Source organism: Hydractinia symbiolongicarpus, chromosome 5, assembly GCF_029227915.1.
Source record: "Hydractinia symbiolongicarpus strain clone_291-10 chromosome 5, HSymV2.1, whole genome shotgun sequence".
NCBI lineage: Eukaryota > Metazoa > Cnidaria > Hydrozoa > Anthoathecata > Hydractiniidae > Hydractinia > Hydractinia symbiolongicarpus.
In genome coordinates, this window is record NC_079879.1 from 9,608,114 (window position 1) to 9,826,662 (window position 218,549).

At 34.3% G+C, this 218,549-nt stretch overlaps 18 protein-coding genes across 33 annotated transcripts; 7 read left to right on the forward strand and 11 right to left on the reverse strand.

Annotated features, from left to right (window-relative positions):
- The first annotated feature begins 655 nt into the window (after positions 1-655).
- On the forward strand, positions 656-15,126 carry LOC130644647 (brefeldin A-inhibited guanine nucleotide-exchange protein 3-like). The gene is made up of 24 exons (XM_057450331.1): positions 656-895; positions 2,783-2,834; positions 3,050-3,131; positions 3,225-3,359; positions 3,638-3,706; positions 4,276-4,386; positions 4,468-4,495; positions 4,616-4,712; positions 5,012-5,122; positions 5,226-5,532; positions 5,623-5,741; positions 5,889-6,241; positions 6,507-6,632; positions 6,776-7,839; positions 8,386-8,740; positions 9,074-9,220; positions 9,334-9,538; positions 9,959-10,499; positions 10,584-10,763; positions 11,004-11,928; positions 12,122-12,230; positions 12,454-12,685; positions 12,835-12,962; positions 13,206-15,126. The coding sequence occupies exons 1-24, from the start codon at positions 787-789 to the stop codon at positions 14,263-14,265; spliced, it is 6,645 nt and encodes a 2,214-aa protein (XP_057306314.1). The 5' UTR covers positions 656-786; the 3' UTR covers positions 14,266-15,126.
- Positions 15,127-16,257: 1,131 nt separating this feature from the next.
- LOC130644658 (inositol oxygenase-like) lies at positions 16,258-25,162 on the reverse strand. Of its 2 annotated transcripts, XM_057450346.1 has the most exons (10): positions 21,527-21,678; positions 20,508-20,600; positions 20,186-20,266; positions 20,021-20,113; positions 19,109-19,178; positions 18,416-18,483; positions 17,831-17,937; positions 17,343-17,410; positions 17,007-17,169; positions 16,258-16,891 (listed from the first exon to the last, which is right to left on the reverse strand). In XM_057450346.1, exons 1-10 carry the CDS (start codon positions 21,551-21,553, stop codon positions 16,783-16,785), a joined length of 879 nt encoding a protein of 292 aa, XP_057306329.1. In that variant the 5' UTR covers positions 21,554-21,678; the 3' UTR covers positions 16,258-16,782. The 2 variants fall into 2 exon arrangements, 1 of the variants encoding a protein (XP_057306329.1); XR_008982614.1 differs by lacking the exons at positions 16,258-16,891; positions 17,007-17,169; positions 17,343-17,410; ... (2 more) ...; positions 19,109-19,178; positions 20,021-20,113 and adding an exon at positions 24,315-25,162 and having other exon boundaries at positions 21,527-23,581.
- Positions 25,163-25,332: 170 nt separating this feature from the next.
- Positions 25,333-38,981, reverse strand: LOC130644663 (6-pyruvoyl tetrahydrobiopterin synthase-like). Of its 11 annotated transcripts, none has more exons than XM_057450352.1 (6): positions 38,077-38,954; positions 36,269-36,445; positions 35,972-36,035; positions 30,916-31,476; positions 26,238-26,396; positions 25,333-26,148 (listed from the first exon to the last, which is right to left on the reverse strand). In XM_057450352.1, the coding sequence occupies exons 4-6, from the start codon at positions 30,973-30,975 to the stop codon at positions 25,876-25,878; spliced, it is 492 nt and encodes a 163-aa protein (XP_057306335.1). In that variant the 5' UTR covers positions 30,976-31,476; positions 35,972-36,035; positions 36,269-36,445; positions 38,077-38,954; the 3' UTR covers positions 25,333-25,875. The 11 variants fall into 11 exon arrangements, 10 of the variants coding, with proteins under 10 accessions (XP_057306335.1, XP_057306336.1, XP_057306337.1 ...); XR_008982615.1 differs by having other exon boundaries at positions 26,009-26,148; positions 26,227-26,396; positions 38,077-38,981; XM_057450353.1 differs by lacking the exon at positions 36,269-36,445.
- LOC130644668 (6-pyruvoyl tetrahydrobiopterin synthase-like) lies at positions 29,157-30,355 on the reverse strand. The gene is made up of 2 exons (XM_057450367.1): positions 29,975-30,355; positions 29,157-29,790 (listed from the first exon to the last, which is right to left on the reverse strand). Exons 1-2 carry the CDS (start codon positions 30,116-30,118, stop codon positions 29,518-29,520), a joined length of 417 nt encoding a protein of 138 aa, XP_057306350.1. The 5' UTR covers positions 30,119-30,355; the 3' UTR covers positions 29,157-29,517.
- A 747-nt stretch (positions 38,982-39,728) lies between the features above and the next one.
- Positions 39,729-46,631, reverse strand: LOC130644652 (alpha-adducin-like). Its single transcript, XM_057450338.1, has 9 exons — positions 46,049-46,631; positions 44,841-44,973; positions 44,495-44,592; positions 43,797-43,847; positions 42,776-42,868; positions 42,282-42,380; positions 42,024-42,203; positions 41,580-41,834; positions 39,729-41,485 (listed from the first exon to the last, which is right to left on the reverse strand). Exons 1-9 carry the CDS (start codon positions 46,511-46,513, stop codon positions 41,072-41,074), a joined length of 1,788 nt encoding a protein of 595 aa, XP_057306321.1. The 5' UTR covers positions 46,514-46,631; the 3' UTR covers positions 39,729-41,071.
- A 646-nt stretch (positions 46,632-47,277) lies between these two features.
- LOC130644650 (stress-70 protein, mitochondrial-like) lies at positions 47,278-59,828 on the reverse strand. Its single transcript, XM_057450335.1, has 13 exons — positions 59,657-59,828; positions 59,276-59,331; positions 55,178-55,361; positions 54,665-54,750; positions 54,411-54,535; positions 52,774-52,847; positions 52,533-52,639; positions 51,062-51,224; positions 50,067-50,369; positions 49,362-49,812; positions 49,080-49,267; positions 48,675-48,818; positions 47,278-47,609 (listed from the first exon to the last, which is right to left on the reverse strand). Exons 1-13 carry the CDS (start codon positions 59,735-59,737, stop codon positions 47,505-47,507), a joined length of 2,067 nt encoding a protein of 688 aa, XP_057306318.1. The 5' UTR covers positions 59,738-59,828; the 3' UTR covers positions 47,278-47,504.
- A 4,097-nt stretch (positions 59,829-63,925) lies between these two features.
- LOC130644667 (protein BUD31 homolog) lies at positions 63,926-64,575 on the forward strand. The gene has a single exon (XM_057450365.1). It carries the CDS (start codon positions 63,973-63,975, stop codon positions 64,405-64,407), a length of 435 nt encoding a protein of 144 aa, XP_057306348.1. The 5' UTR covers positions 63,926-63,972; the 3' UTR covers positions 64,408-64,575.
- A 495-nt stretch (positions 64,576-65,070) lies between these two features.
- On the forward strand, positions 65,071-68,535 carry LOC130644660 (ES1 protein homolog, mitochondrial-like). The gene is made up of 8 exons (XM_057450348.1): positions 65,071-65,204; positions 65,585-65,637; positions 65,728-65,838; positions 66,765-66,884; positions 67,213-67,305; positions 67,551-67,584; positions 67,704-67,826; positions 68,203-68,535. The coding sequence occupies exons 1-8, from the start codon at positions 65,112-65,114 to the stop codon at positions 68,326-68,328; spliced, it is 753 nt and encodes a 250-aa protein (XP_057306331.1). The 5' UTR covers positions 65,071-65,111; the 3' UTR covers positions 68,329-68,535.
- Positions 68,536-68,669: 134 nt separating this feature from the next.
- Positions 68,670-75,678, forward strand: LOC130644661 (uncharacterized). 2 transcript variants are annotated; one of them, XM_057450350.1, is made up of 4 exons: positions 68,681-69,051; positions 70,155-70,334; positions 71,172-73,152; positions 73,994-75,678. In XM_057450350.1, exons 3-4 carry the CDS (start codon positions 72,762-72,764, stop codon positions 74,278-74,280), a joined length of 678 nt encoding a protein of 225 aa, XP_057306333.1. In that variant the 5' UTR covers positions 68,681-69,051; positions 70,155-70,334; positions 71,172-72,761; the 3' UTR covers positions 74,281-75,678. The 2 variants fall into 2 exon arrangements, with proteins under 2 accessions (XP_057306332.1, XP_057306333.1); XM_057450349.1 differs by lacking the exon at positions 73,994-75,678 and having other exon boundaries at positions 68,670-69,051; positions 71,172-72,808.
- Positions 75,679-79,771: 4,093 nt separating this feature from the next.
- On the forward strand, positions 79,772-86,275 carry LOC130644649 (heat shock 70 kDa protein 12A-like). Its single transcript, XM_057450334.1, has 4 exons — positions 79,772-81,426; positions 82,443-82,664; positions 84,239-84,401; positions 84,832-86,275. Exons 1-4 carry the CDS (start codon positions 79,858-79,860, stop codon positions 85,953-85,955), a joined length of 3,078 nt encoding a protein of 1,025 aa, XP_057306317.1. The 5' UTR covers positions 79,772-79,857; the 3' UTR covers positions 85,956-86,275.
- Positions 86,276-86,415: 140 nt separating this feature from the next.
- On the reverse strand, positions 86,416-96,130 carry LOC130644653 (pre-mRNA-splicing factor SLU7-like). The gene is made up of 21 exons (XM_057450339.1): positions 95,734-96,130; positions 91,956-92,018; positions 91,754-91,841; positions 91,591-91,671; positions 91,436-91,498; positions 91,316-91,353; positions 91,161-91,224; positions 90,999-91,067; positions 90,701-90,780; positions 90,575-90,620; positions 89,786-89,883; positions 89,649-89,716; positions 89,171-89,310; positions 88,765-88,821; positions 88,582-88,624; positions 88,340-88,401; positions 88,002-88,109; positions 87,741-87,827; positions 87,339-87,428; positions 86,759-86,953; positions 86,416-86,634 (listed from the first exon to the last, which is right to left on the reverse strand). Exons 1-20 carry the CDS (start codon positions 95,871-95,873, stop codon positions 86,762-86,764), a joined length of 1,677 nt encoding a protein of 558 aa, XP_057306322.1. The 5' UTR covers positions 95,874-96,130; the 3' UTR covers positions 86,416-86,634; positions 86,759-86,761.
- Positions 96,131-97,507: 1,377 nt separating this feature from the next.
- LOC130644665 (uncharacterized) lies at positions 97,508-99,286 on the reverse strand. Its single transcript, XM_057450363.1, has 2 exons — positions 98,960-99,286; positions 97,508-98,605 (listed from the first exon to the last, which is right to left on the reverse strand). Exon 2 carries the CDS (start codon positions 98,328-98,330, stop codon positions 97,860-97,862), a length of 471 nt encoding a protein of 156 aa, XP_057306346.1. The 5' UTR covers positions 98,331-98,605; positions 98,960-99,286; the 3' UTR covers positions 97,508-97,859.
- A 23-nt stretch (positions 99,287-99,309) lies between these two features.
- On the forward strand, positions 99,310-118,687 carry LOC130644654 (cytosolic purine 5'-nucleotidase-like). 3 transcript variants are annotated; one of them, XM_057450342.1, is made up of 25 exons: positions 99,310-99,377; positions 104,804-104,911; positions 110,671-110,744; positions 111,001-111,077; positions 111,296-111,336; positions 111,906-111,945; positions 112,025-112,080; positions 112,582-112,621; positions 112,848-112,957; positions 113,690-113,783; positions 113,895-113,948; positions 114,047-114,072; positions 114,179-114,239; positions 114,644-114,685; positions 115,110-115,191; positions 115,280-115,305; positions 115,586-115,652; positions 115,742-115,785; positions 115,896-115,963; positions 116,326-116,384; positions 116,542-116,593; positions 116,931-116,991; positions 117,103-117,160; positions 117,503-117,621; positions 117,725-118,687. In XM_057450342.1, exons 2-25 carry the CDS (start codon positions 104,838-104,840, stop codon positions 117,872-117,874), a joined length of 1,575 nt encoding a protein of 524 aa, XP_057306325.1. In that variant the 5' UTR covers positions 99,310-99,377; positions 104,804-104,837; the 3' UTR covers positions 117,875-118,687. The 3 variants fall into 3 exon arrangements, with proteins under 3 accessions (XP_057306325.1, XP_057306324.1, XP_057306323.1); XM_057450341.1 differs by having other exon boundaries at positions 99,335-99,478; XM_057450340.1 differs by lacking the exons at positions 99,310-99,377; positions 104,804-104,911 and adding an exon at positions 109,138-109,822.
- A 1,803-nt stretch (positions 118,688-120,490) lies between these two features.
- On the reverse strand, positions 120,491-125,120 carry LOC130644657 (E3 ubiquitin-protein ligase MARCHF5-like). Its single transcript, XM_057450344.1, has 3 exons — positions 124,960-125,120; positions 122,032-122,725; positions 120,491-120,808 (listed from the first exon to the last, which is right to left on the reverse strand). Exons 1-3 carry the CDS (start codon positions 125,016-125,018, stop codon positions 120,674-120,676), a joined length of 888 nt encoding a protein of 295 aa, XP_057306327.1. The 5' UTR covers positions 125,019-125,120; the 3' UTR covers positions 120,491-120,673.
- A 709-nt stretch (positions 125,121-125,829) lies between these two features.
- Positions 125,830-130,566, forward strand: LOC130644651 (angiogenic factor with G patch and FHA domains 1-like). Of its 2 annotated transcripts, none has more exons than XM_057450336.1 (3): positions 125,830-126,100; positions 128,036-128,175; positions 128,790-130,566. In XM_057450336.1, the coding sequence occupies exons 1-3, from the start codon at positions 125,955-125,957 to the stop codon at positions 130,505-130,507; spliced, it is 2,004 nt and encodes a 667-aa protein (XP_057306319.1). In that variant the 5' UTR covers positions 125,830-125,954; the 3' UTR covers positions 130,508-130,566. The 2 variants fall into 2 exon arrangements, with proteins under 2 accessions (XP_057306319.1, XP_057306320.1); XM_057450337.1 differs by having other exon boundaries at positions 125,831-126,057.
- Positions 130,567-132,131: 1,565 nt separating this feature from the next.
- On the reverse strand, positions 132,132-133,559 carry LOC130644666 (myosin light chain 6B-like). The gene is made up of 3 exons (XM_057450364.1): positions 133,447-133,559; positions 132,918-133,075; positions 132,132-132,839 (listed from the first exon to the last, which is right to left on the reverse strand). Exons 2-3 carry the CDS (start codon positions 133,065-133,067, stop codon positions 132,543-132,545), a joined length of 447 nt encoding a protein of 148 aa, XP_057306347.1. The 5' UTR covers positions 133,068-133,075; positions 133,447-133,559; the 3' UTR covers positions 132,132-132,542.
- Positions 133,560-134,200: 641 nt separating this feature from the next.
- Positions 134,201-151,000, reverse strand: LOC130644648 (WD repeat-containing protein 11-like). Its single transcript, XM_057450332.1, has 26 exons — positions 149,984-151,000; positions 148,093-148,162; positions 147,957-147,998; positions 146,995-147,322; positions 145,313-145,523; positions 144,344-145,095; positions 143,362-143,544; positions 142,913-142,988; positions 142,631-142,739; positions 141,234-141,407; positions 141,046-141,150; positions 140,617-140,723; positions 140,399-140,513; positions 140,016-140,184; positions 139,770-139,869; positions 139,601-139,657; positions 139,261-139,326; positions 138,638-138,731; positions 137,995-138,189; positions 137,635-137,730; positions 137,410-137,480; positions 137,071-137,165; positions 136,727-136,824; positions 135,988-136,062; positions 135,510-135,657; positions 134,201-135,274 (listed from the first exon to the last, which is right to left on the reverse strand). The coding sequence occupies exons 1-26, from the start codon at positions 150,052-150,054 to the stop codon at positions 135,126-135,128; spliced, it is 3,756 nt and encodes a 1,251-aa protein (XP_057306315.1). The 5' UTR covers positions 150,055-151,000; the 3' UTR covers positions 134,201-135,125.
- An 8,323-nt stretch (positions 151,001-159,323) lies between these two features.
- On the reverse strand, positions 159,324-163,066 carry LOC130646268 (conodipine-P3-like). Its single transcript, XM_057452442.1, has 4 exons — positions 162,733-163,066; positions 161,361-161,461; positions 160,824-160,942; positions 159,324-160,059 (listed from the first exon to the last, which is right to left on the reverse strand). Exons 2-4 carry the CDS (start codon positions 161,431-161,433, stop codon positions 159,802-159,804), a joined length of 450 nt encoding a protein of 149 aa, XP_057308425.1. The 5' UTR covers positions 161,434-161,461; positions 162,733-163,066; the 3' UTR covers positions 159,324-159,801.
- Between the last annotated feature and the right edge of the window lie 55,483 nt (positions 163,067-218,549).

Here is a 218,549-nt window from a genome sequence, read left to right on the forward strand (position 1 = left end):
ATTGAAAACCAAACAGGGGTCCTGGGGTCGAGGTTGATGGGACAAACGTTTAGTCTATTAGTAGATTATTAAATTCTGTGATTAAATTAACGTAATGTTTGTTACAAATGCAGTAGAAAAATATCCTTGGAGGAGATTCACTAGGTCGGAGGAGGAACATGTAGACCAGGGGGAGCACTTTTTGCTAAAAAACTAATTTTGAAATGTTTGACTCTGCAAACGTTTGCTAGGAGCTCACGATAAATACGAACGCAGAAAGTGTCAACCGTATCAAATTTAACACAGTTTTAAAATTTCATGCGCACTAATATTTATTAAAAATTGTTTATATTCACCAAAAGCACTTTTAATTATTTAATTATTCAACACATATTTAACACAAATTCCAGAACGGTCTCCATTAAAAAAATTTCCGTATGTTTAAAATATTAGAATCATGAAAAGTGGCAAAATTATGATTTATTTGGAACGACGAAATTGCTTTGCAGCAAACTGTAGCTCTTTTTTCACCCTTCGTTGATCACAACCATTTGATCTCTTTAAAGATTCTCTTATATTTTCTTCATAAAAATTACCCGTCGCTATGCTCGAAAGATCAAGCATTGTGCTTCCTCGGTAGTCGCAACTCGCACTGATTTTGAGCATTGATACTCTACGAATGTTTCAACGTTTAAAATTTTTCGGTAAAATAAATAAAAATAATATGCAATAAATAATAAAATGTAAAAAAAAATGTAGAGATAGCTTTTCAATTGGACTCTTAAAGTTGTTAAAATCGATAGAAGCATGGTCAGTGAAATTGGGTTTAAAATTGAAGATATAATTGCCGAGTTAACACAAGATGCTAACGTATCACGACATAAAGGGTTACGAGAAGCTTGTTTAAGCGCTTCTGGTATGGTAACTTGTTTTATCTATCTTTGTTCGGAGGTAGAAAATGCGTCTATACATGTTTGGATTGTTACCGGTTTTTAGTCATTTATTTATGCGGCATTCTAATTGTAATCATTGGGGGTTTTGGCCTGTATTTGATAATGACGGAGATTGTGGGTCCGTTTAATTGATGGTTTTTTAGGTCCTTGTTATTTCTCAGAAATCAGAAAACAAAATCAAAACAACTTTACGGGGTCTATTTTCCTTTGTACTGAAGTCAATGTTCATAGTTTTGAGATAGTTTGCTATACTATTATCTCTTGGTCACAGGAATAAAACCCCATAACACCACACCACTACCCTTGTATTTATAATGCTTTCAAACTTAGTATAGTTTTGCTACAAGGCAAGACCTGTGTGTGGCTTAATACAATTCTCGGATCTGGGTTAGCTAACATTACCAAATTTTGAAAAAGAAAACAAGGAACTTTTAAGAAAAATGAGTGGCATATTTGGATTTATCAGCAAAAATTATATAACATAGGAGAATACCGAAGGATTATTAGAACAGGATTTATTTTATTTTAAAGTTTTTAAATTTTATAAGAGTTCGACCATAATATCTAACTAATTTGTGTGGTCATTTCTTTATAAAACATCAAAAGTTTGGCTTCTAATAGAGGCAGTTGTGCTTAGTGTATAAACTTGAAATTTTGCATGTTTCCATAAATTTTGGTGCTGAATTTAAATATGTTGGTCATTTTTGTTGAAAACAATCGAAAATTTCAAGCATGTTAACCCGGATCCTAGAATTGCGACGTGACTGAATTACTGAACTGAAATCCTGTATTTGCAAATCATTTAATAAAGAAATTTCAATTTTAATATTTCTTGAGAAATTTTGACAAAGTTATTGAACTACATGTTTGTAATTATTATAGAATATAAAGATACTTTTTAGCCCTAATTTGAAGCCTGATTTTGCACTATTTGTTGTTTTTTCTTATGAAAATGTATCACACAAAAACACTTCAGCATAAACTAATTTTCTTCCTCCACAAAAATGTTGATATTATGCTTACTGCAATGGTTTCGTTCACTTTCGATTGTTAAGGGTACAGGTAAAAGCTCATTTGATTTACTTAATTAATTCCATGGAGCAGGGAGCAGGTGGTTATCTTTAAATTAACAAAAAAAAATTTTGCTATGCAAAAAATTCCTATATGCCCATGGTCTCTACATGGCTATAGTCCCCCCCCTGGCCCCCCGGTAGCGTGGGCCCTGGACTTGTTTGCACAGTGCTAAATTGCACTAAATTATTAGACTATAAAAAGTCACAAAAACAAAATAATATTTAACATACATAATATATGATGGATGAATTATAGATGGAACTTCCACAATCAACTAAATGAGAAAATAAAACTTGGAATGGATTGGAATGCAATTTACCTGCCTGCTTTATGTACATTTCTGCATTCTTGCCCACAATTGCAAGGTGTCTATATCAATTAGAAAGGCTTTCACTGTCTGTCCCTTACATAGAAATTTTTTGTTAATTTTTATTCTACTGTGGCGCATGTCTAAAATAATTTCCTACCTGGATATAAAACCTGCCTGAAAATATGTATTTAGCGAAGTATTTTAGGCTTAAACTTATGTCTAAAAATTAAAAGCAAATGATTGAAATGAATGACACAGACTTTTAGTTATAAATAGTAGTTTTTTGTTATGTTAAAAACACACATGGGAATGTAATGGAATGTGCATACCCCCATATAGGAATGTGATACATAAAAGAAAATACTGAATGTAAGAAGACAATAGATTTCCAGCTATGATCTTCTATAATTTTGATTTATAAGAATGGCAAATGTTTTAAATGTGATGTTAAAAAAATTTTTTCTAGAATATTTGGATGATTGGGCTAATAATCGACGAATTGAACCATATCAATTGAGGTATATTTTTGCTTGTTATTAATAAAGTTTAAAATCCACCTTGTTGTTAAAATCAACATTTTCATAAATGGTCAAATAAACGCTCTGGGCATGTATTTAATTTTGAATGAATAAGTGGGCATTTCGACAGGCAATAATTACAGACTATATGTAGATATATATAGACTAAGGTGTTATTGGAGCATATACAAAATACTTCTGCTCTTTATTTTTAGAGAGACATGCTTTCTTCCATTCAAAATAGCCCTTGAATCCAGATCTGCAAAACTGGCAACATTGGCTGTCAGTGGACTTCAGGTAATACTTTATTTATTTTTGGTTTTTATTTTATATTATTAATTTGATAATTGCTATTCGATTGTATACATGTAAAGTTATTATTTCATACAGAAATTATTATCCGATGAACGATTTCATTCAAATGGTCACAATGAGAAAGTTGAATATCAGTTCCCAGTGCAATTTTTTAATGCAGTTGTGTCAACACCATCTCTCTCAGATGAAGTACAAGTGGAAGTCATGAAGGTTGCTACATTGTTTTAACTCTTTAATAATATTAAGATATAAGAATACAATTAGAACCATAATGTGAACTAAATCTTAGACCTTCCTGCACCATCGGGTCTCACTCTGTCTTAGACGTGTCGGTTCTGTCTGCTCCGCATAAATTCAACAGACCAATCACCTATTTAAAAATCCACCTAATTTAGGAGTCCAAAAAAGTTGATATTTGTTAATGGCATATAGTTGTAGAAATACAAAGTAAATTTGTTTCTCCTATTTCATCATATAATTTAATGTAGCTGTTGCTGTTAATAACATCTTCAGAGTCCTGTGAGGTTCATGATGACTATCTCATTAAGATTGCAGAGGTAAAGATTTGTTTAGTTATCCTATAATAATCAGAATTATATATCTTATAGTTAATAAAGCTAATAAAAAGCAGCTAATAAAGTATATGTATATAATTTGTCATGCTATCCTCTTTTTCTTTATTTACATATATAAAAATTACTTTCTATTCTTTCTTTTCTTGGGAATTTCTTATTAACAAAATGATCACTTGTCACACAAAATGATAAATTGCAAATATTTAAATACTAATGTGCAGGTGTACTTATACTGGAATACTGAAGTTCTTGTCTGAAAAAGCTGGTTCTTTTTTCCTCTTTATATACAAATTTTCCTTAATTGTAACATTACAGAATGGTAGGAAAAGTGAAAAAGTTGTTCATATATATAAAATAATTATACTCACTTCATTGCTCTCACATCACTGCCCTTCAATAAATAGCACTGTTAAAATTAAATGTTGTCCCTGCATAGCGAACAAACCAGAAGATTTATAATTAATAACTTAATAAAATATAGTTACCAGTCCTAAAAATATGATTGTTTCTTTATATAATGGTTATACATATTTGTTTTTTATTCACCTCAGGTTTGCATTGAAACATACGTTCGAGCTCATCAAAGCCAAACTAAAACAGCATGTCGTGCAACGCTAACACAAATGTTAAGTTCTTTATGTCATCGTTTGCAAGACAGTTCTGTAAGTGCACGTTTAAGTTTTATCCAGTAGCTTTTTACATTTCATCTTATTAAAGATGCTTTCATATTTTCTTTCTAATAGCACCAGAAAACATTAATTATGAGAAAACGTAAGTCTCTTGTTTGTCTGTGTTTGTTGCTTTACAAAATTTTATTATTGTAAATAATGTTTGCTACATGTTGTTTATATTTGTTTACATGTGTTAATTAATTTTTTCTTGCAATCATAGATTTTGATAATTACGGAGCAGATCAAACAAAGCTGTTAAGTCAAGATGTAGTATCTCTTCTGAAATATTTTAGCATGAAACTTCAATCTTTTTCATCGTAAGTGATTTTGAGTTTTTGATTGAGCTGTCTGTTTTTTTAATATTATGCAGTCATACACAAAGTTTATTTGAGTTTTAAAATCTTTGACATTCCACCTTTCAAACTCGAATGCACTGATTTATCCATATTAAAACCGTATACGTCTGTCTCTTACGCAAAATGGTAGTGTAGCTGCACAAGTAGCAAGGCAGTATAAAAAGCAGGGGCTAACAACTAGTAATGATACAATTTGACAATTTGTCCAAAGGTTGCAACGGTAATTCAAGGTTATTTTTTACAATTTTTTATCTCTTCAGGACAACGCAACAAAGTAATGCTCTGGCTTTGTACTTGGAATCTGTACAAGTTATGTTGTTAAATCTGTCCAAGTCAATGCAGCAAGATAGAGAATTTGTAAATTTAGTTTGGTAAATCACTATTTTGTTTTTAATCAGTAGGATATAACAAAATTTAAAAATGTTGTGTCAAGTACCTTACAGTTGTTATACATTTTCATCATATTTTGAACAGGCAAATTTTATGCCCATCCTTAATCCAATTGCTTGGCTCACCATCTGCAGATGTGAATACTAGAGGTAAACCTGTCGGGTACAGTGGCTTTCCAGACGAAGGTAGAGGTGCACGTGGTGGGAATAACAAAGGTGGTAAATACCCAACTCCTCTTATTGCTCGCACAATATATGCTATTGCAGGAGAACTGGTTCGTTTGGTTGGTACAATGCAATCTTTGAGACCCACACTTGAATCTCTGTTCCATCGCATAATTCTATATCCTCCATCACACCACAGAATAGAAGCTTTAAAAATAATTAAAGAGGTATGTATTACATAGTTTTAAAGTTCTTATCCCAGAATTTATATTTAAGACATTTTTTACATTTACTGATACTATATTTTTTACCAACAGTTGCTTGGAAGCCCACAAAGAATTTACGATTTGGCAGGTCCAACAAAAAATGACCGAATACCTGGCACACCTGAGTCACCAACTGAACAACGAAAAACGGATTTGGATTTATTCAGATTGTAAGTAAAATTATAAAAATAAAATTAGCAATAAAATCCTCAAAATTTTGTAGTTCTTACTCAGAAAATGCACATCACACTTCCTATATGTTATTCTGTATAACAATTTTTTTGTATCAAAAAAATAATGCTCCATTTTGTTTGTAGAATAATGGATGGCATCCAAGACTCATGCCATCATAATGAAGCAACAGTTTCAAGTGCAAGTGTGGCTTGTGTTGTTGCTCTTCTTGGAACTCTCGAAGATTTAAGTAATGGTGGTGGCCTTTCTGATGATCAAATAGAGAAATTAACCAAGGTAAAAGAACCTGATAATTGGATGGAATTGTATGGGAAGGCTGTTCCATATGATGATGGCTCAAATCTTCATGGACCGTCTTTGAAATGTGGAAACTTGGAAGGTTCAGATACAGAAAGTGATAGTGAACTTGATGAAAAACCGGACAAACCTAAACATATAAGATGGCAGATGGATTATGTTGAACACGATCAAATGCTAGGTATAATTTTGTTATCAACAATATGCTGCGAAATTAACTGAGCATGGATTTATTAGACTTATATTCTTGCAATCATGTGGTATATAGGCACTAAATGATGAAGATAAAATTTTTAGTAAACTTGGGGAAGTCATATTTCCTGTATGTAAGCTACAAATTTGTGAAATTAAAAACAAATACAAAATTTTTTGAAAAATTATACCAAACTCTGGTCATTACCTGATATGTGGAATTTTTATTATTCCTTTATATATTCACTTTTCAGAAAGTGACGATGAGTCAGGTGGTAACATGATGACACCAAAAACAGTGACATGGGCACCTGAACATGAAGAAAGAATAATTGAGAGTTATTCAACCAGTCCGAATAACAAAGGAAGGTTGAAACCAGGTAATTTTTTTTGAAAGGATTCAAATTATTTAAGAACTTCATCAAAAATTCATTCGAATTTTGCTGAAATAAAGTTACTATTGAATTTTGTTTTTATCGCTTTCTCTTTCTTTGTTACCTGCTAATTTATTATATTTTTTTAGATACATCAAGACGATCGTGCATTCCAAAGCCAAAATTACATTACTCTGGGATAAAGTCTAGAACAGATTCTGGTCTTAAGTCCAAATCAAAACGTGGTTCACAAAGAGATTACTTAAGCTCGAGCAAAGTACAACGCTCCTACTCTGCTGTTGATTTAAAACCCAGAAATGTACGTAGTACAATGCCAGTAATAAAACACCCATTGAGGAGAACAAACTCATACTCAAGTTTAGAAATCAAGAAAAAGGACATATTTAAAGCTGAAGATATTAAAGTAGACTTTGCATTTTTTGATAAGTTTCGGAAAACCTCGCACTCACGTAAAGCAGGGCATAACAAAAAGAAAGAGCATACGTTTGCGTTTGGAGGACTTCGAAGAAGAAATTCAAAAAGTGGGTCCGAATCACCCATGACTGATGAAGGTTTAAAATCTCCCAAACCCATCTTACGAAGAAGCAGTTCTTTTAAGGATGACGACAAAATGAACTCGAAAGACAAACCAGCGACTGATCATCAAGAGAGCAGACAGATTCCACGTTTGAAAGATTTGAGAAATCAACAAGGTTCTCCCTCCAAAGAAACCACTATTAATGGCATTCCACTTAGTAGGTTACATCGACAAAAACCAAGCCCGAAAACACATAAACCGAAATCTAAACCCAAAATCGTTAAACCCGAACCAGAAGAACCAAAAATAGAACCAGAGAAATCTGTTGAGGAATGTGAAAAAGAAGGAGCCAGAAATTTTGCGCGATGTTTGCTTGGTATATTACCTTCAGTTTTAGCAGCCACAGAGCCATCAGTGGCCGATGAAGCGTTACAACAATTTGCTTCGGACGTTTGTGAAGCTGTTTCATGTATGACTTTAAAACGCAAGAACGTTCCAAACTTTGGAACTGTGCGAACGCATGAAATAAGTTCCAACGAAGTTGAAACTGAAAAGGACCCTTCTCTGAATGCTGATGGTGTGTACAAGACAGTCTATGCAACGTTAAAACTCAGTTATACTCTTAACACGTCTGGATATTATAAGAAGAGAGGTGTGACTATACCACTAGCACAGGTAGGAAAGATTAATCTTACATTTGATGCTTCTTTCTTGAATCCGGACGACTCTTGGGGTCGGACCATGCAGACCACTCTAACGGTGGCATCTTGCGAACCACTCTAAGAGTCGGATCTTGCAAACCACTCTAAGGGTCAGCTCTTGCGAATCACTCTTAGAGTCAGACCTTGCGCACCACTCTTAGGGTCAGATCTTGCGGACCACTCTAAGGATCAAGTCTTGCTTGTTTTATCAAACTGCATAACTTTTAAATACAAAGCGTATTTTTAAGAACAAGCCTATTATTTGTTGCAATTTAAAAACTAAACAGGACAGAATTGAAATTACCAATTTTGAAGTTAGTTGATTTCATAGTTTCTAACGCCACACGGACGACAATCTTCAGTTATCTGATATAAAGAAAATGTGTTAAACGCACCAAGGGAACTGAAAGATTAAATTCAATACAGAATCAAGTCAAATCAACAACGAGCAAATAAATGATTTTTCTCTATCCTTATTTAGATTCTCTTAAATGGGTGTATTATTGACTCTTTTTCTTAGGATCAATTTATCGATTCGATCATATCTTCCGGCGTGAAAGTGCGACTATCGAAGATATGGTTGCGAGAAGTGTATCGTCTCGTTATCACTTACGATATTTTGTCGAAAGCTGGTTACAAATCAAATTCCAACGAAACGAATCGCGCACTGGTAGGATTGCTATCAGAAAGCATTTATACGCACCATCCAAGCCGGTTGAAAGAGTCGAACGTGTCGCCAGTTAAGGGTGAAACAGATTTTACGATGCCGGCGAAACGAGAAGGGACGAAATTTGCGCGGAGGCTGTTGTTATGCACTTGGGACCAAGCCTTAGAAGTGCTGGCTGTAGCGCTTGATACAACAACGAAAATTATCGGTAACGTTATTACGCGACTAGTTTTTTCGTTGGTACTGACTTTTAAAGAAAGTATTAGAATGTGTATGAGTATGAGAAGAAAAATACTTCCATTAAAAGTAATTTGTTCTAAAGGGGACTTCCACATCGTAACAAGTTAGGGCATCTTTTGCATCCTGAAAGGTAATATCTGCACTTTGAGAACTTTGTAAATACCTCCATGGTCACACCTTCGCGCTTGATATTAAACAATTATCGTTTGGGACTGCTGACAATTTTGGCTAGACTCAGAACATTGAAGGTGAATGCAATGAATTGTTCTGTATAACTGACGTATTTTACTTTTTTTATTAGCTGGAAATGGTTCTGTGGGATTGGCCATGATGTTAGGAAGCAACAACGACTCGCCAGTTGCTAGAAAACATTTATCACGTGACCGAGACATGGTTTGCTTGAGTCTTGACGGTTTCAGAAGAGCGGCAAGATTATGTTGCACTCTGGGTAATTTAGAAATACTTCCGTTTCTGTGAATCTATCACACACTGTTGCAAGACAAAAAAATTTTATTTATGCAAATTTGGTTTGCCTATAAAAGTTTTCCTATTTCCCTTTAGATATACAATCGCGTTGCGACATGATTTTGTCTCGATTAGCTGTTGCCTCTTGTGGCGATTTTTTCAATGATAAAAAATATCGCTCGCAAGGTGTGATGGGATCTGTTCGATTGCACGCTGCGCACGTGTTAAGTATGGATGCTTTGCTGGCAGCTGGGTTGGAGTTGGGTAGTAATGCTCCACAATCATGGATGCATGTCTTCAGGTAGGTGATGCTGTATTAATTAACAAAAAAGCGTGTAATATAAGGACGAACGACCCCGTGGATTTTACCACGGATAACGACTAGTCTCATTAATAATAGCCGTCGTCTGTTTGTGTGCCCGCGAAAGCTACGTCCTGTTACGGAAACACGAAATGCGATATATAAAGGACGCGCGACCCCGTGGATTTTTTCATGGGTAAACGACTAGTCTATATTATAATACCCGTATACGTCTGTTTGTCTGTCACGCAAAATGGTACCGCAAGTTAAGAAACACACGTAATGAGGTATTAAAAGGACGGGCGAACCCGCGGATTTTTCCACTGGTCATCGACTAGTTTTAAATAATACCAGAGAAAAGACGCAATTTTTACAAAGTATATATGTCTTCTTATCGTCTGCATTTTGTATTTTTTTTAGATGCTGTATGTATATCTCCCATCTTGAACATGCATCATTTAACTCGAGTGAAACATCATCCGTGTCATCCTCCACGCAGAATGCAGCTGCGATCGCCGCATCGCCTATGTCAGACGTGTTGAGTATAGCCGATAGTGACATGTCAATCGATAGCACTATGAAGACAGAAAAACCAACTCCTGGAATGAATGGCGTTTTAACAGCGGAAGACGCATGCCGGGCAGTGTACGCCCTGTCAAGTGCTGTTGATAATTTATTTGACATGGCCGCCACAACTTTACCGATTCGTGCATTTCGTGCGTTTTTACATGCACTCACGGAAGCTTCGCATCAACAACTGTATGGGAAAGAAAACAGGTTTATAAATTTTGATACGTCTTCTCCGCAAGATAATGATACTATTCAGCAACAAATGATCACAATGAATACACTGCATCTCTACCATATTTGTGATGTCATGCTACGATGTGCACGAAATAATAACCGTCCGCTAATTCACGTAATGGAAGCGTGGTCAATTATCTCGTCTCACTTGATCGAGGTATGATTTTGTGCCCCCTGGAACGATTCTATTTACTGTTCATTTTAAGGTTTTTATATCACAGAATTTTTTATTTCTTTTCAGGCTGCTTATCATAAGGCTAGACATGTATCCAAGGTCGCACTTACCTCGATTCATGATATACTAAGTGAGATGTTAAAACGACGATCAGAGCTTCCTCATTTTTGGTTTTACGATTCTTTGTTTAAACCGTTTAATACGTTGATGGGTTTAGATGTGTGTGACAATGAGATACAAGATCAGGTAATGGTGCTTTTTAAACCGCGATAAACGTTTTTTTTAAAACTGACTGATCCTGAGAAATAGAAGGCATTTTCCTAACATAGAATGCCCGTCCCGTTTATTTATTTATTCTTATTACTATTCTTTTGCCTTATTCCAGATGTTATAATCTATTTTAGATTAACGAATAAAAAATCGTTTGCACGAAAAAGTTTTCGCTGAGAAAGATATGTTTTCTTCATTGTGTTTTGATATTTTTAGATTCTTTACACCCTCTATGAATTAGTTGAGGGTTTTAGTCAGTCGTTAAAATCTGGATGGAGGTCGTTGTTCGGTGCATTGAGCAACACGAAAATTTACAATAGGCATGCCATCGAAGAGTTTAACGATTGTGAGCAAAGACGCAAACTGGTGTTTAACATAATTGAGAATTTTGTCAATGTTAAAAGCACGAATGTTTTTTCATCCGCTGTTGTGAGCGCCATCTTGTGTTTGTTGAAGTTCTTGCGAGGCGGAAATACAGCAGATGAAGACGATTCATTTGAACTAACTCACTACGCCCAAAGCGATGATCGGAGTGAGACGGACAGTAGCATAAGCGAAGTGCCGTCGGAAAGTGAATTATGTGAACCAACACTCAACGTCTTGTCGCAAATTTCGAAACGTCTTTCGAACATCTACATTCAACCCTCCAGCGCTATCTTCTATGGCTCTTATTCCATCTTGCTCGTTAATATGGCGGAATCACAAGGAAAGGTCTGGGACGACTCTTGGTCACAAAGTTCAAGCACTCTATCTGGCACGTTGAGCCCTGATAACGAGAATAAAAACCATCCCTCTCACACTGCTAGTTCCATCGTTGCTATAGACGACACTGGTATTCTAAGGGTATGGTTTTTACTGCTGGAAGGATTAACAACCAACGTGACGACAAGTCCAAAGAAATTTCAACCAATGATTATCGAGCTATTATTCGAAATACTACGCTCAATTACAACTGTTCCTGGTCCTCATTTTTCTATGTTTGTTATCTCGAACTTGGTATTACCCATGTTGCATTGCTGGGTTCAAAGAGGTTCTCGTAAAAAGTCGTACTGGGATAGCACACTGAATAATTTCAAGCATGCATGTGGGCTAGCAACTCAGCTGGTTGTAGAAGAGATTGGACATTTTCTTAGTGTTGAAGGTAAAATAGAGTCTTTTAGAGTTACCTTAGAAGGCCAAACTGCAATGGAGTACGACTGTTAAATGAGTTTTATTTATATTTACTGAGGAATTCTTCCAACATAGGTTACCATGCAGCCTTTAAGCATGCAGTGAAGATGACCAGATTAATTTGAAGAAATAGATTGTAGTTTAATTTTTTTTGTATCTTTTAGGCGCTACAGATTGTGTTCCAGTAATGTTGAAGCAGTTACTCGATCTGTTTCATGAGTGTATTTCCCAGCCTATCGAAACTATTGCTAGGCTTGGCTGTTCGTGTTTAAGGTGAGTGTCACATTGTGACTTCATCCATTCATTCACTCGTGCATTTATTCATTCCTGCATTTATTCATTCATTCGTTCATTCATTCATTTCTGTGAAAGAAATCTATATATTACAGTGAAAATACGTGTCTATTCAAATAATATTAATTTCATTCAATGAAAAAAAAGTAAACCATTTTTAAGGGTAGTTTAGTTTAGCACTAGCTTTGTTTTTGCATTTTAGACATTTACTTCTTTCTGCCGGCCCTCAATTTTCAGAAGAACTTTGGCATATTCTGTGTAAAGGAATCACGAAGATAATAGAATCGACACTTTCATATGCCAGAGAATTGTGCTCGTGTTTTCAAAGTGGTTCCACCAGCGTAAGTGGAGATAATGGAATGGTGGTAAAGATCGTTGCGAGAAGAGATGTGACTCCACTAGAAAATGTCAGACTGATGCAAATTGCAGAACAGGTATACGCTAATTAACGGAACAACATGGAATCTAAAGGGATATGCATATATTTTTTATAACGAGTTAGATTTAGAAGAGACGATGCTCAGGAAAGGAAGAAGTAAAGCATCATTGATACATTCTCTGACAATAATCTTATTTGCTTTAGGTATTTTTGTTGGAATCGCAAATCAGTGCATCATCGCCATGGTCTGAAACTGCATTAGATGAGGATGACAATCGATCTTATATTTTTGTCATTTCCACGTCTGATGAAACTGATAGTACAAAAATAAGGTAAAATTATTATCACATTAAGTTTTTTTTCCCTTAAAAATATAAAATTTTAAAATAGACAAAAGTAACTTAAGCCACAATGGGTTTCGAAGGGTTTTCTTGATATTTACAACAAGATTTGTTTGCCGTCGTACAAGTGTGATTGGTAAAATCGTTTGGCAAACAGCAAATGCAAATTTCATGTTAGGTTTAAGTTCATAGCTATTGTATGTGTGTTCCAATAAAATATTGCACTTGTTATAGAATCACCTTCCGTGCATTGACAGTCAGCTTATTAGCCAATCAGATCTTGGTACAGATGCTTGGTTCCATGCTTCTGGAAAGTGCTGAGTCAGTTCGTGGGTCTATTCTATCAACGATAACCGAATCAGGTTTAATCAAAAGAAATAATGAGGATAGTTCGTTACCAGGACTCTTATGTTATTTATCACCGATAAATCTTGGAATCTTGTTTGACTGTCTCATGGAATCATACAGCATCGCGAACGAGTATAATGTTCGTCCAGGATTACGTTCACTCGTCCAAAAACTTGCGCGCTTTTCAACACCATCCAATTTACTCCGACAGTCCATAACATCTTTTGCATTTTATTTGAATACTTTATTTCAAATTTCACGACACGACGGAGAAAACTTTTCTATCTCGAACATTAAAAGAATTTTAACAGGCGAGAAAGTTCATTTGGAAATTAGTCCAGAAAGTCCAATGAAAATCGAGACACCAAAGTCAATACAAGGCGGGAGGTATCGTGATTTACTCAAGGGTGATGTTAATATTGATTGGATTATCCGTCGTTTATACGACGCGTGCAATCAAATCAGCGACACGTATCAAAAACTCCATCAGTCGGATATATTTTCCGAACAGGATTCTGGGTATCAAGATGCATTCTCAGCGAGTTTTTCATCTCTTCTTAACTCGCCACAAAAACATAACGGTACTGAAAGTTCAGAGGAAAGTTTAGACATTACTCGACTCGTTAAAGGAACTCATATTGAAAAAAGTAAATTTGTTTCTCCATTCCGTCATAAGAAACGAAATGAAACGACGGAAAGCGACGGCGACGTGAATCGGAATGCAAGGAGACGTGAAGATGAACTTTTACAGTTAGCGGCTTGGTCTCAACTGATAATCAGTATGCTGGAGTTACTATTAGGTTTACCGACATTGCAATTTAAGACGGTGCTTCCTGCCGTCTTTCCAGCCGTGACGTCTTTAATAAACACTGTTCATGATCCAAAAGTTCGACAACTTGTTTGTGATGTTGTACGTCGTTGTGGTGCGATTTATGGTATTATATAATTTTTATTTCATCTCAATTTTCCAACCTATCCACGGGAAAGTATTCGTACCCAAATCTGTTCTATTCCAGTAAAGGCAAGTAGCAATTTTAGATCTTTTGTATTTGTTGGAAATCTTCGCCATGATGTAATTGTATGAAAAAAAGTGATATTAATTGCTCAATCCCAACTGTTTCATCTCCTGTGGTCTTTTTATTTAAGCACGTTTTTTTGACCAATTACTTTTTCATAAATTGGACGGCGCGTTTGCTTTTTCTAAACTAATAGTCATCGGATCAAAGCCTAATTTGTTTACTGGACAAAAAAGTCATCACATGACCAGAAAATGGATAACGTATCACAAAAGAAAAAAATGGTTTTTGATAGCTTTTACCCATTTTTATGCATTGGAAGTGGATCAATGAAAAACATGATTACGTATTTCTTTAGGCCCAAAGTAGTTTATGATGAAAATATATATTGTAAATATAAAAAATAATTTATTCGAGTTATATATGTAGTTTTGTAAAATATATACAATTATTAATAATAATTTTTTGTTTTCTTAAAAACATGTAAACTTTCATGCAATGTGAATGTCAAAATGAAAATTATATGGAGACAGGTGAAGTGATTTAGGTTTGTGAATGTGAATATTTGACACCGTTCAGTGTAATTTTATTCACAGTGCCAATCTTTGTAGAAAACAGATTAAATTCGCCTAGCTGTATATCCCGTAGAAAATTCACTTTCTTAAAAAGAAAGACGATCACTTCAAAGGATGTTTGATTTCGAATATTTTGTTAATGATTTCGTTGGTCCATCCTAATAGACCTTTTTTTAAATTTATTTAACTGTCATCACGAAATCATTGTAAACACTCTCATAAAATAGGGCAGGTAACCGGTCCGTGGTTCGCTCCACAGCGCGGGCATGTCCAGCAAGTGTCTTTACCACAGCTACGGGTCCACCCATGCCATGTGAGGTGAAATTGGATAGGCAATGGCGGTGTATATCTAATGTTTACTTTCAGAACACAGGACCCACATTGTTAACAGTGTTTCGAACACAGAAGTGGCTAAGCTGTATAAATATTCGGAATAATAATAACAAATGTTGAAAATGAATATATCGCAGCAGGGACTTTTACAATTTAACCTCATTTTTGACCACAAAGAAAGTTAAACACCCTTGTTACCATATGACTCCGGGCACTTTTTTTACCAAAATTTTATTGCGGTGCTCATCCAGACTATTTTTGGATTATTACGTCAAACGATGTCACTGTGTAAAGCAATCTCGTTTTCAAGGCTTCTCTGATAAGTCCTGGGATCAAAGTTTGTTTTACACAAAGATTTGTAGATTACCTCTAAGCAAGAGAGTACAGTAACTGGTTTCTAATCTTATTACAAACATTGTCCTTTTCTGTTATTGCTGACACATTCGCATGAACCAGACAAACCTGTCTTGCAGGAAGGAAATCTGGGGTGAGCTTTCTGTTTTATTGACACAAGTATGCATAACGGAGATATTTTTAGTTAATCCTAATTTTTATATGTTTTTAGTTTCATAAGATTGGAATAAACAATTAAATTTCGTTCCGTTTGAAAACATAAAGAAGCTTTCCAAACTCCGACCAAGAGATTGGCAGTTTCAAAACTGGTCATACTATACAGTATATATTTTCCCTGTGTCTGTAGAAATGATATCGAACGTAACGAAATTTTTTTTCTAATTCCAACTGTTTACGAATTCGTTCCAGTCTCTTCTTCTTTCAACTCTCGTACCAAAAAGTAAGTTTGGAGCAAGGTTACTGTAAATACATATCAGTGGAAGGAAAAATTAGAATTATATACAAAAATTAGATTAAACGAAGTAAAGTGCTGATACTATTTTCGTCCCCAGAGCTCTTTGAGATTAAAACTTTGAAAGTAGTACTTTTTTCGAGCTTATCTAAAAGAGCTCTGGGGTAGAGAATGTGCTGACACGGGATTTATATTACAGAACAGAAATATACGTTTAGAAAAAACACGACAATTAAACTCGCCAAATTGAACTACACGTTTCAGCTGACACCATAACCAGGTTAAAAAAAGTATAAAACTGAGAAAGTTTGAACACGTCAAAAAGTGCCATCTTTTTACAAAACAAGTCCATAAAATGCCGACCTGAATAACCCAACAAGCAAAGCTACAAGCATGAACAATTCCAGGAAAGAATCTTTGTCCTGTTTTAATATTGTTGCTAAACTTATATCAGCCCATTAGGAAAGAATAGCTCTTCTCTCCTCTTTTGTTTCCAGCATGGACGACCCCCATGTTCACAACAACAAACTGTTGACATTAATTATCTGTACACAACAACGTATACAAATTTCTGTCCTCCTTTTTTTTGAAAAATGGTGTCTGACAGAATTAGATTACCAACGATTAATTCATGCTGACATCAAACTAGATTGACTAGATTCATGTTACACCCCGTTCAGAAAAGAAATTCAACAGGATAAGGGCAGCTTTTTATTACAAAAGGATCATGGATGTTACCATAGCAACAAGCCAGGAACGTATTTGTCGACAAGAGACTGGTAATAAGGTTTGATAGCTTCAACATCTGGTATCTCGTTGCTTTTCGAATAAAGATCGAAAGAACTAGAAAAAAAGTTTCTAGATCATACACAAATAAAAAAAAGTGTGAATGTTAACATTGGTCATTAAAACGAAAGCTGTAGACAAAATAAAATGTTCTTACGATGCCAAGACTTACCTAAATTCTTTTAACCACGGTAACATTTCGTGGTCAGTCTCACTACACAAATGTTTATAGGCACCATTAGTATGGTAAGGATAGAAAGAGTGATATCGCACCATGTAAAAACCTTCTGCAGGGATATTACACTTGTTCTTAACAAGAACTCTGTATAAGTACTCTAAGAATGAAAAAAGAAACTAATAAACAAATATGATACAAAGAAAAATATAATGCATTAAATCAAGGTTGCTGGTAAATGACAAATAACATACAATTAATTATAATAAAAGGCAGTATAACAAAAAAATAATAAAAATGCGGATATATAATTAAAGCCACGGTTGTATGTACCATCATGACCCCAGGACATTACTGTGTTATCCAATCCACAATTTGAACTGTAAATACCATTCTGGGTACTGTAAAAAAGTAAAAAATTAATAATATTGAGAAATGGTAGAAGCATAATAAAACGTACATAATGGAATTATTTGGATACTATATCAGATGCAAGGGTATCCTATATCATCTACATCGGTTAGGTGATTTGATTAAATCAAGTCAGGCAGAACTAAACAACACGCACTGAAAAATTAAAAAAATTTTGCACTTTGAATAGTCACTTTTGAGCAATTTTTTGGCAGCTAATGAAATCTTTTTTTTTTTGCGCACTAATAAATTTGCTTTTATCTTCTCCTGCTTTTACAAGTATGTTACTTGGCATAAAGGCTTAAGACAGAAATGTAGGTCGATCTTCAAAAAAGCAACTCTTTTTATTTTTGCCAAGTATTTATAGAAAAATTTGTAAAGATAAAAAATATAAATTTGTAATATTCTACTTATATAAAGGATTCTGATAGTCCGGATTTTCTTTGAAGTATTCGCTATATACGCACGCATCTTGAAAGGCACAGCCCACTGGAAAAGTGTCGCCCACTACACACCACTAGAAATGAAAAATAAAACGAAAAACATTTTCAACACGGCTCAAATGAACATACTTTGTCTGGAGAAAAGTTTTGTGGAATTTCACGAAGAAACGAATTTTAATTTTTTCTCGTATAAACAAATGCATTTTGTCATTGAATTTTTCGAATCCCGGGTTTTGCCGAATGCTTCAAATAGAGTATTACCAAAATAATTTTCTTTAACAAAATCATAAAAAAAAAGTTAAAATGGTGCGATCCTTTCCACGTCACCATTAAAAGAGTACTGGTTTAACTTTCCACAATTATAAAATAAAAAATTATGAAAATAAATTTCAAAAATTCGACGATATAACATTTGTGAGAAATCCCCAACGTTCCAAAATTTCGCAAGAGCTTCTGTTTTTTTCGTTATGGTAGTTCGCAAAATATCAATGTGAGGATTTTAGCATTTGCTTCTTATCAAGGTAAAATCTCTTGTGCAATAGACAGTCTTACCTGAGGTTCACCCCACAATGCTAAAACTTTTCCCAAATCATGAATTAAACCAGTCAGTTGGAACCAATCTACAAGAAATATAAAAATATAAAAAATAAACAACCATGCAACACACTTTTGTTTTGGTATTTGACCATAATTCAGTCGTTTAGAAGATTGAATAAAATGACGTATAAAGAAAGAATAAAATGGTTACATCCCAGGATTGTTTTATTCTGTTAAGCAGTATGAATTGGATCTATAAAACCCTTAAAACAAAAGTTTAGTCTTTTTTTAGTGTCTTTATAAAGCAAAACACTTCTATTTACGTCCTGCACATCGACATTCTGCTTTCGAAATAGCACTCTTCAAAAAAATATACTTTTATAACCGATTTAAATGCTTATTCTGCGAAGTACCTGTTGCAAGAGGTTGATCCACCTTTCTTGTTAAAATCTTTTAAAGCCTTAAACTTCTTCGAAAAAGCATGGGAAAACTTTAGCTAAAAAACCTATCAGGAAAAAGAACTTGTAAATATAATATAATATAATATAATATAATATAATATAATATAATATAATATAATATAATATAGTATAATATAATATAATATAATATAATATAATATAATATAATATAATATAATATAATATAATATAATATAATATAATATAATATAATATAATATAATATAATATTAACTAAGAACATCACCTTTATCAGGGTGTTTCTCACGAATTCTTTCAGCAGTTTGGAATGCATGGATGGAATTTGGGAAATCAACCTGTAATAGATATGGCTCTCAATAATATGAGGTTATCAAGTCAAAATATGAGGTCATCGAGCAAGCAATGTTCTTGTTAACGTTTCCAATTTGACACCATCCTGATATCCCAAGCAGAAACTAATACTCATTTTTTACAATCATTACCAAGACTTATATTCAAAACTTTAAGAATGTTCTAAGAATAATGCCGAGGCTCAATCATCAGACAACAAACTTTTTTAAGTCGCATAAAAATAATATTATCGTATTTTTACAAATCGTACATTAGTTGAAAATGTATAATACATTGGTTATTTTATTGAATATTAGCATTAGCATTTTTTCGCTTGTTTAACAAGTTTAAAATGGCATCGCATTATAAGGTCACTCTTATGTATTTGGTATATATTTCAGACCGAAAGTCAACCTCATTCCAAGCCTGTTGTGTCTTTTATATATTAATGTCAGAAAAGATATAAGTGCTCTGGGGAGGAGATTAGTCAAAAAAAAAAACACGAGACGTTCGGCATTTTTGTTTTCGTCAAAAAAAATTGTTTTATTTTATAGTTGGGCGTTGGTCTGACTTTGTTATTGACAAAAATTCGATTTTATCATAATTCTTTTTGTCGTGTATCTATTTTGAAATATTCTTTACTAGTTGTCAAAATGGGACCTCTGACATCATACACATGACGTCACAGTCACATACACGAAATTTGACTCTGTAAGTCACTAGTCGTTCACAAACGATTAGTCAAAAAAGACGCATCCAACGTTGTTTCGTCTATCACTAAGCTTGATTTTCAATACAGCCCTAATAATTCATACTAACAAAATGGAATATATACATTAAATCTTACATCAGGATCACTCTCATCAACAAGGTTATCCAGCAACATAACCGCCTCCATTATGGTCATCTCTGCGTGATCAAAGTTCAACCATTTTTCTTTCTATATAAGAATCTTAATGGTTATCATAACATTTACACATTGGTTCGTTCTACTAAAACCACCATGACTTACTTTTCTTTGTACAAATTCCATGCATTGATTCACATGCATTTCTCGATAAGTTCGCTTTACGTTTTCCGTTTGAACCTTTTCCTGGAAACAAAAACGCAGTAATATGGATACACCTCAAGGAATTTTTTGTCACTTTTTCCCCACAAGGATTCCTCGGATAAGATCGACTAGATAAGTACTGTTAAAGAGCTCGAATAAACGCCCCGTCTCAATCCATGGGTACAATAAGGTTATTTTTACTTTTAAATAAACAAGAAACTGAGTGTATGTTTGTATAATATGGGGGTTGGGTGTATGTAGTTTCTAATTAATAAGAGATTACCGTATAATTTCGAAAATCTTTAGCTTCCTTCTTATTTGTTTTGTCTGGACGATATAATTGAGACGGATCCTCAAGAAACGCACTCTCTTGCTTCTGGGGGTGAATAATCATAGTAATAATAAAAATAATGGATTAAAGAAAAAAGAAGTTCTCATATGCTACCTGCCTATATAGTATATTTTACGCACTCTGATTTCCACATGACATTTAGGAAATAGCAAATCAGATATTCTATGGTCAGTGACGTCATAGGTGAGTTGGAAAGTGACACGGTTTTTAGTTTATGTGTTTGTTTTTGTTTTTCTAATACCACTTTGTTTATGAAAGAGACTGAAAATTAACGAAACATTACAAACACTAAAAGGATGTTGACCAGAAACCAAAATTTCAAGCTACAAAAATGTTTAAGAAAGAAAATTAAAAGCAGTGTTATGTCACTTTCTAAAAGAACGTTCATTCCAGGACGTCATAAGAACAATTTCAATTCCTTTAAAAACTAAGCTAAGTCAAAAATCTAAATGTTCTTATAAAGAAAGAGTGGACACTTAATGATTTTGATATATTGACTGCCCACATCAGCATATTTGGCCCCTTGACTCCTGATATTATAAGTCAAAGTGTGTGATGATAATATAGTGGAAATTTCTCCTTGTAGAGTTGGTACGTGGTTCAAACTTAGCATGTTTCATTCAATTTCACAAATATTTTGTCCGTGGAAAGATGTTAAAATTTTAAGATAATATTGATGAAGTTTTTCAATCGACATTATTTTTAAATTTTACATGATTTTCAGCCTTAAAGCTTGGTTTCCATCTGGCGTTAAATCGCGTTAATTTTTTCACGCTAATTTCCTAGCTAATAACTCTATTTAACGAAACTGCTTAACGCGAATTAACGCCAGATGGAAACGAAGCCTAAACAAAAAAAAAATCTACTCCACACAAGGAATATTTCATTTCATAAAAACTGCACACAAGGAATATTTTGTTACATAAAAACTTCACAACGAAACTACTTACTGGCAATAGCACTCTCATCTTTAACATTCACCTCGATACTGTTTTGTTTAATAACTTAACATTTAACAAGTTATTATCAATTGAATTTAAAAACTCGTTCAACTGGTTTTTCTTTTAAATTAGCAGATTATAAATAGATATTGAGACGAATCAAAAAGGTTATGTTCTTAATTCGGTTATGATTTTATTGTATTAAAAAAAACCCAGCAGTTCCAGGGACACAATTATAATCCAATTAAGACTTGACTTACGCATGCAGCGTGACTGTTTTGAAGCTTGTATACAATTGTTTACGTCAAATAAATTTCACGTCATCAACTTCTCCGTGCGAACACAAAATGCATGGTTAAGATGTGCAAAAGTTTTGTCGCTTCTAATGACCATCAAGTAATTGAATAAAATGACCCAGTTTTAAAATTTAAGTGTATATTTATTTTAGTCAAAAATTTCTTTAATCCTTTATTCTATTGACATATTTCAGACTTTGCTTAATTAAATTCTCGGCATTTTTCGCAATGTTCTGGCTACTTTAGACCTGACATTTCTCTCAATAGAACTTTCCCGAATTTTCTAATTATGTCAAACTCAATTAAAGAGGTCAATACTAAAAATAATTCTGATCCCTAAGTTCTTTAGGAAAAGGTAGAACAAATTACCTAATTTCGTAAAATATTTTTGTTCGTTAAGTGCCTCAATTCAGAGCTGAAAGTTACGGTCAAACCCTTCATATAGCCGAGCTTTCTAAGAATAGCCTTGTTTTCAAAATAATTATTTTCTTTAAATCTAAATAAAATCCAACCAGAATATTATATTGCTCTAAAAACTTCAGTTTTGTCATGATAATTTAATATTCTATCTGAATATCCTTATTTGAAGAGCACAGAACCATTATTAAATTTTATATGACGTCATAATTATTATAATTTATGAAATTCGGGAAGGGTGTATTTCCAGTTACTTTAAGCCTGCATAAATATTGTAATATGAAGTCGCTACTAAGAAGTCGGAGTAATAATAGTTGGAAATTTTAATAAAAGAAAATTGTTTTTTTCACAGTTTTTATAAAAAGATGTAATATCCTTTGCTAAAGGATAAAAATATCCACTTTGCAACACCGATAAGAAATTAAACATTTTTTAAATTCAGACAATATATCTCTTAAATATATAGAACTTAAAAAAACATATACATATATATTATCCAGCACACATTATCACTATCTTAATTTTACTAAATATATATAATTTTCAAAAATATACACCCTAAACGAAAATCTGTACAGTTAAACAGGTGTGGTCTTAGTAGGCAGAGCGCATGCGCAACTCAATTTTCCATGCAAAAGATTCGATGTTTACATAGAATTGATAGTGAAGGAACAGTATCAGATGGGTGAATGTTCTTGTTATTTTTCAAACAAACATTTTTTATTAACAAAATATAGATAAAAGTTCAATTTAAAAATAAAAATTGTCAAAAATAAAATAACTTGAAATAACACATTTTCTAAAGCAGCATGTCAGCAATGACAGCCAGTTTAAACTAGAAAGAACCAGTTTGGACTACTTCGTGTTTTTTTGTCCGTCACAAAATCGAACTGGGAGATGACGCATTACAAGAACATGTTTACAAGTAAAGGTGTTTACAAAAAATTTGGCAAAACACATTGAAAGGTCACACCATCGCTGACATGTGCATGATAAGTCTTTTACAAAAACAGATTTTATGACAACTTTGGTTTGAACTTTGGTTTGAAAACATGCCGAGAACGAATCAAGTGTGTCTTTCAAACAATTATCTCTTAACAACTGTGTGAAGCGTTTATTATTGACATCATCAATTTAGCGGTTAGAAGAGCGTGTTTAAGAAAGTAAAAATAAATGTAAAATATCTATAAATAAAAATGACGTATTATTTTACAACTGGAAATTATAACTTCCTAATTATCAACAAAATATTCGCGGCTTCATTTATTTCAGACGTTCACAACAGCATGGACGATATTCTTTAGTTGAACGTTCGCTTCTTTCGTTCTCATTCGCACATTCTCTATTTCATCTAAATAAGGATCGTATAGAGCTACTAAAAACATGTTCAGAATGAGTCATACACTGAGGAATAACGATAAAATATGCGACGTTCGTCAATTTCGTCGACAAAAAATTATTTTGATTTAAAGTTATAAAGGGCGTTGGTCTGAATTTGTTATTGACAAAAATTGAATTTGATCATAATTCCTTTTCTCGTGGATCCATTTTGAAATATTCTTTGCTCAATACAATAGTTGTCAAAATGGGAGCTCCGACAACATGGACACACACACACATGACGTCACAACCACAGACAGAAATTTGACTTTGTTAGTCATTAGTCATTCACAACTTCAAAACGATGATACATTGATGTGCATTAAGCTCCGCGAAGGAGAGTTAATATTGTTTACAGAGATTCAACTTGTCTCAAGTGGACAATGAAATTTAGTACTTAACTATCCTAACGCTGTATGTGTAAATGACTGGACTATAAATCTTAAATTAATTGTTAATTCACTAAAAAAACAGCCTCTCCTTCACAGTTATTAATAGTGGTACATTCCAATATTTTATGACACGCTAGGCTCTTACCAGTGAAGGTTATTATTTTTATGCTCTACGGGGGAGTGCTGTACTTACAAAATAGATAAATTTGAAGTCTAACCCTTAAATATAAATGTTTCGAAATCACGTTATAGAAAAAATCATGTTGGGAAATATTTTATAAAACAAAATAGCAATAAAATAAACAAACAAACCTTCAGTGTTTTCGATTTGTCGTCTCAATTTCAAAATATTTAATCGTGCGAATTCTTTCTTCTCTTCCGCCTCCCGATTATAACTTTCGAGCAACTTTATATGATCTTCTTGTTTAAAATCACTGTAAGAATTTTTTCGTAGACTTTCTTCACAACAACGCAATTGCTCCATCTTCGCTTCAATCTCTTTCTCCAACTTTTCGGCTGTCGTCTCCGACTTCAAACGTCTTTCTCTTGTTTTTTCAAAGTCCGCAGTGAGGACATATAACCGCCTTTCGCCTTCTTCGCATTGCCTCGCATTTTCCTCGTACTTTTCGCGAACAGTTCTAAGCCGCTCTTCCAATTTACCCAAAGCTACGTCACCTTCCAGCTCTCGATTCTCCAAAACACGACGCTTGCTTTCACTACAGTCCGTATCGTCGCGTAAACTTTTCAACTTGTCAACGACGTCTTCCTTCTTTCGCTCCGCGAGTAAAATCTGCGCTTCGATCGCTTCGATTTTTCGATAAAGTGATTCTTTTTCTTTAAGCGCAGCTTCTAAGTGTTGTTTTGAAACTGCTAAGCTTGATTCAAATTTGATAATGCGCTCTTCCGACAACTCGGATTGAGCTTTCATCGAGTTTAATTTATTTTTTACAGCATCCATTTTAAAATTGTGTTTTTATTTATTTTAATCTAAAGAAAGCAGACATTATTAACAAAACAAACAAACTCGTATACCTAGAAGGATTAAAAAAAATGTATTAACACATCAACCGGGATCAATACAAAAATCAAAAAATAAAGAAATGAATATAAAAAATACACAAAAGTAGTTCGAAAAGTTACTGCATCTACAAACTCGTCATCAAAATCCTCTCCACTGTGCTATTACAAAAAAAAAAGAAGAAAAAAAAACACTACGTACGATTAAATTTTTAAAAATTTATATGCTGACAAAATTTCATACGTTTATCCAGACAAAAAATGAGATACAGTAAAATGACAATTGATCGATTTCACGATGACATTAGAACTTAATTAACATTTTAATAACAAATAAAATTTCCTTCTTATATATATATATGTATATTTTTATATATCTTTGCATAAAATATCAAAAAAATTCTAATTTTACAATAACATTATTGTTTCGTTTCTTATTATTTTGTATTAGCACAATTAATAAGCAAGTGCTCATGCATGAAAATCAATTCAAATCAAAACAAGTTAATGTTATTTTAAGGTCGTCATTTTTTAAGTAAGACAGATTGTGTCACTTGAGAGGTATTGATGGCTTTAAAAACAATAACATTTCAAAAATTTTTCCAGATGTTGAAATAAATACATTCGCGCATAGTGAGAATAATTGAAAGACACTTGCTAGATGAAAGTGCGAATTGAAACGCAAGCATTCTAAACTTCAAGTGGCAACAAATGCCTAAAATAAAAAATCTTTACCGGACGAAAGGCCATTCCCTTTTTTATTATTTCTTATTTCTTTCTGAAATGTTTTTCATAAAAAAAATGTTAAAATAAAGTTCTTATAGTCAACTTGACCCTTAAAAAGCCAAAACTGACGTCATTCACCTCTATAAAAAGCTACATTTTTATCCGTCTCATAAACCTTCACCTCGTAAAGTAACTCCGGTTTAGGCAGCATTTCCTTTAAATTTTTCCAAATGTAGACGGTTATATTCTCGACAGTGCTAACTTTATTCTTGAAGTAGGGAACATCAAAATCTATGTTTTTATGGTCCAACGGATCCATGATGCATTTCTGCATGTAGACTTTCAAATCCGATAAGTTAAACACCATTCCTGTTTTTGGATCAACAGGACCTCGTAGAACAACCTGAAACAATACATCACATAAATACTGTTTAGCTATGCATATAAACAACAGAATTTTAAATTAAACTATTTTCCATACATCAAACACACCTCCACATGGTAATTATGACCGTGACCATTCGGATTATTACACTGTCCAAAAACAGTCTTGTTTTCTGCGTCTGACAGCCCATGTGCATGCAATCGGTGCGCAGCACTAAAAGTGGTCGCTTTTGATAAGTACAGCACCGGTGAACTCGTAGTCATAAGCTGAAAGATACGTATAGTGAATTCATAGATTAATAATATTTTTCATACCTTTTGACAAAACAGTCAGAAGTGCTATATTTAATTAAATATTTACGACAGATAGAGTTCTTGTGTCAAAACAGAAGGAATCGCAACTATAGCTGAATGATGTGTGAATCTTACTTAACTTTTCACTCTTCACATAGGTTTTGAAATAAAAATGAGTTCGGATTAATTTTCAATCATACTGTCATTCTCATTAAACGCTAGCACGTGAAACACTTCACTTCTATTATTTTTACTTCTCGTGGTTCATATTACTAAAACAAAGCAGTCTAGTTACTAGACACTTTTATGCTCTGAATCAGGCATATACTATGACACAGCGGTTTCCACTCGTTTTTGAAAGTGCGAGTCGTTTGAACACGTTTCTATAAAAATTCAAAGGTACAAGACAAAGATAAAGGCGTTTTTTTACTCGATTTATTTTACGTTGATAGCGCGCGTGCGCAGCACCAAAACAAAGAGCATCTTTTTCTGGGCCTAATGAGCGAAAGTCCTAAATATCGGGAGTCTTTCAGGATTAAGCGTTTGTTCAGAACGTTAACGAAACAACCGAAAAAATGCAATCTCAGTTATAATTTAAGCCCTAAATAAGTCCCATGGTGGGCGTTGAGTGGAAAATTTTACATTTTTAGATTGGCGGTAAAATGCCCTACAAGACGTCAACGATCTCATCGTTCAATGTTAAAAATCACGATGTTTCAATTTTTTGTAAATTAGAAAAGCTGCATTCCATCAGAAACCAAAAAGTAGAAGTAGATACATATTTACATTACACGACTACAATAATATAAAAATTGATAAGAACACTAGAACTTTAAAGGGTGCTGGCATTTTTTAGAAAATTTACATCGCATTTGAACTTATTATAATGTGCTGCCAGCCCGCTTAAGACATTCAGTGATTTTTATAATAATGATCTATGGGAAGGATCCGAATATTCCTAAACAACTTTCTCTCTTTTTTTACTTCATATTATCAGTATATGATTTGTGAATATGTCATACCATCAGATTATTCATCCGTGTATCAGTGGTTGTAGCTCGAAGGTAAGTTTTTATGCGATTCAAAGCTGAAAAACATCGTTCGCTAACAGCATTTGTAGCAGGCATAACTAACATCGATTTTTCCACTTTTATAACTTTTAACAAAAGTGGTTTTCTTGGGTTATCTAACAAATTATCTTTTCATGAACATTTTGTGTATAGGCGTGTGTGCTTGAATAACATACACAATCGGTGTCGATTTCATTTCGTGTGTATGTATACGTCATTGCGTTTCAGGACTGTATAATCGCCTTTTTTCAATCCTCGTTTCATTTCAATAGAGCAATTGTAAATAATGTCGAAAGAGCTTTCAAGTTATTGAGCGAGTTGAATTCTGATTTGAAGGAGTTGAAAGTCTCGACGTCGGGTATAGAGTGTATTGGAACAGATGTTTTATGGCATCTAGACGGTCATGTCAAATTGAAGCAAGATTTAGCATAGTTAAAGACTTAGTTTAAGTTAAATGTATTGCTTTAATATCTGCCTTTTCGTCTGTGAGACAAAGATGGTGATTGATGTGCACATTGACGATATGACACGTGTATATAGACTACCTTCCGCGTGACGTAGTTGTTTTGATTTTATTTTGAGAACAATGGGCATGCGCGCACTTGTGTAGGTAAAAAAGCAGGACTCGCACAGGGTAAAATGGTTATTAAGGAAGATAAAGGTTTTTTTGGGTAGCATAAGATCCAAGAGGAACTAGAATTAAATCTAAATTATAATACCCGTATACGTCTGTCTGTCTGTCTGTCTGTCTGTCTGGTCTGTCTGTCTGTCTGTCTGTCTGTCTGGTCTGTCTGTCTGTCTGTCTGTCTGTCTGTCTGTCTGTCTGTCTGTCTGTCGGCCAGTCTGTCTGTCACACAAAATGGTAGCAAAGTGGATTTTTCCACGGGCTAACGACTATCTCTATTATAATAATAGCCGTCGTCTGTATGTCTGTGTGTCCGCGAAAGCCATGTCCCGTAACGGAAACACGAAATTTTTAAAATGCGCATCAATACCAAATGCGATATATTTTTATCCACTTTGTTGCGACGGGTAAATTGAAAGGACGGGTGAACCCTTGGATTTTTCTACGGGATAACGACTAGTCTCTTTAATATCTCTTTAATAGTAGCCGTATTCTGTCTGTGTGTCCGCGAAAGTCGCGTCCCGTAACGGGAATACGAAATTTTTAAAATGCACGCAAATATCAAATGCGATATATTTTTATCCACTTTGTTGGAACGGGTAAATTTAAAGGTCGGGCGAACGCGACGGGCGATCCCGTGGATTTTCCACGGGTTAACGACTAGTTTTAACTATATTCTTTAATTCTTCTTAAAAAATCATTCATTTTAAGCGAATATTTCGTTCTTGGATGGATTTCTTTGATTACTGTGGTCTGTTGTTTATATTTTCTGCCAACAGAAATGCTTGCGCGTGTGCTAAAAAACCACAAACGTTTTAACTTTTGTAAACATTGGCAACTCATCTATTATATCAAAATTGAAACCAACTGTGTACAGTTAGTTTCAATTTTGTCGGTTACCCGTGGAAAAAATACGGGGTCGCCCACCCTTTATATATCGCATTTCGTGTTTCCGTAACACGACATTTTTTTTGCTGAACAGACAGACAAAACACGGTTATTATTATGGAGGAATATTTTCAAAAGAAAAAGTGTTACTTTGAAGTATAACTTATATTAGAGTATTAATCATATCAAAATCCATATTCCTTTATTTACAGCAGAGCAACAGCAAACTTAGAAGTGCGAAAACTTTAATAGATTCAACTCGACTTGTGTATGAGAATAATACGATAACGAATTCACAACAACGAGCATTTTCTTGCAATTAACACCTTTTAATTACTATTCTCTTGAAAGATTATTTTAAACGAACATGTCAAATGTGGGCTGACGTAGCACAAAAGTAAAATTAAAATAAAAAATGTAAAAAGAAAATTCTAATTACAATTTTATTTACAGCTGTTTTCACATTCCATCACGCGATATTTTCCCTCCAAAATGTCATTACACTGAAAACTTATTCGCCTCTGTAATATGCCATACTATCATCTGTTTCAGAAATTTTGACTTCAAAAAGCAACTTCGGATTGGGTAAAACATTTTTCATCCCGTCCCAAATAAAGAGGAGGATGTTTTCAACTGTGCTAACTTTCTCTTTAAAGTAGGGGACATCTTGGTCGAGGTGTTTATGATCCAAAGGGTCCATGATACACTGCTGCATGTAGGCTTTCAAGTCTAGCACGTTGATAAGCATACCAGTCCGCTGGTCGATAGGTCCGCGCAAAGTAACCTAAAATTAAATGTTGTGGTATACTAGAACTCGAAACGCCGCGTCCAATATTTTTTTCGAACGCAACTAACCCCTGTGAAAAGCTTATCAAAGCTTGTTGTAAGATACAAGTAAAAAAGTAAAAAAAGACAAGCAAATAAATATATAAATAAACAAAAAACAACAATAAAAAATAATTTTTCACCTGGACTGTGTAGTTATGCCCATGTGAACGGTTACACGCTCTAAAAAACGTTTTATTTTCCTCGTCTGTTAATTTGTCTGTATGTAAGCGATGGCCAGCACTGAAAGTTAATTTCCTTGATAAATACACCACAGGTGAAGCCATCGTGATGAGAGAGAAAGCAGTCAATGTGTTTTCTACTACTGCGTTTTACGGACGATTTTTTAAATCTCTGGACACTCGTACATTCTAACGACTATATTGACGCTAATTATGTATTGTGATGCGTGTTGTTTTTGACATTGTAATAAGATATGTTGGTGTATGGTTACTTCAATGTTCCGCCGAGGTCATCCAGAGCTAGGGAATGCTTCTCATGTTAATGGATCACAAAACGACTTTTAGAATGCTCTCTTTTCTTTAAAATGGTACACGAAATCAACAAGAAATGCAATTCTCCGTAAAGAATGTCCGCTTACAGCTTAAGACCCTCCCTCTTTGTCCCTCCTCCCTAAAGCGCTGACGTAAGTAACAGCGCAAATGTAAACACTGCTTTATTTATTCAACTTACAGTAAAATGCGAGCTTAAATATCTGATCACAGTTGTGTCGCTCCAATGCGAATATGCGAGCATTGCTTATTGTGATAAGTGGAACGTATGCGCTTTTGTAGACTCTGTTGTGTTGTACCGTTGCTTGCAGCTAGACACAGAAAGAGTACATGTTTTTTTATTAAAACATGTTAAGAATGTTTTCTCTAGTTGCACCGAATCGCCATTTCGCGCATTTCTTTCCTGACAAGTTAAATCGTGCATGCAGCAGGAAACAACCAAATAACATTTTATTGCTTCACCCTATCGCCAGCATAATCCCAACCTTTTTACAAATTAGGTTGAAGCATACACAAGCGTGATTATTAAAATTATTTATACACCGATTTGCACCAAATAATATATACAATACCTTATACATTCCACCAAATATATAAAGTTCCATATAAAAATTTGAAAACAAAAATGTCATAGATATATACTCAATTTATATGGCGTACGAACTAAAATTTAAGAGCCTAAGACCAGATAAAAGTAAAGTAAATAAATAAATAAACTGTAACTGGCTGCTTTTCAACTCTCCCCACTCCATACCGTAACGCGTAGTCATGACAACTATTTAACGCTGAGACATGAAAAAAAGTAATTTTGAAGTAAAAGTAAGCTGTATTGCGAAGTTAAAGAGCTAAAAACATTCTAAGATAATTTATGAGTACTCCAGCGAGATGAAATGTAATCATAATATACTTGCTGCTGTGAGACGACTAATTGTAGACATTACAGAATTCTGTATTTATTGAATCAATTTAGAGCTGTTTATATCATTGAAGAATGACACTTTCGACTCACAGTATCTTCAGTTTCTAATGGTAGTGTTATCAATGAGGGTTTTTAGGGGGGTCCTAATGCATTTAGTTCCAATTTGAGCTACTGAAGGCGTGCAAGCACAACAACCAATCAACTAGACGACCACCTAAATAAAAATGTGTACGCTAAATTTTGAACTGATGTTTAGATTTAACACCTCACCATCATTGCCTAAACGTCAATTTTAAGAAGGGTAATATATTTAAGTGTCATAAATCTTTAACAACATAATCACTCACACACTCTAGTAAAACGTGTGCACTAAATATCAGTACAAAATACCTTCTACTCTCCTTTTTGGGAATATTTTATTCAATTATTTTTTGGAAAAAGGCAGTCTTTTGAGCATTTTATGAAACGGCAAAACAGCATCGCCTAATGAATAATACTGCAATAATACTGAGCCTAGGGACTGTAAAGGTTCTCCTTGGGAAAATGTGTAGGGCGGGTAAGGGACGTCAAGATTTCGCGTTGTACGCATTATAGAACAATTATCGCAAAAGGGCAGGAAATCAAGAGAATAGGCCATCCTGACGTCAGCAGGAATAGTTACAGTTTAAGGTTTTGGCTCTAACCAAACCACCTAACCTAAGCGTTAAAAGGTGAAATAAACGAATAACCTGATAACCTTGTAACTCCAACTTAAGGTCAACACAACTATACCATTTAACACAACAGAAACACAATGTTGTAATATCTGTACCAATGTACCAAACAGTAACTTCAAACAGTAACTAAGTCCCCATTCAACACTATTGTTATAGTCTTACAGTCTAAACACAAACAGTAGGTTAACACTAAGTTCTAAGTGTGTGGGTTTAACATGAAAAGGCTGTAAATGATTGCTTGTGGGCGAACTAAATTCAGACTTAATGTAGACTATAATTGAATTGTAAATGAACTTTCAATATTTTTTTAAGTCATAATCAATTATGTCTCTTGGAAGAGGCTGAATATATCTCAGAGTATAACTCCTACACAATTGCATCCACGTCTGTGTATTTAACTGGATACATTGTGCTAAAGATGCTAACTCATGCTACAACTAAAGATTTGTTTTTAAGGCTAAAATATACACAATCAGTTTAAACCTTTTGCCAAAACCTGATAAATTACCTGTAGTAAAAACACAATAAAAGATTTCGTGTCCACACATGTTCCATCTAAACATAGGAGAAAGAGAAAAGAACAATTGCTGGACGTGCGTTTGTTCTTGGAAGAAGGTTTTATTATCAGAAAATAAAGAAAAACTAAGCAAAATGTCAGTCTGATCAAAACCAATGAAAATTTTAAGTAGACGATTCTGTAGCGAAATATCATATCCTGATTAAAATATGAGAGAACTTTTAAAGAATGAAGCCAATCTTTCTTAATAACAAGCTATTGACAAGTATCGCACCTTGTGTTGTGTCAAGTGCATATGTAGGTAAAAGTGAGCGTATTAACAAAGTGTTGCTATTTTCGTTTTAAAATATAAAACAAAACTTTCTTTCTTTCGTTTTCAATTTCTACTTGCTTTATTTTTTTACTTCTTTTGGTTTCATAGATTTACCAAATTTCGATAGATAAAGATCATGAAAAGATGTACATGTTGATCAGAGAAACCTCGTAAACGGGGCTGGAATTTTAAGGAGTGAAGGTGTCGCACACAGTAGAACAGATGTCAGGTGTGAGCATCGTCAGACCGCTACCCAGCTATTCCATCACAAGGTAGATAACACTAGGTTTAGGATGGCTAGTGTAAATGTTGGTACTCTGAGAGGTAGAGCAAGTGAAGTAGTTGAAATGTTAGAACGTAGATCTGTTGATATGTGTTGTGTTCAGGAAGTCAGGTGGAGAGGAGCTTCAGTGAGATTTGTGGAATGTAGGAGGGCAAGGTATAAGCTCTTTTGGATTGGTAATAATGATGGATATGGAGGAGTTGCCATATTTGTCGCAGAGAAGTGGGTAGAAAAAGTAATAGATGTTATGTGTATTAATAGTCGTATTATAGTGATAAAGTTTTTAATAGGTAATAGGATTGTCACTTTTCTGTCAGTTTATGCTCCACAGTGTGGATTCAGTGAGGGAGATAAAGATAAGTTTTATGATGAGTTAATAGCAGTCACATCAAAGTTTGGAGACACTGAACTTGTTATGGTGGGCGACGACTTTAATGATCATGTTGGGAAGTCATCTGAAGGTTATAGAGGTGTGCATGGAAGCTATGGATTTGGGAACAGAAATAAGGAAGGGGAGAGATTGCTTGAGTTTGGAATGGGAACGGACATGGTGGTTTTGCAACACATCATTCAGTAAAAGACAGAGTAGGCTGATAACATATGAGTCAGGTAATTGTAAGACACAGATAGATTACTTCCTGGTTAGAAAGCCAGACAAGAAAGTAGTGAAGGACGAGAAAGTTATATCGGAGGAAGAGTGTGTTTCCCAGCATAGGTTTGGTTTGTGCTGTTATCTTGAAGAATGTTAAAGAAGCCAAGGAAAAGTACAGGCCCCGTCGTAAAGTCTGGAAGCTGTAGGAAGAGAATTAGTGCAAAAGTTCAGCAGTTAGCCCACACTGGCCAATGTGATAGTGACAATGTTGAAAGTACTCGGGCTACTTTGAAGAATCGTCTTCTAGAAGCTTCTGATGATACCTGTGGGTGGACGAAATGACCAGCTAGACATAGACAGACCTGGTGGTGGAATAATGAGGTTGACCAGGTGTATAAAGGAAAAGAGGAAACTTTGGAAAGAGTGGAAGTCAAGTGGTAAAAATATTTACTTAGAAACTAAGCGTCGTGCTCGTACAGCAGTGTAAAGGCAAAATCAGAAGCAGAGAGAAACAGATTTACAGATGTGTTAAGAAGGGAAGACCAGCACAATGAGGTATTCGAGAGCAAAGCAAATGAAGAAGACTAATCAAGATGTTGTAGGTGAGAAGTGTATACGTAATGATGAAGGTGTTTTGGCTAGCAAAGAGGAGGAGAAAAGGGTAGCTTAGAAAAATTTTATAAGAGGTTGCTTAACACTAAGTTTGATTAGGATGAGGATAATTTGTCTGATGATGATGTTGTAGAAGGGCCAGCTATGCAGATTAAGACAAAATGGGTAGGAAATTATTATTATTAGGAAAGGCTATTAGGAAATTGAAGATTGGCAAGGCTGCAGGAGTATCAGGTATTGTTGCAGAGATGGTAAAAACATCTGGATATATTGGAGTTAAGCTTATTACAAGTATTGCTAATCAGATTATAAAGGATGGTGCTATTCCGAGTGAGTGGCAGTCTTAATTTTAATAGTGAATTGTTTCAAGGGCAAGGGTGATGCATTAGAAAGAGGTAACTATAGAGGTTTGAAGTTGGTTGATCAAGAAATGAAAGTTATTGAAAGAGTGATTGATAAGTTACTTAGAGAAAGAATGGATATAGATAAGATGCAATTTGGTTTTGTTCCAGGGCGTGGCACTACATATGCAATATTTTACTCAGACAGCTTCAGGAAAAGTATTTAGGAAAGAAAAAGATCTCTATTTTGCCTTTGTAGATTAAGAGAAAGCTTTTGATAGAGTGCCACGTAAAGTTATTTGGTGGGCTATGAGAAAATTAGGTGTGGATGAGTGGCTAGTTACAATGGTAAAGTCTATGTACAGCAATGCTAGAAGTCGTGTCAGGATTAACAATTCACTTAGTGATGAATTTAGTGTAAATGTTGGTGTACATCAGGGTTCTGTACTTAGTCCTTTATTGTTTTTTCTAGTCTTAGAAGCGCTGTCGATGGAGTTCAGAACAGGCTGTCCATGGGAGTTATTGCATACAGATGATCTGGTTTTCATAGCAGAGTCGATGGAAGAATTAGTTGAAAAGTTTGAGAAGTGGAAGAAAGGATTATAGAAGAGAAAGGGCTAAGGGTGAACACAGCTAAGTCTAAAGTCATGATTAGTAGCATTGCAGCCAAGTGTGACCTTGTAGTTGGCAGGTGGCTTTGTGGAGTTTGCAGGAAAGGGGTTGGTAGTAACTCAATTTTTTGTCAGACTTGCAAGCATTGGGTACATAAGAAGTGCAGTAGTATTGGTGGAAGGTTAAGAGCTGACATTCAGTTTGTATGCAAGCGTTACAAAGGTGAGATTATAGAGAATGAAGTATTTCCAGCTTTAATGATGCACAACAACAAAATAGTTATTTAGTGAAAGTGTCACTTTGAATCGAAAGAATCAAGAATGTCAAATTGATTGCAAAATTTCATTTCCTGATTTCCTAATGCATAATATAAATATTAAACACAAATGTAGAATATAAATATTCCACAAAAAAATAATTTTGTAATGGATACACAAAATAGAAAATGCAAAGTGCAATACATAAAAAAATTGCTGTGCATTTTAGAGAAAGTTAATGTAATTTTAGGCTTCAGCACAAAAATGATTTCAAGTAGTGAGTTTTAAAAGGTTTGGGCAATTAAAGCAATATAAATTAACAAAACAAAATCGCTACAACATCCTACTGCAACATATAGTAATTTTATGTCTGTTATCTTCCACCTTCCACACATAAAAAAATTGTTATGAAAATTTAATATCAGGGTATAATAATGTAACAATAACAACACACTTTTTTACATACCTAACACCACTTATCATGGAATCAGCAACAAACCACCAGTCAGATAATATCAAGTTGGAACTTTCTAATAATATATAAAGTAAGAGTACATCAAATTTGACATCTTATCAAGAGCTACAAGCATATTTTTCAGAAAAAAAACAAACAAACAAACATGACATCCATCATTATTTTGACAAACGCAGAAAATTATATCTTTTTCAAAATGGAAATGCAGTTACAATCCTTTGATCGTTCTCAAACCTGGCTGTCCCAAAATTAAACTTTTTTGAACTCAAGGACTTAATCCTATTATACCTGAGCTTTTTGGCCCTTGTAAGCCTGGGGGGAGCACAAGGTGCCCACGAGTCATAAATTCTTAACCACTACGTGATGATGATGATGATGATGATGATGACTACGTGATGAAACTTGGCACACTTGTAGAATGTCTTGGTACAAACTCATTCCAGGTAAAAAAAAATTGATGACGTCCTAAGGAGCAGAAATGCATCTTATATATAAATTTTTCTGGTACTGATAATACAAAAATTCTGGTCTGCGTTATATACATGTTGTGGTATGTATCCTTGGTAAAACAAAAACATTTATTATCATAATATAAAACTATTTTTTAGAACAAAACAAAGCAAAAAAAAACTGTTTTTTATTGAAATTTTTCACAAAAATTTTCTTTTGCCTGGATCTATAATAAAAGTTAGGAAAAGTCACTAACTTTCAACATTCAATGTCATTCACAAAAAAAAATATGGTCAATTGAAATTGCCCCCCCCCCCCCTCCCAGGTAAAATAGGGTTAAAAGAGGCATAAATAACGAAGTGACTTTTCATGGTTTTCAAGGCCACCATAGTTTTATCCAAGTTTTTTACTAATGTGTTAAGGGAGATAGTGTTAATGTAAAAAAGTAATAGTGATAGTGTTAATGTAAAGCCTTTTTAGGAAAAAAGAATGGATAAATATCTGTCGATAAAAATCACAAGAATATTTTATCATATCCATAAAGTCAAATTTATTTTTGTTTTTGTTAAGAGTAAGCTGATTGTGTACAGCTATGAAAAAACCAATAACGAAGGAGAAGCAATGTCTTGCATCAACAAAAGAAATTTAAATTGTTATGTATGTGGTGGCAATACAGATCAATGCAGGCTGCGTCATCCTAAATAAAACTGTAGCGAGTAATAATTCTTAGAAATCACATTACAGAAAGAAAAAAGAAAAAAAAGTGCTAGACTGCAAAATTTTTCTTTTAAATAAGGTCACTCGAAGGTAAATCAGGAAAACTCATTAATCACTTTTTAAATGAACAGGTAAAACCCATTGATCATTTTTTTGAATAAAAAGGTAAAAATGGTAAAACTTCTTTCAAAAGAAAAAGAAGCAGAAATAAATTTCTTTAGAGCACAGAATTGCGAGTAGCGTGGAGATGGAAATAAAGTTTTGGTGAATCAATAGCATTTTAAAATATCACACCTTTTTTGTATACTTACGCCTTAAACAATTTAAAAAACTGATAAAACGATCTTGAAAGGATCATGATTGTTTTAATTTGTATAAAATGTAAAACAATGTAGGAGACGGTTGGTAATCAAATTCAATCAGCTAGTTTTGACTAATCGATTTTTCTTTGACACTCTCTGTACCTGAATTAATAAAATAAGGATTATAAGCAGACTAAACTTCTAAAAATTTATTCCACAGGTTGATGTCTTTTACCTTCAAACTTTGTGACTTTGAAATAAGAAAAATTTTACCAACTTGCTAAAGTATATATATATATAGCTAGTTACATACGTTGTCAATCAGAATCCCTGTTTTAAAACCAGAAAGCCTCTATATCAGTGATTGAAATGTCCCGTTTGCAAATAGGACTGCATTTTTAATCTGGCTAGAGCAAGATCAAATTCAGTATGATCCTCCAAAGTTCGTTTTTCTGATTTAATCTTTGCCAAAACAGTTCTGGAGTAAAGATCTTCCTGTCAACTTAAACTAATAACAACAGATTAGATTACACAGCTAATAGACCTTTTTAGATAGCTTTAGGGATATGTTCTGGCAAAAAACTTTTAGCTAGCACTTCGTGTAACGCAGAAAAAATACAAACACACCTTTCTACCATGCTGTTAAACAGGATTTCTTTCTTCGCTTTATCATGCTGAGCATTCAAATTGACCGCGCAGCATAAATAGAAAATTAAAGGATGCCTGCACCAAGAATTTTGATCATTGATCTATTTTTGAAAATATATCCCAGGCTTTGTTTTGATTTTAATAAGCAACAGAGGTGGAGTTTATTTCATTTATTTATTACAATCTACGTGGGGTAAAGTTACAGACCTAGCAAACAACAGGGCTATTTTACAGGGGAATTTGCCAGGCTCCGGTCCGGATAGAAAGGGTTTTTTATATATATCACAAAAAGAAACTTTGTCGGCCTAAAGTGAAGGTCAAACAACAAAAAGGCCAACAAAAATAGACCAACGAATCATTTTGGCGTGAATTTTATCAAAACGCAAAAAACGAAGTTTGACCTTCCTTTCCTTTCTTTTAATTTACTTTTTGTAATTATTAACTTCACATATTTTGTGCGTCCAATGTCAATGTCAAATTTTTTAGACTTTTTGATCAATGATGAATAAGTACCTACCAATCTCAAACACTGCACTAACGAATATCATCTGCCTCAGGTTTTCTTTTTGCATTTTTTCAAATCAGGGGACAAAAATGGCTTAAATAACTTGTAGCTCTCTCGGTAGGTTGTATACCATTTTTTTTGCAATTCCCAAATTATTTCCAGGGAAACCCATAAAACACGAGATAGATTAGATAGATTTTGCCGTTATAATAATAATAATACAAGTAAAATCAACCTCATTTCCAGGGTATCCTGTATCTTCTCTTGCATTCGGGACGACAATACGTCATGCGCCGTGTGCCGGATGACCGCAGAAACTGAAAGACGCTAATGGTCTTTTAAAAAAATGAAAATATAAAGTCAAAATAAAAAATTGAGTTACTTCATTTTTAGTTTTAAATTAAGAAAAAATAACTACAGTTAACTCCCAGTAACTTGAACATCGAATAATTCGAATTTTCATTTCATCGGAACATTTTTTGGATCCCTTGAACTTTTCTTAATATTTATTAAAAACTCCAGTTAACTCGTTCGTCTAACATTCGTAGGGATGTTTTGTAAAAATGCCTCAATCTTGCAATGCGGAAAATCTAAACCCTATTTAGTGTTTTATTTAAAAGAGTAGAATATGACATCTTACGTTTTATAACTAGATAAAACAGATTGAGGAAATATTTAAGTTCCTTAGACAGTGTTTATATTAACCTCCTTCCCACGGCTTGGGATCGATGTTATGTTTTTTTAAATCTTCAAGGTTTGACAAACACTCTGCCTTATGGCCGCCAAAAAATTGACTGATAGATAATAGACTGATTTTGGTCGAAAGATTTGGGTTAATAATTGAGCACATAGTCCATTTTTATAAATTTATGGGAATTTGACTTTGCTCCAATTTTTTTCCTTTGAAGTATCTTTACCCCTCCTTAAAAAATGGAAACACCAAATAATCACAGCAGGACAATAATGATTATCATTCAATATCAGAGATACGAAGGAAAGAAATATTTGGATTACTATGATGACAACAGCAGAATGAAATAATTCCACATGACTATATATCAGTGTGATAAGATACCAAATTTAGTTTTGGTGTTCTGTTTGAGAATAACAAAAAACAACAACAAGATGTTAAAATGTATTTATATTAAATCAATAGTTAAAAAAAATGTTTTTAGTTCATCTGTTTATCTTGAATACCCAATTTCCATATGCTCAAAACAGATCTTCTAATAATACTGTGTTTAACAATTAAGATATTTTCTAGATCTCCAAAAATCCCACGCGTTACAAAGATTCATTTTCTCCAAAACTCGACACAATAATAGACAAGGGAAAAAAACGCGAATTTGTTCATTCTGCGACTCGACTTTTATATTTAGGTTAAGCTGTTTGTCAACATGTTCGTCCCTAGGGTTTGTTGCCTATGTCAAAGCCGCTAGTTCTTACTTGACCTTGAAGTCAAAAAGGCAAGAACCACTGGGGACGAAGTTGGTTTGTCAAATGAAAATATTCTAGCTGATAAAATAAATATCACTATATAAAAGAATTATAAAGGATCATCAAAGAAGAAAACAAAAATTAAAATGTGATAAATAACATTATAAATACTTCCAAAATGAACTTTTTTAAAGAATTTTTGAAGTTATGTTTAATTTGACACGGCCAAAAACCATCACGTCATTTTAAATCAATACCCCCAGCAAAGTTTAGTAAAAAAAAAAGATTTCAAAAATTAAAGAAGGAAAAAAAAACTGAAAAAAAATCTGAGAGCAAAAAGTGATAAAAATAAAATGTAATAATAATGAAATGTACAACCCAGTGCGAATCACATAATTAAACCGCGTTCACACATGCGATAAAAGTTACACATGTTCACACGCACACAAAATAAAGCATGTTAATAATTTAGCTTCTCATATAACTTTTTATCAAAATATATATATATAGAACATTACGTTTGTTCTTTCTTCTTTATCTTACCTAGCCTTCAACATAACGAAGCAAAAAATATACAAAAACGCATTAACTTTTTATAGAACATTAATCATGCTAAAAGATAACATTCGGTAGCTAACGTTTCTCTAATCTTCCAATGCCCTGTAACTATAACACGATTATTTAAAAACCTGCATTTAAACGCCACAGTCTGTGTTTTCTTACTTTGATGATAGCGTGAAAGTATTTATATACACACACAAACAAATAAGAAATTCTATCTTTACGTTATTGATGTTTTTATATGTCTGCTCAGTATATTATACTTATATGTGAAAATAAAATCTCTATACACAACTCATAAAACCATTTATATAGTTACAATATACTAAAACAAGGCGCTTTCATTTAAAAATGTTATCTTCACGCTTCACGCTTGATGCAGTAGGCGTTCGTCTTTTTATTTTAGCGAACCGCCATCAAAAATATAATTACTATTATAGTTTGGATAATATCTTCTCGTTTGGATAATATCTATTTTGCTTTTTCATTCTCCTCTTTTTTCTCGTCCTTTTTAAATTTCTTCATGAGCGCTTTCTTGAAACTACGAGATTTCTTCACTTTCTGTGGAGATTTAATTTCTCCCTCTTCAAGAGTTGAATCTGGTGTTGATTCTCCCTCTGTTGGAGGGTGCAGACTAGCTGGGGACTTGGCTGGGCTTTCCTCCACTCCATTTACCGGAGGTTCATCAAACACCTTATCGTCACCATTAACAATGATCGATTCGTCGGTTGTGGAGACGTCTAAAACGACTTTAGTTTCCGTTACTGACGTTGTCGTTTTTGTTACTATTTTCGTGTCGTCTTGCACCACCTCAGTGGTTATTTCTTCACTTTCATTAATGTGTCCATTCAGAAGATTATTAGTGACATCGTCTTCAGGTATTTTCTGTAAAAACAACACATTTAATCACAACATCAACACAAAAAATTCGGGGTTACAAACAAAAAATTCCGGGTTAAAAACAAGAAAAATTATTTACCTTCTCTTTCTCTTCTTTAATGTATTGTGTTCCCTGGACAGGTTTGTTCAACCACTTCACTCGATTAAGATGAGTATTTCCACGACCCATAGACCTGTGCCGTTCAATATTCTTCTGGTGATCATAGTAAACTTGGTATGGTAGGTCCCTATCTGAAGTTGTCTGAGGAGGTATGCGAGATTCCGGAATCTTTTTGGATGGTTTGCCAGACACAAATACATCAGGCATGTGGTACGCATAACCTGTACGGTAGCCCTGCAAACAACATGTTAAACTTAGTAAAAGAAAATCTTATTGCTCAGTTTTCACGACAAAGGGAATTTGTAAAAAAAAACATCTCCAACAGTCTGTTAGTAGTTAAGTTTTCTTGAAAACATTCACAATACCTAGGAAGGAATCCATTTAATTCCTTCTCACATCGGCAATTTAGAAGTAGGTGCTTACTTGAGAATCTAACCATCGCATGTATGCTTCAAAATAATACTCTGCTAATGTCATTCTTTGCTTGCCATCCTGTGTTTTAATGACTTCTTTGCAACCTGCTTGCATTATAACTTGCACTTGGTTGTATGCTTCGTCGCTGATAATATTTAAGTTGTCCAAACCAATCGATACTGCTTTTACCTGCAAGATGAAGAAATTTTCAACAAAGAGTGGTGTATATGCGATGTCACAATGCAAATTTGCTTGATGAAAACAAACCTGTGTTTCGCAAGCTGTCATGACTTCATCGAGAAGCATAAACGTATCTTCTATTGTTTTACCACATACAACAACTCCATGGTTCCGCAGAAACATCACCTTAAGCACACCAAGATCACATTTAATTTGAAAATCATCATTAACAAAAAACAATTGATAAAAGTTTTATAGCAACACATGTATTTTATATTATAATTGGAAAAGACAAGACAATACATTTTGCAGGGATATATAATTTTCCCTAGTTGTTCATCTAATTTCTGTTCATAAGACAATTAAACATACTTTATAATATAATAAAAAAAAACACAATAAAAACTGCGAATTGAAATTTTAATTCCTAGAAGTTAAATTAATGTTCAACTTCCACTCCATTTCTGCAATATCGTGTGTATCCAAAGACAATAAATAAAACAATGGTTATTGAAGTCTTTCGGGTACTACACTACAACTTAAAAATATACTGTGAAATAACAACTAATGTGCACACATACCATACTAGTTGGACCAAGATCATTTTTGATACTTTCCTTTTCTGCTTCATCAATAAGTATACCCCAGTAATCATGGTATGATACTTCTCCAACCTTTAGGGAAAAATATATGAAAGCCATAGACAATATGCCTGAAATTAATAAGAACAGCACATGACTGAGTGTTTGTGCCGATGAAAAAGATATAGTGTTATGACTTAACTGTTTTCCAACAAAATAGGCCTTTTCTAACCACAATACATTAGATTTTATATATTGATATAATTTGAATGTAATGCTGAATTTAGAGATTTGAGTTAGAATAACTTGAGAGTAGATGAGACAAAATTAACATCCCATCCTGTTTACTTGGGTCTCTGAGATGAAAGTTAGTTAATTTCACTTAAACAGTGAATTAAACTGAAACCTAAAAATTTTTATTCATAAACATTTATCAAAATGGCACAATCTTGTACATTTTTTGATCTGCATTTCAAGTTCTCTGCTATAGTGGTAATTTTTCTTCTTTATTATTATTATTATTCCGAATATTTATACAGGATATAGCCACTTCAGTGTTTGAAACACTGTTATCAATGTGGGTCCTGTGTTCGGAATGTATACATTAAGTATACACCGGCATTACCTACCCAATTTCCCTCACATGGCATGGGTTGACCCGTAGCTGTAGTAAAGACACTTGCTAAACATGCCCGCGCTGTGGACCGAACCACGGACCTTGTGATTACGAAGCGAACTCCATAACCACAAGGCCACGCGCTATTCCTTAATATATATAGACTTTTAAAGACATTTTCAAAAATAGATTTTCCACTAGAAATGGGACTTGTTTTTACTAATGTGACAGTTAATAATAAACATCAAAGTTTGAATTCCTCTTGCTAACATGGATAACAAAAGAATGCCTAAACTGACAGTTTTATGAAATATGTTGATATTTAGACTTTATACAGAAACCTTTTGACAGTTTCTTAAACCCTCTCAGTTGTGGACCAAACCATTAAAAATAACTATGACTTACAACTAAAGATTCCTGACTTATTCTCAGAAAACCACATTTCATAGATGCAACCTGCACAGAAAGAAAAACAACAGGTTTATACAATGTATTTGTTTATTTTTTAAAATGTTTTTTTATACAGGATACAGTGTTTCAGTTAAAAATACTGTTTTATACAAAATATCAGTTTTACCAAATAGCAGTCGTTTTTCAGGCATTATTTGTCAAGGATTGCAAACAACTTTTTTTTAATAAAGAGAATATAAATATTTTATATTTCTTTTTAGGAAGAACACATTTCGCATCTTAATTATAAAAAAGATAAAACATCTGCATAAAAATACTTAATCAGAAAAAGAAAATTAACAAAGCCTGATTAATTGTCTACAAAACAAAACAATCCAGCTTTACTTGCACAAAGGACCCTTCCTTTTATATGATTTCAGCAGCTCAACAAAAATGTTTATGCCATTTGAAAATAATCACAAGAATTTTACCCTATTAACATGTTTTATATCAGACATAATTTTTTTTTTATAAGGAGATTTTTTCTGATGACTCTTATTAAAGTTATAAACATAAATAATAAGAAAGAAAATGTATTTCCTCTCAAAATTTGTTATTTATTTTTTGTATTAATGTAAAAACTGCTTTTCAAAGAAAAATAACTTTACAATAATTCATAGACACAGCTTGAGATAACTAATGTCGACACTTACAGCAACCACATCAGGTGTGTGAATATGAATGACACAGTTTATATCTGGCCTAGCTTCATGTATTGTTGAGTGCAGAATGAAGCCAGCTTTGTTGATTCCTAAAAGTAATTTTTCTAACATTTAGAAACAGAGCTTGCCATGAAGTTTATTGATGTATAAATGTGTGAAGAATAAGCATTCATTGTGCTGTTTTAAAATTTTAGATAAAAATTTACTTATATAATAAAAGAAATGTTAATATCAAAGTTGATCAATTTACCCTGTAAACACAGCAGTATTTTAATTGTTGGCAGATTAATATTGTGAAAAAAATAAATAAATGAGAACTAAATGATTATATTCTTACCTAAGGAGGTACTTCCCCCATCAATGATGTTACCTTGGTTATCACATTTCACCAGAGATGATGCTGTAACTTCACTGAACAACAAGCCAAATGGATTCAGTAAAAATTCGTTTTGGTCAGGTGAAGAACGGACCTAAGTAAAATATTACTTAAATTTTATGTCATTAATTTATTTTAAAATTACACAACTCCCCTAAGCATGGCATTAAAAATAGAATTTATTCTGTTGGTATACAAATTCAAAGGTTTTTAACCTAGATCAATTAATTAAAAACAGAGACATTTAATGTTATCATTATACAGATTAATTTTTTGATTAAAAATCTATTAAAAACAAACATTAATCAACAAAAATATACAAAGCTTTTTAACATAACACAGATTAAAAATTGATTTATCTTCTTTTTAAAACCAAAATCACTGAAAAAATACTCCACATGGTAATAAGTTACATGTAGCCACGTGTCCCAAGTTAATTTTCACTGTGCAATATTTTTTCTTCACCAAGTTGTTAATATTTTGGAGAAACCATAATTGTAAGTGATCAAAGGTAAATAATTGGCAACAATTAAAGCATGGTAACTAACGGTTCTTTATTGTTTTTAAGTCTATATTGGGAGCAATTAATTAAATAATGTAAGTATAACTGAATGGTTAATAAGATAAAACGTTGAAAAGGATCTTAAATGTAGTAAATCGGATAACCAATATCACAAAATGAAGTCTAGTTTTCAAAACTACATATATATAAATATATAACAGTATTTGTTTTTTACAGAATCTCCTCCAACATTCTCAAATGCTCGATAATAATATGCTTTGCTAGTTGGTTATGAAAATAAAATATTTTTTCTACAAACGTTTAACAGAAAGTTACAGAAAAAATACATGGAATCACAGTCCGGATATATATTGCACACGCATCTAAGTGATTACGTTATTCCTGATGAGCGCGCAAAAATGGAGGTAAAAATGTAAACAAACTAAGCGGAAAAGTTACCTCCATTTCTGTGCGCGCAGGAAAAACATGGCACTATGATTGAGTGTTTTTCGTAACATATCGTTTAGGAACAAACTAAAAGTCATAGCTACACACTTCACAACTTCTGGGATGAAAGTTACATATACATAGCACGAGTACGGGTAGCTATGGATATCTACAGTAGCTCCCGTATAATATAATAATAATATATGTAAAATAAACCTACTGATATATGATTAAAAATTGCCTCTGACCAGCCCATAATGTCGACAAGTCGATAAACTGCCGCCAGTTTACATCTTAAGATTCTTTCAGATTTACTGAAATCTAGGGTACTTTCTCCACGAATATCGTTAACTGGCAAAACTGTTGTTGATGGTCCTCCATATCCCTTTCCCACTGACACTAAACTAGGTTGAAATGCTGGCAGTAGAAAGTCTTGAAATGTACGTATTGTATCAGCTCTAGTAACACCATTTACTGTACTGTTTTTTATGGTTCCTTCAAGTTCTTCTCGTAAAATTTCATCAGCTAAAACCAACGATACTCTTTGTCTCAGTTTTAAACCCCGAACATCTCGTAAAATTTCTTCCGGTCTTCTTACTCCTCTTCCTCCAGGCTCAGAGTATCGTCTAATTTTACGCTCTGTCATTTTAGCTTTCACATCTGCAATGACATCATTGGCATTCATTATACCAAATGTGGATATTTTAACCCAATTTCAATGTATGATTGTATGTTTTTCCTAGACACACCTTGCCTAACTTTATCCGCGAGTTTTTTTAAATGTTTCTCTATCAGCGATGGAGGGAAACGGCATATGGTGGTCATCAGTATATAAAATACAGACCGCAGGGCTGTCGAAATTTAAAATTTGTCCGTTCTTCCAACCTCGAACCCAGGCCAAGCCGTTATGTTTTCGATTTTACGATCTTATATCATCACTCGTGAAAAATAATTTAAGGCACTTGAATAATTCTTTCGTTCGTTTTTTTGTGGCGGAAAGAAAGAAAATGGCTAGAGAACTTCAGTTGCTATAAGAAATGTGTTGTCAATTTTAAGAAAGAACACGTCAACCTGAGAAATACAAAAACACAAAAAATGAAGATAACAAAATGGAGAGAGAAAGGTAACAATCTTTAATTTCAACTCGTTATGAAATGTTTATTCATGCAAAATTTTCGGACCTTGAAACACGGTCAGAGCATTTAGGCCAAGAAGTTAGTATAAAAATAACATTTCAATAAAGAACCTATGTTTAGTTAATACGATCAAAATTTAGAGGGATTGGGTACTGGTTCCGTGTAAGTTTTGGGAAATATTCTTGCAATGTTTACTATTAATTCTTTTCTCCTACCAAGATTTTAGTCATGAAGTGTAAAAAAAAACAAGACCAGTAACAAAAAGGGGACTGATATTACGTGCAGTTACTCTCTTACATACAAATACAACCAATTTTATTTGTAGACAAAATTTATTGTACACGCAACGAAAAACTATTTCAATCGAATAATTGATATGATACAAAAGTGAACTAAAATTGTATTCCGGAGAATTGCATTTTTCTTTCTTAGGGATGGCGGGCGTGATTTTGTTATACCGCCCTAACAATCATAACATGTCCGTCTATTAGTGATTCTCTCCTGCTCTTTAGGAATTTTTATTAAACGTTTCTCCGTTCGTTAGTTTTGCGATTGTTTTTCGGAAGATTCTGAAGAATCTGAAGTGCTAGAGTCTGAAGTGTTGGAATCTGAACTTGAACCAGAACTTTCTCTGTCAGCAGCCATCTAAAAACAAAAACATCGTTTAATTTACAATTTCTTACTTCTCTTAATCCACTCATGAGAGAGAAAATCTTCTGACTTTCTCACGGAGAAAAATTTGCGCGTACAGTTAAGCTTGGTTTACATCTAGCAAAGTTAAATCGCAAATTTTTTCGCGTTAATCTCCAACCTCAATAGTTAATCATATTGGGTATTGGCCGCGTGCACGTTTCCAAAGCGAAAATAACAATGATTAAATTTATTTCGTTAGGAGGACATTTCATTGTGATTTTTTGTAAGACAAATTAAAGGAAGAAGGCGAAATCGAAAATATAAAACGGGCAAGATTTAGGGTCTGTAAATTTTTTGTAAAACGAGGGCAATATGGATAATATCACATCTTCCAAAAGAATTGATATATAATCATTTAGGGTAAATTTTTTTGTTTGAGAATTGATATTAGGGTAAATTTTTTTGTTTGGGTATAAAAAAAAATTGTAGAAATGGTTTTTGCACGTTAAAATTTCATTTTATTTTATATTTTGCCTGCGCGCTAATTAGTCATCGACGTTTCCAACAGGCATTAAAAAATTAACTCCAATTTGCGCACCTGGTTAGCGCAAATTAATAACAGAGGGAAACCAACCTTTAATTGCAGCCTATAATTGTTATCTCAGGGCTAAAATTATTTGTTCCGCAAACAAGTAATCTTGCGATTTTAATTTTTCTAGCGAAATCTTATGTTTTGAAACATTCCAAACGAACAGACCACGCGAAATTACAGATAATTATCGACAGGCGAAATTTTCTATTATTATTATTATTTGGAACCTATCGCAACCAAATAAAGTTATTAAAAACCGGGACAAAAAAATTCTGATTAGAAATTTTAGCACGAATTAATACCACTACAGTAAATCCAAATGTGATAATTCATTTAAATTTTTGCTTCAAAAACATGTATAGCACAAGAAAGCCAATTTATAAAATATCTCTAGAGATTTTTGGTCTGCCGAATGTTGTGTATTGAGAAATTTCCTCTGAGATCTGCAGTTTGTACATAGTGCGGATTTTCATAGCAACACCTACCTTCTTATATGCCATCTCGAATAATTTAAGAGACTTTTGCTGAAGATGTTGGAAAGATTCTCTTAATTCGTCTGCGGATTCTAAATCATCCTTTTTCGCCAAAATTTCTCGAACTTTTTCAACTTCTTTTTTCAACTCTTCCACCTAAAACATCGTAAAAAAGCATCGTGAATATTCACATATTCAAATTCCTGAGGTGTATCCGAATTAGCGCATGTCCGAAAACGTTAGGCGATGCTCAAAAACATTTTTAATCCTGCCCGCTGACGGGTGTTTTTTCTCTGAAAAAACATACGGTTAGCACAATAAAATTGTTTACGGGTCAAACTTTCAAAATTTATTCGTTAATAGAAAAATGATAACGAGATGACAGATAAAAACCGATGGAAAACTAAAAAAACCAACCTCCTCTCCAGGCAGCTGATCTTTAAATTCGTCCATTTTACTTTCAATATCATGTATGGCACTTTCAGCTTGGTTTACAGTTTCGACTATTTCTTTTTTCTTCTTATCTGATTCAGCAAATTGTTCAGCTTGTCTCACCATATTTTCGATATCGTCTTTACTGAGACCACCACTGGACTGTATAACAACTAAGAGAAAAGGGAAACTTTTAAATTAAGAAATTCACTGATTAAGTTGGCTAATTTCAGGTTAAAATTTTGAAATAGCAATGAAGAAACTTACTTTGTTGTTCTTTTCCAGTTCCCTTGTCTCGCGCTGACACGTTCACTATACCATTTGCATCGATATCAAATGTCACCTCCACTTGCGGTACACCACGTGGTGCGGGAGGAATACCAACCAAAGAAAACTGTCCTAACATTTTGTTGTCGTTAGCCATCTCTCGTTCACCTTGGTGTACTTTGATTTCGACCTGAGTCTGTCCATCAGCAGCGGTGGAGAATACTTGACTTTTTTTCGTAGGAATAGTCGTGTTTCGATTAATCAGTTTAGTCATAACTCCACCCAAAGTTTCAATTCCAAGCGACAAAGGTGTGACATCCAACAAGAGAATATCTTTCACTTCACCGGCCAAAACGCCTCCTTGAATTGCAGCTCCAATGGCAACAGCTTCATCAGGATTAACAGCTTTACTGGGTGCTCTTCCAAATATTTCTTGAACAGTAGATTGAACCTGTGCAAGGAAAATAGTTTTAAACATTTCTCCGACAGAATTTCTAGAGATACATTGAATATATTTTGTATTTTAAACCTCGAGATGATCAAATTATAGAATAAAATATATTATCCAAAATATAGATTTTCGTTGTTATTTCCATCAAGATTTCGTGGTTTCAATAATGGTGTCAGATTAACATGCTTTGCAATTCAAAAATTTGAACGTTTATGGTTTGTTTTAGAAAACAAATATAAAGGTAAACTTAATACCTTAGGCATACGTGACATTCCACCAACTAATAACACATCTCCAATTTCACTTGCACTAACACCTGCATCTTTGATGGCTTTTTTGCATGGCTCAACAGTTCTTTGGATGAGCGGGTTAACTAGCTGTTCAAACTTAGATCGTGTTAGCTTAAGGTTCATGTGTTTTGGTCCGGAAGCGTCCATTGTTAAGTACGGTAAATTGATGTCGGTTTGTTGTGCTGATGAAAGCTCACATTTTGCCTTCTCTGCAGCTTCACGCAAACGTTGCAATGCCATGTTATCTTTCTTGATGTCGATGCCACTCTAAAGAAACAAACAAAATAGCGTGGTTTATTATGTTTAACCAAACCCAGATTAGTTATATGTCGTCTGGAATGAACCCAAGTTTTGTTTATTGCACAGTTAGATTAGACAGTTAGACTCGGTTAGATTTTACTAAGCAGATCGCTTTTAACATTGTAAGGTATAATAAAATCAAGAGAAATAACTTGTGATTGTTCATTAATTTCAACATTTGCCATCTTCGATAATTTTTAGGAGGCTTCAAACTCTGATGTATATAGATCAAAAAGACTATTGCAACAAATCCAAATTTATTTACTACAGTAGAAGATACTATTTTTGTCTCACACATTTTTCTTACATTTACAGGGCTCCCACCAATTTTGCAACTAATTTTTTGAGCATTTTTTGAGCATTTTGAGGAGGATTTTGACTGTTTTTAGGATACCAAAGTTAGGGAGATTTTAGGAGACTTTGAATTAGTATAAGCTTAACTTAGGATTGAAAAAAGCAGAAAATACCAAAAGAAATGAAAATTGGATTGATAAAAGTTCATTTCTGCATTAGCTGATATAGATTATGTATTCCAAAAGGAAGGTTCAATATAATTTGATTTGACAAATTTTCCTTAAAAATTTTATAAAGTCAGGAATTTTTGGGATTTTTTTTTCTGCTTACAGATACAAATAAAAACAAACACTTTTTCTACTTACATCCTTTTTAAATTCTTTCACCAAATATTCCAATAAAGCCATATCAAAATCCTCTCCACCAAGATATGTGTCTCCATTTGTTGACTTCACTTCAAACACACCTTTTTGAATTTCCAAAACAGAAATATCAAACGTTCCACCTCCCAAATCATAAACAGCTATTCTAAAGTAAACATTAAGCATTTTGCTTAGAAATACCTTAGGAAAAACGTTTGTATAAGAAATATCGCAAAACTAAAGTTTGTGAATAGGACCTCAAGAATTGTGCAAATTACACAAATTGTGATGCCACGTTTTTCATTAAAATTTAAAGAAGCCGTAATCTCAAATAGCTCTTGTTTTACTGACATCCAATGTCTAAAGTGAATCGTAGAGAAGAATAGCAAACAAGCAGAAAATACCTTATTCCAAGAAATTAATGAGGCACAAGTTTAACAATCATGAATTAAATGTTATTCTCTATAACAACTTATGAAAAAGAATCTACACAATTTGGCTAAATCGACTTACAGAAAGCATTATAGTAACGTGAATAAGAAATTTCTTTATTTTGAGGTTGGGTTCATTTACAACCAGTTTCTCTTGTTTCGTCAAAAGAGTTTGCAATATTAACAGATGAACTGAAGCCTGCTTTATCACATTAAGAGAGTGGACCACATCAAGACGATATTAACTTTCCTTTGTTTCAATCAAAAAGGAGAACGAAGTAGGCGTGTGTGTGACCTTCGTAAACTTTAATAAAGTTTTTAAACTAACTAATAACTTTTTTTAACATCCTGGACATTTACATTACGTTTTAATAAGAAGCAATTACTTAGAAAAAGAACAATTAACACAAATTTTAGAAATTCATTTACTTCCTGCAATAAGGTAAGCAAATTTTAGAAATACGGTTAGGGTTATACAATATGAGAAGTTTTATTTTTTAGTCATTTATTGTTAAATTTAAAGTTTATACATTTACAGGTGCAAGCAAGCCAAGGTTTTTTTTAACAGAATCCTTTGTGCGTTGCTTTTTGTTTATTTGTAGTACTAAAACATTAGAAAAGAATGTTCCGTACATTGCTGTTACAGACAACCGTGATACTTATTATGTTGTTTACTATTATTTTAGCAGTCAGAGACAAAGAAGTTAAGACTGAGAGAGACGCTAGTTCAGACACTCGGTTCTCGTGTTTGGGGTTCACGAGTTTAAACGTGCCCCACTTGTCTCCAACATGAAAAAAAATGACACAGAACTAAACGGAAAAGACACAGAAAACAAACAAAAAACCAACCACACGCGCATGTTTATAAAGTGATTCGGGTAAGTGAAAATATGCCAAATTTTTTTTAACAAAATGCGGGTTATACAAAGGTGCGGGTAAGGAAAATCGCCGAATGAAATTTTATGAGGGTTATACAAAGGTGCGGGCTATGTGGTAGCATCAGGTTTGTATACCGGAAAATACGGTATGCACAGTCTACTTACAATTTATCATCACTTCTTTCCATTCCAAATGCAAGTGCAGCAGCTGTCGGCTCGTTAATGACACGCAAAACATTCAACCCTGAAATTTGACCTGCATCTTTGGTGGCCTGGTAGAAAGCAGAAAAAGTAATCAAGACTTGTTAGACAACTGTTTATTTTTTACAACATAAATTTCAAATCATTTATCGCCTCGGATTCATTTTTAGAAAAATTGTTGAGTTAATTATAAAAAACATAGTACCTGTCTTTGTGAGTCATTAAAATATGCAGGTACCGTCACAACAGCATTGCTAACTGACGTCCCCAAGTAACTTTCTAAATAAAATTTTGGTGGATTATCATGCATTATGTGTTTTTCTCACAAGTTATAGCACATCAGGCCATTTCGTAACATCTAAGGTATGCATGAATCTAATGCATGAATAATACTCCTGCAAGTGTGGTGCGTAGGGGCAAGGTACATTGGCTAGTTTTGAAGTGGGTAACAGAAAGTTTCAAAGTTCACAGTTGGGAATTTAAACCTATGCAAGAGAAATCGTCACTGAGGCCAACTAAACTTGTAACTGCTTGTGGGACAAGAATATTCAAGGTAAATTAAATAACAGAAAATTGCCAAAGCTAATAATATTTACCATCACAACACAAACAAAACTTACAATATTGGTGCAGCTACAAGTAAAAACAAACCTGATTAAATAGGCTTTTAAAAGTCAACAATAGGAGTTTCAAAGCCTACTTTAATGTTTTTTGACTCCACAATTTGCTTTTCTTTTCTAATTTTGATAATTTGAAAAGCTTTTACAGACATTACAAAACATTGATTTGCACATCACGTATTAAATATATATTGAATATTTTATTAATATTCAATATTTTCCAGTCTGTTGTTATTTTACTTCTATTGGCTAAATTGGAGCAATTTGGTTTAGTAAAAAAATGTTTTACTAATACATCATCATTCATCATTCTCGGCTTAACGTCCGTTTTCCATGCTAGCATGGGTTGGACAGGGTATATTAATGACCCTCTTCCAATCTGATCTAGACTGTGTTAGATCTAAACTCAACTTCCTCTATATCAAGTCTGTCCTTATAACCTCTTGCCAAGTCTTTCTCGGTCTGCCTCTGGGCTTTGCCCCAGGAACTATCAAGTCTCTACACTTTCTTTCTTACCAAATTATCCTCCTCTATTCTTTCTAACTGCTCCAGCCAATTCAACTTTCTTATCTGGATAACATCTTTAATTCTACGGATACTTAGTCTGCTTCTTAGCTTATCTGAACTCTTTCTGTCTCTCAGAGTGGCATTACACATCCACCTAACCATTCTCATATCATTCTTTTCTAAACGGTCAAGATCTTCCTGCTTCACTGCCCATGTCTCACTACCATACAACATAAAAGTTCTTATACAGGCCCCATACAACCTACCTTTTACCTCAATTGACAAGACTCTGCTAGTTAACAAAGGAAGTAACTCTCTGAACTTTTTCCAAGCAGAATCTGTCCTGCAATAACACTTCTTCCAACACCCCCTTCACTGCCCAACATATCACTGAAGTAACGGAAGTTCTTAACTATCTCTAACAAGCCACTGTTGTACATTAATAAAACTGGAAATACTTCATTCTCTATAATCTCACTTTTGCAACGCTTGCATACAAACTGAATGTCAGCTCTTAACCTTACTCTTAACACTACTGAAAACCACTAAAGATAACTTAAGTAAATCATACATATACAATTCAATATTTTTCCCACTTGCCATTTATAAAATCATACGAAAATGTTTACCTATTTACTTATGGGATTTTATTATCACTACTCATGTTTGCAATTTGGAGACTAAGAAAGCTAAGTGGACAGTTTTATGTACCTACCAGCAGTTTCTTTCATTTTCATCAGGGTGAATGCACCAAGTTGACTAGGAGAGTAACGCTTTCCCTGGGCTTCAAACCACACGTCACCATTTGATGCTTTGACAAGTTTGTATGGCACATTTTTACTAACAAATAAAGAGGTAAGATTTACGAATCCTTAATGGAAAAATAATTTCTTAAATTAAACAATATAACTAAAATTAAAAAAAAGAAAATGAATTGAAAAAATGTCTGTTTTTTAAGAATATACTTACATATCTTTTTGAACTTCTTTGTCATCAAATCTGCGTCCAATATATCTTTTTGTAGCATATAGTGTGTTTTCAGAATTAGTAACAGCCTGTAATAAAAATAAGTTGAAATTATTATACGCAATTCCTTGTTATTATTAGTACCTGAGATAAACTCTGTAGAAGTGATTTGATGACCACAAAAACAAACAGCACAGCACTGCTCAAACATTATTAGAGTTTAAAAAGATGAGATATCAGTAAAATTATATTGCATATAGTAGAGAGGATAGTCAGTAAACGTTGTGATACTGATACAGTTATATTCAGATGACACTTTTGAAAATACAATTAATGTGCAAAAAAACATCTGTTATTTTTGTACTAAGGAATAGAAAATTCTAAGTTGCTCAGAATAAATTGTGGAGTTTAAGGAAATAGTAAATATAGCATTTAAAGCATGCATAAAATCCAAAGAGTTTTTGTGAAAAAGAAACTTTCATGATTATTTTCTTACTGAAATCTAAAAATTTGTACCTGTCTTTTAGCTGGTGCACCAACTAATCTTTCACCATCGGGTAGAAACGCAATAACTGATGGAGTAGTACGAACTCCTTCAGAGTTTTCGATCACTTTTGGGGAGGATCCCTCCATAACAGATACACATGAGTTTGTCGTACCTAAATCAATGCCAATTACATGACCTTTCACTGCACCAGAGCTAAAAAAAATAAGTTGCAGATAGTACAAAAAACTATACTCTTCAGCCTTGTTCAAAACTCTATTTTTTATGTTCTACAATCCTTACTGTTAAGAAAAGAGCTGTTTTTTATTGTGGTTCCCAAAATAAAAAACAATTAGTCATTACTACATATGCTGCAAAGGTCAAATGCGCCCTATGCATGTTCAACTCACAAATCTCAAGCACAGCCTATGAAGGCTGCTTTCTCAACGCACTTATCACTGAAGAAATCTGATCTAATTAGATGTGGTTTTGTATTTTTGTTTTCTGATGCTTTGAAAATTACCAAACTCACTTTTATTTTAAAAATGGAAAACATTTACCAGGAAGAGTAATTTTCAGGATATTTTTTTGTTTACTTTACAGTATTTTCTCAAAACGAAACAATTTTCTGAAAAGATGGCAAAACAATGTCAAAAATGCAACTGTCATTTTTACCATACGGTAGAAAATTTTGTTTAAAACAAAGCATTTTATATTTCTGACGGTAAAGATTATGACGTGAAAATTATTTTCATCATGCTTTTTTTGTTTTATATGCCTATTTTTATCACAAATAAAGCTTCTGTAATTCCAGAAAGTGGCAAAAACAACACATTTTCTCTCTTTCGCAAAACCTTTCTAAGAACAACAATACTATTCATAGTGCTCTTGATAATATCTGCGTTTGCATTTCAAAACATTTCAAAATATTGAAAGCTAAATAAATAATGTTACAAGAACCATACATTAAAACAAAAAATGACTTATGGTGGCCATGTCACCCAATGGTTAAATTAGCTACAGTACAGTCCGAATGTAACCTTCCGCGTACGCGCTATACAACACCTTTTCCTGCAAGTCAGAAGCTCTTTAATCTTTTGCAATTACTTTAATGATCTTAACGAGAGCTATGTTGGGAGTGATTTAACAGCTCCATGTGTGGGCCGTTGGATGTTCCAGGGAGTTGTCTAGTAAAGCGTGCGCCCTAACTGGGTCTGCGTAGCTTAAAATGAGCATTAAATACTCTAGGACTCTCTAAGGCATGACCCCTCCTGGAAATAATAGACAGGGTATATCCCTCGATATTAGTGAGGCTAACCATGTAAAATATGCACATCTGTTTTACAATAGAAGTTTCTATCATGGACACCACGGTGTATTGTTTAATTTTTAACACGTTTGCTGCCGCAGCGGTATTTACCGGGCATTCATTATTTGCCGAGCAAAAAAACCATGGCGTCAATTCACTGCTGTTGCTATTTTTAGCGTATCCATGCTATTTGCCAAAGCTATATCTCAAAACTACCTATTTTGTTACTAAGGTTATCATACATTATTTGAGCATATTTCATACTGAGGGTCATGGTTTAAAAAAACCCACTACAAGTATACTCGTAGTTGGCATTGCAGAAATATTTTTTTTCTCCAGCGCCGAACCACGAGTATACTCGTAGTGACTGATTTCAAAGAAGCTAATATATTGCAGCATTTTCAAACAATTTTAACCCTATTCGGCCTGACGGTTTTTTTTTAATAACTCCTGATTGCTTTGTTATATGGCTATGATACTTACTGAGTTTCAACATTTATCTATTAGACACCTGCATGCAAATTTTTTAGGTCCCATACCTTTAAGAGGCTTTGATATTGGCCATTACTCCAAACTACCCCTAAAAATCTCTATGAAATCCTTATAATGGAGAAAATATAATAACTCCTGTTAGGATTATCCTTAGAACTTGAAACTTGCAAAACAACCTTGGTTCATTAAGAAGAATCATTTTGAATAATTTGAACACGTGACTAATCCGATTTCCCGATTTTGTCGGATTTTACCCGAAAATCGGAAAAAAACGGATTTTCTGGCAATTTTTTATCCCATCCATGTAAAAACCGGAAGATATGTTAAATAACTTTTATTTAGCTTTCAGAAACTTCAAACAGAATGTAAAAATTCGCTCTAGAACAAAAGTAATTATATTTTAAGCAGATAGTGGCATTTTTAACAATTTTTAAGCTTTTGATGACGTCACAGAAAATGTGCTGACGCAAGCAAACTTTTTTTGGCGCCATTTTGTTCCTTTTATGACGTACTATAAGTGTGCCAAGTTTGATTCAATTTGAACAACCCTATGAAAAGTTATTGAGGGGGGGGGGGGGGCGGAATCCGCGCCCCCCCTGGTCATAGTATGTTCGAAAAACCCCGGACCGAATAGGGTTAAAGGCATCTCTTGGATTGCAGTCTATTTTAGAGTTTTCTTTTATAATTTAAAGCTGTCGGAACAAAATTACCTTGATTTTTATTTGGCTTGCACTTGGTAGAATGAGTAAAAAAGGTGAGGATTTTACGTTTTTTTATAGTTTTTTTTACTAAGCATGTGAGTGCATTTCTTCGCTTTTCATTTCCTACTGTTATCAAGTTATCGAGTTGATAGTGAAGATGAGGTTCTTGGATTAGGAGATTCAGATTCTCTATATACTGATTCTTCTACTTTGTCTTCAAGCGAATCAAAGATAGAATCAGATTTTGAACAAGAACAAATTCCTGTGGTAACCAATAGTCCTGAAAGACCCCGAAAACAAGTTAAAACCAGAGGGGGACTTGCCTTTAGAGGTGCACTTGCTCCCAGACCAACTAACGATCATGCCCAACCATTTGCTCGTCCAGAAAGTATACCTGGAAATGATCAAGCTGCAAACTCTGATACGAAAGAAAATCCATGGAAAGACGAACTAAACATTGTTAAAGTATTTGATTTTAATGAAGAGCCTGGTTTGAAAATAAACAGGGAAAACAAAGAGCCTGTGGATTTCTTAAATCTTTTCGCCACAGAAGAGTTGATTAATGTGATGGTAGTTGAATCTAATTGTTATGCAGAGCAGGAACTCCAGAAACAGCATCCACTCAAAAGGAGCTCTTGATTGAAAGATTGGAAACCAATAAATGCAAAAGAGATGAGACTATTCCTTGGGACTCTCCTTCATATGGGAAGTGTCAAATTGCCATCCTTTGAGCATTACCCAATGCTCATTTTGAGCTACGCAGACCCAGTTAGGGTGCACGCTCTACTAGACAACTCCCTGGAACATCCAACGGCCCACACATGGAGCTTTTAAATCACTCCCAACATAGCTCTCGTTAAGATCATAAAAGTAATTCCAAAAGATTAAAGAGCTTCTAACTTGCAGGAAAAGGTGTTGTATAGCGCGTACGCGGAAGGTTACATTCGGACTGTACTGTAGCTAATTTAACCATTGGGTGACATGGCCACCATAAGTCATTTTTTGTTTTAATGTATGGTTCTTGTAACATTGTTTATTTAGCTTTCAATATTTTGAAATGTTTTGAAATGCAAACGCAGATGTTATCAAGGTCACTATGAATAGTATTGTTCTTAGAAAGGTTTTGCGAAAGAGGGCTAATTATACTCAATAAAAATTTTAAGTCATGCAGCAAACATTAATGTTAATTGCTTCTTGCAATGACATAAGGCTTAAATATTCAGCTTCAGAAAATGTTTTGTTTTTGCCACTTTCTGGAATTACAGAAGCTTTATTTGTGATAAAAATAGGCATATAAAACAAAAAAAGCATGATGAAAATAATTTTCACGTCATAATCTTTACCGTCAGAAATATAAAATGCTTTGTTTTAAACAAAATTTTCTACAGTATGGTAAAAATGACAGTTGCATTTTGACATTGTTTTGCCATCTTTTCAGAAAATTGTTTCGTTTTGAGAAAATACCGCAAAGTAAACAAAAAAATATCCTGAAAATTACTCTGCCTGGTAAATGTTTTCCATTTTTAAAATAAAAGTGAGTTTGGTAATTTTCAAAGCATAAGAAAACAAAAATACAAAACCACATCTAATTAGATCAGATTTCTTCAGTGATAACATGAAATACTTACGCATAGGTTCTTTGAAGAAAATCTGTTTGTAGTTTTTCCAAACGAAATCCATGGCGCTAATAAAGATAAAAAACATGATTGTTATTACATTCTTATTATGCTGAAAAATGCATACAATTCTACTCTGAACATGCCTGAACCAAAAGAGCTTACCACTGAAAATGTAAACACTGGAATCATCTATTAGGTTATACATTGCTTATTCTAGAAGTCTATGTTGTTACTGAACTAATGGCATAGCCTAATTAAGTCACCAGAGCCTAATTTGATGTTTACCCTGACTGTCATACATGAGGACTGTGGCTATTTTTAGAACAACAAAGGCCAGCTATCAGTTTATTGCAAATCTCATATGAAAAATTAAGAAGAAAAAAGACTTACGTATTTTGCAATATTTCGTAACACGTTCCCATGAGAAACGCTAGATAAAACATTTCTAGAAATTTTTGACAGTCCAAGCATGTTGAAGATGGTTTGCGATTTGATTTTGCAAGCTGCAGCTTAGCTAACCAGCTATAAACACAAATTTTAAAAGAAATTTCTGGACATGAATGTGAGTGATGTAACCTAAATTGATTAGTCAGCCAGTTTTTGAGGTCATTCTTCAAACGTCCCCGAGGGAGCTATATAAGATGCACATATAGTAAAACTTAGCGTGTCCGACCATGAACAAAGTCACATGGCCGATATTGTTTGCCTCGTTTATCTTTTCTTCCATTTTGCATGAAAATGTTGCGAATACGCCATGTCGTGTATGTTTATATATATGCTCAAGGAGCATAACATTGGCCGCGAAACAGATGCAACATATATTAAACAATGGATTGCGTTCCGAAACAACAAAATAAAGCCACGCGCCCCAACGCTCTGTCCCTTGCCCTTTACCTTGTTTTTTTCTATCCCTTGATTACAGATTAGATCTTATCTTAGACCTTTTACTCTTGACCTTCGTACTTTTACATCAATTATGTTTATATGGAAACTCCAGTTGCAACATAATTTTGTATTTTTGACTATAATCATCTCTCGAGAAAAATTAGCAAAATCAACAGGGCAAGGAGATCGATAGCTCAATGGGTAGAGCACTCATGTCCAAAGAAAGGTTGTTGTTCCCCACATAAAAGGCTGTTGTTTCTGTAATTCCAATGACGCCTTTAAACACTCCAGAACTGCCTTTTTGGATTGACCGAGGTTCAATCCCTATTAGTCAGTCTAATCGATATCCAAAACTGGATATGTTTTGAATATATTCACTTTCGGATATAATGGGTGCAGCAACGCAAGTAGCTGACCCGCCATCAATCCTTCAGGGAAAACGGGACAAACAGGATAAAACATAATCAGGGGAAAAACGGAAAAATGGTCGGATGTTTAGGGTGGTTTGATAATACAAATCTGTTACTTGATCTTCTAAAAGTGTACCTTGGAGTAAAAAAAGTGTACCTAATACGAATCCTACATTATGTTAAAGAAGAAACTTTTGGCTTTTTGGAAAAGTATAGATAGTATACCCTTAAAACCACGGAACCAATCTAATTTGCATGAAAGACAAGTAAAATGACGACTTTTAAAAAAGTATTACGCTCACTTTTAACCAACTTGAAATTTAATTTCTGTTTAATTGAAACAAGCTAAAAGCACGTGGAAAACTGGAAAAGAAGCGTTGGAAAATATCCTTTTTGGTGATATATTTTGTAACAATTTTTATCCTGCTTAAAATATTATATTAGAGCAATTTGTCAGAAAAAGAGGGTAAATTATGCTTTTTTTCACGAAATCTGGACATATATCCACATTTGATATAATTGACATATCCATTTTTGGATATCGATCAGACTGTTCGTGGCTATTCAATATGGGCCGAGTAAATGTTAACATAGCCCCAGGTTAACCTTAGCCTTGTAAGGGAAATTGGGGTAATTGTGTAGCTCAAAACGAGCATTAAAGACTCTAGGAATCCCCATCTAAGCCTTGGCGTCCCTGCTGGCAATAATAGACAGGGTATATCCCTCAATATTTGTGATGCTAGCCATGTAAAATATGCACATATATCTCAGGCCATTCCTTTAGATGAGTGTGATCGCACACGCACTCGCCCGCACACTCGTAAAAAGATTTACGAGTGCTTTTTATCGCACTCATGAAATTTTTCTTTTTCTAAATTATTAAGAGCGATGAGAAGGGCTATTACGCTGATTAAAAATCTTTATGAATTTCGATCCTCTGCAATTATATAAATACATGCTCAACATCATTTTACTTTGCCCAATGGGAGAAGGATCTCCTAAAACGTCGCCTGCTAAACTATCATGTTCAAGAAATGATAAACTTTCCACAGTAACATATAGCGAATCTGCTAACACATCAGCACTTCTGCTTACGAGTGCGATTTTTTGCACACTATGGTGCACCCCTAATTTTTTTAGCAGGTGCTTTTTGTAGCTCTGGCATAGTTTTATTCAAGAAATGGCCTGATATCTATATCTTTAATTCATTATTGTCTTTAATCTTTTTCTCGTCCTCTTTGTTGTTGCCCACAACCCCAGGCTTCTTTATTTCAAGGAATTTGGTGCAGGACTTCTTTCCTTTTTTCTTTTTGTCCTTTTTTTCTTTTTTCTTCCCTTTTTTCTCTCCTTTTCTTTTCTATCCATTTTTTTTCATTTTTCCTCAATCGTTTACTTCATTCTTTTTACTGTTGGTATCTCTTTTCAACAAGTACTCCTCTATCCATTTTTGCACTCTCATCTTGCTCTTCTTATTCTTCTATTTTAATATAAGACCCAGTAAAATTCCTTCCAAATACCTATTTTATGATTAAAATAGTTTAAACCTTTGCTGACATACCCCCAGATGTAACTAATTCTCACAGACATATTCCCTTGAGATAAGGTTCAAACTAATCACAGGCCAGTACAGATTAAGCTGCCAATGTCAACTAAGAGTTCTTATTTTTATATTTTAGAAACTGGTTAATTTTCATGAATTGTTTACATTTTTTCTTTTAGGCCTATTTTCTACTAGATGGATCAAAAATGCATGGCACGGAGCTGGCATTGTTATAGTAACAATAGCTGCCCTTCTATTCTGCTCCACCTGAAATGTATATTTCCAGTGTTAATTTATTCAATATTTTAAATCAAAAATGCTCATGGCTGCATATTTTTTTTCACTATCTGGAGCAAACCACTTCTGGCAGAATTTCTTTAGAACGAACAATGGAATAATCCTGATGGCAAACTTACTTCATGTTTTGTATATATATAATTAAGATTTTAAGTGCTTGTTTTTGACTCTATTTGGCCTCAGTGAAACTAAAAAAAGGTACAATATTTCTATTGATTTTGCATGAAACTAGAGTTGCTAGTTGCTAGTTTTATAGTAAAAAACGATTAAGATATATAAGGTTTTCAAGAAGAAATGAACTTCAAGGTCAAGAAACAAATGAAAGTAGAGTTTAGGTATCCTATAAGCACAGTTGAATTGTTTAAACACAAGATTATATATTTGTAATAAGTTTGCCAAGGCTATACCTAAAAGTTCAGGGTTTTTTAATTGTTACCTTCCGTTATATATAATTAAATATAATTACATATTGGACATTTTTTTAAAGCAGCTAAAATTTTACATCAGTATGGTGAACAGTTGGTGTCACCAGAAAATATTAAACAACACCAGTGGCTGGTAGTGATCAAAAAACTTTAGTAAGAAAAATGTGTAAATTGCAATAATCAAAATATTGTTCTTTTACTCACACTTGTAATTAAAAAAATTTGCAAACGAAACTTAGGGAGAAAAAATAAAAGCTGCACCATATGGATATCGTTGGCGTTGACGTTAACTCGACAAATAATATCAAATTTCTTTGATATTTTTACTTTTTTATTTTACTTTATTTTCTTTTATTTTTTTTGGTGGTGGGGGGGGGGGGGGGGGGCTAAATAAAGGGAGTGGGCTAAATAACTTTTTGATTTGCTGGAGGGGGCTTATTAGAAGGGAGGGGCTAAATAAGGGGAGGTGGCTAAAAAGAGGAATTACAGTAAAGTATTCATACAGATATTTTTTATTTTTTGTAGGTTTGATGTCAGTAACAGAACAATGTGATGTGTTGTAATACTTTTTCTTTAAACTTGTTGTGTGAGATATAAACATCTATATCATTTTTAGAAACAAAATCATTTTCTTTTCAGCAAAAATATATAATATGACTTAACAAAGATTTAAAATTATATCATAACCATTGTTCAGAATTTTTTTTAAAAAAAAAAAACATTAAAAAAAATATGCTTGTGTGCAATGAAGAAAGACAAAATGTGTGGGGTGGAAATGTCTGAAGTGTTCAGTAGTCCATTTTTCAAGTGTAAAATTGTAGTCCAGCCACTCCAATTAGGAATTGTATTAAAGCTAAAGGGTTAAAGTATTACGTCTGTAAATTGGCCGTCTTATCACTTTCTGGGAACTATGAAAGTTAGCTTTGTTTTAAAACATGTCTTCCTATACCCCAATTAGGAGAAAAGGCGATAACTTTGTGTAGCTTTTGACAACTGTTAAAGTAACAGTGTTTAAAAATATAGATTCATACTATGAATTTATCAAGTTTTATTGTTTTAAAATTTGTTTTAAATTTTACTGGTTATATAGGCATAATCGGAATCAAGGTGTATTATTCTATCCGTTTTTCTACTTAGGTTAGAAAGACAATGCCAAAAGTAAAAAGAAGTAAAAAGCCTCCTCCAGATGGGTGGGAATTAATTGAACCAACTTTAGATGAGTTAGATCAAAAATTGAGAGAAGCCGAACAGGATCCGCATGAAGGTAAAAGAAAGGTGGAAGCATTGTGGCCAATTTTCCGATTACATCACCAAAAATCTCGATATATTTATGATTTATTTTATAAGAGAAAAGTTATCTCCAGAGAGCTTTATGATTATTGTTTAAAAGAAAACATTGCCGATGGAAATTTAATTGCAAAGTGGAAAAAACAAGGTTACGAAAATTTGTGTTGTTTGCGCTGTATACAACCACGAGATACAAACTTTGGAACTAATTGTATTTGCAGAGTTCCAAAAAGTAAATTAGAAGAGGGTCGTGTGGTGGAGTGTATTCATTGTGGGTGCAGAGGTTGTTCTGGCTAATTGCAAAAAAACAAGGAAAATAAACTGGAAACTGAATCGCAATTTTATTTCTGGTGATAATTTTTAACATCTTGTTAATGATAAAAGAAATGACTTGTGCATATTTTGTATGGACAATGTAACAAAGACAATTTTTTTAAGAATATATTGTGCTTGGCGTGTCAAAAATTTGTTTATTTAAGCAATTAAGATTTCACAATATTAATTATCTGACTTATTTCCATGATGAGTTAATATCTGGTGTTTTATGGGTTTACTGTTTTGCTTTATTAAAGTGCAATGAATTTAGAAAGCTAATAAAAAAACCCACCATGTTTTTAAGTCTTTGATGCTTTAGGACCTGATTAAAATCTAAATCATAAATTCATTTATTATTTACTTATCAATGCTTCATAACTTTCTGCAACATATTGTTTGTCAGAAATAGTACAAGGACTAATTTTTTGAATATATATAAAGAAATTAAACATCAGGGTTGTGTTTTTTCTTTGTATGTTGATGCCACCTTATGTTTTATTCCGTAATGTTTATTACCATAAAAGTCTAAAATAAACCAGCTGTATCAGAAACTATACTGCAAGAGAAAAACAAGGGTGAGGGGGGGGGGGGGGGGGGGTGTTTATAAAAACTTGAACTTATAACTGTTTCTTTGTGAATAGAAATTGTCATATCAAAATTTATCCCATATACGTTCATTTTGGATAATGTTCTCAAGATTGCAAACTCTCACAAGATTAACACTAACACACAACTTAAAAAGATTTATTGCCATGAAAAATAATGCTGTTGTAGCTGTAGTAAGTGTATACTATATTTTGTTTATTTGTTCTTTTGAATCACCCTGTCGTTATTTTTTTGTCTTTGTTAGGTCCAATTTATTTTACTTATCAACATTGTTATATTTCAGATTAATATGTTAGATAAATAGGGAAAAATCTAACACATATCTCTGAAACATAATGCCAATCACTGCTTTCAATAAATCAATGCAGAAAATTTTATGGCAACATGCAAAAATTCCTGCCAATTGCAATTAGAAGCTGTCCAGAAACAACAGAGCAATTTTTATTGTAAAATATAAAGCACGTGTACAAAAAATATCCAGCAGTTTTTATAGAAGAAAATAAGAATCAGTTTTAGTTTAGTTGCATATATAATCTAAATTTACTTCAAATAGGTTCTAGCTGGGTCTGGTGTTTATGATGGAAGTGAGGTACATGAAGCTTCTGCGTAAGTCTGCAAAAAGTATTTTCTTACAACAGGTATGCTTTTTAAACAGGAATGAATTAATTTAATTTGGGAAATATTATTTTAATTTAGTGTTATGGTCAATTTGAGTCGAAATGCCGCTGAGTACAAGATATATGCTCCAGACATAGCACAAATGCATGTTATAAATCACACTAATGGTGAAGAAATGAGTGAAACTAGGTAATCTTTTTGATGCATTTGTTTGACATTTTGATTGATAGGTCTTATCAATATAAACAAGAAGAAAAGGTAGCAAAAGAATAACACAAGGGAAGAAAAATTCATGACTTTATCGTAACATATATCTCTTCCTAAACTGAAAATCTATTTCTTAAGTTTCTACTAAACACAATAATATCCTGATTGTCTGTTACATTTAATAGATACAACCTAATTCACAAAAAACTTAAATAAACTGTGAATGACCTGTGCTGAACGTGTAACATTTTGTAAACAAGATGTATAGGTGATGTGTCAGCTTGTAAGGTGTGTAGAAAAGTCCATAATGAACACTAAAGTATACAATAGAAAGATGTGTATAGATTGGTTAAGGACTTTAAAACTTTATAAAATGAAGTTTCTTTTATTTTGGTTTGTAAACTGGAATTTTTAAATCTTAACCCTGTTTATATCATGTTTAGAAGAATGTAAAAATCACAAGGGAAACCAACTAGCCAAATGACCACAAAAGTGTAAAATTCTTATTCATAATTGTTTTTCTCTAAGGTCTAACCTACATAATAAACTCAAATAGCTTCAATATGGGTACAAGTTTTCTATTTGATTTTTTAGGGATAGCACAGGAATTTTATCAGTAGTAATAATCTTATAAGTGATGCTTCCATCACATCACATCAAATTTTATACTTTGGAACACAACTATTACTTTATCAATTTTTCAAGAAGTGGAATATGAGAGGGTTGTATCAGTTTATCAGATTGGGTTTGAAAGGAGCTTCACAAAGATTTATATGAAATACATTTTCATCCACCCTACTTTTGTATTTATATACTAAATTTTTTTTTGTCATGGTTGTAATAGCATGGTTGCAAATAGTTATTGGAATGCTCCAGATATTTTAGTTATTTTTGTACAAATTTTCTAGGAATGTTTTGGTTGAATCAGCAAGGATTGCAAGAGGAGCTATTAAACCACTTACAGAACTGTCAGTATCAGATTTTGACGCTGTCATCTTTCCTGGTGGATTTGGTGCTGCAAAAAATTTGTATGTATGAATAATTTTACTTGCATGCAATCTCAATTTTTCAACCTGAATAAATGCATCAGTTAACTTAACAATAGAGAAAACCATTGTAAACCTTTGTGCTTCAGTGTTAATTAGTTTTTGAAAAAATACATTGGATTGACAATATCTAGGCTTAACCTGATTGCAGTTGTTGATTATCAGGTTTTTGGGAGCATTGTGCGGGTATTAAGCACCATGTCAGCTTAAAAAATCATCTAAAATGTGTTAGTGATCTTTAAAACAAGTGAGTATTTTAAATTTAGCTTTTTTAATTTTCTGTTTTTTTCTTGCATTTTTTTATCAATAGATGTGATTTTGCAGTGAAGCAGGCAAATTGCACAGTCAACGATGAAGTGTCGAAAGTAATTGCTGATTTTCATTCTGCTAAAAAGCCTATAGGGTAGGTTGTAATAACTTACTTTAAATTTTGGTTTGCAAAAAATTCATTATTTTCATAATTATATCAGTGTATCACAATACCGTTTTGCATTGAATCTCCCTGCCAGTAAACAGTATATTTAGTTGGTGTTGTGGAAAAATATGTTTCGCAAGAAATTTTTTTTGCAATATCAATGTAAAAAATAACTTTTCTTTGAAGAACATGATCAAGTCCATACTTTTTATTTTTTTTTATCTCTTTTGTAGTATGTGTTGTATTGCACCAGTGATTGCTGCTAAAGTAAGTTTTCATAAACTTAAATCAACATCATTTGCTTCAGAGTTATTTTTTTTACAGTGTGCAGCAGAATTCGTAGGAAAGCAGGTCTAATTGTTCTAATAGTATGAATTGTTTTTTAGGTTTTGCCAGGCTGTGAAGTAACTTTAGGGATGGATGCTGAACAGGATGGAAAATACCCATATGCAGGTGCCACAGGTGCTGTTACTGCAATGGGATCAAAACATATTAACAAGGAAGTATATGTATCCTTGTCATGTATATCTCTTTTGTTGTTACTTCCGAAATTTTTTCTCCTCTATTTTCGACCTCTAAAGGGATTAGAAAGGCATTTAAGATATCCATAATTCAAGATATCAAGTGGTTGTTTAGGAATGAAAAGGAGTCAGAGAACAGCGGAATTAAATATGGAAGACACGAAACACTAGCCATATTAAGGGTTGAGTATTTTTGTTTTTATTATAGAGAATATAAGCAATAGTGTTTCGCAAATCCACGTCTTTAGTGTGAAGAGAATGTTTGGTTTCTAATATAGCAAATCATCTTGCTTTACAAAAAAATAGCAATTTTATCATACCCACTTGCTTTCTGAATTCTCCTTAACATAAGTAATTTTTTTAGGAAGTACAGGTGGATGAGCAAAACAAACTTGTTACCACTCCTGCATTTATGTGTGAAACAAAAATACACGAAATCCATGATGGTGTAGGGGAAATGGTTAAAGCCGTCTTAAAGTTGATAGCTTGAGGGAAATGTTTAAGTATTTATGAAAGACCTCCTTAAGGTACCATGGAGATATCAAGATTAGAAATGACAATGGGTGGGAAGGGTAGAAGTGTGTTTGTCACATTTTAGAGACATTTCTTACATTATGGTATGAACAAAGTGTTATCCAGTATTTATCACTTGATATGTGTAAAAGTGAATATTAAATATAGTTTTGTTGTTTTCTTACATTTCAGTCTCTTGTTTGTTTGGTCTCTTAAAGTTTGGTATCTGGCAATATTATGTTATGTTATGTCGCTATATATTATGTGGGGGGAATTGATTTATAAACGTGTTTTCAGTCTCAGTACCAATGCTTTGTGTCTTTCCCATGGACGAGTTGATAGAGTTATAGTACTTGTTCAATAGCTAACAGTTTTGCAACTCCGTTCTATGCAGATCAACTTTGCACGCTAACTAAATTGCAATTTTCTTATTACCTTTTATAGTTAAGTGTATTAAACAAATTTAAAGAAATGAGAGCTTACAGAAATGGGAAGTATTATGGTGTTTCATGTCTTGCTATGATTAGCATTACTCTGTTATGCGTGTCCATGACTAGCAAAAACTGGCTGTACAGTGTGTTAAAGAGAAGGTCGAACAACGAAGAATTTTTTGCAGGGAATAAAACGTTTGGTTTGTTTAGAGGTTGTCAATACAAACGTTATGGGCAGTTTGTTAACTATAGAATTCGTTGTTTTAATGGTAGGTGTCCATATTTTACCCTTATTTGTTTATTTTATGCTCCTAATTACTTAAACTGCATAATCTGTTTATTATAATGCAGTTTCTTGATTAAAAACACAGGTTGTAATAAAAAGGGTTGTCACTCTGGCTGGAAAGACTGGAATAGTTTGAAGAGCTGTAAAAACATAAACTGGCTGTAAAAACTTGATAATATTTTTCCAGGGATCATTGTTTTGCTTTTCTTTAAACTAAAATAAATACCTTTGCATTGAAATTAAATTGTGGTTCATAAGTTGTGTTTTCCATTTTTCTGTCTTTTTAAAGTTAGTGTGTAGTCTGTAGTGTTTTTTCTCTGGCAGAAATATTAGGTTGACTAAAAATGCATAATTTAATTTGTAGCAAGTTCACAATGTTCTTTCTATACTTTTATAAACAGAACAAGCGTTTAGCAACCTCAGCACATACATTGCACCATTTTTAGATTATCTAAGTCGTTTTAACTCTCAGAGCCAACTATGTTATATCATTGTCCACAGAAATGATTTTGTTTCGTTTAAGGAGATGTTAAAATAATTGTATATAAGTTCAACAATACTTTGTTTAAAATGTTTGAAAATTATTGCATTATATATTACACGCAACTTCTCCACCTAAACTGAAAGTTGGATCTTGTGTATTTGAGTGTTGTCGCGTCACTAACATAATGTTGCAAAAGAAGTGATCACCCGTGTATGTGCAACCCTGCGTCCACTAATATTTTTGAGTACTTTTCTTTTCGGTGACCGGTTTGATGGATACAGAAAAAATTCTTGTGAGAGACCAACCTGCTGAATTGGATTTCAAGATCTCATTTTCACTTAAATTGGACAGCATGTTTAATATTTAGTAGCAAATCAACTCGAAAAAAACCGTAAAGAAACAACCAGTCTGAACAAAGTATAATTTGACTTTTATAAATTTTAAAATTTTGTTGATGAGTGTAATGGAAAATGATTTGGACAAACATTCCATAATTCAAGTAAAGAAGTTTGATTAAAACTGACCAAAACACGGTGCGTGGAAAATCGCAGAGAATTCTGTAAAAAACAAATTTTAATTCGAACTTCTAATCTTTCTTTTAGTATTTACTGAACTCAAAGCTATAGATTCAAGCACACCTGCATATATTACAGTGAGTTGTATGTGCGGAAGTCTTGGTTGTCTCCTCATCGTCACGTATGTCGGTATATACATAGAAACTGTGAAATCACTTGTGGAGAGTTTAGTGATCAACCTCCTTTTGATACTCAACACGAGTGCATGTAAGTTTCAAAAAACTGTAATTTTTTATTACTGTGTTACCCACCTTTCTTTAAAAACACTGTCGTAGCTGTGATACATCAATCAAGCGCCATCCCTTCCCACCCTTTCTCTTGAATCAGCAGCCGTAGTAATGAATTATATTTCAATAACCGCCTATTGACAACAACTTTCAGTTAAAATGTTAAGTTTATCATTTTTTAAACTTTAATTTTGTTACCCTAGGGTACCTAATAATCATGTCCTATTCCTAATTTTGGTGTTTTTTCTTAAGTCCTTTTTTTCTCGTCCACTATTTATTAAATTGTTGAGCTAGGCGAAAAATATATCTGGATACAAGATGTCTGACGAGAAGAATCAAGAACAATATTGCATGGCCTTGCCATGCCATTTAATTAAATAAAGCAACCAGTAGTGCTTTTCCTCGAACTATTCATACTTTCGGTTTCTTCCCTTCTGCAATTCTTTAAATTTTTTCTTATCCTTTTTATCAGCTGTTAGAAGCATATTGCATTTATTGACTTTCATAATAAGGATTTTCATAAAAAACCATTTGGAATAGCAAAAGAAGGTACGGTTGATTCTATGATGTTGCGATGCTTTATAAATGACGATAGCGTTTAAATAAACATGCAATTATGTGGAAAAACTTGAATTGTCAAAAGAAAAAAGAAAAGGAAAAATTTGAAGAAATGCTCCCCTTTTTTAGGTGTGTGTGTTGATTCAAAGTATTACGGTATTAAATTATTGTGTTGTCGTAATGTACTGTGGTATCTTGCATTTATAACTTCTGCAGGTCTTTTGTGTAGAGTGCTCACTAGTCTTCTTTTCGTTTGTAGTATTGTTCGACTTCGTCGCACTGACCAGCTACAGTTATCTGTATCATACGAAACTGAAAAAAACGACTTTACAGAAAGAAGAAATTTTAGGCGGGTTTTCATCAAAAACTGAACTTGAACAATCTTTCTGGCTGTGCTCGTCAAGTCCGATCTTTATTGTTTTAAATATGATATACATATTAGTACTTTGCCGAACGCAAGCAAATAGGACAACGAGACGAGATGTATCAAACTCGAGTACATCATGGAAGAAGGGTGACAATATGAGATCGCCTATGATTTATTAAATTCGTTATTAAGAAAGAAGAAAACTTTTGCGAGTTAGTCAAACTTGGCGAAACATGGATTGTAATATAAAAACATTTTTGTGGAGGAAAATGGGTTTATTGTTTAAAACTGGAATGTCGCCATTCTATCCTAAAAAACATATAAAAAGCTTTAAAATAATAATTACAGGGGAATTTTAGAACTTTGTGCCAAATCTCTCTCGCAAAAGTTACTTCTTTTAAGATTAGAATAACATATATTAATAAATAAATTCATAATATATATGTATAAATATGTATATATTTGATATTTTATTACATTTAATCCCATTGATAACCATATACACTTACTATTATTGTTATTATTTTTATTTTTTAGAACCTATATTATTTTTTTGTAATTAGGGTTTTGTTATTTTAAATATTTTTTTATATTCGTTTATAACTCACGTTACTATTGTGCGTTAATTGAAAAATTTTGAGCATTCTCACTATGGCCAATTTCAGGAAATCTCAAACCACAATCTTGGACAAAAAAATGGGATAAATTCTGAAGGTTATCCCACAGGTTCCGACATGCGCATTTTAGACTTTAAAAAAATTTACGGTTAGGATTTTAGGTTATTAGGCTCGGAGTAGTATGCAGACATACGCATGGATCCATATGCCATCTTTCGTACACGTGTCTTAAAACACACCTGTTGAAGTGCGCATTTGCATCGTCTACACGTATGCAAAAGTGTTCCCTCCTCTGCAGCCTACCGGGTGCACAATTTTAATCTATATAAGTGGTTTGTTCATTTTAAAGAATAGGCAAAAAAATAGAGTTTCCTATTTATTTTTGTCCAAGATTGTGGCTATATTTAATGGTCTTTGAAAAACCTTGTCATTATTCGACAAAGAACTTTCGCTCCAACTAAATTTACGGCATTAAAATTGGTCGTCAAACAACTATACCATATTTACACTTGAACCGTAGTGTTTTGCTGTATTGTGGTTAGAACTTTACATAAAATTCAGGAAAAGATGAGGAAATCGTTGTGTCTTCCTTTTTATTTTCAACACGTATCATTTGCAGAATTCGATACTAGGTTTAAATGCATGAAAATGGACCAATACATTCACCACAGCGTGATAGTTGAAAGAGACATTTTCATGCAATTCCGAAATTTTCTTTTCCCCAGATCTTATATACGATGAAAAAAATCCCGCCATAGTACCAGTAATATGATATTTTAGTTTAAGTGACGATATTGTTGCTAAAAAATAAATATATGTGGTATTTATTGATTTATACAATGTAAAGTTGTTACATACCGTAATAATGTTGTTTAATGATCAATTTCTTCGAAAGAAATATCAATATCCTAACCAGTCTTGTCATTATTCTTATTTCTTTAACCTTATTAACCTGACATTCCAGTCTGATATTCTTAAAAAGCATATTCTTATAAAACGTGTGGTGACATTAACGATGATGTCATTGTTTTGCGTGAATTACAATAATTTTAAGGGGTTATTTTTTTCTCTCGAGGTATTTACTGAACTTAAAGCTATAGACTCAAGCACACCTGCATATATTACAGTGAGTTGTATGTGCGGAAGTCTTGGTTGTCTCCTCATCGTCACGTATGTCGGTATATACATAGAAACTGTGAAATCACTTGTGGAGAGTTTAGTGATCAATCTCCTTTTGATACTCAACACGAGTGCATGTAAGTTTCAAAAAACTGTAATTTTTTATTACTGTGTTACCCACCTTTCTTTAAAAAGACTGTCGTAGCTGTGATACATCAATCAAGCGCCATCCCTTCCCACCCTTTCTCTTGAATCAGCAGCCGTAGTAATGAATTATATTTCAATAACCGCCTATTGACAACAACTTTCAGTTAAAATGTTAAGTTTATCATTTTTTAAACTTTACTTTTGTTACCCTAGGGTACCTAATAATCATGTCCTATTCCTAATTTTGGTGTTTTTTCTTAAGTCCTTTTTTTCTCGTCCACCATTTATTAAATTGTTGAGATAGGCGAAAAATATATCTGGATGCAAGATGTCTGACGAGAAGAATCAAGAACAATATTGCATGGCCTTGCCATGTCATTTAATTAAATAAAGCAACCAGTAGTGCTTTTCCTCAAAAACTATTCATACTTTCGGTTTTTTCCCTTCTGCAATTCTTTAAATTTTTTCTTATCCTTTTTATCAGCTGTTAGAAGCATATTGCATTTATTGACTTTCATAATAAAAATTTTCATAAAAAACCATTTGGAATATCAAAAGAAGGTACGGTTGATTCTATGATGTTGCGATGCTTTATTATAAATGACGATAGCGTTAAATAAACATGCAATTATGTGGAAAAACTTGAATTGTCAAAAGAAAAAAGAAAAGAAAAAATTTGAAGAAATGCTCCCCTTTTTTAGGTGTGTGTGTTGATTCAAAGTATTACGGTATTAAATTATTGTGTTGTCGTAATGTACTGTGGTATATTGTATTTATAACTTCTGCAGGTCTTTTGTGTAGAGTGCTCACTAGTCTTCTTTTCGTTTGTAGTATTATTCGACTTCGTCGCACTGACCAGCTACAGTTATCTGTATCATACGAAACTGAAAAAAACGACTTTACAGAAAGAAGAAATTTTAGGCGGGTTTTCATCAAAAACTGAACTTGAACAATCTTTCTGGCTGTGCTCGTCAAGTCCGATCTTTATTGTTTTAAATATGATATACATATTAGTACTTTGCCGAACGCAAGCAAATAGGACAACGAGACGAGATGTATCAAACTCGAGTACATCATGGAAGAAGGGTGACAATATGAGATCGCCTATGATTTATTAAAGTCGTTATTAAGAAAGAAGAAAACTTTTGCGAGTTGGTCAAACTTGGCGAAACATGGATTGTAATATAAAAACATTTTTGTGGAGGAAAATGGGTTTATTGTTTAAAACTGGAATGTCGCCATTCTATCCTAAAAAACATATAAAAAGCTTTAAAATAATAATTACAGGGGAATTTTAGAACTTTGTGCCAAATCTCTCTCGCAAAAGTTACTTCTTTTGAGATTAGAATAACATATATTAATAAATAAATTCATAATATATATGTATAAATATGTATATATTTGATATTTTATTACATTTAATCCCATTGATAACCATATACACTTACTATTATTGTTATTATTTTTATTTTTTAGAACCTATATTATTTTTTTGTAATTAGGGTTTTGTTATTTTAAATATTTTTTTATATTCGTTTATAACTCACGTTCCTATTGTGCGTTACTTGAAAAATTTTGAGCATTCTCACTATGGCCAATTTCAGGAAATCTCAAACCACAATCTTGACAAAAAAATGGGATAAATTCTGAAGGTTATCCCACAGGTTCCGACATGCGCATTTTAGAGTTTAAAAAATTTACGGTTAGGATTTTAGGTTGTTAGGCTCGGAGTAGTATGCAGACATAAGCATGGATCCATATGCCATCTTTCATAGCGTACACGTATCTTAAAACACACCTGTTGAAGTGCGCATTTGCATCGTCTACACGTATGCAAAAGTGTTCCCTCCCCTGCAGCCTACCGGGTGCACAATTTTAATCTATATAAGTGGTTTGTTCATTTTAAAGAATAGACAAAAAAATAGAGTTTTCTATTTATTTTTGTCCAAGATTGTAGCTATATTTAATGCTCTTTAAAAAGCCCTTGTCATTTATTCCACTAATAGATTTTAAGTTTACGTTATTCGACAAAGAACTTCTTCCGTGCCAACTAAATTTACGGCATTAAAATTGGTCGTCAAACAACTATACCATATTTTCACTTGAACCGTAGTGTATTGTGGTTAGAACTTTACATAAAATTCAGGAACAGATGAGGAAATCGTTGTGTCTTCCTTTTTATTTTCAACACGTATCATTTGCACAATTCGATACTAGCTTTAAATGCATGAAAATGCACCAATACATTCACCACAGCGTAGTAGTTAAAAAGACATTTTCATGCAATTCCGAAATTTTCCTTCCCCCAGATCTTATATACGATGAAAAAAATCCCGCCATAGTACCAGTAATATGATATTTTAGTTTAAGTGACGATATTGTTGCTAAATATAAATATATGTGGTATTTATTGGTTTATACAATGTAAAGTTGTTACATACCGTAATAATGTTGTTTAATGATCAATTTCTTCGAAAGAATATCAATATCCTAACCAGTCTTGTCATTATTCTTATTTCTATAACCTTATTAACCTGACATTCCAGTCTGATATTCTTAAAAAGCATATTCTTATAAAACGTGTGGTGACATTAACGATGATGTCATTGTTTTGCGTGAATTACAATAATTTTAAGGGGTTATTTTTTTCTCTCGAGAAGTGGATCTTTAGGGAATTTTATGTAGATTTTATATATTTTACTTTCGTAAATATTTAATTTCAAAAAAAAGTAAAACTTTTCGCGTGTTGGGTATTTATTTGCTGGTAATTCTTAATATAACCATTTTCCTGGAATGCACCTTGTTCGTGGCGCATATCGATTACGGTTGCTCTTTTTCTTATAAGCTAAGGCGAAGGAAAGTAAAAACTTCTTTTAAGTTATATTTAGTTTTTAAGTAAGATGTCCAAGAAATGTAACAGTCACATGGTGACAAAACGTTTTAATTTAAATGTTCTTAAATGTCAAAAGATTTAAATGAAGAAGTTTGGGTACGAGTTACTTCTCGTGTTTTAATAATAAACGCGCGGCCTTATAATTTCACCGACAGGTGCAAAAGAGAATATTCGATAGTCTTTTTTATCATCAGTCGTTGCTAAAATACAGAACAAAAATGTCTACCAATGTTTTTAATCTCTGGCGCTTCATATATTTTCGTATGAACAAACAAAGGGGATGAATTTGGTAATAAAAAACTGCGAGCTGCGTTCACTATGATATAACTTAATATTTCCTCAAATAAAGTCCCGGCAAAGGAGTGCTCTTCTGTAAATTAGTAAAGATATTAGAACCCATTTCCATCCGTAGTAGAGCTGTTCTGTAAAATACTTACATAGACAATATTTACAGAGCTTTGAAAGAAAGTAAAACATAGTACAAAAGATTTCAAATTTGTTTTCGTGTTATTTTATTTTGGGTTATGAGTGATCTTTCTGATATGTACCGTTAAAAAATAATTCGTTGCTATGTTATTTAAAATTGTGTGACATTTAAACTCTTTGAAGTAACTTTTTTTGTTATTGTTATTGTTGTTGCGTGAAGATTCTGAAGGACTTAGGTTGTATTGAGTGTTTTACATAGGAAATGTATTTCCAGAGCAAGTCTTCAATAATTGAGGAATGTTATTATACTATTTTTTGTGTTTACAGATCAAATCGTAGAATTTGTGTTTTTTAAGTGCAGTTTATTTTTTTGACATCTAAGAAAATTCAAAATGAAGAAAAGTGTTGCCGTAGTTACCGTAGGGTCGTATTTAAATATTTTTTTTCTTTTTTTCTTTTTAAGATTCATGCAAGAAGTGGAGTAACATCGGGATTTTATTTAACGCAAATAGTTTAATATAATTGCCTAAATAAGAGAAATCTTTAAATTTTAAGTTGGAGGAACAAGGCGATGAGTCGGTCGACAAACTAAAATTTTACTGACGACTATGATGTTTCGTCTTCTTTATTTGAAATGATCGCTATATATACACACTGGAGAATTTCAAAAAGATTTTTGTTCGTTATTTTATAATAATAATTTTTGCAATATTACAGACATGGATCAGTCATAAATTTACACGTTTTTGTATCTGAGAGCACATGAAAAATCAAAGAACTTTTATGGTTGTTTATTTCGTTTGCTCTACGAACTTCTTAGGATCATATCATGGCTTTAATATGAGAAATTTAAACACATCATCCTTAGGCGTTTTAAAATTTGTGTTTTTAAAAAAAGTTGTGCTTTACACTTTTTGTAAGAAAAACAAACTTCGACAAAGCTTAAAATGTTCTTAAAATGGCCTTAAAAACGAACTGAGTGAATATATTAGCAGAATCTTTTATTTTTAGTTCTTAGACACGCAACTATGCAAAGTTTAAAGGTTTTTTTAAATCATTCTAAATTTTTAACCGATGTTTTTGTTTAAATTGTAGATCACATCACACAGTTCAAACGTTTTGGGGTGGGGATAAAAGATAATTTTCATAAATAAATACGAAACGTTGCATTTTTTGTAGCTTATCTAAGTTCAAGTGAACTTTACTGCGATCTGCTGTGTTTTTTTAAGATAGGAACAATGTTGTGGTTGTTTACGTGAAGTATAAACAGAAAAAAAATCCGCGGTATAGCGACAAGTCAGTCATCAAGTGAATGATGGTAGTGAGTAGATGGGTGAAATATTTTGTTGCAGAATTATTCATGTGATCTTTTCATTTTTATTTTGTGTTGTGTGTTTTTTTAGAAGTTTATTTTATTGTGAGTTTAAGTTTGATTTTCATTAATAATGAAGTATATTAAAAATAATAACGACAAAATATGCTTGCCGTACACTATTTTCCATATGTGTAATTTTTAATCAAAATTACAGCATTGTTATCTTATCAACTCTTTTACAAGTGAATTCTGGCAATGGCTAATGCAAATCAGGAAACCAAAGTCGATTAGTATGTTTTAAAATTATTTAAATAGTAAATGCCTTTCCCTATCATATTATCTTAGCGTTTATTTTTATTTCGTTTTTAGCTGTGAAAGCCCGGGTAAATTCTTTCTAGGGTTCCCAGAACCGCATGGGAATACATAGTAATAATATAAAAAGAATTTTGTTACAAGAAGAAGCCTGAAAAAATTTAGTGAAAATATTATTTCCAGTACAGACAAAAAGGTCATGTGCAACAAGTCCTGTTCATCCCTTCTTCCTATTGGTGCTGTAAAGTGGATTCTTTGTAAGGTGGTGAACTCGCAGGAGAAACGTTTCTAACAACACTGTTTTAAACTGATTTTCATCACACTTTTGATGAGTTTGTTGTGATGGTTTGTTTAACTGTTGATTGCACTACAGCGAGGTAACTGTAGTTTGGTGCATCATAATTCCATTGTAAACGCTAAATATTCAAATTATAGGTTCATTGTAACACATGGGTACCAATACTGTCAACTCGAACCTCCAAGATGTGTTTTTTTTTATTCGAGTCTCACGCAGTCAAGTTAAATGAAAACAAAAGCTTGCGTTGAGTCATCTCGCCCCTAGTTTGCGCGTTGAGGGGATTCTTTTTTCTTATAGTGCAGCATACTTTATTCGAGTTCATGGAGTTCCACTAACTCGAATTTTGTATTCGGTTGGTTAACATACGAAAATACTATAATTTTTATGTTTTATAGATGCCGCGCTATCGAACTGAAAATCGTGTTGATTCGAACTTGCGTTTTTTTGTGTTTGATTAGAAATTAAATATAATTGATCATCGCTTAATTCAGACATCTTTTTTTTTTTCTCGTTGTCAATTTATACAGCATCAAATTAAAACATGTTTAATTACAATTTTGATTTTAAAATCAATCTAAGGGACAGGAAAATCTTTACTGAAATTATAATTTTAAAAAGGGACAAGATAATCTTTACATGAACGATGCCACTCTCGATTAGTGAATTTAAAGTCTTTGTAACAAGGTTTGGGTAAAGATTGATGTCATATACCTTCATTGTCAGCTTTTTGCGATTAAGTTTGACTAATTCACATGACAAACTACTGAGCCAAGGTTTCTAAACTCTCATTATGTTTTTTTGGCGTCTCAATTTTGTCGTATATCCTTATAAATGGTTTAAATAATAAAACTTTTATGAGTCAATATTTTATGCTAGGATGTATACAAGTAGTTTCCAGGACCTTTTTTGTGTGATTAAATACTTAAAAATAAACATGGGGTCGAGTTTATAGTATATGTATATTGTTGTATCAATATTATCTCCTTGGCTTTGGCTCTACCGTCATAACTGTTTTAATCTTGTCACAACCTTGTTTGTAGAGAGGTAATCTTATTAGCTACTGTTTATACTCAGCAGATGCTATTAACCCACCTTGTTCCCAATCTAAAACGTAACAAAGTAACCATAATGTTTCTTGAAAGGTTGAAATCTAAGTTGGGATTTTATAGATATATATCATGTAACTATTAACAACCTTTAGAAAGTTTGACAAATTTAAGAAAACAGAAAAAAATGGTAACATGATTGTGTGGTTGTGTTATGAAGAGTGGATGAATTCTGATTTTAATTATTTTTTAAATTAGAAAATCACTCAGAGTAATCGCGGTCAATAATTGTTGACGGCTTCACAGAAGGTGTTATAAAAATACTTCACAAATTATCTGTTTTCTTTTTACTTAAATCCCAAGGTTATGTTCTAAATTACTTTTATAATTAGAAAAAAATAAATAATGACATCATCAAGCGAAATTAATGATTTTGAGAGTACGTATTTAAATGGGTCAAAGAGTCGATTATCAATAAGCGGCCAATCTGATACGCTGAGAGATTTACTGGGTGAACGAAAATTTAGTGTTGATAGCTTGCATTTGGATTACGCCGAGAAAGAAGCAGACGAATTCATGAAGCAGATGTGTCGCCAAGACGACGAATCAACAACCACAAATGACAATGATGTAAAAACGACACGAAATATAGATGTGTATAAAGTCAATTCAAATGCTATGGACATCAACGGAAATCGAAAACAAAACGCTCTAGCGAGTGATATCAATAAAAGTCGGGAAATTCTATTGGTTAAGAATGACATGCCAACACGCTTGAATGATTGCAGTTCAGGTTTGGCTAACAAACGTAATAACGAGAATACCTTAAGTCATATACATGAATTAGAAGAGGATATTAATCACCATAGCAACGAGCACAAAGATAACGATAGCACTGTGTTAGTGAGCAAGAAGCGTGAAATTACAAAACAATTATCAGATACGAATCAACTGAAGTATTTAAACCAAAGAAAGAAGGACTTAAATTTTTTACAAGAAAGGTATTCACAAGCAATTGAAGATTTTAAAATCTTAAGGAGTAATTTATCAGAGAACATGGAAAGGAATTTAAGTCGTACGGATCAGTTAGGTTTTCAACACAAAAAGGCTGATCATTATCGAAGCTATGATGATATTTTGAGAAACAACTTTGACATGTCTTCGCGTACACAGAGCGATGTTGCTTATTTAAGAAACAAAAACATTGAACGATATTCATCGCAAGAGAGACTTTATAAACGCAGAAGTGATATCAATATAGACGAAAAACTAACCGACGAGTATTTTAATAACCCGTCACGCTTCACCAATAATAACATTGACATGAAGGGGCATACAATGATGACGTCACGAGGCAATTCGAGTGACTATCCAATGAGTATTGACATGCAAAGAGAACATCATATTCATTTACGCGATCAAGCCGCAAGATCAAACTTTGAGAGATATTTAAGAGGATCTTTAAACCAAGGACATGTGGAGAATTCGATGCACAATAATAGTAATGGTTTGGAAGAACACGATATAGGATATGGTGGTTCGGGAAGTACGTCTCCAAGAGATTCCGAAATGTTAATGCCATCCGATCAACTCTCTTCACGCTCTGGCAGTATTAATTCACATCATTCCAGGACCAGTTCAGCTTTAGCTTCAGTGGATTCAGGTGTTCGAATGAGTTTTGTTGGTCAACACAACTCGTTAGTTGTGGTAGCGATTGATTTTGGTACAACTTTTAGTGGATATGCTTTTTCCTTTACAAGAGATTCGTCAAGCATACATATGATGAGGCGTTGGGAAGGCGGTGATCCGGGCGTAACAAATCAAAAAACGCCAACTACATTGTTACTTAAACCCGATGGTAGTTTTCATTCGTTTGGTTTCGGAGCGCGGGACTTTTATCACGATTTAGATGCCAGTGATGCAAAGAAATGGTTTTACTTCGATAAGTTTAAAATGGCGCTTCATTCTTCCGAGGTTTGTACTTTATGTCAAGCGCCTAATGTTGTCGAATTGTAGAGAGGCCTGGACTATAACTTGGCGCTTTTTTACTTTAAAGATATAAAATTTAATTAATTCTGATTTTTAGTACCGCCTTGTTATAATAATAACATTCAGCTCAAATTGTTAAGGTAAAGGACTTGTTATGATAATGTTTTTATTATAAACATAACGTTACGAAGATAAGAAATCAGGCAAACCGTGGGCAGACACATTCAGTACATATTGTTATCAACGATCAGAAAACACAATATGTATCATCTTGAAGAATAATTCTTTTCGTTTTGTAGTGTAAAAACTGCTCTGTTCTTTTTTAGCTTTTAACGTTTATTAGGCTTTAATAAAAACCACGTCTCATCATAGTTCACAATTTTTAAAATTTATGAAATTGATAAAACCAACATTGTTAATTGTCAGATTCCAAACTTTATCTACCATTTTGAAAAGTTTTTGTTTACATATTTTTTCCTTCAAGGTTTCTTCATCAACTGATTTATTTCAGAACTTGCGCAAAACCACAAATTCATTTGTTTGTCTAGCTTCATTAAAAGTATCTAATTAAAATTACTTGTTTGCTAATTAATTAATTGTTTTAATTTATGTTACTGTAACGACCCATGATTTTATTGCACCTGAAAAGGGAAGATGACATTATTTAGCTTGAACTAAGAACGTATGCTTATATCATAGGATTAAAAACGAAATTAAAAATGGCGCAAGGTTTGAATGGGTGATTTTCTAAGGAATCTATACTTAATACAATAAGAAATAAAAATGTTTGAAATTTAAATGCATTTTCGTGCCCAGTACTCTTTCTATGTAGACGAAATATATTAAACTTTGAAGCTTCGCTGGTGTAATTTATTAGAATCTTTCATACCAGATAAAAATAAGGTATAGAGAAAGATAGAACTTGGCAACTAGATTGGTCACCGCTATTTCAAATTGGTGTTATGTTGTATAAAAAACTAAGGAAGACTGTTTTCTTGTAGGACCTTCACGCAGGTATTGAAATAAAAGCAGCAAACGGAAAATCATATCCAGCTCTCAAAGTATTCTCACACGCACTACGGTTTTTTAAACAGCATGTTTTGGCTGAGCTTTCTGACCAATCAACAGCTAAGCTGAGTGAAGAAGATATCACGTGGGTGTTGACTGTTCCTGCTATATGGAGACAACCTGCAAAGCAGTTTATGCGCACGGCAGCCTATGAGGTGAGGTTCCAGTAGTACTTGCAAATCTGTCCCTGTTTTCTGTTTACTTTTTTTAAACAATGATAATACGTCATCCTTTCTCGTTGATATCTTATTAAAATATTGAACGTTGACCGACATTATTTGTCTGCTCATATCAAATGTCGCACAAAAGTATAATATAATTATGGATATAATTATATTCTCCTATAAAAAACTTATTTTACTTTTAAGTCACCTAAGGAAATTTTATTCGCTTGTTCGTTATTGTAAACTCATGACTCATTTTATTGCTTAGTCTTGACGAAATTTTCGTTTTTGTTTAAACCTCTTTCTCATAGGGTATCAACTCTGCCAGGAAATTCAGACATTTTTTATTTCTTTGATATGTCAGGAAAATGTCAGGAATTATAGGTTTAAGAGATCAATCAGAACTATTTTTGTTTTTCAAAATACTGACGAAGGTAACCTTCAGAATTGTTCTCAGAGATTTTTTTATAATCTTTCTGTCACTTGTAATTACATTTTTATTTATAGGGTAGTCTCTAAAAATTTAAAATTTTCCTCCGAAATAGCGTAAAAAAGCAGGACATATGTTGAATTCTAATCAAAAAATGTCAGAAAAATGTCAGGAATTTCAGGAAAATAAGGAATTCAAATTGAGTCAGAAATGTCTTACAACATGCCGTGACTAACTGGAAACAAGAAACAGGAATAAAAAAAAAAAAAATTTGGCACAAACTTTTCAAAAAATGATTGCTTCAGCTCTTTTCTTATCTATTATTTTTTTGTTTTTTATTCATTCTATGTTATACTGACTCAACCTCACGCGAGTTACTATAGGTTATAAAAACTATGCATTATTCTAATTGAATTACCTTATCTATAAAGTATTTCTTTGTTTCTTTATATCTATTACATGACTTATCAATCGACACATTCTGACATCGATGTGATTAAAAATCTTTTGAATAACAACTTAAAAATCAACATGTACTTCTTTCTTTCCTCATAATATAAATATATATTACCTTTCTGACCGTGTGTTTACGCCAATCTATCCAACTTTTTCTTGCTAGGAAGTTTTGGTGTTAAACCGCTACCATTTTAAAAGTGCGCCAATAAAAGACAATAATTCATGCAGTGTGAACGTATGTACGCCACTTTTTCGCGCCAGCCACATATCAGTAAGCAAAAAAAAGCCCAGGGAACGAGGTTGCGTACGTACGGTTTGCTATTCACATGTTCTGGAATGGTTCTTTAAATCGAAAATTGTTCAAAATTTTAGAGATAAAAACTTTATACTCGAATAAAACAAAAGTAGACGAAATTGGACAAACTTAGCCCACTTCTATTTTGTTGCATCTATTTAAAAAGAAAAAATAGTTGAAACAAACTATTATCCAAAACTCTTTTAACATAAGTCAAACAAATATAATTTTGTTATTAGTCGAGGTTAATGATTGTAAAGTTGTCACAGGTGATTACTTCTAGACAGGCATCAGTCTGGCACGAGTAGAATAGATGTTTAATGAGACTTTTAGGATTCTCGGAAAGCCACTAAGAAAAACTTAAAATGTAAACGAATGTTTTAGGCTGGCATTGCTTCACTCGATCATCCAGACCGGTTATTAATTGCACTGGAGCCTGAAGCAGCTTCAATATTTTGTCGCAAATTAAGAATACGTGACTGTGTTATCGAGGATGATTTGAAAGCGAAAGCAGGCGATTATTCTTTAATATCTGAAGATTTTGAAGGTAAGAATTATTTACTAGACTCCCTTGGACTTTTTTTCTGTGTGTACAAGTAATCGCTCCACCCATGGAGGTAGGTTTATTTCTACCTCCATGCTCCACCCTATTTCGTGACATACCGATTATTTATTGACATACCGATTAAAATGCAGGGAGTGATTAAAGAAGGCAAAAAATGTTCTGATATATCTAGTTTATAACGAAAATATATTCAGTATGATCATGTTCAACGTCAATACGTAAGCGTTTTCGTGGTGCGAAACAAGAACACATAATGGCGTCAGGAGCTGTTTAAATATCTTCTGTGTTGCTATGATCAATGCTTCCAGAAGCTACACTAACTGAAAAGAGAGGAGCTTATTAATAAGTAGGGCTAACTTTGAAATAAAAAATAATTTAAAAGCTAAATGATACTTATTTTGTTTGTTTACAGGAATTACACAATATGTTGTGGTCGATTGCGGTGGAGGGACCGTGGATTTAACTGTTCACGAGCTAGATGTTACACAAGGAACTTTAAAAGAACTTCATAAAGGAACAGGAGGACCGTGTGGAGCTACCGGCGTTGATCGGGAGTTTGAAAAATTACTGAAACGTATTTTCGATGCTGATTTTATCGAAAGATTTAAGGTGAAACGACCAGCAGTGTGGATAGATCTCATGATATCCTTTGAAGCAAAGAAACGCACCGCAAGACCTGACAACCAAAGCCCGCTCAATCTTTCTTTACCGTTTAGTTTTATCGAATATCATAAGAAGCATAGAAAATGCTCCGTCGAAACTGCCGTCAAAAAGTTTAAAAATCCTGACATAAAATGGTCGTCGCAAGGCATGCTTCGATTTTCCGCAAATATTATGCAGGCTTTGTTCGAACCAGTTGTGAACGATATTATTGGTCATATACAAAATCTGTTGACGAAAGCAAGTTTAAAACATGTGGAACATTTATTTTTAGTAGGCGGGTTTGCAGAGTCACCTTTGTTACAATCCAACATTAGAGAAGCTTTAGAAGGGCGTGTGAGAGTTGTTATTCCGAACGATGTTGGATTGGCTATATTAAAAGGAGCTGTACTGTTTGGGCTAGATCCTACCGTCGTACGTGTCCGGCGGTCCGCCTACACATACGGCGTAGGAGTTCTAAATAAATTTGACCCTGAAAAGCATCAACAGTCAAAACGCGTTGTGAAGGATGGTATAGTTTGGTGTAAGGATATATTCGATAGATTTGTGCGTGTCGATGAGTCGGTCGGTATTGGTGACCGTGTCACACGGAGTTACGCCCCCGCCCGATCGAAACAGAAGTCAACTGTAATTAATATTTACTGCACCGAGAAACTTGATGTTTTGTACACAACGGATAAAGGCGTAACGAGATGCGGCAAACTACGAATAGAAATGCCTGACGTAAACCCCGAAGATATTCCGATCGAAAAACGCGGGAAACCGCGAGAGCTACAAGCATCAATGATTTTTGGAGACACTGAAATAAAAGTTTCAGCAGTGGATGTGCTAAGTGGTAGAGCTGCAAGAGCGAATATAGATTTCTTAAATTATTAGGATTAAAAATGAAAAAAAAACCTATACTGTTTATGATAGTACCGGCTGCCTCCTTCATAATATTTGTGAATAAAATTTGGCCTTTTGAGAGTATGCAAAATCTTTTTTCAGTTGTTTTAGTTTAAATTTTGTCGGCGTGATTTGATAATAGTCATTCGAGAATTTTCTCTTTTTTTCATATATTATTGTAAATACATTTCTGTATAATTTAATTTATCTACTCGATTGATTTCACCCATGTAATTTATCCTGCTGGGGAATAAAACATGATATTGAATGTTTTAGTATTTTGAAAATAAATCATAAAATATACCAGTTTGTTTTCATGTGCTATTAAAAGTTTTCAAAAGATACTCCATTTACTTTGGTAAAAATAGGACAGCTGTTTGCTTGTGGCTCATAACACTAACCACAATATCACAACCCCATTTCTACAACACAGGCCAAAAAAATAATAAACTGACATATCAATATGTATTATTCATATAATTTACAGGAGCTCCAACAGAAGCATTGCACGAATACTCGTAATGGTTACAGTACGCACAAACGATGCTTGCTTGCCTTGTTGATTTTAGGAGTTGCTTCGGAATTCGGTTTTTACCATTATATAATCGGCTGCATGACTGGTTTTATTTATATCGGTGATATACGTGTCGTATCTTGGTGTATGATTGATCTAGATATAAACGGTTTGAACTCATTAGGGGACAATTTTTATAACAATTCTTGTTTTCAATCTTGTTGGTTACTAAAAGCTTTTGTTTCTTTATCTTCAGAGATAATTAAAAGAAGTTTCACACCTATCATTTCTTTTTCTTCTTAATATAAGCAGCCATTGGATCCTCATAATGCGTTCTCTTCATTCGATAAGCTTCCATTTCTTCTTCTGTAGGCTCCTCGGTGTTGATATTCATGGAATGATAAGGTCGTTTGCGTTCGTCTAACTTCATTAGTTTTTCCACGGTTGCGTTCCGCTCATCCTCTGCTTTCAGCGCCTGCAATTTAGAAAAACAGAGAGCGTTTATTTATGTCTCCAATAGATCGCTTAATTTTTACGGTGACTTTTTTCAGAAACCTTGGACAGATGTTTAGGTTGGTAAATCACGTCAAGAATGCACTACTTGCACATTCTGCAATGTTCATATTAGGAAACAAAAATAAAAAAAATGGGGTGTGCTGACGTAGGCAAAAACTAGTATAAACCAAATAACCTAATCTTTTCCAGTACATTTATAGTACTAAAAATTTCCAAAAAAATTCTAGACATTTCAGAACCGTTGGCCAACTTGGGTTACAATCTTCAGAATTCATTCTCCTTTCGATTATATTATGTTCGGAGTTGTAGGTTTACTAATTAAGAAATGAAACAAAAATTCGTACTTTTTTTAGTTTTTCTTCTTTTGAACTCTCTTCTGAAACCTTCGATTTCTTTTCTTTTGATTTTGGATCTTTTATTTTTTCTTTATGTAGCTAAAAAATCAACTTCATTGGTGCAAGATCACTAAGGTCACACTACAACCACCAAGTTGCAACGAAGAACGAAAAGGTCCAGTAAAAACAGTGTAGCACTTAGTCATGCCAGCTAACACATTATACACATGTCAAAAAAATAACACAAAACATGGTTATCTATCTCAGTGACCTTTTTTACGTCATAGCTTCAAATATTTACGGTCGAGTTCATATAACAAGCACGTGTATTTTAAGTTGAATAGCAAAAATCAATGTAAATTATTAAAAGGCTTACGAATGGCACCAATATAAGTAACAATTAAATCAAACCTCCACAAGAGACTTTTTATGCGATTGTGGTTCCTCTTCTAAATCATCTGGTTTCGAAATTGTCACTCTGTCCAAAGGTGTGTCCGTCTACAGGTAAAAAAGGGTAAAACAACTTCGTTACCAATTCTACTGTGAACGCAATTATCGTAAGACAATGCAATCAACTTAACTTTCGTTGCAATGGATTATTGAAATTCCACAGGGTTAATGTATGAACAAAGATACCACGTAGGGCATGAGATAGCGTAACTAAATACATACATTTCGTGCCACTTTACCAGCCTCTCCTGTGCAGTAAGATTGTTTGATGAATGACTGACAACATGCATATCCCCACGTAAAATTTTCCCAGTATGATCCGAACACGCTCTAAAAGAAGAAAACAAAGAAGCGAGTGAGCGACATTAAACATTTTTTCTAAATTAATCAGTGAGCTTATTTTTTCATTAAGCCACGAAACGGCGCAGTAATTTTTAGTGTATATGTTTCATCCAGATCAAGCTTATCAGGCGCAAAAATAAGCGAAAACTAACATCAGTTGATTTCTAACAAAGTGTTTCTACGACCTTTTTAATTGACACCGGTGAAGAATGTCTTACTGTATGGTTATTTATATATACATCCTCTTCGTATTTGGATTTTACAACTGCTTTTTCCTGACCTAAATATGAAAACATACATCGAGATTTATCACATTGATTGAGTGCATATTCACACGGCGAGTTATCAATTGTTATCAAGTAACATTTACAGTTAGAAAAAATTTATTGAGCATGTTAAACTTTCGTGTTTGACAAAACACGAAGTACTTGGTAATAAAATGAGAGAGAAGTGTGCTTACCTTTGATCACTCTTCCCGTTCTTGAATATTCCACATATTCTTCCTGTAGAGCAGAAAAACAAAAATAAGTAAGAATAATAACACTTAGAAATTAAAATAGATCCGTGCTTAGAAATCAAATTCGCCATTTCTAAATTTTAAAACTGTTCTTTAAAAAAAGAATACTGGAATTCAACGACTTACAGTTTGTGCCAAGAGAAGTTCTTTTGGTGGAACTTTTAAGTGTTCTTCACCTCCATACTAAGAAAAGGATTTTGTTTAAGCAGAAAAAATCACACGTTACACATATATTTACAAAAACAATAATGCTTTACCTTTTATGGGCAATTCAATTTCGCAGATGACAAAGCGAATTAAACAAAGATTGCAAAAATTAAATTAATGTTCCATTTTTTTTCGTGTCACGGTAAACATCGAAAAACCTACTCCTTGCACTATTCAGCAAAATTGGCTAAATTTGAATTCTTGTGAAAATTATTACCCATAGCAATTAGCTAGATGCACTCGGCGAAAAATAATAACCGTACGGGCTGTACGATAAGCAGACATTTTCAGAGGAGTGTGTCTTCTGATTTATAACAACCTTTACCTTTTCTAATATTCCACCTTTTTGTTCTTTCTTATATCCATCTTTTTTCACTTTATATGTTTTGTGAAGAAGTTCAAGTTTTGTTGGATCAGCTAGTATGTGTACATCAGCGCCTCGTTCATACGCCTCCCATGCAAATACTATTAAAAATAAATGGGTATGGTTAAAGAACTGACTCATTTATTCTGGCGAGTAACAATTTAAAAGCAACAAGCTCGACACATGTGCAAGTAGAAATAGTATAAGAACGCATGAAAATGTTCTAGAAAAAAATAGTTTTTTACAGACATTAATCAATTAAAAGTCACAAAATTCCTTGAAACTTTTCCCATAATAATTAATGTTCTTTTTAAATTTGATAAGCTATTACTCAACAAAGTAAACACTATTGAGGATTTTTTTGTCCCGATGTGAAACTTAATGCAAAAAAGGTGATTTAAATTTAGAAATAAATAAATATAACATCCAAGAATCTTACGCTGTGCATTTGCAACACTTTTAACATCACCAGAACCTCGTACAAAGTTATCACCATAAAAGTTTACCCTATGAAAAAACATTGGAATAAATATCTGGATTAAAAAGAAATTCAAAGTAACAATAACAAAAACATACATTTTTCCTTTGTCTCCATCTTTAGAAAATGGGTTCGCCCTCATGGACCTCGTCTTGGGATCATAATACGCAGAGTTTGGATCCAAGTTGTACAAATACTAAACAAAAAGATATCGAATGTGAAAAATAATGACATCATACGTAACATTGCAGAGGACCTGGTATTCAACTATAATTAACCCATTGATACATAAAAACTACCTCCCAGCCAGAAATTAAATTTAAACTTTTGTTCACAATTCTTACCAGTATTGCAAAAAAAACATGGAAGTCCAAACTAGACAGCCATCTATACATGAGTCCTTTTTCAATCTACTACTTTAAGTACAAAACTGCTCACAGACAGAAACCTTTGTTGGCACTTTGCAAACATGAAGTTAACATAAACCATATTAAAAGATTTTGCAAACAAACTTTTGAGAACTAATGCTCTACAAAAAGCGTTTACTTTCACAAATTATCGAAAGTCAACATTTTAAAAATTGAAACTCAAAATATATTTGAAGAAAACTATTTTCGCATACATAACTTCCTCGAATCCATACTCTTAAAAGATTTTATAGTATAAACTTCCAAAAAATTTATGAAAGTTTCTGCACTTAAAGTATGCAAAAAAACTATTTACATTTTGCCTATTGACAATGCCTATATTATTGATTTCAATCGTCCTGTACTGAAAGTGATCGCAAGAGAGCAGTATTGACAATGCCTATATTATTGATTTCAATCGTCCTGTACTGAAAGTGATCGCAAAAGAGCAGTAATTACTCATCTAAATAAATGTCTTACTTTTGCTGTATCCTCACGAATTCGAAGATTTCGAACAGTTTGACGTCTAAAAATAAAACAAACACAGTCTTATTATTTCTGATATACAAAGCACAAAAATTCGCATTTAATGGCTCAATCACTTACACATTTGAATCAAACTTTTGACCAGGCATGTCTACTTCATCAGCATATTTTTCTTCTTCTTCGTCATCTTCATTAATTATCTATGAACAGCAATGATAGCACTGATACAGTATTGTAAACATTCCTAATGTTTATATATAAGTTTATAAAGTTGAATACTGACAATATACAAAATAGATTAGAGGCCATGTCAAGCATATTTCACATTAAAATAAATAATGGACTACATATATTTAAAAAAATATTAGTGTTTAAAAAGAAGATTGAAGTTAACTAACGTGTACAAAATATGTCTTACTGCTTTTACGTCCGCTTTGCCTGTTTCTAACTCTTCTTCCAACTTGGCTGCTTTTAGTTGTCGTTTTGCCTGGTCGAAACAAGTTAAAACAAGTCAAAAGGAAAATTCACAGCTATATAAAGATGCTATTTTACACAATATGGAAACAAAAACACAAAATACCTCATCAACTTTGCTGTATTCTTCTAACACTTTATCGTGTACACTAACATCATATCCTGCCCATCTAAACAGAAGTGACAAAATCAGATCAACTGTTATTATTTCGACTGTCCTTTTCATAAAAAAATTGCATTAAAAAAATTATATATATATACCGGTCTCTTTTTCCATCATAATCAAATTTCAAGTCTCCCTACAAAATGTAATTTAACTTGTGTAAAATAAAAGCAACAGTAACACCATGCATCATCAAACATTATCAAACATTTTTTTACCGGCAGATGTTCATCTGGTTGTATATCATCACCAGTGTATTTTGCACCAACTTTTCGAGGACGCTATACATTCAGAAACAAAATCTCAAAAATATGGAATGAAATGTGTACAATATGCACATTTTTGATTGCAAAAAGATTATGTGACAAGATACCTCCAAGCAATCTTTCTTCTTGTGTGTCATTGCACCACAATTTCCACATGCTCCTTTTCGATATTTCGTGGCAACTTTTGTCTACACAAAAATGTCCAGAATACATGTAAATGTATGTGCCAGACACAAAATACAGATTGATGAAAAAATGTAAATACATTACATCTTTAATTCCCTTTTGGTACCATTCATCAAGACCAGCAAACTCTTTTTTCTTTTCTGGCTGACAACGCTGATGTTTAAGTGTTGGTCTAAAAATATATATTTTTCCATAACTTAAAAACCTCCAAATATTAAAATGCACTGCAGTCAATAAAAATCCTTTTAAAACAAGTCAAGATAAAGTTATCTTAAAGTTATCTTACCTATTTTCACCAACATACCACGGTACTGTAGTGATGTATTGTGGGATATGTGGATTGATGTCTCTTAAAAAAAATAACAACAATGCAAATAAACCATTATAAATAATACCAGCATAGATGTTAAATTTTATAGGGAACAACTAACAAACAATGCAACAATAGCGTGGTAAAACATAACAGGGAATTCCAGGAGACGCGTGCGATCGCACGCGCACGTCCCCACACACATGCAACAGCTATTCAGGCGTGCGATTTATCGCACGCGCTAATTACGCTCTTTACTCGCGTAAAATAAAAGAAATTAACGAAGGAATTATAAAAGTTGATTTTCTACAGCGTATTTAATATCGCCGCTTAAGGCTATGCTTTAAGCATTTAACTATTAAAAACTGTATTCCAAAACTCAATCGTTTTAAGTCGACAGCTTCAACTGTATCATTAAAAACAGTTTATAACCACTTGTGGTTAAATTAAATTTTTTTAAAAATGTTAATTAAACGCCGTGTTTTTTTCCCCGTGTTTAAATTAAATGTGTTTTTTTCTGCCTGTGTGAAATTAAATGTTGAACATTTTATTTTAAAATTCTTAACTGTATAAAAGAACATAACATAACAATCTAAAGAACAACTTTAAAGTATTCCAAACAAGCCGTCTCCCAAAATCTAACAAACAAAACTTGAAACCTCAATAAATAAAAAATGACTCCCATTTTTACCATTTTTATAGATAATAAATAACCTACCGAGAAAATATAACCCTGGAAACAAGGTTGGGGATAAATAGCACTGCAAACAAAATGGCAGACCATTGCAGTAAGTGCAACGTGTGGCACGTGTCAGCGTCTTTTCGTCCACTGTTTAAATTTAATTCTTTGTTATTTACCTATTATAAATTACTTCCTACAACGAACCAAGGCGTTTTGTTAATATATTTAGCACTTTTACACCACTTAAAGAACACTCACGGGACTGATAAGAGTGAAATAAACCAGGAAAAAAATCGTAAAAAACGCACGCGCAAATTTTCTAAAATAGATTTACGCGTGCGATGAGTAGCACGCGTGTTTTTTTTCTTCGTGGAATTCCCTGCATAAGAAACTAAAAAACTGTGTGTTAAGCAGGTAAAACAAGAATGAATCATGTTAAAAGACAGACAAAAACACAGACTCACAGAGACAACATATTACCTGGGCAAGTAGGTAATGGGGGTTAAATTAAAGGCCTGAAGACTTTGTAAGAATATGTGTTAACACACACGCACATACACCAAATAATTTTATGCAAAATCCCTAAACACTAATTTGTTATAGACTAATGGCTAATAAAATTTGTTTAGTACCCAAAACCTATTGTCTTTCTCTGACAATCTTTCAAATGTGAACTCGATTTCTGACCACCTCCTGCCTCAAGGTTAGTGAACTTGAGCACTACCAGATGGGAAATTAACCCAGTTTGACATCATCTTCAAGATGGAAAAAAAGGCACCTAAGATAGGTTTCCATACGACTGCATTTTCCACTAGAGCGTAGAAAGCTCGAGAGCATTTTTCTCTTAAATTTAAACTTAATGAAAATCAAATTTCCTGCTTGAGAAAAAGATGTTTAGAATAAAATGGCTGCTGTAAACAGCTGCTCTACTTAACACCAAACACTTTTCTGAAAGGTGTTGTTATTTTATGACGAAAGAAGTACAGAAGAAATTGTTGTTGTTTTTTTAATATTTTTCTTAAATAAAATGGATTTGCAATTGTTTACATTTTTTTGAATTTCATTGGTTAAAAAGCTCGAGAGAGAAAACACGACCTGAAAAAGTTAAATGAGTTCAACTTTTCAAAAAAAAGGTCGGGAGAATCTTTTTACGTAGAGTCAGTGGTCGAGTTTAGTTTTGTAAATAATTATAAAACTAGTCAATAAACACGTGGAAAATTCACTTAGGTAGGGGAACAATGGAAAACTATAGGTTGTTTAGGAGTTTGGATGACATCAGCAAAAAATAGTTTTAAGGAATTTGTTTACCCATTTGAGCATAGACCCCACACAAATTCTGGTATCTTTTAAGTTGTGCTGCAGCTAGGGCTTTTCTATTACACACTTTTTTTATAAAAATATGAAAACTTTAACCAGCCTGGACATTATTCTTATTTCTCTATTGTTCTAATGAATAAAACTATTGTTTTTAACCTTAATAAATTAATAAATTAATTATATAATTTGCAGGATTTTATTTTTTCTACACATTATCTTCTGCTTAAATGAACCTGTGGGTGTTTGCGTAAAGTTTAACCCTAATCACAGGGACTGTAGCATTCTTTTGATATCAAGGATAAAATGAGTACGTCTTGTTGTTATTGCTTCTTCTTTCTTCTTTGTTTTTTCTGCCATGATGTGTTTCACTTACCTTGCGTACTATCGTATGGTTGAAATAGTCTTGCTAATCGGACAGGAATTTTATGGTTTTCTGTCCCATCTTCCGTCAAAAACTCTCCATCGCTTTGCAGTTTTCATTGTTGTTCATGCAAAATATGTAATTCAGTGCTAAGAATTTGTTGAGCCTTATTATGATTTTTTTTAGTTGATATAAATTATTTTTTTTTATAAACTATTGTAAAATTGACTTTAAATAAGAAAATAAACAATTAAACAAAATTTTTTAAGAAACGATGGGCAATGTGCAGTGTGGTTCCTATAGAATGGTTGCCACATGTGTAATGCAAGCAACTTTTCATAGCTATAAAGGTGTGACAACCAACTTTTCATAGCTATAAAGGTGTGACTGTACATGGTGTGTTAAGTATAGCGAAACTCTTACACAGCTATAACCTTGCTTCCATGTTATTTGATTGGTAGTCTTGTTTCAATGTAGGTAATTGAAAAGAGAAGGTAACCAGATTTGCAGTAAGAACCTTGTGGATGGCAGAAACCTATTTTTCAAGTTATTTACTTTGGAGATTATTGTTAATAGAAACCATTTAGTATGAATCTATTGAGACAGCTTCCATCTGCAAAACAGGTCAGCAACAAAGGAGACAAATAATCTGGTCTGTACCCCATGTTTTCAATTAACTGTATAAATTATTGGGGTACAACAACCGGTTGGTTATATATAAAAAATTGCTTTGTATATACAAAATCTTGGCCTGCAGAAGTCAGCAAAATTATCATCCAAAGTTGCACCACAAGCACTTCTTTGAAGGAATTTATTTACATTCAGGACACAAGACGGCAACCAGCATAAAGCTTCCTCCCTGGCTAATAACGAGGGTGGCGATAAGCCACATACACCGTAAAAATTGTGGGAGTTTTAGGGCGAGTTTGGCATTTTTGAAAAAAATCATTCATTTGCCAGAAAAACCCTGCATAGACCCGAACAATGCCAGAAAAGAAAAGAAAAACAGACACTAATGATTCAAAAAACTATAAAAATCAAAATAAACTTATTATGTGGTAGCGAAGTTCTTGAAAGAACTGTTTTTGATAGTTTATAATAAGATTTACTTGATAATCAGTGATAACTAGCTAAAGGTTTTCTAAAATTTTTACACGGAATCCTAAACGTGTTATGAGAGCATGACATATTTTTAATGCATGGTGGCCTACACCACAGGTAGAATAAGGTAGCTATTTTCCTGGCTCCTACAATATTATAAAGCCCGTTACCCTGTAGGCCTACCCTGTAACACCATTTTGCCTGTGGTGCTGTGCAAACGCACGTTGTCGCCCAAGTCCAGCTATATCCAATCTGCTAGATTATGTCAGCGTGGCCTAGTATTTATGACTTACTTTCCTTCTTCGTCGACTTCTGGTGGTGCAGTACCTGCCTTTCTAGCTTCCTCTAGCTCCTTCTGTTTTTTCCAATCCACTCGTTTGTTTTGACTGACTTCTTGTTTTGAATCTTTTTTCGGCACTGCTACGGACGCCATTTTGAATTAAAGCTTTATTTGGACAGTCATTCATAAAACATGCCACAGTAAGCAGTAACAAAAAGTGGAAACAGTCGCAGGGCGCGCTTTTCCACCTATTTGTCATAACTATATCTTATATATGCATATCCGACCTATGTAAGAAATATCTAAAAACGGAGTATCGTCTCCTGAATAATCTAACACGTCTGACGTCTTCTAAATAGCAAAACACCTGATAGAGAAATAAATAAAGTATTCCAAGCAGTGAAACATGTCCAGCATGTCCATAACAATGAAACTATCCAAATAAAAAAGTTTACCCAAAATCATCTAATCAACTTGACCTAACAGTAAAACTATTCAAACAGTGCAGAAACACATCTAAATGGTCCTAAAAGGTGAAAGCACCCGAAAAGGAAAATTTATCCAAAAGCATCTAAACTGACTAAATCAAAGACATACGTCTATTTTGTCCTAAATCGTCAAAGCACTCCGATAAGATATTCATCTGAATTCATCTAAACCACGAGAACACGTCTAAATAGTCCTAAACGGTTCCAAACACAAAAATTTATTCAAAAGCAGCTAAATCGTGTCTATCTAAATCAAGGACACCCGTCTAACTTTTCTTAAAAAGTGAAAGCAACAAAGCATGGAAATGCATTTAAACTCATCTAAACCTTCTCTAAACCGCAGAAGCATGTCTAACTTACAGTCACAGTCTTTGACATACTTTTATCTGACATTGTTTTTTTTTGTTTTTTTTTACAAAATTACTATTCCGACATTTTTCTAAAAATTGCAAGTTAACATAAATACTCTTATTTAGCAAGTACGACGTTGAAGACATTAAAACTGGCACAGACATTCTACGGTGTAAAAATGCTAACAAAGCAACAAGTGAAACATTGTATCCCAGTCACTTGATTTTTGTAGCTTATTTTTTTAGCTATATTCGCTTGTCGTGACAAGCATAAATGACGCATCATTTATGCTTGTCACGACAAGCGAATATTATCGAAATCTTTGTCAAAAACGAATTATGAGAATGAGAATTAAAGATGCGCGTTTTTCTAAAACTTTCAGTTTAGCTTGTCGATTCCTTATAAAATTCATTACATTTCAATAATAACGAGAGACATTTTTTTAACTCGGGAAAATTCCCAGCCTTAATTGCAGAACGTATCAGCATACTGCAAATACAAATTCCTGAGGAAATAATTAAGAGCGAAAGAACGAAAGTCAAAAAAAGTTGAATCCTTATTGCGACAACAAGGTAACCAAGCTTTATTCGCACTGCTTGAAACCAACATGCAATGCAATCACTATAGCTGCAGATGCGGCATAAATGGCAAACAACTTGCATCAGGAAACGGATTCAACCAGTGCTGTCAGAGATTGGCATTATAAGAACAGATTTTGCTGCAATTGCTGGAAACTTACCAACAGTCCCATGCCTTTTTGAGGCGTAATTTAGCAGTTAAGTGTTATTCGTTTTAGAAGAAATTTCGATCGAACTATCTTCTGTGGTTAATTGTAAAAATCATATCTGTTCTTCTTGTTTCGTGTATTCTCAACGTAGCTTGCTGGTAAAACATTCTCTGTGTTCCAGCACTTGACACTAATTTGTGCATCACATATCTGATGCTACAGACCCTGGGAACGAGGTTGAATTTTAGAGAGGTGAAAAATATACGTACATATGATGTAGCTTTAAAGAAAGCATAATTATTCGAACGTGTAGTATTAAAAGTTGATTGGGACATATATACCGCGGCATTTTTAATCGTTCATGTTTGTTACTTCAACGTTTTCCACAAAGCAAAAAATCAGAACGATTTCATAACATTCTTGTTATGCAATGTGTTCAGAGCGTTCTTAGAGCGTATAATAAGGCTTCCGCAAAGCCTTGTAAATGAAATATATTAATTTTTATATAAAACGAAAAAAAAAAATTAACAATTTGACGCTCAAACAAAAAATTTTTTAATAACTTCGGGTTTACTAAATGCTATGTTCTGTCTCGTATGAAAACAAGGCCGAGGTCGGGTAGCGTTTTAAATTGAGATATGATGTTACACAAAAAAATATCGCAATCATCAATAAATGACGCACTTCAACAATAAATGTCGCTAAGTCAACAATAAATTTCGCTAAGTCAACAATAAATTTCACTAAATCAACAATAAATTTCGCTAAGTCAACAATAAATTTCGCTAAATCAACAATAAATTTCGCTAAGTCAACAATAAATTTCGCTAAGTCAACAATAAATTTCGCTAAGTCAACAATAAATTTCGCTAAGTCAACAATAAGTTTCACTAAATCAACAATAAATTTCACTAAATCAACAATAAATGTCGCTAAGTCAACAATAAATGTCGCTAAGTCAACAATAAATGTCGCTAAGTCAACAATAAATTTCGCTAAATCAACAATAAATTTTGCAACAGTTAATTTCGCAACTTTATTCATAAACAAAAATGAATGTCACAAAGTTAAATTTAAAACGAATTTTCTGTCCCACATTGATAGTCCGAGTATACTGAATTCTACTGTAGTTTTGTGAAAATACATTTTTTAAAGTTTAAAATGTGTTTACATGTCGCAAGCTCAATATCGATATTGCGCCTGCGGAAACTGGGAAATTCTCACCCTTTCAAATTTAACCACCAGGGTACCTCTGATTTTTTTCACTTGCCAATGATGGTTGTATCTTATATATAACAAAAGATGGACCAAACAATAATCTAAAAGTAAAAGTACATTATACAATGTCGTAAAGATCATTGTCTTGGGTACTTCATAGGCAATATGGCATACGAGCCATAATTTAACACGTTAAATGTTAACATGACTGTGTCCCGCCTCACCAATCTATCAGTGTCGCACCTTTTCTTTCTCTATTTCTGGTTTTATCGAAATGTCAAGGTTGAGAGAGATATACCCCTGCATCTATCACCACTCGTTTCAATCTATTCCCTACTTTATTCTCACTTTATCAGGTATTTCATTCTTAACATTCCCTAAGTAGATCTTTGGTAGTTTTTCTTTCTCGCCATTAACAAATTCGTCTTTATTTTGTCTAAAGAGGTAATGTGCACCTTAACCGTTGTTTTCTTTTTTTTCCTTACATCTTTTCCTTTGTTCCCTTCTGTTTCACCTCTCTCGTCGCCTTCATTATCCTTCCCGTTGAATCATTTCCTCTTTCTCGTTTGCCACATATATTGGTGTGTAATATCCGACAACAGAATGTACTCATTTGATAAACGGACCCATCCTTTCCTGTCCCCACAGTTTTTTAAGATAAACCTTGAAATAGTTTCGAAATCACTTTTCGAGGTTTTATCTCAAAGAACTATATCCGCGACACTGTTTCAATTTTACTAGTCGTGTAGAAAGGGTCTTATAGGGTCTTATTGGTGATAAAATTACATGAATTCCCGGGGAAGCTGGCTAGCAAGAACCAAAGCAACAAAACAAGCCAGCCAGCCTGGGCCTGCTGTAACTTCCTTATTCTTGGTAATGAACGATTCCTTCCTTCGTGTTATTTTGTGAATGAAAATTTTGTGCCTCGTTTATTCCCTGCTATACTTCATTCTGGCTGGTTATTAGTAAAACATGGAAGTGGTTATGTGGCGCCGTAGATTAGTGGTTATAGCTCTCGTACTCTGTGCGGGAGACCGGGGTTCGATTCCTCTTGACGGCGATTCAACATGGGCGAGTGAATGTTACCATAGCCCCGGGTTAACCCAAGCCATGTGAGGGAAATTGGGAAGATGGCACACTGTGTGGGCCGTTGGATGTTGCCGGGAGTTGTCTAGTAGAGCGCGGGCTCTAATTGGGTCTGCGTAGCTCAAAATGAGCATTAAATACTCTAGGACTCTCCATCTACGCCATGGCCCCTCCTGGAAATAATAGACAGGGTATATCCCTCGATATTTGTGAGGCTAGCCATGTAAAATATGCACATCTATCTATCTAACTATTGTGTAAAGACATTAGCTTACTACTTTTACTTTAGCTGGAGTAGTATAGCTATAGTTAGCTAAATGTTTGTGTGCTGTAAGAAAGAAAAATAACTTCATATTCGTAACTTAAAGTTTTTTGCTCACAATTATCAGACAAATAAATACAATTTATATTAGAATTATCAGGCAAATGATGATACAATCGTACTTTTTCTAGCTAGCTAGATATAAAATTTGTTCCTTTTACTTGCTAACTCATTCCAGGTGCTGGTTAGTTACTGCTTTTACAAACGACAGTTCCTAATCACTTTAAATTTCTCAAAGTGAATTTGTTTTGATGGTTACACTTGTTAATTTTTTCTGTTCCTTTGTTAAGCAGGCCCCCTTTGATTCAGCGGTAACAATTGTAACTTTCTCTAATAAACACAGTTAGCTATATTTTAATTTTTAATGTCAATTTTATTTTCTATTACTTGTCTAGTTGCAAAATTTGTTGTTTTAACTCCACATGTTAAGGAAACTGCTACCTTAGTGAAGAAATCATTTGCGGAAGAAATTTTTGCGGCACTTTTTTTGCGGAACTAATTTTTGCGGAATTAATTTTTGCGGAATTTGCCCAAATCCGCAAAAATATATTCCGCAAAATAAGTCATTTTTGGGTCATTCATCCGCAAAAATAACTTCTGCATAAGGTACATATTCTGGTCTAACTATTATTAGCCTAGTTAACTAAGCTTTCTTCTTCGAGTTGATAAAATGAGTTCCTCTCAAACTAAAGCTTAGACGTGAACGAATTACTCAGCGGAAACCCTAAGTTTAAATCGAACAATGTGACTAATCGCTTCAGAGGACATTTTAATTTATCTGTGAGTTGTTTACCAAGCTTGGCCAAATCTTACTTTGGTAAAAACTTTGTAGAACACTAATGTTTATTAGGGTGAGTGAAACCACTCGCTGGAATATTCGGGATGAAAGGGCTTTCCCCTGATAATAATCACTTGAGCAGAGAATAATAGAATTAGCCAATCAAAAAGTGCGGCCAGATTTTGGCCGCAGAAAAATCATTTGAGACCCAGCGTAATTTTTCCCACCTTAACTACTCCGATTTTCCGGTGGTAAGAAAAATTACGCTGGCTAAACTATTATATGAGCATAAAATTTCATAAAGTGTTTATTTTTCAAGTAGGGGAAACACGAATATTTCATGGTCAAACTCCAACACAAGAAATTTTTGTTCAACAAGAACTACAAGTACCTGAATTGAAGTAAAACTAAATTAGCAAAAACTCTGAAGAGTGTGTTTTCCCTCGAATCATATGTAATGGCTATAAATATACCAACGTCTAGTTAGTTTAAAAGTATCACGTAGCATTTGCCCACTACAAGAATGTTTTTAAAATAAAAAAGTTTAGGAGGTGCTGTCTCACCAAAAATGCAACATAGAGGGTGAACTTATGACATTTTGAATATGCAATTTTTATCTGATACCTCTTGAACCCAAATTATTCCTAACATGCAAAATCATCACTTTTAATTCTGTTAACTTTTCCACAAAAAGACAATCCTCTAGCAACAGAGTTGTGTAATTTTATTGAAAAGCTAAAGAGAAGGCCTACAAACCCCAGCCCAATTCAGCTCTGAATAAACCATCTCTTGACTTATTAGACTTTGTGTCTATATATTCTCGACATAGTAATTGACTTGATTTGTCCTAACTTTATCTGAAAACAGCTACAATTCATCTTAAATTAAAACCATCTCATTTGGGATGAAAATTGTCTCAATGAAAATTACTTCTATGACATTTATTTCCATCTGTCAACAAAATAAACCATTGTAGGAAAGTTCAAAAATGATAAAAAACCCCCGATTCTTTAAAGCTAAAAAATCGCTGTATTTTGTTCTAATATGACAAGAAAAGACCATACGAAGCTTAAAAAATCATTGTATTTTGCTTTAAAATTATGAGAAAACAATCATAGGAAGCCAAAAAATTACCAGATTTTGTTCTAAAATAACAAGAAAACATTTCTTTGTATATCTTAAAGCTTCCCTTTTTTGTTCTGAAATGTGAAGCGTAAAACCTGTATTAGAATCACAAATAAACAAAGTATATTAATTTTAATGAAAAAGTAAAATAATGGTGATTTTTAAAAAAATCTCTTAAAACCTCCAAAACAACACTAACAAGTGAAACAAGTATACTTGCCATCTGTGGCATGTTAACAAATTAAAATGTATGGTAAATTTTATGAAATTTGGTATTGTCTCCTCCTTATAATTAGGTTACAAAGAATTTTATGAGGTGAATTTAATCAGGCATGGGCAATATTAATTCTCATTTTCCAAATGAATAATAAGTTATACTTGCATTATTGGAAGTATAAAGCCTGGGGAAGAGTGCAACATTTTTCTTTGCATGCAATGCAACAGATGTGCAAAATCTTTTCTGTTTTGATTATGTGTAATCAAGTTTTTAGAACTTGGCTGTCAAAGTGCTGATGTTACTTCTTTTGAATGAAGATATGAAACAAGCACATTTTTAAATAAAGCTCGAAAACACTGGATTGGACCTCTTAGCTAAATAAACAGCTGCTTGAATGTTATTATATATTATTATTTTAAGAAGCAAAGAGTATGCATGCATTTCTTTTTAATTTTTATGATCATTTTTTTTTGTTAGTTAATTTTTAATTGTTGTTTCGGAAAATAAACAAATTAAAGATTATAATACAAAGAAATCAAAAAGAAATAAAAAATAATTTTGCTTTCCTTCATGGTCAAAAAACATTTGTTATAAATATTTTGTCTTTTGTATTTTTTGGAGAATAACAAAGAATTGTCTGACATTTAAGAACAATCTAAATTTGCCTGTTTTTACTAAAGTTGCCTGTAATCATTGTGGAAGTGGTGTTGTCCTCTAGAATGAATTTATTGTTGTGATTATAACTTTCTCACAACTGCAGGGAAACTACACTGATAAATCAACAAATAATTATAGCTACTTAAGCAAGGATGGAATCTTTTTTAAGACAATATTTTTTAAGAATTCGAGTTTAAAAATGTATTTCCTGATCGGATATTGTTCCCAATACTTGGCATACAAGTGTATCCTGATGTTTGAAATTTTGAGACCAAACTTTTACACATTTTGACACTTTTTTATCTCTCAAATCACTTTTATTTTTCACAACGGTTTCATGAATAAAAAACAGACAAAAACAAACAAGCAAAAAGGAGAAGCAAAACTATTTCCTCATTAATTTTAATGTTAATGAGATTGATAAAGAATTTTGAATGATCTTAGCATGTTCCTGTTTTGAAACAACAATATGAATAAAGAGTTATGAAATTTAAACAATGTGCTGATGTAGTGCTTTTCTTAACAACACAAAACTGAAAGTTTTGAAGTAAAATATTTACTGCAAGAGCATAGTAAGTATTAAATTAGAGTGATGTTTTTTTTTGTGAAAAAAGGAGAAAATCATTTTTCATTAATTTTATTACTTCTGATCTTCTGATCTTCTGATCTTCTGATCAGATGTTTGGTGTTTATTTTTCTATTTCAATCAATTCTCTGCCAATAAATTGGCATGGTTGGTTGCTCATATTGATGGATTAAATCTGTTCCTTATGCAACAGCATTTGCGCAGAGTGAACTACTTGTCAAGGCTAGGTTATGTGTGTATTACAGGTGTATTCTCTATGAATAACAAATCCAATGTCAAACAACACAGTTTTTATGGTAGTTGATAAGCCTGTAGAAAAATCCACTTAGTCAGAAGAACAATGGAAAATCTCTGGTATTTAAATTATTCTGATATTAGCAAAGACCTGTCAATACATTAAGTAAATGTTTACAGAAATTTGTTTACTTATTAGTTAAACTTGAAATGCTGACAAAGAAATTGTTTGAAAAAGATTGTATATCTTTGATGAATGATTGAAGGGATATAAAGGTTTGAAGCTTTGTTGATGGAGTCATCAACCCGTCTGTTCTGAAATGATTGGTTGACCCAATTGGTTCCATTTCTATCCCAGCTGGTCCCTAGTTACCCATGTAAATGACAGAACAGTTTTCTAGGTGATATTTTATAAATGTTAAATAAATCTAAAAATATTATTATTGGTCACACAGGCAGACAAGTAGTATTACAGTGGAATTCTGCCAAACAGACACCGTCTAAAACAGACAACGTTATAAGATAGACAGTAGTTCTTTGAACGTATCTAAATACTTTTTTTACATGTTTTTTTCCCCATTTAACAACTTTTTAGCACAACATTGTCTACAATCACAAAAAAGATTAATAATCTTTAACAGAAAAATCGAAAACAGTTGTCAATTAGAGAACACCTTAATCTTTCATAGCCTTTTTTGTTAAGAAGATTGCTTTATGCCCATATAATTCTCGTATGGTAAAGCTTGAAAAAGCTTGGGACAATGTTTTTGCACCAATGGTATCTGCTTCAGAGAGATTCCACTATATTATAAAAAAATAAAAAATTATAAAAAAGTAAATTTTAATTTAAATTTTAAGTATTTCGCTGGCAAATAACATCACAAGTTTTTTGGTTGCAAATTTAAATAATAGGTATCTCATACAAATCAGACAAAGTTATGTTTTAAGACTATAGGGTAGGTGTTTTAAGTGAGATGTCTTAGCTTCAAATATCATTTATTAAATATTTTTGCAATCAAAATTTTACTTATATATCACAGTTATTTAATAACAGATTGTTTACTGTTTAGTTTTTAATACTGTTATAAATAATATATACAAAATGCCAGCTTAACATTGCCAACAACGCTTTTAACGAGCTATACGCAAAGCAAAAATGTGGTTGTGATTACGTTAATCTCAATCTTCTTAAATTTTGAACTTTTCACCCAATAGTTCTTGAGTGTTTTTTATGAATTTTTTTTTCGAACTGATCCATACCCATATTTATCATATAAAAAATTATATTTTCTAGAAAAAAATAAAAGTTGTGCTACAGGATAACAAGAATGAAGCGAATGCGCAGCATGATGACACAAGAGAGTGCTGATGGAGTTAAAGATCATAGAGAAATCCCGGAGAGGTATGAATGTCTGGTAAAACTTTATCTTTTCTGATCTACTCCTTATTTTATTTGAAACACCACAAAACATTTTAAATTTGTTGATTTCCCCCATTTGCTGCTTAGAATTGAGTGCCTCTAGGTCATAATTAAACTTGTATAATTGATTGCATATCATGTAGGCACTTATGGATTTAATTACCTTCAGCTTCCCTCTACTGAAAAAACAAGTTCATAAAAAAATTTTAAAAAGTTGTCTATAAATCTCCTTTTTCCTTTAGAAGATATTGTTTGGTTGTTATTAAGATCTTTGATGCAAAAGTTTTGTTAATTATGTATGCTAATTACACCATGTATTTGAAATAAATAGGGTGATTTATTTCATATATAGTTTATGAAGGCATGTGATGGTGAAAATAGGTTTTCAGTCATGGTATAAGAAATAAAAAATATCTGTGACAGATATATTTGCAAATTTAACTCAAAATCTTAAAACTAAATATTGCAAAAGATCAAGGCACCATACCTTAATTGCAATTAACCTCAATTTGTAAAAAAATTGCTGACTGTAGAGAAAAAACCTCCTTGTGACTGTGGGTCATGAAGCTGTAAGTCACATCCTTGATAATAGAAATCTTGTTGTAACAATTATTATTGATGGAAGTAATTGATTTCATGATGAGATACACAATAACAATTTTTTCATTATAATGATTTACAGACACTTATTTGAGTTTGCAAATTTTAAATTGGCACCTGTTGTTACATTGTCTTGGCCCTTCTTTATTAAAAATAATAAAGTACGGTCAGTTTTTAAGTATTGACTTGGGAGGAGGTAAGAAGGTGTTGCAGAGAACACCGAAATAATCCACCTCTTTGACAAGTTCAAAATGTGTGAATCTGATATAGAAATAGCTGTGGTGATTCAGGCATGTGATGTGGTACTTTCAGAACCTATAATAGCAGGTGTTCATATTTCTTGTTGTGATGCCTTAGTGAGACATCAGATTTCTGCATCACAAATAAAACTTAAAAGCGCTATCTTCGTAAATCGATGGAAATCATAGTTTTTAAGGGGCAAGGTAGAAAAAGAACTTATCAGAATCTTTTCTTTTAGTTCGTGCAGAATTGTCACGTTCTTTTATTAATTACAAAACCCTCAATTATTTTCTCTATCCATTTTAATTTCCCCTGTTTTGTTTTGTTTTGTTGAAGGGATAATTTTAATAACTAAAACAATTCAGTTGTAACAAAATTGTCTCATTTTCATAACAAGAAAGTTCTGATGTGTATTTGACCACTTAAATCAGTCATGGTTTTTGGAAATGTGCTTGCGTTTTACACTATTAGGGCTCATATGACTTATTTCTGCTTAAAAAGCTATTATAATAAACTCTTACTGTTTTATGCTTTTTTTAAAATTAAGTTTACACAACATAAACATTATTATAAGGCACTATAGAGTAATAGCTTCTATTTTAATGGAAACAGTTGTACAATTGTATCAAAAGTTGCAGCACGACATTTTTAATCTCTGCAACAGTTGCACAACAATTACAATTTTAATTGGAAACTAAGCTTAAATCAATATTTATACACTTAAAATAAGAGATAAACACAAAACCAGCTCCTTAAAACTCAGGCCTCATTTCTAAAACTAAAAGAGTAGTGAACATTATAAACTTCAAACCCTGAAATAAAAAGAAGTTGGAAAAGCGTTTTAAAGTTTACACATCAGTTTTGATATTATTATCTAACACAAAAGTGGGAAATACATTTTCTGCGTGTTTTGTTTTGCAGTAATCAACAAGTAGTTTTATTGTCCAAGCTTTTTTATATGCTCTGAAGATAAAAAAGAGCAATTTTGTAGTATTTTATAACTAGTTGAAATTTTTATTCTGGTTCAAGAAGTTAATAGTTGGAAATAAATCATTTTAACACAAGACTAGAATACCTTCAGAATTTTTGTGCTGAAAAACAGCATGGTACTAATTTACTCCAGGTCAGTGTTTAAGCTTTTTTTGTATTTCATTGCAATTAAAAATATTTAAAATGAGTAAAAGTTTCAAGGTATTACTTTTAGAATTTTTGTGCTCAAAAAACAGTATGAATAAAAGTTTTAAAGTAAGTTGATAATCAACAGACATTGAAAGTTCTCTTTCACAATGTGATCTTGGAATAGACTTAATCCTCAAGTCTTTTTTGTTTTTGAAGTTTTTTAAGACATACGTTCAGACATGCATTCTTTAAATTTTTCAAATGACAATTGGTAATTATAAATTGTGTATTATTTATTTTGTAATATTCTCTCAAAAACTAAATTTATACTTTGCTTAAATTTAGTTTTTGAGAGTAGTTTAAGGCAAGATGTCCTTTTTTCTAAACAAAAAGTTCAGGGAACGGAATTCCACAATAACTTTTATACTTATTGGATCTGGATAAAAACTTTTTAGAACATAAAATGTAAACAGAAATAATAGGGGATAAAAAGGAAGAAAATGTTGTTATGGTCAATGTTTTGCTATCTGTAGTTGGATTGATTACTTAAATGAGAGATTCCTATTTTAATAATTTGTTATATAAAAATATATATAAATATATAAATAAGTGTATAAAGAAAATATTTTTAAGAAGTTTTTAAAAAAGTCGACAGAAAAATGGTTGGACAAAAAATAAATTCTGTGCTAGGGTCATAAAGAGTGGGACATCTTTTTTTGCTAATAAAATCAGAGAATCTTTTTTTGTATATATTCTTATTTTACCCTTGTGATTGCCATTAAGTGCAAAGAAATAAGGAACCTTAGCGAAATACTAAAACTGCATACAGACCAGAATGCAGGGTTTTATATTGACAATACAATATTTTTAAAGAGTTTGAGTGTCCTTAGAAGTCACACCTTAGAATTAAAAAATTTTTAAATAGTAAATTATTTTTTAAATAGTGCTGCACTATTTGGAACATAATACAGGAAATGTCTTAGATATATGATAGAACATGTTATTTTAGGTTTTTTTCTGGCAAAATGAAATTATTAAAGTATAGTAAATTGCTAAACATTAAAATGCCGTGCAACTTTAAGTTAAAAAGATGTTATTAAATATGCCAATCAGAGGAAATACAGTGTATTTGTATGTTGACTTGCTATTACAACAAAAATTTTTCATGGATGCCGCTTTATTTGTTTTAAGATTACAGGTCATAACAAACGTGAGCATATCCAAATAACATGATTATTTGTTTTTGTAGTGCAGAATTTTTTAAAGTTTTACATGATATTTATATGATAAAGCATATATATTCCATTGCTTGCAAAATGTAAACAAAGCAGTGTATAAGTTTACCTGGTTTAAGGTTTGTGCTTAATTATTTCTTGTATCTTGATACAGAATGTTATTGTTTATATAGCTTTGACATGAACTGTCAAAAAATTTGATTTATTTTGTAAATTGATCCCTTAAAGTTTTCACTTCCCTGTAAATGATTAACATGTAAACATTATGTGTAGGTAGAAATATGTAAGGGAAATCTTATTTGCGCAGCATTTATGTCCGCACACCTTGAGAAAGAGATGAATTTTTTCGTCATGCGAATGCTTGGAATTGAGGTTGTTCATTAAAAGTGTGAAATTTATATGAATGGAATTGAATTATTCAGCAGGATACGGCAATGCTTTTATTAAACATTCTTTGCAGTTTAAAATGTTTTCCTTTCAATGGTTTTTAATATATAAATGTTAGATTAGCATTTTACTAAAAAAAAAAAAAAGATTTGGAGTTATTAGTGTAAATTTTGTGTTGGGTAGAAGAAAAAGTTTTTTTTCTTTATTTTTTCTTATTTTTCCTATATTTGTAAATCAGCTTAAGGTTGACTAAGGCTAACTATATATAATAATGCTCTTTGTCTTTTTACGGTTCACCTGAACTATAACACGACAAGATGCATGTAATTGTAGCCTTGATTTGATGGGATGTTTAACATTATAATGGTCAAACCTATGTTTATTTTACTACAAACTTATTGGTTAAGATAATTGTATTTTTTAAGGTTTAAAATTTAGAGAAAGATGTTCTGTGAAATTATGGTAGTAAGTTTAAATGTTTTTTTTAATTTCATTGTTTTTTGTTTTCATAACAAAGTCATAGTTTGCTTATAAACAACCATGAATTATTTTGAGAATTAGTAATCAGAAAAGCCAAGTGATAATGCTTAAGAAGTTATTGTTGCAAGGTGATGAATAGCAAGATGTATGCTAAGAGGACAAGGTCAAAAGGACCATACAATAGATTATATTTCCTCTTGAAAGCAAGTGTTTTGAATAATAATATTAAATTGCACCATTTTTATTTCAGGTGTTGATTGTTGAGTAAAAAATCAGTTTAGTGATAAAAACAATTGGATTTTTATTATTTAAAGTGTGGTAAACTATTTTAAATAAATTGTAAAGTTTAACAAACCAATGGCAGCTTTTGAATTGAAAAACCACATGTTTTTTTAATGTTTTTATGCTAAACTAAACTAAAATGGCTGTACTGATAAAAACTTTTTGTTTTGAATTCTACCAAACCGTGCTTCTCAGTGTATACCAGATGTGCAGTGTTCATTTTAATAATCTAAAAATTAAATTAAACTTAATTTTTAATTTTTTTATTTTTTTTTTTTATCATGGATTGATTGTTTTTTTATTCATTCATTCCCCCTTTTCTCTCAGCTTATTTTTGAAGAACAACTATTATACAGGATATTTCTCCTACATGCTTCCTTAAAGTTATTAGTTTTTTTGTTAATGTTACATAATTTTTGCCTAGCTTAGATAGTTTGTAAAGAATAAAAACGTTAAAAATGACAAGTACACCTGAATTAAAAGTAAATGGTGTTCATACAATCGAGGATGGTGTAATAAGCCATCGATATAAACGGGATGCATATCACAGGTAAGATGATCCAGTCATTCCAAATTAAATTTATAACGTTAGTATGTGACGTGGTATATTTATTATATTATAATGATGCAAAAACAAATATTGGTGTCAGATTTGTGTCTTTTTAGTTTTTGTGTGTGCTTCATCACATATTATAAACATATTTTTTAAACTTATAAGTTATATGTTTATAATTGGTTTAGGGTAACTTTTAAGTATGTACGTGTAATAATTTCCCTGCTTTTACCCTGTTTCAATTCAATATTTATGTTTTTCTAACATGCGAAAGAATGTTTTCTGATGTGTAATTTCTTTTGAGACATTTTATTGGCTATTTTCTAGTTCGGTGATCAGTTTATATGAGGTCGTATTAATCAGTTTTTGATGAAAACAAAACAAGAAAGTTAAAAAATAAAGGTCTTGATGGCAAATTATTTCCTAAAGCTTACATTATCCTGATAACACTATATTGGACTTGAATATATACACAAGTTTTACAAAGTTTTTAATCCTTTCTGTCATTTTTCTTCTGTGTTAATTTTTTTATGTTTAATTTTTTTACAAAAGGAAGTCAAACCACAACGAATTACAACCCTTTTCTCCCCTTAAATGCTTAACATTCAGCTATATAAAGAAGTAACCTGGTTTCAATTCATTGTTTTTCGTTTGTAAGATTTTCAGTTTATTATTATAAGCAAGGCAATGCATTTTAGACAGGCTGTCCATATTGGAAAATATCTCTGTTACATCAACCTCATGGTCAATCAAACGTCCTATTTTCTTTGTTTTCATATATAAACCTGCTAAACAGTTAATAGGCCATAATTAATTATTGACTTTTATTTATTTGCTTTATTTAGAGTGTTTGTCAACAGAAGTCTTAACTTGGAAAATGTCAAGTTTTTTGGATTTGATATGGATTATACTTTGGCAGGTAAAATGAGGGCCTGTCATTTTAACCTTCAGATGTTAATGAATGTAGTCACGAGTTAAAAATTTTGAATGACACTCCCTGGAAGTGGTTCTGAAAATAAGCTGCTTACTTTGACCATATACTCCACCTTGTAGTTTTTTTTTTGTAATTTTTTCTACTATTCCTCCGTAAGAGTAAAATGAACATATTTTATTATATACCAGCTTTCCCTAGTTGAGAATGTCAGTGTGTGCAACTAATGCATGTATTTTTTTAGTATATAAGTCACCCGAGTATGAAAGCTTAGCGTTTGGTTTGGTGGTAGAAAAATTGATCCAACAGGGTTATCCTGCGGTAAGTCTTGTCGTGTTTCTAGCAGATCTTAACAAATAATTTTTTTAAAAAGCTTTAACTAGTATGTCCTATGGATATCTATTCATCAGATAAGAAAGACATTATTAGGTCGTTTTTCTATGTACTATAACGATTAGTTTCATTTAGAACATAGTCAAAAATTTTGATAAGTTTTAAATATTTTTAAACCTCAAATATTATCATACCTTTTTATTTAGGAATTGAAAAGTTTCAAGTATGACCCATCGTTTCCAATAAGGTAAGGTTTTAGTAAATTTGTCTGCTTTCGTAGTAATACACAATCAATAGGATTTCAGATTTTTCTCTATTTATAACCAAGATTTATTATATCCTCCCTTTCTGTGATTGCCTAATTGTTATTTCTCACCTCTGTCAAATTTAGAAAATCTCCTTGGAACGTTTTATTCGTAAGAAATACGTTACAAAACTAACTTGCATAAGTGATTTTGCCAGACCTCATTAAGACCAATTTGCCGAAATTATTCATTTAAAGTTACATTGCCAGTGGTGGCATAACTTCAATTTGTATCCCTTTTGCTGGACGCAATGCTATTGTTTACCATTCCTGTATAACAAAATAAAAAATCTTTCTGTAGTTTCCAGAGAATTTAAATTAAATTTATAGAGAATGGTTTTCTTAGACGGAGTCCTGTTTGATGACCCTTTACTCTTTCGCATACACAATGTATATAAATCAATTTGTTTTAGCTTAGAACTTTTGTTTAAACACCTCTAAGAAACCATCAAGCAACTTTTGCCATATACGTTAAAACACTGACTTTATAGTAAGTTACTTTCTGCTTGTAGAGGCTTGATGTTTGATCGGTTATATGGAAATTTATTAAAGGTAATTTTTAATTCCCCTTACCTCTTTATTTTTTTGTATTGTTTCTCATCAATTTTTGGTTCTTATTGGTCTCTTTTAGATTGATACATATGGAAATATTCTATCCTGTATTCACGGTCTAGACTTCATCAGAGGGTATGTTTTTATTGCGATAGGGTGTAGGTTACAAAATTTGATGAAATCCAACCGCCATCCAAAAATCTCATCTTCTACTCTATGTTTTTTGTGCACACGGGTATAGACTACAAATATAACAGATCCAAATCTAGTATTACTAGCCTGAGCAAAATGGAGTCCCACAAACAGTATTACAGTATCTATGCAATATCAAGATGATTCGGAAGATTTTCATCCATTTAAACCTATTAAACGACTTCAATATCATCACAAAAAATCTTGTAAATTTGTTTTTTCATCACTTTTCCTTAGCAAAAAGGAGAAATATAGGAGTTATCTACATCCCTTGTTTTGGCTAGATATTTGATAATCACTGAAATTGTAAAAAATTGTACTTTGTAATTTAGCTTAAAAGATTCACTTGATTATATTGACATGTGTTGATACCTAGCTGTTTTTTATTTGCTATGTACAATTTCATGGTTGCTTTAGAATTTTAATAAAGTTTTCTTTTTCTAGAGAGAAACTACGACAACTCTATCCAAATAAGTTTGTCCAGGTAAACGTAAGCAGTTATTGTAGCCAGAAATTCAGTGGGCGGGCGAACTTAGTGCACGCTTTTCTTTTTTTGTCAATAGTGACCAGCAACCAGAAAACTGAAAAAATCAGTCCTATTTTGTCACCAGTACGGTAAAGGTCTCCCATCTGCAAAATCTTTTTTATCTACGATTCATTTAGTATAATTGCCTTTCTTTTTTAAAACTTAATGCTTTTTCTAAATTTAGATGGACAAACAAAGATTTGCAATTTACAATACATTGTTCAGCCTCCCAGAGATCTACCTGTTAGCTTGTGTGGTACATTTGTTTGATAAACAGATGCCTGAATTTAAAACGTATGGATCCTTTAATTGTCCCTACTACAAACTCTTGATTTTCTTTGTATATCTAGTATTATTTAGTACTTTCGTTCTTTCTCTGTCAAGTAAGTGTGTCACATATGATGGGATTTACCTACCCGGTACTGTCAACAACCAAACAAATCTTTCCATCAATTTTAAATTTTTCTGTTTACCCCTGTATGAGGCCTGTGTAAAAAGTGTTATGTTGTACGGTAGTGAGACATGGGCAGTGAAGCAGGAAGATCTTGACCGTTTAGAAAAGAATGATATGAGAATGGTTAGGTGGATGTGTAATGCCAGTCTGAGTGACAGAAAGAGTTCAGATGAGCTAAGAAGCAGGCTAAGTCTCCGTAGAATTAAAGATGTTATCCAGATAAGGAGATTAAATTGGCTGGGGCACTTGGAAAGAATGAAGGAGGATAATTGGGTACGAAAGTGTGAAGACTTGATAGTTCCTGGGGCAAAGCCCAGAGGCAGACCGAGAAAGACTTGGCAGGAGGTTATAAGGACAGACTTGATAGAGAGGAAGTTGAGTTTAGATCTAACACAGTCTAGATCAGATTGGAAGAGGGTCATTAATATACCCCGTCCAACCCATGCTAGCATGGAAAACGGACGTTAAGCCGAGAATGATGACAATGATGATGATGACCCCTAATTTCTTAAAGTAAATCCATCGTTTTTATCCTGTTTTATATATATAAATATATATTTTTTATATTTTAGTCAGAAGGATGGAGTGGTAAACGGTGATGTTTTTCTTTCATACAAAAGTATGTGCCAAGATGTGAGATATTGTACAGACTGGGTACATGCATACGTAAGTGTGTTGAAAACTCTTTTTCCACTTATCTAATTCGATTATGTTGCATATCTTGTGTATCGATAGAGTTTTTGTACAGAATCAAGAAGTTCTGATGTCTTATTCTAGGGAACATTAAAGAGTCGAACTATCGCCGACCGAGATAAATACATAGCTAAAGATGTAAGTCTTTCTTAGTTCGTGATGATACTTCAATGTTTTTTATTGAGAGGTTGTGTGCTGTTGATACGTTTGTATTTGATTTACTGTTTCTTTATTAGCCTCGCATACCCAGACTGTTATATAGGTATGTTTTTTATAATCATAGGATATTATCAAGGAAAACCTTTTTTTTAGTTAAAAATTCCATTCTTTTTTTTCTTTTTCTAAATAATTTTTTTTTCTTTACTTAGAATGAGAAAGGCAGGCAAGAAAACGTTTTTACTAACAAATAGTGACTACAAATATACTAGGGTAAGTTAGTCCAAAGACAGCCTAAAAGTCAAAATTTATCATATAATTTTGAATAAAATAACACTTTTTGAAATAAAATGGAAGATACAGGAATCTTCATAAAATGTTTTAAGAATTCGACAAATTCTAGATTGTTTAGGCATAGCGCTTTTAATTTACACAAATGTGGCGTAGAAAACATTACATAAAAACACTTCTAAAATGTTTTAAAACGTTTCGTGTGTTTAATGATGCTTTGCCTAAGAACTATGTTTAATATCCTTTGAACAGGTTGTCATATTTTGCAAATATTGGATATTATTAATTTATCTTTCTATATAACACTACAAATAATGACTAACTGTTATACATTTTAATTTATTTTATTACTTGAAATATGAGGATTGTCATTTTTATATTTTTAGGATGTTATGACCTACTTGTGTGATTGTGGAGAAGGGCCTGAGGTGAATTTTTTTCCTAACCGTTTCAGTTTTAACTAGATAACCAGGTTTATAAAAAACACACTCCTTTTCTGATAAAACGAATCGGAACATTTTCATTTGGTTACATATTACTCGATGCATATATATATAATCTCGTATGGTACTAAAGTTTGTATGTCTACATTGTTTTGAAACATTCAGTTGTCCTTTTTTTTCTTCTAAGAAAGAAGATGATTTACGATTCTTACAACATAGCTGACGAATTTATAAGCACTTAATTTTTGTCTTTTTCTGTCTTAAACCTTTCTTCTTAATAATATTCGGTATTTTATTATTGAAAGTTTTTGCAGCCAAAAAAAATGACGTTGAAGTTGACTTCTATTCCTTTTGATATGCAGTCTAATAATGGCTGTATCATAAAGTGTTTATCTTTTTTTTTTTTAAGGAAGGTGTTGATCCTCCAAACTGGAAAGACTTATTTGATTTAATAGCTGTGGACGCAAGGAAACCGCTCTTTTTTGGCGAAGGTATTTCTATATTTAAATTTCTACTGATACATCGCTATTTGTATATTTTTGATTTGTATTAAACTATCTTTTCATCGTGTTTGTTTAGGTACCGCTCTGCGACAGGTCGACGAGGTAAGGCTTATGTTAATTACTAACGAGTTGGTGGCCCGAGAATAAGTCCACGGGTTTGCTCGTCCTTTATTCACAGCATTTCGTGTGTTTCGCTACTGCGGTCACCATTCTGCGTGACAGACAGACGTATACGGGTATTATAATATAGACACAGCCATTCACGTAGCGCGCAATCCAATGTAAAGGTTACAAGAGTTTTGCCATAGACAATTTAAATCGTGATACACATGTATCCTGCTTTAAATCAGGTCCAGTGTATCTAAGCATATCTTATTTTTAGGAGACAGGACAGCTGCGCATTGGACGATACACTGGTAAACATGAGAGAGGTTTAATATATTCTGGAGGTAATCAATTGGTTTCCTAACATTAAGCAGTAGAGGTAGATCACTTACCTTCTTCAAAAGATAAGATACAGTCTTTTTTTAATATGTAGGAAATTCTGAAGTTTTTTCTGATTTGATTGGAGCAGAAGGAAAGGTAAATTGGAATTTGTTTAATGCTTGGTTCATACATTACTAAAATATTAAAAAATATGTTAATGTTAATTTTGTATTTTATTGTTATATTTCTTTTTAACCTTTATGTAGGATATTCTATTCGTGGGCGATCACATATTTGGAGATATTTTAAAATCGAAGAAACAACAAGGCTGGAGGTAAAAAATATATTCGCATTATTTTCTATATTTATTTTCTCTGCCGTCTAACCCAACGTTATTAGGAGTCAAACACTCCACTACCACTATCATGTGCAAAATTGCAAAAGTGGAGAACATTTTTTCACACTTGATTTTCACGGGAATTTTTCTTCTGCGATGAACAAATCAAAGAACTAAAAGTAATAAAGACTATAATATCGTGTTCCGGTTGTGGCGAATTTCGACAAATAAGCTTTTTTGATGCGTTATTAAGATTGTGTAATCTCAAAAACTTAATCCCCCAAAATATTTGTGTTTTTGTTAGATGCATATTTTTTCATCATGTTAAAACGAATCGTAAAACGAATCTTTTTTACTAGAACCTACTTAGTAGTACCCGAATTGGCACAAGAACTCGATGTATGGACTTTAAAACAAGGTTAGTTTCATATGTTTAGGGCTTTTAGGCCACCGCTTATAACACCCTCTTTAGCAATGACAAAAAGTAAGGGAACTTATGTAGCCAAAGATAGTTGGAACCACTAAATTCTGTCATCTTTTTGTGTTGTTTATATTTGTTGTGACTTTTTGTTTAGACAAATTTGATCGCTTGCATTCACTTGAAATTAAACTGGCAGATACATACAAGTGAGAAATGAGAAATATTTATTCAAATTAGTTGTGTCGTGATATTTGTCATGTTTTACTGAATATTTTAACGATTTTTTCCATTACAAACACACCTCCATTTAAGGTCAATCTAACAATTATAAAAGCTCTTGGGATATTGCTGCGCTGCTATGTGTATTTTAAAGTTGGCAGTAAAATCATTCTAGGAATTTATATTGACATTTAGATCTGCGTTAGTAGTAGGTGCCTTTTCCAGCACTATACCGAATTTACTATAAATTCACAAACTGTAGGAGATGTTATGCGTAAGTGGTTTTTCAATTCGCTGCAACTTCACTTGTATTTTTTACTTCAGGGATTTGGACTCAAAGAACACAGATAAGATCGATATTACGCAGATACGCAAAGATATTCAGGTAAGTGATACGACGCAACCATGCTTCGCTCTGTTGTTCATCTGCTTTGCAAAGTAGCTGGTTATGTAAACCGTGAAGTTCTTTACTGTTTTATTTTCTGATACAATTTAGGAAGTTGTACACGATATGGAAATGTGCTATGGAAAGTTGGGAAGTCTTTTCAGAAGTGGTATGGGTGTCTCTTCGTTTAAAATTGTGAGAAATAATCGCGAAATTTCTGCGTTTGCGAACATCAGATTGCGTAACTTAACTGGAGTTTTTTTTTCCACTTTTTTTTCGCGAATTAGGTCAAAATTGACGTTGTGTGACCTGATTCTAAAGTGCTTCGTAAACTTTAAGTTCGAGTAAATATTTTCCGCAAACCAGTGTTGTAGCTTGTCAATGCCTATATATTTTTGTTATTTGGACGGAGATTAGCACGGAGAAAATATGAGGAAATGACGGAAAAAACCTCAATATACCCTGGAAATTAGAAAAAACTAATAAACATCGATTTTATTTCACGCAATAGGTTCCAGGCAGACGTTCTTTGCTAGTCAAAGTTTACGGTATGCCGATTTATATGCTGCATCATGCGTCAACTTATTATATTATCCATTCAGTTATCTCTTCAGAGCTCCTTCGCAACTTGTAAGTTCTTCTTTTTCGTGTTTCTCTTACAGCAAAGAATTATGTTCTGCGAAAAAAAGTCATTAATTTTGAATCAATTCCATATACATTGTGTTTTTCACAGATGCCTCACGAATCTACTGTTCAGCATGAGAAATCTAGTAAAGAATATGGACCAATCGAAAACGCCCGTCGTTCGGTGTCGTTGTCTAATGACTATACTCTCAACACACCCTTCACAGAAGATCATGAATGTGATCACGAAAAATCATAAACGCCTTTGGAGCACACACTAGCTTTTTTCATTTACTTTCCTCTGGTGGGGAAAGTTTGACGAGAATCAACTTTCTTGTATTTCCCAGATTTACGCCTATTTGACAAAACACGTGTATTTCCAAATCCATGAGAATTTGTCTTTTGTTTTTTAATTCTTGCTAAAAATGAATTACTCGCGACAATTTCAACACTTTGAGGTTTAAGGTACAGGTTTTCAATGAATTATGATGATTAGTTAAATTAGTAATGCTTCTCCATAATAGCAGTTGACTTAATTAAGCTGCCAACAATTAACAACAAGATTATCCCCTCTGTGAATCTCCGGTGATAAATATGACACCGGCAATTTTTTTCCACTCCAACCTATGGAAATTAAAAAAAAAAATATTTTGAAAGTGCCAGATACCAATATAGTCACTAAAGAGGACCTACTTTCTTAGACAAATTATGGAAATTTAAAAACTCTAAATAGCTAAAACTACTGAAAATATATATAGAGCGAGATATCTCGATATTACGATAATTTAAATAATTTATTTGTTTTGACTTTTTATGTGGTTTATATTTTTATATACGTTTCAAATGATATTCGTATTAAACCCTAGAATTGTTCATCGGGTTTGCTACTGTTTAAAAATTTTACAAATATATATATTAGATTTGTTAATTGCTACGTTGTACCTAATTTGTTTTAATTTTCGTTCATTAGTCCAGATGTGATTGGTGTTTTTGTATACGATATCCGTCAGAATTACGTTTTCTTTTTATTTATGTGGGAGTAGTTAATAAAAAAATGATTCAACTTCACAAATTGTTGTACTAAGTTTCACTATTTTACAAGTGTTGTGAAAACTCAATCCTGTTCATATGTTTTAAATGACGTTTTTTGGAGGTTGCATAAAACGGCATCTATCGCCTAACTCCGAAAGCGACGTGTAAATAATGTGGAAAATGTGCTCCTGGCAGTTTCTGCGATGTTTGCTTTATGGAGTAATCAACACGACAGTCCACGGAAAATCAGAAATGTCGGCCGTCAGCATTTTTATTGTTTTCTTAACAGGTTTAAAAATTGTCTGTGTAAATGGTAGGATTGTAAGTGATTACTTGTGGGTACGATCTTTGAAATTTGAGCATGGTTTCAATATTTTTAACACGATTGCACTTTCCGCGGAATTTAACTAAACTTTGTTAGCGCGAATATCAGTACTGATAAGGTCATTTTTATTAAGTATTTAGAATTTTTTATTACATCAGTTTTATCGTTTTTGCATGCTGTATTGATTAGGTGTAAATTTATCTGTATTTAAAGATAACGAAAAAAACTGTATTGTTTTTTTATGTTTTATCATGCAGGTATAAAATATACTTCCATAGTTTTGTATAAACAAGTGGAAATTCGAAATCAGGCTGGGATATGCTTATGCATAAAAACTCAATCAGGTGTTACTTTACAGGGAGAAAGTTTCTTGAGAAAAAAAAACGCAAAATTTTTTGTGCAATTTTTTCCACTAAATATTTTGGAATTTTAACAAATAAAACAGAGATAACATAAATTTTTCTTTCTACATTACAAAATTATTTAAATAGAAAAAACATCACAAGCCTATGATATTGATTTAGAATTAGATTTCTGTTGTCAAAAGAAAAATGCGTAAAAAAACATAAAATTTGAGTTTTTTTCATCAATTCAACATTCGCGAATCGTCTATTTCGCGTGGGATAAACTTTCGCGAATCCGCATGTCAGTCTTTTTCGCGGTAATTAAGACTGTGCCTGACCCATGATATCAAGAAAAATCACACATCAGAAGGATTCACGACGGCTGCGAAAATCTTATGTGAGCCTTATAAAATAAAAAAACATTTTACCGCGGGTTTCCGACTACTTAAAAAAGCAAAATAAAAAAGGCCTCGCCCCACCTGGTATAAAAAAAACAGGTTTCCCCTCTAGTTTTGAGAGATATATGTAAAATTTTCATTCGTGTTTTATGATAATGATAACCTAACCAAATCAAGTTATATACTTATTATAGCTCCAAATTAATAGGATAGCATGATCTTACTAATAAAATGCCACATGCTTTTTTAAATTCCAGCTGCTTTGACCAGATGACTGAAAAACAGACCAAACCAGAGGAAAATAGATTCAGAATTTCCTTCCAGGAGCAGTGGACACGCGCATAATTTTTGCACATTTGTTGATTTTGTTCATTGCAAAGACATTTTTGCGAAGTTTTTTGTTAAGATATTCGTAGAAGTCAATAAACAAATGTCTTGACGCCCAAATCACAAACTATTAAGGTGTACAAGACTTAATTGGAAAATTACATGACTTTTTACGGTTTAAGAAATAAATTTTATTTTTTTGGAGAAGGATTTGGGGGCGTGTGACTTTCTTAACAAAAATTCCGTTTTTTATAGAGGCGAACTCGAAAGGTTTCCGTTTTTATAAACTTTCTTTATGGTACTAATTTTGCGGATTTGGACCAAATTCGCAAAATTATGTACCTGCGAAGTTTACCCAATTCACTAAAATTCGAACAAAGTACTAATATTTTTTTGGACCAAAAAAAACACACACCACAAAACTGGTACGGTAAATGAGTACAAAGATATTAACAGAAGCTGAAATTATTCAAATAAAAACAAGAATGGAAATAACCAACACAAAAAAACATCATGCACTACACATGCGCAAAACTTTTTCAGTTTTCAATCGTTATTTACAATTACAAGGCTTCGTTGTTACGCACAAATGAAAATCAAGTGATGGGAAGGTTCGCAGCTAATGTTCGAATTTAAACACTTGTGGAGGACGCAGAAGATGGCGGTTCGACGTAATTTTCGATTTCTCTTCTTGCCAATCTCATATATTGCTGCTGTTTGTAATACATTCGAACAAGTCCTTTTATAACTATAAAACTCACTCCTCCCTAGAAGAAACAATACAAAGTTTGACAGATGCGATAATAGCAACAAATCCTGAAAAGATAGTTTAATATTGTAGGAAATTGTGAACACAGTATTTAACTAGGAGTTAGCAAAGCACTAAATAATTTGCAGGGTTCATAAGAGATGCGTATCATGAACTTGATTGGCTTATGGTGAAGTCTTATTTCCACTTAATATACTGGAAATAAAAACTAACACAGAATTATTCGAACAAGGAAACTTTTCTTTTAAACTTGTAAAAATTTTTCAAATCCTGTTATAAATAAATGTCAGCCACTACTTTAATTGGAGAAACTTTCGCGAGAGAAACTTTCGTGAGAAAAAAAATTCGCAAAATTTTTTGGATAAACTTTCGCGAATGATGAAATTCGGAAAATTTTGCGAGATTAATATTCGCGAATGAAGAAAGTTGCAAATTTTTGCGAGTTAAACTTTTGCGAACAAGAATTTTTCAGTTAGAAAAAACTTCAACACTCAGCATAATTGAAAATGTTATAAATTTTCTTTCTTGAAATAAGATTTCTAAGTATTTTGTGCGTTTTTGGTGAAAAATGATAAAATAGCTTACTGGATAAACTTTCGCGAATGAAGAAATTCGGAAACTTTCGCGAGATAAAGTTTCGCGAATGAACAAACTTGCACATTTTCGCGAGATAAACTTTCGCGAAATTGGCAAAAAATCGCGAATTCGCGAAAGTTTCTCTCGCGAAAGTTTCTCCAATTAAAGTAGGTAGTTACTGGGGAAAAATCTATTTACTCCTTTAAAACTAAGTATTGTATTCAACCCAGATACAGTAAAGAAAAGTCTTCTTTTTCAGAAATTCCTTTTTAGGTTAAGGCTCAGTTGAGTATTTAGTTACAGTAGGATTAATTAGCTCAAGGAAAAGACTCAAGAAGAACTTTTTTTGCAGGTTTTAAACATGTTTGCTCGCCCGTAGTATTTTTTACGACACACAATCTCATTAGAAACTACGATTTTTGGTGGGGCTAGTGATTTTAAATGACCATCCGTACTTAAACCTTAAATTAAAAACTAACAAAAATATACATATTATATTAGGCAGAACTTAGTTCGTATTTTTTTAATTCTTAATTTTCTTTTACGAAGTGTCCGCGTTTTAATGCAAACTGCCATGTCACATACAAAAGCAATTGGAATATCTGCCGGTAAAAGCTAAATTCAGAAGACTGTCAGTGCACTTACTAGAATCGTTCGCTTGATAGGTGACTCAACTCGATCAAACAAGTAGTTGCCACAAGCTGTTGCAAACGTAGGTAGCATCAGCGCTCCACATAGGATACGAGTGGAGCTGATGAAATCCATTTGTGAACTCGTTTCTAACGGCACTCGTGCCGGCTGATGTTGTTGAGAGTCGCTTCCAAACAACTTTTTCAATATCCACCACTTCTGTGAATGTTCGCGCCATAACTGAAGCAAATAATCCTCCCAATGAATCATTTTTCCAAGAATTAAACCGAACGGTATTGTGGGCAAACCAACCAATAGAAAAAGTGGATCAGCTTTTTCCATTATTTCAAGTCCCTGTTTATGCCCCATAACTTGCATGACACAAATTGCACCATATGTAACTGCTGACCAATAAAGCGAGCCAACCACAACACCTGCAGCGGCGATAGGAGACACCTTATTTTGGAGTTTCTCACAACCATCTATCAACACTAACACCATGCCAAGGGCTGGGTACTTTATCGTGTATTCAGTATTGCATTGTGGACAAAAAACCCGCACCGTGGGATTCCCATGCTGTTTTTCATCAAACCATCTTTGTAAACAAATATTGTGCACCCATTTTGTTGTCCCTCTGCACCGACATGGTCGCACCCATTTTGCTAGTGGCTCATCTTCGTCTGTTGCAAAACAAACCCAGCATGTCCTCCTACAAGATAAGGATAATAACTACTCGTTCTGAACAACTGACATTCACATAATTGAATAATTAATTAATTAACCAAATCAGTGTCAACTACTTGGATTGACACTGATTTGGTTAATTTTGTGGTATTTTACATGCATTTTTAAAATATTTATATATAAAACTTATATATAAAACTGTTACATTCCCCCCACATTTTATTGTATTTATGGGAAACTGAGAGAAAATGACATGTTAACGGCCAGGTTAAGAGAAAAATTTGTAATAAGCGCCCAGGTTCCTAATTAAGCGCACAGGTCCAAAACGTTTTCTTTTGCCCATAACTGTTGCATTAGAATGATGAAAAAAAGGATGAAGAAATTCACTGCCTGAAGCCAAAACAACCTTGCTGGTAGGGAATTGTCAAAATCCCAACTTTCCATTTATGAGTTACAATATTGCCCTCTGAACCCCCTTGCTTTAGATGACGATAGTGAAGATGATAAAGAAAAGGAATTAGGGTTTCTTCGTATCAAAACGAAAAAAAAAACAGTGAAAAGGTAAACTGTATTATAGTGATTTTAGTGATTTTCTTTATTAACTGCCCGGGGTGAATTAAGCGCCCAGGGCACCTAATCAGTCATTTGCGGTATGTATGTTGTGTTTGACAGGGCCCATTAAAAAATTCTTTTTTGATTGACACTCCTCTTGCTTCATATTTCCCTTGTTAATTGAGATTTTTGTCGCAGAGGGTGTGTTGTGAAAACCATACAGTAGCAAGTGGAACTGCAACAGTAGCAAGTGGAACTGCAATAGTAGCACTGGTGCTGTTTGTTTGGATAATCACATTCCCTAATGGAATAAATTCTCACAAGAATCACTATTATGGAGAAATGCCACCCAATCTCATTTCTAAAAAAAAATGTTATCAGTGCAGTTCTTGAGAAGCTGTTTGTGCCCAGACCACTTGAAAAATTATAACTCAGACTCATTTTTTTCTTATGTTCTAGTAGATGAATGGATCAAGCAAACCAATGCCTTATATGTAATTTTTAAACAGTATTATGTATATACATTTTATACGATAAAATAACTATAATAAACAATATGTTTTATTAGGGTTCACTGGCATACATCTGACCAGGGGAATGTATTGCAGATCACTTTGGTTATTTTCACCTTCAAAACGATATGTGTGTCATTTTAAAACCACTGGACAAGCAGGTCCCAACAGTGCTTTTCATAGAAGATGAACATGACATGATTTTCTAGGGACTGAAGGAAGATCACAAATCAATCTAATCAGAAGAAAATAATTTGCTATAGCCTATACTGACCAAATTCCGCGAACGTCTTAATTCCCTGATTTCACCTTTCTCGGTAACTTTCTCTTTTTACTGACAACAATAGCTGGCTATGACATGATTCATAGTTCAATGGAATTTAGGAGCAAAAACGTCTAAAAGCTGTAGCTTTTAAGTACAGTTGCTCTCCTCCATGGATATTTGTGGTTTAGCGCCACTACAATGGGCATAATACAGTGCTATGTTGTAAATTACATGGTAAAGCAATGCTACCTTGCAAGTTGCACAGTAGAGCGTAGTTACCTTGCAAGTTGCATGGTAGATTGATGCTACCTTGCAAGTTGCACGATAGAACGTCACTACCTTGCAAGTTGCACGATAGAGCAATGCCACCTTGCAAATTGTACAAGGTATGCAAACTGAGAATAATTAAAGTTGTTGTGCAAATTGTTATGGCACATAGTTACCACCGTAGCTTACAGTCAAAACCATGAATTATGTGGCGAGCAGAGTTGCCAGATTGTCGCTAGAACTGCTTGCTCAGATAATCACGTAATTAGAGGACGGTTACGCTAGCTATACCTTTTGGACAATTTTTATTAGTTGTGTTAGAAAAAGAAATAGAACTTTATAGCTCACAGAAATCCAAAAGTTGAATATGAGAGTTTTATAGAACAATATTAGCAAGAGGTAGAGAATAATCCGCAAAAATAAAAACAGTCACTTTTCCATGAAGCACAACTAAAGTGGAAAGACATAAAAAAGCAAATAGCAGTTGGCTGAATAGTTAGAACCTTTTTTAGATTGATGATAAATTAAATGTATCAAAAAACAAGGTAAAACAGTCAGTGTCAGTTATTAAATGAACAAAAAGTGAAAGTTCGTGTCCATGTTCTTGTCATCTTCCATAACAAAACAGCTAGTTAAATAAAATATTTAAATTTAGGTAGCCACCTGTCAACTGGAGATCTAGGTCTTCCCTCAACAACTACGCCATCTGCTTCTTCATCCATTCCCTAATAAACAATAATTTCCATTAAAGCTGTAACAGCATTTTTTAGTTTTTTTCCTTGGAAATTGTTTCCGAGAAGTGTCATTCCGTACCATGTCATTCTCTGTACGATGTGGAGCTTTTTTGCCGTATGTAACCGCGGAGAGAGTGACCATCGTCGCACAATACTGACTATCCTCGTACAGCGGCTAATTTTCGGGAAAGAAAGCAAAATACGATGACCCCTTCTCTTCTTCCAATTTAAAAGCACTTCTGTTCTATGATTTAAACAGTTCTCTTCTGTATTTTAACAATTCTCTTTTGTACTTCGCTCCTGCACTTAACATATCAGAGATATGTCTTGAAATGTCTTGAAACTTCGAAATTTTATTAAGTTATCAATAACAATGTAAATTCATCATTCATGTTTATGAGCACTTAGTAAGTAATTATAAACATGAATGATGAATTAGAAAAGGTCAAGATAATTAGAAGTGCAGTTGGTCCAATCTCGTGCACAGAATTTTAAGCTGCACAAAGTTGGTATGAATCAAAATGACGTTGGCTGTTGAAGCGTAACCACAGAATTTGAGGCTGCACGAAGTTGATACATCCGTTAGATAGCGATAAAAATTCGACATTCAGAGAATATTTAAGATATTATTACAATGTTTATTTTAACCATTCCTCACGTATATATTTTTTATTAAACAATTATTTATAATGACCAACTTCGTACGAAATCGCCCGTCTTTGTACGAGCACAAAAAATGACCAACTCTGTACACCGGGTTACTTTCGTGTGTCCCCAGAAAGTTCTTATTTGCTAACGGCTTTGCTTTTACCAGATCAGCATAATTCTATTTTGGGAAATGGTAGATCCAGCAGTACACAGGACAGCAGCTGACCGTTGTTTGTATTATACGTGTTTATAGTGGTGTAATATTCCTTTTTAAAAATGGACCTGCCTAGTGAAAATGTTGAAACTACTGAGGACATGCAACATGATATGCCTTTGGCTGCCGACCCGACACGTTTTGTATTAAAGGCAAAGAGAAGAGGTAAAAAACGAATAAAAACTCCAGTCGCCAAAAAAGCACAATCGTGAGTACTTTTAGCTAGCTGGTGTAACATATATAGTTAAAATATTATGACCATTTAATATTTTCGTGCAAAAACTATTATATCTTCTTTTTTGAAAAAAAATTGCTAGTCTCTCAAATGTCACTTAGGCCGAAGGAACACGAAGGTGCCGATAAGCCGCATACACTGTAAAAAGTGTGGGCGTTTTCGGGCGAGTTCGGCGTTTTGAAAAAAATATAAGGATTCGCCTGAAAAAACCTGCATAGGCCCGAATAATGCCCGAAAAAGAAAAAAACCCAGACACTAATGTGATTCAAAAAAACTATAAAAATTAAAATAAACTTACTATGTGGTTGTGAAGTTCTTAAAAGAACTGTTTTTGATGGTTTTTGATAAAGTTTACTTTATAAATAACTTATATATAAACTATATTAACTCCTTTCTCTTCAAGCGCCTTCTTCCCAAATATCGTCCACATGGTTTGTTACAAGGAATTGCATTTCGGGAATGTTCTGGGCGATTTCGGGAAAGTGCGGGCGATTTCGGGGGGCAAACGCCAATTTTATTCGAAAAGTCGCCCGAACTCGCCCGTATATATGCGGGCGTTTGAGGCTTATCGGCACCCTCTTGAGGAAACTTGTACCTCAGTTTACCGTCTTCTGTATCTCAAGTGTACCATGCGGGAAATTTTCATTATTCATTATTTTGCCCCTTTGCCTAGCTAGCTTGAACCCGAAACACTCCCAGCCCGAACCGGAACTACAACGCTGAAAGACAACCTCTGGAGACTTGGGACATATATCCAAATGAGGCACGGCTTGATCGCAAGACTTTGTATGGCACGCATTGGAACAAAGGCCCCTCAAAATTTAAATTAAAACACTACATTACATTTGAAAACATTAAAAAAAAGAACACTTTCGGTCGATTGCGACATCAATCGAAATTACGCAATAGCTTTTTCAAAATAGGATGCATTGAGTATATTTCATTTCTTTCTTTGTGGAACTGTGATGAATATGTTCATCATTTATGTATATTGAATATTTAATTATTTTTTTTGTTTATTTATTTTTTTTATTATATGTTTTACTATACCGCTTCAGTAATTTTTTCATGCAGGGGTTAAAGAATGTGGCTCAGGGGCGACTAAAAATTGGAGGGTCAGGAAATAAAGCATGACAACATGTGCAGTGATTCGAGCATGTCAGAGGGGTTTATTAAGATATTCTTTGAGTGATTACTTCATATTTTCATTCTCTGGAGGAAAAGTGAAGACAATAATGACATTTTTTTCGGGACCCATTAGCGGGATATCGCGGCTAAGATTCAGACCCCTTACCCCCTCTTTTAGCGGATTTCTGTCCGTGAAATACACACATTCAGATAAATCTTGGAAGGCTCAGGGGTGTGTTTTGTAGATAAAGTTATCGGAATTGATGACAAGAGGAATTATGCTCACGAACGACAAAGAATTTTCAGGCTACAAACAAATTTTTAAAAATACTCAATCCCTAGCTGATTTTTTTTCAAACTTCAGACCCCCTCCCCCCTTACCAGCGATATCCCGCTAACGGGGCCCGAAAAATTTTTTCGAAGGCCCCTTATAGCTAATAGATGGACTCCAGTGTGTGACTTTTATTTGTTTAATTTTCAGCAGGAAAAAAGATGCTAGGAGTTGGTAAAGAGAGGTCTTTTACTGTGGATTTCTTCTAATGGGAACATTGTTGGGGTTATAAACTGTTATCAAATGTAGGCTATGCCTTCTGATTTATTTGAATTCATTAAAAGTCCTAAAAAAATGCCTTTTTGTGAAGAAATGGACTGATAATTACTTTGGTTTACCTATCGCCCCATCTTTTTTCCTGCCACACAATTGCCAAAGCCAAAAAAGCTTACCACTTAAATGTAAACAACAGAATTCATCTATACATTGCAGTTAATACTTTTATTTAGGGAGGTTGCTTCTTCACAAAATGAATCAATGTGTAATGAGGATCCAAAAGCTATTAGTTTGAACAGCCTAACATTATTAGAAGATGATCCTGCTATAACAAAACTTTTAGAAATGGCAGAAAGTTTGAAAAATATACCTGGTAAGTGCAGATCATCTCAATTTAAATAGGGAGGAGGCTATCGAAAAATAGGTTTCTTCACCTTTAATGGCAAAATGACCGTTAGAAAGGCAGGGACTTTGATGTGAAACCCATGACGAAAATTCACGTACAGGAACAGGTACCACAAAAAAAGATTAAAAAGAAAAATTTTTTCATTCATTCATTTTTTTATTCAAAAGCACAAAATTACAACAAATATACTTGTTCAAATTAATGCACATAAATTGGAGGTCTAGTGACGAGAGTATTTACATGCTCTGCTCATTCTAAAAGCCATATAAAAAATCTTTTGAAGCGAACCCATCCTTACTGGGGGCAAGCCAAGTATAGAATGAAATCTAAATAACAATAGAGAACATGTTTGCAAGTAATTTTATAGTTTCTCATATTATAAGGGATAAGGGGTGAGTAAAAGTTAGTAGATAACGGCAAATATCCCACCTAGCGTGATAAAACTTTGTGAAAAAAATTGGCATGCCTGTGGTTCGACCTTAACAGCCATTTTTGCATAAGTGTGACGAAACCTATTTGTCGACGACCCTTAGCTATGCTTTTATTTTGTGTGTTTTCTAAATTTGACTGTTTTCTTTTAGATGGTGAGAACAACTGGAAAAAATGTCTTCAAAGCTTAGCTAATTTAACTGGAGAACTAGCTAGAATGCTTCAAACTGAAATATTGCAAAGAAAACAAAAAGATTTACAAATTCATAAATTAAAAGAACAAATTTCAAAGTTAAATACAGAGTTAGAAACAAGCAAGCAATGGCAATATACTATATATTCTCAAATGCAAAAGATAACTGTGTATATGCAACAGCAATTTCAGAATCAGAAAAATTATTTTGACCTAACATCAACTTTTGAAAATAATAAACAGCATTCCGTCAACCAAGAAGTAATTAAAAATGAAGAAAAGAAGAAGAAGAACAAAAAGAAAAAGACATCAAAAGCATCAAAAGCAATTATGTATGGTGATGCTGTCCAATCAAAAAAGTTAGCGGAACGTAAAAGATTTGGTGAAACTAAAAGAGAGGTAACTGAAGTAGCATCAGATGACCAGGCTGAAACCGAAGTAAATGTGAATGCTGCTGATTATCCTATTCAAACCACTGATGAGCAAACCCCAGTAGATAACACAGAGAAACTACAAGAAACCACAGAAATGTCAGTCGAGGAGACACTTCGACAAGCCGCTGAGTCCACCCTTTCAACTTCTGGTTTTGTTTACGACGAGCAATCTGGTTTGTATTACGATTGGAATTCAAAAATGTATTATGATCCGTCAACAAAGTTATATTACGATCATGACAATGGAATATACTATACCTATGACACCGAAAGAAATAGTTACCTGTTTCATTCACAGGTTAATGTGCCACAAAACAGTATGGACATAGAGGAGACTGTTAAAACCAAAAGTGAGTTAAGTGAGGGAGAGTTATGTTCTGATGAAAGCGATGTTGATAGTACAGAAATTGAGCCTTGTGTTCGAGCAATTGTTGTAAAATCAGAGTGTTTGGATGTTGGAACTTTGTTTGTCGTCACATGTAAAGGTGGGACAGTAGGGAGAGAACGCACAAATTTGATCCACATACCAGAGGAGCCAGTCAGTAAATCGCACGCCTACATTTTATACGACGAGAGGGATAGGACGTTTTATATACAAGACCGAAAAACAGTAAATGGAACGTTCATCAATAACGAACGTCTAGCGGACCCGCGGACTTCTTCCGAACCAGTTGAAATAGCGCATCGCGATTTTATAAAAGTCGGAGAAACCACTCTTTCTTTTCATATTCACATCGGTAATACTACTTGTCCTGAGTGTGAACCAGGTCATATACAAGCTATAGTTGCTGAAAATGCGAAATCTACCGAGATCAAAGACGATTTAAATGCATTGCGCAAAAAGGAAATGAAATCTATGAGAAAGAAATATGGTATTTCACCAGGCTATATACCAAAAGGGTTAATAGGATCTATTCCAGACCGCGCTGGAAGACGTCGTAAAGAAGTGGGGAGTGAAGCTTACGATAACGTTGAAAAACCTGTGACGAAGGCTTCTGTAAATAAAGAAATACCAAAAGAAAACATTGGACATAAAATGCTGGCAAAAATGGGCTGGAAGTCTGGCGAAGGTTTGGGTAAAACAGGTGACGGAATAACGCAACCAGTAACCGTAGATATTTTAAGCAAAAATAAAGGACTGGGTGCGAGTGAAAAGATTAGCATGGATCAAGCTGGTTCTGGAGATAGAAGGAAACAGGAGAAATGGGAAAAGGCTAGGGAAAGATATAACAAGTTAAATTGAAACTTGTTTTTTCCTTCAGCTTTAATTAATATTTAGAAATATATTTTAAAAAAATGCAATCGTTATTTTTTATTTCGTGAGATGTTTTTAAGATTTATGTAAATATTAGGGAGATACATCTTTAAAGCGGCCACTATTGACTGCTTTTATTTTGTTAAATTCCAATTTTATTTTTGGCAACTCAGCGAGAAAATACTGTTTCGGACGAATTCTTAACAAGTTTTATACCATGACGCTTTTTCGTTCACGATTAAAATTACTTTGCTACGTTGTTTCGCATTTTTTTTTCTCGCCTTTTCAGTAGACTCTATTTCGGAGTCGCAAGGGACCAGGAAATTCTTTCCAGAAAGAGAAAGTGAGAGATTCTGAGTATGTCAGATACTTGTTTTGATACAACATTGTTTTTTTAAGTTTCTTTATAGTAGGACAGTTCAATTTTTTAATTCAATTGCGGGATAAATCTTTCAGACCCGCTTAAAGCTTATAGCTAAATAATGCACATTTGGAAATGACCAAAATAGCCCAATCTTCGTTTTTTCAGGCATTAAGTTGTAACAAGTTTCCAAGGTAAAACAGTGATTTACTACAACCATATTAATATTCATTGGTTATTGGAAAATAACAGTTTCTTCATGTTTATCAAACACAACATCCTTTTTTATGTATGGTATTCTGAATCAGAGTAAAGACACGCAATTTAAAAACAAAATAATTTTTTACTGCTTCCTCTTTAAACACCTGTTCTAACAACCGGCTATAAAATTTTAAAAAAAAATTAATACACGCCCGGTATACGGTACGGTATAAAAAACAATGTTTTTCTTATCCTCTTTAAGAAGCTGAGATATTTTTTTCGATTCCAATTTTATAAATGGGCGGAACATCTTTTTGCGATAGGGTCCAAAATCGCAAAAATATATTTCCCAAACATTAATTAGTTCAGAAAAAATTTGATTCCCTGAAAGGTATTCCTTTTTCCATTATTACTTTTTCAACTGAGCAAAATAAAAACTTTTAAACTGAACTTTTAAAAACAACCTTGGCGGGAAAAATCTCCATTTCTTCGCCTTATGTAATTTCTTTCATTGACTATAAGTTTCTTGAGTGTAAACGCTACAAAATATAAGAAAAGAGAAAAGTTGAATCCGAACCATAGTTATTCAGAAAACTTTTTAAACTTTATTGAGATGTAACCATAGTCATAAGACAAAAAAAAGATAGTCGCAGCCAGATGGGGCGTTTATTTGCTTCAATACTATCTTTTTTTCTTATGACTATGATAACATTTGACCTAAAGCTTCGAATAAGGTTTCTGAGGAATCAATTTCAATAATTTTGAGAAAAATTCTGGTTGCGAAAGTCTTTTAACAAAATACGCCCTTGCTAAAATATAATATGATCTAGAACTTTTTTGAGTTTTGCCCTTGTTTACTGCTTTTTTTATCAACAAATCGTTCTCGTCCTCAGAGCTCTTTGAGATAAACGTAACTATCGAGGTTTACCTCAAGAAGAGCTCTGGGGAAGAATGACAAAAAATATCATGGATGCTTAGAGACCATCACCAACCAACCTCGTTGCTGTAAAAAGTAATGTTCGGTCTGGTGGCGAGTGAAAAACAACGAAATATAATAGAAAAAATTCGAAAATTCTAACTTTTTGTAATTCTTTAGTTTAAAAAAATACAATATGTTACAATGTACGGCCATAACGCAATTTAGGCCGTACAAAAAACCCGTCACGTTGTGGTTGTCGTCGGTCGAGGAATTTGTCAAGTTGTAAAAAGAGGGCAAAGTCAGTCAGTTTGTTTATTATCAAATATTTGCAATATCATCTCCCAATATCATGAAAGCAATCCCAGGAGACGAAGTTGCAATATTCGATGACATTAACTTATAAAGTGTAATTCTAGTAATATAAATTGTTATTTTAATTAAAGTGGTAACCTCGTGCCCATGACTTGACTTAGAGTAAGAGGTACAAGGTTGGTGCAAAAGAAGGCATTATAAGATAAAGTAAGCTCTAGAAGTAAAATACATTATGATGCCATCAATGTTTTGATGAGTTGTTGATATCCAACGCAACCTTTTTGATCTTCGTGTGGTATCACGATGGTGTCAGCCTGATCTTCCGTGAGCGTGTCGCCTAAGTTAACCAACAACTGTCGTAGTTCTGCAGCAGAAATTACACCTGTTTGGTCACGATCAAATGTCTTAAAGGCTTCCATCATATCTTCAAAAGTTGCTTGACCAGGAGCGTTTGCGATTTGTTCGTATACTGCACAGAATGTTTCCAAATCTACACGTTTTCCTTCCAGCGAAGAATCTTTGCAAATCTACACAAATTTTTAATAAAAAAATTATTAAGACTAAAATATATCCTAAATTGAAAAGGTAGGCGAGGCAAATTTTACCTTGTCTACATCATGTTGCAACGGATTCAAACCACATGCTCTTAGGACATCTATAATTTGACTACAATCAACTTTATGATCGCCTTTTTTATCAAAGATCTCAAATCTCTCCTTGATATCATCAAGTTCTTCTTCTGAAACGTTTGCCATCTTTGTATCTAAATAGCAGAGAAGTAAAAAAAAAAATAAAATAATAGATATCAAGCTACTTCCGACCTTCTTCCAGATGGTAAATAAACTAAACTGTGTGATGACAACTAAATTTTCGGTTTCCGTTTAAAAAGACACAGGCGGACTTGCAATTGAAGATGCCATCACAGGTAAAATGGTTACATATGTTCTCACACACATCAAAAATGAGGGAAAATAAACTGCGCGGTTGTCAAGAGAATACCCTATTAAAAAGTACAAAAATTATAAAAATAAGCACTGGGCACATTTCATGTAAGCCATCATGAACATATCAGCAAGTTAATTGAATCTTTAATAACGAGGTTTGGAGTATACGAAAACAGATGTGCAACATTACCTGTGTAAATTCTCGACTGTCTTCAATCGCGCACTGATCAGAAGTGAATTAATTAGAGCCACTGCCCCAGATTTGAAAATTACAAACAATACCCTATAGAAAGTGGATTATATTTATCTAAGTAAAATATAAAGATTTAACCGACCCGGTTTCTCTAAAGGCCACATGGAATTCGAAAATACCTTAAATCGGGAAATCGGATTACGCAAGGATGGACGAAACGGTAAATTATTCGCAATTTTTGTGGCTTACACGAACGCTAATGGAGCGTTGAAATAGCTTGTTAGCAGTAAACTGCATACGAATGGAGAGAAACATTACCTCGAACAGACACACGCTCTGATGTGAACTTACAAAAACATTATGAAAAACGTGACAATGGAAACCAGGTTTACTCTGCAGCGTGTAATATTTATCAGTTTTTTTAATCATCATTCAGAAAAGACACAATAAAATAGGAAACAAGCATTTTTTTAATAGGATTTAAGTCTGTAAAATTGAGATCGATCAAGCGGAAAGTCAAAACATTGTTTTTTATCACAGATGTTTGTTTTTCAAGCTAATTGCATAAAAATTTTTTGCTTAGCCACAAAATATCTGTTCACAAGTATACCTGAGAAATACCTTAAAGTAATTTATTTTCAAATTGTGCATTTATTAATTTAGATCCCTCATTACTTTATATAAAAATAATAACATTATCCAGGGACAAAACTTGAAAACAGCTAAACAATACCATAGTGTAACCCAGGCCTCAAATGAATTATTTTTTGAATAAATAATGCGGATATAATATTTAGATAAAGAAAATAGCATTTATAACGAAACCTTTAGAATGCGTGTTGCATGTGTTTTTACCAACACAGCTCAAAAGTTTGTCTCACAGTTTTTTCTAGCACCTCTCCTTAATATGTATTCAATTGAAAAGGTGGAACAGCCTTGTTGTTTTGCTGAACATCACCCTCCTCCTCTCTGATTTTAAATTGCTTTTACCTCACAATTACTATAGTCGTTTTACGATTGCCAAATTAATCCTTATTTTTACAAAAGGATCAGATATGGGATTAGATCTGGGATAAATGTCTTGCAGGTTTTGGCTAAGGTTTATCGAAAATACCGGATTATTATTTGGAAATTCTAATTTCTCGAATTTATACATATATATTATATACAACACCTAGTTTATTTAAAAAATACAAAGAAATGTAAAAAATAATAATCTAAAAAATTTCACTGAGTTATATCGAAGTCAATCTCTCGTTTGGTCGAATCACAATTTCTCTTTACTATAGTTATTAGCCTGCAAAAATTGCACGGGTTCGTCCATCCTGAATATTCCGGTCCTTAGATTATCACTTGTCACACACACTCACAGCATCGATCTGGACTGCTTAAAAAGTTTTTTAATACAAAAAACAAAACAAAAAAATTTGGACCTTAAGTGCTATTACAAAATCGTACAATATTAAAAAGTAAATTTTACCAGGAAAGCTAGTTTGGGACAGACTAATAATCAGGCCCGAAAAATTTTAAAAAAAATATTGTTTGAACATTAAAGTTACTGGTTTCTTACATGAAAAAAATCGAATGTATATACAGAAAATATATTCTAAGCTACAACCTTGTACACAGCCTTCCAGCAACATTTAAACGTGTGACATTTAATTGGATCAACCATGTCACAGCACTAACACTCCACTCTCATAGTCCGTCATAAGCTTTTTACCTCGGCCACCGGCTTTATTGCAATAAAATTCAGCAGATTCTTTATTTTTCAGTTTATATTGAAGTCTGGCGTAGTCCAGAAATATATTTTCGAATAAATTACCTGGAGTGAAAAGTTAAAGAAAATAGTGACATTGACAAAAATTGTTGTTGTGTGTATTTGGTGTTTTTACTTCATGGAGTCGCGGATGAGGGTAAGGTTCACAGGGATACACAAAGCTCAGATTTCGTAAAGACGCTCTTGTCAGACATTCCAACTAGATAATGCTTCGAAGCACCGCTATAAAATCCGCAAATACAGCAAAAATAAAGGGAGGGAGGCGTTTTGAAAAGAATACAATGCTCTTCGTCCTCCAGTGACATCACACCAAATTCAATACAAGCCTCAAGAAAGAGAGCGGCGCGGTCAATTTGCCCAATACTGAACATAATCTCAAGTACTTTGTAAAATTTCCCAAATGATAACAGCACCAAAATAGCATGAACCTAAATGAAAAAGTATTTATGTGGTCTGACAAGCGAGACAAAGATCTTTTGGTGCAACAAACCAGACAAAAAATCTTTGGTGTAACAAGCGAGACAAAAAACTTTTTTGGCGAAACAAGCGAGACAAATTATGTGTTTCCACAAGTCTATCAAGCGAAACAAAAATATTGTTTGGTAGACCAAGCGAGACAGATTTGTGTTTTTGGTGTAACAAATAAATCTTAATAAACTGTACGAAGGTAAAAAGTGTGAAAAATATATTCGTAGCACAGTAATCACGGCGACAAAAATCGTTGATAGATAGAAAGTAATGTAAAAACATAATTGCACCTTCTTGTTATGGTTAGATAGCTGGTCGCACCATCTTGTGACCACTTCAGAACAGTCTCGATAATTTAATTGAACCTGAAGACACAATGTAGTAAATATAAATAAAAAAATTAAAAAAAAAATTAAAACAAAATAATACACTATATCAAGTAAAAAATAAACAGGAAGCCCTGCGGCTTAAAGATTTCCGCCAATTAGCAATAATCTGAAAAAAGATATAAAATCGTGACACAGTTGTCACGATTTTATATCTAAAATACATTATCTTTCACCAAAAATATCCAGCCTCAACAATTCTTCTTTAAATTATAATTCATTGATAATTAATTAGTTCTGCTGAATATAGCTTTAGTCTACGTGCTTACAAAATTGTAGTACAGAAGGAAATGACGTAATTACATAACATCAAAGATGGCGCATTATAAGACGATCTTCATTATGCTACACTGCACGAGCTTTAACTTTCGATTATAAACTTTAAAATAAAGTAATGTTCATTGGATAATAAAACAATTTGTTGCACTGTTAGGATTCTTATTCCCCTAAAACTCATTTTAGCCTCGTTCTCAGAAAAAAATCTGTGAAAACGAGGATTTAAGCTTTAGCCTGGATAAGTTTTAGGCGTCCAGGCTCTGGGCTGCCTCCATTTTTCCATCTCTCTCTCTATGTTCCCGGGGGATATTAAAGATTCCGACTTCGCCGGCGGAAATCAAAAATAAAAAAAATAATAAGATACTACCTTGGCTAACCAAGTTGCTAGTTCCCAGTTCCCATACGTTTGAAGATATCGACAAGCGTCGGTACCTTTATCCACCAAACACAGCAGTTCTACGCCCTCTGTAACATTTGAAAGACAATATAAATCAAAAGGTGGAAATAAAAAATCAAACTCTTGTTGAAGTGTGGACATGCGCAATTTCTTTTTCTGATTTTAATGACAAAAATTGATAAAAATTGACTTTACTACAAAAATTGAACAAACAGTCAAAAAGGATAAGTTCACAACCTGAATTTTTTTTAATAATTTCTGATCAAAGAGTGTCTGAATGTAAAAAGAATTAAAAATGTCGTACACAAGAATACCTGCAAGTTTACCACTAGCAATTAGATTGGTAGCGACGAGTTTTATAGTACTTTGTGATGCACCGGATGAGCGTACAGTAGCAATCAAGCAAGCTCTATGATAAAAAACAAAAACGTTGTCAAAAAAAAAAATAATACTTAGGTAACTTCAAGTAATTGTCTAACCTAATAGTTGAAGTTATCACATCAAGTAAGTCAATCTTTCGAACGTGTATCAAGCGCCATATTCTATCAGGCCTTGCTAGTCTAAAGTCCTCTTGACTTTGGGCGTTCTTGTACACACATACAAACAGTGCAACGTCTATATGTGGCCACAATAACAACACACACACAAATTACCTTAAAGCGTCGGAATAGTAACTAGAATCAGTCGGCTCGCCTTCCAACAGTACTTGCACAGCTCGATCGGTCTGGAAATAAATGGTTTGTAATGAGAAAAATAAACGTCATGGATAAAAAACAACCTGTTATAAGGTATACGAAACATAAAAAAAATCATCCAAGAACCAAAAGCCTTTTTGGTTCTTGGATGACACCCGTGGTGTATTATGCTTTGTATTTTACCTCCCCAATAAGAATCAACTTCTCGGCGCAAAGTCTTGTATGTTCGTATGTGGACCGATGGCTATCATGAAGAGCTATACGATACAACTGTAACTTCTAAGGTGAAAGAAAGCGAGAATTACAGCTACCCTTATATTTCATATTTTAACATTATTTGATAACTGCGATAACAATATGACATGCACCAGAAAAAGGTGTTATAAAACACAATGTGTAGAAGTGTTGTCATCTAGCGTGCTTAATTGAAAAATAAAGTGACAAAACATTTAGAATTTCCTTTCTTTAACAAAAATCAGCAAAAAAAAACAGAAAAAAAATAATTTGGGAAAGACCATTTAGAAAGACAATAATTTTCTTTACCTTATAAAACTGGTTATCACATAAAATATCGAAATTTGCATCCAGTGAACTTTTTACACAAGTACACGTTTTCATTTCAGAGTCTTCTGTGCTAGCCTCGTCAATATCACTGTCGTTAAGGAAATTATCCAAGCTATTTGACGAAGATAGGCGAGACAAACCATTTGACGATTGTGATTGGCTGATTGGTTTAGGCTAAAATACAAACATATACCATTGTTTAAAACTAAATTTCGCAAACACCGTTATTCGCCGTGACGTACTCGTTATTCGCTTACAAGCCGTAACGTAGACCAAGAATCTTTCAAAAAAGTATAAAATACAGACCGACTACGACTTAAACAAATGCAAACAGAATGAACAAATGCAAATGAAAACGTTCTTTACGCTGTTTATGTACTATAATTTCAGCGAGACGAGTATAAACTTTTGCACTCCTGACCATATGTTGTTCAAAATTGCACATAAGTTGATGTACTATATTCTTTTTCGCGCATACGTAGTAGAAGCTGCGGGCATTCGCGAAACAGAAAAAACTTTTGTCGTATATCGTACTTTTAGCATGTGTTACGCAGAAAACAGTCATAATAAGTCTACTGCTTCAGTAGACTTATTATGACTGTTAAGCAGCAAGAAAAATTACCTGATGTTGTGCGCATGTCTGTTTGCTCTTCTCATATTCTAAATAATGCAATGCCACACTCCAAAACATCCAATCAGATTCATCGCCGTAAATCCTGAAAATTTTATAAATAATTAAACGTTTTTTCAAAACTATTTCTTAAATTAAAAAATATGACTTTACAAAGGGGGGAAAAGCGTCGTTTGGCACAAGATCATCACACACCTAAATTTGGCAATCGCTCAATCTTTCGCTAAAATACGTTAGGAAAAAAAATTCTTAATTGGGAATAACGTGGACTTCACAATATAAAAACATTATATTTGTTAATCATAGCGGGCACTTGACAAATGGTTTATGGTTCCGTAACTTTCTTTTCGCCATTGTCAAGATTCCCTTCCGTCATTTGGCTAGCACCGTATGACACTTCCGCCATTTGGCTAGCACCGTATGACACTTCCGCCATTTGGCTAGCACCGTATGACATGGTAAATAAAAAATACAAAAATCAAGTTTCTGAAATTTCTACAATTTCGTGCACTACTAAAGGCCTAGCTCTCGCCTTATCAATATTTGCGCATTTTGTGCTCTAAAAATAAAGAAAAAATTATGTCAATAGTATAGTAAAAAATTAATGTGCTCACTGGGAGGTGTAAAGACAGCGTTCAGCCGTACCAAGTGGACAGTTATACAACCTCTCCGCAACATCACTAAAATAATTAACAAAAAAAGTATTATATAAGAACATATTAAAAAGTGATTCTACTACGAGACTGACAAGTTTCTTATTTCATTTTCTTTAAGCAATCGGTTACAGTAACAAAACGAGTACAATAATCGACGTTTTGATTGGTACTTTTAGTAATGTAAGTATCTTAAATGTAAAAGCTATATCGAAGCTAAGGTGACACATTTAACACATAACTGCTTTTTTAATAAATGTTCAATAAATGTTTAATAAATGACAAAAATCCAAGCTTCTACCTTGGTATGATCTGCAACATATCTTGCACAGGTCGTTCTGTTCTCTCGTCAGAAAAGCTAAAAACGTAAAAGTATTTAGTTATCATTGTCATTTTATTCACAAACAAATAAACAAACAAAATCAAACAAACAAACAACCGAGCAAGTAGGTAAAACCACGAATACATACTGTTCACAATTGTACTTCTTCCTCCACGGTTGATGCTGAAGAACGTGTTTGAGTTTCAAAGATGACTGTTCGTCACATAACCTTGGATTGAAAATATTTTCTAAATAGATCAGTTTTCAGTTTAAATAAACGGTCCTTTTTAGTTCCGATAAAATAAGGATTATACGACTGGTTATTACGAAGTTTACATCTCTTTACTAAGACATTCGCATCCATGACATTTAGTAAGCAGAATTGCATGCTTACCGCTTAAATCTTTTTCCAAGATGGGTGAATTAGCGGATTTCATAGAAGCATCTAAGATTCGGACGGAACCATCTGACGGAAGTAACATAGGTAACGACGACGACAACCAATCAGAATCCATTACTGATAGTTGATCTCGTGATGTTTTGACACTGCCAAGCACCTTAGCCTTAAAGAAAAACATACACCTTGTTTTAAACTGCCCATAAAAACTTTTTATGTGAGCCCACATGTTATCGCGGCAAAGGCCTGCACTTTTACGGGTGTAATACAGTGGTGAGAACCAACTTACTAAAGGCCAGCCCTATCGTACGCAAAAGTGCTCTCAGTTATTCCTCACGCATATGGTCCAATAGATTCTACTCAACTGTCTATAAACTCACCTCTGCAGTGTCCCATACTTCCACACCATCATTGTATAACACCAGCATACGCATATTACCTTTGCCTGGTGCAAATTTCATCCGTTTTACTGGTCCACGGTGTGTTGGAAACACCCTAGATATAATGTATATTCTCCTGCATTTTCTCCAAGACTACATAGACTTCACTACATGGTCAGCGGTTGTTTACACAATATGATAATCAATAAATAACATACCTTGAAACTTTTGCTTTTAGATCCCATAAATTGAGATTGCCATCGACATCTCCTAACACTAACATATCAGTTTTCCATGTGATGCAAGAAACAACCCCCATACCAGTCTAGAAATGTAGAAATTAAATTTCAATGGAATGCAAGTTCAGACCACCGTAGACCACTTTAATTATAACAGAAACAAAAAAAGAGTTTGTGTTACATATCCGTTACAGAATAAAGATAATAGCTTGACCTCGAAATAATAGGGGGCTTATTCCTAAAGCAAGAAGGGTGGGGGTTCATAATAATAGATGGTTGATTCAAAAATAGGGGTGCTCTGCTCCTCTGCCAACTATGCAAAATGTACATCAATATATTTGAAACACAGTTGTCTCGTTATCGTCTTATGTTCCTAAGTAAAAAGAACAACAATGATTTATAAGATACCTCTGGTGGAACTTTAGAGCCATCTTTAAGCGATGTTCCTTCAACAACATAATGGTAAACAGTTCCATCATTGTCAGTAAACACAAGATGTTCTTTACTTTTACTCTAAAAGACATTTACAATATCAGATGGCTTTTTGTAAAGCACAATTTTTCTGATGACGTTTCCGATAAATCTAACTAACTTACAGGTGGTTTCTTCGTGTCATCTGCAGTTGTGCTTTCCAACACATTTGACGTAGACTCGTCTAACAGTGAATTTGAAGCAACTGATGTAGTGGATGTAGAAGTGGGATCTTCTGGTATCATGGCTTTTGCTTTTTTTTTACCAAGTTTCGAACCATAACTTGTAGGCGACCATTCCTAAAGTTGGATTTATGATTAAGAGAGGAAGTCAGAGTGCCGTTGTCATTAGATATTATACGTTTGAGAAAAGATGTTAGATACAGTGCAAGATTTATCAGTGCACAAGTAAATAATTGAATGAAAACCCTGACTGCGGAAATTTTTTTTAAAAAAAAAGTTCCAGAAATTAAATCCTGTTTATAACTTGTTGGGTTGAACAAATTTGTCTGTCTCTTAAACCTACTAAAACTTTTTAAGAAAAAGAAATCTCCTAAGCTTGAAAATTCAAAACTGAAAAAACCGGTAGGTCGAATAAATTTGTTGCCTGCTTGGAAAATCTCTCTCTTAACTTTTCTTTCTCTCCCAAACTTTTCCAATAGAATTTTAATTTTTGACTATAATTCAAACATTTTCAAAGTACGCATTTTTTTATCAACTAGTCATTAGCCCGTGGAAAATCCACGGGTTCGCCCATCCTTTTTATACCGCATTGCGTGCTTCTCGCCATTGCGCAGCTAAGCTACCATTTTGCGTGACAGACAGACAGACAGACATTTTTAAAATTTATAAAAAAACATTATGAATTCAAACAATCCATTCTTAGCGTGAGAAAAATGGTGCCCATAAAATGATGAAACCTTATTGTGTAGAATGTAAAGCTTGGCAAAGGGAATGACAAACAGTGACTTTTCAAAAACTTAAACTTTTTAAGGTCAAGATATTCTTAGCAAATTTAACGGGCCTAAATAGAATCTAGAAAGAAGTACAAATAAAGAGCTCTTGCTGACTTGAAATATTTACCATTTTTGCAAAGCTGGTTGAACGAAATAGAGAATATACAGTCATTTATTTGAGTAAGGTTTCGGTTATCCAAATCGTTTAAAAACACAAATGTAAAAAAATCAGGTTAGCAGTCAACAGCTACAAAGTATGTTTCATTCCCTTTGACCAAACACCCTCAAAAAATTAATAAAGTGCTTAAGTTATGTTACATCTTACTGCAGCTAGCTACATACATATATTGCCATCAGAACTATTCTTGGATAACATCATACAAACAGAATACGGTCTCATATTTCTGTGACAGCATCCAGTAAACTCGAGAGAAATAGCAATTTTAAACTTCCTGTAACAAAACTGTGTCATAAAGCCTTATCAGCAAAATTTAATGCACCAATAACAATTGATTACATCACCATGCATAAACAACGAAAAAACGTTTCACAGTAACAAACACTTACAAATGCTGTTATTCGTGGAAAGTTGGTTGGAAACTCTCTCAGTTGGCATAAATTAATAGCATCCCATAATTCTGCTGAATGATTTTTAAACAGTACTAAAAAATATTGCCTAAACAAAAGTGAAAAAATCATTTCATGATGAAAACCTTTATTTGGTCAATGCTGCATAAACAAAGAATAAAACTTGATCTGGCTAAGAGAGGCAACAAAATAAAAAAGGCAAAACAAGATAATAAAAAAATATGATAAATAACATTCATAAAATAAGGTGTTTTTACATACTTGAGATGAGATACTTTTAATGAAGCCACAGTGGATTCTTTTAAACCACGACTGCTTGGTAAAGTTGTTACTAACCCTAAAGATAATTTTTAATCAATCTTAAAAACAAAACAGTCACGTTATGTTAGGTCTCGCTTGATATACTTAGGTAAGAGCAAAGAGAACTGCTTGCAAAGCAAGACAAAACCTTTATATATATATACCATAACAAATTGATACTAATGGATTTACACATTCTAAGTAAAGGCTAGCAGGCTGGCTAACATTTTCATTTCCATGTTACATGCTTGAAACACAAACAACAAACTTAATGTAAATAGAAAAATCAGGTTGACTAAAACATGCAGGACGTAATGTTCTAGTTGATCATCCATAACTGAACTTGATTATCTACAATGCGTTTAACAGGTTTTTAAGAAAACACTTAGAAACATATCCAATATTCCTACCTGACGTTATATCAACATGCACCATTTCACTTTTATTTGATGAAGAACTACCGTTAAAATACACTAGAAGTGAGGTTAAATTCACCCATTCCAAACCTTTGATATTGTGACAACTCATCGAAAAGTATTTCACCAAGTAGCCTTGTGATGCATTGAAGATCTGTAAAACACCATTTCCACAACCTGAAAATAAGAAGGCTCGTTGCACCTAGAATACTTCAACAATGCTGTTAGAGTCAGAATTGCGCTCTTCTTTGTAAAAAACAACATTTTTTTGTTAATATTATGTTTAACTGTTATATATCAACATTTTTTATTTTGCTGGAACACTAAACAATCAAGGAATATTAAGTTTAATAAATATAAATTTTCCATTACAATGCTGTCAAAATAGGAAAAGCATAAATAATTTTTTTTCTAATTTTTTTTTTTTGTGAATTTAATAAAATTTAATTTTCTTTCATATTGAGCATGCTAAGCTAAAATTGCTGTATCTCTACATTTTGAGCCTTAAGCTTTTTCCTCCCTCGAAAAAAAAAGTGAAGGTCATTTGGAAGACCTTTGGAAATCTTTTTATTTTTAAAAAAAATCTTTATCAGTTCTCAAAATATAGATCTTAAAGGTTTAGCTACTCATTTTTAATCATATATGCTCATATGTTAAATATACAACACCTCACAATTTTTGCAAGCTCTTTTATATGAAATTAATCTGTTGTTTTAGTGAGCTTTTTATATGAAATCAACTTGATGTTTTAGTGAAAGGAAAGCTTTAAAGTTAGGGACTTGAAGCTATCGAAATAGACATTTTCCTAGTCTTATTTCTAATATTGTTTTTTTTCCAACATTGTGGATGCACAGAACAAAAAAGACCCACGAAAGAGTGAAAAGGACATCATTTTAATAAGAAAGTGGGTAATAAAGGTTACAGTTTAAGGTATCCTTGAAAACAGGGAAACAATTATATCAGCTAATATACATACCAACAGCTAAAAGGGGTTTGTAGGTCGTAAAATTCTTTGTTGTCATTGGTGGACACATTTTGAGACAAATAGGATTAAGAGCTACACCTTCAAAAACTCCATCTAACATGAACTTTGGCTTGTAATAGTTCTGCTTCTCTTCGTTGTTGCCAAACGTTAACAAGGATGGTACTATATTGCTCAACGTGTAATGGTTAACATCCACCAACGATTTCACAGTGTCTTGCAACCCTGCAAGAGGTGTTCTGACTGAGGGTTCCTTGCAGAAAGATTTAATTCCAGACGGTGGAGCCAGAACCCAGAGCAAAACTCTTCCATCAGCTAGCAGAATTGCAGTTTCACATTCTGAAACTGGATTTAAACCAAAATTCATTACACGAGATGCACGGCTCAGTCGAAATACATCAGAATGACACTTCATGTCATATATAATGTCAAGTGATATACGACTTGCCAACATATGGTCAGGATCATCATTTGATTTGTAAGGCACACGATCTGGCGAACGCACAGCTCTCATGGATATGCTGCCATTGTCATGAAGAAGAAATAAAATATCTCGCTGTCTGCAAGGAATGACTGAATAAAACGACGGACTAGTTGATTCGATAGAAAAACTTCCAAGTGCTTGGCCAATTTCAACATCAAGAATTAAGATTTCTCTTGGAAACAATAACAGAACATGATTTCGATTAGAAGGTAGATAAACAATTTGTATGCAATCACAAACACTGTCAACCTCTTCTTCTTGTCTAAAATACAGATAAGATTTAAGGATACATTACTTTATTGTTCGCACAATGGGAGTTACTAGGATTTCTGTTTGAAAAATCTTAACTTATGTTGGTTGTAGATTATTGTCATTATTAAGGAAAAAAATTAAAACCAGTTAAAAAACATGCCTAAAAACATTGCTCTCCTATTTTGTATTGACAAACAAGTATTGTCCAAATTTAGGCTTTGTTATACCTTCCACGTAAGTCATCAGCCCAAGATTTCACTTTCTGAAAAGTAGATTTTGATGATGCACTTTTTGCTGAAGCACCATTACTGGCAAGATTAGATGATGAAGAAGATGGTGGCAAAGTAGACGTTGACATGTAAAACTTTCGCCCTTTTTCAGAGGGTGGTTGAGTGACTGTTAGGTCTGTAATCAACATTATCCAATCGGTGCTCATCACTAAAAAACAGATTGACTTAGGGCTCACTATGGTTATCACATCATCGAAATTAAAATTCAATTATATATATTATCCTCTTTTACTTTAAAAGTTTGTTGGTCAAATTCAGCTGGCTTAGTTTGAATGATACACAAAAAAATTATCCATTCCCCAATTTCAAAACAAGGACACAAACAGATCATTATAAAAAAACTTTTTGATTGGTGGAGTTTTGCATTTGTTTGTGTACATGCTGTGACTTACCCTGTATTCCGTCACACTATATATAACTTTACATAATACTACTCAAGTTGTGTGTGTTTGTGATACGCAAAGGTGATTATATTGCATAAATTTTTCTACAAAAGCATCTAAAAAACATAACCTAAAACCATACTGTGTCATTTAAAAAACTTTGGTTTGCATTTTTTTTGGCTAGAGCAAACCATGTGACAAAATGAGGCATTTCGATTAGTACGGAATTTTATTGTATGCCAATTTAAATTTACTGTGACAAGTTTTAAAATCAAAGGTAATGTAATTGTGATTAAAATTTTTTTAGGTGGATTCTTCTTAGGTTCAAACACCTAGTCATAATCATATGTGCAACCATTTTGACAGATTGATGATTTCATCACAAAATCTTTAAATACCAATATCTCCTTAACATATTGTTAAAAGTGCATATTCCTATACTTTATTTTGATCAGCGTTTCAAACTCTATACAATAGAGGAAAAGTGCTAAAAAATTTGCAAAAAATGATCTTTGTGTGTTGACGAGTAATTGATAATGTCAACAAATATATCTCTGTCACTTTTTGCTTTCCTTATTTAAGTAGGTTCTCACATGCCCTTCAATTTGAACAATATATAATAGGGCATATATATAAAAAAATTATTTAGACGAGTCTTTAGTGTTGAAAACAATAAGAAATTAGGCTGAATAAACAAGTGCAAATTTTTTGTTTTTTAGAATTATTAAAAATAACCACTGGTGGTGGTTAACTGTCTTTAAAATAATCCAGTTCAAATTACGGTATCAAACAGTGCTTTGACTAAAAGATTTTATGGGTGATAAAGGCCTTTGTGTTGCAATAGAAGATAAACTTTAGGAAAACACTTTATATATGCAGGCTGAAATTCACAACAACAAAGAATTATTTGTTGAATTTTGCAAAGACAATTTTGTTTTGTCTTGTCAATTTATCGCTAAGATTTTTTCCCCAGAAATTAAATCTTCTGATTTGTGAAAAATGCTTTTTTTTATAAAAAAAAAGTAAGTTTGTCCCTAATTTATTGGATACAAAAGTTAACCACAGCGATAATTCGTAAATATATTAAATTTGCAACAAAAAAGCTGATATGATTCTGATGGAGATACGTAAAAAACAAATTACTGTTTTTTTGGTATTTTTTTTGAAAGAGTAAGATAGAATGAAAACAACATTAATAAAGTTTCACACTTTTCTGAAAAAAAATGTTGAATTCACCTGTCATGTTAGAATTGTTGAATGGATCAATAGCTACAGAAACAATTGTATCCTGAAAGTTCTTCTTCCATAGTTTAATGCTGGTATTTGCATTCCATAAAATCAATGTGTTTGGCTGGTACAATACAAGCAGCAAGTCATGTGATACATCATGACCCTTTAACCATTCCATACATAGCGGCACACGATTCGTTTCAACAAAGTCATTTAAGATTATGCCTTGTCTTAAATCCAAAATCATAACATGGCCACTTGTGTTTCCTGCCGCCAGTTGAAGGGTGTATGATGAGTGTATATCATGATAGTAATTTTCTTGTTTCCACTTGATCTAAAAGTTAAGCAAGAACTTTTATTTGAGGATATAAGAAGCAGTGTAAATAAAAACAATACAGCATACTCTAAATATTATCTCATCAACCTTTCAATACATAAGCACTATCATTTTTCATAGACATGAGTCTACCCATGCTGAAGGATCTTAAAACTTTTTATGGATGATCCATTCGTATATAAAGATTTGTTTTCAATGTGTGTTTTTTTCTGTTGGGTTCATTGTAGGTTCTATCCTTTTCTATAGTAATCTGAAACAAATCTTTGCTAGCCAAGTTTATTTCTATCATGCTTAAAAAGCTCAAAAATATTTTAACAGATTTGGCTCCCATGATTTGAACATTTTACAACAATGTTTAAAATGTAAATGAAAAAAAATTGTGTACAGGTTAATCAATCCTTAATACAAGAACAATTTAAATGCCATATTTGATAATGACTTTCATTGGACTACACAAAAATTTATTTACATAACATATTTTCCCATACAATCGTACCTTTTATTATGGAATTTTTGCGTACGAAAAGACAATTTTTTAAAAATCTGTTTTTAAAAGTAGCATATTTTTTTAATACTTAGGAGGAAGATATTTAAAGAAAAAATTATTTGAAAAATGTTGACAATGACAAACCTGGCATATTGGTGCAGAATGGTAGTGCACCGTTTGTATAACCTGAAATAAAAATGAGACATTATGTTACACCTGTTTTTATTTGTATTGTTGAACAAAATCAAAACTATAATCATATTGGCATCATCTTAAATACCTGAACAGTCTTTGGATCTAAAATAACAACATAGTTTTGACAACCGTATGCCAGAAAGCCTTGCCAACCCCTATGAAATAAATTATATAGCTATAATGTATGTTATATAGTTCTTTATCTTTTTACCATGCAGTTTCACATGCCAAATTTTGTAGTAAAAAATTGTCTGTTGAAAGTTGAACCTAGGTGATAATTTCACCAGAGCTTTTAAGCACATAAACATCTGTAAAAAAACAGCAAATTCAGATGATTGATTAGTAAATTTCTTTTAAATAATTCTAGAGTCTCAATAAATTTCTTGTGGTCGGCTCTGAGACACAACGTGTTTAAACCTCTGAGAAGGCCTGTTACACACTTAAAATTCATTTTTCTGAACAAATTCCAAAAAAATGTCAAAATGCAATCTTACAAAGTTTAAAATCTTAAATATGAAACAGGCATCACAGTCTTTAGTAAAAAGATGCTTTATTCTTAAAACCAAAAACAAAATTTCCGTCCACCATGTTTTCCTTAAAGACAACAGACTTGCGGAAGTAGTGGCATCCCTTATCTACTACAAAAATCACAAGCAGACAGAAATGGTTTATATAAAAGAGATGCACAATAAAAGATTCTGCATGGGCATAATTCTATTAAACCGAAGAATGAAAAAATGCAAGTTAATCTCAAAACAGCTTTGTTGTTATAATAAGTAAACATACAATAACCAACCAACATGCTTGGTAATTCTTGAGAAAAATTCAGTAATACACTGGTGTGTGACACACAGTTATCTGTATTAAGTGCTTTACCTAGCATCCAACTCCAGGAGGTTTTTCTGCAGGCCATTGAAAACCACAAAAAAAACCAGGATGAAGGCTAGATTTGGTTCATGGCTCAGGAATCATTTTTTGTCAATCTTGTATATGATGCTGAATGTTATAAAACTCTACTTCCTAGACAGTTTGCACAATCAACCATACACAAAGGGAAGGAGCAATGCTTAAATATGTTGGTGTGTTTAATGATGAACTGCAATCTTTGTTTTGCTAAATGTATTATTATTTTCAACTATGCAAACTCTATCGGAGAGCATCACCAGTGTACCATTGGCTAATATAGATTCAAAAAGGTTGCAGCGGAGGCTATGTATTTTAAAGCTTAAGTTTCAGGGCTTAAGTTTGGAATTGCAACAGACATGGTGGTTCACAACACTTTATTCAGTAAGAGTAGCTTGGTAACATAATGATAACCCTGGGTCAGGTGGTGGTTAGACACAGGTATATTTTTTCTTGGTTAGACCGCCAGACAAAAAGGTGGTGACAGATGAGAAGATATATCAGAGGATTAACGATTCAATCAGTGAGGAATTAAACTATGTTGTAGTTATGTCTGCACTAAGTCTTTTTCTGTTTTTTAGAGGTGGTGTCAATAGATTCCAGAATACAATGTGCATGGAAATTCTTGTTTAAAGATGACATTTTTTTATAGAACAGTTGAGAATTAGTTAAAAAATTTAAGAAGTAGAAGAAAGAATGAGAAAAAAAAGGGTTAAGAGTGAAGTCTTAAGTCATAATTAGTAAAACTAAAGCTAAGGTTAAAATTAAAATATGTCCTTGGGAAGTTTGCAGAAAATGGTTGGTAGTAAAGTGCAATAGTATAGTGCAAAGCTTAAGAGCTGTCGTATAACGTATAAAGCTTATAAAGCTTGATACAGATTGTGGAAAACGTTTGTTAATTAGGTTAGAGGTTTGGAACTTGCACAATAAGTTCTGCTTTAGACCAAAAAACACTTGATGGGATGTACTAGGGACAGAGGAATTTGAATTTTTTAATTGTATCAGGTGTTTATGGAAGAACAGTACTAGTATATACGATACTTTCACACATGTTAACAATATATACATCTTACCAGTCACATGCTGTTTTATTTGCAGGATGGAGATTACCAGGTAGTATTCGTGGAGTTAAAGACATTGACATGTTTTTATTTACTTTTGCATCTAAAAGACAAATATGTTTATTTCAAGACAAGTAATTATACAGAATTTAAAGCTGGTAGAGTTGTATGCTTTCTTGTAAATGTTATGTATATATATACATAGTTGAAATCTATTTATATATACATAAGCTGCTAATAATATTTGTTTATGCATATGTACACACAAAACTAGAGCTAAGAACCTTCGTCACAAGGAACTTTCATTGCACTATAGGTTTATTGTAGATTTTTTGTAAATTTTTAAGTTGCATAGGGTTCAGCACTCAAAATAATTCTATACGCCTGACAAATTTTCGTCTAGATTGGACATTTCCATTTATTTACATGGTAGAATTATTAGTCCTGAGGAATGCTTGATCCAGTAGTCAATCTGTTCATAATCAACCTGACCATTCTAGCTAATTCACCAACTTCTGACTTATTAAACTATGCAGATAAGAATCGTAATTGCTCAACCCCTGTATCATTGGTAACCGAGTCTTCAAAAAAGAAATTCAACCATGCAGTTCTTACAAATGCAGAGGTTAATGCTTACACAGTACAGAACTACACATCTGCATGAATTTTAAGATTTTATTGAGCAACTTGTGCAAAATTGAATTTAACATATATATATATTTAAATGATATGAAAACTGGGACAAATAAAGAGAAAAACAGGCCAAACAGGAGAAACATGGACTGAATACGAAACAACGGGGAAGCGTGGTGCACAAAATCAATCATGGCAATCACGTTCGAACAGTGGTTGTTGCCGCTTGAAATGAGTGTTTCGCTTGATCATTCCAATTCCCTTGCTCTGGGCTGGACTTATGTGAAATTCTAAAAAAAAATTGTGAAAATTTCTGTGCAAATTCAGGACCATGAGTGCATTTAGTAAAACTGCGTCAAAGTAATGATGTAAATACTATTTTCAAGTTTAATGAATCCATTACAACAATTTTCATGTTCCCCAGTCGTTTCCTTGTTTTCCTATTATTATGTGCTTCTCTATAAAAAGAAGTAAACACAATAGCTTAATAGGAAATATTATTCAGACATTGAAAGTAGAAAGTCAGGGGAGACCTGCAATTATTTAGTAAATGATTGCTTAGACACTACAGATTTATTACAAGATGTGTAGTGTATATAATCTGCTTGTATTAAGTAAATTACTTCTAAATTACACAACTTCACTTTCCTCACCAACCTTCCCTGTTCTCTAACAGGGCTATGACCTGATATCTTTAGCTTTAATAAGTTTAGGTTGTACCATATTACGAATTTTAATAGTACCAAAACTTGCATATTTTACAAAACAGACAGCTTAAAGATCATTGAAGAAAATTTATGTGCAGTGAGGGTATATGACATTTTAATCTATTGTTATATTTGTAATCATTCATTAAACAAAAAAACAAAGCTATATTATTATAAAATTAGACAGGCTTTAGAATATTTTTTAAAAAAGATTTTTGGCAGCACAATTGCTCTTCCCCCCATATAGATCTTCTTTGTTAACTTGCCTTAACTTGTTACTTGCTTTCTAATGTCATACCTACTTTTTTGCAATAAAAAAGATACATGGCAATGTTTAAGCACCACTAATAATCCCAGTAGATCTGACATTAAAATAAACACATCACGAAACTCAGATGTATATCACTCAACTAGAATGATTTAGCTGTCTCCTTTTTTTCTCGAACCTGCACAAATACCTGTCAACATTTTTGCAATGTTGTTTAAGGGATGATTTATAGTCAAAACTATAAATTTATGTAAATAGAGAAATTATTATCAAACTTGTTTAACGTTTTCTGTCTAATAGAAATAGTTGTGTGTCTGGACGGTAAAAGAGATAAATGTGCATATTTTACATGGCTATCCTCGCTAATATCGAGGGATATACCCTGTCTATTATTTACAGGAGGGGCCATGGCTTAGAAGGAGGGTCCTAGAGTAATTAATGCTCATTTTAAGCTACACAGACACAATTAGGGCCAGCACTCTACCAGACAACTCCCGGCAACATCCAACAGCCCACACATGGAACCATCTCCCCAATTTCCCTCACATGGCTTGGGTTAACCCGAGGCTATGGTAACATTCACTCGCCCATGTTGAATTGCAGTCAAGAGGAATCGAACCCGGTCTCCCGCACAGAGTACGAGAGGTATAACCACTAATCTACGGCACGACTTGTAATGCTACAATGATGAACAAAATATAATGAAACATGAAAGCTAATTTCAAATTGGCTGCTACTGTCAAGTGATTAACCAGGCTGTTTCTAACTAGCTAGCTATAAAGGGGATGTGCATTTTGAACTTGTAAAATTCACTTGCGTAGCTAAGATGAATTTTGTTGCTTATATATTCAGTGGTGAGTCCTTTTGACCCTGGGATCCGCATGGGAGGAAAAAATATTGGGGCGCTCAGTGAAGCAAAGTAATCGGGCGTAATTCAACTATATATAGTTTTTATCTTAGGACCCTTTTTGTATTTTTAAGCGAAGTATATACAATAGTAATGGTGGGAACGGGCTGTGGGGAGACAACAAGCGTATAATATTTTTTTGTCATTCCAGCTTTTCCGACTCAGTATATCAAAAATTTCAATCAAAAAATAGGGTTGGTTGGGTGACTCTAACACCAAATATTTGTGACGTCCGCCTAAACACACACAACTATTCTGCAGTCTGCAGTCATTTGAATTTGTTCTACTAGTGAAAATATCAGCTTTTTGCAGGGCTGCCAGAGCAGTGACTATTGATGTGACCAGTGCTTGGAAGTCAGGAGACAGCGAATCAGACAAAGACTACGCGTTGTAGTTAAACACAAGAGCTTATATTTACGTAAGTATCAGAGCTCGACCATCCACCTCGGTAGTCCGTCTCCAAGTGTCTCTGGGTCTCGCCCACCTATGTACATATATCATAACATCTCTCCCCACCTATCCTTATAATAAAAGAAAAGTAAAATAAAAAACTAAACCGTAAATAAAAAATAACTAGTATCTGCCCCGTGGCCTCTTCGTTGTAGCATAGTTCGAATTGTTCTATACTGTCTCAAACGGCGAAGTTTTTCCCTACCGTTTATGAAGTCACGTAATCGTTCAAGTATTTTGGGGTTCTTCTTTTACGTACGGGAATATCCTCCGACTCTTCATCGGAGCTCCCCTTGTATGGAATTGTGTCGCTTCCTTCATCTTCAGTGTCGTCATCGTCTGCCGACTCACCAGCGTCCTCTGTTGCTGGAGTGGGAGTGTCCCGTCTGAACTCATCCTGGACGGCATCATCGTCACGAACCACTGGAGTAGGATCTGTGCGATCCTCCTCGTCCTTGTCTGCTGTCCGTTCTCGCCATCGGCGGAATGATAGCCCGTCATCGTCACTGTCGGACTCGAGAGCTTGTGTACGCGAGGTGTGGTTGAAGATCGGGAAACGGTTGACGACCTTCTTGAACTTCGTAGCTGCTCTGGTAATCTTCTTCCCGTTGTCAGCTTGAGCGGTGATGGTGTAACCCTTTCTCTCCACGACTGTCAAGGGCTCTGGGTTGAACGGGGGTTTCACGGTGGTCTTTCGTTGAGGGCGAAGCACCTTGTCCCCAACTTGCAGGTCCACAACTTTGGCGTTCCTGCGTGCATCGTGGTACGTGGCGGTGGCTTCCTTGTATCTTCGTTCCCGTTCAGTGACATCGGGGTTTCTCTCGTCGAGTTTGAAGTGAGGAATGGTAGTCGATATCTTCCTTTGGAACAACAGTTCTGCAGGTGACTTCCCTGTGGCACTGTGCGGTGTCGCCCGATAGGATAAGAGGTACTTGTAGACGGCTTCCTTTGGGTCTTCCTGTTCCATATATGCGGTGTGGGCTACTTTCTGCAGCATACGCATAAAATTTTCTGCTAGACCATTTGAGCTTGGCTGTTCTGGAGTGACGGGTTGATGCTTGAATCCCCTTTTTTTAGCGTAATTTTGGAACGCATTAGAATTAAAAGGGGGACCATTATCCGATTTTAATTTTTCTGGAATGCCATGAGTTGACAAAATTCGGTCAAGTTGTGGAATTACTGTGTCTGCTCCCGTCGAGTCGAGAATCGCCACCTCAGGAAAACGCGAATACTCGTCGATGACCAACAAGAAGTAGAAGTCCGCTGCAATCGGTCCTTTGAAGTCTGATGCCACATGTCTCCACGGTCCTTGTGGAAGTTCGGTCGGTAGCAAGGGTTGGTGTTTGGTCTGCGGGGTGGCTGCTAGGCAGGAGTGGCAAGATTGGGCATAATTCTCCACTAGGGTGTCCATACGGGGAAACCAAACCCTGGAGCGTAAATATTGCTTCATTTTGGTCGATCCTTGGTGCCCTTCGTGGGCTAGTTCGATCACTGTTGGTTGAAGGCTTTGTGGCAGCACTATCCTAGTTCCACGTAGGACGACTTGATTTGCTACACTCAATTCTCCAAAGACAGCTCGATAAGCCGCTAGGTCCTTGGCAGTCTCTGGGATGTATCCGGTCTTCAGGATGCAATACTTGAGTCTCGAGAGCGTTGTGTCTTCATTAGTGGCTTTCTGTATAATGTGTTCCGTCAGCGCATCCGGAACATTGTTGCTGACGATTGCGTTCACGAATTGTGTCTCCTCGATTCCTTCTTCTTCGTCTGCGTGCGTCCTCTGCAGGGGGTGTCGACTGTTGAAGTCCGCAGGGTTGGATGTGCCTTTCTCGTACTTTACTGTAAAACGGTACGCCTGAAGTTTCAGCCGGTGGCGCTCTACTCGTGCTGGACCTTGTCGCTTCGGGTTGTTGTACAATGTGACCAAGGGTTTGTGGTCCGTGATCACGTCGAAATTCATGCCATACAGGTACATGTGATTGGTTGTGATGCCGTATAATATGGCCAAACTCTCCCCTTCAATAGCCGCATACCTCTGCTCGGTCCTGGTCAGTGCTCGGCTTGAATAGTTTACGGTGTTCCAGTTACTGCTCTGAGGGTCTTGCTGATACAGTGTGGCTGCGATTCCTTTTGGCCCCCGGTCCACTACCAGTTTGGTCTTCCTGTCTGGAGCCCATGGTGAAATTACCTGCTCGCTGCAGAGTCCCTTTTTGAGTTTCCTGAATGCCTCCTCACAACCGGTCGTCCATTCAAATTTGGCACCTTTCCGCAAAAGATTCCGGAGCGGTTCTGTGATGTCGCTGTAAGTCTGCGAATCGCCAAACATAAACAAGGCATTATACTGGCACATCTGTAAAAAACTTTTCACCTCATTTACGTTTGAGGGGGCTGTCAGTTCTGTTATTGCCTTTATCTTTGCAGGATCTGCTGACATGCCGTTCTTGTTGAATTTGTACCCGAAAAAAATTACTTCTGGTACTCCCCACTGGCACTTTTCTTTTCGCAAAGTTATTCCTAGTTTTGCCACGCGGTTCAGTGTGGCGATTAGATTCGCTAAGTGTTCCGCATCGTCCTTGCCAAAAACGAGTATATCGTCCTCAATTTGCAGTACACCGTTTAAATCCACAATTCCTTGTCGTAGGCGTTCATGGAACTCCTGGCTGGCTGGAGTAGCTCCCATCACGAGACGTCTAAAACGGTGTATGCCTTCATGCGTGTAAAAGTTAGTTAGTTTCCTCGACTTTTTCCCTAGCAGCATCTGGTGAAACGAATGGCGCATGTCTAATTTGCTGAATACTGTTGCACCATTAAGTTTGTGTCGTAAAACATGTATTGAAGGTATCGGAAACTTGCTGTCCTTAATGGCTATGTTTGCATGTCGCATATCTAAGTTCATTCGAATTTTTCCGGTCGGTTTACGTGTCACAACTACGTTTGATATCCACGACAGGTCCTCGTCCGACGTCAGTGGTCCCTCGATGATGTCGTTTTCTTTCAACTCCTTAAGGTGCTGAGATATTTCTGGTTGGTATGCTAGCGGAATTGGTCTTTCCCTTTGAGCGATTGGTGTTATACTGTCGTCGATGTCAAAGTTAACTTCCGTGTTCTCAAACTTCCCGATGCCGTGAAATAGTTGGTCGTGTTTCTCCAACGTCTCTTGTATTTCCTTTGAGGTGGAGGTTTCGTCTTGGCGATCATCGTCCTTCCCGTTATCCTTGAGGTTGGCTACTACCTCTCCTTCAGGATTTAACTTGAGAATTCCTAAAGGTGTCGCAGCTTCCCAACCCAGGAGCGATTCAGTGTGCCGACCTGCGATTATGTAAGCGAAAACTTCACAGGTGGAACCGTTTTTAGCTGCGATTTGGACTCTTGCTCGTCCTTTAACGTCTAAGAGTTTGTCTGTGCCATATGGTCTCAGCTTTACTTTTGTCCGAACCAATCTTGTTGTATTTTGGAGTTTCTGCTTAAAGTCCTTTTCTGGTATCAGTACCTTTCGACATCCCGAATCAATTCGCATGGTCATTGGCTGGCCGTTTACCTTCACTTCGGTCTGGTCGTCCTGTTTGTCGGGTAGGTTGGAGCTGGGTTCTGGGATGTTTGATACCACTTCCACTCTGCCGGTCAGGCTGTCGTCTGAATCTGAATCTGTGTCAACCGATCGTACTTTCCCTGGACATACTGGGGCGTGGGCGAAGTGGTGCTTTTTCTTGCACTCGTTGCACTTTTTCCCTTTTGCTGGGCACTTGCCTTGTTTGTGTGCTCGCCTTCGTTCATATCCGCAAAAGTCACACATTTTTCCTTGTACTGGGGCTTTCCGTGTTGTCTCCTCTTTTTCTGCCCTGTGCTCTTGCTTGTTTTCCTGTCTGCGACTGATGTAGTTGACGCTTTCTGTTTTCTCTATGGTTTTGGCTTGAGAGGTAGAGGCTTCTAGTGCTAGTCCGTATTTCACAAAGTCATTGTAATTCGTTCCTTCTGCTAATGCTTGTTTGCGAAGCTTGTGGTTTGATGTCTGAATTGTCATGGCGTCCCGTGCCGCTCGGTTTGCATCATAATTTTCGAAGTTGCACAATTTTGCCTGGTCCAGGACCTTTGTATACCAATCAGCAAATCTGGCTTGACCCTGTGGCATTTCACAGAAAAGTTTAAAGACTGGGTATACCTCATTTATCTGACACTTGATGGCTGCTTGTATTTTCCCAATTGCTTGGTCAAAAGTGTCTGTTTCCAACACTTTGCCTTCATGTTCGAAAAAGTTTATCATTTCATCTCCTCCCCATAACTGTAGAAGAGCTTTCTTTTTTTTGTCTTCATTGATGTCTTCTGTGTCGAAAACCATACGTGCTCTTTTCACATATTTGTTGAAAGAGTCAAGGGTGGCGCCCGCGTCGTTGGTTTTCTTAAAGGGCGGCATTGCAGCGTACACGCCCTTTGCGCCCGCCATTCTGCAAATTACTCTTCTGGCGCGCGGGTTGTCGATTTGTTGGGCAATCGAGGCAAATGTTCGGAAAACGTTGTCGTGGCTGGATGTCTTCGTCGAGACTTGGCTGCTCCTTTTCAGAGTTTTACTGCTGCAAGAACTGGAATTGCTAGTCAAATTCGTCGCCAAATGATGTGACCAGTGCTTGGAAGTCAGGAGACAGCGAATCAGACAAAGACTACGCGTTGTAGTTAAACACAAGAGCTTATATTTACGTAAGTATCAGAGCTCGACCATCCACCTCGGTAGTCCGTCTCCAAGTGTCTCTGGGTCTCGCCCACCTATGTACATATATCATAACAACTATGAAGCTATCCTCAATCCTAACAACGCTTAGCTAGCCTCCTATAAATAATAAAAGACCATCATTTAATAATAATATAGCTAGCTATGTGTATATGTTCATGTTTTCCTGATCAACCCATATAAAACTAGAAAGTATCATCAGGACCACAAAATAGTTAGGCTAGTTTCACTTTCACGTCTCCTCACTTCTCTCACTACCATTTTAGATGTAGCAATTGGGTAAAACTTTATGGAGTTTGCATATGATGCGTGAATAAAGCAATCTTTTCTCTTTCTGGCCGCGCAAGGTCTTGACCCAAGTCTCAGGCAACAGGCGCCGTCCTGGAGGCACAAGAGAACGATTTAAATAGAAAACATGTTGAATTATTCTTTTACGAAATTCAATTTATGCGAGAATATCATCCAGGCATTAACAACAATGAATTCAAGAACAACTCCTAAGAAATTTTAGTAAGTTAAATTTGAAAAATAAGTGCCAGCTAAATAGAAACAATATTTCTGTTATAACAATGTTTAATAATGTTCTTTTTGGTCCAGTGATCTAGATCATCACCGGAGTAAACCCATGACTTATACCTAATTGCCGTGGAATGATTTTTATCGTTGTTTTGCTTTTTGTGCTAATACAACCTAAAAGTGAGCTTTATTTACGACATTTTTGATGTAAAAAAAGTGTATAAAGTGTATGTGTGACACACAGTTTAAGTCAGCAAGAAATACGATTTTGGCGGCGACGGCGGACAAAATGGTGATTAGTTGACGATACAGAACTGTCGGTCAACAGTTCTGAACGCACAGTTCTAAAAAGCTGAACGGCATTAAAAAAACAAAAATACTAAATGCAAATGTATTTCAGGGTTTTTGTAACGATGGTTGACCATGGAGGTAGGAGGTAGAATTTCCACCATCAGAGTTGACAAATTGCAAACTTTCGAAATAACAAATTTGAAGAGACGTAAAAAGTATGTTATCAGAAACTTTTTATTTTCTTACTTTATTCCGAAAAAAAAAATTAGTGACGAAAGCCGGACCACTTCTCTTCGTATTTCTTAAAGTTTTTAATACGATAAAGTGGGTGGTGCGTGTCAAAAAGTTCTGCTCTATGTTTGTTTATGCTGGAGATAAAACAGGAAGATGTCAAGCTACAATCTTGGACAAAGATATTACACAAAGATAGTTTTTTCCTCATTTTTTAAGTATGTGCAAACGTGGGATTCAGTCAATGCGCTACTTCCACACACACGCAGGCAGACAGCGTTGAAAAGTTTCTAGTCACATTTTCTAGCACGCCTGCACACCGAAATAATCCACGAAAATTGTGAAAAATCGCAATGCTGACGTCAGCAACGATTTGGACTTTCGAATGTCCAAGTCCACTCCGAACATTGACAAGTTCAAGAGGTGTGAATCTAATATAGAAATAGCTTGCGCAATTACTTGTGGTGACGAACCAACCTCGATCCCAGGGCCTGTAGCGTTTTTTAATATGAGGATGAAACGCGTACCTGGTGACGAACTTCGAAATTCGCTGTCTTGTCTCAACATATTTTGACTAAGATTGCAGCGTTTTAAAAAAATGTTTCTGGCTAAAAAAATTAGATGATGCATTAGTTTGAAGCAAATTTATTCGGAAAAATAATTTTAAATAAATAAACATCTTAAAAAATCGTTGTCATACAGTTCTTCCAACACGCGACAACAAGATTGGAACTTTGACAATAAATTATAATATATTACTTCATGTGAGGTAACTTAAAAGTCACTTTGAGCCTCCATAAACACGCACCTGACAGAATTCTTCAAGAAAATAAGTGTCCCACTAAGAAAGCTGTCAATCTTTGATGATTGAATAAATAATCCCGGTAACAGTGTGTATACGTCTCGTCTCTATATAGCTACTTCAGGTCTGCAATTTACAATTACGCGGAATCATAAAACCTATTCCGTTATTTACATTAGCGATTGGAAAACGAGGACTTTTATGAAAGAAATCTTTTCTTCTCCTTGCTATTTTCATACACGTAACCCTCTGCGTTATCAAGTGGTAAGCAAAGAAACACTCCACCTTGTAAACTGTACGAGCATCTACAAATTTTCTTGATATTTAATATCAGGGCTTCCTTTCGAAACAACGCAATCTTTTGTACACCATTTTGGAGAGACTTTATCGTAATATTTACGACCTGTCACCGATACCAATTTGTAGTAAGTTTTGGCGTAAGCTTTGCAATTTGCCCTCGTGGTTTTTTCGTACCATTTTCTGTACGTTGTTCTGCATATACGGTGCATATCATGGAGAAATCTTTTATCGCATTCCTCACGTAGCCATTTTTTAGTGTTTCCCTAAAAGAATTATGGTTTAATAAAAACATTTGGAATATAGCAGACATAAGTACATGTTGTTGTTTTTATAAGAAACCTAAACATGTGTTTCAGCCTGGGGTTTCTTAAAATTTTGATAATTTGACCTTCAAATGTTTCTTAGTTGTTTTTTTTGACCCTAAAATGTGTTTTAAAAAATCTTTTATTTACAACGCTTTTTGAGGTATCGACTTATGTTTGGTTTGCTTTTGACGTGATTCCAGTTTTTTCTTGCTTTATCTAACATGGTATAAGTAGAAGCATGCTAAATCATCTATCTCATGGGGCAACATTTTTTATTCTGTGTCCTTCCTGCCTTCTTTGTGTAAGTTTCTTAATGTTCTTTATCAAACTGCTCAAGTTGCCTAAATGTTTTCTAAAATTTTTACTTTCTAAACCTAAGGTTTCTTAGGGACGAAGTTGGTATATCACGAATGGTTTTAGGCCGCTGTTTATATTTCTAAAGATAGATCTACATGGAATTAAATTTGTCGCTTGTGTTTTATCGACTCAAAACAAAGGATGAAAACAGTTAACGTTCGAAACCGCAGTAAGGATGTTTATTTACTTCAACTTAATAAACCGCTGAATGAGAAACGTTTAGAACACCCGCGAACAATAACTTTAGCTGTCTTAAACTCTCATTTTCACAGGCTATGTTTGTTTGATTTAACAACAAATAGGAAGTATCGAACGCAATGTATTTGATCGTAAAGACAAGAAAGGGGAGAATGTTATTTACTTACGCATGAATAGCATATATCAAGTTTACTGCAAGCTGGAAGAAAATTTGTTGTAAATGCTGACGGTAACGTATCCATGGATGTACCAGCACATCCTTTATACTGCACGGTGCATGACGACACTAAATACAAAAAAGGATATTTTTTCATTGAAAATGTCCTAAGAAAAGACACTCAAAGAAAACATAATAATACAAAGATAGCCTCATTGGCGAAAATATTTAAACCACGCTTTGTTTTCCGCTCTTTGCAATCTTGAAGCTAAGTGAAGAGCTGAGCTGGGCTAGTAGGTACTAGCAAAATTCGAAACGAAACTTAGATGTTAAATAGATTTTATTCGGCACAAGAGAACACAGAAATCTTAATTTATATCAGATACTTGGAACACTTTTTTTTAATTTATTGTTATTTACCTATTTGCAACGGTTCCTCCTTCTATCCTTCATACCGTTCCGAAAAAAAGTAACGTTCAAAAAAGGGCCAAAAATCGCGTTTTAAAAGACTAAAAATTATTTTGACAAAATAGAATAAATACCTTACCGTATTGCGTGCCTATTTTCAGAACTATTAGTAGTTTCAATACCAGGGCAACCATAGGTGTTCTGAACAACATTATCGATATGTGTGTGCTTGTTCTTTACCTAAAGAATAACCAAACTTCTACAATCAGTGATCGCACTTAAACATGAATGCTGTTAAAAAATAATGCATTGACATTTATAAGAGAGCTATACTCGAGACCATCCTGCGTCACCTTGAGTACTCCTGTGTCGAGGTTTTTCTCTATGCAAAAAGACATACACTATTGTTCCAAGCACCAAGGAGGAGCATTCTTATAAATCACAATCGCATTTTTGAAATTTTATCATGGTTAATTATCTTAATTGGCCATTTTTGCCGTTAACGGCAAACATGTGATACTTTGAAGGAAATAAAGAATCCTTAAAAAGGGAGCAAAGCGTTTTACACTGACTAATGAACAGTTACTTAGCGTAACGGAAACTAGAATCGATACCAAGGCTTAACGCATATTTCCTTCATCAGCATATTTTTTTGTATGAACAAAGAAAAACCGTCATTATGTATTCACTTATAACAACATGGAAAGAACGAAGTAGAAAAACATTCCATTTAATACTTCCGTTTGCGTTTTTAGTATTTTAATGTTTAGTGTCAATATTTTTTCAACAAAAATAATGCTCCTTTATGGCAAACTGTTCTGCTAGGAAAGTAGGAAGGAAGTCTTTGTCCAACACTAAAACGTGTCGGTCACGTTATCATAGCAACCGCATAGCTACAAAAAACAGTGGTTTTACAGTTCCTAAACCGTAATGAATGGATTAGGCATCCGGGCGATTATTAAATTTTGACGATTTAGATTTATAGAATATATTGAAGTGGTGTCAGAGGGTGTTAGTGTTTGTGGGAAGGGGGATAGAGAGGTGGGGCGCTTGCTTAATTGGCAAACGAAAACAATGTACAAAGTTCTGGTTTTTGTGAGGGTTGTGTTTATCAAGCACTACATTTTATATAAAAATATTAGAAGATGCTTGCATCTGATGAAAGAAAAAAATATCAAAAATGGAAAAGGCAAAAGTAAATACAAAATGACAAAAAAAAAGAGGTAATCTTGAAGAAAATTAAAAGTAACGTTAATTAGTAAAAAATTGGGATTACCAAAGCATAGTATAACCTGCGAATTAAAATTAGAGCTTCACACCACCCGACCCCCCCCCCCCATCCTCCAATCACCCCAATTTTTGAAAGACCTGAGGTTTAAGCACAGATTGTGTCAAATGTTGAAAAGACCTATTTTTACCTATTTTTTATTTCCACCTCCATGAAAAGACATAATCTCAATAAAATTATAAGGAACATCGAATTATATATATAGAGACATGAAATTACTTACCAGTCTAGTCGACACTTTACACTTCAATGCAAAAGAGAATGAAAAATAGAAAGGCGATTTCGATTTATATAGTGCTTCAATATGTTGGTTTCGGTAAATCAATAGATGCCTTTTGTAATTGAATCCGGGTTAAATTCCATTCCAAAATGACGAATACAAGTGGATGAAGTAGCCGGAAATATCAAGACCTGAGGCTGATTTTTCAGTGTGAAAGTCTTGCTATGAAAACAAACCTTATCACGACATTTTCTCATTTAAACGACGTCGTTTGACGGTCAGATTAATGTCATTTTATTGATTCACTACTAAACAATTACAAATAGGAATGTGGTATGAAGATTTACGCAAATTTGATGATTATTTTTGTGGTGAAAGTTGCAGAAACATTCTTAACATTTGTCATTTAATCATTTTTTTTATGAGAATAATGTTTTTTTTTTCATGTCTACATAAATATTCCTGATTTAATTTCTGATTTAATTTCTGATTTAATTTCTTAATTTCGTTTCTGCATAAATATTCATAGCATTTTCTTAGCACAATTAAGATTGAGAGATCTGAGAATGCCAACTGGTGTAAAAAATCACCCATAAGAAGGTGTTGTTTAAGCAGTTTAACTCAACAGACAGACAGACGGCTGGATTTTGTAGGGGATGAATATTTTATATGAAACTTGAGAAAAGACATTTTACATTAATAATAGAACACATGCCTATGTGAGTTTACAAAGAATAAAATTCAAGATGAGCAAATTTTTTAGAATATTCCTAATTTTTTGTTTATTTTCATCTTTTTTTATAGAGTATATTCTTATAAAAAAGTGTGTAATCGCAAAAGATGTTTCTTTTTAAAAATAATCTATAAATGATGTCATTTTTAAAATTTAGATGATTCGAAGGTTAGGCTATAAAATGGGAAAAAATGAATGCAAAAACACCAGATTTTTTGCAGTTTTTGCCACCAAGGTAATAAATAATTTAAAATGCTTTGCTCTTATAGTCAAGAGAAAATATTTTTCACCCTTCTAGCCTTGATTTATTTGAAGTAGTATGAGAATTTCTGCGCTAAATGTCGACATGCTCAATAGAAGAGCCTTCTTTCTGACAGTTTTTGAAACGCTCCCAAAAACTCCTATGCAAAACTGACAGCAAAAACAGTGTGTGTTGATATTTTTCAAGTAGTTGTTGAGAACGCAAAAGTTTATAATAACTCGAATATTTTGGGTTTCACTTATTTCTCATGTACGTGCTTTGCCGATTTCAACGCGGGTTTTTAACATTTTTTTAGGTTTTAGTTAGTCTGACAAAACTTTCTTTTGTTTCATTTTAAATTATGCGGAAAACATTTAACTGTCAAATTTAAAATACGCTTGGGTTCATGTATCTAGTCATCAAACATCAACCTTAGGTGGTCACTCCGTAAACGGCTCGGGGACCCCAAGAATTTTTCTCTAATTAAAGCGCGATTTGAAGCAGGGAAGATTGGAATTTCCTGCCCAATATTGTTACATTTCGTCAAACCAAGTTTTGCTGACTAAAATGGCCAAAATAAAGGACGAGAAGTGGTAGCGCAATTCAACAAAAAACGATTACTAATAAAAAACAGAGAGTGATAAGAAGAAAGAAAAGAAAGAAAAAGACAAAATATTATAGGTATATTAAAAAAAAAATTGTTGTCATTTTTTTCAGTCTAATTTAGTTCGACGAAGCTCAAATTTTAAAAACAGAATAAGTTATTTCCTCTAATTATTAGCACAACACCTAAAATTAATTATTTTTTTGGCATTTATTTACCGGTATGTGCGACTTGATTTGTCGTACTCCGTCCTGTACAAGTTACATTTCAAAAGTCACTCTTTAAAAAACTTATTATACGGCGTGGATACACGTTAAGGGGCTCAGTCTTCTACAATACTCGTTTAGTAACATATATTCACAGAAAGGTTTAGATAAATGAACGCTTCGGCTGTTGAATAATTCACCATCATTGCTCTTACAATTACACTTATAAAACATCGGAGAACAATTTGAAATCCGCTGATTAAAAAGACACTTAACCGACTAAAAATTACTATGTTACAGAACACATCCATGTTATTATGTCAATAAAACTCTTTAAATCAGCCCGTATTTTGACAAGAACCCGTATTCTAAACGAAGAAATTTACATGATTTTGATTTGCAAAAAAAATTATGCTAAAAATAAAAATGCGTTTTCATGTAACTTTACGTAATGAAAACTAAAATCAAAAAGTGTCTATATAATTTTGGTGGACACTTATTTGATTTTAGTTTTCATTACGTAAAGTTAAATGAAAACGCAATTTTATTTCATTTTTTTTTCATTATAATTTTTTTTGCAAATTAAAATCATGTAAATTTCTTCGTTATTTCCATCAATTTTTTCATCAAAAGTTTTGTTTCTCGGTACAGCCTTTAAACTGCTAATAAATTTTATATGCTTGTAATAAGAAGGCTGTTAATTCAGCTAAACAAGTCAGTGATTTGTGGAAAAATTCACGGGTTCGCCCGCTCTTTTATACCGCATTGCGTGCGTCTCGCTACTTGCAGTACCATTTGGGTGACAGACGGATACGGGTAATGTAAATACTCAAAAAACGTTATACGCGCCGGTCCTATTTAAGCGGAAATGACCAGGTCAATACGTGTCATTGCGCAGAGTGACGTCATTTAGTGAAAACACATTTTATCAGCTTAGAATTTACCACCGCAACTGAAACATCAAAAAGAGGTTTTTCTTGTTATTTTACACGTTTATCTGATCAATAGATCTATTTTAATAATTGCGCATTTCCTTGACCAACAAACCAGCAGCTTTGAGCAGGAAAAGGTAGTGTAAATTCATTGAATTCACTTGAATACGTGTTGTATGTCTCTATGGTTGCATCAATAAAGCAGCACTACACGTTTGGCGCTCGAAGACTGGCTATTCTGTGAAACAGAGGGATTGAGATTTGTGCAGTGCCATAGACATCCCACTTCTTCTAGAGATTTGAAAATAATGTTTTCCCTAGTGTAACGTTGTACAGCTTCTAATTTACATAAGGGTTTCAGTCTGTAGGTCTTAAATTTTAAAAACTTTCTCACACAGCGCCAACCGAGGTTGGGGTCCCTTTAGTCACTACGTCGCCACCCCTACCGAAATGTCGGCTCTATAACAAAATCCTAGTGCATTAAGCTCTTCTATGATCTTAACCTGTAACTGCCCTGAGTTGTAGAAAAGATTCACCTTCAGCCTTCAAGCGAATAAAACACCTGTGAATCTGAATGTTGACATTAACACCGCCAAGTATCATCTCAACTTATGAAAGCCATATATCATTGGGCATTTTACAAGTACTTAGTACGTTAATGATATATCCCTGTAAAAAATCAGATGTATAATGCAGTAAATTCACACACACACACATGACATGAAACACAATGTAGCAGTGTAGCAATTGCGTGTTTCATAAAATTTTTAACAGCATTACACTTACTTAACATTCTTCAACGTCAAACACTAACACATTGCTAGCGTCATAATACTAGCTACTGTTTATCTACTGAGGTCGAGTTATTGACATATAAAAGTACCAATGTAGATACTCTTCAATCTAGTAGAAAACACCTGATACACCAGTCTATGCGGTTGCTGTAGTTTAGTTTAAAAACACGTATGTCTTTGCAAATTTAGTGTATTGATGTCGAGTATTTCTTTTTTTCACAAGTGCGTCAACGTTTTGGCAAAGATTAGCCATTCTTTTCTTCTTTACACGTTTTTTTTAAATTTGATTTGCTCACTAAAATGTCTCATTAATATAGACAATTACCAATTGACCTTTAGGAATGCGTATGGTGCAGGTTTTCATAATAACAAAACATCAAGGTAAGTTTCTAGTGCAAATTATTGTCCAACAATGTATTAACCTAATACAATTCTTAGGTTAGCTGGTTAAAGTAGCTGAACTAATACTAACCATTCCTTATTATCACGTTTCACATAGTTCCCTCTGATTTTTTGTCTTGTGACTGACTTTGAATACTGATCACTTTACCTTGGAGTTATCAATAACATATTTTGCGCCACTTCATTTTGAAGCACCTTAGGAAATCATTATAATTTCCGTTGTGCAAATGGCAGTTTTTTTATCATTGCATTGAAAAGATATATTAGTGTATATATTGTAATTAGAATACATATATTATTATTATGCACCTTATATTACAAGTTCGACTAAAAAATATTCCAATTGGTTTTATAAAATAGCCACTAGCTGGCATACAAATATATGTTTTATGCACATACTAAGAGATAGCATTTTAAGTGCCAAAGGGATAATGCCACGCCACAATTCACTTTACAAATGTCGAGAGAAAAACATTCGAAGCATTCGAATTTCTAACTATTTTTGATACCATCGTCCTTTAATCATAAAAAAATCGCTAAAAAACGTGCGTAAAATGTGCTGATGGGAGTGAAAAATCTGAAAAATCCATTGCTCTGTTTGTGTAAAATTTTGATGTTTAATTCATGTAAACAGAAAAAAATAATATCAATTTGTTAATTTCAACGTGAGCGGGAATAAAATAGACAACAATAAATAAATGAGGGCTTCCTTTGTTTGCATTGTTGGCGATAGAGTAGAAAAGGGACCACAAATTCTTTCCTACTGAAATTGTGTGTTTCTTCTTTAAACTTTGATATAAAAACACAGTTAGTTAGTCGTATACTTATATTTACACAGCTAGAATGTTAAATTGGGAACAATGCTTCTATGATTGGTTATTTCCTGCAGCTATTCTAGTCCGGAAGCAATGGTCTGTTATCAACATCTCAGTCACGGTGACCATCCAAGAAGAAAATATCGTCTATTGCAATGTTGGAAAATTTATCTCCACCATTTTTTGCAACAAAAAACACCTAAAAAAAGATTTTCGTTAGCATTTGTTTACCACAAAAAAGTGAAATTTTCGTATTACACAGCGGAGAAATTTTAAGTAAAAAAATAGCAGGAATCACTAAACACGAAATTGCAGTAACGCAGAGTATATTTTTGCACATTTTTCGGAGTATCGACAAATAAAATATATGTGGTTTAAGTAGGTACTTCAATGGAAAAATTTATCCATCAATATTAGGTAAGTTTGCATGTTTGCGATGTTGGTAAAAAAAACTGAACAATAACACGACCATATCAAGAACAAGGTTTAATATTTATCATGGTATATCAATTTGTTCATAACTAAATAATTGAGGTTAAACCAGGCATTTAATAGATCCAATGCGTCCCTAGATAGCCTTTGGGCTACTTTTGGGACTGGCGCAGTAAAGGGTGTGCAGAAAATATCGATGCCAAATTGGAACAAGTGGAAAAAAGGCCAAAGGCCAATAAATTGTGCACGTTTAAATACGGTAACAATTGTACATGTTATTTATGTATAGAAAGGTGTCCGCTACATGGATGTTCTTCCCAAAATTAGCTCAATTTTTTTCAAAAACAATCCCGGGGCTATTAGGGCGTTTGAAATCGACAGAAAGGTATATCAAGTGACATGTTTTGGGAGAAGAAAAACAGTGAAGTGGTTCGTACAAATTCTCATTACACTAAAGAAGTGTTGGTTGGTCATGTGCCTTAAAAATATATATCTAAAGTCGTGTTTATGTTTGTATCCCTCCCTTATTGCTCTATGGAAATTATAGTGACTGGCAAACGCGCTAACCGCGGAGGTGGTTACAGCTTGGAAATCCCTGCAAATTTTCGTTTTTATGGCCCTGAAAAATAAATGGCTGAAAGATAACTTAAAAAAGATTGAAATTATTAAATAATATTAAAAAAGTATTAAATTTATTTAATTTTATTTTATGACCCATTCTTAAGCTGTTCCGCTGTGTGTCAATCGGGACCTTGAAATAATGTCCGTTATATAAAGGTGTCCGCTATAAACTGTCCGCTAAATGAAGGTTTTGTTATGAGAGTTTGACCGACGTTTCATTCGTTCCAAAGAAAAATGTCCCTTGTAGAGAGGTGTTCGCTGTAACGAATGTCCGCTATAAGGAAGTTTCACTGTATTTTGAATCTTTTTGAATTTTGAATATTTTTTTGATAATTCAGATCGACGATATCAATGCAATACATTTGATCAACTTTTAGCATGCGTGGAATTTCACTATAATGATGTCTTTAATCCCTCTGATTACCCATCGCATTTAAAATTTAAGCCTTCTAATTTACTAAGAGGAAACATGTTTACTTCTCCCACAACGCTGTTAAATGCAACACCTAATAGTGTCATGGTGCAAATGAATCCTCTTGCCGTTCTCAAAATCCTTTGAGCCAAACTGAACGAACACGGAAAGCTAGATAACCTACTGACATACAATTTGACATATTTATTTACCCCGGTTATGGTACTGACACGAAACAGACGCGTACTGGTTCACCCTTTCCAAAATTTTTAACATTTTGTATAATAAGACTTGAGCTAATAAACGATCTTTACTTAGAATCCAATTTTTATCAAATGCGAAACGGTTAAAATTGAATTGAAAATTGATTGCAAGCAAAAAGTTCAAAAATGGAAAATTGAATTAAAAATAAATTTCGAGTCAAAATTCAACTTTTTACAAAATTTTAGAAATCGAATTGAAAATTGATGTCTCACTATCACATTTAAAAAAAATAAAAAAAAATTGATTAGATATTTTGCTTGATGGACTTATCGATACACGGAGGTCTAAGCAGCCAGAGATTTATAAAACAAACTTTAAATATAATTACTGAAATTCATAAAACTAAAAGGCATCAAAAACTTGCTAGCTCAGAGTGTCAGCTAAACCAATTTTTGCACCACAATTCTTAATCGTCGCAACACAACAAAAGTAAAGAATCAGTATGATTCTAGCAATTCTGTTTGTCTGAAGCAAAAACATACTGTTTCTTTGATATGGTTTAGTTTCGTCACCACTTTTTTACTCGTCAGAAAACCTAGTTTAATCTTTTGCTTACTTAACACGGTCTACCTTTATATAAAAAGGTTGTTTATCAAGACAAATACTAATATTTATTAAAACCTAGATTCGGGGTTTAAAAGTGCTCCCGTGAACACGCCTGTAACGGAGTGAAGTTTGTATCGCTTTCTGAATGTGAGAAACATACAAGATGCCTGAGAGAGCACAACACTTACTCAATGGACGCCAAGAAAATGGACAAAAGAAACACCTGCTCTCTTTTTACGGAAATATTTAGAGATACAACCTTTATGTTTCGAAAAAATGCGTGCATAGATACTTTATACTTTTGGGGTTAAAATTTTACTGGCAAAAATGCACTACTCCTCTAAACCCATCAATAATTTTACACTTTGTTTTGAGTGTTATTTTCATTAAAATTGAACTAATCAAATGTCAAATTAACGTAATTAACACGTCAAAGACATTGAAGATTTTTATAACAGAAAAGTATATAATTCTGAAAAAGGAGTCAATAAAAAAACTGAATTGAAAAGCGAAAAACAAAACATCAAGAAATTGTAGGCGCAAACCCAAGTCTTCATTTGACAGTTTTAAAAAAAAATGCAAGTACTTCTATGTTATTCATGTTGCTACGTGTATTGTACGTTAATATTAATAGGTTAAAAATCACCCTGTATTTCTGAGTACCACAATTGTAGTTTATTTGAGCTGGAATCCACCAATCCTCTCCAGAACTAGTAGTTGTAGTCAGCTCCAACTTTTTTGAACACTTTTCATTCGGTTTCCCCTCTAAGGCGCGAATCGACACAATCAGTGCATGATTTTCTGATCCTGTCATGTAGTACCAGAATGTCAAACAGGCGTCTCGAGGGTTTGGTTGTACTACCATTGAAAGCATTGTCAAATCTTCAGCTATTGCATTCCCTGATATAACTGCTTTTATGAAGCACCCTGAATCTAAAAGTGTAGTAGCAACTGCTTACGTTTGTTCATGTCGGTCATTTTTTTCCAGCAGTGTAGTTAGAATTTTAGTACGCACGAAAGAGATTTCTAGTTGAAAGTTGGAAGATCATTTACCCTTTTTGTCTCTCTACAGTTTATGTTAATGTTATATCTTACCTCCCATAGTTGTATGATCAAACAGAGGTCCTTCTCTCAGAACGCCACCTTTACCAAATTTACCTCTCCATTGATATTCTTCATTAAGATGTACGGCTTGCCATGAACAATAATCTTTTTCAAAGGTACAGTCAAGTTTACCTAAACAATGCCGTAGTTTTCTAAAAATAAACTATGCTTGGAAATACTAGCTAAGTGAAATTACCAGCAAATTTTACCGACCGCGGACCTTTCCATCTGTTCTACAAGATCTTGATTGGGTATCAGAACCTCTGCACTTTCTCCCTACTTGACATTTGCGTGTTCTTCGTTGGTCGTGAAAAATCCGTTCAATCGTTGTGTTGCAAATAGACCAGGTTGACCATTTATTCCACGCTCCCAATGTTAGATTTTTACGAACTTAAATATAAAACGTTTCAGTGTTATTACTTTCTGCAAATTAGCAATCAGGCAATGTATAATAGTAAATATTTTTCAGCGAAACACAAGTGCCAACATGTACCTTCATAATCTATACCACATGTACGATTTTCGGTTTTTACCCGGTTACTGTCTGTCCAGCATTCACTGACATTTTTACGTGAACAAAATCTCTGACGAATTGCCATGTATTGTCCGTCATATTGTTTAATGCATGCACCCCAAACTGACCATGAGCTAACTGGAGAGTGTTTGTTTTCTATAAAACATATGATATTTAACATTTCGGGTGGATTTTGCGCTCACTTTTAAATTTATAAACTGATATATTAAAAGATTGTCTTGCAATCTCTTGGATCAAGCAGTATAATGTTTACAAAAATGAAAAAATTGGATCAATTCTTTCATGAAATAATATACGCTTTTCCTAAAACTTAATGTGTCGTAAGAATTATATTAAAAAAGTCAAATCGCGACTTATAAATATCCTACGCAAATTACTTGTTTTCAGGGATTCTTCGCAAGACAAAGAAATATTTTTAAGGTATTCACAAGACATTCATTGTCATAATTATTATGCAATCTCTATAATAATAGCCGTCGTCTGTCTGTTTGTGCGTCAAAAGCGACTTGTGTTAACCACGCACGAAATACTAGCCCGCTAGCGCGGGGACGAAAACCCGTCGGGCCCCCGCTGACACAGGGACAGGTTCCCACTGGTCCAATCAGGAGCGGAGTTTTATATAAATGACCAATCAGAAACTAAAGCTCTTTATATTTCTTAGCAACGGTTTTTACGTTATCAGTCCGAAATTTAGCAAGCAGATTCAAGCAACTCAGTGCTGGAGAAAGAAAAGTTTCTTAACTGTTTGCTTTATTTTTTCTTTCTCATACTTCTATTTGTATTCTAACAAGATTGTAGGTTCTTTTAAAACTATTTTCGGGTATTTTTTCTATTTCTTTACATGTATAATCACCTATACTTTATAGTTAGCTAGCTAGCTAGATAAGCTACCTATTCAGCCACCAAAAGCTTTGTATTAGTTTTGTTTGCCTCTTAGTCACGTTCTCTAGTCATATATTATTCTTAAACAAAACCAATTTTAAGATTCTGGCTACCAACGTAGATGTTAGCTAACATTTTTGATTTTTGTGTTATCTTCGCCAATCTGCTAAGATTTAAAAGTATAACCAAATACAGTTGGCTGCAGCAGAATTTTTAAGTAATCTTTTTCATACTAAATGCAATTAAATAGTTAGCTACCACTTTACTGTAATATATACTTTAGGTTACTGAGACATTGAGTACCTATGCTATGTGCCTATCCTGTGTTGTTAAACGACGGTCTGTTTCCTGTTTTTTTTTTAAACTGAAGTATTTTGGAAAAGGCTATTATGCTTATAGGCACATGCGCCACATTTTGTTTGTACTAAGCGCTAAGCTCAGTGTTAACAGTGGACTGTTTTTTTTAAAAAGGCTGTTACGCCTAGGCGCATGTGCGATGTGGTTTGCCTGTACTAAAAGGGGTTACGCCTAGGAGAATGTGTGTCGTGGTTTAACTGCACTAAGGGGTCAGCCCACTGTGACATTAAATTTTCAAACTTTCTCCGGAATCATGCCTGTATGGATGTGCAACACTGTTTACCTGGACTAGCTGCTCAGCCCTGTCTTAGCAAAGGAATCATTCTTGTGTTTTTATTTAAACACAGTTTGCAAGAAAATTTTAAAATGGCAATAAAAAAAAATTAAAATGGCATTATCCCTATACGCCTGTGCAACACCGTTTACCTGTACTGAGGGTTCAGCTCAGTGTCAATTTTTTTTGAACTTTTACTGGAAACATTTTCGGAAAAACGTGTTCTCAGTTTTTATTTAAACCGTTGCGATACAGTTTTTTTGGAAAATGGTTTTATACAGCTATTAATTCATGTGTGACACGGTTTAGCCGTACTAAGCGCCCAGTCCAGTGTCACAATTAATTTCTTTAGCTTTTGTTGAGGGAAAGTTTTTTTTTTGAAAAATATGTTTAGTCGCATCACTACAATGGTGTATGCGCTTCACTTCATTTACCAAACCTGTACCAAAGCGCTCCACCTGATCGTGTGACACAGTTTACGGCTTTTATTACATGCTCCACAGAGCATTTAATGCCGGGTCACACTCTGACTTGTGGCTTACCCCGGCGTTTCGACGCCGGGTTTCCCGGCTAGTCTCTTTAATAATAGTCGTATTTTATCTGTATCCGCAAAAGCCGCGTCCCGTAACGGAAACACGAATTTTTTAAAATGCGCACCAATACCAAATGCTTTTTCCACGGGGTAACGACTAATAATAGCCGTATTCTGTCTGTCTGTTCGTGCGTCAAAAGCGACTTGTGGTAAACACGCACGAAATTGCGCACAGCTCTTTGATTTTTTTGCTACGCTATTTTAAAATTTTTATTTATTTTTTCTTTTGCATAGTTTCACAAAAGTTCAATTTAATTTTTTTTTATACAAAATTCATGGTTAATTAACTTTTATTGTTCCTTCGATGCAGTTTCTTTGTTATAAACAACTACGGTCGATGCGTTGTCTATTTCATTGAAAAAGTTTTAATTATTCGCGCCTTTTCAAGGAAATTAACAGAAACAAGTTTGATAAGAAAAGGAGAACAAAAAAATTTTAGAAAGATTTTGTAAGTTATTTTTTGTTTGTTCTAAACACGAATGTGAAATTTATTATATAAATTTTGTTTCATCTTCAACCATTTATACTTTTAATGACACAATAAACCTGGATGTGCTTATTTTTTTGCTGAAACTTATTGCTTTTTAAGCTGAGCAAAAAGTTTAAGAAAACGTCAAATTTAGTTTTTTAAAAGCTATTTGCAGGGAGGAGCCTCTTTTTTACATCAAACTTAGGCCGTAAAAATGCATAAGTTATTGTGAAATACATGAATTTTACGAGAAAGCGGCGTAACACTACTTTCGATATACTATGCTATAAAAAATGGATTGTAGTTTACACTGCTGCCTTGTATATTTTTAGGTACTATGACTACCGCAGAGTAATTTCATAACAGGTGCGCGAAATAATTTCATTACAGATGCACGAAATAATTTCATTAATAGATAGGCTAAATTTTTATTAACAGATGCACGAAATAATTACGTCGGCTAATTCCCGTGGATTGTTCCACGGGTTAACGACTAGTCTATAATATAATACCCGTATACGTCTGTACGTCTGTCATGCAAAATGATACCGGAAGTGGCATGAAGCACGCCATGCGGTATGAAAAGAACGGGCGAACCCGTAGTTTTTTCCACGGGTCACCGACTAGTAAACTTAGATTAAAGCATTAATCTAGTGTCGCTTCTGAGTCACTCCGCAGGTACTCCCCAACAATCTGGGACGTCACAGATATATCATACCTCAAAGGAATAAACGACAGTATCGATTGGTATACATGAGTGTAGGGGGGTTTTCCTACCGAATTTACGACCGTTATTTTGAAGTTGAGATTTATATATATATATAGTGAGCTGACCTTCATTGTAGGATCTCTTGGGGTTTGCAGCCTATTACTTTGCATAGAAAAGGCACATCGTTTTGTCATGTAATAAGATATGAAAAAGCCACAAGTACAAGCGTCGCAAGGCAAAGTGTGAAGCACTGAGAAAGCTTACTCTGTATCTGAAGAACAGGCTGAAAAACTTAGCAAGATCTTCTATAAGCCAGACCATCTTTGGAATGGACGAAAAGCCATCAATCTGCTCGCCAAGGACAGTAAAATATCACAAAAGAAAGTCACACATTGGCTTTCTAAGTAACTGCTCTGGGTCCGACAAAAAAAAGATTGACAATCCACACTTTACCATCACAAAGCCTAATCAAATGTATCAATTTCATCTGTTGTATATGCCACATAGTAAGTTGTATGGCAATGCCTACAAATATATTTTAAGAGGCATCGATGTTGTTTTACGTTACAAGGTTTGCAAGGTCTCTACGCACGAAAAGAGCTGCAGATGATCAATGACATCTGCAAAGCAGGACACCTGCGGTATCCCAAGACCTTGCAGTGCAATAATAGAGCTGAGTTTAAGTCAGATCTCACGAAATTTTAGAGAAAGAAGGCGCGGAGATTAGTGCAGCCATAACAAAATATCATCATATATTTATAGCGTTCATAGAGTTATATAACAAGATCCTGGCTGATAGCTCTTCAAGACTCAAGATGCGCGAGGAAGGAAATTAGCAGCACATGGGCGAGATCCCTATTGTTTCTGTGGTGCTTGCAGACTACAGAACATGGACATCCCTTCATATTTATTCCATATTGATGTTGAATATTCCTTCAAAAAGATCTCGCGTATCAGGCAGTGTAAAGTGGTTTAGGTAAAAGTTGTCGTTACCAAGAACATCTTTTTTTAAACAACATCAGGCATAAACAGCATTATGATAATCGCATTCGGGGTCTCACATAGTCATATCAGGCTAGCGTACTCTTAAAGCGTTTAGGCTTTTTCTGAGCTCTTTTCCCTGACAACGGATCATGTATCTGTTATGTGTTCCGGCTTTCCCATATTCGTGAGTATCGTTCTTATCAACAACACACAGCACATTTGGAAAAGCAGTATAAGACTGTGTCAACAACCATAATCTATGCTTTTGATGACAGTTCGGTTTGGCTAATTCAAGCAGAGACTGTCTTTTTTACAGAGACATTCATGCGCAATCACATCGTCGAAAATAAAGATCGTGTCTTCGCCGGTCAGGAGAATTTACAGCTTTTTGACCCATTTAAAAAAGTTGATCCTTGGGGTTGAACAAAAACACGTAATCATCTTTTCAAAGAGAGGCCCTTTCAAAGTAAGTGGACTCCATGGTATCGTTGGACAGAGGAAAATGATTTTGCGAAAATAGGACGCATTCTAGGAGGCCTAGAATGCGTCGTGTCTTCTCTAACCCTGTCGGACCAGTAAAGATAGGTATATGAGCCTTTAAAGCAATGTCTATTCTTTAATTTCATTTATTGCATGTTGTATTTTTGTAGAGAATGATCCCTACAGAAGACAGGTATAGCATTGCCGGGGATTACAGGAAATATCCTATTGTTCTTTGGTGGTGCTATCGCACTTGTTGTTTCATACGTTGGTAAGAGGGGTATTAGGTCGTAGAAGTCTAGTATACTACTTGAGCCACATGTAGGCAATAATAATTCCTACTCCGGTCGTGCTAGTACAGCCTTGATGTTTGCATGTTGCTCTGCTTCCTTTATGTTTGAATCAGATACGATAGCTTCAGTTTCTGGGGCACCTCCTTGGAACTGTGCTGCGTTGTCTTCTCGACCTGCCCCTTGACCCGCTTTTCTCGACAGGTTTCTTCAACTTGTTTAGATCTAATTGAACTCCATGTTTCACCTTTGTTGTATTCCTAGATTTCACCAGACATGGTAACATTGATATCTGAAGGCAAAAATTAACCACTAGGCATTACCACAAAATTGACAAGTGGGAAAAATCTTGCGAAATATTTGACAGATATCCCTAGTGCTGTTGTTGCGTAATGGGCTGCAAAATCGACCTGAATGTTCCAGTATTTCAAGGCTTGCCCTTGCTGCCATGTAATTCTAACGAGATCTTTAAGGTAAGTTGTTGGAACCTTGATGGGATAGTTGCTAAACTCTGGAAACATCACATCGAAATGTGACTATGGTAACGCAGTCTGCGACTTTGTAGAGATTTTAAGATCTTGATTTGACCTTCGTGATACCCAGAGGCCATTCTCTCCTGTTCGATTTGTACTTAGTTTTTGGTTCACACTAGTAAATGTTTATCGTTTCCTGTACAAGAAAAAAGTAACTTAATATTAAAAATATCAACAAACCCACGCTTTTTGATGATTACCTTGGGCAAGACACAAAGATCGCTTTAAAATCGACCAGTATTTGACCTTTGTGGTTTATAGCGATAACGATTCTACTATTAGGAAGGTCGGGCTTGATCAAAATGTTATCGGTATTGAGACTAAAAATAGTTCCTACAGGACCAAGGATATAGCAAGTATTATCAACAACTAAGTTAATGGAAAAACTATTGTTTTTGTGCTGGAAACAGGCCAGTGCCGCCTTCGTGCATCAGATAGCCTTACAGTTCTCATTCATAGTCATGGGTCTGGCTGACGTTCGTATCTGCAAAAGAGACGCTTACACTAGGTTGCCACCCTACGATTAATAGAAACGATTGCTTCCTTAATGGTAAAAAAAGATTCTTGCTATGCTACCCACCAAAGAGATAAATGCTTTGCGAAATATGCTTACTTGGAATTTCGGGACTCAATTTACCTTTCTCTGAAAGAATCGACAGACAGGCTGGAGTTTTTGCTGATTTCATCACGATAAAAATGCATCTTTTGTAAGGCTGACGATGCACTTGCTTATAGAATAAAGATGGATGTTATGAAGTTATATACAACCTTGCCGCCAAGTACGCCTGAAGATGACACTATGCACAATGAAAGTCAGGTCTACAGGTTGAAAAAGATTGAAGAGATCGAACAATATCTTCGAAAAAAAATTAAAGAATGCGACGAACTCGTGAGAAAGTTCAAGATGCATGTTACCTGGGTTCGCCACTGTGATTATGGTTTACTTTGAATTAGTATTATCACTACTGCGAGCTTGGTGCAATAAAAACGGGACTTGGTATACTCCTATGTATCGCGATGGGAGAAATCACATTAGCCATGGGGATCGAGAAAACCGGTCTTAAAAATGCTTCGAAGAGGCTAAACGTGAAGTCACAGAAACATAAAAGTATAAAACTGCTCGCTGAGTCAATATTGAATTCTGTTTTTCATCTCATCCCCAAAGCGATCAAAAATAGTGTTGTAAGTGACTACGAGTTCAGCTTAATCATGCATGAAAAACAGCAATATATTGTGTTGAAAGAACAGATGCGTCTGAGATTAAAGCGTGTTATAATTAACAATGATGAACGAGAGCGCGCTCATTCCTACGAAACTACAAGATGCTTACAATGTTCCCTCAGCACAACCAATCACCTCACAGTGTCTTAATATATAAGCAGTTATTTATCATATACAATACGTCTTGATTTCTGGAACAGCTCCTTAGTCAGTATTTCTAGATTTAGCTTTCAGGCTATTTCTACACAAGGCTCGCAAAAAGGACCGCTCGTCTAAGCAGACGCTTCTTTAAACTTGACTTTTCGGATAACCTTCTCAAGTTCTTCTCTTGGCATCTTCTATCCTCCTTTCATACCTAAACTAGTTGCTTCCTTCTTCAGAACGTTCATGTTTCTTTTTGTAGCTAGTACTAACTACAGCAACGCGAAACAAAATCGTAAGCTGTCGCTATTCGTATTACAGTTCTGTAAAACACTCATCATCTTTAGAGTCGCTAAGATAGCAAGCGCCATACCTTTCCACCTCTTTACATTTATACTTTTTAAAATAGGTTTGTACGTAATAGTCGTGCCATGGTTAATGCAGAATTTTCGCTGTATTGAGAGACCCCCCTTGGAGTAGATAGTTTTAGGAGTCTTTTTCAGCAACAGAGATAGCGCAGGTGATTCTTTAACTTGATTAAGATATCCAATCAAAAATCTATCGTCTTTGCTTTTGTTTGCAGATATAGAATCGTTTAGGACAACATTTTATAAATGAACATCTTCAATATTGTATAGTGTTAGATTATTTTGCTTTAACGATCTTTATTAGATGATTTTCAGAGTTCAACTAGCATCGGGCAATGGGCTTTACCGCAGATCATTAGGTGCACAATTTTCTCAATCATTAATGATGTGTTCCTGATGGCAGTACCAGTACAAAATTTTGGAAACTTCCACAAGAAGTCTCCTTCTACATTTGCATCCATCATACTCACCAGGTATCCGTTCACACTCATTGCATTGTTCCATCACTTTATTTTATGTTCCTTAAGAAACATAAGAACTTGTGTACTGGCATTACGAATACCTCCTACTCTCTCAATTGCGATAGGTTAGTTCAAAGCCAGGGATACACTGGATTATCAAGGGTGTTTTCTCAACGGCTTTTATACACACACCCTCAGTCATGAATTTATACGGAATAAACTCAAGCATCCTGGGGACCTCTTTAACGGCTTTGTTACACATATTCTGAGTCTTGGGGTGATCTGGAACATGCTCAAGTGCCCGGAGGCTCTCTTCAACAACTCTGCTTCATATCTCCTGAGTCTTGAATTGATCTGAGATATGTTTGAGCAAATAGTTGTTCTTTTCGAAGGCTCTGCTACATGTGTCTGGCTTAACTGATCTGGGATATATTTGCTGATCTGCTCAACAAGAAAGCAATGTTCTTCAACAGCTTCAACAGCTTTGTTACACTCTAAGCTTTCAACTGATCGGGAACAAACTCGAGCATCAATGGGTCATCTTTACCACCTTTGATCTGAGCCTTAAACCGATTGTGGACTATCATGAACCTCCAGGGTTTCTCTTCAACAGCTCTGCTGCACATCTCCTGCATTGCATTTATAAACCAACTTATTTTTTGTTACGAAAACGTTCCCTTTCGACTCAACTTGGTAGGATATGAAATATGTACTTTAAGTGACCCTCTTAATCTACTTAAGGTAAAAGTTAACAATCAATTTGTTGGCAAAAAAAAATAGAAATTATTTTGCATGCTTAAAATAGGCTTTTTTTCTGATTTTGCATTTCTGGTAAAAGAAATAAAAATGATAAGTTTTTTAAACCGTTTCTATTTTAATTCTAATCACAATTACAGCTAGAGTAGGGAGGTAATATAATCAGGTTTTAGGTTTTCGACGGTCAAACCCCTATTAAAAAACGCTGCTTTTAGACCCCTAAAAAAATCTGTGACGTCACAGATTTCATCATGCCTCAAATGAGTAAACAAGTCACGTGACATCATGACGGCACTCGACAAATTTGCTGACATCATGACGGCACTCGACAAAACTGCTGGCATCAACAAATTTGTTCGAGTAGGGAAATTCCCTACTCAAATTGCGACCGATGTTGGTTTGAACCTATCTATAATAAATAAAGAGAAATGAGTTGGTTCAAGAATGCAATCTTGGAACTTGCAGCTAAATATGGTCACATCGAGTTTGTTAAGCTGTGCAAAGAGTGGGGTGCGACAGACTTTAATGGGGCCATTCTTAATGCAGCTGAAAATGGTCACATCGAGTTTGTTAAGCTGTGTAAAGAGTGGGGTGCGACAGACTTTGATTTGGCTCTAGAGCATGCCCCACTTGTTCACCTCAGCGGCAACAATATGCAAATCCCGGTCCTCAATATCAACCTGGAGATCCTCATCTATATATTCCGTCGGGATTGTCGCCCATGGTTTTTCGCCCGAGGCTACTCTGTCTAAAAGCTCGTCATCATCCGGATATACAAACCCCTCGTAGTATGGTCCATTTCTAAATCTAAAATTCTCCAAACACTGTGAACAATAACTGGTAGTGGAACCTGCATTGATACAGCATCGCAGAACCGGTACCGTCACATCGTAAGACTTTGTAAATTGCTGACTCTGTACGTACTTTTGCATTTTTCTTTGACATTTATCTTTTCACATACAGCCGAAGTGGTCAAGCAGCGTCTATCAGGTTTTTGTAATCTATCAAGGTTACAAAAAAAAAATCCTAGATCTCGGCAAGCTCCATCAATCTCTGATGTGTATAATTACGACCTAATCAAAAGTGTTTTAGACGTTCGGGATTTATTTCGATGCATCCACGCTCTCGGAGCCGGTTGTAATGTACAATGGCATTTGGAGTTTCTGCAAGAACGACGAGTTGACCGTTGGGATGATCTGTTAACTTGTTGCGAATCTTTTGCGCTACATAGCCCTGTTGCCCACATATAGCGACATACGGATATTTATAGTTGTTATTCTTTTGGATTACAAGCATCCCATTATCCTTTCTAGGGTCTTCAAGGTGAGGAACAGCTCGCTGTCGTAGCTCTGTGATTTCTTGCTCTTGTACGGCTATCGTGTGAGCTAAGTCGTCAACATCTTCCTCTAGGGTAAGAATTTGACGATCCTTATCCTCCAAGCCATCTTCAAGCAACGCCAGCGCCGCTTGATTTTCTTCTACAATTTCAGCAAGCTTGCGGAGCTCTCGAGGTAAAACCTCTTCAACAACCCAATCCAAAAATGGTTCTGCCTCAGGTCTACCACACCTCAAGAGGAAGAAATAAAGGCCTGGTTCCGTCAGCAAAACTGTATCTTGCTGGGGGTGGACAGATCTGTCCACCCTCTGGAGGTCAACAACAGCGTCACCTTTCCGTATTTTGTACTTGTTGGGAACAAGTCTCTGAATAGCTTTTACTCCCGCTTCCCGCTTATAGCCCGCGGCTCTCCAAACATCGGAGGCTACGATGCATTGACCTTTATCCTGAACAAAGAATGATCGGACTTCCTTTCCTTTAAAGTAATCAACCACAAGAGACATTTTGTTTGTGAGTTTTTGGAATTCCTGGGATCATGTTGCATGGACGGTGCTCTTTGAAACAACATGTGCTAGTTAATGTGAACCTGTGGCTCACATTAATACTTACCTCGTCCCCAGGGCACCATCTAATGGAACGAAGCCGTCGTGGTATCTATAAGTGCTCGCAGTCTACCTCGAATATCGGGGTCTCTTGTATTGCTTTCCATCCACTTGAGTCCCTCGAGAGAGATGAAGATGTCGTGGGGATTGCCGTTGTTATTCCTGAGCTGGTTTTGTTTAAAACGGGCTGGAAAGAATCTGAAAAGACGATTTATCTCAATATTTTTCATCTTGTAGTTTTGGAATAATTCCAACCAGTTTGCTTGGGACAGAACTCAAAAAATTTTCCAAGTCCTGGGGTGCTCAAGTCTGATCCAAAGGCAAGCGTGCTTTGACTTTTTCAGCTGAGCCTTGATGTTTTCCCAGTCGCTGATCATATTGGTTTCCTCGTCGATCAATTTCAAATCCGATCGTTCGTGGGGGTACCACATGAACAACTGCTTCTTCTGTCGTCTGAGGTTCTTCGGGATGGCGGTGAAGCTTTGAGTGAGTAGCCAGAGACTGTGCCTGCGATGTCTACCACTGATGGCAAGCTCAAGCAAGGGCTGTCGCTTTTTATCGAGACTCTCGTCGGCTATCATATCGTCAACGATAAACAACGTCTCTTCGCCTGCCAGCAATGACGACATTTTTTGGATCCATTCGAACAGCTGCTCCTTAGGCTCCACCAGAAACACGTAGTCATCCCTCCATAACGAGGACCTCTCGAGATAGGTATTGTTCCAGCGGAGAGTAGGACAGAGAATGACAATGTTGCAGAAACAGTGCCTGTACTCGTTCTCAAGTAAAGCCAGGACACGCTGCGTCTTGCCGCAACTTGTAGGCCCGGTGAAGATTGTCGTATGCGGGTCTTTGATAATGTTCATATTTATTTTGTGTCTGCCTTGGGCAGACACGAACCTTGTAGTGCGCTTACTTAGGTTTTGGCACGATGCTCGCAGGTATCCAGCCTTTACTCACAAATATCTCACGGTTTCCTCTCCCAGCGCTAAAATAAGTGGTCATTTTGAGAACGTCGCTGGTATCCATCTTGGTGCTGGGGCTCGAGATGCCCAGAAACTTTTTACCTGACACCGCGTAAACGAAAGTAAAGCTCAGGTCGACGACTGTTTCGTATACCATGTCTATAATCTCTTTTTCCCGAGGGGTAACACTCATTTATTAGGGTTTATCGCATGTGTAAAATGTCAATTTTCGACTTTCAGTGATCGCCTGGCGACCCGCTAGGCGCTGTTGGCGGAAGACCCTGCGGAGCCTGCTTACGTGTAATGTAGTAGATTCCACCAACTGCTATGCAAGCAAGTATGATGCCTCCGGCGCTATAGAGGTATACACCACCAGACTGTATAGAAGTGCCTCCAGAAGAGGTTTTGACTGTAGATTCTACAGCACCTTCTTGTTGCTTCAGATCTTCCTTCCTCTTCTTCATCAGTGCCGCCAACTTGCGACCTTGCGCGACTCTCCCCGGATGCTTTACTGGCTTTGTTATGACTCTTTCTTCTTGTGATTGTTCTTCACTCATTTATTTAGTTGGAAAAATAGTACATCTGGAGGCCTTCAAACCGTTTCTGCCAGCGTATCGTATCGCGTTCTTATACGAAGTCCTCACTAAATTACACGCCTGTGGTGGAAAGCGATCAGCTTCTGGTGTCAGGATTACCCAACCGCGTGAGCAGGAGTCACCGTAAATGCTGCACCAAGCTGTGTACCGTGCTCTTGTTCTGCCTATTTTCCCCTTGTTTACACAATCAATAATTTCACGATTGCTCATATGAAACTTCGAAAGACTGCTCCCATCTTCTTCTTGCTGTTCATCATCTCGCTCTTTATCTGTCTTGGACACATGCTGGCAGGCATGGTTAATTGTATGAGCAAGAACCAATATTGGCGCTAGAAATTTTCGAAAGGCAGAGTACACAAGGATCCCCAAATCTGCCATGGAGTCCTTGATAATTGGGTCTTCCTCGATGTCTTTTTTCAGACCCTCCGCACTATCGAGTTGAACAACATTACCTACGGCCTTTGCGTACATGCCAATCGCATGTGGGGAGAGTACCTTGGCGGTCTTTTGTCCTTTCTCGTGAATTTCACGTTGAATATAATCGGCGTACGCTTTTTCGATCACCTCATCTGGTGCCTTGTCAGCAAAGCTTTCAGTACATTTTTTAGGCAAGAGATGCTGCTTGCCCTTGCGTATAGCTTCTTTCAAAGCTTGACGTTTGTCGATAGGTTTTTCACGATGTTGAAAGACTTCCGTGTCTACAACATCAAATATAGCTGTAATCTCACTCATCTTTATTAATACCCTTCTATAGCGCAAAAAGCAGAGCACGATTCTATAGCGCAAAAAGCAGAGCACGATCAAGACGTACGGAAGAATTATTTTTCAAAACAAAACCCTCGCAAGGGAACCCTCTGGGTTTTTTTTTTGTTTGACCCAGAGGGTTTTTGATTCTGTAAGTATACCACTCAGAGCCTTTGGTTCACCATATCCAAGGTGTTTTTCAGTGCTGTCCTGCTTTGCAGGCTTAGCGTACTTGCTCTTTATACTCTATACAGAATGTCGAGCTTGTACTACGCATTAACGAAACCCACCTTTTTAAGTGAGCACTTTCAGAGGCCGTTCCTTGCACTGACATTTAACCGGCATTTGGCACATTTTTTCCCGACTGGCACAATTTTTCCCGTCGTGGCACATTGTGCGGGAGAAACCGGGGCGAGACGGCCGCTTCCAGCTAGGACGTGCTCTCGCCCGCGCACCCCTAACCTTCCGCCAGGATCTAAGCCTGCTCCCACAATTTTACTATAATTCAAGCTTCGTATATAAGCTATTCAGTATCACCTTGAGTACTACCTGTGTGAAAATTCACGCATCACCGGCTAGCTCGTTTGCACATCATACAGAAAACCTCTTGATTATTCAGAAATGTGTTTATCATTTTTGAATGGATGAGGCAAATGAGTTTTATCTTGTTGCTACCACTTTATACTGAAGAGGAGTGACTCAAAGTTGTTTGAAAAATTTAAAAACACAAATATTTTTTCAACGCGACCTTTACGCAGATATATATCGATGGCCCTTGCTTTGATTATCCTCGGTCCACAAGGGTTGCATGTTGGTATAGTGGAGCCTTGTTAATTGCACCTCCTCGCTGGGGTATTCTCCGTTCTCTCTGTATTTTAGTGGCACCTTGTGATCAAACTGCCACTGCCCTCGGTTTCCCCAGCACATTCCGTCTTTGAATTGATCGTGGATATGACCGATAAATGTGCAAATACCGCACCCCAGGTACTCCGTAGAGGCTATCTCCCTATCATACATTAGAGCCTTGTGAATTCTATTTAGAATGAGGTTATACTGATAAGCAGGGTGATCGCATATGGAGCATCCGTGTCTATTTTTTTTATGCGGGCATTTGCTACGTTCCCGTGACGCCTTGACAATATTGCGGCATTTGATGCACTATTTTGTTCGCTGGCTTTTGTTTTGGATTTTGAATTTATCCAGTGGTTGATTTTGTTTACATTTTGTACACCTTTTACCTTCCATTTGTTGTTGCTTTTGTAAGACATCGCTTCACAAAAATCCGGACAGGGAAACCTCACTATTCACAACTCTAGCGGTACTGTGTGGATGCCATCCTCGAGTACCTTCCGCTTATCGTAGAACGCCGAGAGCCCCAGCTTGTTTAGTTCGTACGCAACCATCCCCTGGTTGCGAACCCGGAAACCTACGTTTTTCGCAGTGTCAATAGAGCCATTCAACGCATTCTTATACCTCTCCCATGTCATAGCGTTCTGCTTCTTCGACATGCCTTTACAGGAGAATTTTGTGCCTTTCTTTCCTTCCACAAAGTAACACTTTGCTGTCAAAGCTATCATTCTAAAACCTATAAATTCCAGTTTGAATATCCCTCCTGTTCGACTCGAGTACTTATCAGTGACGAGCCAGTTTTTCACGTCTTTGTCGTACTCGTCAAGCAGTTCAGGGCGAACAACATCTCGCAACTCTTCTCCAGAGATGGCAAAATAGGCACTGTCCGTATCCATGTAAATGTGTTCAAAATCTCGATGATCCACGTACTTTCTCGATGAAGTCATATAGAATTCCAGCATGCGCAATTTGGCCAGCTGGTACACCGCAATACCGCACTGGTATGCTCTGTCGATATGCACCTTTCTCTTTCCTTCTCTGATCTCGTAAGCATCACCTATCTCTTCAAGGTCTTCAAGGTACGGAGATCTCATCGCTGCATCCACCTTCCTTTCATCTCTGGTAAGCGTAGTATTAGCGTGCCTAGCTAAATCTTCGATCATTTTTTCATAAAAAGAGTTCCCCTTCAACTTGGCTGTATCTCCCGCAATACGCTTGTCAGGGTCTTTATCCGCTTGTCGTCGTGCATCCGCAATCTCTTTCGGAAACCATGCAAATGACTTACCTCGTTTGTACTTGATGAACTGGTGAAAAGCAGTCACTTTCAGACCATGGTCAAGGTACCACTTTAGCACCGGAGTGTACAACAAGATCTTTTTAGCTTTCATCAACCCTAGAAGCTTACGCGTACCTGGAACACGCTTTCGCCCTGTTGCTTTTAGGTACTCTTGCATGTGCTCAGGGATTTGATCGTCGGGTATCTCTTTCACGACAAACAGTGGAGGCATCTCACTGAATTTCTCATTCAGCTCCTTCGGTACTTCGATGTCAACCTGCGCAAAACCGAAGAGGGATCCATTTTGCACACCTTGTGTTAGTAGCTCGAGATTGTGTTTCGCTGTCGGTGTTTTGATCTTGATCAGCTTCTCCTTCCCACAAGGAAAGTCTTGCATCAACGTACTCGGGTACAGTATATTCGCATCATAGCCAAGAATGATTTTGCACTTTTTACTGTTTCGACTATAGATGTGGGATCTGATACCTGTCACGTCTCTCTCGTGGTACCTACAGAACACGATGGCAGGCCCTCCCACCATACCCGTCTGCAAGAGCTCGTAGGCTTCATTCTTCGTGCACTCAGTGCAAGCCTTTTGCACCTTTTTACACACCTTGCAAGACCTTTGGTAGCAGTCTTTATTACACTTGTGTTTACACGGCTCCCCCGGGGCGTAGAGCTCTAACTTTGGGTTCAGTCGTAGAGACTTGTTCAAAACGTAGCGCATCGACACACCTGGAATGCTTACTGCATCTTTCAAAATGTCTATTTCGTCGTCGTAGTACTGCAACCTTGTCTTGTCCACGGCTTCGATGAAAGGTTCCACGTCGGCTAAATTGTACTCGCGCAACCAGTCCATCATGGTGACGCAGCCTCGCTTGTAAAACTTTGCACAGAATGTTTCGTACTCTTTAGGAGAGAGGGTGTTTTTTCCAATAAGACTGCTATAGAAGTGTTCGTACGCCACAGGTCCGACGTGGTTTAGCTTGTCATAGCTCGTCAGCCACTCGTATGGGAACACCAGCTTTTTGAGTTTGCAATCTAGAGTTTTGCACCACTCGTCGTAGCTCATGCCGGGAGCTATAAAATTTTTGATATCGATAAATTTGAACCTCGAGGTCGTGAGGAACATGTAGTCGTTGTCTTTCTTCGCCACTTTGATCTTTTTGCTATCGTCTTTGGCAATTTGATCGACAAAGTACCGCTTGATCATGTTCAGGTCATACTTTCCACTGTTGAAACCTATCACGACCACTTGGTTTACCCACTCGTTCCATGCCTCCACCTCTTTCACGATGAGGGCGTGTCTTTTTTTGAGCTGCTTCACAAATTGTTCAACCAAGATCTTTGGATTATGGTGCACCAGGAACGTTGGATCTCCGTTCAGACTATCGTGAATGGCGACGCTGACCGGTACATGCTCTGAGATGTATGTTAGATCGGATGTTTGTCGCTGATTCAGAGGGAGCAAGAGGGCCTCGAAATCAAACACGATGTAGTGAGGATAGGGTCGAAATTCTTTCTTAAAATACCTCTTGGCTTTAGGTGGGCTCTCGCACTCCCACACTGTCACAAGATTGCAACCAAGTTTTTGGATGCCTTCCTCCTTAGACTTGGTGGTCTTATATCTGTTTGGAACTATGTTTGCTGTTCCTTGGCAGGGGCATCCGTGCCACTTGCAACCGTGGTACTCATAGACTGTCCTGGCCTGAGGTTCATAGCCGTCTACCTTGTAGACCTCATTTTTATTCTCCCCGTAGCGAATCACACGTTCTCTTCCATGCCCACAGAGTGCGTGATGGATGTGCGTTCCAGTTTCCCTCGACATGTGCTCGATCCATTTACAACAGTGATAGCTGAAGCCCTCATCGTAAAAGACCTTCTCTGACTTGCTAGGCATGCGCTTGACCTTCTCGCCTTTGCAGATGATAGTCGGCTTTTTTCCCTCGCACTCGTTTTTTTTGTGCCTTGTTAGGTTTTCAACTCTGGTGAATCGCTGTTTGCAGGCTTCGCATTCCCAGTGTTGCGTTAAAACATCTATCGTTTTAATGTAAAAACAGTGCCCATCCAACATACCAAGGTTGATCGTGTCTAAATCTTTTTTGTATTGATTCTGACCGTACACAAGTCTCCAGGGTGCCTTTTCAGAGTTTGTTAGGGGCTCAAAGGCTCTGATGTTGATCTTGAAACGCTTTGCTATCCCCTCAAAGTCAACGAGCTTCGTAGCACGTACATCTTCCCTCTTTAGTTTGGGATTCTCGTAGTACTCGCGTGCTAGCGCGAGAGCTGGCCTTGTAAGGTACTTTTCTTTTTGCTTCTTATCTTCACGTGAGTGTACGACCAGACATCTCCAGACACACAAATTGTCGGTTCTTTCATCCTCCTTATCAAAGCTGTAGATAGACTTTTTATTTCGCAACCAGTCTGGTAAAGGTCCACACCCTAACAGGGGCTCCTTTGTAGAGATGATCTTGATCTGCACATGCTGGAAGACTATTTTCCCTTCGTACGATCCTGGGGTCTCGATTGTTCTTTCTGGTGGCAAGTACGCCTTCCCCCAAAATTCGTTATCTCCAAGATCTAAGCGCTGCATTTCGCATTTTTCAACAAAAGCCTCAATGTCGGCTAGGCTCGTAAGCGATCCTTCGCTTCCTTTGGTTTTGTGATACGGAGCTGTGCCACCTCCTGCTTCGTATATGGTGCAAGCAAAACTGTAGACTGTCTTAACTCTCATGTCTATGTAGGGCGTAATTTTTCGCATGATGGCCTCCGACAGTGGCTGATTAAGGTTCTTGTTGAACGGCCATGTCTTGACACGATTTCCGTCTTCCAACATCTGTGTGTCATTCTCATCAAATAATTGCTGAATGTCTTTGACGCCTTCGGATCGGTTTTTCTTTTGTGGGAACATGTGCTTGATGTCTTCGACTCCACTATATTCGTCTTGTATGTCTCCAGCATCGTAAAAGTCCCCTCGCGCTTCGGTTTCAATTTCATCGTGCAGCGTCGTCCTTCCAGCAATTTGCTCCTTCGCCCTATTATAATAGGAAGTAACAGTGTCTCGTACACTCTTCAGGCGATCGGCAAGAGCGTCGCGAGTGGCGGCGACAGGTGCTGAGACAGCGCTATATAATTTACTAATTGCATTCTTGAACCAACTCATTTCTCTTTATTTATTATAGATAGGTTCCAACCAACATCGGTCGCAATTTGAGTAGGGAATTTCCCTACTCAAACAAATTTGTTGATGTCAGCAGTTTTGTCGAGTGCCGTCATGATGTCAGCAAATTTGTCGAGTGCCGTCATGATGTCACGTGACTTGTTTACTCATTTGAGGCATGATGAAATCTGTGACGTCACAGATTTTTTTAGGGGTCTAAAAGCAGCGTTTTTTAATAGGGGTTTGACCGTCGAAAACCTAAAACCTGATTATATTACCTCCCTACTCTAGCTATTACTTATATTTCTTGGTCTTGTTCCTTACATTCTTGTTTTCAGAGTGTCAGACCTGTAAGGATAACTCACAAAAATACATGCACACAATGAAAAGCAATGTAATTAGAGTGCAAAAAAAGAAAGAAAATCCATACTGCATTCATATAATAGATTTAACTTGAAATAATCCAGCTCTGTAGGTTTATCTCCATATCCGAGCGATAGGTATGACATTGTAGGATCAGTTGGAAGAATAGTCGGCTTGTCGCTACTTTCTGCAAATGAGTACGCATTGTAATGCATAATAGAATTATAATCATATGACAAATCAAATGTTACTGATCGATCCTCGTGATATCTGTTGAATTGTGCTAAAATAAGTTATAAAAATATATTTAAAAAGGTTTATAAAAAATTGAACTTTTACCTACTGATAATAAGCGATAGTGACGACATTATTAGAGTGAAATTTTTGTCCTATTTTTGTCCTCCAAGTATAAGTTTGGAACAAGTACAGTTTTGGAACAAAACTGTACTTAAAAAAGACACAAAGAGTCTGACGCAGCAAGGTCTTTTAGGATTCTGAATTAAATAAATTCCTTTTTTATTTTTTAAGTAACTTTTTACGGTTAACCATAGCCTTAACGTAAGAGCTTGTTCATATAATGAAATGCGGGTAACTCCTATAGATATCTTAAGCTTCCTAATTACACCAATTTCCAAAATAATAGCCGTCGTCTATCTTTTTATCTGTCCGTTACGAAACACAAAATGCGATATATAAAGCAGTCCCGCTATCACAATTTTAATATTGGGGGGAGGGGGAGGAAAAGCTGCGTTGTTTAGTTGGCATCAAAATTTAGATAAACATTTCCATCAAAAAACAAAAGGTAGAAAGGAATACATATTTAGATTACACGACTACAACAATATAAATTGTGGTTAGTATTCATGCGTTTCAAAGCTAAAAAACATTGCTCCTTAACAGCATTTCTTTCTTTCTTTCTTTCTTAAAATAAAACTCCATGTACAGGTTCCCATCAATCTCGATTATTAGACACCCAAGTGCTTTTATTTTTGCAACATTTGACTAGCCTTATGTATTCAATCCTTCGTTTTTATGTGTTGTAGAAGTAATGCCGAAGGAAACGTGATAAAAAACTTCACAAGCGTAATAAAAATGTTTCTATTTCTATAAGAGACGTTAAAGTAACCGCAAAACTATAAACCATGTTTGAGATTTAATTTCTGTTTTTGTTACACACCACGGTTTAAAAATTTCGCTGCCGGTCACTATCGTTCGTTATCAGTTGATATAAGCCAACACTTATAGTTATATTGGAATAACCTTCCGAAAATGCTTAACGGTTTTTGTTATAAGCATTTCATAGAACAAAAACAATCTAAAATATTTCTAGGAAATAGCAGGCCATTACTGCTGTATGTCTTACAGTCTGATTCCTGTGGTAACACTTAAAATATTTTATTCTTTTTCTTGAAAATAGTTTTATATAGTTAACGTAACAGTTCGATTTAAGAAATAAATTGATAATACTTAGATAATAAATTGTATAACCTACCATACTGACGAGTTTCAATATTATTCCATATAATATTCACGTATTTGTCACGATCCGGTCGTTTCATTTCATGGCCGAATCCCATTACATGAAAAAGCTCATGTGCAATAATTCCCGTAGTGAAACAGTCGGATTTTTTTAACGAAACTACCAGATAATTTGTCCACCTAAGAATCTCCACGTTAAAATGATACCCCACTTTGCCAACGTCAGTTGTGTAGCAACTAAAAAAAAGAAACTTTATTTATTTTTTTGTTAATAACATCCTACCTTGTACTTTTAGCAAGACTTTTAACTAAATACACAGAGCTGATTGTAACTGTCAGCTTATAGACCACATAGTAACATAGTGGATTCAAGTCAGAAATAAGCTGCTTAATAACGAGTGCTGTGGTAAAGAACAAGTCCATTCATATTTAAGAAGAGAGTGTGACAAAGTGAACACCGTCGACATCAGTTGAACGTTAAATAATTACCATTCTCGTCCCTCCAAGAGAGCTTTTAAGTAAAACACGACAGTGGTTTAGGACTCGTATATTCACGTGATCAACATACCTCACTGTGGGGTATTTTTGTAATTCCATTATCTGATGCTTTGTTTGTGAAGACTTAATTTAGTTTATAATTACATGTAACTTGAGAAAAAAAGCATGACAGTGAAGGTTATAGAAAGAAAATTAAACCGCCGTTCATGACTCCAAGCCATTTAATTAAATTATTAAGAAGATTTTAACGTTAAGCTGCAAGTGTTAGGTTTTCCTAGATGACTACACACTTGAACTTTTTGTTCAATGTGGGTAAACAAAGCAACATGCACCAATTTTGAAGCTCAATATAGTGTTTCCATATCCCAGTTCACCCAACCAGCTAGCAACCCAACTGGAAACTGCAAATTAACATGAGTTCATTAAATTGCTACTGTTTCCAGAAAAACACAATATTAGAAAGACAAATGTATTTCAAGGTATGTAAAGGAATATTTGGCGCAAAGGGTATGCAGGGAAAGCAAAAATATACAAAACTCTCGTGCACGTGTACTCAATTTAATAACACTCTCCGTGACACCTATCCTAATTTCATAAAACGTATTTGTTTTCAACAACTGTTCGTTGTTTCCTTTTCTCACTCTTTTTTACAACAGTTCTTTCGTTGTTTTCTTTTTCCTCTCTTTTTTACAACTGTTCATTCGTTGTTTTCTTTTCTCACTCTTTTTTACAACTGTTCATTCGTTGTTTTCTTTCCTCTCTCTTTTTTACAACAGCTCCTTCGTTGTTTTCTTTTCTCTCTCTTTTTTACAACAGCTCCTTCGTTGTTTCCTTTTCTCACTCTTTTTTACAACTGTTCATTCGTTGTTTTCTTTCCTCTCTCTTTTTTACAACAGCTCCTTCGTTGTTTTCTTTTCTCTCTCTTTTTTACAACAGCTCCTTCGTTGTTTTCTTTTCTCTCTCTTTTTTACAACTGTTCATTCGTTGTTTTCTTTTCTCTCTCTTTTTTCAACAGCTCCTTCGTTGTTTTCTTTTCTCTCTCTTTTTTACAACAGCTCCTTCGTTGTTTTCTTTTCTCTCTCTTTTTTACAACAGCTCCTTCGTTGTTTTCTTTTCTCTCTCTTTTTTACAACCGTTCATTTGTTGTTTTCTTTTCCCTCTCTTTTTTACAACCGTTCATTCGTTGTTTTCTTTCCTCTCTCTTTTTTACAACAGCTCCTTCGTTGTTTTCTTTTCTCTCTCTTTTTTACAACTGTTCATTCGTTGTTTTCTTTTCTCTCTCTTTCTCTCTCTTTTTTTACAACTGTTCATTCGTTGTTTTCTTTCTCTCTCTTTTTTACAACTGTTCATTCGTTGTTTTCTTTTCTCTCTCTTTTTTACAACAGTTCCTTCGTTGTTTTCTTTTCTCTCTCTTTTTTACAACTGTTCATTTGTTGTTTTCTTTTCTCTCTCTTTTTTACAACTGTTCATTTGTTGTTTTCTTTTCTCTCTCTTTTTTACAACTGTTCATTTGTTGTTTTCTTTTCTCTCTCTTTTTTACAACTGTTCATTTGTTGTTTTCTTTCCTCTCTCTTTTTTACAACAGTTCCTTCGTTGTTTTCTTATCTCTCTCTTTTTTACAACTGTTCATTCGTTGTTTTCTTTTCTCTCTATTTTTTACAACTGTTCATTCGTTGATTTCTTTCTCTCTCTTTTTTACAACTGTTTTTTGTTTCTAACTTTCGTTGTTTCCTTTCCCTCTTTTTTATTACAACTTTTGTTGTTTCCTTTATCTCTGTCTTTTACAACTTTTGTTTTTCCTTTTCTCTCTCTTTTACAACTTTTGTTTTTCCCTTTCTCTCTCTTTTTTACAACTTTTGTTTTTCCCTTTCTATCTCTTTTTTACAACTTAATGTTGGTTCCTTTCTGTTTTTTACAACTTGTACTTGTTTCCTTTCTCTCTTTTATAAAACTACTTGTGTAAAATTGGCCTCATCTCATGAATACGCACACACCAAAAAACGAAGGCTGACGATGGCAGCCCAGCATCCCCAAATTTCCTCAAATTCTAAAGTCTTACCACATAACATTGCTTGTGTTTACAATATATAACAAGAAAACAGTTTTCACAAATATCAATACGGAACCAAATAGAACCTTGTCCTAAAAACATGTTCAACTTCCTCACAGGGACAATGTCAAAAACAATGACACCCATAACGTCCGAACACAACTACGACAGCATCATGGATATTCAACACAAGAACAAATATCACAGTAATACAGGAATTGTGTGTCCCATAATTTAGTAACACCACTGAGGCAAGCGAAACAGATTGGTCACATTAAAATTACGACGATTGGGGAAAAAAAAATTAGATATTATTTTTTTAAACCATTGAACATAGCCATAAAAAAAGAATCACCTGAGAGAACAATTTTATGTGAAAGAAGAGGCCCCCCCCCTCTTGTCATCATGGGTGTATGCCTAATATAAATGGAATACCTAAAATATTTGTGCCCCCAACCATTCTAAATTAAGGGCCTTGACAAAAAAGCATTTCCAGATTTTCAAAAACTGCACAAAATATATAGCCTGATCGAACAATTTTTGGGTATCATTCAAAAATGCAGCTATTTGAAATGATTATAAAATTGATCCTAAAGACTACGCATATTGCAAAAAAAAACTTCCATGTTAAAGTGAGGTAAAATCGCCTAAGTCGAAATTGCCAATAAGAAAATCATGTGGATCTAAACCGGTCAAACTAATCGGTTGAAAGCAACACATAATTTTATTATAGGCGTTTAATAAGGTTCCTTTGCGCCCAGGTTTTGAGTTACAATTTATCTCAACTCAGGAGTGTTTGACAAGGCTTAACTCTGGTTTCACGGTAGTCAAACTACATTTTGCTGCATTTCGCTGATTGTTGCGCGATTCCTTGTTTCCTGCCGTAAAATTGTCAACTTCGGCGGCCGCCGAAGTGTGAACTTTTGACCATTTTAAACAAAAGAATTTTTACAGCAAGAAGAATCGCGCCAAAGGCGTCGAAATTTACGGTAAAAGAAAAATTGAAATTAGGTGATGGGTGCCAGGGATAATTTACTCTACCTATTGTTATTGCCTTCCGGTAGCCGGTCGGTTTGATAGGGTCGGATTCAACATGTCTAAAGGGTAAGGAAGTTTTGCATTGACTTGCAGCAAGTATATGGAAGGTTTGAATATATGACTGCAGAATGAAGTTGAGCAATGTTTATAAAAGAAACATTACTGGAAAACATTTATTCTCTGGGTCGCCTGGGAATGCAGAAAAAAAGCAGTTTGGCAGAAAAAGCTGGCTTCGAGTTAACAAAATCATACGTTTTCAGGTACACCTGCTTACCTTTAAATGCATTGATTTTTGAGCTTTCTATTGCTGTGCTAGCTAGTGTGAAAATGGAACTGTTTATAGTTTCACTTTCAACAAATCTAAAAAGCTCTGTGTCAGATATAAAAGTACTTGTGTTGTCTTGGGGTTATTTAGGTAACAAGACATTTGATAGCAATACAATAAATCGAATAGCTGCATAACAACTTTGTATGTTTACTTTTGTAGATTCAAAGCTTCTGGCAATAGACGATTTTTAAAAGATTTCTTAACATGCCACAAGGCCACGGACGAGAACACTAGTTTTGGAAGAGTGGTTTCGACGTCGGATAAACAAAGTGAATAAGAAAATAACTGTAATTATATATGATACAACAATATAAAATTAAAAAAACGATACCCTTTTGATGAAATAATTCGTACATAAAAATTTTGATAATCATCTATCGATGGTAATTCCTGAAATTTCACGCAAGAGTTTTTGGAAATAGAAGCCATAACGTCCTTAACCATGTTTTTTTCTTTTGCATCTAAACGAAAATTTAATTTATTAAGACTATTATTTGAACCAACGGAAGAATCCTCTTTTCATCAAATACTCTTATACTACAATATTTCTTCATATCACTAGAGAGAAAGGCAGTTTTAATTTATGAAAAAAGGTGTCAAATTTATGCAGTTTATGGGGTCTTGCATTTGGGTAGACTGACCCCCGAAGTCTACTTTCAGAAAAACTGTTCTGGAACGTTTAATTATTTTTATGACTTGATGCTGTTGTAATATGTATCCAAACTACATGTTAGTGTAGTATCAACTCATTTTACATGCCCATTTCTAGTAATAACCCAGATCACCCGTCCTGGCGGTTCAGCATGCGCGTGCCGTCATGTAATGGAACGGTCAAACTTAACTGAAAAATACTTTCGTGACTTGATGCTGTTTTAATTTCTATCCAAACTACATTTTGGTGTAGCATTAACTTATTTTAAAGATTTTTTAATAATTTACATTCTTTGATTACGGTAGTACACTAGTAAAAGAGAGCAAGAGAAGCCTTCTTCCTAACTCAATTGATCACAACATGATGACGTAGGACGAAATTAGTTAAGACTATGATATTTATGACTGACGGTAATTCTTACTTACAACTACTACGTAATGGAACGTCCAGGTACCTTGTGCAATCATGAAAAGATAAGGAACACGCCCAACATAGAATTCGGAAGATCGGTTGATTTGGATGGAAGCAGAATTTCTTAAAAAATCTTAATAGTGGGCAATTGATGGATGAAACTTGTACGTGTATTGGATTTCGGACCGCAAAAATTTCCACGTAAGGTCAGTATAAAATCTGTGACATTCAGGAAAAAGAGAGAACATTTCAGGCTAAACAGCTTCTTGGACTAAGCGAAATTTATGGTTTCTTATTTTATTTTCCTTAGCAATATACTTCTTTATGCTTCTGCACGCGTTTAGTCTATTTTCCGTTTTAATTTAAAAATTAACCACAAAAATAAACAACAAACCTTTTGACTAAATTGGTAATGCATTTATGGTTCATTTTGTCCAAATTTCATTTTTCAGACTATGCAAGTTATTAAATTTTTTACAGTTTTTAAAGTTTACGCATTGTAATGCAGGTTCCACCTTCTTAAGAAGACGAAAAGCAACAAGCTAAAGTAGCTTATTAACGACCTTTGTGTGTGTACGTTGTGCAAGGTGATCTATGTTTTTTATACTTTTTCTTATAGAGTCTATTGAAAAACGTCAATAGAATAAGCAATAACTTTGTTAAGCCCGTAGAAAAATACCTTTAGGTAGAGGAACATTAGAAAATTTTACAAAAATAATTCTACCTGTTGCCTCTTTTTGTAGAGCTTGAAACGCTAATCCAAATAATGTATAGAATTATGTGCTTTTGACAAAGGCATAAGGTGATATAAGGGTTTTAAAAAATTAGTGACGTCAGCAAGGACGTGCCAAAATGCAAAAACTGTATAGCCATATAAACAATTAAATTTTAAGATTTTAGCTAGGAACGTAGATCTCGAGGCAGTATTCTGGTGAAGCTAGCTAGCTAGCTATACCTAGCCATATTTTCCCCCATTCTTTTAAGGTCTTTATTCAGTTTACTTTTATGTTGGGGTGGTCATGTAGCTAGCTCTTGAGCTACCTCTGGCCAAAAAGTGAAAGAAGCCAAATGTAGTTTTTAGCGAGCTACAACATATTTGTTATTCAATACTTTTTGTGATGCTAAATGTAGCTAGGTAGCTAAAAATTTTATTACTGTTATGAAAACTTATTCGCAAATTAAATTTCGTTAGCTGGACAGGTAAAAGTAAGTTGTTTACTGTGTTTTTATTTAACCGTTGTGATACAATTTTTTTTTGAAAAATGGTATTACGCTTATTACTCATGTGTGACATGGTTTACCTGTAATTAACGTTCAATCTGGTGTTAACAACGGGCTTTTATATGTGTTTTTTATTTAAGTTCTGATAAGCTTTTTTAGATAAAAGGTATTACGTCTATAGGCATGTGTGACACAGTTTATCTGTAGTAAGTGCAACACGGTTTACCTGTACTAAGAGCTCAGTTCAGTGTTCACCATGATCAACCTCTCGTCCCCAAGACTATTTGGTTCTCAAAGGCGCTGTGCTTTCTGATAGTTCCAAGGAAATAGCCTGGATCAGGCTCGTCAGCGTGTCGCATCTTATTGGATCACGGCATAACCCTAATTATGCAACCACTTTAGCTGGTTTCAGCGAAAATCCCAAAACTGAGACATAAACAAATATGGCACTGAAGATATGGTGTTCATTGTTGGTGGTGGTTTTAAATCTTTAAAAAGCATTATTTTTTGTATTTTGATCTCTTTTTCCCCTTTTCTCTAAGATATCTCAAATAGAGTAATAATTTTTTTAAATATACGACATTTTTTGTTAAAAAATAGTTAGCGTCGTTGCTAGCCAGTCATAGGTAATGCATTCATAAATATGGCTCAAGAGAGAAGTGAAGTGCAGCAGGTGCTGTACTTGTTATATGGGATATATATATATATATATATATATATATATATATATATATATATATATATATATATATATATATATATATATATATATATATATATATATATATATATATATATATATATATATATATATATATATATATATATATATATATATATATATATATATATATATATATATATATATATATATATATATATATATATATATATATATATATATATATATATATATATATATATATATGTATTTAACTACATTACGAGACACTGGTTATTTCTTGTCCTGCTGGCATCTCTTATTTGGCGACGAGGATTGGATTTTATACAAAGAAACATTTCAGAAACATTGTCAGATAAGTATTATTACGTTTTTAACTGTGTACTTGGATTCATGTACCATTTGGAAGAAAACTGTTACGCTAAGGCTGCGTTGCTCGCCAGAAGCCGCCTTCGCTGTTTTTTTTAATTTGTGCTACGGCTACGACTTAACGTAGGACATCACCACGCTTAACCAAATTAGGATTCAAGTGTTGTGTGCATAAAACATAAACAAATATAACGCATGCCTTAGCAAATCTTCGCTCGTGTGTGCAAGAATTTCAACTACAAGATCACAAATAAAATACTTCAAACATGCACAAGCGTTGGTGTATGTGGGTAGAAAATTTGCAATACTGTTTTCCTTTTGAAGGACTAGATACAGTACCGACAGAAGATGGTGCTGTCTCACCAGAAGTTAAGAAAAAAGCAGCGCTCCTAGCCTTAGGCGGCCATCAGTTGCGGGAGCTCTACAACAACCACGAAGATACAGGGAAGACATGCACTGAGGCAAAGTGGAAGATGGAAGAGCATTTCAAAGGTTCAAAGAATTTCACTGCAGAAAGATACCAATTTTTCTGCATGAGACCACTATCAACTCAAGAAATCACTATCAACTCAAGATCAATGGGTTACTCGTTTAAAGGCTAAAGCTAGAGACTGTAAGTTTGATCAAATGAACATGAAGGAAGCAATTAAGATAATGGTAACTCTACACACACCGATTCCTTAATTGCAAACAGCTGTCATAAGAGATGATATGACTTTCGAGTAAATAATGAAATTGGCACAATCTATGGAGCGGGCTCACCGAGAAGTTAGTTACATGAAGGCAAACATTATGGAACCTCATGACACTCAATCGGCGGAGAATATCGACCTTAACAAATAGGCACATTATGCTGATCAGCAAGGTATGCAGCTGGCACCAAAAAAGCCAGTCAACAAATCAACAAAAATGGTTGAGTTGTGTCGTTATTTTGGAGAATCGACACCACACAAAGGAAGTTGCAAAGCAAGAGGTGCCACATGTAATAACTGTGGCATGAAAAATCATTTTTAGAGAGCTTGTAAAAACAAGAACGTCAACTTGGTTATTGCACATCCAGGACCATAAGGAGGGTCATTTTACAAATATGGGGGAACAGAAATTAAACTTGATGCAGTGAAGGAGAAGCTACGAGCCACCAGTGAAAACTACCCATCCACTGTAATCGAGGTAAACATTGACAACACCAGGATCACTATGCAAGTAGATTCAGGGGCAAATGCAAATGTATTTCCACGGAATGTTTATGAAGAACACTTAAAACACATTCCTTTTCGATCAACCAAGGCAAAACTACAACCATAAAACTCTGTTACATTACCAATTAAGGGGAATTTGAGGCACAAATCACTGCCAACAATGTACAGGCTACCTTTTATGTAACAGAGGGAGCTGCTGCACAAAGTTTAATGGGAAAATACACAGCTTTCGATTTAGATGTATTGGCTATTAATGCAAATCATCTCAACAACCAACAAACTGTAAAACAGGTACACACCCAAGTACAACATCTAGAATATAGAGAAATGGCCAAACATCTAACTCCCATAGATCCACCGGTAAACTTGAAAAGCAGCTTGAAGTTACAAAACACAATCAAGAACAGAAGGTTGATGTCATCATGCACCACATTTATGTAGTATTCAATGGCATTGAGAAGCATAAATATCGTCAGGTTCACCTTCATATTGATGAAACAGTGTGCGTAGTTGTGCAAGCGCAACGTCGGAGTTGGAGACTCTGTTACAGGAGCTTGAAAAGAAAGATGTCATTGAACGGGTAGAGGGACCAACTGACTGGGTCTTAAACATTGTCATAACACCAAAAACCGATCCATTACAAATAAGAATGAGTTTTAAATGGATACCGCCAATAAAGCAATTCAACGGAAGCGTCATGTCATACCAACGATTGAGGAACTTAGATACAGAATGAATGGAGCATGCCATTTTTCTAAGTTGGACATGAACCATGGTTATAATCAATTTGAAATTGATGACTCATCTCGATACGTCACAGTGTTTTACACTCATGAAGGCCTACGTCAATTAAAGCGACTCAACTTTGACACCCATTCAGCTGCAGAAATATTCCATGATGAAATAACTAACACTTTAGCTGACATCCAACAGGCTGCTAACATCTATGATGACATCATTGCATTTAGTCGTACTCAACGAGAACATGATTTAACATTAATCCAGGTTTTACAACGACTAACAGACTGTGGACTAACATTGGGACGATCCAAATGTCAACTTAATGTGACATCTGTTAAATGGTTTGGTTTAATATTCATGGCTAGTGGTATATCACCGGATCCTGCCAAGGTACCTGCGCTTGATGCCATGACAACACCCTCAAATGCAACAGAAGTGAGATCCTTTCTAGGCATGACTAATTTCAGCTGTACCTTTATTCCTGGTAATGCCAACATCACTGCACCTTTACGACAACTAACATGTACAGTTTTTGAGTGGACAGAGGAATGCAACACTGCATACAACAAGCTCAAGGAAGTTTTGAAGCAACACTCAAAGATGGCTTATTTTTATCCGTGTAAGGACACCAAGCTATTGTAGACGGATCGAAGAAGGATGGTTTTGCTTCTATCCTTGCCTAGAGAGATTCTCAAGACAACATCTTTAAGCCTATTCGTTATGACAGTAGAGCTACTACACCTACCGAAAGAAATTACTCACAACTAGAGATTGAAAGCCTTGCCCTCGTTTTTGGAACAATGAAGAACCACATATATCTGTATGGGCTTCCCCAATATACTGCCAGTACAGATCATTAACCTTTACTAGCCTTGTATAAGCAAACGAAGCAGGACATGCCAGCACGTATTCTGAGGCACAAACTAAAACTACAAAGCTACAATTTCACGAACCTGGTTCAGTTAACCCATCTGATTATTTTTCTCGCCATCCACAGCAAAAGCAGGTTCCATCCCAACAAGAAAAAGTGAATTTCCTTTATACTTGGTCACCAATGCTGTCATGAAAAGTGATTCAGCCATTACCACTGATATGATTGTGCAGGCAACGTTGGAAGATCCAACGCTTCAATCTCTTGTTATTACTGTACAACAAGGATACATTGACAAGAGGCAGAAAGAGCTACAACCCTACAAAGACATCTTCAAAGAAATCAGTGTGGACGATTCATGTATTATATTGCAAGGAGACAGGATCATTATACCGTCACAGCTATAACAGACAACTGTACAACTAGCGCACGAAGGCCATCAAGGCATAGTGAAATGCAAACAACTCATCAGAAGCACTATGTGGTTTCCAGGAATAGATGCTATGGTGGAGGCATCTGTAGCATTTTGCAACCCGTGTCAAGCTGCAACAGATCCGAAGCAACAAGAACCAATTCACTACCAAAACAACCCTTGGTTAAAATTAAAACTGACCTATTTGAGCCAATCGAGGGTGGTAATGAGTACCTACTAGTTGTACGAGACATATATACTCGGTACCCTACTGTAGAGGTAGTTCACGACACATCTGCACAATCAGTACTGCCAGACATTCATTGCATTTTTTCCCTTTTTGGAATTCTGGAATATCTAGGGTCAGATAATGGCCGGCCTTATAGTAGCACAACATTTGCAAGCTATGCCAAAGCTATGCCAAATACATACATCTGAACTGGAGACACGAATTACAGCGTTACTGCGGACATACCAGGGCACTCCACATACAGTGATGAGTCGTAGTCCAGAGGAGATTTTTTTCAATGGCAGACAATACAGAACCCGGTTGCCTGCTGCACGCCGCGCTTAAAGGCCAAAGCTCCACACTGAAATATCAGCCAAACAGGAGGCAAGACAAACCTCGATGAAAAAATATGCAGACCGTAAAGCATATGTTGCAGAGAGTGAGCTACAAGTGGATGATTGGGTTATGTACCGCCAAAAGCAAACAAAAGAAGAGTGATACACCCTACTGTGGAACCCCACATCATGTTATCAAAAAAGTTGGTGATAGAGTCACTGCAGTGTGAGATAGACATGTCATCACACGTCATATCACCTACTTTAATGAAATGAACAATCACCCAGGGAAAGAAAGGAGTCAGAAACTATTCACGAAATCAAAGCAGCAGACTGTGATATACCACCGTTAACCTGTGAAAGAAAAGCGGACAAAAACGGAGTAAACAGTGAAGATGAAAGTATGCAAACTGTGGAGTATGAAGTGAAGGAATACAGAGTCTTTGAAATAAAAAGGGGAGTAATGTAGTGTCGGAGACTGCGTATATACAGACTTTTCTGTATTTGTATATATAAGGCACGGAGTGAAGTGTATATAGCCTCTTTGTATTTAACTATATTACGAGATATACGTGTTATTTCTTGTCCTGCTGGCATCTCTCATGAACCAACTCTGTAATAGAATTGACAGTTATTTTGAGGCCTTCATATGTCTGCCAAAATATAAACATATTTGACTTTGCGTTTTTAGAAAAATCACCTGGTCGATCCTCAATGGCTGTAACCAATCTGAAAAATATTGAATGAAAACTTTACGTAGCCATACAAAGCTTGCGTCATCGACTTATGAAAATGAAACATGAAATGATTTCCTGTTTTGCTTGTATTCTTCCGTGTTTCGGATGGTCAAGAAATCGAAAAACCCATTCATCATCTGGCAAAACTTAGCAGTACCACCTGCCATAATTATGGGTCATAATTATTCAAAATTGTGCTGATTGTTAAACTTGTGCTGCTAGCTTAACCTTCATTACAGAAAAAGATGATAAGTTGATGTGATCATGTAATAATTTAGGTGGAAGGTGTAATCCACATTCACGATCCTCATAAAATTTATCAGCTGTGTAATTCCAAATGAGGAACATTCCATCATTCCACATAAACCTTGTGCATCTACAAGCACCAGAGTTTGACAAGCAATTACGAGCAGTTTTTATCGATTGAGGGGGATCAGAGAGATAGCAGATGTATCGTTTTTCAGCATTAAAATAATTTACTGTGCGATATGTAACATCAACATCTGGATTTATATCGTCAGCTTTTGTTAAGTTAAAATGCATACGAAAAAGCTTCCTGTTTGGTGATGCTCCAGCACATTTTGCGGCAACGACTTTTAGATTGCATTGTAGTTCACATATGCCAACTGCTTTCCAAAACAAAGGAAACATTTGACTTGCCGTAGCTCCAGTTGTTGCAAAGTTAGCCAGACTGAACTTAAAAGGGTTTACGATACTCCGAACATGAAAAATCAATACATGGGATGTTAACCTATCTACTTTTTGTAATTTGCATAGTTTATATTTATGTTTCCAAGATCGACAAATACAATTAATTCACCTGTATGTTTATCCCAGACTAAATGTTCTTGGATTTTCATTTCGTCAAATAAAAGGACAACAAATTTTCAATGTCATTGAAATGCTCAACTTTATGTTTTAATTCTTCAACTATACTTTTATTGAATCCTCATTGTGGATGGATAGTTCTTGTAATCTCTCAATCTACGTCGACTAGGTAGAATCACAAAACCAGTATCAGATTTTTCATCACAACGGCTTTCATCATAAGTAGCTGGTGACTTTACTGCCGATGACAAACAATATCTCATTACCATTGGGTGGTAACGGACACCAGTTTTTGTAGACAACAAATACTTTTGTTGCTCCTCTCAGAAGAATTTCATGAATGGAGAAATTGTCGATGTGTTGGTGTTTTACATAATGGTTTTTTAAATCTGAACGTAGCTCTAAACTAACAGGGACTGAAGAAAAAGATATTTCCTCTTGTAACAATTTTATTTCATGTTTAACGACATGTTCTCAAATTTCAAGGACTCGTTTTCTTCACGTTCATTGCTAAGCCTTAGCACAACACGTTCTGGCGATGTTAAAGAAATTGGTGCATTTAACTTTGCTGGAACAGTCAAATTTCTTGATGGACGTTTTACAGATTTTTGCGATTTTTTAACAGTACTGTCACATTCAATGTAAATTTTTTCATCGTTAAATTGTAACAGTGAACAATGCATAGATTGATGATATTCTGACTGTTGTAAGGACATTTCATCAGAATAAACACAAAATTTTTTCAAGATGTTATGTTTTTTTAAGTGGTGTGAATGTACAAGTGACAAATCAATAACTCCAGATAGTTCTTGTACTGTTTCTTTTCACAGCAATCTTTTCAACAGAAGGTCTTGGCTTGACTGCTGTGCTAAATAAAAATATAATTTACTGTAAGTATATATTTTCCTGTAGTCATATTTTCTGTATATGCATAAATGCTTATAAATAGCTAGCTATATACGTTTCTGTACAGACAAATATATGGTCTCATACCTGGAAAAGGGAATACTTTTTATTGGTAAATTTAGTGTTGGAATAGATCTGGAATTAGTGTTCTTCTTTTTTCATCTAAATAAACAACAGGTATAAGAGAAAGCTCTATTAATAGTGTTTCCAATGTTTACATAGCTAAAAGTACATAAAATAGGTCCTACGTTGTATAAGCTGACTCTGTTGAAAGTGTTTTTCGCATACATAAATTACGTTTTTCAATCTGTGTCCTCAGCTTATTATCAACAACACGATCCTTCGTAATCACAGCAATAAGCTTCTGTCTCCAAGATGTGTTGTACTCATTATTTCCTTGTGGAATACAAAATATTGAGATGCCAGTAGTTCTTCTCGAAGTAGAGCAACCAAATATCGAACAATTAGCACCAGGCATAGAAAATTACAGCATAAATAAAAAATTACTTTAAAAAAATATAAGCTTCGCTAAGGTTTCCTGCTTGTTTTTTAAATTTTGGTGTCCCTAAATGTAGTCTGGGTACTAGAAAGTGTAGGAACCCGAGTTATTTGCCGGAAGCAGAGCGCGTTGGCACGAATCTTCAGATGTTAGTAGGTTGGCTATATACTTTGAATAAAAAAACATGTATTAATTGAGCAGTTAACGAGGGTTCAAGGCAGAATTTCGATAACAAATCAACAAGTTAGCCGTTTTCTTTTGTTGATTTATATTTACAGCTGAATAAGTTAGCTATATGCATGCTGAAAAAACACACAGAAGCAAAAATAGCATCAATCTAGCGCAGTGTAGCATAGAACAATGCAGAATAGAACAATGCAGCTTAGAACATATTACATCAAAACAAGCTTCCTGGCACTCAAAAGTTCTCTGAAGCTTAGTGATCCCTGTATTAGGGCCCAGAATCCATTACTATTCTTATTATCTCATTGTTAAAAATCATAATGGCTTGGTTCCCAGGGACATTCTTAAAGATAACCTATAAATAACGCCGATAGCTTCCAATAGCTTGGATACCATTAACTTTGAGGCAACCAGACTCTGCGTTGTCTATGTTTATCTCTATCTGCCTCACGGGGCAGAAATCAAGAATGAAGCCATCACAATACACTTAAAATTTTAAGCTAAATAACCTGGAAACAGAGCAATGACGTCAGCCAACAATACAAAAAACTGAAATGTTCATTACCTTCCTCAACTGTTTTTGGCCAAACTTTGAAAAGAAAACGTGTAAACCGGAATTGCGTACCCTTAATTTATAATTAAACTTACCGAAAACAGGATCGAATATGTAGGGAATTATTCTAGTATGCCATATTTTGTCAAAGACTCCTTCCAATTTATTAGTAGCAGGATCATTAAACAGTGGTATCATTCTCTTAGGTAATACGCTCATGTGTGCAGTCGTCTTGTCTAAGAAAGAGTAGGAAAATTAATACACATTTTCAAAATTGATTTTAATCGCATACACAAAAAAGTAAGGAAACACGCTAACAAAAGATTCTTGCAATTACTTTCCTTATTTGAAGGATCATAAGAAGAAAGTGCAGAGGAAATGTGGGTAAATCCTCTCCTGCCTACAAACTCTTTGTGTCCTATCATTGTTTCATAAATACTGTCGATTTAAGCATAGAGATAATCTACACAGATCTGGAACTAGAAATTTATTCATTCATTCATTCTAACAACTTTTAATTGCTTCAATGACTTAAACTTTTAGAAAATTGGCCCTAATTTGGTCGCTAATATAGTCCCTAGTTACCCACGCAGGAGATAACGTCAGTTATTCCCACTGGTTTCCAAGTTGTTCAGCCTTAAACTTAAAGATGGCTATACTAATCTAAGAAGCTTTTCTTAGATGTTACTATTGTTTTAATCTCAATGTGTTGTAAATTACAGAACAATTTTATAGGCAATGTTTTATGTTATTCAATATTTTATTTAAGAAAATCGTAAAAAGTATAATCGACTATGCAGAAGTCACAGACAGACAAACAAACAGACAGAACCTTATTATTATAGGAGATATAAAACATATGTTTTTCGCAAGAAAAGATATGTTTACAGTTTAAGATTCTCTGGTGTGGAATATTAAAGCGCTCCTAAGTATTTTTTAAAGTCTTTTACCTCTTTTTATTTTTTAGTGTTGTAAAAATTCTTATGTATTAGTTTATATTAAAGCAAACTTGTCAAGAATTAAAGATTATATAAATATTCAATATACATGAACTTGTAATTTCTTGGAATTTTTTGTCTTTATAAGCTCCTATAGTTTTTAAAATTATATTTTCATACAATACAAATGCAGATAACATTCTATTATCCTTTCAGGTAATCCAGTGACATATTATTCTTAAAAATGAATGACATCATTCTGTTTCATTGCAATTTCCAATGAAATTTTTTATCCTAAAGTGCTCCTTAGACCTGATTTCACAAGTTAAGCTATCTTCGACAGTATTTCAAAAATAAAAACTTAAAAAAAGTGTTGACCATTTCCCTAAATAAAAATTTGCGAAATTGTCTTTCACGGAATATAAAATCCAAAATCGCTCCTCGTAATTTAATAATATATTAAAGTTTTTCTAGATTCTTTTTTGTATGAAAGTCTGTATTGAAAAACGCCAAAATGCCTATTTTAGGATAAAAAACTGATTTTAGCAAGCTTAAAAAGTACACTTTTTGACAAATTAAAAAAATTATTACCCTTATCACTCCATTCTTTCGCGCTCTCATGCAAATTTTTGGGCCGCGGAATGTTTTTGCAGCTCCAAAATTTACATTTTTAACTTAAAATGTGTTTATATCATTAATTTCATTTTGTTACAAAGCAATTGTATTAGGCGAAAATATGGTCACCATGGTGCCCTCCTCGAGCTACAAAAGCTTAGTAATTAGTCGAACATCTAATAAACCGGTTGAATGTCAATGTTGAAGGGATTTGACTTAATTTAGACCTTAAAGCTTTTTAGGAATGTTCTCATGGCGGCAATTGATATACTACAATTTTTGCTGACGCTAGCAATTCGCATGACGGGTGTTATAACTTCCTAACTATAACTTTTAAAAAATTCAGCATTTCATATGTTACAGCGCAACCTTCAGCATATCCATCGAAATGGTTACAAAGTTGGACGGAGTTGACAACTCAATTTCAAATAATTCCCTTGCTTTAAAAGTTGCTGACTCTGTCATTTTATCTTACTAGAATGTGCATTGTAGGGGATACGAAACGATTCAATAAGCTCAATCCCCGCAATTTCTGAAGAATGGCGTGTAATGAACGTACCATAAACTATGTATTCTTTAGAAACACATAGACGTCTAGACAAACTGTTTATGACTAATAATTTTTTATGATTAATTTGCTACATTTTTTTTTAATTTTAAAAAAGCAGAATTTCCTTCAGTATTCTTTTTGGCGGCAAAATAAGCTAAGGTATGTTAAACACATAAAGTGTAAGTTAAAAGTTTATTTGGACGAAGGAACACAGACAACACAAGGAACTGTATTTAATAAAAAGAAATGGTATGTTACGAGCTTTTAAAAGTCATTGTTGTTACTTAGACTGACAATAAACTTTTATGTTTCCATGCACAATTATGAAGGATATAATGAGCTCAAAAGGTTTGAAGTTTATTATATTCGAAAGTTTGAGTTAAAAGAAAGGTAAGTGTTTATATCGAGTGAATCATTGATATGCAATATATTAAGGGAACTTTTCTGTCATTTTCAGTTTTATTTGGATGCCTAATGTGATATTTAAGATGATTTAAGTTGTTGTTTTTGTTTTCAGTGATTCTAATCTTTTTTTACAGCCATTAGCTCGACTTTTGTGTTGGTCACTAAAGTCAAAAACCAACAAACTTTTCGTAGCCCCCATAATTAGGCTCTTTTTATTGCAGTCACAATCTTTATATTTGACAAATTTCAACAACATAAAAGACTTACTTGTTACTATGGCAGGAAAAGAGAGCCCAAACTTGAAGAAATAAGCCATAAAGCAAAATAAAAAGCTATGGGAATGCATCTTTCACGCAACCACCGTCTTTTTCATCCAAAAACAACTTAGTTATAATTTTTGCACCAAAAGTAAAGCATGCATATACCATGTGAACACTGAAACTTCCATTGCATTCATACCCAAAGTGTATTCTCCATTTTAACTATAGATGTTAAACTATGACCTTTTTGTACAGAGGTAAAAACAAATCAGCCCTGATGTTAAGGTTGCTATATCCATCCATGCATGCATGCGAACATTGAAATTTTATTGATTTCATACTCAAAGTGTATTTTCCTTTTTAACTATAGTTACCTCTTTGTACAGAGGTGAAACCAAATCGGCAGTGTTATTAAGCTTGCTATATGCACGCATGCATGTAAGCATGGAAACACCAATTTTTTCCACTGTATTCATGTTTAAAGGGCGTTTACCAAGTATAATATAAGAAATTTAAATTGTTTATCTTATACTGTTTTTACGGAGAATCTAATAGTAACAGTTAGAATCCTAATTCTTGATTTTTACTATATGTGTAATGTTTGTTTACCTTTGCATAACGGCAAAGTGAAATGACATTACAACTTCCCAGGTTTTGTTGCTCATGTATGACAATATTTAACTGCCAATATATTCTAAAAAGTTTGACGTTTTGATGGGTTTTTACCTAAAGGCTTCACAGCAATAGGCATACACTCTTTTCTCCAGGGCTTCTTAGGTTTGTTTTACATTGCTCGATGTAATTAAGGAAGGGATCCGGAAAATGCACAGTTTTTGCGTTTTGACTTTGAAAGTCGTATAAATACACGTTTAGTGTGTCCTGAGCCTTGGAAGTGATATTATATCTGGTTTTGGGAGATTGCACGGTTATATTAAAATGCCACGATGCGATTTTCATGAAATAAGATGTCTTGTGTGGCTATGTAATGGAATCAAATGAGTCTATAGATTTCCAATGTCTATATCGCAAGATATCTTATGAAAATATCATATATTTCCTCAACCAGTGCTTCGAAAAGCACTCAAACTTGATAGCCGTAGCAGTAAAATTCATTACGTAGACAAAATCAAAGCAAAAATAGGAAAAGAAAGCTCAGAGTGCAAAACACAGACCAAAACGGACGATAGCTTTAGCATTAATTAGAAACTGCCACGTCATTGGATTTGATGGAAAATGGCGGGATCTTGGTGAATGTCTTTGTTTTTTTGTCTGCAGATTTGGGTTGTGCGTTTAAATTGATAATGAAAATGTTTCTCGTGAGAGATTTCCAATTTTATTGTGTATCTTGAGCTATTATTATACCCCCCAAACATTGGAATAAGTTTCACCAAGTTGTTTTAAAAACTTTATAAATTGTGCATGCATAATAGATTGCACAGAAATATTTATTGAGCGACCTTTAAATTTAAACGCAAAAGCTCAAAGCTGGTCATCTTATAAAAATAAAAATGCTATAAAGCAATTTGTTGTTATTACATCTGCTGGTATTGTAAGTTTCTTGTCAAGTGGATGGAAAGGTCGGGTATCAGCCAAAAAAATCACAAATTACTGTGGTTTTCTGGACAAAATACAACATTGTGATTTAGTTTTGATATGGATGCAGTGATTCGCCCGCTTCTTTCAACGTTCCATTATCTGTTAATTTTTGTTTTTTGGTTATGTCACATAGGTTTTTGATGCTCATATGTTGATATAAATATACTGTGTAGTATTTTGTGTTTTAGTTATTAGTTCTTCGTGTGTTAAGTTTACTGAACTAGCATCAATATGTGATATAAGAGGCTCTGGCATGCCATTTGTTTCGGTCTCGTCATCTGTATCAGTTTCACTTGTGTCTCTCTTTGTTATGCTGTTGTTTTTATTAAAGTCATGGGATAAACGTTTAAAAAAGGCAAGCCTTTGGTGCAATTTCAAACAATTTTGTGAATTGTTGTCTTTTATGACCATCGTGTAAGGTTAGATCTCTTTGCATGTGTTTAATGACGATCATGTAAGGTTAGATCTCTTAGCTTGTGTAATATTTAGCAACTTTTTCTTGTGTCTGTCCACGGTTAAGTAAACGATCAATTTTCGTAGGTCTTTTGAATATTATGTTTTTTAATTGTGTTGGTTCAACTTGGCGTCTTGATTTTTTTCCACGAACAAAGCGTGCCAGTAAAAACAATTTTGTTGAGTTCCAACTGAACACATGCTTGTAGTTTGAATAAGAGGGCAGCCACGTGACTGCATACTGAACCAAGTCTTAATATAACATGTTTGTAAATAATTATCAAAATATATTTGTATAAAGTTTACAAAATCTATTTATTCCTCACCCTGCCATGCATGTACAGTTTGCTGTGAGAATCCATCCTGTGTTATGAAGTCTAACGCAAAACTGTATAATTTTTGCTTTTGTCCCTGTCTTTGACTTGGCAGTACCTTTTGTTAAATGTATCAATTTTAGTTTGTTGAAGAATGGATATTAAACGAATTAAAATACTTTAAGTATTTCACCCACCTCTGGTTTTATGAAATAGAATTCTGTATCACTGCTAATATGGTGGTTAACATCTTGTATGTGCCCACAAATGAAAAAGTCATAGGCCTCCAAAGATTTGTACGCTTTTAAGGACTCTTTAGTAAATTGATTAGGAGTGTGTATTTAATAGTGCTCCATATCTCCCCATCCAATGTTGTGAGCCTAAAAACATCACCGTCTTAATTTTGTAAAGAGAATGGGTCGGGAAATTTACGTCCATCTGTCAATGTTTTTTATCATATAATCAATGTTATCATATAATCAATCATATCATCAATGTTTTTTATCATATATCATCTAAATTTTCATAATATTTACGCACAATCTTCCCCATGTGCTTTTTAAAAAGCAAGAATAAACAACGTCGCATAGCACTAATTTTGGTTCCGTCATTAAAATTTGGCTAGTTCTAGCGCCTTCCGTGGAAGTACAATGGTATCGAAAAATACGTAGAAATTCATATTTGTGCGCCATATTTGTTTATGTTTTACTTGCAAGTTTGCGTAAAGGCCTGGGGCCGAATATTGGTAAACCCGTCTATTCAGCTTTTTAGTTGCGTTACGATAATACAGTATTTTATGCTAAGGTTAAGGTTTGTAAAAAAGTCTTGATCGTCTAATATAAGGCACCTACATTGTAGATATCCAGGTTCAAGTCCTGGTTAAGACAATTTACCTTAGTTTTGGTGTGATAACTTTATTCTTTAATGAATGGGTGCATTTAACTTTTTCTCCAAATCTTGTCATGCAACAACGTGAAAAATGCCATTGCACTTTATATAGACAACCATAACAACAACAAATGGAAGTTAGCACTAAAAAAGTTTGGAGAGTTTAATTTTACACAGGCTAGTCAAGGTGTATATTATATAGGTGGAATTTACACTCCTTGATTGTATAAATTGAAATTTCAACGCACAATTTTTTTGATACTTTGCCGCCTAATGACAAAAAAACATGCCACCAGTCAATCAAATTCTGCCATATATTTCGTATTGGTAATTAGCTGTAATAATTTAGTTTCTTTTATAAAAAGTACCACAAATAGTACACTTATTAATACATTTTAAATATGTTAATACCTATTTTTACTAAAATTATCACCAATAGATTTTTTGAAAAAGTGTCATGTAATAACTGTATGGATTTGCTGAAAAGAACTGAGGAATGTTCGCTCATAATTTTTGTTACCTTCTTATATTTTGTCTACACCTTGTGGAAATCAATCTTAACAGCCCTGATCAGGATTCGAACCTGGATTTCCCACAATGTACGCGTCTTACATTAGACGATCAAGGCTTTTTATCAAATCGTTCTTAAAGTACAACATAAAACTTAATAAAAAAAGTTACATTTGGCTAAACACGACGCTTTCATTCGTTTATCGATACAGCTCGTTGCACAGCTCGTTATAATATTGTTCCTGACTTACGAACTTTGTCCCTTGTTAATTTGCTATTATCACTTTTTAATTCATTGAGTCAAACTATTTCACGTGTTGCTGCACATTGTACGACCGCCATTTTGGATTTCTGCCATTTTACATCCAACCATGTGGTCTGAACCAATTATGCTAAGTCGTAACAAGCAACGTACCAGAATGACAGAAAACTACCAGAAGATTTGGGCTGTAATCCAGGACATGAATTTAAAGAACTCTCCAAAGAACAAAATGATGAGGTGATATGTTTTACTGAATGTTCATGTAATTTATTTATCTGTCTGCTCTTCTTTTCCCAGCATGTATATCGTATTACAATTTAAACAAATTGCCAAGTTTCCTTTTATTATTTACCCATATTCGATCCGGGGGTGGGTAGGGGAAGGGGTAATTCCCCCTGCCGGAATTTTTTATAATTCCGTTTTGCTATGCTGCATGGTTATGATATTAAGTTTTTATATTTATCTATTAGGCACCTGTATGCCAAATATTTAGGTCCCATACCTCTGAGAGCTTCAGATTTTTAACTATTAGTCGAAACTACATCTAAAAAATCTTTATGAAATCCTTTATAATCGGGAAAATGTAATAAAGTTTGTTAGGATTATCCTAAGGACTTGAAAATTACAAGGGAGGGGGGAGCCACCCCCTGGTCATATGTTCAAAATACCCCGAACCGAATAGGGTTAAGGCACTTCACAACAGCACATTTTGACGGGCCAAAATAATTGGTTACATGAGATTGTGAAGACTTATTATTTACCACAAAAGATTGTTACAATACAATTGTAAATTGGAATAAATTCATTTTATTAAAATCTAAAAAAAACTAAATTATAATTAAAACAATGTTTTACGATTTTAATATTTCAACTTTTGTTTAAGGCATCATCAATATGGTTTACTTTAGAAAGTCAAACAACTCGCCTGAAACTGTAACTGAAAAAGAAAAGGGTTACGACCTGGCTTAGGTCGCCATACTGTGGTGATATTAGTGTTGCTTTGATACAGTCGTGTATTCGCAAAATCCGTCGAAACTTGGTAAAATATAAGTTTATCGAATTCAAGATTATGTACGATACTACAAAACTAGCATTTTTACCAACTCAAAAGATGCTACACCTCTTCTTTGGTAATGAAACGTTATATCAATTCTCCTGGTCTTGATGCGCCGATATATTGGAAAAACGAATGCACTTTGTAAAAACAGACACTAGAATATGCTAAGAGTGGTAAAAACAACGCAATACACAAACATATTACTTCGAAACGATCTTATGAATTTTAAAGTAAAAACAGCATTTTTTAATTTGCAGAACATGTTTCGATTGTAATACCTCAATCATTTTCAACTGAATAAAATATACAATTTTTCATGGATGATTTATACATATATATATCAGCAATCATATAAAAGGCTTTATTAATAATAATTGCAAACATATTACCGCTTGCAGTAGAACGAAGCATGTAAAGGCCATCAATTATCTTCTTGTTGACGTTGCATTAAAAGATAATGAAATCCAATTATCTCACATAAATTGTGTTCAATCGAACATATAAATAATCAATGATCTCTAAAGAGCTATCATTATTTTATCTTTACCTGAAAACAGATGTTTCTTAAAAAGTATAACATTCTGATGATGACTTTAAAAAGAGTCGAAATATTAAAAATCGTAAAATTTGTTTTATTTTTTATCTAGATTTTGAGATTTTAATAAAATTAATTTATTCGGACTTACATTTATACTATTTCCACAGAAATTGTCGTACGTTTTAAGATGGAAGTTTTAATATAATTAAATAAACTAGTCGGTGGCCCTTGGAAAATCCACGGGTTTGCCCGTTTTTTTTCAAACTGCATAGCGTGCGTCTCGCTACTTTCGGTACCATTTTGCGTGACAGACGGACAGACGTATACGGGTATTATAATATAGATAAGTTGATTTATTATCTGCTGAAATCCATTTAAAAATAACGTGAATCTCTACATTTTAAGAACATTCGAGATTAAACATCAAATGTTGGTAGCTAAGTTGTTGGTTCATTATTTAGAAAAAAATATCGTCACTTTTTTTTGTTAACTAACAAATTCATATTTATTGACCTTAAAAGACTATCATTCGCCTTTTAAAAAAATATAGAAGAGATGACTCAAACATGTACTGTATAATAGTCAGCTGTACAAGTATCTCTATAATAATAGCCGTCGTCTGTGTGTCTCTGCGCAGACCCCCCGCTGAGTTAGAAAATGATGTTACTGAAACACGAATATCAAATGCGATATATTTTAATCCACTTTGTTGCGACGGGTAAATATAAAGGATGGGCGAACCCGTGGATTTTTCCACGGGCAACGACTAGTCTACATTATAATATAATTTAAGTTTGAGGAATTCACTAAAAAAAAATTTATTGTATGTTTCTTATCACAAAATGATTTGTTGCCAATCTCATTAAAAAGACGCAAACAAAATGGACTACAATAATGCATCTTTGATTGCGTGTGAAAATTTACTACTACAATAACATTTATAACTAAGCACCCGTCAAGATAAATTTGAATTAGCATGCAATGAAAGTCCGAACTAATAAAATGTAAAAAATGTAATCCACTTTGCCTGTCACAGACAGATTGACACACTTTTTGTATTGTTATATAAATGTATTTACTTTAAAACATAGAGTCCTATAATATACCTACAAGTTGATCACAACTGAATTGGGTATAAAACTTCCGGGGGTTCATAATTCTAAATAACGTATTGAAGTTTTGCATAAAATACAACAAATGATGATTAAGTATATGGTTTATAGGATTAAAGATCGAAGATCGTATAGCTATGGACACATTGACGAGTATATTGACAGAACATGACAATTCATAGTGCTACAAAGTACCCACGTCAGACACGAGTTATGCAGCCAAACTGTTAATCGCACATCCACTAAAGTAGCCCGACCTCTTTTTTAATTTAAAAAAGTTACAAAAATAAAAAAAAAACACAAACTCGAAAGTAACCTTGTTATAGAAAATGCCACCCGGTCAGAATATTCGATTTCACATAATAAGTTTGCGTCACAGTTCCACAATCAATAGTGAAAAAAAATTCAGTTGCTTGACTACTTAAGCGATGTAAACAAACTTGCTTGTAGGGATATGTGATTTGTTCTAATCATCATTTAACAGTAATTCCCTGATGATGTAACTGTGTCCTTTATCAGTACATTTGTGTACTGTGAAATAACATCAAATGATACCATACTCTTGTCATTCTTGGTCCGTGCCTTTCTAATAAATTCCGAAAACTTACTTGTACTTGCTAAGAGTGGAAGCTAGATATAAGGCCTAAGTTAATACATTTTATCATCGACGATATCGCCTTCATGTCAGCATATCAAGATATTTCTTGTGTCATGCTTGATAGTTTCGGATCTCGTTTGAAGCGTCCGTATGAACAATTCTCAATGTGGTCATCACATTTATCCAGATAATCCTTCTTGACCTAAATGACCGTTGTTCGGCGTTTATATGCTGTCAAGATTATAATATCATTATCCCTTCTCAGTTTAGATATTGTGATCCGTCCCTGCTTCGTAATTTTGTCCTTTGGAACTATTGCTTTTTGTGAAGTCAGGCTAATTTTACGGAAGCTTATTATCAATCTTATTGTCAATCTCAAGATGGAAACTTCGATCTTAAGATGGAAGCTTTGATCTCGAGATCAAAGAAGCTTTAATCTTAAAATGGAAGGTCTTATATACGAGATCGAAAGGTGCTCTTCGATCTTAAGATGAAAGCTGCGATCTCGAGATACAACATTGATCAATAAAATGTGTAGACATAACCCTAAGAAGCTTCCGTATAATTCTCCGGTTGTGCATAATCAAATTGTGAAATTTTCAAGAAAACGATTTCTGTTAACAGCCAGTTATTTACTACGGAGCCACACTACAGCAAAGTTCATGTTGGTTTGTTCCTTTTTTTTAGATACTTTCTGTTGGACATCACTGAAAATCACTCTAAATTAAATTAGACAGAAGCGTCAAAGCGTCAACTACTTTTGCACACACTTGGGTCAGGCACACAGAGTTCGCCACATTCTCTACCTGGCCTGCACAACGGAATAATTCAAGTTGGGGCCCACAAAGGCCCTGTCGCCAAAACTGGCCATGCTGATGTCAGCAACAATTAGCACATTGAGTTGGACACATTAAACCTAAGACTTAAAATCCTAAGTAACAAGTAACCTGTGGCAAGTTAAAAATACGCGAATCTAATGTGGAAATAGCCGATGCAATTTCTTGTTACTTTTAAAATATTTTGGCCAAAGTTGTAGATAGGATAGCTTGTCGTCATGTTTGATATACGTGAAGTAGCAAAAAAAATAATAAAAAAATGTAAAATAGAAATTAAACTGGTTTATTTATAATTTATATCTATATTTTAATATTATAATACCCGTATACGTCTGTCACGCAAAATCCTACTCGCAGTAGCAAAACAACACAAAATGCAGACCCGTGGATTTATCCACTGCCCACCTACTAGTGCCTTAGTATTGGCCCTTTTTTCGCAGTTAATTATTTTTTCCAGTTCTCCAAATTTTGAGAAAAATCGCGAAATCATATGAAAATGTTGAAAATTAGTAACATGAAAATATTAATTTTAACATCCTGCTTACAAATTTAAGGTTGTCATTTTTATGTATGGAAAGTTCATATTCACGAAGCCTCTAAAGTTTTAAAACTTACACCATAACTTTATTTTATTAAAGGGAATCATCGTGCAAAGTTGTGAAATATTTACCTATGATAGCCTCCTCCATTCCTAATGATGTTGTTATCAACGAGGGTCCTGCGAATAGTTAATCCTCTAGTGCATTTAAAGCTCCCGTTTGAGCTACAGAAGGCGTGCAAGAACAACAGTCACTCAACTCGACAATCGCGTAAGATGTTAATCCTATTGTCATGCTGAACGTTAAGCAGAAGGAATCCATTCCAACTTATAGTCTCGGCCTGACTTGGATTGAGTTCGAACCCAAGACCTTCCGCACTGGAGGTGAACGCTCTGCCACAAAGCAACAAGTTAGCGAAGCTAATATATACAAACTTTATACAAACTTTATTTACAAACTGAAGTGACTAGATTTTAAAAAAGCTACGAGGCGATTCAGTAAGCTCAAATTTCCGAAAAACAGCGTGTAACAAACGGACCGAAGTTGCCAGAAATTATACACACTTTAGAACCACCTAGACGTCTAGACAACCTGTTTATGAATAATTAATTTTTCATGATGGATTTGATACTTTTTTTATTTTTATTTTCCAAAAAAGAAAAAGTTTACAGAAAAAAAATCGAATCATTGTTTGTGTATGTGAGTTAAAACGAAAAGATAGAGCCACTTTATATTTTTTTTGTGTGCTATGGAAGTGCTTTTTCTCCCAAAGCGGTTAGTATTGCTCCATTAAGTTCAGGTTTTTATGAGCCGTAAACCAATCGAATTGTCGGATTTTCTTTCTGTTTCTTTTATATTAGTCAGGTGAAATGTTATTAATGAATTTTGAGTCATGCTATCTGTAGTTTTTGTATGCTGTACTTTTTTATCAGCAGAAGCGGGTTATATGTATTCTAGAAAGGTTGTTATTGGTTAACGAATCAGGACAAAATTATAGTAGAAAACTAATTCAACAAGCATGATAGTAGGAGACAAGTATTTGAGAATTTCTACAGGTGAATGAGACGAACTCTCGGTAA

What these genes read in the sequence shown, in the direction of transcription:
- LOC130644657 (XM_057450344.1), bottom strand. Translation starts at nt 125,018, where the DNA reads ATGGATGAAGAAGCAGATGGCGTAGTTGTTGAGGGAAGACCTAGATCT. An exon ending in CCTAGATCTCCAGTTGACAG is followed by an intron (nt 122,726 to 124,959) that starts GTGGCTACCTAA and finishes CTTATCTTGTAG; the next exon opens with GAGGACATGCTGGGTTTGTT. An exon ending in CTATCAAGCGAACGATTCTA is followed by an intron (nt 120,809 to 122,031) that starts GTAAGTGCACTG and finishes TGTTTCTTCTAG; the next exon opens with GGAGGAGTGAGTTTTATAGT.
- LOC130646268 (XM_057452442.1), bottom strand. Translation starts at nt 161,433, where the DNA reads ATGTTGTTCAGAACACCTATGGTTGCCCTGGTATTGAAACTACTAATA. An exon ending in GAAAATAGGCACGCAATACG is followed by an intron (nt 160,943 to 161,360) that starts GTAAGGTATTTA and finishes TTTTGTATTTAG; the next exon opens with TGTCGTCATGCACCGTGCAG. An exon ending in TTGATATATGCTATTCATGC is followed by an intron (nt 160,060 to 160,823) that starts GTAAGTAAATAA and finishes TAATTCTTTTAG; the next exon opens with GGAAACACTAAAAAATGGCT.
- LOC130644654 (XM_057450340.1), top strand. Translation starts at nt 109,731, where the DNA reads ATGACAAGTACACCTGAATTAAAAGTAAATGGTGTTCATACAATCGAG. An exon ending in TCCAACAGGGTTATCCTGCG is followed by an intron (nt 111,078 to 111,295) that starts GTAAGTCTTGTC and finishes CTTTTTATTTAG; the next exon opens with GAATTGAAAAGTTTCAAGTA. An exon ending in ATAAATACATAGCTAAAGAT is followed by an intron (nt 113,949 to 114,046) that starts GTAAGTCTTTCT and finishes TTTCTTTATTAG; the next exon opens with CCTCGCATACCCAGACTGTT.
- LOC130644650 (XM_057450335.1), bottom strand. Translation starts at nt 59,737, where the DNA reads ATGCTTGGACTGTCAAAAATTTCTAGAAATGTTTTATCTAGCGTTTCT. An exon ending in AAAGAAGTTCAAAAAGATAT is followed by an intron (nt 54,536 to 54,664) that starts GTAAGTATATTC and finishes TTTATTTGTTAG; the next exon opens with TAAAAATGTGCCATACAAAC. An exon ending in GAAAGAAGTGATGATAAATT is followed by an intron (nt 51,225 to 52,532) that starts GTAAGTAGACTG and finishes TGTTTACTTTAG; the next exon opens with AATAGCTGTTTATGATTTGG.
- LOC130644666 (XM_057450364.1), bottom strand. Translation starts at nt 133,067, where the DNA reads ATGGCAAACGTTTCAGAAGAAGAACTTGATGATATCAAGGAGAGATTT. An exon ending in TGCAACATGATGTAGACAAG is followed by an intron (nt 132,840 to 132,917) that starts GTAAAATTTGCC and finishes AAATTTGTGTAG; the next exon opens with ATTTGCAAAGATTCTTCGCT.
- LOC130644660 (XM_057450348.1), top strand. Translation starts at nt 65,112, where the DNA reads ATGTTCTCAAGATTGCAAACTCTCACAAGATTAACACTAACACACAAC. An exon ending in TCTGCTAAAAAGCCTATAGG is followed by an intron (nt 67,306 to 67,550) that starts GTAGGTTGTAAT and finishes TCTCTTTTGTAG; the next exon opens with TATGTGTTGTATTGCACCAG. An exon ending in ATATTAACAAGGAAGTATAT is followed by an intron (nt 67,827 to 68,202) that starts GTATCCTTGTCA and finishes TAATTTTTTTAG; the next exon opens with GAAGTACAGGTGGATGAGCA.
- LOC130644652 (XM_057450338.1), bottom strand. Translation starts at nt 46,513, where the DNA reads ATGAATGCCAATGATGTCATTGCAGATGTGAAAGCTAAAATGACAGAG. An exon ending in CAATTTTTAATCATATATCA is followed by an intron (nt 44,974 to 46,048) that starts GTAGGTTTATTT and finishes TATTTTACTTAG; the next exon opens with GTCCGTTCTTCACCTGACCA. An exon ending in TGCGATGGTTAGATTCTCAA is followed by an intron (nt 41,835 to 42,023) that starts GTAAGCACCTAC and finishes TGTTGTTTGCAG; the next exon opens with GGCTACCGTACAGGTTATGC.
- LOC130644648 (XM_057450332.1), bottom strand. Translation starts at nt 150,054, where the DNA reads ATGTCAATGTCTTTAACTCCACGAATACTACCTGGTAATCTCCATCCT. An exon ending in GCTGATGACTTACGTGGAAG is followed by an intron (nt 145,096 to 145,312) that starts GTATAACAAAGC and finishes TCTGTATTTTAG; the next exon opens with ACAAGAAGAAGAGGTTGACA. An exon ending in CGCTGTCTTTACACCTCCCA is followed by an intron (nt 138,732 to 139,260) that starts GTGAGCACATTA and finishes TAAAATTTTCAG; the next exon opens with GATTTACGGCGATGAATCTG.
- LOC130644665 (XM_057450363.1), bottom strand. Translation starts at nt 98,330, where the DNA reads ATGAATAAAGTTGCGAAATTAACTGTTGCAAAATTTATTGTTGATTTA.
- LOC130644649 (XM_057450334.1), top strand. Translation starts at nt 79,858, where the DNA reads ATGACATCATCAAGCGAAATTAATGATTTTGAGAGTACGTATTTAAAT. An exon ending in TGGCGCTTCATTCTTCCGAG is followed by an intron (nt 81,427 to 82,442) that starts GTTTGTACTTTA and finishes GTTTTCTTGTAG; the next exon opens with GACCTTCACGCAGGTATTGA. An exon ending in AATATCTGAAGATTTTGAAG is followed by an intron (nt 84,402 to 84,831) that starts GTAAGAATTATT and finishes GTTTGTTTACAG; the next exon opens with GAATTACACAATATGTTGTG.
- LOC130644663 (XM_057450353.1), bottom strand. Translation starts at nt 30,975, where the DNA reads ATGACATTTTTGTTTTCAAATTTTTATATGGAACTTTATATATTTGGT. An exon ending in TATTTGGTGGAATGTATAAG is followed by an intron (nt 26,397 to 30,915) that starts GTATTGTATATA and finishes CGTATCTTTCAG; the next exon opens with CTTATGACTACGAGTTCACC. An exon ending in GTCATAATTACCATGTGGAG is followed by an intron (nt 26,149 to 26,237) that starts GTGTGTTTGATG and finishes GTATTGTTTCAG; the next exon opens with GTTGTTCTACGAGGTCCTGT.
- LOC130644658 (XM_057450346.1), bottom strand. Translation starts at nt 21,553, where the DNA reads ATGTTAAAGATGAGAGTGCTATTGCCA. An exon ending in TGGAATTTGTACAAAGAAAA is followed by an intron (nt 20,114 to 20,185) that starts GTAAGTCATGGT and finishes ATTCTTATATAG; the next exon opens with AAAGAAAAATGGTTGAACTT. An exon ending in AATGTCCTGGGGTCATGATG is followed by an intron (nt 17,170 to 17,342) that starts GTACATACAACC and finishes TTTCATTCTTAG; the next exon opens with AGTACTTATACAGAGTTCTT.
- LOC130644668 (XM_057450367.1), bottom strand. Translation starts at nt 30,118, where the DNA reads ATGGCTTCACCTGTGGTGTATTTATCAAGGAAATTAACTTTCAGTGCT. An exon ending in GGCATAACTACACAGTCCAG is followed by an intron (nt 29,791 to 29,974) that starts GTGAAAAATTAT and finishes ATTTAATTTTAG; the next exon opens with GTTACTTTGCGCGGACCTAT.
- LOC130644651 (XM_057450336.1), top strand. Translation starts at nt 125,955, where the DNA reads ATGGACCTGCCTAGTGAAAATGTTGAAACTACTGAGGACATGCAACAT. An exon ending in GTCGCCAAAAAAGCACAATC is followed by an intron (nt 126,101 to 128,035) that starts GTGAGTACTTTT and finishes ACTTTTATTTAG; the next exon opens with GGAGGTTGCTTCTTCACAAA. An exon ending in AAGTTTGAAAAATATACCTG is followed by an intron (nt 128,176 to 128,789) that starts GTAAGTGCAGAT and finishes GTTTTCTTTTAG; the next exon opens with ATGGTGAGAACAACTGGAAA.
- LOC130644667 (XM_057450365.1), top strand. Translation starts at nt 63,973, where the DNA reads ATGCCAAAAGTAAAAAGAAGTAAAAAGCCTCCTCCAGATGGGTGGGAA.
- LOC130644647 (XM_057450331.1), top strand. Translation starts at nt 787, where the DNA reads ATGGTCAGTGAAATTGGGTTTAAAATTGAAGATATAATTGCCGAGTTA. An exon ending in GATTTGGATTTATTCAGATT is followed by an intron (nt 5,742 to 5,888) that starts GTAAGTAAAATT and finishes TTTTGTTTGTAG; the next exon opens with AATAATGGATGGCATCCAAG. An exon ending in TGATGCAAATTGCAGAACAG is followed by an intron (nt 12,686 to 12,834) that starts GTATACGCTAAT and finishes TATTTGCTTTAG; the next exon opens with GTATTTTTGTTGGAATCGCA.
- LOC130644661 (XM_057450349.1), top strand. Translation starts at nt 68,823, where the DNA reads ATGAGAGCTTACAGAAATGGGAAGTATTATGGTGTTTCATGTCTTGCT. An exon ending in TAGAATTCGTTGTTTTAATG is followed by an intron (nt 69,052 to 70,154) that starts GTAGGTGTCCAT and finishes TCTTTCTTTTAG; the next exon opens with TATTTACTGAACTCAAAGCT. An exon ending in GATACTCAACACGAGTGCAT is followed by an intron (nt 70,335 to 71,171) that starts GTAAGTTTCAAA and finishes TTTCGTTTGTAG; the next exon opens with TATTGTTCGACTTCGTCGCA.
- LOC130644653 (XM_057450339.1), bottom strand. Translation starts at nt 95,873, where the DNA reads ATGGCGTCCGTAGCAGTGCCGAAAAAAGATTCAAAACAAGAAGTCAGT. An exon ending in GCAAAGCGGACGTAAAAGCA is followed by an intron (nt 90,781 to 90,998) that starts GTAAGACATATT and finishes TGCTGTTCATAG; the next exon opens with ATAATTAATGAAGATGACGA. An exon ending in ATAAAAAGTCTCTTGTGGAG is followed by an intron (nt 87,429 to 87,740) that starts GTTTGATTTAAT and finishes TTGATTTTTTAG; the next exon opens with CTACATAAAGAAAAAATAAA.